At 42.4% G+C, this 277,301-nt stretch overlaps 1 protein-coding gene across 5 annotated transcripts; it reads right to left on the reverse strand.

The window, feature by feature from the left end:
• Positions 1-57,099: 57,099 nt before the first annotated feature.
• On the reverse strand, positions 57,100-243,202 carry PPP3CA (protein phosphatase 3 catalytic subunit alpha). Of its 5 annotated transcripts, none has more exons than XM_079990249.1 (15): positions 242,359-243,202; positions 157,089-157,289; positions 129,512-129,636; positions 111,150-111,261; positions 109,053-109,198; positions 103,967-104,106; positions 92,159-92,236; positions 87,326-87,420; positions 81,508-81,633; positions 77,955-78,029; positions 72,311-72,334; positions 69,050-69,134; positions 66,900-66,997; positions 63,061-63,090; positions 57,100-58,830 (listed from the first exon to the last, which is right to left on the reverse strand). In XM_079990249.1, the coding sequence occupies exons 1-15, from the start codon at positions 242,414-242,416 to the stop codon at positions 58,634-58,636; spliced, it is 1,590 nt and encodes a 529-aa protein (XP_079846375.1). In that variant the 5' UTR covers positions 242,417-243,202; the 3' UTR covers positions 57,100-58,633. The 5 variants fall into 5 exon arrangements, with proteins under 5 accessions (XP_079846375.1, XP_079846374.1, XP_079846376.1 ...); XM_079990248.1 differs by having other exon boundaries at positions 72,311-72,337; XM_079990250.1 differs by lacking the exon at positions 72,311-72,334 and having other exon boundaries at positions 242,359-243,201.
• Positions 243,203-277,301: the final 34,099 nt, after the last annotated feature.

Genomic DNA, 277,301 nt, shown 5'->3' on the forward strand with positions numbered 1-277,301 from the left:
AGACGCCCCTCTTGAAAATAGCAGAACTTGCCTTCGGGGGGGGGGGGGGAGATTCACTTCCCACCCTCTGTTAAAAGCCAAATGCTTCCTCCAGGCATGTCATAAGATGTGCTTCTTCTTTTGAGCAGCAAAAATAGAAATAAAAATTGACATGACATTTAATTCGGATGACACCCTTCCAGATTTCTAATCAATATTAATTTGCACTTCACTGTTCTTAATCCAACTAAATGAGATATTATTCTGTGGAAACAACGGCATGGTCAGTGGGTAATGTTGGAATCCTCTGCTCTCATGTCATTAGTGTAGGTGATTTTTGCCTCAAATTATATAAATGCTATGGAGTGGCTCCACAATATGATTATATCCTGTCCCCCAGTCCAGTGCTTGCCCTTATTTGCCCTTCAATGTTAGTTCAGATTTTTGCAAACGAACAGACCCTGCCTATCTTTCCTCTTCCATTTGTCCACTCCTGCTGTCCTTCTGAGGCTAGAAGCCTTGGGAGAGAAATGCCCTGGTCCTACCGACCACATTTAATGTAAACAAAGTGGCCTTTTTAACAGTATGCCTGTCTGGGTCCAACTCCTTGTGGTGATCACACAGGGTCCCCGGACGTTTCACCGTCTATTGATCCCTGTCTCGCTGCCACCACCCAGGCCCTGCCTGGTACAATACTGAGTCCAGTCAGGGTTAAATTGGAACATAAACTTCTGTTTATTTATTGCATTTTAACAAGTGTGTGGTTTCATAAATGGTATCAGTTACAATCATGGGGTGCCTATCCAGACCTACAACTTCCGCTACCTGCTCTCACTAAACCACCTCTCAGATATTTACTTGTCTTCCTAGCTCCTAACTATTCCTGACTCAGCTTATTTCGCTACACTAACTCAACCTACCCACAGACTCTATCCCAATTCACTCCCACTCCAACCAACCACCCAACTCCCAACAAACTCCCCTTTTCCGCCCCTCCCAGAGCTGGTTTTATAGTCCCTCTGACTCCACCCTCCTGGGTTCTGATTGGGTAACCTATTTAACTATTTCACCTCCAGCACTCTCATATGTTAACGTCACACTCATCAAGCATTTCTTTCCAACTCCCTGAAAACCCGCCAAAAGGAGAACACAGAGGTGGGGTGGATGGAAACTTCTGGATATAGGGTGGTATATAAATTCAATAAATAAATAATAAATAAATGGAAAGGTGTGTGTGCTTGCACATGTGAGAGTGCCGTGTGCGCGGTGGTGCCAAGGTGCAAGGCCTTTTCAGCTGTGGCTCCTCATCTATGGAAAGCTCTCCCTTGTGAGGTCTATCTTGCACCTTACTTGTTGGCACCAAGTAAGGACTTATCTTTTTTCTCAGGCTTTTGTTAGACTGAGATTGTGTTGTTTGATTACTAGTGTGTAGGGATGGAAGGAGCTATCGATTTCACATCTCTCATATTTCCTACCTTAAATTCAGTTTTCCATATTTCTGCAGCAATTTGCATATTTACAAAAAATGGCATGAAAATTCTTCAGCATTTTAGTGTAAACTTCTCCTAAGAAACACATTTTGGTAGGGAGTTACATTTTTGTATGGGGTTTTGAGTAATACATTGCATTTTAATGTCCTTTTCACAGATGTATTCATTTTTTATACACATTCCACCCTAATGCATACATTTTTGTAAACATTGCTCAGATTTGTAACTGCATTGCAAAATTCAGAGAAGTGTGAATTTTGAAGGGTGACTGTGTATTGGTTCTAATATTGCTTTTAAAAAGAAAAAAATTGACCAATTCAACTTTAAATGCAAACTGAATCAAATTCCCCCCATCCCTGTTAGTGTGCCGCCAAAGTTTCCTTTGTGCTTTTTCTTATGTTTTTAAATCTATTGTATGTGGCTTGGAGACTTGTAGGTAATAAGTGACTGGGGAAATACAGCCAGATGGGTGGGGTATAAATAATAAAATTATTATTATTACTAAATTTAAATAAAAATACAACAACAACAATAACAACCACTGCTCTCATGTGGGCCTTGGAGGGTTGGCCAAAGGTGAACATGGCCTTTGGGCAAGACAAGGTTAGCCACCCCTGTAACCATAGCTGCCAACTTACAGATTTGAAAATAAGGGACCAGCAGCCAAAATAAGGGATTTTAGTCAACCAGCAGCCAAACAAAGCCTGAAGTGGTGGTTCCCATAGCGCAGCAACCCAGCAAAGGGGATGCAGCAAGGAAAATCACCGTCACCTCTCCACTGGGAAGCGCTGAGCAAAGGCGAGTCCCCAGGCAACACAGCCGAGTTGATCGGCACAAGGCATGCGAGTTCCACTCCCCAGTCGTTCTTATTGCTGGCAGGGAGGGAGGGAGGGAGGGAGGGAGAGGAGCTGCTTCCTTTGAAACCCAGGAAATTTAAGGGACATCATCAATAAGGGACAGCAGCGGGACATGGCGCTGGGATAAGGGACTGTCCTGCCAAATAAGGGACGCTTGACAGCTATGCCTGTAACACTGTAGCTGAACACACACTATTTCCTTAGTTAAAATCCACAGGCTACATTAGCAGGGAGACCAACACAAGGATCACACCCAGGAATGGAATTTGTGATAGGCTCAGATGCCAACTCTGTCTCCCTATCAAGTCTGGTGACACTGTTACGAGGCCGAATCATACCATCCGTAACATTAGAGATTCCTTTACTTGCTCAGCTTCCAGTACCGCATATGGCACCAACTGCCAGCCATGCCCTTCTGCATTCTACAGAGGACAGAACTGCTAGCCTCTGCACAAAAGAATAAAGGAATGCAAAACTGTAAAATATCCAAAAACTAGGGTGGGAGCACTTCAAATACCTAGAACACTCTGTAGCTGACCTGAAGGTAGTCAGGGCATGGACATGAAACCACTGAACTGCAATTCATCAAGAGGTTCAGTGCTATGAATTGGGACAATGGGTTTTTCTCTCATTCAACATGTGTTTCAGGGTTTATTAATACCAGGATGCCAATGTTATCAACAACTGTGTTGTATGTGTGTTAATGATGTGATTATCACTGTCTGTACTTGTCTGGATGTCATTTCCTTCTGACCTCATTGTTTGCAACTGCTCCTTCCAACCTGCACCATCCAGCTCAGGATAACACTTCATGTATTTGACGAAAGCTGGTGCCGTAATAATTGTGTTTGTCTTTTGAGGTGCCACAAGTCAATTTCTTACTTTAGCTGCTGCATCAGAAGTGCCTTCTGCAGAGCCAGCTTGTTGCCTGTTTTCCTTGTACAGTGGAAATGAATCAAAATCACAAGAAAACAAAACAACACTGACCCTAGCCCTAATTCTAATCCTTACCCTAGTACTAACCAATCCTAAAATTAACCTGAACCCGAACCCAGAAATGGTCTTGTTAGATAGTAAAATTCATGTTAAATTGCTGTTTTAGGGGTTGTTTTTAAAATTTGGAACAGATTAATCCATTTTGCATTACTTTCTATAGGAAAGTGTGCCTTGGTTTTGGAACGCTTTGGTTTTAGAACGTACTTCTGGAACAGATAAAGTTTGAGAACCAAGGTACCACTGTACTCAAATTACAGAGTGGACAGAGCAATCTGCCCCATATTGTATTTTGTACTAGGTACAGATGAGAACAGCCTTTGTTAACCTGGTGCCTTCCAGATCCTTTGGACTACCCCATCCATCAGCTCCACCCAGCCTTGCCATGTTCAGGAAGTAGAAGAAAAACTTTGGAACTCTGTAGTGAAAATCTTATTCCAAGTTCTTGTGAGCCATGGCATCCCTGGATGCTGTAGATCAGGCTTCCTCAACCTCGGCCCTCCAGATGTTTTGGGCCTACAACTCCCACCATCCCTAGCTAGCAGGGCCAGTGGTCAGGGATGATGGGAATTGTAGTCTCAAAACATCTGGAGGGCTGATGTTGAGGAAGCCTGCTGTAGAGCAAGGATGAAGAATCAATGGCCTTCTAAGATGTTTCTGCACTACAATTCCCATCAACCCTGCTCTGTTCAGACTGGGGCTGATGGGAGTTGAGTCCAATATCTGCAGGTTCCCCATCTCTGCTACAGAGTAAGTAGTATGTGGCACATCTTAGAATAATTGCAGCTTGCAATTAAATATTTTTTTAATAAGCCTATCAGTTCAAAACTAGCAGCCTCCATTAGGTTTCTGATAACATCATGATGACTCTTTCCCAATCATTTTTTAATTAGCACAGATGCTGGGACCATGATGCAAAATGTCATTGGCACTGAAAAGAAATCCACTTCTCAATGATTGTTTATCAGTGTGTAATTGCAATGCGGTAGCAACTCCTCTCTTTGTTACAAACAGTCCCCTTTTCCTTCCTGGGATCTAGAGGCTCTTTGTTTTAATTTATTTTGTTCTTAAATACCTCCCGCTATTTAAGCAATAATTCCCTGCAAATCAATTGTTAGCAGCAGTTAATGACTGGTTGGGTAATTAGTAGCTGAAAGCAGAGCTGAGGGTGTTCGGTGCTCCAAGAATCCCACAGACACCAACTGTAGTATTACTGCTAATGTACCCTTTAATCAATGGATTCTTCATACGTGTGTGTGTGTATACACACATGCATACACACTTTTCAGAAAAAGGATCAAATGCAGTAGCAGATGCAAGCACTGCTTCTGCCGGTGTCTTTGCAGCGCCCCACCTGGCTGCTATCTCACCTCTCTCCCTTTCCATACTGATATGTAGCAACGACTCAGCTGGTGGGAGGTCAGGTGAGCATTGCAGCCCCACCACGATGTCAGCTACTGAGAAAATGCAATGTAATAAGTAGCTGTGCTTTAGAAAAGTCAGACAGTGGTGATTTGAATCATGTCCCTCCCCCCTCTTGTAGTCAGCATGAGGACCAAACAACTTGCCTTGAGAACTCTGGGATCTTTGGACACTTATTCCAGGTTCCTCCATGCAATGGCAGGAGAAGTCTCTCGCAAGCTACTACTGTCCTCTTGCAATGGAATGGGGCAAGGGAGCATCGCTGGCTGGTTTGAGAGTCTACTTTGTATGTCAGGTGTAAAAAATGGTGTCACAGACCTGGCCAGCTGAAATATATCTGTGCTCTTCAACATGCCTCAGGTTCCTCTGTGTTAGGTTCTCAGTCATGGAGGTTATCTATGCACGCAGTCGAGGCTCCTCTGTTCCTCGAAATGTGTGGAGTGATAGGGAATAAGCAGGCATGGTCTCACTCACCCCCTTATGTGATTAGGGTGTGGTTAGCAGTTGTGCGAGTGAAAAGGGTCTGCTCCTAGTAGATTTTTGCTGAGATTCATCCAGAGAAGGGCCTCTGATGTTAAATGAAGTGTTTGGGCTGGTACACATGGGAGAAGGTGATCTATCTATCTATCTATTTATTTATCTAACATCAATCAATCAATCAATCAATCATATATCAATCTATCTATCATCTATCTATCTATCTATCTATCTATCATCTATCTATCTATCTATCTATCTATCTAATCATCTATCTATCTATCATCTATCTATCTATCTATCTATCTATCTATCTATCTATCTATCTATCATTTATCATCTATCTATCTATCTATCTATCTATCATCTCATCTATATCTATCTATCTATCATCTATCTATCTATCTATCTATCTATCTATCTATCTATCTATCTATCATCTATCTATCTATCTATCTATCTATCTATCTATCTATCTATCATCTATCTATCTATCTATCTATCATCTATCTATCTATCTATCTATCTATCTATCTATCTATCTATCTATATCTATCTATCTATCTATCTATCTATCTATCTATCTATCTATCTATCTATCTATCTATCCTGATCCCACCTTTGCACACAAATGGTGCCTAAGGCAGCTAACAAGAAAAGAAACAAAATAGGCAATCAAATGTAATAATATAAAAATCATATCCAATAAAACACATCAATAAAACCAGTTTTTTTAAAAAAAAACACCAAAAACACAGAAGCAAATAAAATCCTTTTAGTGGCTTGAATGTTAAAACTAGCACCTTGATTTGAGCCCAGAAATAAGCAGGTCACCCACCGGTGCAGTTAGTTCAAACAAGATTGGAGCGATGTTCTCTGACAGATGAGCACCAGCCAGCAACATGTTGCACCATTTGAAGGTCCTGGAACCTTCTCAAGGGCAGCCCCATGTAGCTAGTGTTACAGTAATCAATTTTCAGCAGCATCGATTCATATGTTCCTTTGCAAATGTTGAGAAACCGAGTGATGGGAAATGCGCTGTATGTTCTGGTGTTCGTAGATTCGTTCATCCACCCCCCTCCCCCCAACACACACATTAACTGTGCTCTTTTGTGCCTGTGCTTTTGCACTGAAGCTATTCGATCAGCATCTGAGGCAAATCCAAAATGAAAGCAGGAGGGCTTAATTATTGCTGTCTGCCAGAAAAGAGTGGGAGACGGGTTCAGCGCAGAGCTCAGGCAGATGACGATGGCATCCAATTACTTGTTTTCATTCCCCCATTAACAAACGGTAAAAGAAAATTAAGTGTATTGATTTGCGTATTGATTGGCATAACCGGCTTTCGTTTCGTGTCGGGTTGCCTCTAGGACTGAAGCATTGGAGGAAGCAATTACGCTGCGGTGAGTAGGCGATGCGGCAGGTAACATGACTGCAAATCTGAGCCCTCGGTGCCTGGTCACTCCCACACATTGATGCTATGGATTAGTGCAACTCTTGTGCGTCTGTGTGGTGGCAGAGGGCCTGCTTTAATTCATTCTGCCATAACATGCCACATGGGACTGGCAAACATTTGCCAAAGGGACCAACGTCGCTCTCTGAAAACCTGTATTGTGCATCCCGTCTTCGTGAAGGTCACACCACAGAGATGGCTTATAGATCTTGTGCTGCTCTATAGTTAGCAATCTGTGTCGCACTGAAATACCATGCTCTTAAGAGCATACAATGAGCCCTAATGGGGCCATCTGGCCCAGCTTTGTGTTCAATTTTGCGTGCAATAAATCCAGAATGCGGCAGCTAGATTGGTGACTGGGAGCGGCCACCGAGACCATATAACACCGGTCCTGAGAGAACTTCATAGGTCCCCAGTACGTTTCCGAGCACAATTCAAAGTGTTGGTGCTGACCTTTAAAGCCCTAAACGGCCTCGGTCCTGTATACCTGAAGGAGCATCTCCACCCCCATCATCCAGCCCGGACACTGAGGTCCAACGCCAACGGCCTTCTGGCGGTTCCCTCACTGCAAGAAGTGAGGTTACAGGGAACCAGGCAGAGGGCCTCTTAGTAGTGGCACCTGCCCTGTGGAACGCTCCCCCCAGCAGATGACAAGGCAATAAACAACTATTTTACTTTTAAAAGACAACTGAAGGCAGCCCCGTTTAGGGAAGTTTTTAATGTCTGACGCTGTATTGTTTTTAATATTCAGTTGGAAGCCGCCCAGAGTGGCTGGGGAAACCCAGCCAGATGGGTGGGGTATAAATAAATTATTATTATTATTATTATTATTATTATTATTATTATTATTATTACAGTGGTACCTCGGGTTAAGTACTTAATCTGTTCTGGAGGTCCGTACTTAACCTGAAACTGTTCTTAACATGAAGCACCACTTTAGCTAATGGAGCCTCCTGCTGCTGCCGCGACGCCAGAGCATGATTTCTGTTCTCATCCTGAAGAAAAGTCCTTAACCTGAAGCACTGTTTCTGGGTTAGCGGAGTCTGTAACCTGAAGCGTATGTAACCTGAAGCGTATGTAACCCGGGGTACCACTGTATTATTATTTTCTCACAGTAGCCAAGAGATGCCTATGGGAAACTCACAAAGCAGGACGCGAGTGTGACAGCACTCTCCCACTTGAAGTCCAGAGTAGCTGTTATTCAAAGGCATACTGCTTTCAACAGTGGAGGGAGAACATGAACAGAGAATCAGAGAGTTGGAAGGGGCCATGAGGGTTTCCCCCTGCAATGCAGGAATCTTTTGCCCACTGTGGGGCTCAAACCCACAGCCCTGAGAGTAAAAGTCTCATGCGCTGCCAGCTGAGCTATCCCCAGTGATAGCTTTCCCCTCCACAATCTTTTTCTTCCTCCTCCATTATTTCATTTTAAATCACAAATATGCCACTTTTCCATCCAATGGCAGTGGTATAGTGGAGAAGGATTGCAGAAGGAATTTTCCCTCCTTCACCCCATAAGGATTTGGTTCACTGTATTGAATTGTTTAGGGATGCAGGGGGCGCTGTGGGTTAAACCACAGAGCCTAGGACTTGCTGATCAGAAGGTCGGCAGTTCCAATCCCTGTGATGGGTGAGCTCCCATTGCTCGGTCCCTGCTCCTGCCAACCTAGCAGTTTGAAAGCACACTTTCCAGCGGGAAGGTAAACGGCGTTTCCGTGCGCTGCTCTGGTTCACCAGAAGCGGCTTAGTCATGCTGGCCACATGACCCGGAAGCTGTACGCCGGCTCCCTTGGCCAATAAAGCGAGATGAGCATCACAACCCCAGAGTCAGTCACAACTGGACCTAATGGTCAGGGGTCCCTTTACCTTTACCTTTATTGAATTGTTTGCATTATGTTTATTAAAACCACTTCAGGAAAAAGAAAAAGAGCAAGCCCTTGCCTTTCAGATTTTACCACCATGCCATCACCCACTCACCTGCTCACTTTCACCAGATGCACTACATACCCTTTCTGCCATGTGCAAGATTTCTGCCTGATGGCCAGCTTTTCTTTTACTTGACCAGCTCCTGCGATTTTAACAGCAGCCTGACATTCAAAACTGTAGCAGGTACAGCTTTGCCTATCATTTTCTAAAATCATTTCAGGAAAAGGTTTGCCTGCTGGATTCCTGCATGACAGGCAGCTGTTAAACACAAATGACGAGGCCCATAAAAATATAGGAAAGGAAACGTACTTCCTCAAAACGAAAAACCCAGACAGATACTCTTGCTGTCCCTTCCAAACTCCCAGCGGCTTACAGAGAATTGTCCTTGATTTGTGATATATTGCTCTTGTTCACCCTCTCGGTGTCAGCACAGTTAGCAAAAATATCGCCAATCCTTATTTATATACATTTCCAGAAAAATGTGTTGACATTCAGTTTTGTGGACTTCATAATATACAGCTCTCAGATGTTTGGCAGTTCTGTGTTCTAGGATAGGAATGATAGCAGGCTGCCTTTAAATATACATTGCCTTTGCTGTGTTGTAAAATATACTGGAATTCTCTAAAAGGTGGTGACCTGAAAGCTATAGTTGCATTCTTTCCTCTTCTGTGCCCCTAAATCAGAACCATTGGTACAAAATAATGTGTGTATCAGCATCAGGCCTAATCTAAACAGAACATTCTATTGCTTGCAGCTTTCCAGCACTGATATGCTAGGAATAGGGAAGGAATTTGATTCCATTCACATTTTAATATGAACTTATCTAACTGGCTCTATCAAAACAATACCTGAAATGCAGCTCTCCTTTGAATTCTCCAAATTTTGCAATGCAGTTCCCCAACCAAATCATGCGAACAGAACAATATGAGGGAAACATGTGCACTAAGGTGCATACATTAGGAAAATATCACAATGCCATTATACAAATTTATGGTGCGACCACATTTGGAAAAGTTGCCTCTGCAAGAAACTAAACCAGGAGATTTTTCCTGCAGGTAAAAAGTCCTGTGCCAAGCTGACCAGAGGCAGGGCTGAGGACAGGATGGCTCCACCTCCTCCTTGCTTAAGCGCCACAAAAGAATGTTCCTCACCCCACAGAACTCGCTCCACTAAAGGTGGTCAGTGGAGTTTGGACTGAGTCAGAACCACAAGACAGAGACAGATGCAGGCAGAAGAAAAAGGCTGGAATGAATCTGCGGCTTCTGTCGGTAAAGGACGGATGCCTCTATTCCCCCCCAAAGCTACAATTCTCAGACTTCCCTGTGAAGAGCAATTGATGGTTAGGAAACCAGAGTGGGTTAACAGCTCTCAGCACCTTTAACAAAGTACAACTCCCAGAATTATTTGAGGGAAGCCATGATTGTTTAAAGTGGTATCATAGTGCTTTAAATGTATGGTGTGATTGTGGCCTAAACCTACCTGTCCCGGACCCTAAGAGACCCCTTGTTTGAGGGCAGCTTTCCCAAAGCTTGCAACAACCACATACAGATGAGGTCCTTGTAACTTCACCCTGCAATGATGAGCCTCCTCAGGCTACTACCCAAATCTTCAACTCCTGTTTTTCTCCAATGTTGTTGTTGTTTGGTCGTTTAGTTGTGTCCGACTCTTCGTGACCCCATGGACCAGAGCATGCCAGGCACTCCTGTCTTCAACTGCCTCCCGCAGTTTGGTCAAGCTCATGCTGGTAGCTTCGAGAGCACTATCCAATCATCTCGTCCTCTGTCATCCCCTTCTCCTTGTGCCCTCCACCTTTCCCAACATCAGGGTCTTTTCCAGGGAGTCTTCTCTTCTCATGAAGTGGCCAAAGTATTGGAGCCTCAGCTTCAGGATCTGTCCTTCCAGTGAGCACTCAGGGCTGATTTCCTTAAGAATGGATAGGTTTGATCTTCTTGCAGTCCATAGGACTCTCAAGAGTCTCCTCCAGCACCATAATTCAAAAGCATCAATTCTTCGGCGATCAGCCTTCCTTATGGTCCAGCTCTCACATCCATACATCACTACTGGGAAAACCATAGCTTTAACTATATGGACCTTTGTTGGCAAGGTGATGTCTCTGCTTTTTAAGATGCTGTCTAGGTTTGTCATTGCTTTTCTCCCAAGAAGCAGGCGTCTTTTAATTTCTTTTAATTTTCTCCAATATACCTCCACTAGTAATTCAAAAGACAGATGAAGCTATTGCAAAGAAAAGGGCTTTTCCTGTTTTGACATTTAACATGGACGCAGCTCACCACCATGCAACCCCTGAAACCATCTTGACAAACAAATTGCTGACAGCATGAAGTGTCTAATCTTCTTGGGCCATTTGCGATGAAGCCAGATGCAATTTTGGACAAACATCGAGTCATCATCAAGATGAATTAATAAGCAAAGGCACGGGTTGCCTTTCCAACACAATAAAAAGCAACCAGTGGGATTTCTAAGGCTCCAGGGGAGCCCTGCACATCGCTGTCTGTTCATTACCACCAAGGCTTTCCCACTGTTCTCATTAGGCATCATCTCTGGGCGATGCTAACTCTTCCAGAACCGAAGGTTCGCTCTCCTTTAGTAAAGCATCATCACTGATTTTCAGAAGTAGCTGTCAATCTGGCCTGTCTCCTAGGGAGATGTTTATGTATGACGGTGTTTGTGTACTCTGACTAGCCTAATAAGAGTGATAAAGGTGCTATTAGCTCCCAGTGAGCCTCTCTCACACCTTTAATTGAGCATAGCACTTGCAATTGGTCACTTACTCTTTTATCCCTGCAGGATCAAAGAAGTGTGATGAAATATGCAGCGATCTAGTATTTCTTGCGGAAGGCAAACTGCCACTCCACCTTTCATATAGCTCACCAGCCTCAAGAGCCACATGCCTCATTGCCGCATGAAGCAAATCTCATGATATGTCACTAACGTCACACATTTGTGGCACAAATCCTATACGTAAGAGCCGTTGGGCTCAGTGAGGCTTACTCCAAAGGAAGTGTGCAGAGGATGGCAGCCTTTGTGTACAAAATACCGAGTTGCATCCAACAAAGCCACTAAGACAAGGCCTGCTGAAATCAAGTGGACCTGACTAACTTTCCATACTTAGAGGATGATGTTGTTGGAGACAGCCCTCTATATTTATCATTCGCCATTTCCACATCAAACATAGAAAGCTCCCTCATACTGAGTAAGATCATTGGTCCAGATAGCTTACTGTCTACAATGATCAGCATGTGTTTCATTGCTTAGCTACAGCTTCTCTGCAAGGGACTATCAAGAATAGTTGATAGCAGGTGTGGAGAACCCTCAGCTCTCCAGATGTTGCTGGACTACAACTCCCATCAGCCCCAGCCAGGGGTGGTGTGAGATGTGGTTCTGCAATGTCTGGAGGGCCAAAGGCTCCCCATGCCTAGTCTGTCATACAGGTAAGGAGCACACACAAAACAGACTCTGTTGCTTGCTACTGTTGTGGAAAAGAAAACTACCTTGGGAATTCTAAGCAACTTTGTTGGGAATGAATATGTCCCACTGTCTGAAAATGAAGGTGGCTTTGCAGGCAAGATGGGCAGAAGACAATTGGTTTGGGGAGTGGTAGGGACCGTTGTGCATGTTGACTTAGGTAGCCATCAACAGTCAAAATGAGAGTGAAATGTTTAAAAGACCTAATAACATGTCTTATTGTTTCACACTTCCCCAAGCTTTATATTTACAATTAATATTTTTATAGCAGCATGAATACTGTACAGACATTATTATTTTTTTAAAATACACCACAGCTAGTAAAACTGGTAGTGTATTGAATGTGTGAACGTGACAAGTCAGAGATGAGCATTTCTTAAAATTAAAATTAAAAATGCACTTAAAATTAATGCCAAACTCTTCCCTGAGGTTTCGTTTCTCTCTTGCAGGTACGTTTTGCTCAAAAAGCCAGACTGCAGAGTCGCCTGTTGACAACCCTCCTGGGAATAAGGAACCCACCATTAACTGAGAAAGATCCTTTGTGAAATTGCTTATATCTCCTTCGGTGTTAGCAGCATGAGATACAATTTTCTCCAAGAGGCACACTGGTTGCATCTGAACCAATTCAAATGCACTCAACACCATTCATCAGTAGCTCTCCTTGGTGCTAACGTGAAGACGCATGTGAAGCAAAAAATGAGGCAAAATACACTGTCGTACACAGTTTTGCAAGCAATTTTTCATAATCCAATGCATTAATATTTTTTTACTAATATATTCATTATTTTTTACCTTTGTAAATAATTTTTTATTAATTTTCCACAGTTACGTTTTCACAACAAAAATTAACTCACATTTCTACCAGATCTAGATTTATACAAATACATTTTCATGAACCTTCTCTTTGAGATTCTTTGAATCTCTAGACTTCCCTCCATACCCTCTTCTGGTTCCTTATATAAACCAAGTTCTTCTGCATTTCGATACTTATACTTTTCCAATTATTATTTCCAATATTTTTTTTTCTAATTTTCTACTAATTGCAAGAGTTTATTTTAAATCCTGCCAATGTATCAACCTGTTTACAGTATTTTTTTGGAATATATTCATTTTATTTGTTAAACACATTGGGTTGGCGAACTGCATTACAAGCTTGGGACAAACATTGTGTTTTGGTTCTCATATTGTTTCAGAAGGTATGAATTTTAACTCCACCCCCATTCAGGCGTTTCCTGTTCTGTTCTTGTTTGGGGCAGGTGATAATGTTCTTGTCCATTGGTGGGTGTGTCCACTAGGCCTTCCAATGTATGTCACATGGTGTAGCAGGCCAGACCAATTACTAGAGGTCAGGATGGAAGTTGTTTTGTTGTACGAAACAGGGTCTTGTATGAGGCAGGCATATTTCCATCCTTATGACCTGGAATTCTTTAGGAGGTTGACCATGGAACTTTCTAACACACAAAGCATGTCCACTGCCACCAAGTTATGGCCCACTGAACTTGTAGAGAATGACCAATAACTGAAATCTTCTAATACACAAAGTGTGTTTCTCTACCACTAAGAGTTTGTTCACTGGTATCTCTACACTTGCTTCGCAGGTTAAGCGGGCGTTTCAAAGCTCAAGGAGCCTCTTCAGAACAAGCAAAACCATCAGGTTAAGCATGACTTTTTGAAACAAACTTCTTCTTTGCTTAGAAAATGTGTGTGTGTGGGAGAGCGGTCTTTGAATGGGGGGGGGGAGCCAAACATGCTGATGAAATATAACGTGCACCATAATAATTTGTTGCCACCTCATGAAAACGATGCTGCAGCAGAACTTGCTGTTTCCACTGATTCTCATTCCAAAGAAGTGACAGAGAAGGCTATTTATCTCAGTGCTGTGAGAGCCTTGTTTTTCAAGCAAGTCAGAAGGCCTGACTGCTTTGGACGTCTCATACTTCAGTTAAATCCAATTTTCCCTCAAGGGTTCCTGCTTCTCTTGCACTTTACCTTGCTCCACAGTAAGAACCACCTCCAAGCTTATTATGACACAACAGGAATTGATTCATGCCAAGGTTTAGCTTCATTACCACATCTCAAATTTAAGAATTCAATAATAATTGAATTTGCTCCTGAGCATATGAAAAGTACTTTACCTTAACCATTAAATACACCACCCAGTCTCCATTAGGGAGGCAATGATTTCCATCCCATCCTGGGTTCGTCATAATCAGTGCTGTTTCTGTACTGCTACAGTTCAGCTTCCACTGAAACTTATGTTATTTGTCTTGCTATCAAGCCATGACCCGCATGCTCTTTGAAGTGGCATAGCCCCAAGAAATGTCTGCCTCTCAGACACACCATAAGTTCTTTCAAAAGACCTCTTAGAAAACCAAATTAGTCCGTGACTTATTTACAAATGGACATCCCTGAAAGCATTAACAATTTATATTCTGAGCGCTGAAGTTTATGGTATCAGGAAACAATACAGGAACCAGCAGTCTTAACTAGGTATGGGAGATGTAATCAAGGCAGATGTGAAATTTTGCAGCCTATTTTGGACTAGTTTCAAACCCCGGGTTGTGACAGGAGTTGGAGTTCAGACAGGACAGAGCACGGGCGAAACGGGGTTACAAACAAAGCTACACGTTTGCCTGACATTATCCAGGAAAATGACGCAGACACAATGTTCACACTTCCAGATTCCGTCAAACATCAGGGAAAACCATCTGACAGTAAGAGCTGTTTGACAGTGAAATGGACTCCCTCAGGAGGTTGTGGACTCTCCTCCTTCCTTGGAGGTTTTTAACCAGAGGTTGGATGGCTATCTGTCATTGATGCTTTAGCTGAGATTCCTGCACTGCTGGGGGTTGGACTAGATGCCCCTTGGGGTCCCTTCCAACTCTACATTTCTATGATTCAACTTTCCCAGGTATGGGGACCTGCAAAGAACACCAAAACAGCTCCTAACATTTAATATTGAAATGTGCTGATATAAGACTGTTCTTCTGAATACAACGGTTCTCACACTCCATTCCCACCACTAGCATGAAAACTGGAAATGGTTATGTCAGAATCCGACCTTAAAGCTGTAAATATTTCAGGTTTCTTTATGTTTCACTTGTAGATCCGAAAACAAAAGCGCTTATCAGCCAGCACCAACAAGCACATGGTCTTTTCCATTGCTTGGACAGCTGTGGCCTCTTCCTCTTTCTGCAGACCCCTTCAACATCCTTTCCTGCTGCTAGAGGGATCTGCCAAAGTGTGCATAGCCCAGCCTGCTGGCTGTGGGGCTCAGCCACTGAAGAACGAAAGAATGAGAGAGAGAGAGAGAGAGAAGTGAAGAGATCATCACCATGTTTCGCATAGCAACTGATTTCCCATAGGATGGAACAAAGCAAAAGGATTCTTATGAGCTACATTGTCAGAACTTCATGGAATTAAACACAGAATAATCTCTTAAATGTACATCTAGATCAGGGGTGGGCAGCCTCAGGCCTGGGGCCAAATGTGGCCCTCCAAGACTCTCTATCTGGTCCTCCAAACACTTACCAGGCTACACCCTTCCTCAGTCACAGCCCTGGTTAAAAATCTGGGACATTTCCTTGACACCTAATGTTGTTGTTGTTTAGTCATTTAGTCGTGTCCGACTCTTCGTGACCCCATGGACCAGAGCACGCCAGGCACTCCTGTCTTCCACTGCCTCCCGCAGTTTGGTCAAACTCATGCTGGTAGCTTCGAGAACACTATCCAACCATCTTGTCCTCTGTCGTCCCCTTCTCCTTGTGCCCTCCATCTTTCCCAACTTCAGGGTCTTTTCCAGGGAGTCTTCTCTTCTCATGAGGTGGCCAAAGTATTGGAGCCTCAGCTTCACGATCTGTCCTTCCAGTGAGCACTCAGGGCTGATTTCCTTAAGAATGGATAGGTTTGATCTTCTTGCAGTCCATGGGACTCTCCTAATAGCACCTCGTTATTTCCTGGATGAAAGGATAGAGAGGAGTATCTGAGCATGTGCAGAAAACAGCCTGTAGTACAAAGGCAGCACAAACACTCTTTTGTGCCTCTGGCCTCACCTGCCACTGCCATGTGGCCCCTAAGAGATTGTTCAGAAGGGAATGCAGTTCTAAGGCCAAAAAAGGGTCCCCCACTTTTGATCTAGATGCCAGTTTCTGCACACCTCTCCAGGTGGTTTCACATTTTACAAGAAGTGTTGAAAGTGGAAAATGGAAATTGGTGGACTTCTGGGCCTTGACGAAAACAGGTCTGTTTTAAAAATATTTTGTGGAGAATTCAAAGTATGAGAAGACCAGGAAGGGCTGATGTTCAGATACACCTCTCAATTCCCTTTTGCACATATGAAGTTTCTTAGGATTTAGGAGCACAGGAGGTGACTGTTGGTTTTGAAAAGCCTTTATCAGCTTAGGAGCAGGTGACCTCAGCTTCTTCCATATATGCCTGACCAGCCCTTAAAACCCTCTTCAGAGGTCCTACTCCCCATGTCTCTCTAAGTGAGACGGGCTTTTTTCATTGTCGCACCCTGGCTATGGAATAGCCTCTTGGCTATGGAATGGCGATTGTGTCGTCAGCATAATGTTAAGCTCTTTTTATTCAACCAGGCCTGGTGTTTTACCGTCTGGGATTCTTAATCTATCATTTGTGTTTTATTTTATATTTAGTTTTATTAATGGGGTTTCCTCCCACCCCCTTTCTTCTACCAGAAATAGCCAATTTTTATGTTGCTTTCTTCTGTTTTGTTACAGCATTCCAATATTATACCTTACTCTTTTGCATTTATGCGAGGTTCCCAGAGAACAAACATTACTAGGCAGCATTGGAAGCATAATAAAACAAACAAGCAGAGGAATGAACTTTTTTTTTAAAAGCCACCAGGATCTCTGAAAGAATTGGCCTGTGAGAGTGTGCATTTATTTTCTGTGGTATATTGGGGATAAATGGCTCAGTTAGCCACTTAAAATGACATTAATTGGCTAAATTGTTTTAATTGCTTGGCTGCCTTAGAATAAACTATTTGAAATCTATTGAAATTGTTCTGTGCTCTCCTGGATTGTTCCATAGTAATGGCAAGTTTGCACTAGGGTTTTGCAAGCACTAAAATCATTACACACCTGTATACATTAGGTACATGTGATGCATAAACTGGCTGAGACTGACAGACAGCCTCTTGGCATCCAAAGCAATTTGCACATTCAGGAAAAAAAGGATGACTTCTACAATCTTCAAAAACATCTAGTTGACCTCTGCAAGAAGAAGATGCTGGCCTAAATGGACCATTGGCCCAATCAAGCAGGATTCATCTTCAGTTCTTAGGACCATTGTTCCATAAGCAAGGAAGCAAGCTTGTATGTTCTTCTCCACCAATACAGGACAATCCTAATAGCAGTTGCCTGTCATGGCTTCAAGGTCCAACATCTCCTTTTGGGAGAATGAGCTCATGGACTTGGATGCAGAATCAGAAATTGAGAATGACCTGTCCACAACTGTCCTCATTGTCACAGAAACTCCAGCACAGGAGAAATCCATTCGGTCAACACCATTCCAGCCTGAGACGGTTTCCTTGCCACGCCCTCACTCTGAGGACTCCAGTTCCAACAGAAGCACCATCTTCCCTGTTCTGCAGAGGTCCACATCTGCTGAAAAGACTAGACCCCTTTAAACAACGTAGCTTCTCCCACTGCAGTGATAGAACTCACCTCCTAGCCTGAATTATGTGCTGATCTAAAGCAATTCTGTCATGACCTCCCTCCCTCCATTTGAACCTACCTGGACCCTGAGATCATCCCCTGAGGCCCATCTTCATGCGCCTCCTCCGCGAAAGGTCCAGAGGGTGACAACATGAGAATGGGCCTTTTCTACAGTGGCTCCCCATTTGTGGAATGCTCTCCCCAGCTAGAGCCTTCCTTAATACATCTAGGCCCACATGAAAATGCTCCTCTTCAACCTGGCCTTTGGCTGATTGACATCCTTTAAAATCTGTTGTGGATTGGTTTGTTTTTGTTCTCCTATTTATTATGTATTTTATGGGTTTTTTTTAATATTGTGAATTTAAGTTGTGAACTGTCCTGAGATCTACAGGTATGTTGTTGTTTAGCCGTTTAGTCATGTCCGACTCTTCGTGACCCCATGGACCAGAGCACGCCAGGCACTCCTGTCTTCCACTGCCTCCAACAGCTTGGTCAAACTCATGCTGGTAGCTTCAAGAACACTGCCCAACCATCTCATCCTCTGTCGTCCCCTTCTCCTTGTGCCCTCAATCTTTCCCAACCTCAGGGTCTTTTCCAGGGAGTTTTCTCTTCTCATGAGGTGGCCAAAGTATTGGAGCCTCAGCTTCAGGATCTGTCTTTCCAGTGAGCACTCAGGGCTGATTTCCTTAAGAATGGATAGGTTTGATCTTCTTGCAGCCCATGGGACTCTCAAGAGTCTCCTCCAGCACCATAATTCAAAAGCATCAATTCTTCAGCGATCAGCCTTCTTTATGGTCCAGCTCTCACTTACATACATCACTACTGGGAAAACCATAGCTTTAACTATACGGACCTTTGTTGGCAAGGTGATGTCTCTGCTTTTTAAGATGCTGTCTAGGTTTCTCATTGCTTTTCTTCCAAGTAGCAGGTGTCTTTTAGGGTGGTATAATAATAGTAATTTGTTGTTGTTTAGTCGTTTAGTTGTGTCTGACTCTTCGATGGACCAGAGCACTCCAGGCACTCCTGTCTTCCACTGCCTCCCGCAGTTTGGTCAAACTCATGCTGGTAGCTTTGAATACACTATCCAACCATCTCGTCCTCTGTCGTCCCCTTCTCCTTGTGCCCTCCATCTTTCCCAACATCAGAGTCCTTTCCAGGGAGTCTTCTCTTCTCATGTGGTGGCCAAAGTATTGGAGCCTCAGCTTCAGGATCTGTCCTTCCAGTGAGCACTCAGGGCTGATTTCCTTAAGAATGGATAGGTTTGATCTTCTTGCAGTCCATGGGACTCTCAAGAGTCTCCTCCAGCACCATAATTCAAAAGCATAAATTATTCGGTGAATAATAGTAATAATAATAATAATAATAATAATAATAATAATAATAATAATGTGTTTTAATCTCTTTTTGCTGAGAGGGTTGGCAACAGCATACTGATCTCCTAATGACAACTTCCGACAGCTCACAACCAAAGGCTTCATATCAATGGTAAACAGCATTGGAGATGAGGTAATCACCCCACATAACAGCTGCTTTTGCGCATAACTGCCTTGTCACAGGCTGAGAGAGCTGAAAGTCAGGCCAAGCAGAGCGGGTTGTGTGAATCGTAGGCCAATGTTTCCCTGCAAAATCAGGCTTGCATTCCAGCGAGGCTAAGGTACAACCAGCTAGCTTACCACAACACAGCAAACCATACAGATCGCAGTTCCATTTCTGCCCAGCAGAGGCCAGTTGCAATCTATGCACCAGCCAGTGTTGTTTATACCAGGATTGCTAAATATCAGTGGAACACCCACATTCGCTCAGATGAACAAATACAGATCACAGGTTTTAAGCATGCAGCTTGCTGAGCCTGCTCTAAATGTATGCTGTTCTAATAGCACTGCCACAAGAATAGCTCCCAAGTGAGATAAACACGTTAAGAAAATTAAGACCTTTAGCTCTCCTGGAAACAAAAATGTATCCCTTTGTCACTTCTAAATAATGAGAACATTAGCAGAAACCACCAGGAAGCATTTAATAGAACCTTAAATGGAAGACCTGGTAGAAAACATGTGTCGGGGGAATATTTTCCAGCCCCTAGGTGGGGAGAGAGGCATTTGAAAGGGTTGGTTGCAGCACCGAGAGATGCTCTCGGTCACTGCCATTGCTGCATCCCCAAACGTGAACCTTGTCTCAGGAAAGAAGCCACATCTCTCTGTTCATTCGTTTATTTATTTATTTTAAAAGCGGGTCAACTGCTGAACGGTGGGAACTGCTAGAGCTTGTAGTTTTGTTTTATTAATCAGTTTTCATGCACTTAGCTGTGGATTAGTATAGGCTGCCAGCTTTATCAGCTTACATTTGCAATTCCTGGATGAATCAAGGGCAGAGCTATCTGTGCGCACACAGTTATGAGGATTCTAACCTCCTGCTGTTGCTGCTGCTGCTGCTGCTGCTGCTTCTCCTTCTCTCTCTCTCTCTCTCTCTCTCTCTCTCTCTCTCTCTCTCTCTCATTCCACCATTTCCTCCTGCCTGCTCAGAATTAATCAGCCATTAGTGCATACACTACACTTTGCAAAGATTGCAGCAGTTTTCCTTCTAGGCCAGACGGACAGACCAAAAGGCAGTGGTGGTGGTGGGGAATTAAAAAGGTGTGTGGGAAGTCATATCCTCAGCACTAAATTGCATTACTGTAGCTTTTTGTCCTGTAACTATATCCATATCTGTCTCAGTAGAAACCATCTCAGGCCCGGCTGCCGCCACCTCTGACCACTGCCCGGTTGGTGTTGACTCACTGTGTGGCAGGGCCTTCTCTGTGGTGGTTCTCTTTTTGTGCGGTACATCTGCCTCCCTCCTTATTGACTTAATTTTAAAGGTTCTTGTTTACTGAAGCATTTGATGGCTGATAGGCACTGATCATGGCCATCATGAAATTAATGACTGTGATTGATTTGTCATGTTTTTGGATGTTCTAAATGTGCCTTAAATGCACAGTGTGAATGTGGCCTGTGTCACTTCAGAAATATACTCTATGGCAGGGGCGTCCAACTGTGAGCTACTCTCAGAATAAAAAACTGGCAGTGATCTACCCTGGGTTTTTTTTTTTTGGGGGGGGGTTTCAGGTCAAAGTTCTTGTGCTTTTTTGAGAGAATAATATCCTGTTTTGGGGGGGGGGGTTCAGGTCAAAGTTTTTTTGGGGGGGAGTTCAGGGCAAGGTGGTTGAGCTTTTTTTAGGGAGTGAATGCCCATTTTTTGACAGGATCAGGCCAAAGGAAAAAAGGAATAAAAGACATTCACCAATAGATCGCTAATGAAACAGTTGGCATCGCAGCGAAAACTCCATCTTCCCTTCAGGGCTGGATACAGGAACCCGAGATCAGCTGAAATCTAAAAAAAATCTTGGGGATCGACCAGTCGAACGTGATCCACCTGTTGGATGTCGCTGCCCTATAGGATTCAAAGGAGCTCACTCTGAGGGAAGTGGTTTTGGAGTGCAGCCTTTTATCTCTGCACTGATGCTAGCGCTGTGCTTTCTAGAGAGGAAGTGGTCATTCCTAGCATGCTGGAGAGGGGGCAGCAAGCTGAGGCTGAAACAGGATTGGGTATGAGGAAAATGAAGACGCTAAGAAATATGACAAGGCAGCTGGGACATTCTACCCAGCAAGAAGTCAAAAGCAATTACTTTGTAGGGATTTTCTGACAAGTGCCAGAGATCTGCGCAACAAATATTCGTCACATTTGCAAACCATCTGAAAAAAAAAATAAAAGAAGGTGAAGAAATTGGGGGGGGGGGGGGTTAAAAGTAAAACGAAACACTAAAGGATTCTGTAGGTTTTGTTAGAGGTGCGATTATAAAGGCCTGGGCCAAGCTGGGCTCAGATGTTGTAAACGTCTCACCTGGATCTCGGAACTGGCAAGCCGCGAGAGAAAAAGAACAGCCCTAAGCAAAGTTGCATAATCCGGATGTCAGTGCACATTAAGTTAAAGGTAGGTGCTCTCAAGTGCAGAGCCTCATGGTGAGTGTCGCCCTCCCTTCTCCACACCGCAAGGCAGGGCTGCTGGGCCTTTTAACAACATGACAAGTGGGGAATTTGCCCTGGCAAGCTTCCTGCATCCCAGAACTGCTGCTGCTGTGGTGTGTGTGTGTGTGTGTGTGTGTGAGAGAGAGAGAGAGAGAGAGAGAGAGAGAGAGGCAACCCTATCTGCAACCACTGTAAGCATTTTCTTTCTTGAAGGAAACTTAGCTACAGACGGCAGGTAGGAGGGAGGCAAGGAAAATCCCAGGGAAGAACAACCCATCACGAAGCATCCCAAAGCACTGGGGGAGCTGGGATGAGTAAGCGGCAAATGATGCCTTTTGAAAGGAGCAAAGCGAATCTCTGGATTGCAGTCTGGCAACCCTATTCATTTCAGTCGAGGGCACAATCGTCTGGAGTTGACTCAGCTCACGCGGGCAGCGCCTGCAAAACCCCTTTCAGCCTGGCCGCTGCTGCTTTTTATTCTCAACACCTGATGTCATATAGGGTAGGGGGCACTGCCAGGTGGGCCAAATGGCAAGGAGGGATGGGCCTAATGTGACCTGCAGGCTGGAGGTTGCTCACTGGTCCTCCCCCCTAGCCCAGTGCCCCCTACATCAGCATTACCTCTGCCAATGAGGGGTCTGCAATTCTGCTTTGTAGATGCAATGTTTAATTTTCCTCACTCTGGTTTTTTTACCGCAGCCTCTCCTGATGTGGTACCTGTTAGAATTCCTGCTCCATGATTGCAGTCATAGGATTGTTGTCTATCACATGATGGTATATGTTTTGACTCCACAGAGTGGGAATTGATGGAGATAGGATGTTTGTGTTACTGTGTTCCGTGAAGTGGGACTATTGTCCTCTGTTCTTTCTCTCTTTGCTGTCTGATGCTAGAGAGAGAGGGAGCCATGTTGCAGTGCTCCGTGTGTGTTTATATGTAAATAAAGTACCGTATTTTTTGCACCACAACACTCACTTTTTTCCTCCAAGAAAGTAAGGGGAAATGTCTGTGCGGGTTATGGAGCGAATGCCTGCAGGTGGTGGTGGAGATCTGCTGCAGTCGTGAGCAGAGGATCCATGGTTCCCCTTCCTTCCCTCCTCCATGGTTACAAAGCATGGATCCACATGGATCCTCAGGATTTTTGCATTGGGCTACTCCAAACTCACTGTCAGATCACATGTCTGTGGCCACAGCATGAACCACAAAAATCATATCCACTATTTCGTTTAGAATTTTTTTTTTCTTGTTTTCCTCCTCTAAAAACTACGTGCGTGTTATGGTCTGGTGCGTGTTATAGAGCGAAAAATGGTAGATTAGCCAAAATGCTGAGTTGCTGAGGTTTGTCACGCAACGTGCGCAAACTCTGCAGATCCCTAAGTGTGTTGGTGTCGGTTGGCATTGGTCGCTGTGATGTTTGGGCAGAAGAAAGCTCATGAAGCTCTTGAACGAAAAACCCGGAGGGAGAGAACATGCCAGTCGGGCATGTGTCTCTGCCAGGGTCCTACTTGAGTGTAGGCTGAACTCCTGACAACACCTTCCCAATGTTGTTGGAATCCAATTCCCTTCAGCCCCAAACCAGCATGGCCAATGGTCAGGGATGACGGCAGTTGTTGTCCTAAACATCTGGAGAGCACCAGGTGCAGAGAGACTGCTTTACTGACATCTCATATTGACTCACAGTCCAGCAAGTGAGATTTGCAAATCTTACATACAGTAAGAACATAGAAAACTACCATGTTGTTGTTGTTTAGTCGTTTAGTCGTGTCCGACTCTTTGTGACCCCATGGACCAGAGCACGCCAGGCACTTCTGTCTTCCACTGCCTCCCACAGTTTGGTCAAAAGACCCTTCATGGATCACTGCCTTGCCGTGGCGAAGGGGCTTGAATAACTCAGAGAAGCTATGAAATATGCCGAGCAGAAAACTGCCATAGAACCATAGAATTGTAGAGTTGGAAGGGAGTGTGGGGATCATCTGCAATGAATATTTTGCCCAGTGTGGGCTTTTAACCCACAACTCTGAGATTAAGAGTCCCATGCTCTACTGACTGAGCTATCCCAGGCTAACAGGCCATTTATATATAGATTTGAGGGGGCAAGAAGACACACCAAGCTGGCTTGTGTGTCTGTCTGTCTGTGTGTGTGTGTGTGTGTGTGTGTGTGTGTGTGCCTGTGTGTGCCTGTAACATGCATACTTCAAAAACTCATTTCCCATGCCAGCTGCCAGCCTCCTCAGAAGCAGCCCTCCAAATCTTCTCCTATTATATTTTGCCATCTCCCTCAATTTACCGGGGACAACTCTGAGTCACAGACAGAATATTGTCAGGCTGCTGGCTGGCCATCCTTTGTTGAGCTGATTGGTTGCTAAGCTCCATGAATGGATGCTAATGACTGGATGTCTCTCTCCTGCTTTTGGGGAAGGGTCACCCTTCAGCTCCTGAGAGGTCAGAGCAATGGTGCCATTGAATTGGGAGACAGAGAGAGCTGAAGAAGATGAGAGAACGAGAGAAAACAAAGAAGTCTTTTAGTAGCTTGTTTCTAAAACTGGAAGGCTGGCATGTGGCTATAGAGGAGGAGGAGATGCTTAACTCTTTCTCCCTTGGGACTTCCTCTCCACTCAACCAAAATTAGATGCTGACAACTAACTAACTCTCTCTTTTTCTACAAGAGGGAATGTTAGACGGACCCAGCACTTTCCCCCTATGAATGAGAAAGCAGTAAGGGAGGATACTAATTTGGGGGGGGACGACCAGTCCTGGGACTTGTTTGTTAAGCACCCTTCTCCCCATGAGTGCTCTGATCTGAAACACAGCATGCTGCGACTGTGTTTTAAGCTGTGTACCCATTATACCTTTAAAGCACATTCTTTCCCTCAAAGAATTCTGAGTAATGTAGCTTATGCCCCACAGAGTTACAATTCCCAGCAACCCTTCACAAGTTACAGTGCCCAGAATTCTTTGAAGGGAGAAATGTGCTTCAGATACGAATTGAAGGTATTTCCACCCCACTGGTCCCAATGGGTCCTAACCACTTTTGGCCACTGAGAATGAAAACACACACACACACACAGTTATTGGAACATTCCCTACGATGTTGCTCTTGGTTGGGTTGGGTTGATTACCTTGGCATTAATCTTTCCTTGATGACCAAAATTCTGATCTTTGCCTTGGATAATAATAATAATAATAATAATAATAATAATAATAATAATAATAATTTATTATTTATACCCTGCCCATCTGGCTGGGCTTCCCCAGCCACTCTGGGTGGCTTCAAAAAAAATATTAAAATACTGTAATACATCAAACATTAAAAGCTTCCCTAAACAGGGCTGCCTTCAGATGTCTTCTCAAAGTCTGGTGGTAGTTGTTCTCTTTGACATCTGGTGGGAGGGCATTGCACAGGGAGGGCGCCACTACTGAGAAGGCCCTCTGCCTGGTTCCCTGTAACTTGGCTTCTTGCAGTGAGGGAACTGCCAGAAGGCCCTCGGAGCTGCACCTCAGTGTCTGGGTAGAACGATGGGGGTGGAAACGCTCCTTCAGATATAGCTAGGGTTGCCATGTTTCAAAAAATAAAAAGCAGGACACCCCAAAAGTTGTTGAGCATTTTTACAAAAACATGATTCCCTCCCCATGTGATTTTTTTGATTGACTTGTCTAAGATCCAGGACAAAGCACCACATTTTGGAAATTCCCCCCAGATGTCAATTCTACCTTTGAAATCCCAGACGTATGGCAGCCCTTAGAATAGCAGCCATGAACTTGATTTTCAGATCCTTCTCAGCCTTTCTCTAGCCTCCAGATCTTGTCTGGAAGCTCATTAACTGTTGTGCAAAAGTCTTGTGGACAAACCCAAGGAAAGGGGTGCCAGTGGGCATTTGGCACTTGCAGTTAACGACAAAGTGATCCTCGATGATTCTGCTAAGCTTATTGGGGATCATTCTGCTTAATGGGGAGCGTTTTCTAGTTTCTCAGCTTAAAGAAAAAGGCCAAGCTAAAGTCCCATGATTACCATCTCAAATATTTCCCATAAAGACCCAGGCCCCCATGCACCAGCTTGTACTTCCATGGGAACAAAGGTTGCAAAATCTGTTAATATGGCAACGCAGAATGTAAGCAGCAGCCTCAAGAAAGGCTCTGCTGTCATCTCTTTATTACACCCACAAACCACCCACCTCTTTTAAATTGCTGTTCTTTCAAGCACTCTGCAGTATTTCCTGGGAATGAATACACAGCAACACTGTGGGCCCAGCTTGTCGATTCGAGGAACCCCTTGCAGGCATAGGTAATGGAGGGCTTGATCAGGCCGTGGGATTTCCTCCACACACACCCCTCGAACAACACAGTTTAGCACTGAAAGCAACGTATTCCGTTATCCCGCTAGCACGGAATAATAAACGCGTCGCTTTTGCCTTGTCTCAGCCTCTGCCTTTCGAGCCTCACACAGAAGAAGTGGCTTGTAGGCTGCAGCATCCCAGGGATGCTTTGAGAGAAGTGTCAGAAAAGCTACAAACTTGCACAGCTAATTGGATGCTGGATTATTAGTGGCACTTTGGAGAGCCAGGCTGTCATGGAAAACAAACAAGGAGGAACTGTGCAGATACTGAAACTTGACATTTTGCGGTGGAAGGTGGAGGATTCCATACAACCAAGAAAGCAGAGCTCTGCAATATTCTGAGATGGAACACGACTCACAAAAGCAGATTCTCTCTCACTGCCAATTACTCCTTTTTAAATGTGCATAATCTTCCTTTGTCCTTCAGGTTCATTTTTTTCTAATGCCAAAATGACTGGTTTTCTGGGCCAGATATATTTTAAAGGGAGTGTTGGTCAAACGCATGCTTTGTATGCAAACATTTCTAGGGACAATTACTGACATTTCTAATTATAAGGATCTCAGATAGTAAGGTAACTGGTTTTTGGCTGGCTGGAATGTGTCATTGAACTCTGACAATGCCTGTCACTTGCCTGGGTGGAGGATAGTATGTGAAGGTGTATAGGAACTTGCCTACTGTATAAAGGTAAGATTTATACTTGTTGATCTGCCCACATTTGCCTCTGGCCTCATCCATCACTTGCATGTGGCCCCTGGAAAGTTGCCCAGAAGGCAATTCAGCCCTTGAACTGAAAAACACCTCCCCTGAAATACATTGTTTATATTGCGGACTACCTTTTCTCCAGGTAGCTCAGGAATGCTTCAGTTTTTACAATGGGATTGGCTTTGACGTTTGAAATCCATGCCATTTTCTAATTAAGCCCTGTTACCACCTTTAACAGGGATGCGGGTGGCACTGTGGGTTAAACCACAGAGCCTAGGACTTGCCGATCAGAAGGTCGGTGGTTGAATCCCTGTGACGGGGTGAGCTCCCATTGCTCGGTCCCAGCTCCTGCCAACCTAGCAGTTTGAAAGCACGTCAAAGTGCAAGTAGATAAATAGGTACTGATCCGGCAGGAAGGTAAACGGCTTTCCATGTGCTGCTCTGGTTCACCAGAAGTGGCTTATTCATGCTGGCCACATGACCCAGAAGCTGTATCCCGGCTCCCTCGGCCAATAAAGCGAGATGAGCGCCGCAACCCCAGAGTTGGCCATGACTGGACCTAATGGTCAGGGGTCCCTTTACCTTTACCTTACCACCTTTAACAAAGTGCAGATAGCCAATCTTCACTTGGTTCATTCCTTGAATAGAGGGAAATGGCACAAATAGCCACAATACCTGTGCATGGGCACAACTTGAAATAGTTCCTGCTGCAATCTTGTGCACAACTACCTGGGAAGAAGTCCCATTCAATATGCACAAATCCACTTTTGTGTAAATATGAGTAGAATTATGTGGTTGGGGTTTCTGTGGTATAAAATAAAATAAAATAAAATAAAATAAAGAATAAAAGCATTCTCCCACTTTTATAAAACTGGTTGAGGGCATCAGATTTCGGATAAGCCAAATGGCAAATTCCTAATGATAATGTTATCCCAGCTGCATTCAACCACAAGCTGTTTCATCCATCACCCGATAGAGTCAACTCCCAGCGCTGGGCATCGCAGCCTCCTTCATTTGACCAGCCATATGGGAAATATTAGTTGCCCAAGCTTTGCATTTTCTTTTGACACGAGACAAAACTCAGGAGAATATTAAACTTTCAGAGGTGCTGCCAGACTCCCACACCATGTCTCCTGGTCTCTTAGTTGCCACAACACCTCCTGTCTACACAGGAGAGGAGAGTAGGCCTCTCAAAGGACCAATTTAGCTCAGTGCCATTTCTGCACGTTGGAGTCTGACAAACTTTTTCTTTGTTGTAGACTCCTGGGTCTGTCCGTTTCAAAACCAAAAAAATGAAGAAAAACAGGGCTGTCATTTGCAAGAAAGCAAGAGGGAGGGAGAGAGAGAGAAATAGAAAATGGTGTCCCCCTGCAGAGACTAGGAGTTAAAGCAGGTGTGTGTGTGTGTGTGTGTGTGAGAGAGAGAGAGAGAGAGAGAGAGAGAGAGAGAGAGAGAGAGAGAGAGAGATTCTTCTTGGTACCATTCTGCAGTGACTCTCTGCTTCTCTCTCATTATTGAACCTCACACAGCACTTAGAGCACCTGATTCTGATTATCGTGAAACAGCTGCATGGACAAAGGCAATTGGAGCAGCTATGAAATCCTACAAAAAGGTCTGAATGACTGGAAATGACCACAGTAAGTTTGAATTAAATCACCAGCTAGTGAGACCCACAGTTGGATGTAAATAGAAATGTGGCCGTTCTTTGCCCTTTGATCCTCAGCCCATTTGAGCTCTGGAACCAGTAACTTGAAAGCAGTGGCTTTATTCTGTATAGAAATGCATGTCAAGGAATTCAAAATATAACAGATATCTGAAGAAGTGTGCATGCACACAAAAGCTTATACCCAGAACAAACTTAGTTGGTCTCTAAGGTGCTACTGGACACACACACACACACACACACACACACACACACACACACACACACATATATGTATATATGTATATGTGTGTATATATATATATATATATATATATATATATATATATATATGTATGTATATATATATATATTGACTGTGTCAGACCAACATGGCTACCAACCTGAATCTAGAAAATTTATGCTGATTGCTTACTTTCATTTGCCACTTTGGGGAGGAATCTAAATAGAATGACATTAGCTAGCGAAGGAGCATATGAGCCATTGCTTGCTTACCTCTGCATTATTTTTCTCTTTGTGCTGTGTGTATTAGATTGCGAGCCTGTAGGTGGGGACTGTATTGCTTCTGGGTCCAATAGCAGGCACCAAGAATGAGGAACAGTCTAATAAAAAGAGATTTATTCAGGGGTGTTAAGTTGTGGGTGAACATATCAGACGACACAGCAATTCTTCAAACAGCTCTTGTTTATTCACAGGCCAGAACAGAACTGGGCTGAAGGGTTCAGCCAGCCTGCTTATATAGAGTTCCACTACAACGCAACAGTAACCACTTTCTGTAACTATCCAATCACTGAATGTCACTTTCAATCCCTTATTTGCATATGTGGACCTGAGTGAAAACTATCTACAGTATCCCCCTGCTGGCCCAGGGTGAGAACTTCAGTACACAACAAGGGAAGCCTCTCAGACCCTCTGCAAGAACTGAACACTACAGGCCTAAGGAACTGCCCGTAGAACTATAGAGTTGAAAGGCACCACAAGGGTCATCTAGTCCAACCCCCTGCAATGCAGGAATCTTTTGCACAACGTGGGGCTCGAACCCACGACCCTGAGAGCCTCATGCTCTACCAACTGAGCTAGTCATGTGACTCAGGGCAAGTCCTCAAACTGCCAAGTCCTTAGCACTAAGGGACTGCCAATAAATTGAAATTTTATCATTATTGGGACTGCTGCATATTTTAAAATTATAGATTCAGTGCTTAGAAAACTAGATTCAAGGGAATTAATTTTGCTACCCATGTTTGATTTTGAGATCTGGTTTGTTCTATAGTAACAAGACGTAACAGACAAAAACAAACATCTCTTACTAATACAGATCTAAACTCTCTTTTTCTCCCCACTCCCCAAAGTACTTCTTCTGCTTTGTATGTAAACTATTCTACTGAAAGTCCCTTAAGTCTAGCTTCTGAACTTGACATTAACACCTGTGTCCATGCACCAGTTGTTGCTGGGGGCAGGGGGATGTCCCACTGAAAGATCTTGTGCTAATTGCTTATTCCTCCGAGGGTATTTCAGGAGGTTTTTTCAGGGTGAATTGTACCAGCGATAAAAGAGTGCCTCATTTATAAAGTTCACCAAAATGAAGCATTTGGAAAAACAAGCTTTGCTGGTTGATAAAAGTTTATGCAAAATGCAACAGAGCATCTCATCGTAAATAGCACTTTGGGAAACAGCAAACTCCTACCAGGTAAGAAGCATTGTTATCTGAAACATGATTTGAATAGGACTATCGTGCAGTTGAAGGTATCTTAGCCAATTAATTATCTCTGTTGTAGACAACTGATTAATGAACTGTTTAAACTGGCAAAGTGAGTAAAAGCCATGCGTTCCAACAGAAAACAATTCTTCCCTTGGTGTTTTTATTATGTACGAATATATCAGAAGATGCATACCCTCCAGTGTGAGAGACAAGGAGGCATTCCCTTAAAAAAAAAAGTTGGTGCATGTATGCATTTATATATAGCACATATGTGTGTGTGCACAGGCACACCTATGTGTATAGCGCACACACACACACACACACACACACACACGATGAATTGGGGAACCTTCTAATCACCTGTGCGAACTGGATAGACCTGTGGGGCAGGGGGAGGGAACACTAAGCTTTTAAACAAGGCCCATCTTTGTTCAGAACTAACTGAGAATGGCTAAAAATGGCAGCCCAACTTAGAGCAGTAATAGGGACCATGTGGCCAATCAGGTGTTAGAATCCAACTCCCATCAGCCCCAGCCAGCATGGCCAATGGTCAGGGTCAAGGATGAGGGGAATTGTTGTCCAGAGGCCACAAGTTCCTACTTCTCCTGAAACAGAACAAGCTTTGTGACATTCGGGTTTTCCAGATGTGCCGGGATTTAGTAAACATTCAACACCATTTGAAAAATCTTTCCTTGTGTCAGAGCGTAGTTCAGAGATAAACGCTCTGTCATTGGGAAATATGTTACCAAAAGTATCGAGGCAGCTTCAGCTTTAGGAATTTCATAGTGTAGCTCAAGATTCAGAAGACCCATACGAAGTCTTAACCGCCCTGCAAACAAAATACAGTGGTACCTCGGTTTTCAAACGCCTCCATAGTCGAACGTTTTGGAATTCGAACGCCGAAAACCCAGAAGTAAATGCCTCAGTTTTTGAATGTGCCTCAGATGTCAAACAGGAAATGTGCCTTCCATTTTGAGTTTTCTGTATTGAGGCTTCCGCTTTCAGTTTTCAGTTTTCCAAACATTTCAGAACTCAGACGGACTTCCAGAATGGATTACGTTCAAAAACTGAGGTACCACTGTAGCTAGTTGACAGTCTTGTTTACTTCCAGCAAGGTTCAGCCCAGTTAAGATCTTGCCAGCTCAGATTTCTTACTGAGTAAACTCTTCAAGTCAGAGGCCTGTGTCAAGTGTTAAGAAAGCAAGGTGAGTATGGCATGGATGGAGCATCTCCAGCACTCCTGCCAGGGTGTTTGCACAACACCAACCTCTTTGCAGTCTTGCTACTCCCCTTCAACTGCTGGTAAGCAGCCAAGAAGCAAAAGACCAGGGAGAGCAGCTTTGCCCCTCCACACTGTCCACTACTGACAGAACCTTCAATGAGTCAGGAAAGCAGTTTCTAATAAGTTTGTCCCACACCCACTCCTATTCCAGTACATGAAAAAAGAAAAAGAAAAGGCTTAATGATATGAGCTTTCTACTGCCCATTGACTCAATATGTTTCCCAGGGTGTGGTAATGAGCTGCAGTCTTACTTTTCACAGTCTGCCCTTTCCAATTCTGATGGTGCGCACAATGTGTCTCTTCCGGCTCCTATAATTTTCATTCCCCCTACCTTGATGGTAACATCATTATCATTATCATGGACCCCATTATTAAAAAAAATACGTGTAAACTGCCTTTCTACCAGAAATAGCATTCAAGGCAACTTAATAAGTTACTAAAATATCATCATGAAACAATCACAATAAAAGCATAAAACAGCAATAAAAATATTGATGCACCATTGCATTGTTGATAAAAGAGCTTGAATAAACACCGCAAATGAAAAAACATCCAAGCGGCCGACATGCTAAGGCAAGGCTGTGCTGTTCTAGGTAGGGATCATTGTTTTGCTTCTGTTTTCTATTCCAAAACACACAAACAAACAAAGACCAAAAAACAACAACAAAAAACCCCAGCTTCTCTTTTGTCCCTAATTTGAAAATATTCATCCATGTTTGGTTATATTAACTTTGAACATAAATGTGGAAATTTATCATGGGTTTCTATGCTCAGTGGTCAGGATATCCTGATCCAGAAACAGCTGTCTTACCAGCCCAAGCTGGTAAAATGCACTCCTAGCCACTGAAAGGTCATCTGGACCTTTAGTGATGAAGATGGATCCAAGAACACCTGACTTGCTATGAATCTGCTCTTTCAGTGGCAGTACAACCTCATCCAAAGCAAACAATTGACCAAGTATATGGACTTGGGAACCACCCACTCACCCACAGGGCCTCCATTTTGCTAGGATTCAGAGTCAGCTTATTGGCCCTCATCCAGCCCACCACTGAGTCCATTCACCTGTCCAGAGCTTGCATGGCCTCTCCTGGTTCAGATAAATAGAGCTGGGTTTCATCAATGTACTGTAGACACTTTCCTCTAAATCTCCTAATAATTGTTCCTAATAGTTTCATATGGATGTTGTCTTGCCAAATGCAAGGTGGTTTCTTAAAATGAGATTCAGAAGTAATACAAAACACAAGTGAGTGAGAAGATTAAAGCTTTTATTCTAAACAGCAAGCAATATATACTTACCCAGCAAGCACTTCAATCTGCCACTAGGAAGCCCTCAAGAAGAGGCGAAGTGACTCTCCCAGGTAGTCTCAGTTTGCACGGCTCCATGGCCATCAGTCTGCGCACGAGCTTCTCAAAAATTCTGCCCAAAACCATCCGATTTATAGCTAGCTAGCCTGTGTGGCTTGCCAGACTGGCTATGAGCAGATCATTCATTATTGGCTATGTGCAGATTATTCATTAGCCACCCCTTCCCAATGCCTCACTTTCTCAAAACAATGTCCAACATCAAAGAAGGTACCTATTGTTATTCTAAAGCAGCAATGCAGCAGCAAGCAAAGGCTATAGCAGCCAAGTCTGCTGCTTGTGGCTGGAAAGCCAAACAGGAAGTATGTGACTGTTGCCATGGAAACAAAGGGGCAGTCCATTCTGTACTGAGCACCGGATGTTAGCTCAGTGTGTGTGTCATATGACCTGTACAGGATGTACATGGGTGGAGTTTGGAGTTTCTCTCTGTTTGTTGATGAGAGCAGACATGTTTTCTCTGTACTGAAGTGAAAGACAGGAATAAAGACAATGTAGATACATTTCTGTCTGAGTCTGATTCCCCTCCCTGGGGATATGCTGGAGAGCAGGGAGGAGGAGAGCAGTTTGGTGTGTTTTTCTCACAGCCTGAGGAAAATCGCCGGAACGGACCTCGAGTGTTTTTCCTCCCGGGAGTCGCCGGAGGGAGGTCAAAAAGAATTCAGCCGGTGCCTGGAGAGATAGGCACATACCTCTGACCGGCATTGAATTCTGACATTGGTAGCAGAGGATGGTTGCTACGATCCATGGGAGTCTGCCATCAAGGAGCAGCAAAGCTGCTGTATTCATCCCTCTCCATGTAAGCCTGAGATGGAGGCTGATTCTCTGCAGCCAGAAGCTGACCAGAAGAAGCTGAAAGCCAAGCTACGGAGCCCAGGTATGAGATTTTCGGGCTTAAAAGTGTGTATGCAGATGGATTAATTCTCTGCTTCATGGGAGCAACGTTTGGGAAAAACAGCTCCGAGAGAGAAGAGTCTGCATTCCAAACATTCCTGTGGTTTTTCCTGTCCAAGGAAAGGAATGTGGTTGCTTAGCAACGCAGGCCAGTTTCAAGATAAGGGCTGGAAGTCAGGCTATGCCCAGAGAGGCACAAACAGCTCGTGTTTTGACTAGCCCTTACAAAGGAACTGTGAAAGGGACTTTCCAAGCAGCCAGTGTTATTGCTGCCAGGTGCACAGAGTGTAAACAAGCCAGCTATTGGATTTTAGAGGCTTGTGTTTGAGAGTCAATGCAAGGACTCAAAATGGATGTCAAGAAGGGAGTCTGCCTTCTCCACCCCTCTTGACCAGTGACAATTATGCATCTTGGTCTATTAAGATGAAGGCCTTGCTGCAGAATCAGAGACTGTTTGGGGTGATTGAGAACCCCATCCCTGCAGCACCAATGCCTGTTTGGGAGTCACAGGATATGAAGGCCAGAACCGCTATAATTCTGTGCGTGTCAGACTCTCAGCTTATTCATATACAAGATTTACCGCACACGAAAGATGTTTGGGACACGCTGAGAAGGACACATCAGAGAGATGCAGGTTCTTCAGCGTTGCTGTATTTTGAAAAGCTGACTAACCTGAGGCTTGCGCCTGATGGAGATGTTCAAGCGCACCTGACGGAAATGAAATTTCTGCGTCAGCAGATGGTGGAACGCAATTTCCGTCTGGATGAGGAAGTGTTTTGCTTCATGGTGATCAACAGCCTGAATCGGACTTACAAAACGGTTGCCAGTCAGCTGGGGTCTCTCCCAGCGCAAGATCTAACGTCGGACAGGGTCTTTGCCGTGGTTCTGAACGAACATGACAGACTTGCCGCCCTGGAAGTCAAGGACAGGGGGAGGGAAGAACGGAGTTCTAACACCCCCACTGCTGAAGCTACTGGAGGAGACGCTGTAGCTTTGAACGTTGTCCGATGCCACAATTGTGGACAGACTGGGCATCTTCAGCGGAACTGCAGGAAGCCACGTCAGAACAAAGGAGCCAAGGGAAGCTCCACGAAGTCTGAGGCGTCAGGCAGAAGTCATGCCAAGTCACAGGCGAAGCCTGCAATGGCTTTGATGTCCCTAAAAGCCACACCGGAAGCGGGGAATTTCTTTGCCCTAGACACCGGGTGTACGCAGCATATGTGTCGACACAGAGGACTATTTTCGACGTTTAAGAAGCAAAGCTTCGTTGTACAACAAGCCAACGGTCAAGAGCTGGAAGCCACCGGAATTGGGACTGTGTATCTTAAAAGTCTGAACTTGACTATAAACAATGTTTATTTGGTTCCAGAGTTGAAGTACAATCTGCTCAGCGTTTCGCAGATTGCCAAGAAGGGACTAAAACTGTCCTATGATGATCAACACTGCGAGATCTACAAAGATGGAGAGTTGTATCTTTCTGCTGAAGAGAAAGATGGACTGTATTTGTTGACTTTTGATCAAAGTGATTACATGGAATGTAATTCTTGTGATTCTAACATGATTTCTTTTGCAGGTGTAGCCAAGAAAAACACCAAGCAGGTCACCTCGAGGGTCGACAAGGCATTTCAGCGGGTGTATGCTGATGTGATTGGTCCTTTAGCACCATCTAGAGGCAATGCAAAGTATTACCTAATATGTGTTGATTCTTTTACAGGTTTTGTCTGGATTTATCTTTTGGAGAGACCGAAAGAAGCCTTAGAAAGGTTTAAAGAGTTTTGTGACAAGGTTAAAAATATGCATGATGCTGACATAGATTGTCTTTGCACAGATGAGAAGCCAATTTTTCTCTTACAGGATTTCCAGAGGTTCCTGAAGAAGAAAGGGATAAGACACAAAATTGCAGCTTCCGAAGAAGCTTGGAACAGATGTGTCTGTGTTAGAGTGAACAAAGAATTGCAAAAGGGATTGCATGCGCAATTGCTTAGTTCACATCTGCCACATGAGTACTGGGCTGAGTCACTAATGTCATATTGTTACACGTGGTTGAGAAAGGTTTCAAAAGACTTGGGATGTTCTCCTTTTGAGAAACTGTTCCACAGAAAACCTTCTGTTGCCCATTTCAAGGTTTTTGGGTCTCATGTGAGAACAGAAGCTCCGGGTGGAGTAAAGAATGCCAGAGGCATTTTTGTGGGTTATGAAAAGGGTCTCTACAGAGTAATTTTGTCTGAATCTGGTAAGGTGATTCTCACAAAATTTCTAGAGAGTGCTCCTGAACAGGAGCGAGTGATTGTTCACACATTTCCCACAGGAGATGATGATGATTCTGATGATGATGATGATGAGTTTGATCTTATTGAGTTCAGTAGTACTGATGATGACAGCGATAGCTCAGACAGCTCAGTTGTCACAGTCATTGAGAGGAAATCTCACATAATGACTAGACCCTCAGAAGAGGAGGATGAACCACTGATTAAGCTTAGTACTGGTTCTTCAGAGAGTTCAGAGGCTGAACCAGAAAGCAGAGAAGAGCAGCACCTCTTACGTAGGTCTGAGAGAGCAACGAAGGGTGTACCACCCAAGAGGTATTCAAAAGAGTTTGCCAACCAAGCTATTGCATGTGTTGCTGTTGTAAACGACCAAGGTCAAATTGAAGCTGTGTCTGAGTCAGAGACAAAGGCACAACAGAGAGTTGCTAACCAAGGTAGTGCAGATGCACTCATTCCTTGGAAGTCACACAACCAGAGAGGTACATTGGTAAAACCAGTGGCGTGTAGTTCCAAGGGTGGAACTGAAACAACAGGGGAGTGTTATAAGTATAACAACTGTTTGTTTTCTTCTCTGGATGACGCTTTGCTCGCAGCACGCATTGATACTTTAGGGGGAGTATGTTATTCTAAAGCAGCAATGCAGCAGCAAGCAAAGGCTATAGCAGCCAAGTCTGCTGCTTGTGGCTGGAAAGCCAAACAGGAAGTATGTGACTGTTGCCATGGAAACAAAGGGGCAGTCCATTCTGTACTGAGCACCGGATGTTAGCTCAGTGTGTGTGTCATATGACCTGTACAGGATGTACATGGGTGGAGTTTGGAGTTTCTCTCTGTTTGTTGATGAGAGCAGACATGTTTTCTCTGTACTGAAGTGAAAGACAGGAATAAAGACAATGTAGATACATTTCTGTCTGAGTCTGATTCCCCTCCCTGGGGATATGCTGGAGAGCAGGGAGGAGGAGAGCAGTTTGGTGTGTTTTTCTCACAGCCTGAGGAAAATCGCCGGAACGGACCTCGAGTGTTTTTCCTCCCGGGAGTCGCCGGAGGGAGGTCAAAAAGAATTCAGCCGGTGCCTGGAGAGATAGGCACATACCTCTGACCGGCATTGAATTCTGACACCTATCACTATCATTTCCTTCTAACTGAATAGGGCATTAAAGACTGTTCTTCATGCCATCAAAGAACTTAAGGAACAGAGGCAGGAAGGTTAACCATGTCAGCTCACTAACTCCTCGAAATACAATTTATCTTCCGGATATATTGCCCATCTTGTTGGGGACAAGATGGTGCCCTGAAGCACCCCATTGCTCAGTTGCCAGGGGGTATAAAGACTCAATGCTATTCTCAGAAACTGATCTGAAAATCTGATCAGATCCACTGTAAAACAGGGTTTCCAATGCCCAGCCCACTAAGTCAGCTCAGGGGGATACTATAGACAATGGTCTCACAAGCCATTGAGAGATCAAGTAAAAATAACAGGGTCATTGTCTCATGTCTGTCTCCCAATAAAGGCCACCCACCCACAAATATGTGGTGACCATATTCCCCGGACCTCTGAAGTCATACTCCCCTTGGGAGGATTTAATGTTTCAAGAGGGGCAAGGGTTGAAGAGATATGTCACTGTCTGTATTATTGCAAACGTTTTGCCCACAACACCAGGCCAGATTAACTGAGACTGATCCCAAGAAGTTGCAGAAAACATTGCATGGACACTGAAGTGACTGTGGTTGTGGTATTTTGCGAAGAAGGTAATAAAACTGGGAGGTACTTTGGAAGTCATACAGTCTCAATGCAGGAAGGATGCATTATCCATCTAGTCTCTGCTTAAATACCTCCATCAGAGAACCCACCACCTCCCGAGGCAGTCTGTTCCTCTATGGAACAGGTCATAGTGTTGGGAAGTGTCTCTTAATGTTTAGCCAACATCTGCTTCCCAAGGTTCCTTAAAACCATGTCATGTTTATTTTTAAGGCTTATATGTCATTTGGTAAATAGCTTAACATCCCTGAAATTGCACCTTCCACACTGGAAAAAGCAATCCTCACAAAAAGGCTACAAGTGTGTGTGGGCATGTTCATTGAATCTTAAATGCTCCATGATCAAAAGCTGCCCATAGTGACTGTGTTTTAAGAAACATCTTATTTCTTATATAAGAAATATATCATCATCACCATCGTCATCATTATCTCTTTTTGGATGTCTGTACCATTTCAACTTTTGTGAGTGTTCTAGTATTACTGATTTACCCAGTATGAATGACAGGAGCATGGAATGATGGGATCCACAAAACAGATCAAGTGCAATGCCTATCACATTCTAATAGACCAGGCAATACAAATGCATTAGTAGGATCAGACTGGGGAGGAAGCACAATGACATCAGTACCTGTTCATCCATAGCATAGTGGTACACTTTGCATGCAGAAGATCCCAGGTTTAATCATGGGTATCTCCAAGTAGGGGTGGAAAATGCCTCTGTCTGAGACCCTGGAGATCCCTTGCCAGTTACTGTAGACAATGAGTAAGATGGACCAGCAGTTGAAGGCAGCTGCAATCCTAACCACTATCACCCCAAGCCCACTTCCAATACTCTTGCTGTAGCTGTTTGCCTAGCTACTGGTGGTTGTATTTTGTCGTTCCAAAGGGCATCACATAAAAAATTACACACATCCTTCAATAGTCTGAAGTCAACAAAGATGGTCAAGGTTAACGCTTTTAGGCACTTTCATCAATAACAATTATTAAGTGCAGATTTTATGCAGATTCATTCATTACAGAAATAAAATGTGTGCACTAACATAACGTGCAGCAGCCCTCCATGCTAATAAAGATGCCGGTACATATGCTACTAGAGCAAAGTTATCATCCTCACCATCATTATATCTTGTTTCTCCAGCTAATGTGAACATTAAAAAGAAACCCAGAAGGATCCCAGAGTGACTCTTCAGAAGCAGGAATGGAAAGAAGCTCTAACAATTCATCGAGCCAATTCAACACCCCCAATGCTACCTCCTTCACTGGTGTACTTTTGTGGGGTTTCATTCACGCAAGGAGTAGAACCCATATCATATTGATTTTCCTGGCTCCTCTTTTTCTTCTTGGGCTTCTATCCAACCTGCTCCTCACCCTCAGCATCTGCTCACAAAAAGCTCTGCGAACCCCAAAAAACATTCTCATCTGCCAACTGTCAATGGTGGATCTTGGTGGACTTGTGGCTACTAACTCCTACCTATTTGCGATGTTTGCCCAAGACACCTTCCGCCCCATTACTTTGCCAATATGCTTAATCCAGTATTATGCCTTGAATGCTCACAGCAACCTCCTCATCTGTACAATCACCGCCATGGCAATTGACAGGTACTGTTTCATCTGCCAGCCATTTCATTATGAAAGAAAAATCACAAATAGGCTAACAATCAGAATTCTGAGCATTTCCTGGGTTTTTGCAGCTGTTTATCCCATGATTTATGTGCTTACATTTGTTGGGCAAAAGTCTTGCCAGCTTGCCCATTCCTGCAGCTTCTTTTGCACTCCTTCTTCTTTGGAAGACATTTTGTGTTCCAAGGATTTGTCTGTGTACGCCAAACTCTACCGGCTCACCATAATGGCTCTTCACCTTCTAGGGTCCTTTTCTCTGGTTGGTTTTTCCTACAACAGGATTCTGAAAGTGTCAAGGACCATGAACCACTGTAACTGCTCCAGAGAATCTCTCACCACAGCCGCCACTCACGGAATAGTGCTAGCCATTTTCTATGCGTCATTGGTGTTTTTTATAGTGACAGGAAGTCTAGAAGTCAAAGATCCCCTTAAAGAGAACCTCTTGTCCACGCTAAGGGCCATTTCTGACCTTGTTTATTTCAATGTGCCTTCCATTTTCAACCCCATAATCTACGGTTTGAGAAACAGAGATATAAGGGCAGGAGTGATTAAGTTGCTGAGGCTACAACACATACTGGGTGCCTAACGTCTTGTTAAAGCAGACAGAAGGACTGTAGCACAGTAGAACATCAACTCTGCATGCAAAATTTCCCAGATAGGGCTGAGGATGAACACTGCCAGAAACTGCATACAATACTGAACTTTTTTGACCTATGGTCTGATTCAATATAAGGTACTTTCCTATGTTCCTGTCAGGGATTGGCAGGGCTCTGAAGAGTGGCAGAGGACCAGAGATTTATGGGGTGTGACACCACCCACAAAACAGGAGCCAGGGGAGAAGGGGGAGTCAGGGCAGACAGAGATGGAGGAGGGTGTGCCAGATGTGCTGGAAGAAGGAGAGGCTGTTCAGCTGACAGATGGGTCAGTAGATTCCCTAACCTTCGCCTGCTCCACTGTTTCCTAGAACCAGGAGGGGCTTGAAGTGGGAAGAGCAGTGGTACCTTCCATGCAGGAGAAGTCTCAGATTGCAAGTTCATAACCTGTCAGGGGAGCATATATAAGCTGGCAGAGGGGTGGGGTCTCACTGTTGCTGCACCTGTTCCATAGGGCCCAAACCTATGGAGGGACTCCCTAGAAGCTAGAAACATGCGCACTTGTGTATCTGAAGAACCAGGGAAGCCGCTGCAAATGTTTCTCTTGCTAATAAAGAGTTAACTATCAGACATGTGCCTTCCTTATCTGCGACAGGCTCTGCTGATTCCTAAAGCCCAAACACTGGTACAGGAGCAAATGGAAAGACTTTGGGATGAACACAAAGGGTTCCTGACTTTTTGAGGCTAGTGGGCACATTTGGAATTCTGACAAAGTTCCATGGGCGACAGTCACAAAATGGCTGCCGTGAAGGCAGGCATATCACAAAATGGCTGCCGTGGGAGCATAGCATAATGGCTCCTACATCAGAAAGAGCAGAAAGAGAAACAGGAGCACTGCCTGCTCACAGAGAGCTCTTTGCATAACTTTGCTTAGAACGTATGGGAGGGTGGGCATCCTATTCTGACAGCAAGAGGAATGTAGGCATGTTTAAGGATGTGTTTTCAATGTAGCTTAACAGGAAGAGCAGACAATCTCACATTATCTGTGGGTTTTAGAGGGGCTATTTATTGAGACCTTTTGAAGGTGCCATAGGAGGTACCGGCAGGCCTATGGATGCCTGTGAGTGTCATGTTGGTGACCCCTGTGAGAATCTTGCATGTGTTCCCAAATAACCAGAGGCCTTAGAATGAAACTAATATTTATGGATCTGAGACCGATGGGATAACTGTGAGATATAGGATGTTCTAACGTCAAAAGGATGGCACTCTTGGCAGCTGAAAAGTACTTTGAAACCTCAGCTGAGATGCACACAAAAGCTCTCTGACTATAGGGATTGCTGCACTCATTTCAGTGGGAAAACAGCACATGCAAAAGTCTGTGTTCCTGAGTAGAGTCCTTCCCATCAAATGAATATGGAAACTTACATATGAGAGATGTGTGAATGCACCTGGATGGAGGAGTACAATGAAACCCTGAAAATAGCATTGCTTTTATTGCTTTTGCTATACTGGGGTTGCTGAGTGTCTATCTGCACTCAGATCTAAAGGCCATATCTAACATTACACAGTAATTTGTGAGGGAATTGCTATGTGTAAACACATTCCTTTTGTTGGACATAGATACAATATTTATTTAGGCAAATGTATATAGCCTGTCTTTCACTGCTACCAATACCACAGCTGGACATCCTGGTTTACAAGACAAAATACATCATCTTAAAGAAAGCATATAGCATAAATTCATAAAAACGCCTACAGAGAAAACCCGACAACTACAGAAAGAAAGCTAAACAGAGGAGAAGGCTAAAAGTATCTGAGTAAAGAAGTTTATCTTCACTTTCTGTTAAACTGACATTTTCAGCATCTGATGTACCTGTGGAAACATAGAATTGGGAGAGACCCCAAAAGTCACCTAGTCCAATCCCCTACAGTGCTGGAATCTCAACTAGATAAAGGTAAAGGTAAAGGGACCCCTGACCATTAGGTCCAGTCGCAGACAACTCTGGGGTTGCAGCGCTCATCTCACTTGAGCAGCATGACTAAGCCGCTTCTGGCAAACCAGAGCAGCACACGGAAATGCCGTTTACCTTCCCGCCAGAGCAGTACCTATTTATCTACTTGCACTTGACATGCTTTCAAACTGCTAGGTTGGCAGGAGCAGGGACCGAACAGCAGGAGCTCACCCCGTCACGGGGATTTGAACCACCGACCTTCTGATCGGGAAGTCCTAGGCTCTGTGGTTTAACCCACAGTGCCACCTGCGTCCCTTCAACTAGATCATACATGGCCAATAACCATCCAACCTCTACATCAAAACTTCTAAGGAAGGAGGGTCCATCACCTCTGGTGTGAGAGTCTGCAGGGAAAGGGTATTCCTCAAATGGGTTGTGGGGCAGGGTGCCACTGGGAATGTGCTATTCTGTGTCACCACCAAACAGTCCACTAGGATGTGATGAACTGCAGAACAATGGATGTGAGGATCATTACCAAGCTTAAGGTAAGATTTTGAACATAGCTGGCTATGCAAAAGCTTCTGAATCCTAGGCACAGGAAAGGGTCTGGAAAGTACTGATCAAACAGCAATAAATATTTCAGATCACAGTCCAGCATAAAAATTGCAACTCTGATGCAACTTATATGAATAATGCATTTTGGCTTCCTAGGTATGAATTTCCAAGAAAGCTGCTTGTGCAGCTTGAAAACTATTTCAGTTTATTATTGATGGTCTTCTGAGGCCAGCTCATTCACTTAAATTGTTGGCCCAGTGTGCTAGGAGCAAGATGAGTAAGAGTTTTCCAGTACAGAATTATTACCTTCGCCATTAATGCTGTGTTTAGCTAAATTCCATCTTTTTGCTTTAAGTAAAGCTGGATAAATTCACATATATAAAACTCGGGTTTCATACATAGGATCGCATATTTCTCAAAATTGTAACCATTTTCTTGAATGCATTGCTTTTTGGATATATTGAACTTGAACTAGTTCCTCCTCTGTGCTGCCAAATCAAACAACTATTAAAAGCACAGCTTGGAAAGTTCATTTTAAAGAGGGACTACAGTAGTTCAAGTTCAATATATCCCAAAGAGTTGTGCATTCAAGAAAATGAAGATGTTTATAATTTTAATTCAAGTTCATCCAGTTCAAGTGACCTTGGCAATTTTATTTCAGCATGCAGAATGAAACAAGTGGGAGGAAAGGAACAGACAGAAATGGACAGAATACACATACACATTCAACAGCCTAATGGTGTCTGTGTCACCCAGGAAATCGCAGCCGGAGAAATAAGAGTCATTCTGTATTGAGGCAGCATCACGTGTTGAAATTTTGCACCCCTAACAATTTTGCACCCAGGGCAACCCCCTCTGTGCCTCCCCCCCCATGCTACGCCACTGTGGCCTCCCATATGTTGTTGAACTATAAATTGGGACGTCTCTTTCATATCACTGTGGTTGTTGTTTAGTCATTTAGTCGTGTCTGACTCTTCATGACCCCATGGACCAGAGCATGCCAGGCACTCCTGTCTTCCACTGCCTCCCGCAGTTTGGTCAAACTCATGCTGGTAGCTTCGAGAACACTGTCCAAACATCTCATCCTCTGTCGTCCCCTTCTCCTTGTGCCCTCCATCTTTCCCAGCATCAGGGTCTTTTCCAGGGAGTCTTCTCTTCTCATGAGGTGGCCAAAGTATTGGTGTCTCATCTTCATGATCTGTCCTTCCAGTGAGCACTCAGGGCTGGTTTCCTTCAGAATGGATACGTTTGATCTTCTTGCAGTCCATGGGACTCTCAAGAGTCTCCTCCAGCACCATCATTCAAAAGCATCAATTCTTCAGCGACCAGCCTTCTTTATGATTCAGCTCTCACTTCCATACATCACTACTGGGAAAACCATAGCCTTAGGCAAATCACTTGCTTTGAGCTGTAGTGGACTAAACACCATGGCTGTGGTCAATCCACTGTTTAGCTCAATGGGGAGGGGTGATCGCAAAAGTCATTTTAAAAGTATCAAAGCCATTTTATCCATGGACAAATGTACAATGTTTAGAAATAACTATATCTCCAACTTGTATTTTATTACGAGTAATACTCTTGCAAGTTGTTTTTGTATTATTATTTTTTTGCATGCAGGCAGAAATGTCGCGTATGCATTGCAGAAATCTGGGTATTTGGGGCTTCTTTCTCTGTCTTTCCAGCCTTACTAAATGTCAGCAACAAAAAAGAAATGAGTTCAGTACAAACAGAGCCAATGAGTTGGAAAATCCATCATAAAATCTCAGAGATATTAACTAATGCTAGAACTGCAGCCATCTTAATCGAGCTCTGATTTGCAATAATAAAACACTGACTTCCCCAACATTAAATCTAGTTGCTCCAGAGCTATATTATATTTTTGCCCATGCAATTTAGAGTCCAGTAATATTGACATTTCTTGTGTAGTGGGGAGCAGCTCCTGCCCTCTGGCCTTGAGAACTGAAATGCTTAGATTCCGATTATAATTGTGCAATTATAATAGAAACAATTCATTTTCCTCCCAAGCTAAATAGTGTGATGTTAAATGCATGCTAGAAAAAAAACACATATTCCAAACCACACCCAGATTTCCCTGGAATCTGAGTCTGACCTACAATGCCCTGATCTGTTGCCAGGCCACTGCCCTCACCTCCTTGTCCCAAGTTTAGTCAGTGGTATCAGGAAACATTAACGCTCACATTTATCATGGTTCCTGATGGCCACACATGGTCATAGGACACATATCTAGGACTATGTAATAGGATGGCCATTTAAACACTGCCAAAGAGAGGAAACCAAAGAACACATGTTTGCATAATACATTTAAAATAGAATCTCTCTCTCTCTCTCTCAACTGATGTGACAACACCCCCTGACCTAATTCGGAATGGGCTGGGATTAAACAATTTAATCAGCAAGTCTTCATTAGACATTCAAAAATTAAACCTTTTAAATTTGTACCCATTCCAAGTCTAGACCCTACCATTTCTCCATTTATGTTTTCCTTTCCCCAGTTCCACCCAGGAGTTTCTCTTTTTCTTTTCCAAAACATACGTGGAGGGAGCGGGGTGGGCTCTGGGTAGGCTATGTGTCCTATTTTTCAGGAATGGTCCTATGTCTGAACGGCTTTTTGGCCCAGTTTACATCTAAAGATCCCTAAGAAGGGAGAGGAGGAGGGGGCTTGAAGTTGCCCTTCAACAGGTGACAACACCAGGACAGCAGACTGAGCAGACACACAGCCTTCCTCACTGTGGAGAGATGCACTGAATTCATACTGAAAATTACAGTTATGAATTCTAAATTTTCTGCTACGCTTGTAAATTAGCATACAAGACTTCTCTGAAAAACTGTGTCCTCTTTGGTCTTTTAGGGAAGGCAATTCATCTGTTTTGGCGAAGTGGAAGCACTCATCCTAGATAGCACCACATTTCCATAGGCAGATCATTCTGTCACTTGGTTTCTAAAGAGCTAGAATAAATGCTAGATTTAAACACATTAAACCAAGGCAAGCCAGTTTGGAGTCCTCCATATGTTGGACTACAGCTCCTATTTTGTACTTGACCACTGACCATGCTTGCAGGGGTTGATGGGAGTTGTAGTCCAGCAGCATTTGGAAGGTACCACGATGGCTACCCCTGCATTAAACAATTCATTGTATCTTCTGTCAATAAGAATAATAAAAGTTTAAGCCATAGCAGCTCACCAAGTCTGTTCTTACTTTCTGAGCAACGTACAAGGCACCCTCTTTTAAAATGTCACCAACTTTCCTCTACTGTATATCTTGCATTCTCTGAAAGAGCATGACCTCTGCAGCTCACAGGCTCTTGCCACACTTTGCCTGTGTTCCGACATAAAACCCAGTGTTGATTCTGGCATATGGCATGGAAGACGCAGTCAGCAAGGTTTTCCCCCCAATGGGCTTCTATCATTTTTTCACCAGCATCTCTTAGGCTTTCCCCCTTCTTTCCTTCTCTAAGGTTATTCAGCATCATTTCTAATGCTGCTGCTGCTGCTCAATCCCCCAGGCGTCTTTGTTTCTCTTATTTTCCTGAATTTTTATACCAGGATTTATGAACTGTAACATTTTATGAATGTTTCATGGAGCTGCATTCTCTCCCCAACCCCTGCTCTTTTTGTTCCAGACATCATTCCTCAAACACAAGGTATAGGGATAGAGAGAGCCAAGAGACTCCAGGAAACCTGGAGGTTCTGACTCATTGCACTCTGGCTTCTGTGTGTTTCCAAGGAGCACGGCTTTTCCTCCACTTGTTCTGCATGGTACACACACACACACATACATACACACAAAAGGCATTTCCCTTTTCCGTCATGTTGCTGTGCAGTACTTTCCGCTAACCCTCATCAATTCCAGGAGAAAAACAACAACAAAGAAGCACACCTGCATTACACAGTGTTTACACAGCCCTAAGTCACATCTACCGCCTTGGAAACCTTCCTTAATCCTAGAATGACTACGGCTCTAGCTGTCATTTCCCAGAAATAAAATTGTGCATACACACACTCCAGAGCACTCCACCTATTCTAGACCTGGATATTGGCCTGGGGGAATCTTGGCATGATATCGCTGCTAATTTGTGGTCTTAATTTTGTCCATCTCCAGATTAAACACCTGTACTCATATTCCCTGTTCCCACCTTGCTTCCTAAGGAGCAAGCAGATCTGGGAAGAGTCATGTATGCTGCCAGGGATGAGTCAAGCAAATCCCTCAGGACTAGTTACTCTGAAGGCCTCTTGCCCCAGAGGCCAGGTTAAAGAAAAAAGCTGGGAGATCCTGTCATGGATGCCCTCTGCGGTTTGAGCCTAAGCCTTGACAGTAGGGGAAGTAAACCACCTGCCTCTAAGCAAATTTACTGGTCTTCCAGTACTCCACAGGATTTGGTAGCAGCCACGGCGTATATATTAGACACAGCACAAGGGTCAGCAGAGAGCTTTAAACTCCAGCAACCTGATCGGGAGACAAATGACCCTACTTGGTCATCAGATCAGTCATTTGATGAGCAGGTAGGGGAGGTAAGACACATTTCTTCTGCACTGGTGTTGTAGATATGTTTGTGTGTGTGTGAGAGAGAGAGAGGGAGGGAGGGAGAGTAGGTGGGTGACTAAAGCCTTTGCTCTCCCCTGAAGGCATGGCAAAGGGTGAATGTGGGCCTCAGCCCCCACCTTGGACAGCCACTGCTGCTTTACAAGGTACCAACCATTCCTTGATTTCGCTAACATTTCTTCCTGCCAGTAAGGAGTTCTTTCTCAAAGATTTGCCATTTGAGGGCCATGACTGCAGGAACTGAGCCCGGGAAGTCACCTGCCATCTTGATTTTCCCACAATGCCCCATTGCAGGGACATTAAAATGTCCACATTGCAGGAATGCTAAAATGGCAAGTGTCTTGCCAGATGGAACTGCTGCTGCCAGAAAAGGCCAAGTTCCAGAGAGCAAGTGACCATGTGACCAGGGGAACCCACTTATCTCAAGTCACTTTGCCAGGTACCCCCTGTAACCTAGAGCCAATCCTTGCAAGAATAAGATGGGGAGTCTGATCATGGCAAATGTTGGAACCTGGGCAAATTCTGTGTTTAGGCTGGTGTTGCCTCCGTTGACTAGTTTCTAATAAACTTTCTTCTCAATCTGCTAATATACAAACAAATATTTCACATACATCTGATTTATTTATTTTTATATTGGATAAGGTTCCCTAAACTAACACTGCATAAACACTGTACATTTAAAGCACTCCTGAAAAATCACTGGAAGCTGTAGTTTGCCCTCAGAACTACAGTACCCAGCACTCTTAAAACTACATTCCATGGGATTCCAGGGTGTGTGTGTGTGCTTAAAAGTATGGTGTGTGCATGGCCCAAGTCGTATTTCAGAATTGGAATCTGGTATTTTTCTTCTTTTCTAAAATATTTTATGTCATTCTTTTAAGACTGAAAACTGCTTTGAGTGCCTTGGCAGAAAGATCATCGATAATGCAAATAAGCAAACTTATTTGCATGAGATTGAAAGAACAAAATGCCAGCGATCGCTGCTTTCTTTAATGTAACAGCACTTTCCTTAGAGATAAAATGTGCCAAGTTCAAACAACATGTATACGTAGATCGCATTTGCAGTGGCTGGTCTACAACTGTGGCACTCCCTTACTTTGGCAGGAGATAAAGGAATGAGCTTGTGTACTTCTGCAAAAGCTATGAAACCTCTCTCTTTGGCCATGCTGGCTGAGGATGATGGGAGTTAACAGTCAAACAACTTTGATCTGGTTTTCAATGGCCCGGTTTAAGCACAGATGATAGAACTTTACTTTATGTGGATATTATGGGTGTCTCAGTTTTTCCTTGACTGCTGTTACCTGGTTTAAAGCCTTGGAAATGGACCACACAGATATCCAACCACCTAAATACTGGTGCGTAAATGAAGAAATATGCAGCATAATACCACAGCCATACTGTGGTATTCTAGTCCAAACGGCAGAATTGTGTTCCATCAAGCAACAGAACTGGAAAATAAGGAAACTTTTGATTCTGCCATGTTCTGCTTATGATGTCCTAAGTTCTATCTGGACTCTCCCAGATTCTGCACTGCCTTCTCTCCGAATCCACCAGAATCTTATCCTGGTTTTGCTCCAGTTATGGCCACCAACTTGATCAGCTACATTCCTCCATATTTTATCCTGATTGCTGGCCAGCAAAGGGTCCAGGATTTTCAGAATCACAAGCTGTAGTACCGAACTATAAACCAGGAGGTTTCTTTCCTACAAGAGTGGTAGCCTTAGGCAAATCACTTGCTTTGAGCTTCATCACTCCGTTCACTATACAGAGTTAACAGAAAGGGTTATATGAAATCATGGACATGGTATGTTCTGAATAATCTAAAAGGTCTATATGCTAAGTACGGAAGCCCATAAAGCCCTGTATGCTAAGGATTAAATACTATTATTACTACTACCACTAACAATTTAACATTTGGAATAAACATTAAGTTTGGTGCATGAACAGAAGAGTTCCCACCTTCTAATTCTTCACCTAAACAGTTAATTCAAAAATTCAGTTTTGGATATGAGCTGACACTTTTAGAATGCTCTAGTGTCACCATGGCAACCAGCTTTGCTTAAACATAGCTGTGCACGGGAAGTATGATCTCTATTAAGTGACAAAAAGAAAAACCTTTAAGCAGCATTACAATTGTTCAGATAATGGAGATTTCCTATTTGTGCGCATACCTATAAGGCTTTGTGGGGTGCGGGGTTCCTTTGCTGCTTACCACAGCAGGTTGGCTATGTACAAGGGTTGCTTTGTGTGTTTGAGAATTCCCCCCACTCCTCCATTGGTTATAGTTGACATATAGCTTAAATCCAGGCCAGGAAACCGGAGGACAACAGCTCCAGCCATGATTGACCATTGGCCATAGTGCCTGGGCATGATAGGAACGAAGGTTCAACCACATCTGTAGTGCCATAGGCTCCCACTCCTCACCTAAATGCTGGACGTTGCTTTAATAGAATGAGTTCACAGAATCATAAAATTGTAGTGCTGGAAAGCACCCTGAGGCTTGTCTAGTCCAACGCTCTGTAATTCAGATCAACTAGATCATACATGACAGATGACCATCCAACGTCTGCTTAAAAACCTTCAAGGAAGGAAAGTCCACATTCTGAAGAAGAAGAAGAAGAAGAAGAAGAAGAAGAAGAAGAAGAAGAAGAAGAAGAATAGTAGTAGTAGTAGTAGTAGTTTGGATTTGATATCCCGCTTTATCACTACCCTAAGGAGTCTCAAAGCGGCTAACAATCTCCTTTCCCTTCCTCCCCCACAACAAACACTCTGTGAGGTGAGTGAGGCTGAGAGACTTCAGTGAAGTGTGACTAGCCCAAGGTCACCCAGCAGTTGCATGTGGAGGAGCGGGGAAGTGAACGCAGTTCACCAGATTACGAGTCTACTGCTCTTAACCACTACTCCACACTGGAGTTGAACAGCTCTTACTTTCGAAAGTTGTTCCTTTGTGGTGTAGTGGTTAAGAGTGGTAGTCACGTAATCTGGGGAACCGGGTTCGCGTCTCCGCTCCTCCACATGCAGCTGCTGGGTGACCTTGGGCCAGTCACGCTTCTCTGAAGTCTCTCAGCCCCACTCACCTCACAGAGTGTTTGTTGTGGGGGAGGAAGGGAAAGGAGAATGTTAGCCGCTTTGAGACTCCTGAAGGGGAGTGAAAGGCAGGATATCAAATCTAAACTCTTCTTCTTATTCTTCCTAATGTTTAATTGGAATCTCCTTTTTTGTAACTTGAAACCATTGGTTTGAGTCCTACCATTCAGAGCAGAAGAAAACAAGCTTGTTCCCTCTTGCATGTGATAGCCCTTGAGATATCTGATGGCCATCATATCTCCTCTCAGTCTCCTCTTTTCCAGGCTAAACATACCCAGCTCCTTCAAGCGTTCCTCATTAGGCTTGGTTTCTGAGTTGTTAATGGATAATTGACCATTTCAGGAATGTTCAAAGTACAGTCATACCTCTTGTTACTTCCAGGTTTTGCCACTCGCGCATGCACAGACACGAAAAATGACATCACGTGAATGCACAGAAGTGGCGAATTGCGACCTGCGCATGCACAGACGTGGGTTGCGTTCCTTTCAGGTTGTGAATGGGGCTCCGGAACAGATCCCATTAGCAACCAGAGGTACCACTGTATGGATCTTTGAACGGTGATATTGTCTACGTGTGGCATAATGCTTTAACTTTTTTAATTTCCACTCTCAAACTCTTCTCTGCCCAGCTCAGGCCCAGACAAGTGGGAATTAATCCCTGAGAGTGCATCAGAACAAATGGAGGGGAAATGTTCTCTAATCCATTGATGAAGGCTTGAGGGTGCCATGGCTAAACTCTGGAGTGAGCAGGCAGCACTTGGGCATGCTTAGTCCTCACACCTGTCAGAATCTAACGAATGTTGCCTCAACAGGTCCTTCTCTAACACAATAGCACAAAGAAGAGGATAGCAAGCGGCAATGACTAGTCTGTAACCTCAGCAACCGGGCAAGGGATGATGAAGAGAGGATGCAAAAGTCTTGAGGGAGTGGTGTCTCTCTTCTGAGGGGAAAGGAGGATGAGGTCTGAAGTCTGGACTCTGTTGGACATCTTCCTTAGGCTGTCGTACTCCTGATTCTCATAAAGAGTTAAAACATCTATGCCAACCTGAGAGACCTTGGGCTTTACTACAATAACATAAAATGGGCTCACATGGGCATACTGTAATTTAATTTTTAACTTTCTGCAGAGTATATTTTTCATCACTCTGGATCTGCAGTGTGGAGATAAATTATGTATTTAGGCATTTGACAATTTTATTAAAGCTTCATTCCCATCTGATTTCTTTCAAACGATCCATATTTCAGGGATTTCATCCTTAATTAATCTTGGCAATACCAAGGAAAATTGGAAGACAGCTTTGGAAAAAAAAATGATTTCAAACTTGTATTAAAACTGTGTTCTTCACATTCCCTCTAGGACCAGTCTGACTCTCAGGGCTGCTGTACAGAGGCGGTCCCCCCCCCCCCCGAGATAATCTCTGTAAAAAAATGAAAAGTGTGCATCTACTTGCACTGCTAAGCTTGATGCTGGTGCAAATATTTACTTTGCTGTGAATACATATTTAAAACCACAAGTGACAGCTTGGAATATGTGGCTTTGCTTCTCTGAAAGAAATAACCTCCCCGTGCAAAATATCCATCTGTGGTCATTTCCCTCATAGTCTCATTTCCCTCCTAGGGCATGGATGGTGATTTTGTGGCCTTCCAGATAATATAATAATTTATATAATAATAATTTATTATTTGTACCCCGCCCATCTGGCTGGGTCTCCCCAGCCACTCTGGGCGGCTTCCATAAAAACCAAAAATACACTAAAATATCACAGATTAAAAAACTTCCCTGAACAGGGCTGCCTTAAGGTGTCTTCTGAATGTCAGGTAGTTATTTATTGCTTTGACATCTGCTGGAAGGGCGTTCCACAGGGCGGGCGCCACTACCGAGAAGGCCCTCTGCCTGGTTCCCTGTATCTTTGCTTCTCGCAATGAAGGAATCGCCAGAAGGCCCTCGGCGCTGGACCTCAGCGTCCGGGCAGAACGATGGGGGTGGAGACGCTCCTTCAGGTATACTGGGCCGAGGCCGTTTAGGGCTTTAAAGGTCAACACCAGCACTTTGAATTGTGCTCAGAAACGTACTGGGAGCCAATGTAGGTCTTTCAAGACCGGTGTTATGTGGTCTCGGCGGCCGCCCCCAGTCACCAGTCTAGCTGCCGCATTCTGGATTAGTTGTAGTTTCCGAGTCACCTTCAAAGGTAGCCCCACGTAGAGCGCATTGCAGTTGTCCAAGCGGGAGATAACTAGAGCATGCACCACTCTGGCAAGACAGTCCGCAGGCAGGTAGGGTCTCAGCCTGCGTACCAGGTGGAGTTGGTAGACAGCTGCCCTGGATACAGAATTGACCTGTGCCTCCATGGACAGCTGTGAGTCCAAAATGACTCCCAGGCTGCGCACCTGGTCCTTCAGGGGCACAGTTACCCTATTCAGGACCAGGGAGTCCTCCACACCAGCCCGCCCCCTGTCCCCCAAAAACAGTACTTCTGTCTTGTCAGGATTCAACCTCAATCCATTAGCCGCCATCCATCCTCCAACCGCCTCCAGGCACTCACACAGGACCTTCACCACCTTCACTGGTTCTGATTTGAAAGAGAGGTAGAGCTGGGTATCATTCCAGATGTGGCTGGACTACAGTCCCCATTATCCCTGTCCATCCTGGCTGGGCCTCATGGCAACACCTGGAGGACATCTCACCCAAACAGTTTTTTGATGGTTGCCAGTAGCAAAGACCAGATGGTGCTGGCCAAGCCACACTATCCAACAAAGCAGGAGATGACACAAGAGGACAACTCAATTACACACTGATATGACCTCAATCAGGCTCTAATCAACTGTGGAAGTGAACCACCATGAACCAACTGTTTTACTACCCTGAACCCCTGGCCCACCTGCAAGTCAGTATGTCAGGTCCCCAGTCCAGGGTCAATCCACATGTCCAAAGGAAAGCAGTCCTGCAGGGATCCTGGAACACCGAAGCTGAGATCCATCAACGTGGGCAGTTGAGCAGACACAGCACCTCAGCTCTGCTGCCCTTTCATACTTTGCATGCTGATCGCAGCATCTGGGCTTGATGAAGCATGTAGCCCTCACCTGTTCTGAGCCCACTCGAGCTAAGGAATCACACCTCTTGTCCCAGAGCTAGGGAGCCCCACCTGGCCATCTGGGGAGCTGGGCTGTGGGCCCTTGCCTGCCTCAGCCTCCTGAAGCACCCCACCTGCTGCTCCCTACCCCTCAGAGCCCGCTGTGTTTGGAGAGACAGGGACCCCTCTTGTTCTGGTAATGGGTCCTGCTGTTCTGGTGCACTGACACCCCATCCCTTTGTCATTCTCAGTCACCACGTGAGTACTTCCTACACCAACCTCTCCTTCCTCATCCCCAGCTTGCACTTGTGTATCCCAGTCCTGGCTTCACCCCTCGCCAGCATCCTCTTCCTCCTCCCCATTGTCCTGCCAGTTCATGATATTTACTTGCATGAAAATACAAAGGGGTTTTGAAAGCTCTACATCAGGATCCAGTACCTCTGGTGCTCCCTCTAAGAAGAAGTGTCTCAGCCAAGGGCAACTGATGACTCCTTTCTTCCCAGGTACATAGGGATGGCAAAGAATAAGTCTATGCTGGACACCCTTTCCAGCTTGTGGGTAGGAATATTCGGTGTTCTATAAAACTGCAGCAGAACTTCTTACCATGTGTATACCATGCATCCTTTCCAGATGTACCAGTTACAGTGCTATAGTTGTTTGTTTCAGTGTTTTTTTGGAGTGAAACTGTAGTTGGCTATTCACCTTAATGGTTGCATGCTGCCAATTAGTGGAGAGTGATTGCCCTTTTTCCTGTCCACACCAATACTGGGGCTTATTCAGATGGAGAAAAGTTCTGTAGCTGCAGTCATGCCCCTCCTTTACTCCCAAGCAGTAAAAGTTGGGAGTTATGAGCACCTGTCCCAGGTATTTATAGCCTTTGTGGGGTTGGGGGGTTGAGTTGAGGGATACCTAATGCTCTTGAGAGACATTAGACAGCAGAAACAACTTCAGTTCCCTCTTTTAATCTGTGATATGGCTGGCTTTCTGTGAAAAAAGAATAACCAATGGGTAGGGAAACGCACAATATGAAGTTGTTCAAAGCACACACTGAGCATCACATGAAATGTGGGAAAATGGTGCAAAACACTTTCCACACAAAAATAATGTGGAAGCATGGAATTTATTTTTTGAAAAAAAGAGCAGCTCTAGCACTAGAAACAGTATGCCTGGAGTGGCCCATAGTGTAGTAGGATGTCCCTATTTTCACTGGAGAAATGTTGGAGGGGACATCTCTATTTTCAACAGAGAAATCTTGGAGGGTATGATAATGTTTGGGTCACAGCTTGCTCCAGTAGTTGCCACACAACAGTTGTTTCTAGAAGCAACTGTTGCCCACAGAATGATAGTTATTGATAGACTAAAGAAACATACAAAAAAGAAAAGAAAAGAGTAAGTTATGGAATCTTAGAATTTGTTAAAAAATCCATTATTATTTTTTAAAATCACAATTGGCTTCTTAAACAGAAAGAGAAAATAGTCTAACCCACCCAATGTTGCCAAGAAGTTTTTGTACCAGAGATATTCCTCAGCCGTTTGTAGACTGAGGCAAAACCTGATCTCCTGCTATTGTTCATTCTTCATATCGTACAAATCTCCATAGTGCTCCTTTTGCCAGATTCAAAGTGTGAATTATGGAGGAACGGCACATTCCGTACCTCATGGTGGACAGATGCTCCTGTGCAAAAATGTGCCTGCAAAATATATTTATTCCAAAAATACAGCAGGAGGAAATGTGGCCTGCTTGGGACGCAGTGACTGTAACATGTGTTGGTGATATCACAGTGTCTCACTTTCCATCATGAATTTTTCAGTGACAGTTCATTATCAGTAAGTGGAGAAAACAAAACAGAAATGAAATTCCTGAAACGGGTCCTAAAAATCCCTACTTTACACAAAAGACACTGCTGTACACCGGAAATTAAATACTTCAGATCCAGGGAAATTCAGGCCACATCTGCAGCATACATTGAAGGCAGTATTATACCACAGTCATGGCTTCTCACAAGGAATCCTGGGGAAATGTAGTTAAGTATTTATATGCAAAATATCCCTTTTTGCTCATGCATCCATACTTGGGGCTCCACACTCAACCATGAAGCTCACTGCGTGTCCTTTGGCCAGTCACTGTTGCTCAGCCTAACCCATGGGTAGGTAAACTAAGGCCCAGGGGCCGGATCCAGCCCAATCACCTTCTAAATCTGGCCTGTGGGCGGTCCGGGAATCAGCGTGTTTTTACATAAGTAGAATGTGTCCTTTTATTTAAAAGGCATCTCTGGGTTATTTGTGGGGCCTGCCTGGTGTTTTTACATGAGTAGAATGTGTGCTTTTATTTAAAATGCATTTCTGGGTTATTTGTGGGGCATAGGAATTTGTTCATCCCCCTCCCCCCCAAATAGTCCGCCCCCCAAGGTCTGAGGGACAGTGGACCGACCCCCTGCTGAAAACGTTTGCTGACCTCTGGCCTAACCCATGGAAAGGTTGTGAGGATAAACTAGAGGGAGAGATGAGAATGATGCACACCATGCTTGAAATCCTTGGAGTAAGCCTGGGATAATAAATAAATAAAATGAACATACTTCCCTTGCTCTTTCTCTCAAGTTGCCTTTTCTCCTTCACACACAGTGCTTCCACATTTTTGCCTCAAACCTTTGATTTTTTTTTCCTTATAAGAGCTGAGAATTCAAGTCAGCTTATCATCTAAAGCGGCACTGGGAGGCATGGCTAGAATCTGGGTAAAATTCAGCTGGCATATGGCAAAATATGGCAAACTCCTGCTCAGCCATGAAGTCCACTGGGTGACCTTAGGCTGGTCATTGTCTCTTAGCCTAACCCACCTCACAGGGTTGTTGTGAGGATGAAGTGGAAGGGAGATAACAACGCACACTGTGCCTTTAGCCTCTTGGAGGAAAGGTGGGCTATAAATGTGATATATAAATAATAAAAGAAATGGGGGGTGGCAACTTGTGGAAGTAGCAGCACAAATAGTCTGTGTAGCAAAATTAAACTGCTACCATTCAAGCAAAGGGAATCAACATATTAATTTTCCGTGTTGTTCGTAATTATGACTGGTGCAGGTAGGTGGGTGTTGCAGGAATGGGCAAAAGAGATCTTGCATCTAGGACGCAGTGTAGGTTGAACGATCCGCTGGGACATGTTTGAAAGAAATGGCCCAGACATTCCACCCTCCTTTGCCAAAAGCTGATCTGCAAAGGACAAGCAGCTTAATGATGTGGAAGAAACCACCTCTGGAGCAAAACCCCCGAAGTGAAAGGCATCTTTCTTTGGCTACAATGGAAGTGTGAAACAACTTGAGAATCTCCTTTTCATCCCAAGGCGTTCTCTGTGATTTTGCAAGTAGGGCTACCAGAATGTGCATAAGCAGAGGGGAAGGGCTGTGGCGGTAGACCTTGTGCTTTGCATTCTGAAAGCCTCAGGTTCAATCCCTGTCATCTCCAGATAAGGATGAGGAAGACTCCTGGCTTGATCAGCCCCTGAAGAACTGCCACCAGTGTCAGCAGTACAGTGGACACTCGGGTTGCGAACGTGATCTGTGTGGGAGGCACGCCTGCAACTTGCAGCTTCCGCAACCCGCAGCGCCACGTCCGTGCATGTGTGGATTGCGATTCAGCGCTTTTGCGCATGCACCGAAACCCAGAAGTAACCCGTTCTGGTACTTCCGGGTTTCGGTGCGCCCGTATCCCGAAAATGCGAACCTGAAGCATCTGTAAGCTGAGGTATGACTGTACTCAGCTAGATGCATCAATGTTCTGACATGGTACAGGGCAGCTTCTTCTGTTCCTTTAGCCTCACTTAAGTCATGCATACCTGAATGCAGGGATTGCTACCTAGTATATTCAACAGACAAGGCAACGGGGTGAGAGCCTCCTACCCCCATGGTGAGGATTAAACACATAATAGCATGCTCCAGAGATTTAGTGTGAGGAGCCATAGGTTCATGCACATTTTTATTGAGTAGTAATATAAAATGCTTTTTTTTTTTCATTGTTACAAGTGCATGCTTTGATTGCCAACATTTCATAAGTCAAATTACAAAGGCAAGGCTGTAGGCTGTAGTGAATTACTTGGGCACTTATACAATTGTTAAAAAATATCAGTGGACTGCTTTTGTTGGTTTTTCATCTTCCTTTAAGAATGAACCAGTTGTAACCCGTAACTGATATACAAAGGGAAAAAAGTGAAAAAATTACACGGTTTGTGGCACATGACAGAACGTAACAAAATGACTAAACCATCATGACATTAACAGTTATCATGCATTTAGTTTCACATGTAACTACAAACTTAGTTTAAATTTCACAAGGTTTGCTAAACATGCTAACCATCGATATGTGCACTGACAAGCTTATATTAAAAACTTTTAAGAATACTCTCCCCCTTAGATTTTTCAAAGCTTTTTTTTTTGATTACAAAATTTCAAAGGCATTAGCATTTTCTTTTTAGAGAATATAAAGTACGCCAGTACATACATTTCCAGTATAAGTCAGACCACTAAGCGCATTACAGTCCCATACAGGCCTATACAGCCAATTTTTTTTTCTTAAAAAACATGCATAGGCAGATTTTTACAGAATATAGATGCTTTCACTGCACTTAATATGGTGTCTTGTTCACTATACTTAAAAATGCACCACTCATAAATATTTAAATTCAGCAAGCCACAACCAAGACTTGATTTACCAAAAAGAAAAAGAATAAAGAAATGATTCCTAAATATAAACAGCAAAAAGAAAAGAAAAAAGGAGTATCATTATTCCAGTTTTATTTTCCTTAAAAACTTAAAAGAAAAGATTTCTCACTGCCAAATTAGTTAAGGTAAATGTTATATTTAAAGAAGGGCATTCAAGCACACTAAAGAAACCTGAGGTAAGCATAATCTGTACAAAATTAAACTGTCCTTTTTGGCATTTTTAACAAATTTGCAACTTTTTTTTTAAGATTGCCTAATTTATTTTTTTTAAGATAGCCATCGTCTGACAAGAGTAGCAAAACATTATCAATAAATAGTCTCCTTATTTAGTTTGTACATCACTTTGTTAAAAATGTTTTTGATGTTGTCCATGTTTAGTGCTGCAACTGTAAACGTACAATAGTTAGTAAGAAATCAGACAAAATTGTCATGTCCAGTAACATAATAAAAGGCCTTTCAGTTAACATATCGAGAAGTTTCCAATGCAGTAGGAAAACATGTTCATTCCCCTAACTTTGCAATATATACCAGCATTAGCTTTCATTTAGTTTTCTACAAGCATTTTAAAGGCATATCCAAGGAGGCGTTGAACCTCCACCCCCCACCCACCAAAATAAAGTCTACTATCTCTTCTTAGATGATATTGTAAACTGAATCCAACACCTGGCCCCCAGAGCAAGTAAGCTATCATCAGAGGCAAGAACATCCCACTGCTGATATGCAGCAATCCCATCATGCCCTGCAGCTCAAAAACAAAAAAATCACAAGTTGGAAACGGTCACTGAATATTGCTGCTATTACTGCCATTACTGTCAGTGCCATTAGTCTCTGAGGAGATTGCCTTGTTGATGGAGTTAAGGTTGGCATCGGATGGCATGGCATCTCTGCGAGGGGGCATCCGTTCGTTAATCCGGTCCAAGCCTTTGGCTTCTTCAAAGCTCGTGATCTTATGCTGCGGCGAGAATCCTTTGATAGCTACACAGAGAATTGGGGGGGAGGAAAAACAAAAACAAAAACAAAAACAGAAACAAACAAACAAAAACAAAACAAACAGAGAGGAAAGGAAAGTCAATGGCGACAAAGTGTTGGCATTTTATTAGCTTACTGAACAGTCAACTGAGTTGAGAAATTCCTTCACGGTGAAGAAAATAAAATGACAATGCGATTAAAGCTTCTGGATGGATTTGGAAACAGCTAGAAAGGAGATAGCCAATGTATCTTGAAAGTTTAAGATGCTCCCAAGAAAATTCAATTCTGACATTTTATTTGGTGGTTCGGTGTGGAATGAACTTTTTTTTTCCAGGAACAAGTAGTGCTCACAGAAAAATAACAAACTAAAATCTCCTGTCTTAAAAGTGTAGGGTCCAGTTTCACACATATTGGTGCAGTGAAGCCATCACGATATTTTCTGCCCTGTCAACTGCATGTAGTGAATGTATGCCTCCTTGTGGTAGCAACTAAATTACAAAAGGGAGCTGGTTTGCTGTTGTAAACGGCAGCTCCCACATGTGTCTGTACGAATGAAAGCACTGGCTTGAAACTGGGAATGCAAAATAATCTTGCAATGACTTTAGGGTATTAAAAGAAAATGTCTGAACTGGTCTTGAGTAATAAATGGTTGCGATGTCCTCATAGTCTCATTCGTGATAGAATTCTTGTTGATTTCCAAGGGAGATTTGTTGTTGTTGTTTTCTTTGGAATAGGCAATGCAGGATGAATTTAACAGCAGAGCAGCCGTCAAGAGGCTTCGCAGAAATGATGAAACATTCAGAACTATAGGTTGCCCAAGAACTCTGGTTTGTGGCCTTTCAATAGCCATATTTCCAGGCGTGCCAACCTCATTACAGAGGTTGTATGATGCCAAATGAGGACTTAGGTTCTCCTTTTAACAAGCTTTGCTAGCCAGCTTCAAACCTTGGCTAAGATTCCTGCCTAAAAACTAGGACTCTGGTTAATCTTTACCCCATCAACATCATGGTTGATGTTATTATTTGGAAGGGGGGTGGAGAGCAGTAGCAAGCTATGCAATGGTCCACTCCCTTAATCCTGGTAAACAGATTGTTCCCATTATATAGGAACCTGGATTGAGTGTTTATGAAATTTATCATACGAGGATACCCTTATAATGCATTAGACAGAAGGTCCTCAGTGTCTTCACTACAGAAGAAATGATCATACACTACTCAGGAACAATAACCTTCTCTGTCAGCCCTAGAGCACTACAGGATAATCTGGTTAAACTGCAGTAATTGAGTGTGACATGGATGCTGAATATCATTCTTTTTGGCATATTTGTCCTTCTTAACTTTGAAAGTGTAGGAACATAGGAGCCAGTAAGTGAATTTAAAAGTCAATGAACTTGCCCTTCAGCAATGACATTAGGAGTTCCACATTGATCTCACTAGGTATTTCACACATTCAATGAAAGGGAAAAAAATCAAGGGGCGTGATGCAATTCCATCATTTCAGGGGCTTACTTTAGTGTGTTTAAAACAAAAAAGGGGAAGGGCTCTGGGCAGCAATCCAAGAAACAGGCTTAACTTATTGGTTGCTGTTAATCCCTGGTGTGTTTCCCACCTCTTATTTTAGTAAATATATATATATAAATTGAACAAATATATATTTCAAGAATGTTGGTTATGTTTCTTTCTGCTGGGTTTCTTAACATGCAAGATAGCCAAGATGGTCAGTTAGTACCAGCAACATGGGGAGAGAATACTGGGAGGGCATGAGCGAAAAGGGAGTTGGAAACTGAATTTGCTCTTTGGTTTATCTGTCAAGAGGTATAATCAATTTTGTTCTCCATTAGGGAGAAAGCATAATCCTTTCTGAATTTTGAGATGACTTCCCCCCGCCCCTCATATTTCTCCTTGAAGGCAAAGTCCCTGGTACTATTAAACCACTTGTGTTGAATTTTGTGGCAAGGACAAATCCTCTCATGCTGACATTTTGCCAACCACCGCTGTGGAAATATGGACTGCAGACAGATACAGAGGACCAATTCCCCTTCCCCCCATGTGGTGATTTCTTTTTTTCCTGCACTTTTTTTGCTAGGTGGAAACCACTGCATACTGGGCCATCTGAAGGGGTGGAACATAAAGATGGCTTTGAGGCTATCATGGCTTCTGGAAAAAAAAATCAACAATTTAAGTCAGTGGATTGGATCCAAGGAGCTGTGAGCGGTTCCATAAAATGTGTGCAAGATTTCCACACAATGCTAGAACAGATAGGGCCTTATTCTTCAGCTGGAACAAGAGTCTGTGCAAGTAGAATAATAGTGGAACACTTGTAGAGAAGAACGCTTGCACACTTTTCTCAAGCAAGAGACCCTAGTGTAAAATGGCCCTTCCTGAGGGGAAATGGCCCTTCCGTGAGTTGAAGATGCCTCCTGCATGTGGAAGGGTATCTTTGGATCCACTCCAAAATGCTTAATCTTTGCATGTTGGACCACTTCAGACAACATAGTTTGCTGTGGAATCTACCACCCTTGGTTGTCTGGAAACTTCCCTTCATCACTTGTAACCCACATGTTCCCACCTATTCCCCACAAATTTCATATAGGTTTCATACTACAGATAACTTGAACAAAGACTCATAGCAGAACATTCAACCCCGGCCCTCTTAAAAATTCACCACAGTGCTGTCAATTTTGATCCAGTCCTTTGACGTAGGTGTATAATGAATGGCAATGTGAAGTGTACGGCAGTTTAATTTTGCAGGATGTTCAGCTGTGATTGGATGTATGAACACCTAGACTCCGTCAAAGGCCTGCACAGGCCCCTAGTAAACACTTGTTTATGTAAACAGAATCGTTATTAGATTTCCCAAAGGCGATAGCTTTTCAGATCAATCAATCAATCAATCAATCAATCTTTGGTTACAGTGCAATGTAATGATCAATAAGAAGTTTAACTTTAACAACGCGTATTCCCAAAATGGGACGCACATCTTGGTGTCAAGCAGACATATTTATACACCTTTGTGCTGAAGAATGTGCTCTGCTGCAGTTGCTGGTCAGACAATGATTATTAGCAGTTTACATTGAGAAGTAATACTAAAAACACAACACAGTCACAGAAATCACAGGAAAAAAAACAGCCAAACTGTCAACAAGAATGCACATTGCAGAGTAGAATTTGCCAACAGGAATAGAGAATTCCAACATAAATAGCAGCTCACTCACTGCTATTTAAAAAGCAGTTGTATTTTCTCTTACTTATTGCTAAGAATTTTGTTCACTCCTGTAACAAAAAGATCAAAAAACAGATAGGAGGGCCAAAATGGCAGTCTTACTCCATGCCAACAGAACTAATGACTAATGATTTTCTTCTTTTTTTTGGAAAAAAAACTCATGTTTTAGGGGGGCAAGAACAAAATACAACTGAGTAATTTTTTGGTTTTGTTTTAAAGGGGAACTTTTGAGAGTCTTCATGCAAAACAATTTGAATTACTAATTTAATCATCGTGTATAGAAATATTTCAGTATGCATCTGGAGATCTATTAACTGTACAACTAACAAAATTGTTTTAAGAGCTGAAACAAAAGGATCCCTGAGAAAGGCAGCTTGAGGTTTTGCATTCAATATCTTCGACAGTAATTCATTTGTGCTGGTAGTCATTTGAAATGGTGTTGGTTTTAATAGCTACATTAGAGAAAATTCCCAAAACTTGCAGGGGAAAAAACCTCCTAACATCTCTCATTGTTTTAATATTTTCCCCCTAAAGGGACATTTTAAAATATACTAAATTACAGTGAAGACTCGTTCAAAAATCACTTTCACTAGAGACCTCAGCAAAGGGAGAACCCCATTCAACTTTAGCGTTCTCTCAATTTTCAGATATATCTTAAGGTGACATGGGGAACTGATTGATCCCCCTTAAGGGAAACTGTTTGTTTGTCAAATGGCTTTTACTAAAGTGCTGCCATGCCCCCTTTGAGTTGCAAGCTTTCTTATCCTTGTGCAATACTGATTCAGCACTTTAAGCTTAATGGACACAGATCAGAACATCGCTGCAACTTTAAGAAACAACACCAACAACAAAAGGAACACTTTCCCCTTTAAAGCAAGTAAACTTAGGTTAATACTGAGCCACAATTGTTAGCTCAACACCCACACACTCTATACAAGCTACAGCAAAAATGAATACACCCAGCAGAGCCCTTCTCTGTTGTAACAACAACAGAAAGGGGTCTGGCCAATTTACCTTCATCAGCCTCAATAGCCTCAACAGTAGCTGAAGAGAAGAAAGGGGTAGCAAAACGAATGAGAAAAATGAGCAGAGGATTTAACTCTAAGAACAAGTCAGTGAATAGCAAAGGAGCTAGTACACTTGAAGGTTACTGTAAGTGCTGGATTTTGACACAGAAGACAACATAGAATGCTACACACAAAACAGACACAGGTATCGTAATTTGCAGGCAATAGATTTCTTTTTCTTTTTTAATGTGGGGGGAGTGAAAGTTACTCATTTGTTCTTAAATATCTAATAAAATAAAATAGCCACATGGATTTAATTGAAATGCTATACCGTATTGTTCATAAAATATACAAAGTTGACGGTATAAAAGGGTGGCTGCAACACTGAATGGGGCAGTTTAGATTGCAGAGTGTCCAGTAAGACATATCGTGGCATTAAGCCAGTGGACGAAAGTACCAGCAATGCAGATCAGCAAAATACTGAAGCACCCTTTGGTCAGCAGAGGGACTAAGGGAAAAGATGGTTTCTGATAATTTGGGGAAATATTTTCCTTTTCTCTTGGATGCCTTTTTTTTTTTTAAAAAAAAAAAACAACACACACACACTAAAGAAATACTGAAAAGAGCTTTCAGTGTTCAATATTTTGTTTGTGGGTTTCCTTGTTTAGAGTGGCACAGAACACCATCTTTTCAAGTGCCCCATATTGTTAATTTTTTAAATTAAAAAACTATGTTTTAATTTTATTTAAATCTGAACTACTGGCAGAACAACTGACCATTTCAAAATTGCTGGTATTATAGCATAGATTTCAAACCACCATGGCCTTTTAAATAGGGCTTAAGAAGCATTTGCAAACAGAAATGAACAAAGAAGTTAATATTAGAAATGCATTGTTACATTATAGCTTGAATGTCTTTTTGACAGCCAGATGCACCTAAATCCACATTGGTATTAATTATGGCAGCAAGGAAGCCTATCTGCCCATAGAGAAACATACTGGCCTGGGTCTGGTTTAGAATGTTGCATTTTTTGTAGTTGCAAAGATTAATATGGACTGAGATCAGTGGAATCTCATCAAGTGTCATCTTGAATCAAGGACAAGTTCCCCCATGGAATCTATAGCCCTCGGGTGCAGCAAATAAGGTAACTCAATAACCAAAATAAATATGCATAATAAATAAGAAAGAGGAAAGAGACAATAAAACTTAAGATGAGAAAAGGGATCAAACCAGCACAATACACTAAAAGAATGGTCACTAAGAATGTACACATTTCACACAATATATTGCTCATATTTTCTGTTAATACATAGCACAGTCAGCAAAATGTGCTTAACAGAAACTATGTAGATTTCAGTATATTTGGTGAATGGTGCAAGGTGTTAACTAATGGGTTGTGTATAGTAATGTTTCACTAAGCTATAATACTGCAGTATGAGGGAATTTCCCAATAGCCAGGCTTTTGGACAATCTGACAGAAGCAATTGTATCAAGACAACAGATTTTTCTCCCCCCCCCCCCAGGATGGGTGGGTGATAAAATTCTACGAATGTCAAGGGACTAATAATATGAAGCAAATCCCTTATGTGCCTCAATAATTCCATTAGTGTGACAAACACACTTTGGTCATCATACTGCAGCATTTACAAAGCAGAACGTTACCATATGTGTAACACACAAGCCACCAAAAAGAGAGTTTACCACAGAATACCTGAATCTTCTAGATAAAGAGAAAAAGAGACAGAAAGGGGGAAAAATACAGGAAAGAAACTCCAGGAAAGAAATGGGAAAGTTAGAGGCTGAGACTGAGTTATTGAAAAGGCGAATCTCCATGTCTCACAGTTAAAAGCTACATCATAATTATGGTTGGACACTCATGGGTGCATGTTACACAATAGTAAAAACAGAAAACAGTTAATACATTAAAATATTTGACTGTGGCTCCTTACTTCAAGAGGAAAATTCTACTAGCTATAGCGCTGCTGCATAACTCATACAAAATATGACTTGAAACAGTAAGTGAGAGAAAGTGCCTCAGTGCTTGCATATAGAGCAAAACCACCATTAAAACGTTCTTCCCTTTATTCAAGTAAATTGTGAGTCTGCCGTATGTGGCATTAGTTATTCACAAGCCATTAGTTATTCACTGGCCCTCAGAAACTGAATTCCAGTTACAGAATTCCAATACTGCAGTTCTACATGAAGAGGAGAAAATGAAGAATGCAATTTGGTAGTTATCAGCTGGCCTAAGGGAGGATTGGCATGTTGGCCAATAATTTGCAGTTTTTCCACATACGCAGCGTCTGCCATTTTTGTAAAGGGAGAGAGGTCATGCTCAGGAAGTTGCTTATGAATACCATACACTGAAAAGCAAACTTGCATGCTTGCAAGCACAATGGATGGGAAAGAAAGCCTTCTCAAGCTTTGAAAGATGGGATTCCCAAGCAGAGGACTTTCTTCCCACCCTCTTTATCCGTGGCCTTTAGAAGCTGTCAACTAAGAAGTTAGACAGGGCAGATGAGTTTCACTCCAAGCCTGATCCACTGTATTTGGATTCAGGTTACCTGGGTCTCTGGAGCAGGTGGGGAGGCAGACATGTCTTGGGAGGGGAAGCTCAGGTCACTTACTTGGAGCTTTAGCTACTGCCTGCCAAAGCCTTTGGCACTGTGCTCCCTGGCTTGCTCCAGTATTCTGCATGTGATACAGTATAATTAATGATGTACCAGCAGCAGGCCCCTCCCTACAATGATGCCTGGCTTACCTGACTGCAGGCTAAGGTGGGAGGCCCAACGGCAGTAGAGGAAACCTGAATAAAGCACTGGGATCACTGCATTATGAGGAAACGAAAGCGGTTGCTGCACTGGTGGGTCCAGATGCATGAATTCAGCACAGGACCTGCCCTGCAGTTGACTTGTTCACATTTCTGCCATTTAAATCACCCCATAATGTAGTTCCTGTGAAAGACTCTTTGGGAGTTGCATTGGTGATAAGTTAAAATGGTGGATGCACTGGCAAACATGGGGCACTACATTTCTGTCCATGCCAGGCCCTCCCTCCCTCCATTAAGAAGAAGAAGAAGAAGAAGAAGAAGAAGAAGAAGAAGAAGAAGAAGAAGAAGAAGAAGGGGGCAAACTGGGAAATACAAATGTCACTGGTACCACCTACTTTCCCAGGATCCCAGCTTTTGCCTGAATATCTTGTGGATGGGGACTACTTCTAAGGGAAGAGGTTTGAGAACTATGCAAGAAGGAAAACCTATTCGCATGCAGTGTATATGCTCCGGCTTTTGTAAAGTTAAGCTGCCAGAACCAAGATAGATATGTTTTTAAGCTATCACAGTAAGCTGGTGCAAGCCTCAATTAAGTTCCTCATGCTGATATGCCAAAGGCTTATGCATGGATCTCCACTAAATGTGGTTTCTGGATGGCTCAACCCATCCTAAATGAGTGGGGTCAGTGAGCAGCTTGGCTGTGTATGTGTGTGCTCCCCGTTTTTATATATAAAAAAACAAAAACATAAACCCCAGTCATTTAGATGAGTCTTTATGAGGCAGCAGTATCCCAGAGAAATAGCAGAGATGATTTTGCCCTTCACATGTGTAACTCTTCCCTATATATCCAGAGTCACCCCCCTCCCTTTAAATATTGCCAAGTATTGCAAACAGGGGTTGCGTGCATTTATTTAGTTTGGTTTTTCAGCCGAATTTTGTGCGCCAGTTTCTAGTCACTCTGTGGTCTCTCTCTCTCTCTCTTCTTGAAGAGACTGCATTTACATAGCAGAAAGGAATTCTGTGCTTTCGCAGCTGAATTTATGTACACCATAGCACACATTCACAAACATGCTTACCGCTTTGCAGAGTTTGTTTTCCTCCAGAGAGCACCCCACTGGGCAGCATTCCTGTTGGGGTCAACCCTTTCAGTGTCAGCACACTCTCACTCTCTTCCCTGGTAGAAACAGGATGAAGCAATTGTCAATTGCAGCCAGTAACTTATGCGGTCAGAAAGAAGAGAAGGGAAGAGCTAAGAACTTCCTCATTGTTTCTAGATCCAGCTCCAGCTGAGGGACACCCTTCCCTTCCCTCTGGTAACATCTTTATTCATTTATATCCCACTTTGTCATGGAACCTAAGGTGGAGTGCATGTGGTTCCCAGGCAGTCACCCATCCAGGCACTGACCAGACCTAGAACCGCTTTCCTTTAGCAAATCTAAAGCTCATATGGCCACAGACCATACCCTCGTTACATTTTTATAATACATGAGTTGTATCCAAAGTAGCACTAAGTAACTCAGGACAGATAAAAGGAAGTACTTTTCACAACAGCACATAGTTAAAGTATGGAACCAACTCTCACAGGAGGCACTGATGGCCACCAACCTAGATGGCTTTAAAAGAGGATGAGACAACTTCATGGAGAAGAGGGCTTCTGGTGGCTACTAGCAACGATGTCTAGGCTCTGCTTCCACAGCTGCAAACAGCAATGCCTCTGAATACCAGCTGTTGGAAACCACAGGAGGAGAGAGGGCTCTTGTGTTCCTGTTTTGATTGCTGGTTTCCTACTGGCATCCGGTTGACCACTGTGAGAAGAGGATGCTGGACTAGGTGGGACTTCCCTGTTCCACCTGGATCTTCTTATCTTCTTAAATCCTTGCATGACCAGAACAACATCCACTTGTGGAATAGGCCTTCCTTCCCCTCCATGTGCCCAATAAATCTGTTATGGCTGTTCCCTAACTCCTTGGAGCAGATGTGAGGATGGTGTAGCAAGCACAGAGGGCAAAAAGTTATGTTGTGCAAGTGGAGGTTGTCCAGTGTGTGCAATTATTTAGTTGGATGCCACTTATGTTGTTATGTATTGGATTTTTTTGTACTGCTGTAAGCCACTTTGGATGCAAATTTAGGCCTAAAAAGCAGGATACATATATAATAAATAAAACAACTGGTCCTCTACCTTCTAATTCTAATACAGTCGTACCTTGGATCACCTTGAGACTTGAATGTTTTGGCTCCTGAACGCCACAAACCCAGAAGTGAGTATTCCAGTTTGCGAACGTTCTTTGGAAGCTGAATATCCGATGTGGCTTCTGATTGCATGCAGGAAGCCAATTAGAAGACGCAGCTTGGTTGTCCAACGTTTTTGGAAGTCGAACTGACTTCTGGAACGGATTCCGTTCGACAACCAAGGTATGACTATACTGGGATAAGGAGTAGCAAAGACATGAGAAACACATTCCTGACTGCATCATTTTAATGCAAACTTCCTTGGCAGAGGCCTGCTATTAAGATTAAAATTCCAATTTATTCTTAATTAACACCTTGTTGGCACATCTTTGATAGCCATGCAGGCTTATCTTGTAGAGATATCAACAGCCTGATGTATTTGCATTTTAATGAATTTGCCAAGTATGCATCCTTCACGGCTATATTCTGATGAGGATTATAACCATTTGGAATTTCCATTATGTGCTGCGGCTTGGAACCCAATGATTTCATCTTCTTTGTGATTTATGACAGCATTAGATGTTTGGTGGTTTGGCATGAACTTGGAAATCCTGGTTGCTCCTGAATGGCTGCAAAGCAGCAGGGAGGAAGGCCAAATTTAGAGACACAGGAACATTGAAATTTGCCTTATACCAATTCAGATCATTGGTCCATCTAGCAGTTCTCTCTGGATGTTGAATGTTACTTTATTTGATGTAGGTTGCGTATTTTAAAGTTATGTTTTATTATCACATTTTTGTATTGCATTAGATTGTTATAAGGTGTACATTCTTTGTTTCATCAGCTTGTAAACTGCCTTGGGTATTGTAAGATACAAAGACGGTATACACATTAAAAGTGATGATGATGATGATCCAGGCTACATTCTGGATGAAACAGAACCAGTTTGAGGGAATTAAAAACAAAGCTTTCAAATGGCGAGTGCATCAACAGAGAAGCAGCATTTTATTAAAGCACCTTGTCATCCTTGTAATAAACAGTAGCAAAGAAGTCATACCTCAGCACAGAGAATACTCGAGCCATTTTGCCTATTGCCCGGATCTTGTTCCTTATAACTTCTTTCCGAGCTGCGGCTGTGGCACCTATAAGGGGAAATAATAATAATAAACATGAAGAATTAAAATGTTTAGTAGCTAGTAATGATAAATTTTGAGTGCTTTTTCTAATGCTTTGGCAGCCTGGCTTCCCAGTTGAGAAAGATATATCAACACCACAGAATTAGACCATTTAAGCCTCCCATGCCAATGTGGTTGTTCGGGACCACAGCAGTTGTTTGTAATATTGGAAAAACCCTTTCAGCAAACCAAAACTCCCTTATACTCCAAATATCCCAACAATTATAGGGTTAGTTGTCTCCTTCCTTCCTAAAAATGAAAATTTAACTTACTAAGCAATCCCAATTTATCCCTATTGAAATAAATGGGAAAGAGAAACTATTAAGTTTGGGGCCCATTCTATTCCTACCAAAATATCGAAGCTAGGGTAGAAAACATCTTAGCAATTTCTGCCCCTGCCCCCCAATACCTTCCTGTGTATACAAAAACCAACAACAAAACCACTACAAACCACTGCAGGGAGCCTGTGGAAGTCTAGGAGTAAAATTTTTTATCCTTGGGGCTTAACTCATCTCCAAATTGCCTTTATCTTGACCCAGCAGTTAAAATATTTTCAAAGCGCAAACTTGAAATAGTGACTTCTTATTTCTAATGTTCTGAGTGAGGAATACAGAGCACCAGCTCAGACTTAGGAAGCAGCAATCCTAACTACAGAAATAAATACACTCAAGCCTTCACCATCCATTGCAATTTGACAGGGAGTGCCTGCGACTGCATACCACTGGGGCTGACTCAGGACGTTTGGTTGACTCCCCATTCCAGGTGCAGAACAGCCCTCCTGACTGGCAGCTGAATCTTACACAGGTGGTAGGACAGTGTTCTCCATCACACCCGAGGAAAACAGGCTAGTTTAAGGGCCTCAGGGTAGACATTAAGGCCAGCAATAAAAAAGCTCTGCTATTACTGGGGCCCAGAGCTCAAGAGGCACAGAAGGGTCTGCAGCCACTCTCAACATCTGCCGCCTGAGGTTGCTGCCTCACTTTGCCTAATGCTAAGGCCAACCCTGCATACTAGGGGGACTGAGATAGCTAGCAAATCTAACTTCTAACTGTCCTGTGCCTGCAGATTTTGATTTCAAGGACATAATGAAAGGTTTCACTGCATCTTATGCCATAAAGTTTACAACAGAATGGGAGAGGAAATAAATGCATCACAAAATAATCCTACAATTGGTTTCTAGAAGTTTGCATGTCTCAACTTTGAAACAAATTCAAAAATTTTTGTTTGGCATATCTGAGAAGCAGCAAACATAAAGAATTTTACATTTGAAGTATTTAAAATTCCTATACATTGTTATTTTAAGTGGTGGGGTTATTTTGGAGGGTTTCAGAATCTCGGTCAGAAAGGGAAATGAGGTTTTTCTCTCACAGTTGTACCAGAAAATGCAATGTGATGGGATATCTCAGGTGTAGCAGTGAGGAGGGGAGATTATGTGTGTGTTTTAAATAAGAGTGCACCGACTTTAAATAGGAATGGCAAAAATGCAATTAAAAGTGGCTAGTAATTAAAAATGATTAAGAGAGGCCTGACAGCGATATCACGTGTATCAGATATTAATTAAACAATGATCCAATAGAATTCAATCTATTTTGTGTTCCTGTTCAATTTAACAATCAGATTTTATAGTCTTGTTTTCTTTTAATGATCTGCAGGCTGATAATTTGGGCCCTTAGGTGTAACATAGAAACTAATGATTTAAGTGTTGAATAATAAACACATAAATGATTCTACGAAATAACAATAATAATTTCAAAGTAGGTAAATAATCAGAAAATATCACTTGCCAGAGGTACAAAGGACAGGATTGGGGAACAGGATTTATTAGCACATGTTAATTTTTAATTGGCGGGTGAAACACAGATTCAAGGGAGCAAACCCTGTAATTGTTTAATCAGAAAACTAGAATATGGGGAAATACTATACAGTGGTACCTCGGGTTACATACGCTTCAAGTTACAGACTCAGCTAGTCCAGAAATAGTACCTCGGGTTAAGAACTTTGCTTCAGGATGAGAACAGATATCGTGCTCCGGCGGCACGGCGGTAGCAGGAGGCCCCATTAGCTAAAGCGGTGCTTCAGGTTAAGAACAGTTTCAGGTTAAGAACAGACCTCCGAAACGAATTAAGTACTTAACCCGAGGTACCACTGTATAGGAAAAGTGGAACACATTGAGTGGTACCACAAGGAAAGAAAATGATAAAGACAAGAGACTGTCTCTGAAAGGTATATAGTGGGGGAAAGGGAAAAACAAGAAAAGAACATAAATACTTGTAGGAAAAAGGAGACAAGAAATGTTGCAGAAAATTTAGACTCTATAGTCTCCATGACATTCATTCAGCATTAAAAGCCATTGTACTCATTTAGTTTCAACACCATCTTCCTATGCAACATGGAACAGTGCAAACCGACAAGGAAGATGCCCGAGGCAATGGGCTCAGTTCATAAGAAAGAGCTGGACCTGGTCCCTCAGGCATTCTGACGCTACCAGATGCTTAGAAGAGAAATATGACACACTGGCAACACTTTAGAAGAAAAAGGTTATTTGCTTATTTATTTATTATTAAATTTGTATACCACCCTTCATCAAGTTCCCAGGGAGGTTCACAGCAAGTCGAAGGCCCAAACTGCAGCTTTGTCCCATTCATGAATGAAATGTACAGTGCAATTTAAAGCTGTGCTCAGGCAGGAGGTGCTGATTCCACCCCATCCCTCCACTCCTAATATGTCCCTGCATGCAGGGAGGAGGGTCTGCTCAAATTATAGCAGTTGGTGGGGAAGGGCTAGAGATCTCCATGCCATATGGCCCTTTCAATTGCCTATCCTGATTTAAATGTGAATGGGGCAAACATGCCTTCAAAGACATAGCTCTGTCATGGACGATCACATGTAGCTTAATCCTTACCAAAATAAATGCAGTGATTTTCCTGACTCTAGGTAGGGAATGTGCTCACTTTCAAGCATTTAAGGTAAGTGGGCACTAGTGTTCAGTCCAGAGCAGAGACTGTGGCAGAATCAAGCATTGGTGCTAAATGGGAGGGATCACAGTGGCCGATATGAAGAAGGAAATTCCTGAAAGTTAGCACTTGGGAAAAGTCACACAAAAGCAAATTAAATGTAAGCCTTTCTTGCCCATTTAATAATACCTTTCTTCTGCGCATAAATAGGATCTTCTTATGATATTCCAAAGGGGGGAAAAGAAACAGATCAGTGAAGATTGCAGATTTTTTTTAAAAAAAAAAGGGGGGAGGGGAGGCAGAGGAGGAAAGTATAAAACATGACAACATCAATGGGAAAGCAATGCTTAAGTGATTCTGAAAAATAGAAAAGAAACAAAATTAGGCAGGGAACATCAAGAAGGAATGGAAAAAAACAATGATGAGAAGAAAAGCACTCTGCAGCTCAAAGCCTTGTTAGTAACTTGTTCAATAAACTAAAATGCAGCAAGACAACCACAAGGCTGGTCTATTGTTGGCCATGGTGCTTGGGGCATGCAACTTCTTTTTAAAGGGGATCAACCTTTACATGTTAACCAGGGGAGGAGGAGAGGGGCATGTCTATGTATGGATTTGTACTCATCATGGCATTTCTGCCATGTAAATGACAACCAGTATGGAGCAGTGGTCAAAGGTGTGTGGGAGGGACTAGCATGGGGGAGGTTCATTTGAAACTCCACTGAGCCACGAAGCTCACTGGATGCCCTTGGGAATGTCACTATCTCTCAGTGTAACCTACCTCACAGGGTTGCTGTAAAAATAAAATGCAGAGTAGAGCACGTGCATGGACTAGCCGAGGGGGATTGACTGTATGGGCCCAAGACATAATGAATGCCTTGTTGAGATGTGGGGATGGACTTCCCCAAGTAAAAAACACTTTAGACACTAATTATCACACATGCAACAATCCACAGGGGATTTTGATAACCATCTTTCGCTCACAATGCAATCAACAAACTCCTCAAGATGTAAAACTCACTGCTCACTTTCTAGCCAATGTGCTATGCACCAACTCTAAATCCCTAGGAGGTCCTGTCCACTAAATACGTGCCAAGTGCTACAGTTATATTTCACTGAAATTATACTAAGCAAGAAAAAATTAGACCACGTTTAATTAAGAAGAAGTGTTTGTCCTGTTGATGACAGTGCAAAGGACAAATCAAGTTGTCCGCTGTCAAGCCGTCTATCGTAAGTGCATAATTTTAATTAGTGCCTCCTAAGGTTTTTAATCATCTAAGTCAAATTCAGTAAGCCAGGAATGCCATTAATTAGGAAAATAACACATAAAGTGTGAGCTAGTTGTAGAGACTAGTTCAGGTTGCTAGGCAATAGGCAAAGTTGTGTGTGTGTTTTTTTAAAAAAACCCCAACCAGCATATTGCTTTGTTTTCCCTCTTTAAGAATATTTGATGACAAATACAAGATTAAACCAAAATAAATTTAGATACATTGCATTTATATAAGAATTTAAGTTTTTTCCATTCCCTTAAAGCAGGCAAATCAACAGGCCAGAACAAATAATCACAGGGCATACTGTCTCAGAAAGCCTATTTTTACTGCTGCTAGACACCAGTCCCTCATCTACACATATTAATTAGAATCAGCAGAGATTCTTCTAAAATAAATGGTAGCTACAACAAGCTATTTGTTTATGAGAGTTCCATCAAGAAAATTCTATCTAATCTTATCTACCTACCTATCTATCTAATGCAGTCTCTGCTTCAGTACTTGGATGGGTTGTGATCTTAGATCTAATCCAAAACCTAGTTTCACATTATTCTCACTTTTTAAAATGAAAAGTGCTTCTTTCCCCAGCTATCTGTTGTCCTTTTCCACCACTTACTGCCATTGCTTCTCTATACTATTTTCATCTCTTCTCGGACCATTTGCCCTCACTGCTATTTAACCTGGCTGTGGCAACACATGTGATTTTGTTGACAACAGCATGCATCTGGTGTGATGTGATCATAGATGGTTATCATGTGGGATGCCCCAGGCAATCAGGTTAAAAAGCAATGAGGGTTGGGGATAAGGAAGGCAATGAAGAAGAAAAATGTCACTGAGCTGAATCAGCAGTCAGGGAGCAAAGAATGAGGAATATTATCACAACAGCATATAAGGTGGGCTCTTTTTTAAGTAATTAGTTTGGTTGTGGCAAATATGCTATTTAGCAGATACTGGAATGGGGACAATGTAGATTCTTATCAACAGGCATGACTAGGAGCCAAGCAATTGAAAATGAAATGCAAATGAAAAAACCAATTTGGATGGTTTGAGAAATTTGTATCTCTTTGAAAGAAGAGGCACGCTTGAAGTATTCAGGGACAGTCCCCTCCCTTACAGTTTTGGTTATAAAAGCTGGCATTTTGAGAATGAAACTAAACTTGATAAGTCTTCCTAGCCTCACAGAAGGCAGGGGGAAAGCAGGAATGGTTTAGCGTTACACGTGTACGCAACCATTGTTAGAAGGAATATTCCCTCATTCCCAATTATACTCAATCCTTGCCTCCGCACTGGCAGATGGTGAAACTAGCAAGCCTTGTACTCTGGTTAAAGTTAGGCCAGCTTGATGTGACAAACATTATTTTTGCAAAAGTTTCCAGTGTCCCATTTTGGAGGCACCGAAGCTCTTGAATGTGCTGCTTGCCTCACCCTATTTGGGTGTCCAAAGGCTCATACCATGAGGACAGAGCAGGGAGCCTGCTGTGGTTGTGTGAGACCTGCACGATTTAGAACTGATTCAACAGACTCATGGACAATAGGAGTGGCTGCTAGCCATGATGATTATGCTTTGCCTCCACTGACAGAGGAAGTATGTCTCTGAATACCAGTTGCTGAGAATTTTGATGGAACCTTTGCCTATAAATATTACCATTCTTCCAACATTATTTCTTGTGCAAAATCTCACCAAAGTATTGGGATCGCACACTCTCCCCTCCTCCTTATACACAGCCAACTTCAGTTCCACTTCTAAAGTATCTCAGTTTAGTATTACATATGAACTAGGGACTGTGCTTTAAAACAAACAAGGGGATATTCAACCAGTCAAATTGTTCAGCAAGTCATCCTCATAACCTATCATTTGAAGTTGGCATGTTTAAAAACTGACCAGTTTGTTTTAAAGGAGAATCTTAGTTCACAGGGACCAACAGAGCAACCCTCACCCTGTCTACTCATAAATAAATTCTGCTAAATTCAGTGGGGCTTACCCTGAGGTAAGTGGAATTTAGGATTGAAGGCTAAGTCCCTAATATGTATACTTCAAATTGAATCCTTAGATTCTGTGACAGTAGTTTTTCAGCATGGTCACTAAAGAGAAAGAAGCTACTCTACACCATATGTATTTATGACTTCAGCTTAAGCCACTGCTAAAAATAAGAACGAGTCCTAACAAAAAAGTTTTAGAAAACTTTTAACAAGTCTTCAAGGCAGGAACAAAATCTGTCTCATGCATCTGAGATGAAAATATAGTCTAAGTACAGCAATTAGGGAAAGCAGAAGACATTATATGAAAATTATTCCATTAAAGTACGGGTATTAACTTATTCACAATAAGGTAGAATTTAACATGATATGGTTTATAAAGCATTTGGTACACTATAAGGTCATAGAAATAATAGACAGCAATACTCTGCCTGCACAATGATGTAAAATTACTAGCTGATACCAAGGCACTTTTGAAATAAAATGCATTATCCCCCATCATAATATATACACGTGGTATGCATAAGATAAAGGCTACCTTGCAGGTTTTCTTCTCACACTATGAAATCAGTTCTAAGACTGGTTTTGTGTTTGTTAGACCTTTTTAGGATGAAGAACCCTATGGCCTTGGCTCTACATCAGTGATGGGGTACCCATGACCCTTCAGATGTCACTGAACTACAATGCCCACCATCCCTGGCCACTGGCCATGCTGACTGGGGCTGATGGGAGTTGGAGTCCAAAAATATCTGGGAGGACCACCATTTCTCTATCCCTGCTTTAGATGAATGTTGTTGCCAACCACAATAAACAGACAGTGGGAATAGGACTGAGCTTCTATATCAATACTATAAATTAACAATCGGCATTCCAAAATGTACAAGAACCCAATGACCACCCATTCTTATCTATACTTCCTCTCTGTATTTTATTTTACCTCAGTGTGTTGTAGGTTCCCTCTTGCCTCAGAAATAAAATTAATATGTAGGCAGAAAGACTAGGAACTGCGCCGAGTTTATTTACTCTGATCACATTTGAAGATTTCATTAATAAGAGACATAGTGATTGAAGACACAGAAGACCCTAAATTGGCCTCTTTATGTTGGCAAAGCCACTATTCTCTCAAACAGCTGAACTGATCTATCTGTTCAAACAATGGAGTTTGGTGGGAGAGGGGAATCAGTCATTAGAACAATAGTCTTCCATAACTACAGTGGTGCCTCGCAAGACGAAATTAATTCGTTCCGCGAGTTGCTTCGTCTTGCAATTTTTCCATCTTGCGGAGCGCGGATTCCCTGGGTATTAACGGCTTTAAGAAAAAGGAAGCAAACCCGCAAGACGTTTTCGTCTTGTGAAGCAAGCCCATAGGGAAATTCGTCTTGCGAAGCAACTCAAGAAACGAAAAACCCTTTCGTCTTGCACGTTTTTCATCTAGCGAGGCATTTGTCTTGCGGGGCACCACTGTACTGAGTGATCTTGAAAGACTTATAAAGTGCTAGCCCATAAAACAATCCCAAAGCTCCAGTTAGTGCAATATGCTGAAGGTTGTTACTCTCAAGGTTGGGAATGCCATGCCGAAACAAAATCTAGCAGCTATGCATGTTAAATACACACACTCCATGGTGTCTATCATGTCTTCCTTGGAAAAACCATGATCAAACTCTCAGTTTACTGGGAGAAGAGTTAAATCTCTAAACACAAGTTTTTTCACACCAGCTTGCCAGGAGATGTCCAGCACCATGTGGATCCCCTTTCCAGAGTTCTCAGCAACTCTAAAATAAGGCAAGAAACAGCTGGAGCTCTTCACACTGTTCGTTAGATGCTCCTGCTAATTTCTTACCTTCTTCATATTGTAGCACAAATGCGAAAAACCACCCCTATTCCCCAGATTCTCTGTACATGACAGAGGACACAGGGAGGAACAAGTTGTGATAAGCTTCTTTAAGAGACACTCACATTTATCACAGAGGGCATTCACAGTGATCACAGATGATGGTTGGCTAAGGAGCCAAGCCAAGATTTTTGGATTGTCTAAAATTGTATTGTGCTGGGGTGTGTGGAATAGATTCATAATGATCTATTTGTTTTGGACATGGAAGAACAATGGTCTCATCAGGGACCTGTTGTTTCTGAAGCAGGGAGGACCTTAACTTAAAGTTCAACTGCCACCCTATGGCTGGCCTTTAACGTAAGAACTTTGTAATAACTAACAAGACAAATATCCTTCTATTATCAGGCAAAGGGAAAACCAACTTTCACATTCTGTTCATATAAATGACTGGGCCCATTCTGCACAGGCTTCTGGGCATAGAGAAGGTATTTTTTGGAACTGTGTGCCTTTTTGATTTGAAGAGGAGCAAAAAAAGAGAAGGATATATTTTTCATTCTTTTCCAACAAACCATGCATAAAAGCAAACATACCATTGTCTAGCAGGAACACTGTCTTGGGCAGCTTGGAAGAACTTAACTGTAGTCCAGAGAGTTCCTCCCATATCCCACCCTATGACTTCCCTTGAGATTAATAAAGACGGTTTTCAGGCACAAACGTTAATTGGAACACACCACTTGAGCAGAAGACACAAGGCACTTACCATCAAAGCCATCTTCCTCTGTTCCAAGTTCATCATCTGAGCAAATGTTCAGCACATTGACCAGCATCTCTGTCACTACAAAGAAAACCACATGGAAGATGTGTGAGAGACGGAGATACCTGATGTGTCTGACACAAAAGCTGCCAGTGTAGTGGAGTTAATAACAGTCAGAGCACAAAATAACACTTTGCATATGCCAATAGCATCGGACTTTTGATGCTATTTGTGTGAATATGCAGAGTGACCAAGATTTCATGTGGTTAATAAGGGATAATTGGTACTGTCCACTGCCAAAACTGAAGGATCACTGCACAAGTAAAGTTCCTGTTTTGAAATATACAGATGTTCATCCCTCCCTTTTGGTGCCTGAACAACAAACGGAAAGCCTAGTGTCTTTTCCTCATAAGTTTGGTTTGTTGGCTCAATGTGAACAGTTTGGGTCAGGCTTTCTACAGTCCCCACTGAAGGTTTGTTACTCATTCCTCTCACTTTCTCTCATGTACTAGGCACAAGGCTGAGGTTATTGGGTGCTGCTAGTGACAAAAAATAAGATATTTTAGCTAAGTACCCAGCAATGCTTAAACAGGGAAAGAAGGCATTTCTGTCTAAATGAATGCTTCAAAGAAAAAAGCAAAACCTAGCACTAGGTGGTTGTTAATGCAAGCTGATAGCGTCTTTCTAAGGTCAGGAGACTTCTGCACCAGCACACCCTGGATTTTGCTGAAAAAGCAGTTCTGTTTAAGCTATTTTGTTGAACTTGGAGGTTAGCCTAAAATACATTTACCAAATTGTAATGTATTTGAAGCACATGGTAATGTCGGTTTTCCAAAGCTTCTCATCCTCTTAGGACTGTTTCACATACTATGCAGCAACAAACTTGGCTTTGCTACCAATGGTTGTACTCAGAGTAGACCCACTGATATTACTGACCATGAACAACTTATGTCCATTAATTTCAATGTGTCTGCTATGAGTAAACTTCAGCTGTATACAACCCCCAGTGTACATTCAACAGGAAATTGCCGTTTGTTCCATTTCCCTGATCAGTGGGTCTGCATGACACAACCATTTTCAATTATCTGCCATATTGACAAATCACATTTTTAGGTGCACAATTAGATGTATACCTAAAATAAACATGTTTATAGCAAATATGCTCTGACAGGCGGAATGGTAAGGGAAAATTGAATAGCTTCTCTACAAAGAAAGCATAATTAAAACAGCTGCCAGAACCAACTTGAAAAATTCTGGGGAAGGACTGGATTTTAGCTTCTATTTTTTAAAAATAGAAGCTAAACAGCAAATTGGGTTATAACTGAAATATTGCAAGAAAGGGGGGCTACTAATAATGGTGGACATTATGCAGATTAAATTATGAATGACATTTTTATGTAAGGGTTTTTTGTTTTTGCTTTAACCACCCTGAACTATTTAGTATCAACAGCAATGTTGGTCATCTCACTGCTCACCTAACTCTAGAATGCTTATGAATAAGTTAATAAGCACAGATAACCAAATATTGATCCTTGAAGACTTCATTCTCTACACCCCCCCCCCATTCATAGAATTGTCCATTTATTTCTACTTTTTGCTTCCTCCACATAACCAGTTCCTGATCCACAAGAGGACCACTCTTCTTATTTCATGACTGCTAAGCTTACTCAGGAATATTTGGTGAGGTACACTGTCAAAAGTTTTTTAAAAGTCCAAATGCACAACAGTAACTAGATCACCTCTATCTATATGGTTGTTGGCCCTTGCCCTTGCAGAAGCCATGCTGGTTCTGCTTCAGCAAAGCTTGTTCTTCTATATGCTTGGTGATTTTATCTTTAGCAATACATTTTACCCGTGCTTTTTTTCTAAAAAAATGTTTAAGGGTACTCTCATTTTGACTCAAGGAAATCACCATTTTATAGTTCAAAGTGGGGAAAATAAATACAGTAAATGGACAAAAGTACAAAGATTCACAGAATGTTTAGGGGTATGCATACCCCTGCATTCCCCTGGAAAAAAACACTACTTTCTACCATTTAGATAAGGCTTCAATATTTTGAAAGAAGCTTTCCTGCCTCTAATAGCTTCTTTGACTGCTCATTAACCACAAGTGCATCTTCTTGGCCCTTATGGTACTTTTCCTGTTTTGCTGTACAGACACCAGCTAAGCTTCTGATATTGTGATTTTCAAAAACTCCTAACCCCCAAGCATAGCTAGAATGACACTCAAGGCACACAGGATCTAAATTCCTACCGTTCCATCCTAAAAGGCATTCTGTATGTCCCCCACCTTTGTGAGGGCTTTGGAAACACAAGCTGTGCTTTTTCTTTGAGTAGAAAGTAACCACAAGCCACTGTTGTTCTGCTCAAAGTTATGCAAGTCAGTTTAAAATCAGTATCAATAAAAGCCGACTAACACATTGAGATACCCACCCAACCTCTTGAAACAGCAGAAAGCGACAAAACACAAACTAGGATTTGTGGCATATGTCCGAAATTTCTTGGACAAAACTGGCATTCGGCCCTCGCAAACAGAGTCCAGGAGGAAATCACTGAAATATCCGGGAAAATCTGGATGTATGGCAGCCCATGTCAGAAATATAGATTTTGGAGAATTTCATTAAAAATAGCTCAACACCTTTTGTGTCTGAATTTTGACTTTTTGAACTATGGCAACCCAAACCATGAATAGAGGTGGGGGAAAGTAGGAAACTGGAGCCAAAAGCTACAAAATGAGATAGTCCAGTAGGTTTTGCTGGGAAATGAATTTCAAAGGTGTGGAACCACGACAGGAACATCCTTGAACCATTCACTAATTGTTTTAATTTGTGCATATGTGAGATTTGGAGAGTGGGTCTCTTCAAGCCTTGGGGTTAGGAAGCAGAAATTCCAAACCAAAAGCCGTGAGTCATTCTTTTAGTTTTTGAGAAAGTTTGAGATCTGATATCTTATTTAAAAAATTTAAATAATGTCTAATTTATGTATGACACCTCCTATAATTACCTGCTCCATCTCTATTTACATTGAAACAAAAAATGACTGTACTATAGAAGCTTTAAGTAAAAACAGATTCTCCCAAGCTATGCGGATTTCTTACAACTTAGATACTTGCATTGAGGGAAGTTGTATAGGAGAAGTGATGAAAGAGAGCAAGAGCCTCAATTTGAGAAACACTGACATAAAGGCCTGCTGTAAAGAGGCCAGAAAAATAACGATGCTAAACTCCCCCCCCCCCCGTTATCTCTGATAACTCATCCGCTCAGAAAATTGAATGAATTTCAAAGGAAGGTAGAACGGAAATATCCTAACAGTGTACACCACCACAATAAATAAAAATCACTTTTGCTGTTAAGAAAAGGTTGGGAACAAAAAGAACTTCTGTTGATCATACTGCAGACCTCAGCGCATCATAAAGAAGGTTTTCTCCCTTAAGGCACATTTCTTAGGCCTCAGAATATCTTGTGCATCAAGGTGTGACAGGTCACTTTTAGTGAACAGCCCATTTCCCTCAGCCTAGTCCATAGAGAAACTGTTTTCGTGAAGAAAGGAAGTTACTTACCTTTCTCTCCAACAAATGGCAAAGACCATGTAAAAACATCCATGAAATTTGGAAGCCAGTAGGGATGTGGAGAACAATTAAACTGTCTGATATTCATAACGTTGTTCTCATATTTCAATACTGCAGCTATAAAAGAAAGGAGAAGTCATTCGTTACTATCATATGCCTGGGCCCTGATCCTCCATCATGGATGGTAAACTTTTGACGAAAGTGAGGGGTGAGACCCTGTCAGCATATAACACAACAGAGCATATATCATGCTCAGAAATATGTAACAAATGGCTGCCCATTTGTTATTGACTGGGCCACATTCAGAGTGTTGCTATTTGTATATAAAGCCCTCATCAGCTTGGGATCAGTTTCTTTGAAGGATCACTTCATTTCATATCTGTCCACTTAGATATGTGGAACTGGCATTTTTACGTGTCACATATTATTTTTTGCACTTGTAAGAAATTAGTATTTTAGGCTTAGCAGCACCTACCCTTTCAAACTCCCTGACAATTGATACTGGACAAGAACCTTCACTGTTTTGTTTTCAGTGCCTGCTAAAAAGCAATTGTTCCAGAAAACCTGGTAACTTTGACACACAATTTTAATAGGTATAAGTGTTTTAAAGCTGATGGTTGTTTATAAGTTATGAAACTTGCGTTTAATAATTGTTTTTTTTTGGTATTTTAAATGAATATTTCAGACTGTCTTGTAAACTACTTAGTTCTTTTGTTCTAGCAGCTACTTCTTAGGGAGGAACGAATCCACCTACTTCTGGTCCGTGTCCACTTTGTATATGTTCATTGAAATGTCTGCTCTAACTTTTTCCACATCAATCTGAATGGGTTTTTAAAAAAACAAAACAAAAACCTACACAAAAATGTGCAATATTTTGAACGTTGCACATTCAAAACTTTTGCATGCACTTTATCCAAAAATATAATAAAAGGAAGAGAAATGTGAAAATTGAATGATAACTACATTCTGTTCTGCATGTTAGTGTGGGAAGCAAATTAGGTTGGTTCATTTAAAAATGCAGCCTGGATGAAATCCTTGAGAATCCGTATTGCTTCCTTGCTGTGGGCCATTGCACAGTTACTTATTTATAAAGGTGGAATGTCATTTTGTAATTGTGTAGGCTACTTCACCAGAAGCTCATTTACTGAAAATTGGGGGACTGTACTGTGGACATGCATGAACTCAGTTCACCAACCAATTTAACTTAACCAATTTAACTTAATTAATGAACAGCTTCCAGATTGAATTTATGCCTTGTACCAGCTAATATAATTTCAACAGAAAAGAGAATTCACGACTGAGGTGGTGGGCGATTCATTATACATTCTCAATCATTTTTTGTAAAAAGTGGCCTCAGGAGAGACTTAACTGGGTTGCTCTAAGAGCTGCAGGAGGAGATGTACAACATTTCCCCTATACTGTTTCTCCAGTGTAAATCATCCTTCAAAGCTGCAATTTACCCATGCAAGCGACATATGGGTACCTGTCAAGTGGAATTCTAACCTCTAATGAAGAAGGTAGGCCCTCACAGATGATAGGAGACACACAATTTGACATTATGTCAAATTGTAGGTTGTTGTTGGCCATCATCTTGTGTTAAGTACCCAGGTCAAGAAGCAAAACAAATATATGGCCAAAGCATCCTCCATTAGTTATGGAACTACTATTAACGTGCACGTGTGTGTGTGTGTTTATATTACAGTGTGTGTGTATTTATATAAAAAGTTACTTTCCTAAATATTTCTATTGTTTTCTCTTAACCTAACACAAGTACAGTGGTACCATGGTTCTCAAACGCCTTGGTTCCCAAATGCTGAAAACTCGGAAGTGTTTCGGTTTTCGAATGTTTTTCGGAAGTCAAATGTGTGGTGCAGCTGTTGGCTATTGTTTCCTGGGCGCCTGAACCAACCAGAATCTGCGCCTTGGTTTTTGAACATTTCAGAAGTCAAACGGACTTCCAGAATGGATTAAGTTTGCACTTTTGTTTTTGCTATTTATTTTGCGTTTTTGTTTTTGAGGCTTTTTCAGTTAATTTGTTTTTGTGACAGTGTGGAATCCAGTTCAGCTACTGATTGATTGTGTGACTGCGGAAATGGATAAAAGCCCCCCATCCAAACAATGACTATCATCAATGCAGGTGAGGAAAAAAAATAAATTTATTTTTATAATCTGGAATACTGTCCTATTTAATTTATTGTATAGTACATTGATTATTGCTTTCATTTTTGATCAAGGGTCTCATTAGATAGTAAAATTCATGTTAAATTGGTGTTTTAGGGGTTCTTTTTAAAAGTCTGGAACAGATTAATCCATTTTGCATTACTTTCTATGGGAAAGCGCGCCTTGGTTTTGGAATGCTTTGGTTTTGGAACAGACTTCTAGAACGGATTAAGTTTGAAAACCAAGGTACCACTGTAAAGGGTTAAATATTGGGACCCCAAGATCAGAACAGCTAGGTAGTCCCCCTGCCCCACCCCTCAAATTCCACTCCTGCTAGATGTCACCATGGACCCCTTAGAGCCAAAAGTATTTGAGATCAGGGAAATGATCTGATCATGTATCTCTCACCAGCTCCAAAGTTCTGTGCAGCTAAGGATTTTGTTGTAATCTTAGATTCCAACCACATCTTCGCACTTACATCCCCCTACTAACAGCGTGAACCACCAAGATCTCTGCTGTGCTTGTGAAGGAGATATAAAAAGAATGGAGCATATGCTGTTTTTTGACCTTCCCTTTAACATTATGTTATTTTAGGACAGATACATAGGCTCTGATTTCTAGAAAAGACAAAAATGCTTTGCCATTCTCTTATATGCAAAGTATAAGCGAGCCAGTAATTTCAATGTGACCTCTCTTATTTACTTCTGGTCACTTTTCTTTTCTAGCATATATAATACTCAAAATGAAGATATTTCTCAGCACGAACCAGGGGCCTTGTTCACCTTTCACACTAAATCAAACCATGTCTTAGTGCCAAAGTGCAGACTCTGGGAGACGAGATTGTGGATGCTTTGCGAGTTCCCTATCATTCTGCTGCTGTGCTAAGCCATGTGTTGTCCAAAGCTGGGGTGTGTAGTTTAGATATCTACAGACGAAACAAGAGGCACAAGCGAGGTTCATTCAGCTTGAGGCTTGCTTGGGCATGATCTCGGATTTCGACAACATGCTAAGCCAAACCATGACTTAGCTAAGTGTAGTATAGCAGCAAAAGAACTGGGCAAAACGCAGCTTGGCTGTTCATGTGAACATGTGATTTGGCTTAGTATGGAAGGGTAAGTAAAATGAATTACTGCTATCACTGATGCCAAAATGAAAAACCCAGCTATTTTATGAAATATTTATAGGGGGCCCTAAAATCCTTCTACTGGTCAAGTTCCCTCATATGGCTGAAACATTAAAACTAATACTTATAATTTATGAAACCTAATATGATGCATTTGAAAAAAGCAGTTCTAGAAAGAAGGTTCTAAAAAATCCCCACCACCACCGAAAGAGCAGTTGGCTAAAACATAAATGTTTTTAGGATTTTTTTTTTAAAGTGATAAAATGAATAATTCATCCAGAGAATCTAAAAGCTACTTTAACTTACATCACATCAATAATTTATGCTGCTGATATTGCTCTCAAATATAAGTAACTTTAAAACAACTATTCAAACTGCTTTTCAAAAAAGCTTTCTTTATTTTAAAGGCTGGGAGCAGGGCAGGGGGGAAGTACCTTAGCCATTATTCAAAAAAGCAAAAGGAAAACATGCTTTATCACCGATCGATGTTAAAAGAAACTCCAAAAAAATTAACTGAAACCAAAGCACAGATTAAATGGGAGAGTTTGGTTTTGCATGTTCTTTCAGTAGCCTTGTGCTGCCATATCTATATTGTTTAAGGATTGCCAATTTTCAAATATTGTACAAAAGATAATTATGCTGCCCATTAAGCTTTCAGAGAAAAATATATCAGCGCTTCCTAGAATTACTTTTTACTATTATCAAATGCAACTGCATGACTTGATTGCTTTCTGTATTCTGTAGTGGGAGTGAAGCTCTAGCTGTAGGCAGAAACTGATAATCATTCTAGCACTGTTCACCTGCTCTTGGAAACCCTAATCATCTGCAACGGGGATCTCCCGGCACTGACTGACTGATGGCCTGAAAGTTGACTATGGATATCTCTATATGGCAGTTGTTGGCACACACAGTTTAGTGCTTCTAAATCGTGAGACTTATCCTTGTGGGACTGGAGAATCTCAGATTACTGTCCTCTTGGGACCCTGTCAGGATCATAGCTGTCAACTTTTTTGCGAGAAATCCTATTTGGAATAAGGGAATTTCCCTTTAAAAAAGGGAAACGTTGACAGCTATGGTCAGGATTCTGTTAGCTGATGCAGTACTGCATTCCTCATGCAACTGAGGCAGCAACCCTGTGCATTGTTTCTTGCAGATAACTTTCATTAGACTCAGTAACGCTTCTAAGTTAACATGAAATGGGCTGGACTGAACATCTGACGTTGTGTGCATGCATTAAGCAATTCAGGTTGACTGTTCAGGGCATCTGTGCTTTGAACTTGCATTTTTAACACTTGAGGGCCCAAGTATGAATTAGTGACTTGTATCTGCAAACCATCAATCAGAAATTACATACCTGTGGGTGCATACAAACCACACATTTAAAGCACCTCCCCCACCACCCACTGCCAAAATAATCCTGGAAACTGTTGATTTGCTTTTCATAAATATAATTCACAACATCCTTTACAAGCTATAGTTTCCAGGATTCAGGGGATTTCTTTGGGTTGGGGGGAGTGCTTTAAATGTACCTTAAATGTATATGCAGCCCTCAGTAGATCTTTTGTAACTCCCACAAACAACACTGAAAAACACAATGCTTTTCAGTGAAGTCAATTCGTTGAGCTATAAATTATCACACAATAACGTAATGAATGATGCACAGGCATGTGTGAAACAAGCCAGAATTTCAATGGCTTTTTGAAATTCAATGTTCTTCCAGGTTTAAAATAGGGGGTGGGGGACTTCAGACCTGGAGCCAAATGTGGCCACCCAGATCTGTTTGACCTGCAGGTTAAATCTCCTCAACCATACTAGCTCTCCCCAGACCACGCCTTTCACTGACCCTTGTCTGTGCCCTCCCTGAGTGTATCTGCCTGCATGGGCTGTATCCTTGAAAACTGATGATGACTCTCTGTTGCCTGATTGGAGGTAGAAGTGTGTATAGAAACCGGACTACAGTACAAAGGTTAAATTTACATTCATTGCTCTGTTCACTTTTACCGCTGGTCCTGCCCACCACTGATAGGTGGCCCCTGGAAAGTTGCACAGAAGGCAATGCGGCCCCTAGGCTGCAAAAGGTTCCTGCCCTTGCTTTAAAGTAATCTAAAGAGCACTGCAGGACACAGTGGGAAAATATTTGAATATTTGTGATTTTAAGTTGTTATAAACTGTTATTAATATTGAGTTTTAATGTTTAATGACCCACCCTGGGGCCGTATGGTGAAGGGCAGGTAATTAATAATGACCATGATAATAATAATAATAATAATAATAATAATAATAATAAGACTTTAGTTTTTGAAATCTGTCTTCATACATCTGAAAATTTACAATTTGCAGATAGGAAAAGACCCCCCAGAGGCAGTTAATCCACAAATCCATTCACTTAATACAAAAACTGTGTAATAAGAATCAACCTTGAACTAAAGGGAAGTTTAAAAAACACACAATCGAGGTAGAACAATGGAAGAGGAAATAAGTAAGTTAAAGCAAAGCTAAGTTTGCAGGGGCAAGAAGTTCTCTTACCTTTGTTATTGTATACATCTAGATAGTTTGGTGCTGAGAAAATTGTAATTAATGAAGGGAAACCTGTTGTCTGGCTTTTCCTGTACATACGATACCTGTAACAAATGGCAAAGTAACCTTATTAATACCATAAAATTCTCTGATTTATATCTTGTCACAGATACAGTCACATAAATACACGTTGCGCGTATTTCACAGAGACTTGTATGTGCATCATTGCAATTATTTTAGAGAAGATGAGTACGTACTGGATAGACCACAGACTTACAGGTAATTAAGAAGTCAATGGGAAAAGTTTGTGGACAACTTTTGTTGGGTTCATTTGTGTTTTGGACAGGCATAGGTCTTCCTCACAGGTCTTCCTCCAGGAAAATGAGTTAGAACGAAGCATGTGCAGCTTTATGAGTCTGCTTGGGCACAATAAGCTGCTTTCGGGTGCTTCTCTCCACCTCTGAAAAGCAATCTGTGGCACACTATGGACTAGGGGAGTGAAGGATGCTTTAAAATAGCCAGCTCTCCAAATAAAAAGAAACAATGTGGTGTATCCAAAGACTACGGTTGGAAGGCTCCTTGCACAAGAATTCTTCTCTATCCCATGGTCCCTGCATGTCCTAAAGCCTCTCAGAAGGGCTGGACAACGTTCCTAAATTATTTAATACATCCTAGGCCAGGACACGTGCTGCTGTACTAGGAGGTAGGAATTACCCCAAACTGTGCAGAGGAATCTTGGCATTTTGAAACCCTGATCCAAGCTAATGTGTTTCTGGACCTACAAAAAACAAAACACATACACCCCACCCCGGTATTTTGTGCACAAAATATATAAGGTTCTGCTACTGACATCAAAGTGCTCAAACCTTAAAAAATAGTGTGTGGGGATGTGGGACACAAAATATTCTGATATACGCTCAGTTTTTCTCTCGGCACATTTACACTTGCTTGTGGTGACAAAAATGTTACTGTCTCAGCGGGCCTATATTTAGTCAGTCAGCAATGAAAATGAAAAACCCCAGAATTTTGGAATCAAACCAACAAAAATTATATTTTCTCCCTAGCAAGAGGCAAAGCAAGGATCAGCAACAGCATTTTAGTTCCCTGACTTATATAAAATCTCTATAGCTCTTGGCAACAAAATGGAGAAAAAGAAAAAGGAAAAGAACAGTATGCTACCACTTCTACTCTAATTGCATATTGAGGTTCTGTAGCAATATCTGGCTTTCGGTACACCAAGAGCAAAAACAAAACTTGAGGAATTTGGGGTACATCAATAAGGATACTGAGAGTATTTTACAGGTATGTGTACTACAGCCATCTGCAATAGTGCAGGTGGGTCTCCCAGGTTGTCTCTTTGTTTATAACAGCAGCCTGATGCACCCTGTGGCAAACCAATTTTGGAATACAGGGAAATTTCAAAGGCAGCTGGCAATCTTGGGAACTGCTTAAAGCGGGGAGGGAATTCCTAGGGTCACTAAGATCTCTGGTATAAATATCCTTGTTATTTTGTCATATAGTAGCAATAATATTTTGTTCAGGGTGTCCTTTTGCACAGTTCAAATTTGTTAGCTCTTCACCGAAGGAAATTCTTCAACCAAGGAAATTACCCAGCATCAATGGTTGCTCTGACCATCCTGGAAAGAGTAGTAATCAGCTTGTGTGAGCTGTACCACTATCATCATTGCAACTTATTAATAGCCTTCAAAAGAGGTTCAGTTATATGGATCTGAACCTACCAGGCTACATTCAAGGTATTGGCACCAACATATAAGGCCCTATACAGCTCGAGAGCAGGTTACTTGAGAGACCACCATATCATTTATATACTCAGCAGGTCACTGTGGTCTGCAGGAGAACTTCTCTTGCAAGTTCCAAGGATCTTAGGAGTCCATTCCACAGTAATTTGGAGCAAGGCTTTTAGTGTGATTGCTCCTGTTCTGTGGAACAGTATTCCACAGAGATATAACAGGCCCCTACTCTCTGTGATTTCTGGATAAAATTTTAGTTGTAACAAGCTTTCCCAGATAGATGAATAGGTCTCTGGGTGACACTGGATCAGTCAAGCATTCTCAGTCTGACCCACCTCACAGAGCTGTTGTGAGGACAAAATGGGGTCAGACATCACATGTACGCTGGTTTGAGCTCCTGGGAGGACAGGTTGCATATGAATGTAAGAAAGAAGGGAGGAAGGGAGGAAGTGAGGAAGGGAGGGAGGAAGGAAGGAAGGAAGGAAGGAAAAGAAGAAGGAGGAGGAGGAGGAGGAGGAGGAGGAGAGTTGTTTTGATTTGATATCCCGCTTTATCACTACCTGAAGAAATCTCAAAGCGGCTAACATTCTCCTTTCCCTTCCTCCCCAACAACAAACACTCTGTGAGGTGAGTGAGGCTGAGAGACTTCAGAGAAGTGTGACTAGCCCAAGGTCACCCAGCAACAGCATGTGGAGGAGCGGAGACACGAACCCGGTTCACCAGATTATGAGTCTACCGCTCTTAACCACTACACCACACTGGCTCTGGAAGGAAGGAAAGAAGGAAAGAATAGTGTTCTGGAAATTTTTGGGGTTTCTTGATGGGAAATAATGGCTGACCAACTTCCTTTAAAACTGCAGTTTGAATAGAATGCTGGGTGAATTTCAGGATGTATAGGAAACAATCAATTGATTGCCCTGAACCCGGAAATTACCCCAAAATGTCACAAAAACACCACAGAGATCAGATGTGGAGGGTCTCCATATCTAGGTATATTTAGTGCAAAAAACAAGAGAAGGCTTTTTCTCCTAGAACCATCTGCCCTGGAGGTAGGGATGAACTGATCCGCCAGTTTGGGTTTCTCCTAGTTTCTCATTTTACCAATCTGAAGTCAAGTTCTCCACATCTGTGCACTAGTTTGTATTTTGTCAAAATAAATCTTTACAAAAATATGTCATCATTTTAGTGTAGATCCCTCACGTTTCCATATTCAATTTTGCCAAATATACACATTTTTTGTATGCCATTTCCCCTAATAAAATGCATGTTGTATGCTATTTTCTTCATGCACACTTAACCCTGATATACACATTTATGTATATACTGTTTGTTTGCTTGGAGAATCACATTGCATTAAGATGTGGACCGAATGAAATCTCTTCTCCATTCTCCATCCCCATCGTTCAGCCCAGACACTGAGATCCAGCACCGAGGGCCTTCTGGTGGTTGCCTCATTGTGAGAAGTGAGGTTACAGGGAACCAGACAGAGGGCCTTCTCGGTAGTGGTGACCGATGTGAAGGAAATAAGCAGCTATCTTCTCTTTAAAAGACACCTGAAGGCAGCCCTGCTTAGGGAAGTTTTTAATATTTGATGCTGTTTTGTTTTTAACACTCGATTGGAAGTGCCCAGAGTGGCTGGGGAAACTCAGCCAGATGGATGGGGTATAAATAAATAATAATAATAATAATAATAATAATAATAATAATAATTGTTGTTGTTGTTGTTGTTGTTGTTGTTGTTATTATTATACAAGAAGAAGAAGAAGAAGAGTTTGGATTTGATATCCCGCTTTATCACTACCTGAAGGAGTCTCAAAGCAGCTAACATTCTCCTTTCCCTTCCTCCCCCCACAACAAACACTCTGTGAGGTGAGTGAGGCTGAGAGACTGCAGAGAAGTGTGACTAGCCCAAGGTCACCCAGCAGTTGCATGTGGAGGAGCGGGGAAGTGAACCCGGTTCACCAGATTACAAGTCTACCGCTCTTAACCACTACACCACACTGGCTCTTACAGGACATCTAGTTAGCACCCTGTTTATGGTTTTGTTTTGTTTTCATGCCACAGGCTCGTTTTCTTCAGTAGATATTTTTAAAATGATCTCACTAATACTTTTTTCAAATAAAATAAAATGCTGCTCTATATTTTACCAATTTGGTCTTTCATACTTCTGGAACTTTTTTGGCTGATGGGTGCTTTAAAAATTTTTTTTTATACAGTATTGTTAGCTGCTTTGAGCACCCTTGGAAGAAAAGACAGAGTACAAATTTATGAAAACAGAGTATATGGCACACATAACTAGATGAAATGAGGATACCATGCTACTTAAATGTGGAAGACCTTGTAATACATTCATAAATTATGGCTCTTCTATCTGAGTTTCAATAATTTATATTCCTTCCATCTGTGGTTGTGTAAAAAGTATTGGTATTTTAGCCATTAGGATGAGCAAAGTGGAAGCACAGAGTGGCACTTCCTTTCAGTGACCTAGAAAATATATTCCTGTTTCAAACTGTGCCTCTCCAAAGAGCCCTGCAGGTTCGGAAAGTTAACAAGCTGTAAAGAGCTGATATATATGCTCCTGCTGTTTATCAGCTGAGCAAGGGAAAGCCCTTGTTCTAATTATATCATCACAGTATACTTTAATTTGAGCAGAGGGCCACCCAAACTGCTTTGAGTGCCAGAACTGTGCACCCTGGTATATTTTAAAAATTAGAACTGTATCTGAACCCTTGTAGGAGGCACTTCCTGCACCAGCAGGAAACCCTAGTTAGAATTTGGGAACAAGAATTGTAGGTAAGATATAGGGGTTTGGACATTACACCATTTTAAAGAGGCTAAACGTATCCCATTTGTTTCTCCATCTGCTAGAGAGCCAGGGTTTCAGGATGCGGTCAAGATTCCCTAAAACCACATCAAAAGTAAAAGCAACATACCCTGAAAAGTCAATATTCAACTGTTTTTAAACACCAGTCCTTTCCCTTTTACATTCTGAAAGATACCGAACAAGCACTTCACCTTAGCAATGTAAGAAATGTACAGATGGCAACATGCCGGAAAATAATTTATTCAAAAAACAAGGAAAGCCACTCACCCGGCATCCTGGGCTTCATGGGCTCGGAGTATAGATAATAAGTTATTGTGCTGTAGGAAGTCACAAACAGCAGGGTAACTGTTGGGGCAGGAAAAGAAGCATGTTTTAATAAAACAAAAACAAAAACAGAGAAGGTGCCTTAGCCTCAGACACTCACAAATACATAAATATATACATAAACGTAAATGTTACTGAGTTCAATGGAAAGCAGCACTGGGAAAAAAGCCTATCACTGTATCCCCTACTAGCCAAAAACATAAGCTGCAAGTTAACTCCAGAAAGTCACTGGCCAGTTTTAGACACAATGGAAGGCCAGGGTTTCCTGTTGTATGAATGGGCCACATTCTTGCATACTCAATCTCTACCGTTGGTTTGTTTTGCATCTCAAAAAGAGGAGATTGGCTTTAAATTCCCCATACTTCTCTGGTGTGCCCCAACTCGGAGAACTGTAGTTTGTGAAAATCATGGCTCAAACAAGGCTAAGGCTGCTTAAACTGTGGTTTAAACAAACAAGTTTTCCAAGTTGAAAGGACACTGTGCTTAGAACTGGAAGTAGATTGCTTTGGAACTTCCTTCCCTGTCCCTGACGCACCTCCTTGGGGAAAATGGTTGGTCACTGAGTGAAGCCCAGAACAGGACATTTGCTACTGTCAAACATGGATTCCATGGATTCAGAAGCCCCATCCTCCCTTCAAGAGATTCAGAAATTAGATTCCAAGTAGCTGCATTTCAATTCAGTTTAAATGATTTGAGGTTTGCTGTAGCTGTTTCCCAACTTTATTCTTTCTACAAAGATGCTGGTGCCTTTAGAGAGAAAGTTAGGAAAAGGAGGATCAGCCTTCTATTTCTGTCTCAATACCAATGTGAATGCACTTAGCAGCTACTTAAATTCTCCGTGGGTACCTCATGCTAACCCACAAAAAGCCACACATTTAGTACCAAGTATAGGATTTAGGAAACTTTATAAACTGCAGTTCTCTGGAGAGAGAGGGGTGGTGGGAAAGAGGGAGAGAAGTTGAGTAATAAAAGGATATTCTTCATTTCACTGAAATATACACAAATTTCAACATGCTGAGGATTAGCCGAGTCTGAATACTGGTGTTGTGTAGATCGCCTGCACTACCATTTAATGGATTTAGTGGAGCTGTGGGCATGTCCATACAAATACAGCAAAGCTCTTTTGTCTAGATCTAGAGTACTTCTGTGATGTGAAGCTTCTGTCTGATTTCAGAGACTGAATCCTTTACCACCACCGATGTATTAAATGTGGTACTTTCTAACACGCTGAATAATGTATTCTGGTGTGTATGTTCTACACATAGTTAAGCACATAAGGAAGCCTTGGTTGCGGCATGTGCCCTTTTCCAGCACACGTAAAATGGCACAGACAATCCTGACTTCCAGGGGCTGGGTTTTTACTTAACGAACAGACTGGTGAGTGGCCAACCCAGTACAGCTGTATTATTGCACTTTTCCATGAATGGATCAAACCAGGTTTTCATCTGTTCCAGTAGACTGTCCTCAACACTGGCTCACCAAATGCTTCGAGGAAATCCACTCCACCACATGAAAACAGCAGCCTCCCCCTGTTCAGCAAATGATATAATTCTGAGCAAAATGGAATCCCCATGCTGAATCATGGCTAATAGTCACTGTCAGTCCTGTCCTCCATAAATCTGTCTAATGCCATTTTAAAACCAGCTACATCTAGAGCCATCACCATACCTTGTGACAGCAAATTCCATAAATGAATCATGTATAGTGTTAAGAAGTACTTTTTTTTGGGGGGGGGAGTCCCGTCCTGAATCTACTGCCAGTCAATTTGTCTATCCTGAATCTACTGCCAATCCATTTCACTGGGTGTCACTGAGTATTATGAGAGAGAGGCAGTAAATTCTTCTCCACAGACCTCTGTCACAAACCTCTATTACCATAAGCCTCTTTTCACAGGGGTGGCAAAAAATGATGGCCTCTATATGTTGCTGAACTCCCATAGATCCCAGCTGGCACAGCCAATGCTCAGGGATAATGGGATTTGTAGTTTAACAACAGATGGAGAGCACTGTGTTGGCTGTTCCTGTTCCATCATCTCCTCTCTATGTTATCTCTTTTTCCTAAGCTAAATAGCCACAAACACCTTCACTTTCTTTGAAGAGAAGATGCTCTGTCCACTTGGTTGTTCTGTTTGTTGCAGCTTCTTCAAGTTCCAGATGTTCTTTTTGTAATGCACTGCAAAGTGTACTGAGTTTAAGAGCTGCTGCTTCTGTTCAGCACCCCAAACCTCAAAGGGGCAGGAGAGAATGAGCAAGATAAGACTGTTACTTTCCCCTCATATAGAAGAGGTACATGGATCAGAAAAAAAAGCCCATTCATCTAGTGCCCTGTTTGCAACAGTCCTTTACTTCACTTAACCACACTGGGTTAAATGCTTTCTATGAATCTATCCCACGACGCTAACATTATATTTGAGGTTGCTATGGCAACTGGCTTTTAGTTATATAACCAAGAGAGCTGCTGGTAATATAAAATAAAGAGGGAGATTTTAGATACAGTTCTACTGGTAACTGAAAAAAAAAGTATATTAATTTGCAATTTCAAACAAACACTTCCCTCTCATTGCAGTACAACTGATATGGGACTTGTGTAGTGGATCTAACTTTTTTGTTGTTGAAAAAAGTTATCAAAAGAACTGCCGTGTGTATTAATAAAACTATGTCAATATTATAAAGCGTATAACACAAACCCCCTTCATGGATCACTGCCTTGCCGTGGTGAAGGGGCTTGAATAACTCAGAGAAGCTATGAGCTATGCCGTGCAGGGCCACCCAAGATGGACAGGTCATAGTGGAGAGTTTTGACTAAACGTGATCCACCTGGAGCAGGAACCGGCAAGCCACTCCAGTATCCCTGCCAAGAAAACTCCATGGGCAAAGACAACAGGCATATAAAAGTTATGACGCTGGAAGATGAGCCCCTCAGGTCGGAAGGCGTCCAACATGCTACCGAGGAAGAGCGGAGGACAAGTACAAGTAGATCCAGAGCTGATGAAGCGGCTGGGCCAAAGCCGAAAGGATGCTCAGTTGTGGATATGCCTGGAAGCGAATGGAAAGTCCAATGCTGTAAAGAAAAATATTGCATAGGAACCTGGAATGTAAGAACCATGAACCTTGGTAAGTTGGATGTGGTAAAAAATGAGATGGCAAGAACAAATATTGACATCCTGGGCATCAGTGAACTAAAATGGACGGGAATGGGTGAATTCAGTTCGGATGACCATAATATCTACTACTGTGGGCAAGAATCCTGTAAAAGAAATGGAGTGGCCCTCATAGTCAACAAAAGAGTGGCAAAAGCTGTACTGGGATGCAATCTCAAAAATGATAGAATGATCTCGATACGAATCCAAGGCAGACCTTTTAACATCACAGTAATCCAAGTTTATGCACCAACCACTGGTGCTGAAGAAACTGAAATTGACCAATTCTATGAAGACTTACAACACCTTATAGAAATGACACCAAAGAAGGATGTTCTTCTCATTATAGGGGATTGGAATGCTAAAGTAGGAAGTCAAGAGATAAAAGGAACAACTGGCAAGTTTGGCCTTGGAGTTCAAAACGAAGCAGGGCAAAGGCTAATAAGAGTTCTGCCAAGAGAACAAGCTGGTCATCACAAACACTATTTTCCAACAACACAAGAGACGACTCTACACATGGACATCACCAGCTGGGCAGCATCGAAATCAGACTGATTATATTCTCTGCAGCCAAAGATGGAGAAGCTCTATACAGTCAGCAAAAACAAGCTGACTGTGGCTCAGATCATCAGCTTCTTATAGCAAAATTCAAGCTTAAACTGAAGAAAGTAGGAAAAACCACTGGGCCGGTAAGATACAATCTAAGTCAAATCCCTTATGTATACGCAGTGGAAGTGAGGAACAGGTTTAAGGATTTAGATTTGGTGGACAGAGTGCCTGAAGAACTATGGGTGGAGGCTCGTAACATTATACAGGAGGCAGCAACTAAAACCATCCCAGTTAAAAGGAAATGCAAGAAAGCAAAGTGGCTGTCCAATGAGGCCTTACAAATAGCGGGGGAGAGAAGGCAAGCAAAATGCGAGGGAGATAGTGAAAGATACAGGAAACTAAATGCAGATTTCCAAAAAATAGCAAGGAGAGACAAGAAGGCCTTCTTAAATGAGCAATGCAAAGAAATAGAGGAAAACAATAGAATGGGAAAAACCAGAGATCTGTTCAAGAAAATTGGAGATATGAAAGGAACATTTCGTACAAAGATTGCCATAATAAAAGACAAAGGTGGAAAGGACCTAAGAGAAGCAGAAGACATCAAGAAGAGGTGGCAAGAATACACAGAGGAATTATACCAGAAAGATATGGATGTCTCGTATACCCCAGGTAGTGTAGTTGCTGACCTTGAGCCAGACATCCTGGAGAGTGAAGTCAAATGGGCCTTAGAAAGCACTGCTAATAACAAGGCCAGTGGAAGTGATGATATTCCAGCTGAACTATTTAAAATTTTGAAAGATGATGCTGTTAAGGTGCTACACTCAATACGCCAGCAAATTTGGAAAACTCAGCAGTGGCCAGAGGATTGGAGAAGATCAATCTACATCCCAATCCCAAAGAAGGGCAGTGCCAAAGAATGCTCCAACTACCGCACAATTGCACTCATTTCACACGCTAGCAAGGTTATGCTTAAAATTCTACAAGGCAGGCTTAAGCAGTATGTGGACCAAGAACTCCCAGAAGTGCAAGCTGGATTTCGAAAGGGCAGAGGAACCAGAGACCAAATTGCAAACATGCACTGGATTATGGAGAAAGCTAGAGAGTTCCAGAAAGACATCCACTTCTGCTTCATTGACTATGCAAAAGCCTTTGACTGTGTCGACCTCAGCAAACTATGGAAAGTACTTAAAGAAATGGGAGTGCCTGATCACCTCATCTGTCTCCTGAGAAAACTCTATGTGGGACAAGAAGCTACAGTTAGAACTGGATATGGAACAACTGATTGGTTCAAAATTGGGAAAGGAGTACGGCAAGGCTGTATATTGTCTCCCTGCTTATTTAACTTATATGCAGAATTCATCATGCGAAAGGCTGGGCTGGATGAATCCCAAGCCAGAATTAAGATCGCTGGAAGAAATATCAACAACCTCAGATATGCAGATGACACAACCTTGATGGCAGAAAGTGAGGAATTAAAGAACCTTTTAATGAGGGTGAAAGAGGAGAGCGCAAAATATGGTCTGAAGCTCAACATCAAAAAAACGAAGATCATGGCCACTGGTCCCATCACCTCCTGGCAAATAGAAGGGGAAGAAATGGAGGCAGTGAGAGATTTTACTTTCTTGGGCTCCATGATCACTGCAGATGGTGACAGCAATCACGAAATTAAAAGACGCCTGCTCCTTGGGAGAAAGGCAATGGCAAACCTAGACAACATCTTAAAAAGCAGAAACATCACCTTGCCAACAAAGGTCCGTAGAGTTAAAGCCATGGTCTTCCCAGTAGTGATGTATGGAAATGAGAGCTGGACCATAAAGAAGGCTGATCGCCGAAGAATTGATGCTTTTGAATTATGACGCTGGAGGAGACTCTTAAGAGTCCCATGGACTGCAAGAAGATCAAACGTATCCATTCTTAAGGAAATCAGCCCTGAGTGCTCACTGGAAGGACAGATCATGAAGCTGAGGCTCCAATACTTTGGCCACCTCATGAGAAGAGAAGACTCCCTGGAAAAGACCCTGATGTTGGGAAAGATGGAGGACACAAGGAGAAGGGGACGACAGAGGACGAGATGGTTGGACACTGTTGTCGAAGCTACAAACATGAGTCTGACCAAACTGCGGGAGGCAGTGGAAGATGGAGTGCCTGGCGTGCTTTGGTCCATGGGGTCACGAAGAGTCGGACACGACTAAACGACTAACCAACAACATAACACAAACGGAAAGCCTCCTTTCCTGTGCATACTCTTTCACAAACAAACAAACAGCCTTAATATAATCAAATTCATTTGGTCTGATATGCAAATTAGTTGACAAGGACTCCACTCGTGGCTACAGGTCTGTGCTCAGTTACAGCTCAAGCCTATGAAGTAAATCCCATTTGTGTTCAGTAAGGCTTACTTCCAGGTCAGCATGCAGAAGACCCCAGGATATTTCTAGTCCAGAGGAGGTTGAAAAGTGAGGCAGACTGCTGAGCCTGGCGGGCAGGCAAGCCAAACAGAAAGCAGTGAAGAGTGAAGCAGTTTGGGGTTGTCAAGTGATGGCTTCATTTGAGTGTTGTTAGTTGTTGCCCATGTCTCAGAAGCTTGGCTGGCCTCAGCTACAAGTCAGGCATTGAGTGTTGCCAGCCCCATGCTGCGGAATGCTCTTCCAGCAGAAATTCGGCATGCATCCTTGCTGCTAACTTTCAGGTGTCTCCTAAAGAACTTTTTCTGCTGTTAGGTCTCATCAGTGGCTTCATTTCTATTTTCAGATGAGTCAACCATTCTTGCAATTATTCTGTATTGTTTTATGTTATTATATATTTTATTGCATTTGCATAGATTATCGTACACCACTTTGATATTGTACATGAGTGGGCAGTATGTGAATACTTGTATAAATAAAACAAAGAAAGTTTTGTCTTGACTTAAAAGAAGAGCTGTTCCGACTGAGCAATCAGACCACAGTCAAGGGGTTTAGTAGGGCCTGGTCAAACTTCATAGGACCACTGTTTCATCTGAGTCCTGTTGAGCTTCTACCACCATATGCAATACAGTGGTACCTCGGGTTAAGTACTTAATTCGTTCCGGAGGTCCGTTCTTAACCTGAAACTGTTCTTAACCTGAAGCACCACTTTAGCTAATGGGGCCTCCTGCTGCCACTGTGCCGCCACGGCACGATTTCTGTTCTCATCCTGAAGCAAAGTTCTTAACCTGAGGTAATATTTCTGGGTTAGCGGAGTCTGTAACCTGAAGCGTCTGTAACCTGAGGTACCACTGTTTGCCCAAACAGAATAGAAATGCCCAAGTACAAAATGTCAGCAGCTCCCTCGTGTGGTAAGCTGGTATATTACATATCCCTCTCAGATACTGGTCACATGCAGTTGCGCATAATTTGAAAAATGTGAGCTCACATTTTAAGTTCCTATACTACATTTTCAAAACAAATAATCTTCCTTCTGGATGGTACTCAAGAAAAACTGGCTGTGAGACTTTACAGCGGATGACTGTGGATAGCAGTGATTGGTTAGAAACTGTGAAATCAAGAACCTAAAGCAGCTTTTTCAAAAATAATGTAATAAAAACTGAGTCTGACATATAATATGCGTATTCTGTTTGCTTTTTGAAAAAGTTGGCAGCCTGCTTGAAGCTTCTACTGCCAAGTCAGTGTAAAGAATAGAGAACCAGGTGGGCCAATCGTACAAGGCAGCTCCCTAGGATTTGCATGCATGCTTGCACAAACGTCCTCTCTCCACCCTCCTCCTAAAACTAAAGGCTTGATGTTCCATCTTTAACATATTGCTGAATTTGTGCAACTACAGCTTTACATACATATATACAGTGGTGCCTCGCAAGACGAAAATAATCTGTTCCGCGAGTCTCTTCGTCTAGCGGTTTTTTCGTCTTGCGAAGCATACCTATTAGCGGTTTAGCGGATTAGCGCTATTAGCGGCTAAGTGGCTATTAGCAGCTTAATGGCTTAGAAAAAGGGGGGGGGAGGAAAAAAACTCGCAAGACTCGCAAGACGTTTTCGTCTTGCGAAGCAAGCCCATAGGGAAATTCGTCTTGCGAAGCGCCTCGAAAAACAGAAAACCATTTCGTCTAGCGGGTTTTTCGTCTTGCGAGGCATTCGTCTTGCGGGGCACCACTGTACCTCACTACATTTGATACATTATGTTCAAACAGGGAGTCCAATGCCATTTAAATACATAATTCACAAAGGCAAAAATGCATATATTCCACTTACTAAATTTAGTTGTTTTGCTTTTGTTCTTTTATGATCAAACTAAATCATTTGTAGTCCAAATTATTTAAGCCACAAGGTGGTGGTATAACAAGTGAGGCTACAAACTTGGTATAACAAGTAAATATCATGCCAAGTACTCTAGAGGTCCTGTGAAAATATTTTGCTACTTATATATCAGTTAGCACTATTAAAAAATTAACAAAACTCACAAAGCAGAGAAAGATGTACTTTTGGAACCAGTTTGCAGTTAGCTATGAAAGATCAGAATGAACTTTCTTTTAAAAAAATGAACAGAGCAAGAGGCTTTTTTAATAAAGGAAACTGGATGCATTTCACTAAAATGCAATTTGTCAGTAAACTAAATATTTCATGAAAACCGAGAGCATCTGTATATTTACTCAAGTAGAGGTAGGGATGGGTGAATTTTTCAGTGCTAATTCCTCTCAGTTTCTCATCTTTTCCAGTCTTAAATTCAGTTATCTCCATTTCTACATCAGTTTGACCTTTTGGCACCAGGAAAATTTGTACACATTTCCCGCATGAATTTCTCCCAATATATAGATGTTTGCAAGTGATTTTCACCAAAATACACATTTTTGTGCACTTTCCCCTAATATATACTTTTGTACACTTTTTTTAAAAAAGGAATTGCATTGCAAAATTCAGAGAAGTGCAAATTTTTAAGGACAGTTGAGTTTTGATTCATATATTGGTTCAGGCATTGCAAATTAGATAAATCTGCATCAAAATGTAAACCAGTTGGATGTTTCTTGCATTCCTAAGTAGAAGTTATTGCTCTTGTTTTAGGCTAGGGGTGGGGAACCCTTTTCAACAGAAGGCACAGTGTCATTCCACTTCTCATGGTTAAATAGATAGTCAGAAGCAAAAGGGGTGTGGCAAAATAAAATTCTGGCCTTTGATACAAGTTTTTGCTTCGTGGCCTTCACCTTCCTTCCTAGGCACCCTGTCTGCTGGCCTGAAGTTTACATCAAATTTCTTGGATTTTACTTCTGGGAGGGTAGTTGAATTACCCAGTTCCATTACAACCTGGTGGAACATCACATATTTATTTTGAGCTTTATGCCACAGAAAATCTGTTAGTGCTTTAAGTTTTCAGAAGACGGCTGGTTTGGGGTTTTACCTCTGATCAAGGAAGGTCCAATCAAGCAAATAACATATATAAGTATATAAACAATAATATAGATTAAGCTTCTGTTTAGAGGTTTTGTGAAATACAAGAAGAACTGAGTCCTTTCTGTTAGGCTCATGGTGCTAGATGAATTGTTTTAAACTCAGAAGTGCATAATCTGTTTAGCAGTAAGGGCTGCATGTACCATGAACTGCAGATTGTGACCATGTGCAGCACTTCTTCACAGTCTTATCAGAGGTTGCTCAATGAGAAGATCAAAAAGGTGAACCATTCCCTAAAAGGCAGCTTTCCCCACCATTTGAAATTTCCCCCTGAAATGTACAGCCACTAGTCTTGACTGTGTTCTACCTTTTCAGTTCATGTGGGCGATTGTGAGGTCCAATAGGCCTGGCTAGCATCCCCTTCACAAGCTGACTGTTCATGCCAGAATAACTCCCCAGAACTTTCTGGAGGTAATGTGAAGGATTTCTGCGGCTTACATGTAGTTGCTTCTCAGCAGACAAATCAATGTAGAAAGGGTCCCTGAAGAAACAATGCTTGAAAGCCTTTATTCTAGAGGAAATAATGAAGTGTTTTACGCACGTCATAGCATATTATTCCTTTGTTTCAGATGACTGAAGAAGTGGAATAACCACATTATGCACTGCAGTACATTGCATTATGGTATTAGTGTGCCAGTAAAAATGTAATTTGGGTGGATATTAATGAATTTATATTTCAAGATTCTGAGTGCTAGCAAACAGATGTTGTCCTAGCTTAACTTTGTGTTCTTGTGAGTACAGAAAGATTGGCTGTAGAATTTTGCACACGCAACTGATCACAGTCTTAACATTTCAACTGTATTTTAACTAGCAGCAGGTTCATTTTGTATGTGATAAGGCAGGGATAGCCTCCAGCTGTTCTTGGGACTACAACTTCATCAGCCCTAGACAGCATAGCCAACACTCATCATAGGAAGCTTTTCAACAGACTTACCAATAATATATTGCGCCTTCAGGAACTCACTAGAAGTTTATATTCTGACCTACTCGGTGTAATGTGCTGAGGAAATTTATGCTGAGGAAAACTGCAGATTCTAGAGTGTTTCCTAAAAGATACAACCTCCTTCTTGCCCCCCAATGGGTCACCATCTTCAGGAATATCACTTAAAGCAGTTGCTGTAACCACAATACCCATAAACACATGAACAATCCTAATACAGATCAGTGAAATTGTTTCCAATTAAAAAGGTAATTAAGTATTTATTTGTAACCTAAGGCCCTTTTTGTTGAAACATATGTAATTGCCATTATTCCTGTTTTCTGAAAATGCAGATTTTCCCTAAAACTCAAATCTCAATGCTACGATAAAGAATTCAGGCCATTTAGTAAAGCATATTTTGCCCGCAAAGGAACTTCCAAAAGGGAATGGCAGGATCTGTAGTCAGCCAATTACCGGTAGCTAACTGAAGAAAGTGTCTTGGTTGTAGAAGTCTCAACTCTCTCTACAATAGAATGTAGCAATCTTTGCGAAGGGACTATATATGTGTGGAACGCAGGTGGCGCTGTGGGTAAAAGCCTCAGCGCCTAGGGCTTGCCGATCGAAAGGTCGGCGGTTCGAATCCCTGCAACGGGGTGCGCTCCCGTCGTTCGGTCCCAGCGCCTGCCAACCTAGCAGTTCGAAAGCACCCCTGGGTGCAAGTAGATAAATAGGGACCGCTTACTAGCGGAAAGGTAAACGGCGTTTCCGTGTGCGGCTCCAGCTCTGGCCAGAGCAGCGATGTCACGCTGGCCACGTGACCCGGAAGTGTCTCTGGACAGCGCTGGCCCCTGGCCTCTTGAGTGAGATGGGCGCACCAACCCCAGAGTCTGGCAAGACTGGCCCGTACGGGCAGGGGTACCTTTACCTTTACCTTTATATATGTGCTGTAACAGGAAACTTTATCTGTCAACACACAAGTAATGTTAGTGACTTTTACCCTGTGATAATGCTTTAGTGATAAACAATTTTATGAACTTGCTCACCATAAAAACATTCAAAATCTTTCAAAAGATATCACATTGTTAGGACTTAGAGCAGGGATTGGGAACTTGTGGCTGTCCAGATGTTGTTAGACTCAAATTTAATCACCATGGTCAATGGTCAGGCATGAGGGGGCTTTTTAAGTTCAGCAACATCTGGAGGATCACAGGCTCCCCATCCCTGACTTAGGGCTTGACGGCAGAGTGAGTGAGGAACTGCTAATTCCTTATGTAAGGGCTGGGAAGGGAAAAATTACTTCTTGAGTAGGCATGGAGCCCCACTGCAAGGACAGTGAATTTCAGAGCAAAATGTAAATATGGGGGTAAACTATGCAGGTCCCTCTTTTCCCTCTGCTTCATTTTAAATGCATTTACTTCCAGTCCTCCTTGATTTATATGGAACTGGCAGTGCCCATGTTGGATCCTGCCACTATCACATTGAGTGATAATCATTCTTGTTGACTGAATATTCAAGTGCGAGTCCATATGTATTTTAGTTGAAACAGAACCTCAATAGGTACACACGTTGCTTAAACACAATGGAAGAAATATTGGTTTTTAGACAGAGATTCAATTCTTTTAAAAGGCAGAACTCAAGATCTATGCAACTCAAGGCACAATTACGATGGTTTATGAAGAAGCCACAACCATCTGCAGAGGCCACATGAAACAAGAAAGCATCCTCACCTGTAGAAGTATGAACACCCCCTGACTGTGTTGTGAGTGAAATGTTCCTGAGTCTTCTCATTTCCAAAGTCCTCTAGAGGATCTGACCACAGGATGTCGCACATAGGTCCATACGCAGGTGGTTCCTTGAATCGATCTAACTAAGAAAAAGAGAAGACGAAGAGAAAGGCTAAGGGTGCTAGAGGGAAAGATCTGGCACTGACATTTAGGAACAACAGTGTAACCACACAAGCATTACCGTGCTTTGGTCTTGAGACTCCAACCGCTCCCGCAGTTCAACTCAGAGCCATAACAGAGTGTGGTTCCCCTGGTACAACCATAATGCACCAAGAGTGAATGCTGGCCCCAAACTGATGTGCAACCACAGAATATAGTTATGGCAGTTTATAAAAGGGGATTAAACATCATCATTACAGCAAAATGAATTCTGGTTTTGGCCCTGTATACCTGAAGAAATGTCTCCACCTCTATCTTTCAGCCCAGACACTGAGATCCAGCTCCAAGGGCCTTCTGGTGGTTCCCTCATTGTGAGAACTGAGATTACAGGGAACCAATTCCCATCATCCCTGACCACTGGAGCTGCTAGCTAGGGATGATGGGAGTTGTACTCCAGAAACAGCTGGAGACTCAAGTTTGGGAAACTCTGACTTACTTTCCCAATGTAAGTGGAGAGAGCCACTGCATAGGAGGAGGTCCATGAAAAAGAACCTCAAGTGATGACTGCAGGGTCTGGGCCAATTCATATGGGGAGAAGCAGTCCTTGAGGTATTGTGGTCCTGAGCCATTTAAGGCTTTATAGGTCAAAAGTAACACTAGAAATTGGGTCCAGAAACTAATTGGCAGCCAGTGTTGTTTGGCCAGGACTGGCATTATATGCTCAAACAGTCTTGCCCCAGTAAGCAATCTGGCCGCTGAATTCTGCACCAGCTGACGTTTCTGAACCATGTTTGGAGGCAGCCCCACATAAAACATACTGCAGTAATCTAACCTAGAGATTATGAGAGCATAGACAACAGAAATTAGGTTCTCTCTGTTTGGATAATTAATTAATTAATTAAGTAATTTAGTGTGCTCAGCCATCAATAGCTGAATGCAATCCCTCAAAACATAACAACAACAACAATTTATTTGTACCCCACCCATCTTACTGGGTTGCCCTAGCTACTCTGGGCGGCTTCCAGCATATATATAAACATCGTAAATTCAATTATCTCATTGATTAGAGGGGAGGAATAGCAAAGGAAATCAATTCCATCAACTGAAAAGCTCCCTAGATGCATTTTAATAATAGAGCTATTTAATACTTTTAAAATCAGAGTTGTACACATTATTTAAATACTGACATCCCTGCTGTAAATAAACCATTGTCTGCCTGACTTAAGTAACACAGTGAACAAACAAATCTGTTGCTGAACAAGAAATCTCCACCAACCTGCCCTTAGCTGGATGTTTACTGCAGGTTCGCCACTGTGCACAGAAAAGCACTGCAACCCTCACCCTTTGGAATTCATCTTGAGACAGGATGAATTCATTCATTACAGAGGAAGAAGTGTTATGCCTCTCAACTTTACTTCTCTCCCTGCCACACACACATCTTGCTTCGGGATCATAACTGGACTGACAGATGACAGTCTACTTGAGATTTAGAGATGGAATAGGGTGCATGTTCATGCACATAACTATTCATGCGCTATGGTTTGGTACTGCATCCAAACAAGGTCAATGGAATTCATGTGGAAAGAGTTCTTGGGAGCAGCATACAGTCTGTAATTATACCAATTATTTGGAATTTTTCTTGAGTTTTGTGGCTTTATGCATGCTTTTGTGAGCATGCATAAACAGGACTGGCCTAAGACATTTTGTTGCCCGAGGCAAAGGACAACACCATCCCACTCCATTCAAATCAGACTGAACTGGTCTGAGTGCTGAATCTTATTTAAACATAGGTGATGTGATAGCATCCCCTACTGCTCTTTAGGCAGCAGGCTAGTTTAGGGGTTCCAAGACAAGCTGTGCTGCATACACAGTTCTGCCCTCCAAAAGACGGTACAACCAGGGGCTTAAGAGGAACAAGAAAGTAAACACACCTCTCATTATAAGCAGACATGTTTCTGTTGCTGCATGAGGAACCTGAAATCTTGATGAGACACGCAGATGTGGGGCTATGCAGATCGGAGCTGAGTTCCTAAAGATTCCTCGCTTCCTTCAGACTGGCTGTGAGGAGGAGACTATACGCAATTGCTTCCATTTTAAATCAATTGCACTTTGCCAGTTTTGCAGTAGGTAATCTGCATCGCACAGACCTCTGTACTGTCCCCATGAATGAGATGTCATATAACACATGCACACCAACATAAAGGTTTACTTAAAAGGAACATATACTCAGCATTCCAATACAGAAGGACCTCCTAGGACCTTATCTGGGCATTCAAAATACAGGGTAATAACACTGTGAGGCAGAAGAGTGGGGCCACACTTACTTGCCTCACCCTCACTGCCACACCCCACATAATGTCCTCCTTAATATTGTCCACATGTTGCAGATCAAGTCTGCAGCAAAGCAGTCTGCTAATTTGTGTAGGTTGCACCCTCTCAAGATTTCAGCTCAGGGTCACTGCATTTTCACAGTTAACTCACATTTGGTATGCTGTCTCGTTGCAGGCAAGTTCCCAAATGTACGTTGGGAGGAGGTCAATGTGGGGCATGAGGGCAGGCACACAATGTGTGTAGAGTGATAATTGTGTGAGGCTCTACCCTCTTGCCTCGCACAATTATCACTGTGGGGTGTGTCTTGAATAGCTTAATAAGGCTACTGAGATCTCACTGAAGTAGAAGAAGCAGGCATCTGTGGGATATCTCTTGCAACAGCTCTTGCTTCAGCTTGCAAATCAGTTTTTATTCATGGCTTTGACCATCAGCTCCAAGCTCCACCAAAATTGCAGTAAATTATTGCTTTTGAAAAGTAACATAGTTTCCAAAAAGTCATCTCTAGATTATGGGTAATGGATGCCACATTGATGTGGTGTGGAAAATGTTATGCAATGCATTTTCCCCATTTCTAAAAACCCACCCCTTCCTGGGGGGGAGGGGAAATAATTCATAACACAATGAATGGCTACAATGCTAATCAAATCAAAGATTTTCTTCAGGTGACCCTTACTAGGAAGCATGCATGCATATTTAATATTAGTATCAATGCATAGACTTCTTTTGAGTATGATAAAATTACTATGTTCACAGTTTTCCATGCCTACATTTTTCTTTATATGTAAACTATGCTCTTGAATCGCTGTATCTTGAAACCATTCACAAGTATTTGAAAGAAAATAATTTCTAAGCAAAGCTTTTCTGTTTGATTGAAAAGAAATGTAAACCACATTGACACAGCAATCCTCTCTAGGGGCTGGGGAAATGCAGAGCAACAGATCCTCTGCTGCAATCAAAGCCCTGCTGACAGAAGGTTGGAAGTGTGCTCGTTTGCTATACTAGCTCCAGGCTGGTACAGCTGAGGGTACCAAGGATTGGGTACCTTGGGGAATGTGCAGAGCTTAGGATCCAGTTGATCCCAAGCCTCTAGTACCCTGCTTCAAACACTCCGTTTTCATGGCTACCTCTGTCATAAGGACTACTGGTGGTAGCTACCATATTTTTTGCTCTATAAGACGCACTTTTCCCCTCCTAAAAAGTAAGGGGAAATGTGTGTGCGTCTTATGGAGTGAATGCAGGCAGGAGGCTCTGCTCAGCGCTCCCTTTAAAGAGCTGCGTGGAGCGTGTGCGGCTCTTGGGGGAGCACACTCTGCGCACTCCTTAAAGGGAGCGCGGCTCTTGGGTGAGCCTTAGCTGTGCGCAGCCTCTCCCGGGCAGGGGATGAAGGCTCCCCTTGCCCGGGAGAGGCTTGCTCATGGCTATCCCATAAGACAGGGCTATCCCATAAGCTGTGCAGTGATCCCGCTTGCTGTCCTGGCTTCGGGCATTCAGAATATTTTTTTTCTTGTTTTCCTCTTCCAAAAACTAGGTGTGTCTTATGGTCTGGTGCGTCTTATAGAGCGAAAAATACAGTAGCTGTTTGGGCAGAGCTGGGCGATCTGCCATCTGGTTTTCCCTTTCATGGATAGATAGAAAGGTATGTACCATCCTAAGTACTCTCACAGGATGCTATCTAAAGTGTGCTTTATCATTATTTTCCCCTATTTCAGTTAAAATAATCTGATGATGGAAAAAACTTTCCAGATATTATATAGAATATCAAATTAATATAAACTTTTTTTAGAAAAAAAGTTTACTAACCTGAAGTCAAATAAATATTCTAAATCAGATCCCACACTATTGAAGCTATTGGAAATCGCCACACACACCTGGGTCAACACCACCATCCCAGCAATCGCTGAATACGCAACAACATATTGTTTGAACATGACAAGTTGTCAAGAGGGGTGGCGACTATTTGCACTCTGATCAAGATAAGGATCAGTGTAGGGAAGCAACTTTCTACAAATGTTATCACTGGGAACCACAGATGGAAAATTTGATTTGCATGTACACACAGCATACTCACCCTACTCACACATACATATTCTGGATGACATAGCCAAGCATAGATACCTGCATAACCATAGCTGTATTGGAGTAAAGAACTAATGTATAGAAGAAAATTCAACAGCAAACCCCATAGACACAACAAAACCAGTTTTTTTGGAAAGCAAAATAAGAATGATTGATTTAACTCCATTTCTGTAGTTGCCACATTAAATAAGCGAGCTAAGTGAAGTTATTTTCTTCTTCTTACTTTTTAGGACAACTACCAAGGAGGACAATCCTAGAAGAGTTTTAGTGCAATGAGAAAAGACAAACATTTTGGGTTGTCTTCAACTAAATCCTATTCAGAGTAGACCCACTGAAATTTAAGGACCTAAGTTAGCCATGTCCATTAATTTCAATAAATCCACTCCTGAGGATGTTTAACATTGGATCCACCCCTTCACTTTTAATTCTCCCATATGACAACAGTGGAAAAAGTGAGAGATGGTATTTGGAGCAAAGCAAAGTTTGCTTAGTGGCATTTTGGAGTTGTGCTATCCAAACTTACTTTTCTGATGTCATCTAAAGTGTTGATCTCTGGAGACAGGCCACCATGAACACACAGGAACTGTTGGTTCATCAGAGCAGCCAAGGGAAGGCAGTCAAAGGCATCCATGCAGGCATCATACACACGTTCTGAATACTTTATTTTACCTTTTGGATAATAAGATAGTATCAGAAAAAAGTACTTGAAAAGAGGGGAGAATACTGTATTAAAGAATTCAGACCTAAATTCTGTGGGCCTGTGAGAACCAGCTTTTAGTCTCAAAAACTAAATTATTAATATTGACATATTAATCTCTTCCCATATATTTTCTGCACACCTTTGCAAGTAAATAATTTATGGTCTTCCGTTAGAGAGATAATGCAGTTTCTATGAAAACGGGGACACAAACATTGCCACTTCTCCTTTCCAACCACCACCACCAATACATCATTGGACAAGGGTGTCTAGCATACATTCAAATCCTCTGCTTTGATTGTGACTTGGTTAATATTCAGTGCTACTGATTCATGGCTTTTAGGTAAAGATGTTCAGTCAGAACCTGTTGGGCAGCTAAGACAGCCATTAGCTAACCTTTCCCAGTTGACCATGCCTGCAGAATTTAGGCTGGTGTGCAAGGGTGAATGAACTTGCCACCTTCCTTAAGGCAACATCAAATTTGAGTTTTGGGCAGTTAACTTTGGTGGCTTTGAGTTTTTGGCAGTTAACTTTGGTGGCTTAATTTAATTTATTATAGTTCACAAGGATTGTCTGTCCAGTTTCGACTGAAAGGCTTTTGAATTAGTTGTTTCCTGCTTTCGTCTATCATTTTAGAGTAATTGGGCTTTTCATTCTGTTTGCCATTTCGTTTTATGATATTTTATAGTTTTAAAAGATTTTATTAAGCTTCCTCGAACACCATTAGGCAAAAGCGCTGCATACAAATCCTTTAAATGAATAAATATTAAGCAAATCTTAAATGATGAAATCATGAATGCTAAATGTCATGGAGACTAATGAACATTTAAAGTCACATTATATATATAAAAAAACCCACCATATCAACAGTTCTCTAGTCATCCTAGAAGGTTTCTCCAAAGAGCTATAATTTCATTTTAGATTCTATTATATATTCTCCTGCCCTTTGAAAGGGTAGGTCAGTATAGAAACCGCCACCACACATCTTCTTAATGATTTGCAGAAACATCATTATGAAATAAATGAGATTGTTCAATTAATTTGAAATGTTAATTTATAAATATGCATATTAAAAACTCAGTAAATTACAAATCGTTCAAGTCAATTAATAACCTTTTTATCCTCCACTCTGTAAAGGAAATGTCATTGTACATTGTTCTGTAGGTCATGTTTCCCCAAATGTGGCCACTGTGGATTTTAATGCAGCTCTGAAGGCAAAAGGTGCATGTGGTGGTGGAGTAGACAACATGAAAAAAAAGAGGTTGGTACCCAGGTGAGGGAAGACCGACTGCTGGTAACCTTGCCCCTACTCTGGACCCAAGGGCCAACTATATGTGTAGCTGCCCTATTTAAGTGCACCTCTTTCCTGTTAGTGTAATTTGTTTTAAACTGTTCTTAATATTGAATTTTAAATGGTTGTAACCCACCATGACCCATCACTGAAATGGTGATGATGATATGGTCCTAAGTTTCTACCTCCAATTTCTAGGTGTGACCTACTGCCCTGTCACATTCTCTAAACTCCCAATGCCTGTCAATTCCTTCTTGCCATCAGATGGCCATCAGACTAACCCTCCAGCGAAACAGGGCCCATGTGCTACCCTGTTTGGATCATGATCACTCTGCTGAAAGACCGCAGCGATTTGGAACAAACACGGGACAGTAGAACTCTATGTTGCAGTCCTGTATCCAGAGCAACAAGGTAAAGTGTCTGGGCAAGGCATGCTTATATGGGCAAGGATCGTACACCAAGGTTATGAGGACTAAGTTGTCTATCATATTGCAGCTATTCATGAGCATGATTCCCTTTAAACTGAATGCAGGTTTAAAGATGTCTTTTGTTTACTTGTCTTAGTCCTGAATAGACATTTACCATCTCCAAAAAGAATATTAGAAAAAGAAGTAATTTTGACTCATACTTACATTCTTGTTTAAATGTGAAATACTCTGTTAAATGTCTACATTCATGATTCCCACGCAGTAAAAACAGTGTTTTTGGATAAAGAATTTTCAAGGCCCACAAATACAGCACACACTGTGAAGAAGAAGAAAGGAATGATGCTGATTAAGAATGAAGAGTGCATTCTGTTTTACAAAAGACAACATGTATGACGTGTTTTTTTAAATATTAAACATTTTCTAATTACAATGCCCGCTCCTTCAGAAGCTTACCAAAACTATCAAACATTTTTAATAGCTGTGTATTGTGTACGTTCTACAGCAAGCTTGGCTTAACTAGTCATCATGATGTTTTAATATTTCTTAATATTAAATAATGTGGACATTTATTTTCACATAATTTGTTCCCACCCCTTTCCCAAGCTCTCTAAAACCCAGGAAAACCAGATCAGGAAAAAAATAACCCAACTGGGTAGACAGCACAACACTAATTAGCTAGGAAAGTATATCATACAATTATCAGCACTGCCTAATAGCTGTTTAAACAGAGCATTTGATTAGCATTTTATGAAAGGAAATTCATCTGCAAAGCTATGTGGAGAAATAAAACAATTTTGTATGATATAAAATCTGTAAGTGATCTACTAAACTCTACTAAAATCTCAGGATTGTGTCCAATGCTGCACTACAACAGGACTTCCATCTCCTCTCCGCTCTGCATGCAACCCCAGAATCTGCTCTAGAAGGTCTCCTCCAGGGGCTTGGATGGACACAGAAGAGGAAGAGGAAATTCTGTTGTTTCAGCATGGAAGCAAAGAACCCAACAACATGATTCAATTCTCTAGATGTACAGCAGGCAAAACACAGTTGAAGAGTTGCTTGGCTGCTTTCATTTTTCATTTGATCTGTTTTCATAATTTACTTCTATATCCATGATGCAGCAGCCTTTTGAGGTGAAGCAATGACCTTAACTGTGGTTTTCCAAGGATTTGTGATTTCAGACAACAGCAAACTTTGCAATAGTGCTGTGCCAAACCTTTGGTGTCTTCCCCATTTGAAGAAGAGATGCCTCACCAGGGGTCATTGCAATGAGCTGTACTGCTCTGAGTGAGTGAAAGACTTTCTCTCAATGCTTTTGGGATTGAACAAAACCACCTCAGCATGCACACTATAAGCAGGAAATGAAAAAATATAATTTTTCTGTTGAGAAATTTCACCTACCAGCTGCTCTTTTCAAAGCAATCTTTGCTTCATTCCAGCAGCCCTTTGAATGGTGTGCGAAAGTTTGGTACAACACTAGTTAGCACAAACTGTTGCTCCTTGAAAACTATGGTTTGTAAACTAGTGTAAGTTCAGACAATGCTTTGGACACTTTTTATGCAAAGGTGGGATATAAATGTAACAAATACACAAACAACACAAACCATCATTTATTTTTTTAATGTTTCTGTCATCTCAGAATCTGACAAATTATCCCTTTTAACTGCTGACCAAGTTGGGCCTTTAAAAAGAATTTGTGATGTTTTTGGTAGGCTCTCTTTTGTTTTATCTCACTGATGTTGGAGAGAATAAAAAAATGTTTTCATGCTTGTTAAAGACTACTTTATCTCCTTAAGTAGTGCATGTGTGCCGGGGGGGGGGGGGAGGCGGTGAAGAGAAGGGAGGATGGTAGATCATATTCACCACATATAAACCTCACAAAATTAAATGAGACTTGAGCAGAGAAAAGAGAGGCAAACGTGAACTCGAGAACAGAGAAAGAAAAATGTAACTTTTGAAGTTGCTCTCTTTTAAGCAGCCCTATAGCTACTCTTATTGCCAAGTCATCTCTTCTTTAGATACTTGGAAAAAATGAGGACAAAAGCTTCCCAGAGGCTTTATTTCATGCATGAGATGCTGATTAACAAAAGCTAGCACATTAACCTACAGCACTCCTTCCAGTACTTTTTTAAAATTCAGAAGAGGGAATGGACATTTCCATAGGTAATAGAAACATCCAGAAACACAGCATATAACAAACAATTTAGAGAAAAAACAAAAATGCTAGCAGGGGAGAAGACCGTAATCGTGTGGGAAAACCTTCTAACTTTTGAAATGGGGAGGAGGCTTAATTTCAGGACGGCTTCTTAGGAGGCACAATCATGACAATCTGTGCAAGGTAGGGCTGGCGATATCCGGTTTTCAACATTGTGATATATCACCAGAAAACCATTGTAATACAGTGATATATCATGATGTCTGAAATAAGAAGGGGTGGCTGGGCTGTGGAGGGAGGGATTGGGCAGGAGGTGAGGCCAGAAAGAAGGGAGGAAGGAGGCAGCCTGCTTGCTTGGGATGAAAGACGCAGCCGGCTTACTTGGGCGCAGGCAGGCAGACGGGCAAGCACCTTCTCGGGCTCCCTCTACTGAGGCCATCACTCTTTTTTAAAGCACCACACTTCAGGACAAATTTGATTTACTCCCTGCATCTACCTGGCAACTCTTAAAACTCAGTATGGTACAGAATTCTTAAGGAAATCAGCCCTGAGTGCTCACTGGAAGGACAGATCCTGAAGCTAAGGCTCCAATACTTTGGCCACCTCATGAGAAGAGAAGACTCCCTGGAAAAGACCCTGATGTTGGGAAAGATGGAGGGCACAAGGAGAAGGGGACGACCGAGGACGAGATGGTTGGACAGTGTTCTCAAAGCTATGAACATGAATTTGACCAAGCTGCGGGAGGCAGTGGAAGACAGGAGTGCCTGGCATGCTCTGGTCCATGGGGTCACGAAGAGTCGGACACGACTAAACCATTAAACAACAACAACAATGGTACAGAAGCAAGATTTGGCCCAGATGCATTGAGTGCAGCAGACACACCATATCTCCTGCAAAAGTCATGTGGCTTCTTCTTGAGAAAACTCATCAGGTGTAAGACTAAGCTGTGTTCTAAACCCAGTAAGACATGCGTGGGACAAAGAATGAGAAGCACACACAATGGGGGGGGGAGCCTTACATAGTACTAAACTAGCCATTCACAACATTAAACTGAGTTTAATTCAACAGAAAATGCTTTTTTAGACTGGATACCAACATGCTTGAAGCCCAGGGGTATCACATGACTCTTGTAGATGCAAGCAGCCACAAGCAAACCTCTATCTCATGTACTATGAAACTGCCCAGTAATCCACCCTTTCTGGAAGTAAGTACAGGCTGTTCTGTTTTACTTAAATACACAGCAAAGAATTCTAGCTCACAGCTCTAGATTGTGTACACACAATACATTTAAAGCACATTCAAAGCACATTTTCTCCCCTCAAAGTATTATGGGCATTGTAGTTTGTAAAGGGATGGTGGGGATTGCAATGCTCTGAGGGGTAAACTACAATGCCCAGAATTCTTTGAGGGAGAGAATATTCTTCAAATGTGCTTTAATGGTGTAGAGTGTGCACAGCGCCAGAGCTGTATCACTTCTGTAGGAGCACAAGTAAATTTCCCCAAGTGGACAGCCGTACCTTAAGAATACAAGCAAAACAACACATAGAGCTTAAAGATGCCCTTAGTACATAACAATGTGTTCGTTGCACCATATAAACTGTCTCCCTGAACTGAAAAGCAGTGATTCCCCCCCCCCCCTTCATTTCTTCTGGTTTGTGTAAGCCTGTCACTACATAGTGAGTCACAGACTTCCTACCACTGAATTTTTCTACTGTCACTCCTCTTCTTATAAGGCTTCACTTTCCAATAAACGAACTGGCTGACATGTGAGACATCCCAGTTGGTCGTTGTTGTTTAAACATAGAAATCCAATGGCTGTTTGCAGGCTCAGATAACTTTCTCACTTGCTCAGACGGGTGCGACACACAATAAGTGATATTAATTTGCAAAAGAGAGAGACATATTTGGCACTGATGCTGCTCCCAACCTCGTCCCCCTCTGTAATATCTAGCTCATTTTACCCATACTTTAATGTTATCACTATATATACAATTCCTTGCCCCAACTTTTTATCACTGACCACCACTGGTGGGCCTGGAGAAACCCAGTGCGTAGTATAGTCAGGACTAGATGTTCTGGAACTGAGTGGGGGAACCTGACATTTTCAGCAGCAGCCCCTGCTCTTTGCAACATGCAGTTCTGCCCTTGTCTTTTGTTCAAGAGATATCTTCGTTATTTCTTGTGCCCATTCACCGTGGCTTCTCATTAATGTGTTGAATCATTTCCTTCATATTCTTCAGTGGGTGTTTTCATTTCTTTTGTGGTTATAGCCTACAACAGTGAAAGGACTTCCATCTGGCTAGCTTTCTTTTCCTTTTTGTCACTGACTAATTGAGTGACCTCAGGCAAGAATCCCATTTTTCCAAGTATCTCAGCATATTTATCCATGTGACAGATTACATATCATAATATTGATTTACCACTCAAAGATACTATGAGACTAAATTAAAGTGTTTTGTGTTGATTCAATTGAAGGCTTCTGGAAAATGCACAATATCTTTTATGATGAAGGCTCCACATGGTAATGGTCATTAAATTGTGACCACAACAACTGTAGCATTGTTAAATGCAATTATTTAGAATTTGACATAGCCACCTATTGCCAAGATTTACACTTCTCTTCTGTGTCAGAGCAAGTCAACAACTGATGGCAATTCCCTCCAATTCCCAGAATGCAACCTTCCTTCCATTCTTCTCTTCATACTGTCTGAAACTGTTTCTTAAGCAATGGAAGGAAATAGTAAATATGAAGAAATGAAGGGTTTCCTTTGTTGCTATCCCAGTCAGTGTTGATTAAGTAGGTGTGTGTGTAGAGATTGACTATGTGCCCTCGCTCCCAGTAAGCACTTGCCTGGGCTATCTAGAATAAGCACACACGGCTACTGACACACAGTAACTTTGAATTAGTTCAAATAGTGGCCCTATTCTGAAACTGAGTCCAATATGTGGACATCAGGGAGGTTCCAGTGAAGTACAGGCACAACTAGTTTTTGAGAGACGGAGTAATGTTCCAAGAGATTTTGTCAATTTATTTCTTTAGCAAATGGGATCACGTAAGTTACAGGAAGCTGCCAAGCCAGACACTGGCCCCTGTAGACCACTATTATCTACATTAACTTGCAACAACTCTCCCCAAGGATTCAGACAGGGGTGTCTCTCTGCCCTACCTGGAGATGATGATGATGATAATAATTTTATTAATTTTACTCCATCCATCTGGCTGGGTTTCCCCAGCCACTTTGGGTGACTTACAGCACATTAAATATTGCAAAACATCAGACATCATAAATTTCCTGATAAATTTCCTTTCACATGTCTTCTAAAAGTCAGATAGTTGTTTATTTCCTAGACATCTGATGGGAAAGTATTCCACAGGGCGGGTGCCACTACCAAGAAGGCCCTCTGCCTGGTTCCTTGTAACCTCACTTCCCGTAGTGAGGGAACTGCCATAAGACCCATGGAGCTGGACCTCACTGTCCGGGCTGAACAATGGGGGTGGAGACGCTCCTTCAGATATACTGGGCCGAGGTCCTTTAGGGCTTTAAAGGTCAGCACCAACACTTTGAATTGTGCTTGGAAACATATTGGGAGCCAATGTAGGTCTTTTAGTACTGCTGTTATATGGTCTCGACAGCCACTCCCAGTCACCAGTCTAGCTTCCGCATTCTGGATTAGTTGTAGTTTCTGAGTCATCATCAAAGGTAGCCCCACATCGAGCACATTGTAGTAGTCCAAGCAGGAGATAACCAGAGCATGCACCAATCTGGTGAGACAGTCTGCGGGCAGATAGGGTCTCAGCCTGCATACCAGATGGAGCTGGTAGACATCTGCCCTGGACACAGAATTGACCTGCGCCTCCAGAATGACTTCCCGTCTGTGTACTTGGTCCTTCAGGGGCACAGTTACCCTATTCAGGACCAGGGAATCTCCCACACCCGCTCGCCCCCTGTCCCCCTAAAACAGTACTTCTGTCTTGTCAGGATTCAACCTCAATCTGTTAGCCGCCATCCATCCTCCAACCACCTCTAGACACTCCAGATGTTGTAGACTGAACCCAGGATCTTTTTCATGCAAAGTACTTGCTTCATCACTGAACTGTAGCCCTTACTAAAATTTAAGGAGCAGAACATTTCAATTGGCCTGGGATAGCTCAGTAGGTAAAGCATGAAACTCTTAATCTCAGTGTCATGAGTCTGAGCCCCATTTTGGGCAAAAGATTCCTGCATTGCATGGACCTTGTGGTCCCTTCCAACTCTTGCTGTTAAATGGTCACATATCTAAAGGACACACAAAGTAGCTGTCTGCTTCTGCCTGATTTTTATATATATATACTAATCTGTTATCAGAGAATCACATGAAGAACATGAAAGTTTCTTTTTACCATCTGCTGAATATTTCCCAATTACACTACTGTTTTGTTTTGTCATCTGCATGCTCATTCATCATCTCTAGGATTCATTACCAAAGCATATACTACCAATTTCTTAACGTGACAATATGATAATATTCATACTTGCCATGTTTTCCTTCCAAATGGCTCACCCACCTTGTCTTTGTCCATTAACCTTACCTTGTTTGAGAAACTGAGGGTATCTTTTTTGCAATTAGGCATATAATTAGGATTCATTTGGGTGTCTTTCAATGACGGGAAATTTCTGCATGGGCCTGATTACCTCAAATATTTACCCAGAATTCCCGAGATTGACAAAATCCCCACCTGTCATGGTGTATTTGAGAGGAAGCATGACCAATACTTCTTGGGACCCTGGTAGAAGTGTAATGTGACCAGTCTCTTAATCCTGGCTGAGAAATCTGGTATATGGCATGGAGTTGAAATTGAATTGATTAAAGGCTAACCTTAGTTAGAATGAACCATGAATAGTGCTGGTGTAGCTCAGGGATGCAAAATCTATGGGATGCCTGACATTGCAGGACTACAACTTCTGACCACTGGCCATTCTGGCTGGGGCTGATGGGAGCTGGGAGCTGTAATCATTTCAACAACTTCTGGAAGGCCACATACACTGATTCTCACTTGTTATTTTGATACCCACTATCATTCCAGTTACATAAGCGGGTAGATTTAACCCCTAAAGTGACACACTTGTTTTCTATGTGCTGCAAGTCTTTCATACAGGGAAGCACTGACATACACAAACTACCATTGAAGGAATGGGTTTCCCAAACCCAAAACTGACTGTGCAGGCAGTTTGAAACGGGCACCAAAATCCCTATTTTTCCTTACCTAAAATCCATTAACTTGAGCTCTGAGTCAATGTATAAACAAAAACCTGGCTGTATAAACAAGTGCTCAGAGCCCTCTCCTTTATCAGTTCGTGATGGCAAGGATGACCTTGGCTGTTTCAGTGGAGTAGGGATGACATGTCTAGGTCTTATCTTACGTTCTGATGCACAGACTAGTCCGGGAACAGCGCCAGAGTGTGTTCTTGGATTTGGTGACCTCTTGCTCCAAGATAAGAGTAGGAACAGGAATACCCTTTTATGGTCAGAAGTACAGGAAGGAATACCCCTTTATGGTCAGAAGTACAGGAAGGAATACCCTTTTATGGTTAAGAATACTGGAGCAGGAACATATGTGATGTCAACCTGTGTGTATAGTTGGATTCCTGGGGAAGGAGGGAGAGGGTGCCTGGAGGATATATATACTGCATGAAATTTCTCATTTCTTTGGACTTGCTGTGGACACACCACACAGGTGCCTTTCTGCTGTTCCAGAGAGCAGAAATAAAGAACTCTTTCTCTGAACCAACCCTCGGTGTCATTTGACTTCCTTCCTCCTGTCCGGGAGCAACGCAGACCCAATCGGTGAACTCCAATAAGGCTACACCATTACCCCAGTATGAAGTATAGAATCATAGAATTGTAGAGTATGAAGGGACCATGAGAGTCATCTGTTTCAACCCCCTGCAATGCAGGAATCTGTTGCCCAACATGGAGCTCAAACCCACAACCCTGAGGTTAAGAGTCTCATGCTCTACTGACTGGGCTATCTCAGTCCCAATAAGCATTGCACCAGTCACTCACTGTCAAGCATATCAGATTGGTTAAGGAATGTGCAGTAGTACATGTAGTACTCCATTTTCCAATTATAAGAACAATTAGGAAAATGTGTATTTTTACCTTTTTTCCAAAAATCCCAGGACATTATCTGACTCATAATAGCCAGTGTTTCAACTCAGAGCGTGCCAGAGCACAAATGGAACAGAATGTTGGGCTGTGGGATTTCTGTTTCCCTTTAATACACTTGAAGACTGATGGAAAGGGTTTTTCAGTGGCAAGTCATGTGTGTGTGTGTGTGTGTGTGTGTGTGTGTGTGTGTGTTTGCACAATGTAGCCTGTATTTACTAGCCAGTACACAGACAAATTGTTAGTAGCTGTTCTTACACCGTATAGCTCACTATATGAAATTCAAGAGACTTCTCTGAACTGTTTTCTGCCTGGAAGTCAGCCTGGAAATTTCTGGACATCAGCCTCTTTCGCAAGGCTTCCAGTAGAGGATCTATGGTGGGAAACTGCATGAAAACACTCTCACTACCAGCTGGCATTTCAAGCCTTGAGGTTTTGGATGACTAAGGAATAAGGTCAGGCTGTGCAAATTTGAGGACTTCAAAACTACTTCAAGTTTGGCTCCCATCTTTGTATCTTTCTCCCCTACCAAACATTGCTTTAAAATCCTTTGCCATTTCTTCAAAGACTCAGACAGCCCGACATTCTTTGTAATTGTGGGATGAACAGGTACAAAGGGAAATGAAAGAGCTTTGTGTGTGCACATGCACCAACGAAAGCAAGATACAAGATATTCTCCAAATATTTTAGAAGTTGTAATCCGATGGGGATGATAATAGTCTGATCTGAACTTAAAGCCCTACTTAACTCAAAAAGGCAAATGCAGCTAATGGGGGCAGGGGGAGAGACAAACACTTGATCCTCAAAACTCCCTAGAAGCACAAGATATAAAACATTTATATACCGGGCTTTGTCCTTTTGGATTTTAGTGTGGAGTGTAGCATACAATCAGTACAATAAAATACAGCAACGATATAAGCATCTGACAAGACCCTTAAAACCACCATGACATTTCCACAGGTTAATGTGACTGAGTAAATTAGAAGTCACTGAATTGGTCAAGCTCTGATGGACTGTTAGTGCTGCCTGAAACCTGTTATGAGTACAGCCTTCTGGTGATTTTAATGTTGTGTTCTTTATTATGCGACTTGACTGCATTTTGCATGCGGCCATGGCATTTCCTGTGTAGCTATTGTATGTGCCCTGGGATGATTCTAATGAATAAGCCCAATGAATAAATAACAGTTTATTTAATTATTCCACCTGGTGCCAAAAAGATGGAAGTTTTGGTGGCAGGAAGATGTATTTGGGAAGAGCATTCAACAACCAGGGCACCATTGTCGAAAATGTCCTCTCCCTTGAAGCTGAATGGCATACCCTGAAAGGAGACGGCATAGAGCGAAAGACCATGGAAGAGGATCTAAGAGCACAGGCCAGTTTGCAAGGGCAGTACTATATATATATAAAACCCATACAATTGAACTGGGAGCTTACCAGAGGAAAAACCACTGTGGACAGAGCATTATTTTTCTGTTGGCTAAGCAAAGGTTCTCCACTTCTGAAAAATGTAGACCCCTCAGCTACACAACTACCTATCTACCAAGAGCCCATATATCCCCAACAGCAGCAAGAATGCTACTAGCCCAGAGATGAAAGGAAGGAGAAATACCAACAAAAGAAACATGGCAGATGAAACTGATGGAGTATGTGGAGATGGCGAAACTGACCAGGAAGATCTGAAACCAGGAAGATCAAGTATTTTCTAAAGACTGGAGTAAATTTGTAATTTATTTAAAAGACCACTGTAAACAGTTAAAATCTTTGGCAGGGGTGTAATGATACTTGTAATGTGGAATTATTTATGGTAATTATGTTTATATAACAGATGGATAATGGTAAAAGATGCATCAAATTTAAATTTAAATATGGAGGGAGGGAAGGTCTGAAGGTGCAAAAGAATCTTGTATTTTAATGTTTGAAATGGTTATGTTTTATATGTATAAAATTATCAAAAACTCAGTAAAAAATTATAGAAAAGAAAAAATAACTCGTATATTCCCCTTGTTTTGCTGCTTGCCTGGGATTGTCAGGAGCCAGGTATGCTATAATACATGGCTAATTAGTACAAATCAGAAGTCCTTGTTTGAGTTCTTGCCACAAACTCACCATGTGATCTTGTGAAGGGGGCACCACATCCTAGCCTCATGGCATACAATATTAGAAAAATAATGCTCTCCTTTCAGGGCTGTTTGAAGGATGACAGCAACACTGATAAGGCATATATGAAGACCGCCCAAAAGCACTGTGTTAAATATTATGGGTCACAAGTTGTGCAGGCTAGCAGTAGCACAAATAGGAAGTGCTTCCTTCATTTCATCATCTTTCTAATCTGTATGCTTTAATCAAGTGTGTCATTATCTAGCTTCCTTCCCACAACCTGCCCAAAAGAGGGAGTAAAAAAGAAAACAGAAAAAGTCCTAATAAGAAAACTGCAAAATTTGCAAGCCAAACCAGAATAAACAAAACCTAACATCTTCACTTAGGGGACGCAGGTGGCGCTGTGGGTTAAAGCCTCAGCGCCTAGGACTTGCCGATTGAAAGGTCGGCGGTTCGAATCCCTGTGGCAGGGTGCGCTCCCGCTGCTCGGTCCCAGCGCCTGCCAACCTAGCAGGTCGAAAGCACCTCCGGGTGCAAGTAGATAAATAGGGACCGCTTACCAGCGGGAAGGTAAACGGCGTTTCCGTGTGCGGCTCTGGCTCGCCAGATGCAGCTTTGTCACGCTGGCCACGTGACCCGGAAGTGTCTCCGGACAGCGCTGGCCCCTGGCCTCTTAAGTGAGATGGGCGCACAACCCCAGAGTCTGTCAAGACTGGCCTGTACGGGCAGGGGTACCTTTACCTTTACCTTTAACATCTTCACTTAATGCATGGGAAAGGAGGGCATTTAAAAGTGTGTGTGTGTGTGTGTGTGTGTATTTCTTCAAGATTTTATTATGCTGTGCAGCATTTATTTATTTCTGCCATGTGTATTTAATAGAAGTTTGAAGTGCTTTATTTTCCATTCCAATGCATTATTAAATTTCTTCCACCCACCTTGCATAATTTCCAGGCCTTGCTCTTAACAATAGGGACATTTCCTTCATGCACTCTCAACCTGAAAGAAATTACTTGCAGCCTACATACAAGAATTCCACCCACCATGGAAAAAAAAGAGCTGGAAGGAACTTTCAGTTCAAGCCCTCAAAGAAAATTTGGATAGAGTCTACGTAACATAGCCTCAAACGGCAGAAGGCTAAAACAATGTAAAATTCAACAAGGCTAAGAAGAACCAGTGTGGACCATATAAGCCTTGTTTTCTCCCATTCTGTATGCAAGAATGACTTCAATGCGTGAGGAGACCCAACTGGATTCAAAGGGGATCACAATTTGAACAGGAGCTAGCAAGTTGAAAGGAAAGAAATCAAACTGCATTTCAGATTTGACTTACAGTGTAGCTTAGTACAAAAGGTGGCAGGAAGGTATGGAGTAGAAAGTTGGGACTTGCCATGTTCTTCTGGTCAGAAGGGAGTAAGGTTAACTCCTCTTCAGGAAGAAGGCAGGGCCAATCAGGAAAAAAAAGACCATTTATGTCCTTCCTGTAAAGGAGGCACCTTCCAGTTTCACAGCTTGACTTCAGCACAAACATTGCTTATAGATAAAAGGCTATGGCCAGATTAACTACTATTTTGTTGATGACAAATGTAAAGAATATGGGGAGCTAGGAAGTGGGAATCCAACAGTGTGTCCAACTAAGTCACTTGGAACAGCTAAGAAACACAACCTTGCTGCGCCAGTTCAAAATTTATGCTTTTATGGTGTTTTAATTTTTTTTAATTGTACTTTTTGGTGTGGTATTTTTCTTAGTGATTTTTTTCCCCTTGTAAATAAATGATTGTTGAAAGCCAGGGCCATAAATGGCCCCGAGAGCAACAAGGTGTTATGGCATGCCACCAGCAGTCACAGGGACACTGGTGTGTGTGTGTTTTCAATTTAAACGAGGAAAAGTAGGAAAAGGCCCCTTCTCAGAAATGTTAAGTCACAGGAGAAAAAAAAATGTTTGTGTGTGTGTGTGTGTGTGTGTGTTTATTATTAAGAAACCCTGAACATGTAAGTGGAAATGAGACAGAGCAAACTGATGGAGCACTCATTGGAGTTGCTTTTCAACATCTACATGCAGCCGCTGGGAGAGATCATCAGGAGGTTTGGGCTGGGTGTTCATCAGTATGCGGATGATACCCAGCTCTACCTCTCTTTTAAATCAGAACCAGTGAAGGCGGTGAAGGTCCTGTGTGAGTGTCTGGAGGCGGTTGGAGGATGGATGGCGGCTAACAGATTGAGGTTGAATCCTGACAAGACAGAAGTACTGTTTTGGGGGGACAGGAGGCGGGCAGGTGTGGAGGATTCCCTGGTCCTGAATGGGGTAACTGTGCCCCTGAAGGACCAGGTGCGCAGCCTGGGAGTCATTTTGGACTCACAGCTGTCCATGGAGGCACAGGTCAAATCTGTGTCCAGGGCAGCTGTTTACCAGCTCCATCTGGTATGTAGGCTGAGACCCTATCTGCCTGCGGACTGTCTTGCCAGAGTAGTGCATGCTCTGGTTATCTCCCGCTTGGACTACTGCAATGCACTCTATGTGGGGCTACCTTTGAAGGTGACTCGGAAACTACAACTAATCCAGAATGCGGCAGCTAGAGACCATATAACACCGGTCTTGAAAGACCTACATTGGCTCCCAGTACGTTTCCGAGCACAATTCAAAGTGTTGGTGCTGACCTTTAAAGCCCTAAACGGCCTCGGCCCAGTATACCTGAAGGAGCGTCTCCACCCCCATCATTCTGCCCGGACACTGAGGTCTAGCGCCGAGGGCCTTCTGGCGGTTCCCTCATTGCGAGAAGCAAAGCTATAGGGAACTAGGCAGAGGGCCTTCTCGGTAGTGGCACCCGCCCTGTGGAACGCCCTTCCAGCAGATGTCAAATCGATAAACAACTACCTGACATTCAGAAGACATCTTAAGGCAGCCCTGTTCAGGGAAGTTTTTAACGTTTGATATTTTACTGTATTTTTGGTTTCTATGGAAGCTGCCCAGAGTGGCTGGGGAGGCCCAGCCAGATGGGCGGGGTATAAATAATAAATTATTATTATTATTATTATTGGAAAGGGGAACAGAATGGGAGTAGACTGGTGAACCCATCCATAGCAACTGCTGAGAAGGTTCTGTCCTTGGTACCTGTTAACCATATTGTTATAATGGTGGACCTGATGGCATAGCATGATATCCAGATAGGTTCATTAGGGTATATGTGGTCCTTCAAATAGCCTGTCCCCAAACCAAAAAGACCTGTAAAAGTTAAGACGAGTACTTTGAATTTAGCTCAGGAGCAAACAGGTATGTATTATAAGTTGGGTGTTACATGCACAGATCACTTATCCCCACCAGATGTCTGGCATCTGCAATCTGTATCTGCTGAAGATTCTTGACTGTTTTCAGAGGCAGCCCCCACACAGAGTCTGGAAGCAACCAGTGTGTGTATGATTGTAGCCAAATCTGCTTTCTTTGGGTGGCATCCTGCTTTACGGACATTCTCCACAAACTAACGAAAATCATACCCTGGTACGGCATTTGCTGTCTTGCTGTCTTATCGTAAAGCTTGTTATCTACTATTGTTGTTGTTGTTTAGTCGTTTAGTCGTGCCCGACTCTTCGTGACCCCATGGACCAGAGAACGCCAGGCACTCCTGTCCTCCACTGCCCCCCGCAGCTTGGTCAGACTCATGCTGGTAACCTCGAAAACACTATCCAACCATCTCGTCCTCTGTCGCCCCCTTCTCCTTGTGCCCTCCATCTTTCCCAACATCAGGGTCTTCTCCAGGGAGTCTTCTCTTCTCATGAGGTGGCCAAAGTACTGGAGCCTCAGCTTCACAATCTGTCCTTCCAGTGAGCACTCAGGGCTGATTTCCTTCAGAATGGAGAGGTTTGATCTTCTTGCAGTCCATGGGACTCTCAAGAGTCTCCTCCAGCACCATAATTCAAAAGCATCAATTCTTCGGCGATCAGCCTTCTTTATGGTCCAGCTCTCACTTCCATACATCACTACTGGGAAAACCATAGCTTTAACTATACGGACCTTTGTTGGCAAGGTGATGTCTCTACTTCTCAAGATGCTGTCTAGGCCTGTCATTGCCCTTCTCCCAAGAAGCAGGCGTCTTTTAATTTCGTGGCTGCTGTCACCATCTGCAGTGATTATCTACTATATATACCATCAAACTCTAAACAATGCTACTGAATAGCTAACTATTCTCCATAGTGTTAGCTCCTCCCCAATTTGTATTCTTTGCATTTACCTCTGCTGAATTTCATTCCATTCAGTTCTCCATTTTGTCAAGACAATTTCAAATCCTAATACTATCCTCAAGGGTATTTGCAGTATATCCTCCTTTTATGTCAACTGCAAATTCCCTAAAGTGCACAAGCTCTTTTTCTTTGGTAAAGTCGTTATCAAAAGCATTAAACAGGACTGGATACAGGTGCAGATTGTACAAGGAATATACAAGCTCTGGGTACCACGGTGGCTAAGCCTGAAATTGGACAGCATTAGTTTCAGATGGAATTATTCATATAAAGGTCTTTAACAAGTCTAAAACATAACTTATTAGACACTAATTCCTCCCCTATTCCATAACTAAATTTATTATCTTGGCTAATGTAGACATTGCCTTTATTTTGGTGGTCAAAATTTTTCACCTTCAGTACAGATAAGAAGCCAGACATATAATTAACCCAAAGCAATAGCAACAATTTATGCTACAGACAACATTAAAGATCACACATTTTTAATTTCATAATAATAATTGTAATTCTCCCCTGCTGCTGCAAAGTGACAGTTTATAATAATTTAATTTGACTTAGTGCATTCAAAGGCAATGCATTGGGGTCTATTCAACGCTATTCTGAGGGAGGATAACTTAGTTGGAAACAGCCCATTGTTTCTTGCCAAGTTGAAAGGACATCTTTTAAGAAAAGCATCTGCTAATCTCTTCCTAAAGGATGTCAAGCCATAAGATCTACCATTTCTCTTCTTAGCGGATCTCATCATTAAAGTGGATTATACTTGCTCCAGAAGATTAATTCTGCTATTGAACCTTCCCAAGGGGAATTTCACAAGCCCCTCAAGGAGCCAGCTGGGGTTGTGGGGAGACATTCAAACTCTTTCCTAAACTGTCAGCTTTTGTAAAATCTCTGGCTCTTTTATTTCAAGATTCCACATATAAAGATGTGCTCTTCAATTTTACGTATTTGAATATGCAGAAAATACACTAACAATCCAGTTGCTCAATAAGAAATAAGCCTGTCCTAAACTAAGGAGTCTGCTTGGCACATAATTTTAATTTTAAAAACAAACTAATATTTTATCAGGACTATTTCATATGTTCAGATAACTATATTTCTACTACAGTGGGACCTCAGGTTAAGTACTTTGTTCCGGAGGTCCGTACTTAACCTGAAACTGTTTTTAACCTGAAGCACCACTTTAGCTAATGGGGCCTCCTGCTGCTGCCGTGCCACCAGAGCCCGATTTCTGTTCTCATCCTGAGGCAAAGTTCTTAACCTGAAGCACTATTTCTGGGTTAGCGGAGTTTTTAACCTGAAGTGTATGTAACCTGAAGCGTATGTAACCTGAGGTACCACTGTATACCCATATTGGCCATGATCCCTTGGCTAAGCATATCCTATGTCTCCACAACAAAGTTTTGACAAGGGGCTTGAATATGAGGCTTTTTAACCTGGTTTAAGGGGTTTGCCCAAACACATTCCCTCCTATTACTGTTCCAATTACTATGTACTACAATGATCTATCATTGTTTAAGAGAATTTCCTCAAGATCACCCAGCACAGATTTAAATCCTTAGCTTGCTTTAGCTATTTTTAAGCAAAACATAGTCAAGCAAAAGAGGGTGCATAGAAAAAGCATGAGGCTGGTGAAAAGGAGTTCACCGACCAATTTGACAAAATCTCTTTTGACTGGACTCTAGAACTAGGCTGGCACAGTCAGTACAATCAGTAACCACTAGTTTGTGATGTCAGGCAAATTCAGCACTGGCTGCAAACAATGGATGTGATAGAACTACCCTGACTGATTTTAGTTAAGCCCTAGTGACTGAATCTTGCAATGTTATCTGTCATCTATATCTATCTATCTATCTATCTATCTATCTATCTATCTATCTATCATCTATCTATCTATCTATCTATCTATCATATATCTATATCTATCTTGCTTTGCACATTTTTATCCTTTTCCTTTTCAAGGCAGTGCTCAAAGTTCTCCTCCTGAAAGTTCATGCAGCGAACTTCATGGCTGAGTGGTGACTGGAACCCCAGTCTCTCCAGACTTAATCCAATACTCCGACCACTCAACAGGAAAAGGGTTTAATCCAAATTCCCCAGAAAGATGTTGGGCTTATCACCCTGTGTGCAGAATATGGTTATCTGTCTTTAAACTTCAACTTTCAGTTGAAGGAGCACATTTCTCCATATGCCACAACCCATAGTTTATGACTGGGGGATGAGACCCTTCTCTCAGCACTCCTGCTGTGGGTGGCAATGAGAATGAGAACACAAGAGAAATCTTTCTCTACTGCAGCAGCCCATCTTTGAAACTCCCCCCTGGGGAGTCTCCTTCTCTGGACATTAAATTCTTAGACGGAATTTAAAGACAATTTTTATTTGTTCATTTCTTCAGAAGAAGACTGGAAAATTCAGGCACTACAGGTCTTAAAAACCTGCCATTTTCATTGTTGTTTTGTATAAGGTCTTTTCAGACTTTATGTTGTTAGTTGCCCTGGGGATCCTTCATTTAGGAAAGGAAGAATATAAACTTAATAAATTAAACATAAAGCTTCAACAAATGCCCTGAAATCATGGTAGCATTTGCACTTTTCCTCTTCTACTTCTGTGCTACATCCACTTACTGCTCTTGGATTCTTATATTAGCCATTGGATGTGGATCATGAGCAAAATGATTCTTTGGATAACTATAGCCTAAAAAAGGTTCCATTCTTTGCTAATCAGAGACTAATACACCTAGATTTACACCACCCGAGAACTGCAGCTGATAATGAGGCTAAAATAGTACTCCAAATTATGGGATCACCAAAACTTAATACTTGCAGGCTTTAGTTATGAGCAAAAAAGTAGGAGAGCATTTATGCTTGGTTATCTTAATGTTCTGTCATTTTGCTAAGTGGCCCATTTAGTAAAGCTCACTTAATGAACAGCTTTGTACCTGTGGAATCAAGAGAAACATATCTGTGGACTATATTCTTTCATATTAGTGAGAGGCTAACACTTCCTTTCTTAAGAACTCTAACAATAAGGCACACTGAAATACTGTTATCTTGTGGTTTATGGGATGACTCTTATTGCACTACTAAAGAGGTAGATTTTTTAAAAGTCTTCAATACAAATTATAAAGCAGATGATAAAATAAATTTTCTGTTGGCTCCCCTGTTAATCTTATGTTTTCTTTGTAAATTCATTATCTGAAGTCTATCAACTTTTACTGTTCTGTGACCATGATAAAATATGTCTCTCCCACTAACCACTACACTATGAAGATTTACAATACTTGCATCTGCTGAACTTAGCTGTGGCCAACAAATAATTCCTCACCCAAGAAGGCTAACATCATGTATTAGTTTTCCCCACTCCTCTCACAGTGCTGGGGACCCTAAGAACTAATTTAGGTGCTTACCAAAAGACGTGGACTAGAATTTTATAACAGGGAAGCCCACAAGTTACTTTTAGAAGTCCTCTTTAATTTCAAAAGTAACCACCGAGTTGCATGAAGGGGTAGCTGTTAGAGAAATCCATGTCCAAAGGTGATCAAAATGGTTGCATACTTCCTCTAATTCCAGCCAAAATGCAAACGTTGTTTTACAGTGCCATGATTAGACATTAACACATTGAAATACAGTTTCAGGTTTTGAGAAAATAAGATGAACTAACTCAAAATTTGGTAAAAGTAATGTTTTCATTATTCAAAATTTTGACAAATGAAATTTAGATAAGTAACTATGGCCAGAAAACATGCACACACTTTGCCTGCAATAATTCAATGGTGCATTTCATGTGAAACATTTCTTTACACAATGTTTGCTACAGTGATATAGCGGTAAGACATGCGACCATGTGTTCACTAGAAAAGAACATTTAAAGGGGGGAGGGGGTGAAGCAAATAAATCTGGACACAAATTAATTTCATAGCCAAAGTGAGAAATAAAACTTACTTCAATACTGAAGTACCCTCTGTCAACATAGTCCCCTAGAAAAAGGTATCGTGTGTTGGCAGGAGAGCCTCCCACTTCAAAGAGCTTCATCAAGTCAAAGAATTGTCCATGGATGTCCCCGCAAACTGGAAGATAGAGAGACACAAGTGGAAAGACCAATTTATACAGAACATTATGAACACAGCCATACTTCTAAATCCTTACCTAGGGCTTATTGTAATGTTTTAGGGCCTAAACAACTTGCATCAGACTGGTCTAATGTGGTATTGCCTACAATGGGTGCACTGGCATGATCCACCAAACTAGGCTTCCTATGGTTGAGTCTGCAGATGTTGGACTACAACCCCCAATAACCTTAGCGTTGTATGGTCAAGGAATCCGGGGATCTGGATCGTGTCCAAAGCCCAGAGAGGGGCTAGGGCCATGCCAGGACCCCCCAAGAACCCCAGGGGTGAACACCAGTCAATATACATTGATGGAGTTCCCCCCGTTGGTTGTTTACCCTTCCCGGCTTCCTGCAAGGTGGGGCAGGAGCCAGATATAGTTTTGATACCAATGCCTACGTCAATACCAGTCACATTTGTTTATTTTAATAAAGTTGTGGCCAAAATTTGCCCATTAACATTTAAACTAAATTCTGTCTCCACTTTCCATGGGGGATGGGTTTTGGGGCTCGAAGCACAAGTTCTAGTGTTCTGAAGGAAGGAGGAAAAACTTTTACCTGTCTACTTTCTTCATGTTATGCATAATTCTATACATAATTCTTCTTGTTATGCATGATTTTATATCACACCACCTCTTTCTCAAACTAAAATGTCCCAATATTGCAAAACCTTTCCTTATAGGGGAGTTGCTCCACTTCCTTCATCATTTTGGGTTGCCCGTTTCTGAACCTTTTCCAACTCTACAATGTCCTTCTTGAGTGAGATGACCAGAACTGTACATAGTATTCAAAAAGCGACTGCACTATAGACTTGTATAGCATTATCATGAGATCAACAGTTTTATTTTCAATTCCTTTCCTAATGATCCCCAGCACCAAATGATTTTCTCTCAGCTGATGCACACTGGGATTAAATCTTCATTGAGTTATCGTCAACCCTAAGGTCTCGCTCCTGGTCAGTCACTCACTGACAGTTTAGACCCCCTGAGTGTATATGTGAAATTAATAACCCCCCCTACATGCATCACTTTACTCTTGTTTACACTGAATTGCATTTGCCATTTTACTGCCTTTTCACTCAGTTTGGAGAGGTCCTTCTGGAGCTCTTTGTAATCCCTTCTAACAATCCTGAACGGTTTTGCATCATTAGCAAACTTGGCCACTTCACTGCTTCACACTTCTTTATTTACGGAGATCATACACTACTGAGTGATAAATGTCTCAAAATTAAGACTTAGAAGAAGAAAAAAGCCACTTATTTACAGGGAAAGAAAATTATGGTGTAGTACAAGTGCTTTTAACGAGGTTGCACTAAAATTTACCATGCCATACAATACAAACATTACTCATATTTCATTGTCTTTTTCCCCACAGCATTGCAAATGCTACCCTGACTCACTATCTAAAGGAAAACTGCAAATTAACCTTCTTTCCCCTCCTCTAATCATTAGGACAGCCCTTGCCTGACAGCTACAAGAAATCAATGTGGCAACTATTGCAATGGGGACTTTCTTGGGGCCCTTACTCACATTGGTTGATATATGAAACCAATGTTACTACTGTTAAAGCAAATTATTCCTTGTTTTTCCTCTTATTCTTCTACATCTAGTAAGTGGCTTGAGGATTTCAAAACACAAAACGCATGTGTGTCAACTTTATTCTAATTCTATTGCTCTGAGCTCACTGATGGCCATTTTCATGTTATTTGTCTGCCATAGATTTCCAATAGTTATATTCCACCTTTGAAAGAATATGTAATAAACACAGCTAAATGAGGGGAAGGGGGGAGTCATGAATATATGAGGGAAAAAAGTTACTGCAACTTCAGAAACAGCAATCCAAAAAGAAAAACAGCAGTAGTCATATGTAAATTTAAAATCAAGAGTTCTTAAAATGCCGGTTGAAATAACACAGTTTTTGCTATATGAGAGGGTAGGTGTAACCATTGTGTGATAAACGGGTAGAACACTTGAGACTTTTTCATTTAGATAAAGGTGAGTCAAGGAGGATGACAGAGGTGCGTAAAATTTTGCACAGTGTGGAGAGAGTTGACCGGTAGTTTTTCTCCATGTTTCATAGTACTGGTCATCTGCTGAAACTGAATTGTGGGAAATTCAGGACAGAAAAAAAGAGGACTTCTTCCTACAGCACATAGTTAAACTATTAAATTCTCTTCCAACAGATATCATAGTGGTCACCAACTTGGATGGTTTTGGAAGGGGATTAGAGAAATTCCTGGAGGAAAAAGCTATCAACTGCCTCTAGTGGATACTACTGAACACCACCTTCTAGCGACCAACGAAAGATACCTTGCTTGTGGACTTCCCCAGAGGTATCTGGTTGGCCACAAGAAGAAGAATCCCATACTAGATAGGTCTTTCAACAGAAGCCAGCAGGGCCCTTTAGATTTTTAGAAGGGGCTCAGGATTGTTCTCAGGTAAGCCCGCATAAGGAAGAAAATGTCCATGAATGAAAATGCATCCATAGTTTACTATATAAAAAGCAATGGCAGATGTATACAGAGATCAGGCAGTCAAGGCAAGCAGGAGAAGGCAGTGGTGCTGGCCTTCAAACTTTAAATATGCAGAACATAGTAAACATCATGAGATGAAGTGGGCCTGAAACATAGGCTATTCACTTTGCAAAGCAACACATTTCAGAGGGCAATAGGAAACAGGGAAATTTGTTGTATAACCAATATAACCTTCTTATATTCAGAAGCCAGAGACACTGTTTTCAACAAGGGTTACTCCCAGGTAAGCATAGATAGGATTTATGCCTAAATCAAAAATAAGCTTCTATCATTTCCTCATTCATAAAACAACTATTTGTTCAAATAATCAAATCCAACATTAAATAAATGACATCAAATGCAGAATTTGCTTATAGTGAAAAATAGAACTCCAAATAAAAAACCCCTACATACTTTATCCCATCTCCAGTAAAGAGAACCAATAACTAACCCTTGCATTCCAATAAAAAATAATTATTAGACAACTTAATTAAAACGAGTATTTAAAATCTAATGAAATGTCTTAAGATTCTATTTTTTTTATCAAAAGCAATTTCTGTAGCTCCTATTAAGAACACTGCGATTTCTCTGCTCTGCACAATTTAGTTTAATAAAGCCATTAGATCCATTTTACCAGCTTACCTCTCAGTTAATGCAATCAAAATGTATACACAGTACAACTTTATTATGACAGAAAATACATTTTGAGAGAAAGAGGAGGAAAAAATCGGCACAGTAGGAAAGTATCTGAATGCAGTTATCCTTTCATGATCTGATTTCTTCAATGGCTGCAAATGGATGCAATATTATTTATTGGGTTTCGAGATGAAAGCTTGCTTTGCCGCCCACAGATACTTATTAAATATTTTATCTTGAAAGCTGCAAAAACAGAGCCCAAGGGCTTTTAGAGGAGAGCTCTCCCGTTTAACTTACAGGGAACACTCTTCTTGCTATTATGCTACAAGCTGCTATTGGCCCTGCTACTCTGGGGTGAGGTCAGGCCAAATAGGCTCCTTCATGAAAACACACATGCTCAGACAGTCTTCAGTCACATGGCATCATAGTGCAACATCCGTATGAGGGGGGGGGGACCCACACCAAGTGGTTGAATTTAAGCCTTTAACAGCTGCTCCTTGTGGTTGTTTCTGGATAAGAACTAGTATATCCCACAGTGAAATTCTTAAAAGAACCCCCCTCTTAACTGAAATGCATTGCAGCTGCACTATGTCTCTCCCATCAATTTACAGACCACCTTGCTTCCTGGTGCCATTTAAACAACGCAACTTTTTCTTGCACACACCCCTTTCTCCCCATATCTCCAAAACTTTCTGCCATAATGAGTTGTCATGTGCATCAGCAATGCTGTAGTATATAGCAGTGAAAATATATTTATATTTGTTTCATGCTGTATAGCAGAAATTGCTTCAACATTTCAAGTTGTTTTAATGGGGTAACTTGACAGATTGCACAAGCTGCAACCCATCCCATCTAGATGCAAAAAATAAAATAAAATAAAATAGTTTCTTCATCAAGCATATATTTGATGGTTGGCTGAAATAAATGACTGGGGTGGTGCATTTGGCTCTGGTGCCACATTCTGTGTTAACAGTTACCACTTCCTCCTCCTGCTTCCTGTCTTATCAAAGCAGCTTCAAGCATGCCAGAGTTTGTTTTGTACATGTGCACACAAGAGGCCGGTTCACATATGGAAGAGTGCATTCTATATTTTTGGCTGAATTCCACTGGCTAATTTAAAATCTGCAGTGTGAGCTACAAATAAAAAGATGACCCATCATCCCCAGATAAAATCTCAGTGGGATACTTCTACAAAGAATGGGAAACATGAATGGGAAATGAAACAAGGAGGTTTAGAAACAGTTGCTGAGTTCATGGCATCCTTTCTTCAGGAGACACTGAATTTCAGAGCAGCTTGCTGTTATTGCTCTTAAAGCCAATTACAAAGATAACTATGAGGTATTTAAAACCTCGTAGTTTAATCTCAATTTTGTCTATGGGCAAGAGGAAAGCAACAATTACAACCTATATGTTCAAAGAGGCCACCACATCTGGACTTGCTTGACACATACATTTCATCGGTAGATAACCTCATTGTTTGTTAGCAGTTTACAAACATAAGACCCAGCAAAAGGCATATCTAATCCAGTATCCTGTTTCTTACTGTGGTTAACCAGATGCTGTGTCTCTGCCCATAAGCAGGACATAAGCTTGCCCAGGAAAGATACAACTGCACCCAGCTTTTGACAGTCTGCTCCACAGAAGGGTTCTATAGACCTTCATCAAATCAGAAAGAAACTGAGAGAATGCTCCAAAATGGTAAAGAAAACATTCAGATACAGTATGATTTCCAATGCTGAGCAAGTACTGACAGATACATACAGCTGACAAGACCATGTGCTGTCAAAACTAAAATTTCACAAGTAGCATCTTGTTGTCAAAACTGATGTTTAAGCCGTGTGCATCTTTTTGTATTACACCTCCCTGCAAGAGATTTGCTAAAAATAAAAGAAAGCCTAGCCTGCTTAGATAGCATCTTTATGTTCCATGAAGCATGTCTAATAACTTTATCAAGGACATTTATGGACATTTGCAACATCACGTACATTGCAAACAGTACACAGTCAACAATAAATAGGGAGAGAACAAGAAAACATGCATTTAATAACTCTTTTTCTGATGAAAATTGTTTGGGGTAGGCTTGTGTTTGATGAATTAATATGACATTAAGCACATTATTAAGAGGGAGAGATTATCTAAATAAATTATCTAAAGATTTATTTGTTTACCAAAGACCTAAAGAATTTTGCCCTGGAAGGTTTTGATACAATGTAAGCTTGAAACCTGAGTCCAATTGATTGTCCAATTTTCTAAAAATCAGTAATGAATTTCTGAAGAGAACTGTTAAGAATTTGGCATGCATCCTCTGATAAAGTACTCTCGGAGCATCCTAGGATTAATAAACTGAATTGGGGCAATGGAAAAGTGTATGGTTAGATGTCCTCCCATGATCATATGAATTTCCTTATATGAGTTTGCCAATAAAACCTTTGAATAAATACAAACAGCACAGCAGAAATTCTTTGTGAACCTATCAGGCTCATAAGGGGGTGGCATTTAAATGACTCTTTTCCTTCTTAGAAATATTTTCACAGGGTGGGGCAGCACAGGCTACATTTGCGTGCCGTCTTCATTTCCCCAGAATGCCTCTGGGCCATGTGTGACATTCTGAGGAAATGACAATTGCTGAAGCTTGAGACTTTGTGCCAGCTGATGCTTCACTTCAGGTATTTCTCATTCTCTTTGCCCTCCCAATTTTTTGCACGGATGTTGCAATGGTGTGCTTTGAAGACTTCAAGCTCTGCTCTGAACTAAGGGACGCATTCAGAATTCAAATCAAAACCAACCCCAGCATCTCCAATGTTGCTGATGGCTCCCTGGGACTTTCCTGTGCCTCCAGCTGTGGAACATCACAACAGATTCTTGTTCCCTCCCAGAGACATATTGTGCTCCTTTTCCCTCCTGGCAAGTCCTGTGTCTACCCCCCAGCCTTGGATGGATCCCTCTCTTCAGTTAGCATCCTGCTTGTGCATGGCTGGCTAAAGGTAGCTGAGTGGGGTACACAGCCTCTCACAGGATGAAGAACTCAAGCTGCCTGTAGACGAGACAATGTGCTTGGAGTCAAAGCCCAAACCAGGAGCAGTAAGTTAGGGAGTCCTGCCCTGGCACACCCACTGATTCCACTCAAGGTTTGGTGGAGGGAACAATTCACCCATGGCACCTCTCTATTTACTCTATTTCCCCCCCTTACTAAAAAAGATTGGGAGAAGTGCAGCAGGGAATTTGCAAAGTGATCTCTTTCCAGCTGCATTTGCCTCTTGTTAAGAAGCCAAAACAACAACAAGAACAACCTGGCAGTGTGACTGATGATGTAGCATTAGGCTGGCCAGATAAAAGTTTCCAAAGTAAGAGACACTGGAGCTATTGATGTCTGTAGCACGTCTGTGCAAGAGTGGATGGGCAGAAAGGGAGAATCCAGTCCATTCAAAGAGATCTGGGATCTTTTGAAATACCAGGTGCTCTTCTTTAAAAATATAATTACACCCCCTCTATCTACCATTGCTCCCTTCAAAGTATCAGAAGGATCTGTGAGAAACACACATAATCTGGCTGTGATGTTTCTTACTTGGCATTCTTTACTCTACTCCGTGACTCTCTGCTGGGACCTCCCTGTGATCAAATGCCTTCTGAAGTGCTTCTTTTGCTCCTACCATGGCTATAGAGAAAGGATAGAACTCACACACTTATTTAAAGTGCCTCTGTTTTGATTTGTTGAAGAAAACTACTCTTCACGATGAATGCATCCTTTCAAACATGGACTGGATCTCAGATCAAACCTAAAATGGAATGCAGGAGAGAGCATGGGAGACTTGACTAGATCAGATTCTACTTGATGTTATGCAGGTTTCAGATTACACCTAGCAATCTCTCATCATGTGGAAGTAAAAAACTGACTGTCTCTAAGCATATATGAGTTTCTGTGTCTCCAAAGGATCTCCCGCAGTCCTGTATAGCTGTAATTCACAGCACAATCCTATACATGTCTAGACAAGCTTCCCATTAAGAAACATGTGTCCATGGCAGTGGTAGCAGATGATGATAAAGATGATAACAGCAACAACAGCAGTATAGCTATCAAATTGTCAAGGTTGTCAAGGGGGAGAAACATTCACTGTATGTTTTGTATTGAAGTGAAGCAGGACAATGGGGCTCCCTTGAGTCCTGTGTCCAAAATTACCTGAGCCGCATCACTAGAACAGACGCCACAGAATATTATTTGTATGGGACTACATAACCAGTGAGGTATCTGAAAGACACAATCTCTAACTGAGATCCTTCAAAACACTGAATAGTGTAGAAACACTTTCCCTACATGTAGGTTAGATTACTGCAACATGGCATACGTGGAGCTGCCTCTGAAGATGGTTTGGAAACTTCAGCTGGTGCAGAATTCAGCAGCAAGGTTGCTCACCAGGACAAGACAGTTTGAGCATATAATGCCAGTTCTGGCCAAACTACACGTGCTGCCAGTTAGTTTCCAGGTCCAATTCAAAGTTCTGGTTTTTATCTATAAAGTCTTAAATGCTTCAGGTTTGCAATATTTTAAGGACCACCTCTCCCCATATTAACCAACCTAGACCATGCAATCACCCTCTGAGGCCCTTTTTCACGTGCTTCCTCCATGAAAGGTCTGGAGGGTGGCAACACAAGAGAGGGCCTTTTTGTGGTGGCTCCTTGCTTGTGGGATCCTCTCCCCAGGGAGGCTTGGCTGGTGCCTTTGTTACATATATTTAAGCACCAGGCAAAAACATTCCTCTTCTCCTGGGCCTTTGGCTAATTAAACAATCCATGGTCTTCAAAACTCTCTCTCTCTCTCTCTCTCTCTGTGTGTGTGTGTGTGTGATGGATTTTGTTTGTTACTATGTTATTTTGTGTTTGTATATTATAAACCACCTTGTGATGCTCGGATGAAGATTGGTATAGAAATTTAATAAATAAGAATAATACTGAATCCAGTATAAACAATCCGAAGGACAATTGTTGTGCTGCACTCTATGCAATTCCTTAATATATGGAGCAGAACAAGACTGTCAATGGATTCATTTTATCAGTCTGTTGCTATCCTTTACAGAGTATCTATAGAGAGTATAAAAACATATTAAGGAAATAATATATTCTGCAGTGTTCACTTCGTGACATTTTAAAACGGAAGAGCTCTCAAACACAACTGAACCCTTTGTTAACAAAAATATACTTTTCATCCTTCTCATGTATTATCAGACAGGGCTCTGTTTAGATATTCCAGCCACTGGAATCGAGATTATTAATTATTAGGAGCAAGGTTTATTCAGCAGTAAAATGATTTCTCCAGAACAATCTGTCATTCCTGCTTGCTTATGGTTTTTTGAAGGATGGCCTATTTCTGACCCGCTAAGAAGTGGAGAGTTAATTAATTTTACACGGTCTCATTCTACTGCTGGTTTGTGAGCCAGCATGTTCTACAGATTTACTTAAAACACACAATAGTGTAGCTGAAAAAATGCTTAACTTTGGTTTTACATGTTTTTGATGGATTCCCTGCTCTTCAAATAATAAACTTCTTTGAGATCCTTCATTCAGTCAAGAGTGTGTGTAAATTAGGATTGTGAGATGATGCACAATAAGGAGGTCTTGAAAAAGCACATACCGTAGTTGGTAGCAGACAGTAGAATTCAAACACAACAACAGAGATTTATTAAAACAAATGGCACCAACTATAGCCATAATCCAGAAAAGGTGAGGCAACTATCTATGTTCAAATGCTTTCAGACGAACAGTTACAGATAGGTAGCCATGTTGGTCTGCCATAGTCAAAACAAAATAAAAAAATTCCTTCCAGTAGCACCTTAAAGACCAACTAAGTTAGTTCTTGGTATGAGCTTTCGTGTGCATGTGTATCTGAAGAAGTGTGCATGCACACGAAAGCTCATACCAAGAACTAACTTAGTTGGTCTTTAAGGTGCTACTGGAAGGAATTTTTTTATTTTGTTTTTCAGACGAACAGTTAGACATGTCAGTATTTTTTAATATATCCCAATGAAATAAACTGAATGTAAGAATGCTTAACTGTGGGTGAAGCTGATGTTTTTGTGTTTGTGATTGTATCATTGATTGCTGTGTTATTGTGGGGTTGTTTGGTTGCCACTATGCTGGGCTATTTGTGGACACAATTTGCACCATCCTAGAGTCACTGGTGATGAGTGCCGCAACCCCAGAGTTGGTCACCACTGGACCTAATGGTCAGGAGTCCCTTTACCTTTACCTCTGAGTCACTGGTGAACACTTTTTCTGAGTGACTAGAGATGGAAGCATCTTGACTGCAATGGATGTGGGAACTTACATGGATTCATGAACACTATCATGAGTGATATTAGTATTGCAGGACATTGGCAAAGACTGTTCCTGGCTTGAGACAAACCAATTCCATTTCACTGGTGGTGGTGAGGAGAGGGTAACTTAATCTTGTTTTAAAACAGAACTCAATGCAACTCCCAACTAACATGCTTATTGCCTGCTTCTGGACAATATCTTAACAATCAATAATTTTCTTCCCCATCAAGAGCAATATATAATAAAAAATAAATTAATATATGTAAACTTTGCAAAAGTAGTACAAATCAGTTTTTTGTAGAGGGTTTGTCTGCTTGATAATGAAGTGCTGATTCTTGTTGCTCACATGTGATCCTTTATTTACCAGTAACGGAATTGAAAGAATTTCAGCAGAGAGAACAGATGGACATTCCCAACTGTGGATATTGCTGTCCCCTAACATACTTGATATTCATAAATGGTGCTGCAGTGTCCAAGCAGTGTTCACTCTGCTCCATGTGCTGGGTTTTTACTGTACATAAGGTCTGTCTATGAGTTCAGCTATGTCACAGGGGCTAAAAAGTAATCACTGGCCCACTTTGCATCTGTACATATACTAGGCCTTCTGAAAAAGCAAAATGGGTCATTAAGGCAATGATAGATTAAGGATGCAACTCTCCAGGACAACAAAAACACAAGGATAAGGCTGACACAATGCAAGTAACATTATTTTGCCTTAGCCATTGTTAACATAGTATTAACATTAGTATTGTTGTCAAATACACAAGGCACCCCACTTGAATTCCACGAAGGCTAATATTAACATATAAAAGCCTGATTCAAAGTACAAGAGGCAGAAAATTATATCATTTCTATATGCAATCCCAGAAGGCCCCCTGGTTTGACACTTATAAAGGGAGGAAGAAGTACTTCGACTGCAGCAGTAGATAAAAGAACTTCCTTTTTCTTTTGTTTTGGTCATGCCATGATGCATGCCTATTTCTGCTGCTTGAGAAAGATGGAGGGCCCAATGCTAAAGAGCCAGGAGAGCCAGCAACAGCTAAGTGACCAAGCGTAGGCAGATACAGCCACAAATCAACAGAATGGGTGTCAGATCCAGAGCCACGAATCTTTTGATTCCAGAAGTATCAGCTTTTACCACTAGGCCAGCCTGAAAGGGCTTGGCAAATGTTGGACCTGGCCTGCTTTCCTGCATAGTCAGGACTTTTCACCTTGCCTCCTCTACTACTGCAAATCTGGTTAAGCATTGAAGTGTAAGGATACCATCAAGGCTGCTGTAAATGTCAGTCAGCCCTGCTCAGCTGGCTCTGTAAATCCCCTGGCAGAGCTGACTCATCAAGCAGAGCAACTCATCGCTATGAACTGGTCCACACATTATGCTACGTCTTAGCTGGTTTTAAGCCATGGATGAAATGTGAATATGCCTCCCGCCCCTGCGAGTGTTGTATGAACATGAGTCATGATTTGTTTCACAAACTATCGTTTAATGTGAACAAGCAGTGTGCTGGTGCATATCATACAAAAGTTCCCTCGGTTTTCCTGCAACACGCCAGGCACACTGTGAACAAAATAAGCCAGGGTCTGGGTTTGCTGTTTTGTGTGAAGCAATGTTTTTTTCTCTCTCCAAACCTTGAGCAATTTGTCTTCATTTACCACTCATGGTTTGATTGGGGGAAACAAACCACGGGTCTGGGTCTGAACAATGCAATAAGCAGGTTCTGGTTTGCTTCATCAACAGCATGGCAGCAGCAAGATCAGTGTAATAGTGCTGCAGAGACTTTTGAGCAGAATTCACATTAAACCATAATTTGTTTTAAATGATGGTTCAATGTGATGTGTGAAACAGGCCATTGTCACATATACACATATGACACTGTTAGGGAGAGAAGGTTACCAAAAAAAGAGAACAGGATAATAACTTGCATACCACTCATGCCATGTTGACAAATGCTTATATGATCAGGGGCTTTGCCAGAAAGCAGTAAACTTTGCCACAGTTTGGCGCTATAGCTTGGTTCACACACATACACCATTTGATCAATGATTAGCTGAATGTATAGATTGAATGGATTTGTAAAAACTTGTGTAAAAGTTTCAGTTGTGGTGTTGCAACTGTTAGGGCTCATTCACACATGCAAGTAACCGTTTGACCCTGTACCCATTAGCTGATAGAAATACAGTGGTACCTCAGGTTATATACGCTTCAGGTTACAGACTCCGCCAACCCAGAAATAGTGCTTCAGGTTAAGAACTTTGCTTCAGGATGAGAACAGAAATTGTGCTCCGGCGGCGCGGCGGCAGCAGGAGGCCCCATTAGCTAAAGTGGTGCTTCAGGTTAAGAACAGTTGCAGGTTAAGTACGGACCTCCGGAACGAATTAAGTACTTAACCCAAGGTACCACTGTCATTAACCAGCCCTAGATGTTGTCAATAGAGAATGAACACAGTACTCAAGTACTGTACAGTACATTTATGAAGTAGGAATGGGGGGGGGGGATGGAAATGAAGACACCTGCATGTAGGCTTACAAATATGGAAGCAGCAGAAACTGAACATCTATGAATACTTCTTATGTAAAGACATTTAGCAAGCAGCACTGACAATGATTTTATGCCTTCTTGCATGTACAGCAGCACATGGAAGACAGGACTTCAGGGCAACTAAACTGGCACATTTCAGATATGCTTCTCTGAAGCCCTTTGCTACAACGATAATCCCTCGATCTGAATGCTCCAAATGCTCTCAAGTACTGAATGGACAGAGGATTTGGAGTTTTGTTTGCTGGACAGCAGGAGAGTTTTTTTCAATTAATAGAACAGCTATTACAGTAAATGGCTGGCAAGGGACAAGATGTCTCTACTTCCCCTGCTCCTCCTAATGTAATTTGACCTTTCCACAGTGCACACATGGCAATCTCATCTCGGAGATCTTACACACTGATTGCACAACAAACAGACAGCAGAGAAAGGGGGAAGGGAGAGCTTCTTTGGTCAGTGTTTCCAATTCAGTTCACAGGAATGCCTATAGTGTCTCTGGAAACATTGTTAAGGTTAGCACAGAGCGAGGGATTTCGTAATGAACAGCTGTCTTATGGAAGCTTACAACATAAAGGATTGTTGGGGGCAGGGAGGGGGGCAGCAAGAGAGAGTATTTATTTCTGTCCTGGCTTGAATAATTGTATCTTGGACAACTACAAAGGCAAAATATCCTGAAGTAGTTTAAAAATCACACCTTCCAAGCCCTACATCCTGGAGGGATATTTACTTGAACAAAAGCAAATAGTGCACAGTACTTTATTCACACCCTGTTTTATGTACTGGGGTGCCTTTTTAATTTTCAAAAAAATCAACATAGACTCATGAAGGCATTCCAGAGCTCTCCTTTCCTCTATGAAACAATCTGACCTGGATCACATGTTACAGTAAACCGAACTGAATGTACAGGTTTCTGGAGCTGTGTGCTCCTCCTTGGCCTTTTTTACTAAGGTGCTGCACTGAGCTAAGTTTGGTTTAGTGTGCTGTCTGAACCCAGGTTCATGGTTGAGCTCTTTCTCTGCTAATCATCAGCAAGAAATACAGTGGTACCTCAGGTTACATACGCTTCAGGTTACAGACTCCGCCAACCCAGAAATAGTGCTTCAGGTTAAGAACTTTGCTTCAGGATGAGAACAGGCCTTGTAGCTGCTGTGCTCCTCCTTGGCCTTTTTTACTACGGTGCTGCACTGAGCTAAGTTTGGTTTAGTGTGCTGTCTGAACCCAGGTTCATGGTTGAGCTCTTTCTCTGCTAATCATCAGCAAGGGATACACCTTGGCTGCAGTTTGTGGTTAGTGAGGAGAGAGTTTAGCCACAAATCCCAGTTCAGATGACACACTCAGAACAGTGTGGCAGTCAAAACAACAAGGGAGGAGGGGAAAGAGGCCACAAGCTCCTCCCTGGCAGCCCAAACATTTGTGTGGTCTCGGAAGATTGACATGCTATGTTGTGTAAACTGGACCGCTGTCTACACATGGTGGACATGGTATACAGAAAAAAACCTTAGTCTCAACGTTCTCCTTTTTAAAGTGATGGACTTAAGGTATGCACACACTTGTCTTCCAGGAGATACTAATCCTTTACTTTTTAATCTCTTTCTTCCAACCACTTCACAAGTTTGCCTCCTGCTAGGACAATCTCTTGTCAATACAACTATTCCCAGTCATTCTGAAGATATAAAAGAGGAAAACAGCAACCTCCATGGTGCTGACTGTCTTAAGAATTCTCTTTCTTTTATTTTGACTAAAGAATCTGACATTTCCTTCCATAAACACCATGCAATAGGCTTTGAATGTACAAGCAGTGTGTATCTGGAGAGCAATCCTTGTAGGAAAAAAAAAAAAAGGAGGGGGAGGAGAGAGAGTGGAGTCTCCCATAAACCACTGTTTCAAATCCTCTAAAATAGCAGTAGGCAAATTATCTCTCAAGAGAATACATTACAGATAGCATACTCTTGTCAGATCCATGGGGGAAACCCCTCATATTTTATGAGTGATATCCAGCTGAATCAGAGTAGACCCACTGAAATTAATTTAAGTCCATTATTTCAATGGGCTACATTGAATTAAGTTCTACTCTGAGAAGACCCAATGAGATTACTACACTTACATTAGTCATGTCAACTAATTTCAATGGGTCTACTGTATGACTGGGGACGCAGGTGGTGCTGTGGGTTAAAGCCTCAGCGCCTAGGACTTGCCGATCGAAAGGTCGGCGGTTCGAATCCCTGCGGCGGGGTGCGCTCCCGCTGCTCGGTCCCAGCGCCTGCCAACCTAGCAGTTCGAAAGCACCTCCGGGTGCAAGTAGATAAATAGGGACCGCTTACCAGCGGGAAGGTAAACGGCGTTTCCGTGTGCGGCTCTGGCTCTGGCTCTGGCCAGAGCAGCGATGTCACGCTGGCCACGTGACCCAGAAGTGTCTCCGGACAGCGCTGGCCCCTGGCCTCTTAAGTGAGATGGGCGCACAACCCCAGAGACTGTCAAGACTGGCCCGTACGGGCAGGGGTACCTTTACCTTTACCTTTACCTACTGTATGACTAACGTTGGATACAACACATGGGTCTACTCTCGAGTATGAAAAACACTAGGCTTAACCCTGTGTTTGTAGCCTTCATGATTTTGAAGTTGTTGAAAATACACTTACTAAGGATTGCAAAAGCTGGGAAACCTTTAGTCAAGGAAAGAAAGGTCCAGGTATATTTGTTATTTGCACATCTCATGCTTTTGAAAACACATTTAAAAGCATATTATATATATAATTTAATTCCTCCGCTTTCCAGATTTGGAATGAATCATTTCAGTATATAATAGGATCATCAATGAGTATTTGTGCTATGTTTTATTTGCTGTGCTATGATCTTAATGGTGTTCATGATAATGATATCAGTTACGTGGCTGAAGCATTCAGATCAGTTTCTGCTTTCAAGCTTGCAGTGACTGTTCAGAAGCCGCCTTTGGTGCTAGACCTAGTGGTGGTGAAGTGGTTAAGAGTGTTGGATGAGGACCTTGAGCCTCTCAGCCTATTTTATAGGATTGTTGTTGGGATTAAGTGAGAATCATGTAGAATTAAGGGAGCTCCTTGGAGGAAAAGGTGAAATGTGAATGCAATAAATAAAAATCAACCAAATCTGCTCTTAGCGATGCAATCATTCAACAGCTGACTTCAGGAACTAGAATATTGTAGCTGTATTGTGAAGAGCTCAAGCTGTGAAAGCTGAAGATCCTGGTTCAGTAATGTATTTGCTCACCAATATGGCAACTGCCACGCTAAGTACTGCATTTTCTTGGCTCCTGCTTTCATTTCATATGCAAGTACAGGCAACTTTTTGTTCAGATGGAGGCCGTGGTGACCCAGAACATTTACTTTGCAAAAGGAGCCTCGATGCCACTGCTAAACGCATTCTAAGTATCTTCGCATTTACCCTTGGCTTTATGATTCTTCTGCAGAGAATTATGAAGGAACAGAGGTAAATTTTAAAACCAGCTTATCATTTTGAACTCTCCTAGGAATAAGAATATATTCAACACAAGGTATTATTCTGCTTAATAACATTCTGCAGTGTTGTTGTCCCTCTCAACCCCTGGCAGCCCAATTATAAAATGGAGGTTTCTTCAAAGATAGTTTTTGTACAAGGATCTGTCTCCTTCTCAGGATCAAATTCTGAGAAGGGTTCCACCACTGAACTGCTGGAGGATGCTTATGATATAGAATAAGAAAACTTATGGACTAGTTGTAACACATCAGACAAAACTGGGATTTCCCCCCCCCCCATGTGATAATTAATGTGGCCACTGTTTATATGGCCTACTTTTTAAATTTATTTATTTTACTAGTATATATTTGTAAAAAGAAAATAGCCCCTTTTAGCAACCTCCCTTTTGGCAAAATTCATTATACTTCATTATACTGAATTCATCACATTCATTAATTATATTTCCACAAATGAATATAAAGCCAGGTTTAGTCCAAACTGTTAATCTTTTAGAACACATAATCAAAACAATTATTTTTGTAATGTTATTAAATATTCTGAATTCCATACAGAATTCTGTACCTTATGAAAATGCTCCATTTATCACCAAGCCTATTATCTATTTATCTATTTATCTACTTTCTCTGACACTGATCAAGTTTGTTAATCTTACTGCATTTCTGAAGTAAGCAATTTGAGATTAACAGGACATCCTTCTTTTTCCAATTAAAGCTAATGGTGATTTTTGCTGCAGTAAGAAGGCAAATGATGATTTCTGAACTGTCTGACGGAATCATTGATGTCACACAGCAAAATAATACTGTTAATGGTGCAATGGCAAATTAAAGCCTGTCATTTCCTCCATGTGTGCTCAAAAACTAAATCCCATTTTAAAAAAAAAACATCCAGGCTTGTTCAATATGTTCCATCTCTTACTGGGCAAAAATAAATCTTTCCAAACATACCGCTTGCATGTGCAACACCACAGTACTGACTGAGTTTATGACCATTCTAACACACATTTGCACCTAATATATAGTGAAACTTTACCTACTACATGAGAGAATGAATCAGATAGACCCTCAAGATTCCCTGGCGTAAAAGAGATCACCAGGAAATTTGACTATCTGTATGGGCTCAGTACTGACATAATAGAATGTTAATGCTAGCTCAACTAAAACATTGCATAGGCTACATTTAGTACAGCAAAGCCATACCCTCCAGCATCAAGGTGATCCAAATCAGGACACTCGTTTCTTTGGTCCTGGGCTCTCGCAGGAGCCAGCTGACTTATGGCAAAGTACAAGACCAAGAAACTAGCGTTTTTTGTTCCAGTGTTCTTGCATGAGCCAGCTGACTTGCACCAGAGCACTGGACCAAAAATCAGACATTCTGTGATCCAATCAGAAGCTGGGATGGCTTCTGTAATTCTAGAATGTCCCGCTTAAATTGGGACAGTTGAGCAATATGCAATACCTATTGAGATGTAATGGGAAACCATGGTTTCCCAGTATGTGAACAAGCTAAGGCAAGTCTTAGGGTTGTATGTTCTCTAGATCCATCCTCTTTTGCACCCATGATAAGATGTAAAGGTTTTGCTTCCTCTGAAACAACCACAACCACAGTTCCTTATGACATGAAATCAGGGGACCGTGGTTCAAATGAAAGTTAAAACAGCCAGGATCAAACTGGTTTCAAGTACAGTGGTACCTCGGGTTATGAACTTAATTCATTCTGAAGGTCCGTTCTTAACCCGAAACCGTTCTTAACCTGAGACGCGCTTTCGCTAATGGGACCTCCTGCTGCCGGCACGCCACCGGCGCGTGATTTCCTTTCTCATCTTGGAGCAAACTTCTGAACCCGAGGTACTACTTCCAGGTTAGCGGAGTTTGTAACCTGAAGCATTTGTAACCTGAAGCGTTTGTAACCCAAGGCACCGCTGTACTTAACCTTTTCCGAAAGGATTGTTTAAATTAACCACAGTTTCCAAAGTTTGAATATCACGAGGAAACAATAGTTTCAAACACAAGCTGATGCTTCTATTATCTCAGTGTCTCTGGGCCTAGTTCATGTAGCAGGAACCCACAATTTCCAATTTCATCTGAACTGCATAATGCCAAGGCATTTTTTAAAAAAATAATATTAATAATAATTTGGGCTCCTTTACAGCCATCAAGAGTTATCTCACAGCTTGTACAGACACCCTTCTGACCATGTTGACAGCTCATTTGTCTCTTATACTAAATGCATGTCTAGCTTCCATTAATTCTCTGAATCACTTAACACAAACATTGGAATGGCATAACCGATGTGATACAAGATACCTGCTCTTCTACTCAGCAAGCCAAAAATAAAGGCAGAAATCCAAACAAAGTAACTCAGCCAGCTGTTTCCCTTAGCAGCGTAAATTCCTCCTCGTCACATTAAACAGAATTTGTTGACAGAGCAATGCACATCGATCCAGAAGGCTCTATGATGAGCTCTGCATGTGCAATGGAAATGATGAGTCCCTCTGTTCTGACATCACCTCATGTGATGCTACGCTCTTTGACGCAAAGCAAACTGCTGCTGTCAGTTCCATCTGCCACCTATTTCTTACAGGCAACAAAGGTAGGCTTAGGCCAAAAGATACAACCTTAACAGCTGAACAGAATACAGTGGTACCTCGGGTTAAGTACTTAATTCGTTCCGGAGGTCCGTTCTTAACCTGAAACTGTGCTTAACCTGAAGCATCACTTTAGCTAATGGGCCTCCTGCTGCGATCGTGCCGCCGGAGCACAATTTCTCTTCTTATCCTGAAGCAAAGTACTTAACCAGAGGTACTATTTCTGGGTTAGCGGAGTCTGTAACCTGAAGCGTATGCAACCCGAGGTACCACTGTATTAATTTTTGGGGTGGTAAAAAGACAGCAACATGCTTTTGGGATTTCTGGCTGCAGAAATGAGAGAGAGACTTAGAATAGCTCCATTGCTCTGCGCCACAGAAACATACAACGGGGTGGTACACTTAGATTACCCTAATGAGAAATCCTCAACCAATTTATTGTAGAGGTTTTTTCTTAATATGATAAAGTCAGAGGAAATACAATTTCCACCACAGCAGTAAAATTAACATTAGCATCATTAGAGGGGATGCTATAAAGTACCCTTTTTATTGTTCTTTTTTTCTCTCACAACTGTACATCTTTATTTATTATTTCCATTTTCCCTTGAATTATTTGAAACTCCACTTTTCTCATCAGCAGCCTCTTGGAGTGTGTGCATGCCTTCTAAGAGACACTATACAGGACCTGGGTTCAAAACTACAATGGAGTGGTAATTTCCCCCAAATAGTGTGTGGTACCTCCAGACCACATTTCCGGCAGGGATATGAAAGGAATTAGTAGACCATTTAACGAAACAGACAAATACAACTAGGACTTATTTTGGGGAAATGTGCTGGTATATGATCACGATACCTGCAAAGCACTGACCTCCAGAAAATAGGAACATACTTCTTTGTTACATATGTCACTCAAAAGTCTAATGTTAATGATCCCATGTAATAGTAATAACAATTTTGTTCAATCAGATTGTAAACAAGACAACTGCAGTTTAGAAATAAGCACTATATTAACCCTGTTTTTACAATTATGCTTCAAGAACACTTAAACACATTTGGGTGAAGTACATAATCAGAGAATATACTGGCTAGTAATCAGGAAATGCTTGCTTTCCTAGAGCTGATATATTAATGCTTTCCATGGACTGCTTGCCAGCTAAAGACTGGTGCAGGTGGCATTTTGCCCTGGAGACCAAACACAGCTGCTCTGGGATTTTCCCAAGTTCTTGCAGCCAACTGTCCAAGGCACCAAAGCCACTCTTCAAGCTGGATCATTGCATGCGGCTGGGACAGTCGGCTGCCCCCTTATTGCAGACAGAAAGAATGAAGCAGACACTGTGCTAGGATTAAATAAGCCATAGCTTTTACTCACTCATTAACATAACTTGCAACTTGCATGCAGGCAAGCAATGAGATTAAATTCATTCTATGATCAAGAAAGTTGGTTTGGCTATTCAAGAACACTTGCGCCCCTTCTCGCTCTTCCCTTCCAGTGTGGCCCAGTTCAATTCTGAGCTGCTTCCTTCTGGACAAATCTGCCCTCTCTGTAAAAAGCAACATGGTGTTTCCCAAACAGCTGCCACTCAAGACACTGCTGCCAAGAATCCCACCCTGGTGTGGCCCCCAAAAGGATAACGGAATCTCTTGCCTACTGATTCTAGACCTTCCTCCACGATTCATCTCTTGAGAAGCTCCCCTGAACAGTCAGCCAAACTGATATAATTCCTTGCCCTCCGCCCCCTGCAATGGCATCCTAGGGAAGACCAAAAACACACCTGGCCACAGTCAATTAGGTACTGCAAACATATTGCTAGGCTTCAATAATGTGACCTGGTCAATGTGCTCATCATCAAGGAAGGGTACATGAGAGGGTTAGGTGCTACCTCAGGGGTCAGCAAACTTTTTCAGCAGGGGGCTGGTCCACTGTCCCTCAGACCTTGTGGGGGCCCAGACTATATATATATTTTTTTGGGGGGGGGGAATGAACAAATTCCTATGCCCCACAAATAACCCAGAGATGCATTTTAAATAAAAGGACACATTCAACTCATGTAAAAACATGCTGATTCCCGGACCGTCCGCGGGCCGGAGTTTGCCTACCCATGTGCTACCTGAACAACTCCCAACTGCACTGTTGAGGGTGGGAAATGCTTCTTAACATCCCTGTTGTCTTATTTCTCAACCTTTGGTCTCACGTTGGCAAGGAAACCCTAGCCATCATGATAATGTCCCTGTTCTCCCCTAATGCCAAGCCCCATTGGAGCTGCTGCTTCCTCACTGCTGTCACAGTCACATCCCATACCACGATCTGCACTACAGAGGCAACTCTAGCAAAACTCTTCCCCTTACAGAGGGACTAAATACAGTGTCTCCTAATCAGATACTCTTAAGTTTTGTTTTCTTTCTTATCAAAGTTATCTTGCATTATTGCATTTATAAAAGAATTGGGCAAATTCATTTTGCGCATTAAACTTTGGATCAGACATTTTAATTTGTTGATTTTTACAATCACAGCATACACACTTGCACATACAGCACTGACATTCCAGAAAACACTCTTCCATTCCTATCATAGAAGTGCTCAGTGGGGGCTTCCAAGTAATAAGGAGTTAGAAGAACTGAAGTTTCTACTTACTTATTTGAGTATGTCTTGTGTGATGAGGTTATTGCCTCATGGCTGGGTGCCACTTTTGAGTTAATTAAAATGTTACTTTGGCATGTGTCCCACATTGAGGGGATTCCAAAGAGTGAATATTAACCTGAGATAGAAACTAAGATTGAAAGTGCCAACCTTTGCCTGCAAACGCAAAGCAGTCTGCTGACAGGGCTGAAATTCCTTGAGCCAAGCTGAAGTAGAATATCTAGTGCTTGGTCAGCAAGTGAGACACACTTTTCCAGCTCAGCGTAATGAGTAAAAAGGCTATGACCATCCATATCTCACATTTACAACTTGTGTTTTGCCTCAAAGACTAAATAAAAAAATGAAGTCATATGGACTTTTACAAAGCTGCTATAAAATAGTGGTAAGAGTTTGAACAACAAAGCAGGAGGTCTTGGATTCTATTTCTCTCTCATGAAGTAGCCTTAGGCAAGCCACCTTCAACACCCCCCCCACCCCACCCCAATTAAGTGCTTTGCAGTGTCCTATCTTAGGGGATACTTTCCACTACTGCAAGAATCCCTCGTATGTTTCAGAAAATTATAGGCTACACTGTAGGTTCCATTCTCAGTTGGCATTGCACATTTAAACCTCACTGCTTGTTTGCATATTACTCTTATTATTAAATTCCCACTATCTACACTTTCTGGAAACAGCTGAAGACATCTTTGTTCCGACAAGCTTTCCTAGCTGGGTGAATAGATCTCTGACATGTTTTTCTCCATTTATTTCATTTCAATTCATTTGCCATTATTTTCTGAGCTGTTTTTAACTGTGTTGATTATATTGCGTATATTGCATATATTACACACAAACACAATGTAATGCAGTCCCATCTGGGGCCAGAATCTGTCCTGCTAATTCCTTGCTATTTCAGGGGAATCAAGACCCGCTGGCCATGTTACAGAGGTGGAATAGTTGTGAAGAAGAGATTAGGCAACACCTGCCAGTGCTATCCTAGGATTTGAAAGTATTAACCAGCTGCTAATTCCTAAAAGAACTCATCTGCAATTTTAAAAACTGAGAAGCAAAATGACCTGAGAAAAGGCACAGAAAACAGAGTTGGCTTCTGGCAAGACTTTATGTGTGTCTGTGTGCGTGCATGTGTGTGCATGTGTGTGTGTGTGTGTGTGTGTGTGTACGTGCACGCAATTCACTTTTCAGAGTGCTCATCTAGACCAATCAACAAAAGGTTTACTCTGCTATTTCGGATAAGGATTACTGTAGTTGCAGCTAAGTGTTATTTCTGAACAGAGATTCTGAACTTTAGACATTTCCCCTCTGGCTTGGTAAAATCATATTAACAACATTTATTTACTTTCAATTTGTTGGTGAGGCTTGGGTGTTGTTTGTTTGTTTACTATAATGAGAGAGAGAGAGAGAGAGAGAGAGATTTGAATCTTTTCTTGGCTTTGAAATGGTTTTAAACAGATGTTACTAGAAAACATCAGCATTTGGCAGAATCTCTGATACCAAAGCAGCCCGCGTCAGAAGCAGGCTTACTGAAATCTGGGACACGAGTGCTCTGTTTTGCTAGGACTCCAGATCAAGATGTGGGGACACTGAGGAAGTATGAAATCTAGGATTCTCAAAGTGGACTGGCTTATTTAGGAACAACAAACAATTAATTATTAGAGGAGAGTGCCTGTCTCTCCAGTACTTCTTTCATTGGCAAAAGAGCAGTATTTGTATCACCCACTTTCTCAATTAGTACAACACACATCACCCAGATGCCTTCCTGCTTATGTTTAGATGTCTAGCTTGAGGCCTCTCCCTTAGTTTCATGGGACTCTGTTGCTTCACTTTCCCGTTGTTCCAGTTGGTACCATACATGGATGAAATGAAGCTCAGACAGCCAAGTCATCTTAGTTTCATCTCTTGAATCCCTGCGTGGGCCCAAGAATTACATGCAAAATTTTCATCTCCACCTTGGATACCATGCTCAAAGGCTTAGTGATGGCTGCTTAGAATAAAACAGCAAAAGCCACACATCAATCATGATGTGCCAAAGAAAAAGGCTGCAGAGAAGCACGGTGGCAACATTTGACATTGTGCCTATTCAGCATATCTCTGCACAGCACACACTTTCTACTACCCACCCTCCAAGCTTCTTTTCCTTTTCCTTGAAAGTGAAACAGATTTCTTGCCCTTTGGGCATTGCTGAAATGGGTGTGAATAAGAATTTTTGAGTAGGGTTCAGTGTCCTGGATAGCACCATATTCCTATCCCAAGGGGGGAAATTGCCAAAAGCTGTTGCTCCCTCAGTCTGTTTCACTCCACATCCCATCAGCCCCAGCCAGCATGACCAATGCAAAGGGATGATGGGAGTTGTGGTGCAACAACATCCGGAAGACCACTGGTTCCCCATCCTTGTTCTATGAATTTCTCACACTCCATTTACTTCTGTTCCTCATTATTGCCATTAAAGCCCAGCTCCAAAAGTGTTTAAATAAACTGAAAGTATAAAAATGTTTATGAAAAAATAAAATTACACAAATGACAGTGGAGCAAATCTACTTAATTTGCATAGCATACTGTGGTTTTCCATATCTGATAACACACAAGCCTATATACACTGTGGAAGATATTCTTAAAATGGAGGCAATGTCCTATTTAGAGGATAAAAAATAAAATGGCACTAAGAAGCAGCTAGACTCGATTACATAAGTTGCTGGATGTTTCTGTCACACACACACACACATGGTCACAAGCTCCTTCACTTTAGTCACATTATATTTATTCATTTCAACAATTTGTATACCACTTCATCATACTCCTCTCACTCAGTAATATCCAGGAGACCCAATACAATTCATATATTTATATCACACAATGTTATACAGATAGGCTATTGGAGCCTATTGGAGAGTTGAAGAGGCTGTCCTTTATTAACTGAGGAGCAAATATGTGTTTTCAAACCAATGAAGTATAAATCTACTTTCCCCCCTCAGGACATTAGCTCAGAGTTCAGCCTGCTTTGTCTCCTCACCAACAACATTTGAACATCTGATATTAACATTTCAATTCATTTGGCAGTCATATTGGCTTTTGTACAACTCATTTGTGAAACTTCTTTATTACAGCAGCTATTGATCACTTGCAAAATCCCTGCCGATATTGCAATAGCAGCCAGTTGCAATCTGCTCGCTTTGATACTGGCAACTGGATGAAATTGAGCAGAGGAAAATTTAAGCTGAACATCAGGAAACATTTAGAAACCAAGGTCTATTAGCCACTTCAATAATTTCCCAAGGGAGCCCCAGAAGATTCAATGAAGTAATTTAAAACTAGAATGCACAGAGAAGGAGGGAGGGAAACCAACACAACACAAATCCTGCACTGAGAGAAGAAGAGTTTGTACATGCTCAGTTTATATAAAAAATGTAAAGCAGTTTCTGAAGGTCTCTTTGAGCTTCTGGCTTAACTTGATATACACAGACGGCATGCAGGTGTTAAAAACTGTTCTTGAAAGAGTCTCTCACCCCCAATCAAGCTTCTTCCACTATAGCTCCTTACAAGACTTTTGTTAAATTCAGTATTTCCTAAGAAGCGAGTCTTGCTAATTTCAGCAGAACTTGGTTCCAAGTGCCTGCACTAAAGGGCTTCACCAGGGGGCCACTTTGCCCACAAAAACATGGACAATGCCAAGTTGGCTGCACCAATGCAACGTACACCCACTTCTGCATTGTCTCATTGCTAAAAGCTGGTCTACTGGCACATTGGCACAGAACCAGAAACCACCACCATATTCAAATTTGATCCACAGCAGATCTACAAAACTGTAATACAGGAGCATTGGCAGTGGGGAAATGGACAGAGATGGCTAAGAGGATACTGGATAACATTGCTTTCTTATGGACCATCCCAACCCACTCTATGGACAATGGGGAGAAGCAATATCAGCACAATCCTAAACGCTGACTATACACAGGTAAGCAGTTAGGTTGGAGCATGAAACTGAGAGGCACAACAGAACAGCCCTGCAACTGAATCAGTAGAAGTTCCTAACATACAACAGGTTTTACTGCCACTTTTAGCAGGGTATCAGTCACTTTTAAAAGGAAAACAAAGGAATCAACTGTGAAGAGCATAAGAAGAGCACTGATGGAGACTAATGACCCATCTAGCTGGGTATGCTGATTCCTACAGTGACCCACCAGATGCCTATGGGAAGTCGAGAGGCAGGGTTTGAAGGCAACATCCTTTCCCATGGTTTCTTCCATCAGCTGGTGTTCAAAGGAAGTATGCTACATATGAAGGGTCAATATAGCCATCCTAGGTAAGGGTAGATTATTTATTTAGGAATTACTGAGGATTTCCCCCTCCTCCTCTTCTTCATTGTTTTATGCATATCTCATTACAGCCTCAGAAATTATCTGTCTACAGGAAAATATAGACTCCAGAGCCATGATTTAAAAACTAAAAGGGCACCACCCACCAGGAAATTCACCCCATAAATCCCACTGGAATGAATGGGAGCTACACTCTGCAACTTTTACAAAACTGCTTCATTTCAACAGGGTTTCTGCAGAAGAACTATCTGCTGAACTGTGCTCTCTGAAAGGCATGCAGTGGACAAAGCAAATGCATTTCCATTCAGATACACAACCAAAAGAAGAAGACAATTAAGATAGAAAGATCAAGGCACAAATCGTTTCATGCAAATTAATGACTGGGTGGGAAAGTTTTCTCTGCCTAGGGCAAAATCGGGTTCTTTAACCAAGCACAATTCATTAATTCCCTTGGCAACGTTTTGTTGTGATTGTTTCTTCCTTTTCCCTCATTTGTTATTTCTTTTAACATTTTTCTCTTTTTTTGTTATTAAATGTCTTCTTTCATGACAATCATCATTTTCCTTTTTCCATGGAAACAAATCACCAAAGCTGCAACCCAAATGCCTCCTCCCTCTCCTCCTTTTAAGCTAGACTGTGCATGGTTTTGTGGGCTCAGGCAGCCAGCCACCTCTGGGTCACTCCATCAGCACAGACCTCTTCTTCTGCCCACAGAATGGGTGGATGAGTGGAAGGCCACTCTCTCAAGCTGGCCCCAGCCTGATCTGCCTCCCACCCACCACCACCTGCCTGCCCCCCCCCCGCCCTTTCTGGTGCTGCTGCCTCTTTGAGCTACCAAGCTGGGATGCACTCATGGCTCCATACATCTTCAGTGACAGCAGCTGTTTGGATTGATGTTTAAGTGTGTGTGCTGGCCTGCTGGATTTGGGGAATGGCATTACTATGCACAGGTTCAGTTGTGAATGGAAAACTTGCTGGGGCAAGGACCAACCTTTGCAGCTTCTGTTTACTTTGTAAAACATTGTGTGCATTGATGACTTGATGAAAATAATATCATTTGCTTAGTGGACATCCTTATTTGGCAGATACAGGTGACCTTTGTCCACATAAACCATCAAGAAGATGTTTACTTATACATATATACACGCAGCCACATGCACTCAAGACACACACACACACACACACACACACACACACCAATCATTTGGTTCTCAAAAGTCATGCAGAACACCTTGTTGCCCAGCAAGATGAACACAATTTTCACCACAACGAACAATGACCCCACCATCATGTATTTCAGTTTACCAGGTGTTCAATAATCCCTTCCGCACCATTTCTGCAGTCCCAGTAAAAGAGCGCATAGGTAAAGGCAAAGGGACCCCTGACCATTAGGTCCAGTCACGGACGACTCTGGGGTTGCAGTGCTCATCTTATTTTATTGGCCGAGGGAGCCGGCATACAGCTTCCAGGTCATGTGGCCAGCATGACTAAGCCGCTTCTGGAGAACCAGAGCAGCACACGGAAACACCGTTTACCTTCCTGCTGGAGTGGTACCTATTTATCTACAGTACTTGCACTTTAATGTGCTTTCGAACTGCTAGGTTGGCAGGAGCAGGGACCAAGCAACGGGAGCTCACCCCGTCGTGGGGATTTGAACCGCCAACCTTCTGATCGGCAAGTCCTAGGCTCTGTGGTTTAACCCACAGCGCCGCCCGAGTCCCACAAAAGAGCACATAGAAAAGTTTTAATATTCCACTCTACATGGATGGTGGGTTGTGATCGGCACACTAGGTTACAGATGGTGCAGGCCAGAGGAAGTGAGGACATGTGATAGTACAGGAAGCAGTGGAGAGGGAAGATATCAAAGTTGCAGAGGAATGCATTTCAAGTCACAACACTGCCCTCCTTCATGGACAAGTTTTTTGTTTTACATTCTTAAGTGAATCTTTGGATGAAAACTTTTAGTATAGCTGTACCTGTTTTGTACAAACAGATGCTCTATTTATATTGCATTTCTGTATTTTATTGTCTTGTAACTTGCTCTGGAGCTCATTTGGGGTTTGTGAAGTGATATCTAAATTTAATTAACTAAAATAACTAAGGAGCACCTTTGAAGAAACTGGTTATGTTGCCCCATAGAAGAGCAGTTCTGTGACTTGGCATAGGGCCCTAATGAAACAATTCCTGTGCACTTTCCTACCTAGAGAGCAAATGTCTTTCTGTCCCACTCAAGGCTAGACTAACATAAAGAATAGAAATATACAATGGACTGAACTACCCCTATTCCAATACAACAGGGATCAGAATCCTTTTTAATGTCCTTTGTGTTATGTACAATAAATGTTTTATGATCACATTGCATCAGAATTCCTGTTACTTTGCCACTGTTATTTGTACCTACCAGTAACTGGGGCATCTATATCCAGCAAGTTTTTTTCCTGGCGGAGAATTGAAGCACCCTCTGTTATTATTCTCAAAGCAACACTCTCTTCCAGCCTTCCTTCCTTCATAAGGTGTGCCTTTAGGATATCCACACGGGGCTTTCCATCATTGTCAAACACTTCCTTTGCTGTGAGCCGATGGCTTGGAGGAAATGGGACAGCTGCAAGAACAAAGACAGATGGATTCAATACACCAAGCAAACCCATTAGTCCCAATAAAAACAAAGTTTTTTTTAACTACTGGTAACCAATTTGGTTTTCATAAACTTTCTGTATTTATTAGACTGTTAGGCAATAAGACTGTTTCCTCTTGTAGTCAGTAGGCTTCTGGAGCACTTATGTGTACTTTGTAATCCCTAGCAATTTAACTTTAGTTTAAAATCCTAACTAAATCCCTTAAGAATAATATTTTGTTACTTATACCCCTCCCACTTGACTGGGTTGCCCCAGCCACTCTGGCTGGCTGCTCTCATCCCACCCTGCTCTCACCCTGAAAAGACAACGATGGCTAGCTCATGCATCTTAGCAAAGGATCAGCTAAGACAGAAGGTGCATCCTTTGCGAAGGTTCAAAACCTTAATCAAAAACTACTCAAGTTCAAGATAGGTAACTTTGGCTACTATGGACTTTCTTCTTTCCCCTGGCAATGCTTGGCTCTACCAAAGATTATTTCTGCAACCACACAAAATGCAACCAAGGTGGTAAGTCACAGACCCTACAGGACGTAAGGCAACGCTAGCAAAACATTAGTAAGTGCAAACACATCGCTCTTGAGAAGACTTGTAAACTATATAAACAATTATAGACCTGCAAGGGGAAGAGAAAACTGATGGGAGGCATGAGAGCTAATAAGGGCTATCATGCTGGGCTGGAGCCCCTGGATGGAAATAACAGGGAAACAGATTTTGCTTTAATACTAGGAGAAGCTCCCTAAGCAGTAAGGTCTACTGTCTTAGGAGGTGGTGGGTGGTGCACCCTCTCTGAATGTATTTACATAGAGGCTGGATGGACAACCATCTCTCAGGAATGCTGTGTTTGCATCCTGCACTGTAGATCCTACACTGAGCAGACCTGGGCCCTACCAATGCTATAATTCTATGAGAATGACAATTCGGATGTTCTGGGCACTGACTCCAACATTAAAGATGTTCTCCCATCAAGGGCTTAGTGCAAAGCCTCCCATTGTCACACAGCAGTGATAGGCTTTGCAGAACTCATGTGATACTGCTGCTTTCACTTTCTTGCTCCCAGCGGAAAAGCAAGAGAGGTGATGCTCTCAGTTTCAAGGATCAAGATGTAGCATTATCCCAGCTTAACCCCCTTTCCCAAGCAGCTAAATTGGAGTGGCATTAGAGGCTGCCTGCCTTGCCAGCTGCAGGGTAATTATACTCATCCAAGCTGCCGCTGCTGTGGTTGGGTCAGATTAAAGAAAAGTGAATGAAAAGCTCTGGGGAGGATTCAGAACTAGTCTATCTACAATACGTATAGGCCAGCCTCACCAAGTGGAGTGCATCCCTAAATATATATTTGTAATTTCCAGAGCTATGTGGCAACAGCACTTGAAGTTTCTGCATCTTAAAGAACCATTTCAGGTGGCACTTTCCCTCATCCCATATGGGTGTAAAGAATGCAAGGAGGGAGCCAGAAACTCCTTGAAATTGTTGGCTCCTGTTTATTGAGCATTTGTGCTGATTTGTTTGTACTGAGCTTATGCAGAGGTGCATCATCTTTACTGTACATAATTTAGTGTGCCTGCCTTTTTGGGATTTCTAGCTCGCTGCACTCAATGCCCTCTCTGACTTACAGAGGAATATTACCTCCAGTACATCCTTCTCTGTCCTTTCTATAACCATATCCTACTGGTTCTTTCTATGCCACCAGGTTTCTGTTTTGCTCGCTGTATCTGTAACTGCTATGCCCTCAAAGACCAAGCACTCCACTTCACCCATCTTGGCTCGGAGGCTTCCAGCATTACTGTAGAAAAACCTGTACGCAGTCTCACTCTTTACTTGTGTTTCGACATGTAGCCTTTGAGCCTCTCTGAATTGCTATCTTGCTCCCCACACTCACAATGCCTAGTTCTACGCAATCCAAATTTTCATCCATTTTAAGCTCCTGTCAGCTTTCCTGCCCACAATCAGTTTCAAAGCTGCTCTGCCATCTTACTTTTATTTTAAGTGCCAAAAGGTCTGGTTCATCCCTGTTCAAGTGAAGCCAACCCCTTTCTGCATAGGTCTAGCTTGCCCTAAAATATTTCCCCAGCGTCAAACAAATCTAAACCCCTCCTCCGAACACAATCATCTCACCATGCTATGGATCAGACCATGACACCAAACTGCCTCCTTGGTGAGCAGTGGAACAGGAAAGGAAGGCAGACCACCTGACTTAACAGGACAGAAGTGAGTTTTTACTTCTCCTCCATCAAGCTGAGAAGGAGGTGGCTGAGCTGCCCGCATTCGGACTTGCTTCAGAATTCAGCACTGGTTGTCCCCCCCCCCCAACAATCACTGACCAAGAATCACCAGGCAGCAACATGCTGCAGAAACAGTTAATATTTTTGTTTAGTGCTGCCTGTGTCAGCATCACTGCTGATGTTCTCAGCATAGCTATGGGAATAAGGTTCTTAATTAAACACCCTCTGCGGTGCCAGCAGAGGGGAACACACCACAATTATTGGCACACACCGCATGTAGTGTTGTTTTCTCCTTTCACTTCCTAACATTATAACAAGACAACCTGACTTCCAGTTAAGCTTATGCTACACACAAGTTCAATTCTTTTCCTACATACATGTATGTACACATACATGGTCCAATGCAGATACACGGCCTGACCTGACGACTCAAGTACGAACAACCATGCTGAATATTAAATTCTACGAATGACTACGCATAAAGCAGCATGATTCTACATGAGGCACATAGAGGCCCCATCCACACTGAGACTCGGGCCTCATCTGCACTCTACATTTAAAGCAGCATTGTATCAGCTGTGGCTTCCCACAAAGAATCCTGTGAACTGCAGTTTGTTATGCGTGCTGAGAGTTGTTAGGAGCCCTCACAGAGCTACGATTCCCCAAGTTCTAGGTGAAGAGGGACTTGACAGTTAAATTACTCTGGGAATTGGAGCTCTGGGATACGAACAGGGTCTCCACAACTGTCAGCAACCTTAACAATCTACAGTTCCCAGGATTCTTCGGCGGGGGCATGACTGTTTAAAGAGGTATGCTGCTGCTTTAAATGTATAGTGCAGATGAGGCCTGATTCTCAGCTCCTTTCTACCTTTTCCAGTCATCACTGGTCTTTCCTCCTCCTTCTTCACTGTTGTTTATAATGGCTGGTTCTGCCTTAGTCTTGGCTATCACTCTGTTTAGTGATAATCACAGGATATTGGACCTGGGATGGGAATCAGCATGTACAGGAGGAGTGCTGGACCACACACGCTACAACATAACACAACAACAAAACGGGGGAGAAAGGGTGGGCTCACCCCACTGTTTAGCTAATGCCATCCTCAAGGATTGGAGGGATAAGACTGAGCTGGCTGGCATATTTGATTGATGCTTCTAGTGAGATTAAATGCAAAGAAGGAATCATTTTAGCAGGGATGGACATCTGACATCTGTTCAAAGCTTTCTGCAACTGTCGACCAATTTACAATATGCAGGGAAACTACAAGTAAAGGAACTAAAACTTCTGCAAGGTACCCTATCAACTCCAACTCCAACAGCTACTTCTATTTATATTTTTATTTGTAAGCTGCCTTGGCATTGATTTATAAAACAGGAAGACTACAACCTCTCATCCCACTATTTCAGTCAGAATTGTTGTTTTGTTTTCGGAAGTCGAAGGTTATTTATAGTTGTCACCATTTTAAAATTTTTTTTTAGAGCAGACCAGTAATTATGCTTCATTATCATTTAATCATATGTCTGGAGAGGAAAAACCGCAGGCTTCAAATGGAATAACCACAATATTATTTTGTTTGTGACATTATGCCATATACATTTTAACATGTTTATTATAATAATTGTTACTATTGTGCAAATTTATAGGCCGCTTCCTGGCATAAAGCCGTCAAAGTGATGAAAACAGAAAAAAATGGAATAAAACATGAAACACGGGCTCTAAAAAGAATAAAACCATCCATACAAATTCTGAAAAACAGTGAAACAATTTCACCCGATATAAAATTGATCTTCCGCAGTTGATAGGGTTAAAGCTTCCTAAACAAAAATGTAAACATCATCATGTTAGGTGCCTGTCTGATTTTGGCAGCTCATTTATTCCAGAAGGCTGGAGTTGCAATTCTAAAAGCTTGGTTTCTAGTACAGGCTAAGCACACCTATTGTACTCTCAGCACAGCCCCATCTGAGGAGTGCAGCTGTCAGGCAGGATCCAGTGGGAAAGGCAGCACCTGAGATATTCTGGTCCCAAGTTGTTTCTTCAGGGCTTTAATTGCTAGAAGCAGGGCACTGAAATGTGCCCAGTAACATACTGGCAACCAGTGCAGCTCCTTCTACACAGGTGTTATATGGTGTCAATGGGGGTACCCAGACAACATTGTACAGTGGTACCTCGGGTTAAGAACTTAATTCGTTCTGGAGGTCCGTTCTTAACCTGAAACTGTTCTTAACCTGAAGCACTTTAGCTAATGGGGCCTCCCACTGCCGCCGCACCGCTGCTGCACGATTGTTGTTGGTTTTTTAAAAAAGAAAACTGAGTTTGAAAACATAGTACAGTAGTGTTGCTCCAAAACAGAAAGCACTAAACAAACTGCTAACATATGAGGCTAGCCAATTAAAAATATTTTCCAGATGCAAATGATTAACAAATTTATTACCACAAAGGTGGTGGTTGTTGTTTTAAAAGGCAAAGCCATGAGTGGCTGAACACTTGCTTCCTATTAACCTGGTTGCTAATAGAATAAGTACATATGCATGACGCACCACACATTGCATTAGCAAAAAAGCTCATTAAAATAATAAAACCAAATGGCATTAAAATGCAATTCATGCCAGTACCAAGAGAGGGCAGTATTAATTCCTTCACTATGCAGAGTTTAGTCACCTGGAATAACTATTCTTCCAGGTGGAAATTCTCAAAACGGGAAAAATATGGAGAACACAACTTCCTGCAGAGCAAGCCTGCTAGCTTGCTTCAGAAAACACAACAAAGAATCCCGGGACACTTTGAAGACTAACAATGTATTGCAGCATAAGCTTTCATTTTATCAGAAGAACGAGATGTTATCCTTAGCTAGAAGGCATGTGGGTATAAAGCAAAAAAGAAAAAGAAGAAAAGGGGGGTCCAAATGGCAATGAAATAATAAAAAAAAACACTATCTGATAATCCTTGGCAAATATTAAAATAAAGAGATCACTCATGACAGCTGTAACTGATAACAGAGCCATCAAGGTTTTGCTACGCTGATTATTTTAGAGAACTTGCAAACACGAATTTTAAAAAATGCTTAATGAGTAAAGCTACTGTAAAATGGCCATTTATCAGAACACTGAATGGAGGAGCAGGAAAATGAACCAAGCTGACATGTGAAGTGGTTCTTAGCAGTGTTTGACTTATGGGTAAATGCATACCCCTCAGTGGCAGAACAACTGCTTTGCTTGCAGAAGGTCCCAGATTCAACCTCTGGCATCTCCTTGTGGGGTTGGGAGAGAATTCTGTCTGAAATCCTAGAGAACCACTGACAGATAATGCGGGCAGTACTAATCTATCTGGGTGAAGGTCTGACTCAGCATCAGATGGCTTCCTATGTTCCTAACTTTTATAAGAAGAAGAAGAGTTTGGATTTGATATCCCGCTTTATCACTACCAGAAGGAGTCTCAAAGCAGCTAACAATCTCCTTTCCCTTCCTCCCCCACAACGAACACTCTGTGAGGTGAGTGGGGCTGAGAGACTTCAAAGAAGTGTGACTAGCCCATGGTCACCCAGCAGCTGCATGTGGAGGAGCGGAGACGTGAACCTGGTTCCCCAGATTATGAGACTACTGCTCTTAACCAGTACACCACACTGGCTCTCGTGTGGAACAGCAAACCACCTTCTGAAAGCCTCTGCAGTGAAGAAAATCCCAGTTAGGGGAAGTTTTAGTATTCCATATTACAAAAATTACTTTTGACTTCTTTTTGTAAATATGCAGCAGCCCTAGGGTAAAAAAAGAAAAACAGCTCATTGGGCTGTTTAAATATTATTTCACTATTGCACAGCACCTGAACTAGAGAAAAGGTCTAATCATTTCTACTCAACCTGCATGTGGCACCCCCCTTAGGGATCAGAACAAAGAGGAACTCCTGGGGATTGCCTTTTAACTCTGTAGATTCTGCCCCTTGGGCTTCTGGTTCCCCAGTTAATATTGCAACAAGTTGAAAACAGAGACATTTTTTCACCTCATCCTTCTTGTAAGAAACACAACCAAGTGCCACCATGTGCTCCTCACTTGAATTTCCCAGTAGCTAGCCAAAGACAACAAACAGAATTTGCAATAACAGCTGAGATTAGTTGGATGTCCAGAAGAGAGTGAAAGGCAAGTGTCATTTTTTTCTTCTTCAGATTGTTTAAGCTTAATTAAGTTTGTTCATGCCAAAGAAGCCAGCCTCCCATGAGCAGGTTGTACAGATTCAACAAAGCATATTAGTATTTGTGACTCGGGGTGCCTGTCCATACGTCATCTCTTGAGCCATGAGTGCCCCAACAGCAGTTTAATAAAGTCAGCAGAAATGAAGCTGAACAAATACTTCCTTCTGTGCATGTTTGCTAAAAGAGAAACACAGCAAGTCTTTCAAGCAAAGTGAGCAACACAACAAACATTTTTTACTGGCCTGTTGGCCATTTGTAACCTAAAAAGAACTAGCCAATCAAGCTTTGCAATGCTTGCTCACTTTTTCCTGAAAGCAGCAAATACGTACCGTGGCTATTAAAAAGGTAAAGGGACCCCTGACCATTAGGTCCAGTCGTGACCGACTCTGGGGTTGTGGCGCTCACCTCACTTTATTGGCCAAGGGAGCCGCTGTACAGCTTCCGGGTCATGTGGCCAGCATGACTAAGCCGCTTCTGGCGAACCAGAGCAGCGCACGGAAACACCATTTACCTTCCTGCCAGAGCGGTACCTATTTAACTACTTGCACTTTGACGTGCTTTCGAACTGCTAGGTTGGCAGGAGAAGGGACCGAGCAACGGGAGCTCACCCCGTCGTGTGGTTTCGAACCGCCGACCTTCTGATCGGCAAGTCTTAGGCTCTGTGGTTTAACCCACAGTGCCACTCGCGTCCCTTACCGTGGCTATTAGGTAGTGGCTATTTTCAAAAGGACAATGGTTGTTCTGCTTCCCCCAGACATAATAAGCTTAGGTAGAAGCAGAATGCTTCTGCTTCCTTAATCAGGGCTTGCTACTAACCAGGATTTGAACCTGGGTTGGGACCCCTTGTTAGCATTAACCTTGAGTCCTTTTCAAGAGTCCCAGCTTCTCCATCACATAAACTGGTGTTCCCAGGATGTGTGAAGGCACCAGACTCTACTCCACCATTTGCATGCCTTCAACGGAGAAGTGCATGCACATGTGCATGCTGTAGATGTGCAAACAAACACATGTGCAGTAGGAGCATCCCACTCCCTGCCTCAAGTCAGAAGACTTGAAAAAGGCTTTGGTTTGGTTAAGAACTTTTTGTAGGAGGACAGAGAATCACATGCTACAGTGGTCTGCACCAGCTCAATGACTCAAGCTGAACAGGACAGGACTACCAGAGGAACGCATAATTTTGTTTTGTTTTTTTCCTGCCCCACAGGACCCCTGGAGCACCTGAGAAGATTTAAAGAGCTATTCTAGTTACATCTTGGTTCATCTCCAGCAGACAATGCAGGCAAATGTTTAAAGATGTTTATATTTCTCAGTGTTAATGCAGCCAAGAGCTTGGCAATTCTGATTATGTCTACTCATGTCCTACTGAATCCAATGGGGCTTATTCCTAGGTAACCAGGATTAGGATTACAGCTTTATTCTTAGAATCAAAGAATTGTAGAGCTGGAAGGCACCCCGAGGGTCATCTAGTCCAATACCCTGCAATGTAGGAACCACAGCATTCGGTCCCTCATCCCATCTGAAACTATACTGGACCCTGCTTAGCTTTGAAAATGTGCTAGCAGTTTCACTGCTGCACCACTAGGATGATAAAAAGCAAATTTTTCCCATACAAGAGACTGAACCTGGGCCACCTGCATGAAAACCAGGAATCCTAACTGATAGCACAATTCCCCCCAAAATTCTCCGTTCTAAAATGATGTCTACTAAACCATTTGGCATTTTATAACCTTTTGAAATTTTATACCCTTAACAAATAATAATAATCATAATAATAATCTCATGTCTATAAATGTCTTGGGCATTTAGTTCAAAATATAATACTACTGAAGTAGCCAATTGTCTTATTTTCCAGACTAATTCTTTTGAGATGCACATGGAGAAAAGCAGTGTACAGAAGGCAAAGCAGTGGGTTTTTTAAAATATAAAAATGCCGTACCTGCTGCCAACTAGGCATAATTAAAACATGATTTTTTTCACCTGCTCAAAAGAGAAAGATGAAGGCATATTTGCAGAGAACAATTGCTGTGAAGTAACAGCTATTTTAGACTTATTTTGCAGAGTTGCTTGTTACAGGTGACATACAGTATGTAGAAAGTGAGTCATTACAGTCCATGGTTGCTAAGAAACGGCATAGTCACAGCCCACTTATAGTAGAGAAGTCTGCCAAACAAAGTGCTACACTAGAGAATTGCCCAAAGATGCATAGATGGAATACCTGTCTTCTTGTGGCTACACTGAAATGCACCATGCAGTCTGATGATACTATACAATTAAACTAATGAATAAGCAAAATCTTTATTTGACATGAAGTTTCAAAAACAAGACCAATGGAACCCAAAGCTTGTGGAAGTTTTCCATTGGTTTTCTAGCACCATGCTCAGGCCGAAGGGGAAAAACCCACCTGCACAGTTGTAGATAGGCAGGTAACATGCACAGGAATGTGCATACTGTTCTAAGGAATGGAAATAAAATTATGGCCAACACAACAAGCACACACTTGACTCTGAAGATCCTTCTGACCACCATACTTGGCTGACATACTTGTTGCAAAAGGACTGAACCCAAGTCCCCAGCATCTCTGGATGTAGCTGGGAAAGGCTCCCGATCTTAAACCTTGCTAGTCCATGTGAACAGGATTAAAGTAGATAGGCCAGTGGTCTAACTCAGTATTAAGGCACTCTCCTATATTCCTGCCATACACAAGACTAAAGTTCCTTGAAGTGCAAGCGTCTCATCCAGACCAACAAAGTGAGTATAAGAATTATTAAAGGGGGCGGGGGACGGTTACGCTAATAAATTATGGAACAAGACCTTCCGCAAGCTGCAATTGGTATTAATAAAAAGTGTGGCCTTCCCCAAACAGGTAGCCTACTAGTGCTTTGTACTGCAACATTAATCAGCCCCTGAAAGCACAGCCGGTGGCCAGAGGTAGTGGGAGTTGTAGATCAACAACATCTGGAACGCACCAGATTGGCCTGCCAAAGACTGATCTAGTCACTCAGTTCTTTACTAAGGCCTGTACCTAAAGCTCTGGTGGTTATTTTAATGCATGCTTTCTTCTTACACCAAGTGTAAATAAATTGATATAAAAGTGTGTGTGCGTGTGTGTGTGTGTGTGTATATATGAGTTTACATGCACATGTGCATAAAGAAATGATAGCTTGGGTCCAAAGAAGAGCAAACAAAATCCTGCTTAGGAAATGTAAAATTCCCTGCAGTCTCCTGTGATTCCCCCAGTGCTGATTCACAGAGTCAGGGGACCCACCTGAATGTTCTTCAGTGTGGAACAGAAGCTGAAATCAGGGACCCGCTTTAGTGCACAGAAATGTCTTTCTGCTCGTGCTAGGACACCACTGGAGCCAAGCGAATGTAGATTACGTAGCCTTACATACACACATTATCTCCTGTTTTTCATATCAATTGTTTTGACTACGGTTATTAATAACATTTTTAAAAACCCAGGGAAACAGCCAGGCTCAACCAAAATCCCTTTAAGTGTAGACTAGCACATGCAGGATTACATCTGGAAAAGCTGATTACAACTTCCTGACCTCCATCAGTGGAATTTGCTTTTGAACTTAGTGTCCCACCCAAGTTTGTTCCATAAGCTTCCAAGCAGTGTGTTGACAGATTTTGCTTTTATTAGATATTGAACAAAGAACAACTACACTCCATTGAAAAGCCATTATAGGAACAATTAATTCAGCAGAAAGCATCACTGGAAACACTGAACAACAGATCCCTCCCCAAAAGTACCATGCTGTAATGGAAAATGCCACTGTTCTGTTAAGGTTTAGGTGAATATACAAGTACTGAATAGAAGAACTGCATAAAGCCAATAGCCCATCTAGTGCAACATCATCTAGTCAACCATAGATAGATGGGAAGCCTGCAAGCAGGACCTGAGCACAACGGCACTCTCCCCATTTATGATTCCCAGCAACTGATATTCAGGGACATACTGCTTTCAATCTTCTCCTGCATGAGATGAGAGGCTCTGGTGGATTGAGAGAATGAGACCAATAGTGGGTCCAGTGGTAAAGAATGAGGTCACTGCAAATGTTGTAGAGGGAAATGAGGGGCAGATGGGGCTCGTCAATCTGGGAAGGTAGCCCATCTAGGAGAAGAAGCACTCTGATCCTAAACTTTGTAGCTATACTCATTTGTGAGAAAGGTGAACCCAGAGGAAAAATCCATACCTGCTGCCTTGTGGGGCATCTTCAGAAGAAGAAAAGGCTAAGGAGAACAGTGGTACCTCGGGTTAAGAACTTAATTCATTCTGGAGGTCTGTTCTTAACTTGAAACTGTTCTTAACCTGAGGTACCACGTTAGCTAATGGGGCCTCCCACTGCCGTCGCGCCACCAGAGTACGATTTCTGTTCTTATCCTGAGGTAAAGTTCTTAACCTGGGGTACTATTTCTGGATTAGCGGAGTCTGTAACCTGAAGCGTCTGTAACCTGAGGTACCACTGTAAACCCTAAACAAATCCAGAATGGAGTCCCTAATACCGTTGGATGGCAGCTTGTGTCTTCCTTCTGTCAACTCCCGCAGCCAAGCTGGTGCCAAATGTATTGCTCTGCTTTCCTTTGGACCACATCAGTGAAGCCGAGGAGGGGCGGGTCTTGTCATCTGGGCAGCCCAGGACTTCCATACACATTGCCAAGGCTTGCTCCCTGGGGAGGTCACTTCGGTGCTGGTAAAGTTTGACTTCACCCCCGGAGGCACACTCCATTGTCTCTTGAGAGACACAGATGCCAACTCCCTTCAAAAGTGAAGGTAGAGCATGGTCATCGTGGCCAATAGCCAATGATAGCTTTATCCTCCATAAACTTGTCAAATCTTCTTTTAAAGTCACCCTGGGAAAGACCCTGGTGTTGGGAAAGATGGAGGGCACAAGGAGAAGGGGATGACACAGGACAAGATGGTTGGACAGTGTTCTCAAAGCTACCAACATGAGTTTGACCAAGCTGCGGGAGGCAGTGGAAGACAGGAGTGCCTGGCGTGATCTGGTCCATGGGGTCATGAAAAGTCGGAAACAACTAAACGACTAAACAACAACAGCAGCAACAACATTGCTCTAGGCTCCTTTTGAAGGAAGAGAAGTATATGAACTCTAAAATTAAATAAAAGATTTCCTAGGGTTTTCACTTTGGGGTCATTTAATAACATCCTGGGAATCTCCTTCAAGGGGTCTGCCTCAGGGCAGAGAATATTTGTCTCCTTATTAAATCCTGGCTGCACTTGAAGAGGTTCACACAGCAGGGTTTTGTCCCACCCTCCCACTCCCTTTAAGACTCTGGAAAGCTTTCCTATAAAAGCTCGTGTCCTAAGTAGGAGTTACTGCAGGATTTGATAACAAAATTGCTCTCCCACGAGAAATTGTCCTCTTCAGCAACAATCCATATTTAAATACCGCACATCTTCCAGAACAGCACACCAACCTCTTTGGTTAAGCTGGGAAAGAAATTCCCTTGCTTTCTCCTACTCACAGGCATGCCAGAAGAAGAAGGGGTGGGGGTGGGGGTAGAATCAAAGCTTCATCCCACAGAGCCATATGTACTGGACTCTGCAACTTCAAATGAATTTCTTTCAACCTCTTCGAGAAAAAATAGCCTAAAGCACTTTGAAACGTCCCCAAAACAATCCTCCTTAACAGCACTGAAGCCCAGCTCTTTTGTGATTTGCCAAATGCAGGGGGGGGGTGCCCCCTTTCTTTTCTTTTCCTTTTTGGTACAGAATAACCACAGTGCTGTGACATTCAAGCCATGTTACAATCGTTACCTGTAGCTTAATACAAGTGTTCTATGCACATTTACTTTGTATTTGAAAAGAAACAGTTTCCTGGCTCCTGATGTTTCAGGCACCATGGTGGCTCCATTTAAAAGCTAAATGTTTGACATTTTACAGCTCAGAAAAGGTTTGGGAAAATGTAAGCTAATTACACAGGTCCAACTGTACCTAGTTAAACTCCCACTGAGCGTTCCAGGAGTGTGTGGGCAGTTCTGTGTAGGTAGGAGTAAAGTTGTTGCTGATTTCACCACGGCACAGCACGAGCTATGCAACCTTCTTATGACTTAGCTGTTCAACCATTTTATTTGAATATCTCAATCAGCAATGAGGAAACAACTTGGAAAGACAACAGAATAATGGTTCCAGGCTACAAAAGAACACAAAACTCCTACCCCTGTACAGCATCTTTACAAAATAAATGAAAGAAGCACATTTTTGCCTCTGAGTCACGTTTCATAGCTACGTGAACACAGCAACTTTCTTTGCAATTTCCTCCATGGGTCTTATTTCCTTACTCTATTATTCTTGTGATCACCTCCTCTCCGATACAAGGCAACCAAGGTCTTCGGGTTGCTATGCTGATTAAGTGACTTCAGCTTCCATTCTTGTTTTCCATGTACAAGGACTATCTGTAGATTCATTTCTCAGCACACAGTGTGTGTCTCATCACCAAGCCCATGGGTCGGCAAACTAGGGGCCGCGGGCTGGATCAGGCCCAATTGCTTTCTGGATCCGGCCCGCGGATGGTCCGGGGATCGCTGCGTGGATAGCCAATGGGCACTTTCCTTCCCTCTCCCTTACACGGCGGCGGTGGTGCCTCCTCCCTCCCTCCTCCTGGCTTCTCCCCGCTCTGCCTAGAGGAGGAAGGGGGCTGGGCTTTGTTGGTGCCAGCTGCAGCAGTGCTCGAGCGGCCACCATTTTAAGCAGCTCCTCTCCAGAGCCCTTTCGTGCGCCGCTCATCGTCCCTCCATCGCCGCTGCCAGCCCCTGCTGCTCGCAAGACACAGGTAAGCAGCCACTGGGGCTCATGGTGCTCTTGCATCATTTTTTCCCTTCAAAATATAGTCCGGTCCCCCCACAAGGTCTGAGGGACAGTGGACCGGCCCTCTACTGAAAAAGTTTGCTGATCCCTGACCAGGACTGTCCAGCTCGTAATGATGGGCAACACAATCTACTGGGGGAGACTTTGCACACAAACTTTCATATTTCTACAAATAAGCAAAGTAAGTCACCACTTGCTTCCTGCCATCCCCTAGCCCTCCGCAATCAGAACACAGATAAGGCCCATTGATTCAAGGTACAAGAAAGGAGATTCTGACTAAACATCAGGGAGAAATTTCTGACTGTAAGAACTGTTCTGCAGTGGAACAGACTCCTTTGGAAGGTGGTAGACTCTCCTCCCTTGGAGGTTTTAAGCAGAGGTTGTATTGCCATCTGCCAGGGATGCTTCAGTGAGATTCCTGCATTGCAGGGGGTTGGAATAGATGATCCTTCCAACTCTACGATTCTATGATTCTAAGACAATGCGAAATTTATTGAAAGGCTCGGCATCTCAGGGTCAGCAATGTCTCAAGTACGAAGAGCAAGAGCTCAATGTGCATGATGGCTTCTATAAGCATAAGGAATAGTCAGTGTACAATAGGGAACTGCCAGGCTTAGTTCACTGCTTTTGCTAGAATCATACCCTACATTTGCCTTTGATTTAGACTGAATCCATCACCAATCTGAGGAAGCTCACAAATTATTTTTGCAACTCTGACCCAGTTCATATCCATTCATTCTAGGGGAGGAGGGAAACATGAGACACTAATGAGAACATTATCCCATAGCCTAACCTTACAGGATCTTCATTCCACAAGGTCTAACCAATTACCATGTTAGTAAGAGACGGAAAGTATTCCGCAACCACGGTTACAGAATATTATGTATGAGGAATGGCAACCACTCAATTTTCTCTATTCTCATAAAATGCTGTAATAAGCAAATCTCAGTGACTTTTCGTTCCAGTTCTGTATCCTCCCCCACCCCCCGGCCACCCTCAATCCATTGATGCTAACACACTTAACAACTAGAATAGCAACCTGAACTGAAAATTGGGACAAAAGGTTTAAGGAGTAAGCTCCAATAAAACCTGCAGCAGATTCATAATAATAACTTCTAAGATGTTCAGTACTTAGTACTGTTCTACATTCCATGGGGAGTGGGAATGAACTGTATACATACATACATACATACATACATACATACATACTGCCCCCCTCACAAATCTTTTAAATACTTGAGTAAAGGCTTAACTTAGTCAACTCCTTCCCAATGGTGGTGATTCAGCAATTAGAGCTGTTCAGAATCATTTACTGGTAATATCTTATATAGGTAAAAAACCAAGACTGAAACTAGGAAAAATATGTCATCACCTATCCAAACCCATGTCAAATCCCTACAAAGCAAAAAGGAGGTGAGATTATGTGTACCATGGGCACGGGGCAGGGGGCTTGTACCTATGCTTTTCTCACCAAAATTACTTTCAGCTCTTTTCCTTCCACTGAAGTTCCTTCTAAACCAACGTGTTCCAAATCTCAACACATTCATTGCATGTTTCCTCTCAGTGGGACTTTCCTCCAAGTTAGGTTTCATCTTCCAATTCTAATCAATCAATTTGTCTGTCAATTTCTATATGTAACAATAATCAGTTCAATCATCCTGCTAAGCTTGTTATTTTCAAAATCACTGATTAGTAAGATTTGTTGAATGCAATGTCGTTCCTTTCTGAGTAAACATGCATAAAATTGCAGCACTCCAATAATTTATCTGTCAATTTCTACATGTAATAACTATCATGCTAGGTAATAACCTTAGCATCTTAAACAATATAATAATAGATTGCTTTAGCATATGTAAACAAGGAGGCATTGCACCACAGGAATCTAGCTCTTTTTCTAAAGAGGATTTACTCCTTGCATTTCTATTTGTGAAAAATATTATTTTGGTCTAAGTCTCATCAACTCACCCTTCCCTTTTTTTTTGCACACGGGAAAGGAGAAGGTAATCTCTTTAAAATCATGTTTTATCTGAATCCACTTCATGGTACTGGGACAAGTTTTGACCACGTGCAGGAATGAGGCACAAGGAAGAAACTACTGAAGGACAGAAAGCCAAGATATACCCTACCTGAAAAATATGAGAATAAGGATGAGATAAATTCTATCTTGCACCTAATTTCACAGCTGTATTGTGGATAACAAGAAGCCAATATCACACAAGATTAATAATGTAAACAGCATGGGGAGAAAATGGAACCAGCTGTATCAACTCACAATAAAACTATGTATTTTAAGTTTTTCCTTTTGTGGCAAAGAGCTGAAATGATCAAAAGCAAATTCTTCCTGTCACTGTTACCCAGCATCTAAACCCAACTACTTTATCAAGGTGCTTTAATCATTAGCTTTAGTGCAATGCAACCATATTTCATAGGAACATAATAGGCTGACCTGTTATGCCAATCAGACCAAAGGTCCATCTACCACAGTATTGTCAACATTCCTGAAAGTGGCTTTTCAGGGTCTCAGGCAGAGGTCTTTGTTAGCCCCACCTGTAGATTCCCAAGACCCCTTCATTGTTATGGATGTTTTAGTTGAAATTGCTACATTGCAGGGGGTTGGACCCAATGACCCACAGGGTCCATTCCAACTATACAATTATACGATTCTATGTCCTCTACTACTCAGCTTATGCCCCTTCACCATTCATTAGTCCATTAGAAATCAACATATACTGGAAATAGTGAGGGAGCACACTGTAGCACTGCTGGTTTGACATGCCTTCAGAGAATGCAAACCTCAGCTGTTAAAGCAGCTGCTAAACCTATCAATTTTCAGATCAGTTACACATAAGCAGCACAACGTAACTTGGGTTTCCCAAGCATACTGTCCCAGTAGGCTTCTACTCCTTTTTCTCATGCCCAGCCTCAACCTATGAAATCCTTTAGCTAGCTGTTCTTCAGCACCTTGCATCTTCTACTAAAAAGGTGGGGATTCAAGTCACGTGATTACTTTCCAGCAAGGATAAAGTTAAATGCATAAGATGGTACTCAGCTAAGTTTCACTCATAGAGCCACTGAAATAAATGGACCTAACTTTGTCGTGTTCATTTATTTCAGGGGTAAGCAACCTAAGGCCCAGGGGGTGGATGCGGCCCAATTGCCTTCTCAATCCGGCCTGTGGACGGTCCAGGAATCAGCGTGTTTTTACATGAATAGAATGTGTCCTTTTATTTAAAATGCATCTCTATGTTATTTGTGGGGCCTGCCTGGTGTTTTTACATGAGTAGAATGTGTGCTTTTATTTAAAATGCATCTCTGGGTTATTTCTGGGGCATAGGAATTCGTTCATTTCCCCAGCCCTAAAATATAGTCCAGCCCACCACATGGTCTGAGGGATGGGCAAATTGGCCCATGGCTGAAAAAGGTTGCTGACCCCTGATTTATTTCTACTCTGAGTAAAACTTAGTTGAATACAACCCATTCATTCCAGTAAATGCAGGGTAGGTTATAACCCGGTATTGTCATCTGGGCAGCCCAGGACCTCCATACACACTGCCCAGGCCTGCACTCCAGAGAGGTCACTTTTGTGCTGCTAACACAGCAAAGCAACACAGGAGGCAGCAGTTACAAGTTACCGGTGTCAGCAGCCATAGCAGGCACTGTGTCTTTACCTTCAGAGGCGCACTCTATTGTCTCTCAAGACAGACCGATGCCAACAACAAAATTCCACATTCAATTCCAACTAGGAGGAAGTCGTCCCCCTCCCTCAAAGGCTCCTAAACACCAGTGACACTTCTAGGTGGGTCTGAATATATAGTATGATCCAGACAGGGATGCCCTTAACTCTGTGGCCTGCATGAAACCAGAAGAGTTCTGCAAAACAAGTGTATCAGCTTCCTCAAGAGTAATATTGAGCCAGAGAAAAACCAATGCTGATGGACATTTACTAAACTCATTCTTGAATCTCTACTGGCCTGCCACAGTCTAGAAAAAGCAATAATGAGGGGGAAATCCTGGGATTTTTTTCTTTCTGTGCTTAACTTGCATGTGCTAACTTGCACTGGAAAAAATGGATGCCCTAAAGAGTGATCTAATCTAGCATGCTTTATTTTACTTGTATTTAGGAAACAAAGCTAAAAACAAAGCTCCACCTATGCCAATATTCCGGATCAGTTTGTCAGCTCAAGTTAATTATTTCTACCCTGTTTTATTTCCAGGATCTGCATGACCTCTATAGCAAGGATTTCTAAAACTGTATCTCTCTAATGTCGTGGGTGCGGATCTCAATTTGTATCACCTTGCCACCTATAGCTGATTATCTCATGTTATGACTATTATCTCATGACTTGTGCTAATAAATCTTATTAGAAATATTTGCATGAAGATGGAAGTTGAAGCTGTCCAATGATAAAAATTTCAATCTGGAATGGAGCTAAACTTCTTGAAGACCTCTGTCAGTTTCTATTTCTCAGGTCCAATAAAAGAAGCCACATGGGTTGCCATCACTTCAGCATTGTCCCTGCCCTTTTCTGCTTTGTTGGCTGATGGCTAATATGAGGTCAAACTCTAGTCCCATGATTTTTCAATTGCACATAAATTTGGAAATATAGATAAGCAGCATCCATAATTCTCTCTGCAATTTGTGGTTTGGGTTTCACAGCAGCACAGGAAAGCTTGGAAATATCACAGTGGCCAGCAGTTTTCCTCTAGTACACAACCTATTCTGATTGCAGGCTTCTTGTGGACTTTTCTTTTGGCACCTCACATTTAAGACCATGTCTATAAGTCTACTGAAAGAAGAAGCAAGCATCCAGACTTCTCAGGTTCAAAATATGGGAGAAAAGGTGAGGTGAGTTTGCAAAATAAATAAGAATTCTGCTAGTAGGATGGCCAATTATGCATCATCAAAAACGAGGAAACACATAAAAGAGAGATAATTGAAAAGCAAAAGAAGAGTCAATGGCAACAGCACTCTGCTCACTTGTAATTCCCAGCAACTGGTACTCAGAGGCACACTGGCTTTGACAGTGGAGGTAGTTTCGCATTTTTAAACGTATAGGCTAATTCAGTATAGGTGCAAATTTAGACATAATTACTATAATTTAAATAGTTACAATATATCTCATCATAATGACTTGAACCAGGTGAACTCTGTGCCTGCTAAGTCTGCGATCCAGGTGCAATTGTTGATAGGCAGCTTCAAAGCCCCATCCCATACAAATGCCTACAGATTTGCATGACCCTACAGCAGGCTTCCTCAACCTCGGCCCTCCAGATGTTTTTGGCCTACAACTCCCATGATCCCTAGCTAGCAGGACCAGTGGTGAGGGATTATGGGAATTGTAGTCTCAAAATGTCTGGGGGCTGAGGTTGAGGAAGCCTGGTCTACAGATTCATACAGCAATGCTTCCCAGGGCACTTGAGGCTTCAGTTTAAAACTGCTCAGTGGCACATGGCTGCCAGGCCTTGGCTTGGCTTTAAAAAAAGGAAGACCAAAAACCATTCAGAGACCTTATTGAAGGGACACGGGTAGCGCTGTGGGTTAAACCACAGAGCCTAGGAGTTGCCGATCAGGTCGGCGGTTCGAATCCCCACGATGGGGTGAGCTCCCGTTGCTCAGTCCCCGCTCCTGCCAACCTAGCAGTTCAAAAGCGCATCAAAGTGCAAGTGGATAAATAGGTACCGCTCTGGCGGGAAGGTAAACGGCATTTCCATGCGCTGCTCTGGTTCGCCAGAAGCAGCTGGGTCATGCTGGCCACATGACCCAGAAGCTGTACGCCGGCTCCCTCGGCCAATAAAGTAAGATGAGCGCCGCAACCCCAGAGTTGGTCACGACTGAACCTAATGGTCAGGGGTCCCTTTGCCTTTTATGCCCCATGCACCTGCACATGAAAAGTCTTTCACAGCATCCATTTTATCAGACATGCAAACAAAGCCCTGACCAGGGAAAAGCCAAGTCATGTGACCTATATCCAAGGCACCTAAAAAGACTACGATGTCAATGCTTTGTTTTTGCTCACAAGATGAAAAGTTTTGTAAGTCAACAGCAAGCTTCTGCAAATGAAGATTCCTAGCTTGAGGGGGGCTAGGGAGGCAGTACTCTCCTCCTTATGCCTGCTTTCCCTAAAAAAAAAAAATGATACTCCTTTTAATATACAGTACATATCACTACAGTGAATGCTAGATGCCAGCTTTCACAGTGTGTGCTTTGACTTATACTAACCACAGCTCCAAGAGCCCCCCTCTTCTGTATCATCCTTTTTGGGGAGAAATACAATATTATTGATTTGTTTTGTAGAAGAGGGTCTTTTCCAGTAAGGCATGACCATAATGCACCTCTAGTAACACATTCCTCTGCAGTATGTGTGTGGGTGGAGCTGTAATATTAGCATTTGTGGGAACATACTCCTTTGAATTAAGCTTAGCCTGCTTTCCTTCCAGCAAAAAAAGAAGGGTGTACTGGAAGATTTTAAATGCATGAAAAAGCCCACACACAAGAAAGGTCTATGAATGCTAATTGCTGTACCGAGAAAGTTAAGAACATTTATATTTGGGATATATGAAATGCAACAGAAAGGGTTCATATTTTCTTGGCGCTGGGGGAAATTTGCTCATGCAGCAAATAGGATTACTGTAGCTCTTGAGCTGAATTATTGGACGAAAACTCCAAAGTGCCTATGGCCTCCTAAGGTAGCTTACAGATTGTATGCCCATGTCTTTTGGGGGGGGGAAAGGACAAGGGGTATACTTTATTCTATCAGCTGTGAAATAAGGCTATCAGTAAATTCAATTGCATCAAATAAAACAGTGATGTGAGGTAATGTATGTGCATATGATGCAACAACCTGTCTTGTCCAAGCTTCAATAGCCACACACAACTGTTTACACTGGGGGTGCCTAATGATTTCTGAAAGCAAGTATGGTGTAAGATGTTGGAACACTGATCTAGTGGTGAGGAGAACAAGATTCAAATTCCTGCTCAGCCACACTAGCTTACTGGGCCAGTCACTAATACTCATTCTAACCTACCTCCCAGGGTTGTTAGGAAGATGAGGGAGGATGGGCTGGGCTAGGCTATGTAGGCTGGGCTCAACTTGTCAAGAAGTTAGACCTGCTGCTGCTGCTTCTGCTTCCACCACCCCAATTGTTTCAGGTCGTTATTGTTCTTCTCCACCACTGGAGAAGGAGGAGGCTACATGGGCACTATGGGCATTCAACTACAATTTATGACTGCAACCAAGGGAAGGGATGGGTTAAGGCTGGCGGGTGAAAGATGAGAAAGCATGTGTGAATCAGAGGATAGATTTGGGCTTAGTGTGGGAGTGTAAAGTTACTTCATTTAAATTGGAGAGAAGGGAGTCAGGAAAAGAAGATAGATATACCTGAATTTCTCTGCTTCCAAGACATAATTGGGGGGGGGGGATAAGAAAGGGGTAGTGTTAGAACAGTGTTTCCTAATCATACAGACGTTTTGGAATATAACTCCCATCAGCCCCTTGCTTTTCCCCCTCCTTTTAAAAGATTATTAGTTGATTAATCTGCTTTTCATGTGTTTGATTAAATTTAGATCAATTTTCACATTATCAAAACCTTAGTACTATCTAAGGCAGCATGAGAGAACTTTTAAACAGGCCATCTTTAATATTTTCTTTTTCATTCACTAACACATTGCAACACCGGAACCATGATAACATTAAAAAAGAAAAAACACTCAATGCTTCCTTAAGTCTCATCCTCTCTAGTTAACATTTTCATTCACTGATTGACATTAGTCTTCATTAATCAAGAAAAAATTGTCATCTGCCAACTAACACTCCCAGTCCTAAAATAAATGTACACCTAGAACTAAATGGATCCTAACAAAACACGAATAGTGACAAAAATGATGCTTGCATCAAAATGAGGATATTTAAAGGGCTAGTGTAAGAATTTTGGTAGTCCCGCAAAGAGATTTTGTGTAAGATTATATTGGGCTTTAAACAAAAGCACACAATGTGAGATCATTAACCAAAACAGCATCACCTTTGAAGTAAAAACATAACTACACACGTGTCTCTGTTCTCATTTTGAGTAAAACTGAAATGGATGCCTCTACCTCACAGGGAGAACACAAAACACAATATCAGCTATCCCGGAAATTGTGGGTCCAATTTAATTGTTTTTATTTTATGCAACGAAAACAGACTCCACGTACAGCTGCCTGCTTGTGTTTACTCAGCACCCAAGAGTCACCCATCACCCGCAAGGTATTGCACTATTAATTCCTAAGGGACTCTTTAGGCAAGAAAGGTGACGAACATTGTTCTTCTTCTCCTTTTTCTTTTTTGCTACCCTGATTACAGCATCGAATATGGAAGGGAGCAGTGCTAGATGCAAAGTACCGTATTTTTCGCACCATAGGACGCACCGGACAATAGGACGCACCTTGTTTTAGAGGGGGGAGAACAAGGGAAAAAAATTCTTCTGCTCTCTGCCCAGCACCCCTTCAGCGAAGCGGCAGGAAGCGCTGCGCAGAGAGTGGGAGAATTTTCCCCCTTTTGTTTTACCGCTCTAAAACAAGGTGCCGTTTAAGGTGCGTTCAGGCGGCTACCTTGGAAGCCTGGAGAGCGAGAGGGGTCGGTGCGCACCGACCCCTCTCGCTCTCCAGGCTTCAGGTTCCTTTCGACCTGCTCTTTGGGGCTGGCGGGGGAAGCCCACCACCAGCCCCAAAGAGCAGGTCAGGGAGCAGCGGCCATAGGCGCGCGTCACCTCTCCAGCCGGGAGAGGGTCGCGGGGGGGCTGCTTTAGCCCCGTGCGTGCTCTCCCGGCTGGAGAGGTGACGCACGCCTATGGATGCTCCTGCCATAGGCGCGCGTCACCTCTCCAGCCGGGAGAGGTTCGCGGGGGGCTGCTTTAGCCCCCTGCGTGCTCTGCCGGCTGGAGAGGTGACGCGCGCCTATGGAGGCTCCAGCCCGAGCTTCCCCCTCCCCCAGAACGGGACCCAGAGCCATGCCGAAGCTGCGCGCAGCTTTGGCATCGCTCTGGGAGCTTGCGGGGCTGGGGGAGGAGGAAGCCCTCCGCTAGCCTCCAAACCATGTCGGGAGACAGCGGGAGGGCGCGCTGCGCCTCTCCCGCTGTCTCCCGAGTTTGCGGGGCTGGCGACGGGGAGGAGCGGGCTTCTCCCGCCCCGCCAGCCTTCTAGCCAAGTCGGGAGACAGCGGGAAGGGTGCGCTACGCCTCTCCCGCTGTCCCCCGAGTTTGCGGGGCTGGCGACGGGGAGGAGCAGGCTCCTCCCCCCGCCAGCCTTCTAACCAAGTCGGGGGACAGCGGGATGGAGGCGTTCCGCCTCCCCGCTGTCCCCCGAGCTTGTGGGGCTGGCGGTGGGGCTCTCCTGAAGCCTGGAGAGCGAGAGGGGTCAGTGCGCACCGACCCCTCTCGCTCTCCAGCTTCAGCGAAAGCCTGCATTCGCACCATAGGACGCACACACATTTCCCCTTCATTTTTGGAGGGAAAAAAGTGCGTCCTATGGTGCGAAAAATACGGTATTTCTAGACTGAGAAAAACAAATGATTTTTGGTCAGCGGAGAATCTGTGGCCCTGAAGGTGTTACAGTGAAGCCTCAGAAGTCGAACACCTATAAACTCGAACGTTTCAGCTCCTGAAAGATTGGAAACTCGAAGTGATTGTTCCAGTTTTCAAATGATTTTTGGAAGCTGAAGATCCGGTGCAACTTCTGTGGCTTCCGATTGGCTGCAGGATGATCCTGCAGCAAGTGGGAAGCCACACCTTGGAAGTCGAACGTTTTGGATGTTGAACGGACTATTGGTCCTGCTGGCTGGAGCTGATGGGAATTGGAGTCCCATAAGATCAGGTTCCACCATCCCTATTTTAGGCAGCTAAGAAATCATGCCTCTGGAACTTCCCCACCTTACCCCAATTTACATCATAACTATTTCCATAAAAGCAAGAAACACTCTTAGATTTAAAATCCCATCCCCACCATAACAGTGCTTCTCTTTTAGTGATGTTGACTTGGGTACAAAACACCTGCTCACTGCCAACAAATGGTTCCTATGAAGCACACAGTTGATATATCTCTTTCCCCTGCCCTGCAACCAATATTTGATGCCTCAGATTCTTGACAGGTTAGAACAGTATTTCCCAAACTAGGGTCTCCAGCTGTTTTTGGACTACAACTCCCATCATCTCTAGCTAGCAGGACCTGTGGTCGGGGATGATGGGAACTGAAGTCCAGAAACACCTGGCGATCCAGGTTTGGGAAACAATGGGCTAGAGGAAGAAATGAAAATGAAATATTAAAAAGTAGTATCGCTGACCCTGATTTAAATACAAAATAACTCTGAGCACGTGGAGTTTTACTCAGCATCATCACTGCAACAGAAATAAATGGAGTCTGTGAGCCTGATGACCCAATGCACAACCCATTTAATTGAGAATTAGCACCATGATGTTGCAGAAAAGGGTGGTTTCCTTAATTTTCACTTATTTATTTATTTCATAAAATTTACATGCCGCTTGATTGTTAAAAAGAAAAAGAAAAAATGACCCTCAAAGCGGTTTACAAAATGATAAGACTAAATAGAGAAAAATCCCAACCATACTTTAAGACATGCAAAAGAAAGTTAAAATACTAAAACAGATTTAAATGACCTCAACTTTCTAAGCATCTGGGTAGGCTTGTCTAAACAATAAATTTGTTTTGTTTTTTTCAAGGCGCTGAAAAGAGTACAGTGAAAGTGCCTGCTTGATCTCAACAGGTAAAGGTAAAGGTAAAGGGACCCCTGACCATTAGGTCCAGTTGTGGCTGACTCTGGGGTTGCGGCGCTCATCTCGCTTTATTGGCCAAAGGAGCCGGTGTACAGCTTCCGGGTCATGTGGCCAGCATGACTAAGCAGCTTCTGGCGAACCAGAGCAGCACACGGAAATGCCATTTACCTTCCCGTCGGAGTAATACCTATTTATCTACTTGCACTTTGACGTGCTTTCGAACTGCTAGATTGGTAGGAGCAGGGACTAAGCAACGGGAGCTCACCCTGTCGCAGGGATTCGAACCGCCGACCTTCTGATCGGCAAGTCCTAGGCTCTGTGGTTTAACCCACAGCGCCACCTGCATCCCAATCTCAACAGGTAGGGAGTTCCAAACTGAAGGTGCTGCCTCACTAAATGAACGAGTTCTTACAAATGCAGAATGGGCATTAAGTGGCCACCTATGGTATCTTTAATTAGAAAACTGTAATTGTACGCATGCCTGGCTGGTTGGATTCCGCCCTCCCCCAGACTATAAAAAGAATTAAGAAAAGATGGCACAGCATCAAGCACCAGGCACCGGTGGGCTTGGACATGCTCCAGCCACTCTAGGTGCTGAAACCAGGCCTGTCTCTGTCTCATGCTGCCCTCTGGGTGGTCATTTGAGGCTCTCTAGACCCAAGCTGCACTGCTGGGTTGGTGGTCCTTTGCCTTAGGAAACAGTCTGTGTAGCTGCTGCCCTTCTCGCAGCCTCTTCCCCACCCCCACCCCCACCCCCGCCAACCTCCTCCTCAGCTCTGAAGGCTTGAAATTTGCTGAAATTTGCTACTGTCACTCTACTTATAAGGCTTCACTTTTCAGCAAACAAGCTAGCTGACACGTGAGACATCCCAGTTGGTTGGTTTTCTTTTAAACGTAATTGCTATTTTTACAGGATCAGAATGTGCAGTAAACTAGCCAATCAGGAAAAGAGTTAAGCTAAAAACCGTTTCCCCATGATGTGCTAGATTTCTAAGTGTGGGAGCTGGAGGGGGGGGTGAATGTAAAGTTGACAAGACAAACTTGGATCCACAAAGTTTACTCAAAACAGGAAGAGGCACACAGATGAGCAATTTAAATGCCAAAAATACCCAGCACAATGTTGTGTTCAGTAAAAAATGGTTTTGCAATCAGGTTTGATTACTTCAATTCAAGACAAGAACACTCTGTTTGGGCCTTATGTTAAGTAGCACACACAGCAATGTGTGCCCTATGTTTACTGGCAACAAAGAGCTAGATGTTTGGAACATTGCACAGGCCTGATGTTCAAAGGTTGTGCATCTGTGACACAACTGTGTTACATCAGCCGTTGAGAAAGATGTGTGCACTTGCCTTCTATACTGAACCCAAGAGGAAAAATTTTCTAGGATTCTACCCTGAAGCCAAACAAGAGAGTGGAAATCCCAGCTCCGGGGATTACAAAACCCTTTATCTGGTTTACAGCAAAACCAAACAGTTGTCAAAACAAAGGCATTTTGCCCAACCTGGCAGGACTGGAGACATGCAGCAGCTGGTTGTAAGAGGATAGTCCCTGTTTGCAAGGAAGGAAGTTAAACTACCTCCTCGTCATCACAATTTACAGAATCAAAGAATAATGCTGATCACAAGGATCTTGAGTACCAAAGGTGCAAAACCACGCGTGATATCAATATGGTAGGCTGCTCTATCTGAGAAGTTTTCTCAACGCTACTGATCATGACCATTTTGTGGATTCATGGCTAATGTTTTATTATGTATGCGAATAATGAGTCTTCCGAAACTGCTCCCCTGAGTTAGCAAAGGTCACTCCGGATAGATATATGACTGCAAACAAGGGTATGAGCTTAAATTGTGTATGCAATTATTACTTGCCCTCTTATATTGTAATGATGTGGTCAAAGGAACACAGCGTACTCAGTTTGTTGTGCATATTATTAATATTTATTGGAACTGCCACTTCTTATAAACTGTAAGAAAAGGGATATATTCAAAACAACAACGGAACAGTCCAATGAGAACTGTGTGTCCTCAGTGGTCATGGAATACTGACTAGAAGAGATTAAAAGGAGGGAGGGGACATATAGCGGAGTGGGTAGTATCCCCAATAGGAGCATTACGTACGGCAATATCCTCTTGCAGATCACTTATTTAGCATTACTTTCCTTCTAGGATTTCAGAAACCACTGATGTTGCAAGATTCAGTAGCAAACAAAAGGCTATTTTGCCCCATGTACGCCTTGCAAACATAAGAATCTTCTTTTGATGGCTTCTCTCACTCAGCCCAGTTGAATGCTCAGCCCAGTGAAGCACCGATAAAGGGCTCTGTATTTTATTTTATTTTACTTTAATCTCTTTCTTTTCCCTCCTATTTTCTCTCTGCATTTTCTCCCTTTCTTTATCGTTTTGTTTTTTCCTTCTCTATTTTTATTTAGAATAGTTTGGTTTTTACGGTATTTTATGTTGAAAACTTTCAATAAAAATTCATATGATGGATAGATAGAGGTAACAAATGAATTATTAAGGAACTACAGATAATAAGCATTAACAATTCCAACATGGCAGTTGCTATGGCCTCTTGCGAACTCTACACTGTTCTTGAGATTACATAATAATTGAATTAATTTCATATGATGCAAAATTCTGTAGAGAAGCTACACATTATCTAACACACCATACAAAAGGATTTCAGACATGTTTATTTAGCTACCTGAAAGCTAAAATAGTTTGAATTATATTGTGAAGTATAGAATTCAATGTATTTTTCAGGATACCTTTGTGTTTACTAACTTACATGACTAGATTTACTGAAGAGCTAAATGCTACTGAGTCTGCATTTGAGAGGGAGGAAAGAAAAGCCATGACCAGATCCTAAAGGGAAAGGGAAGGGACTTGAGGAAAGTCTCAAAATAGTGCTGAAAAATACTAAGAATTTTGATGGAGTAGTAAGCTGTCCAGTACATTTTGGTGGAAACTTTCCTCAGGAACACAATAATTCATTTTAACTCAGCAAATTGGACTCATAGGTGTCTAGGAAGGGAGCACCACATAAACTCAGGCCTATATTTGACATGCAATAGCACAATCAAAACCCCAGATCCATTGGGATGTGGGAACTGGATTTGTCAGGCTTTCCCAGCTGAGTTGGGGCTATGTAGTGTAAATCCCTCACTCAACTGAGACTCAACTGGCATGACTTCAGCCGACACACGTCCCCAAAAGAGGCATTCTGGGAGCAGGGCAATGAGAACTTAAACCTATTCCAAACACCTTTCATCTTGGTCACATGACCAAGCAACCTAGTGGAATTTAGCCAGCAAAGAGGGTTGCATAAGCAGCATCCCTCCAAATTCCTCCTGAACTGAGTTTGGAATAGGAGTAACATATGCTGGCATCAGTTCAACCATAATTTTAACTGCCACAGTTAAACCATAATTTCAGTTTCTGCTCAACACCCACTTTTTATACACCACAGCCTGCCCAAGAGATTAGGAATATGAAGGTGACTTTGGGTACCAATATCCCCAAGGGTCAAGCCATACTGAACCCTTGTCTTTCTTGGTAACCTTGTGACACATAAATTGCCCAACCCTTTAAACAGCCTAAATTGATGTTGGACATAACATTATTATGATGGCTGACTGGGAACAGTTATGGACCACTGGTATGAAGTTTACAGCATGTAATGCCTTAAGAGAGAATATAATGAAAATGATTTACAGGTGGTACATGACACCAGTCAAGCTTGCAAAAATTTATCATTTGCTTGATAATAAATGTTGGAAATGTAAAGAGATTGAAGGTACATTTTTTCACCTTTGGTGGACGTGCCCAAAGATTAAGACCTTTTGGGAGATGATCTATAATGAAATGAAAAAGGCATTTAAATATACCTTCCAGAAGAAACCAGAGGCCTTTCTCTTGGGCATGGTCGGCCAATTGGTGCTAAAGGAGGATAGAACTTTCTTTATGTACGCCACAACAGCAGCAAGAATACTTATCGCAAAGTATTGGAAAACATAAGATCTACCCACCCGGGAAGAATGGCAGACGAAGGTGATGGACTACATGGAACTGGCTGAGATGACTGGCAGAATCCGAGACCAAGGAGAAGAGTTGGTGGAAGAAGATTGGAAAAAAATTAAAGTTTATCTTCAGAAATATTGTAAAATTAAGGAATGTTAGAAAGATGTTGGAATAGAATTATGTGGTTTTAGCAGAAAAGATATAAAGGGTTAAGTAAAAATAAATTGGTGAAAGAAGAGAATGCAAAATCACAATATATTAAGATAAATTATTAAGATAAAAACAAAGCTGGAAAGGATTTGCTGAAATATCTAACTGAATTAGAATACAAAAAAGGGAGGTGTGAGGAGGTCAAGGAAGTAAGTGAATGAAAGCAAGTGATGTAAAGGTTTGATCTGTTTTTTTCCAATTGTTTGTATTTTTTCTGTATTTTTTCTTTTTCTTTTTTCTTTTATATTTTTTCTCTTTGTAATATTTAAAATTTGAATTGCCTAAATTGGTGGCATCACTGTGTGGTCGTGGTCACCACAACCATATTTACCATGAAGAAACATTTCTTTTGTCTGCCCTGTACATTCAGCTTCCCCAGACGACATGTAGCATGGCAGCACCAGACAGGTTTCTAATCACCAGCTGCCGCTGTATTCTGCTATGAATATTGTGGGTAGAATCTGAATCATATATGTGTTATGTCACAATTTTAATGCAGCAACTTATATCAGTCTTGGGAATCAAAAGAGGGTTGAGCGGAAAATATTCATCTTTTTTTTGTACTATGATGGGATCGCTTAGATTTATATCATTACTTTCTTACAAGGTATGCCATTTGCATGCTGAATGTCTGAAAAAGTAAATAATGTGTTGTATTAACAAAAGCAAATGAACAGTGAGGCTGCAACAGCCAAAGTTTAGAAGCGATTTAGGAGCATGGTGCACTGCGGAGATATCCAAAGAGAGGATGCGACGGTGGAACAGATTGCTTTGCATATCGCTTGCATTAGGAAACATAATGGAAGAATAGAAGCTGAGAAAGAAACAATGCTTTGAAAACTGCAAACAGATGTCTTTTTATTATATATTAAAAAAACACAAACAGGAGCAATCATGAGACCCTTCTCTATTTTTGTCACAGCATTGCTGTGATTTAGGAACTTATTCATAAAGTTGGAAGTTTTTGGAACTAAAATATTCAGTTGGTCATTGACAGCTTCCTTCCTGCTTCCCCTTCAAATATCAGACATGATTATCTTTCACAACGAACTTAGTTCTCAGATTCTTGTCTAAAAGTGTCTACAGAAACCAGCTGAATTCAGCCATACTCCTTCTTCCATTATCCTTGCCTGCATCTTCACCACCTCTGCTGTTACCACACCCCATCATTCGTAATTCAGAGCTCATGAGCATTTCAGAGCAACAACTTATATGTTTTGTTTATGGCAAACTTCCCCAAGCTGGTGCCCTCCAGCTGTTTTGGACTACAACTTCTATCAGTTTCAGTCGGCACAGCTGTTTTTGCTGTTCTGCAAAGCATCGTATCTGCCCATTGACACTCCTATATGCAACACTCAACAAGCGTTCACTGGCTGAGACCCAGTGGATCTCATTGATTTGTAGATCAGTGGCAGAAATGGGGAATTCTAATCTCCGGGTTGGTTTTCCTTCCTTTCCCTTTCACAGGTGTTTCAGCGCATCAACGGTGGGAAGAAAAGAACTATGTCTCCACACTACTCTCTCTTAGCACTGTTTGTGTCAGGAAGAAATCAAGTGGAGAGCAAGGGGGCAGAGATATAACAGGCCTTGCTGCAAAGGCTAGTAAAGAGTGACAGCAGCAAGGATGGAGGAAAGGGGAGATATGCATCATGCAAATGCCTGTAACCAGAGAACACAGGAAAACCACCATGTAAGCTGTGGACTGCATGAATATGTATATCCTCAACCAAGCAGGAGACAGCTGCATAGATGACACACTCGTCTCTACCTTGTAGACACTATCATTCAGAGCGTATACATGTTCAAACACATGCAAAGCCACTAGGGAGAAAATCAAGGGATTTTCCATACCAAAAATCAACAGATAGGATGTAGAGACAGAGGGCACCCAAATCAGCACTGTGCAAACATATCATTATTGACTGGCTAGCTGCCACCAGCACAGGCTGCCATGTCAGTGTTAGGGAAACCAATGAGCCAGAAACCACATTTGCAGTGTTTACTGTAGTAACCCCTATGTTTGCCGCCCCACCTATTTTTCTAGGGTAGAAGATCTACATATGGCAGCCTGCCCCTATTAAGTCTCTAAACAGCTTTACTGAAACATGTTTGTAAAACACACTTCTTTGTTGAAAAGCAGGTGGTTGGTGCTAGATTACCTTAGCTACAGGTAGGATGCACTGAAGTCAATGGGACAAGTTAGTAATGACTTACCGGTAAGTCTCATAGATTTCAGTGTGGGACTGCATGCAACTACGCTAACTTTGGCTAGATCCATTCCAATATTAAAAACATTTTCGTATGTTGAGTACATAAGTTTGCCTGAAAACAGTGAATGTTCAGAATCTCAGCATAGCATCCACATGATGTCTTTAAACTGCCAAATACAACTACCATACCCAATCTCTCTATTTAGCTCTTGGCCATTTTAAGAGACTATTTGTCATGATCTGAATATACGGTCAAGGAATGTTTCATTATTCTGTCAATTCAAACTTATTACTAAGGAAGATATTGAAAGCTCCAGCCTAAAGGCAGGGTTTACAAATCCTTTCATATTGTGTATAACACATGCCACTCATCAGCTGAAATGACACCCCTCATTTATTAAAGTTTCAAGTATAATTTCAATACGATAGCTAAAAGAAAATCTGTACACTTGATAGAGCAACCAAGTATCATTCCATGCCAAAGTGTGTGCTGAAAATGGCACTGACAATTTATTTAATCTCCATTTACCTAATCTACACAATTGCAGTTCACCAGAGGGGTGTTGGACTGTACATCCAACAAGTGTACAATCTGTGTACACACAAAGCTGAACTGCTCATTTCTAATTCACATGTAATGTTCACCAAGTGAATAAAGTGTTCATTACCACAACTCTCCTTCACTTTTTTACAGGAGCACCTACAGTATGTGAAGCGTTTGTGTACATAATAGCTCAGATGTACAAATCTGGAATGGTACACTCTTTCACACAAACACTTGCACATGTATATACATGTTTACATGTACATGTGTAACTTGTGAACAACCTTCAAGTGACATACCGTATTTTTCGCACCATAGGACGCACCAGACCATAGGGCGCACCCAGTTTTTAGGGGGGGAAATCAAGGAAAATAATATTTTTCCCCCCCAGCCCCAAAGAGCAGCGTACAGGCTGCACACAACCTCTCCCTGCCGGAGAGGTTGCGCGCAGCTATGGAAGAAGGCAAGGCAGCAAGCGGGATGGATCCTGCTCGCTGCTTTGGCTTCCCCTTTAGCCCCGTGCAGCCTCTCCTTGCCGGGAGACGCTGCGCAGGGCTAAAGAAGCCATAGCCCCGTGCAGCTTCTCCCTGCCGGAGGGGTTGCGCGCGGCTATGGCAGAAGCCTGCATTCGCTCCATAGGACGCACACATATTTCCCCTCAATTTTTGGAGGGGAAAAACTGCGTCCAATAGAGCGAAAAATACGGTAATAGAAATAGAAATCCTCTTCAGTTTCTATCCTCCATTTGACAGCAGTCACAAACAGGGATAGAGCAAGGTTGTATCCCTTGGCCCTGCCTCCACTACTGGATCCCTTGTTGACCTTGACACCCCATCCCTGCTGCCCATGTACCAATGGCATGTTTGTAAGAGGGATGCTGAATGCACAAGGCTTCCCTGTGATCTGGAACCCCATCTGTCACAAACCATAGTCTACCCAGAGGGTCAGTGTGGTGTAGTGGTTAAGAGCGGTAGTCTCGTAATCTGGGGAACTGGGTTCGCGTCTCCGCTCCTCCACATGCAGCTGCTGGGTGACCTTGGGCTAGTCACACTTCTCTGAAGTCTCTCAGCCCCACTCACCTCACAGAGTGTTTGTTGTGGGGGGAGGAAGGGAAAGGAGAATGTTAGCCACTTTGAGGCTCCTTCGGGTAGTGATAAAGCGGGATGTCAAATCCAAACTCTTCTCTTCTTCTACCCTGACAGTGAAAGACTGTGTTACCTTCGTGTAGAAAGTCATGCTTACCTTGTCAGGAGCAGCTTCCCAAAGCTCCTTGAGGAAACAAGCTGTTGCTCCATGAGATGTGCAACCTGTCCACATATCTGCCTGAATTAGTTGAGCCCAGGATTTTAAAAGCCCCTGACAGAATTAGGAGATTGTAGAGACATGGACAGGGGTGGTGGTGGTGTTTAAACTAATTTGCAAAAAGGAAAAGGAAAACCCACTGGTGAAATGTTTTATGTTTCCTGCATCCTTTCCACGGCTTCCAAATTAGAAAAGGTGACATTGAAAATACTTTTGTCTTCTGAGCCATTTTTCACAGGGAAGCCTGAAAACCATCAGCACAACAAAGAGCTTTTTAAGCTGTTGAATACACAGCCATTTCTCTATCAGTTCACGGTATCCTGCAGATAACTCCTTAATGGATTCTATAACTGATTACTACAGCTTTATGGGCTGCAAAATCTAGGCAATGCCCCCTGATGAATTATGGTTTTGTTCTTCTCTCATTCTGCATCTCGTTATGCACATTTCATTCCCCACCCCCTTTCGAGCACTCGAGTTCAAGCCCATAGGAACACATTACAGCTTTATTTAATTAGTCACCAAAATGAGTCATCCACAGAACCTTCCCCTGCTTCTGCAGAATATCCATATATCTGAACGTTATAGTTTCTGAAGTCCTGGCAGGTGAATTCCCCACCACCTCTTTATCAGGATCTACCACAAAGGCCTTTGCTCCATACAGTTTCCCCACACAATCCTGTAAATCTCCACCAATTTTATCCAGTTCAATTAAAAATAAAAATAATTACTGGAGGAGGAACAGGAAGCCTGTGGCACTCCAGATATTGTTGGACTCAGATACTGCAGTCCCAGCCAGCATGACCAATGGTTATAGATGGTGTGAGGTGTAACTGAACAACATCTGCAGTGTCACATGTTCTCCACCTGCTGAGTTACAGACTCTCAAAACCTTTTTCCTAACATGTTATGCAAAAACCTTTGTATTTAGGCTGGCTTCTTCAGATAGGTAATTCCCCCCCCCCCCATTCCCACATCTTTGTTTTATGTGCTGCACCTGTCTCTGATTTTATTATATTATTTCCATTTTTTTATACTATATTTATAGAACATATTTGTATTTTATAGTTGATTTTAATTGTTAGCTGCCCCAAGTGGTATGTGAGTGCTAGAAGGGGTGGCAAATAATTGTTTGTATTGATATCAAATAAATAAATCACTACTTCTCAGCCACAATCTGTCAATGTCTCAGCCATTTTATTTGCTATATGAATGTCATTACCTTCTGCTGTTTATGAACTGCAATTTTTAAAGGCTCCCAATTCTCCAACTGTATTAGAAACCGGCAGTTATGAACAGATACTACAGACAACACTCATTAAAATATGACACACCCGCAGGCATTTTTAACCTCTGCACTCCCTTATAGCGTTGTCATATTTTAGCCAGTATCCAATCTGTTAATTGTCCTAACTTGATACTCTTTTCCCCTATAATGCACAACGTGAGTGATGGGAAGTCCTTTGGTTTTGTCTCCTCCTTTTCAAGAACACATACAAACTAACAACCTATGGCATTGCACACTAGCTTCCAGTCTTTGATCATTGTATTTGGTTGTAAGGATACCATGCACAAGATGAAACTACGTATGAGTTAAGAGAGAAGAAGCAGTCTTTGATAATTAATATTTTGCACAACAGAGCTGCTGTGCACATTGCCAGCTGTAGAAAAACATGGGGGTAGCATCTATTACGGCACCTGCCCGTGCACATGTGAAAAATTAAAGCACTGCCATAAGGGGGATAATGAGCAAAGTGTTGGTTGTAGCAAACCTAGGAGACGCTGTAGCACACAATGCAGAAGATGTGAGCAAGATCAGCAACGGAAAAGTTTAGAGCTCCAAGGGTGGTTCTAGAACATATCAAAAGGTTCAAGACCCAACCATTATTTTGGGGACTTAACAAAGCTTACAGAAAACAGGCTTACATTAGCCAAACATCTGCGGTCAGGATACTAACAAAATAGCTTATCGAGCCCAGTGAGGTCATAAGCATATCTCAGGAGTGTGTGCTCTCTATCTCTCAAACACAATATCTTACAAATCACCCACACCCCCCAAAAGCACATATTTTGGCACCATTGCATTTTTTATTCAGATATCACCTTAAAATATCATTATCATTATTATCTACTACAACAGTTGCTGCTGTCTCTGTTGTCACTGTTACAGCTTTTATTAAATCAAGCCAGTAGCTTTATCAGGAGATATGGGGCTGTCTGGAAATGATGGAAGAACACGCCTGGATAATCTATTTCCCTTGGATAATCTGTCCCTGAGTGGCCCAGGAGCTTCTTACAAACACATGTAACATGGAACTTTATAAAGTTTTAGTTAGAAAAAAATAAGGTTCCATCGACAGGGGCAGGACAGACTGGCGTGCAAATTCTGTAAACTTGTCATGCAGCTGGACTCCTAATCCCTTCTCATATTGTTTACAACATCAAAACAAACAGCTTAGATTTAAATGCATTTGTTTTGAAAAAGTAAAACCATTTCCCGTTACAATATTGTAGAGATGCAGGCAAAACAGATGGGCAGCCCATCAGAGTAGATGGGACCTCACATTTAATTTGAAGTACATCTGCACAGGATTCGGTCTAGATTGCATTCATGAGATCAAATGCTAAACAACATTTGGTATATATTTAGGGGTTATTTGGACATGTGCATCCTACCATATGATGATTCAGCCACATTGTTTAAATTAATGGGAGTGCTCTAACTGGCCCCTCTTGCTCTTATCCCCTAGATGTTTCTGTCTCCCATAGAAGACTTTGGTGCAACAAAGTGAAACTGTGCTACAGATCTGAGCACCAAGGCAGCCACTGCACCACTGGACAAGGTTGAGATGCTTAAAATGCTTTTATGCATGCTCACACCTCTGCTGAGATTGAAAGGACAATTTTAAGCATGCCACATAATATTCATTCAGTTAAGGTTTTTTTGTGGGGAGTCATTTTTCCAATGAAAAACATGGCTTTAAGGGGGGGAAAACAAGATAGAAGTGCATAATGCTAAAATAAAGGTAAAAGGACCCCTGACCATTAGGTCCAGTCGTGGCCGACTCTGGGGTTGCGGCGCTCATCTCGCTTTATTGGCCAAGGGAGCCGGGATACAGCTTCCAAGTCATGTGGCTAGCATGACTAAACTGCTTCTGGCAAACCAGAGCATCGCACGGAAATGCCGTTTACCTTCCCGCCAGAGTGGTACTTATTTATCTACTTGCACTTTGACGTGCTTTCGAACTGCTAGGTTGGCAGGAGCAATTGTAAAATACTTACTGCTTAATCTTCAAGATTCTAGAACAGAGGAGAAGTGGGGGAGGTGAAAGATCATGAGCCAAATATGTCTGGACAGAAAGCACTTACTAGCTTTAAAGGTTTCTGCACAAGGTGTACCAACTGTTCCGATCACATTTTCGTACAAAAACTCTGTACTACATTAACATCCTATGCAGGAACAAATCTGAACTAAGCAACATGGAACATGTTTTATTTAGTACTGATATATTAAAAGAGCAGCATTCACCCCAATTCTAGCTTATCAAGAAGGATAGAAAATAACTTCTTGCCAACTGCAGCATTAAGCAGAGAGAACACACCTTGCTTTTATCCCCTCCCCCTTTGGCATTACTAGATAGCTCAGGTATTGACTGACGAAGGTGTGCCCTAATCAATAACACTCTCTTTGGTCCTTTACCAGGAGCAAAGTACATTGTGTGAATTTGTGGGGATCAAATGCAGTCACTTCAGTTTAAATAACTATCCTTTCTTCATTGGGAAGTTGATAACAGGATAAAAGAATATGAAATGGCCATGTTTGGATGCCACAGTCATCTTTAAGCATAGTAACCATAATTATAATTCAGTGCAGGAGTAGCCAATGTGATGCCCTTCATCTGCTGTTGGATTACAACTTCCCATCACCCTCAACCATTTGCCGTGATGGCTGGGACTGATGGATGCTGTATTTAAACAACATCTGGATGGCACTACATTGGCTACCACCGATTTAATGAGATGTGAACAAGCCACAGCAAGCCTCAGGGTCAGAAGTTTCTCCCCTCCTCCTCCTCTGGCACAGCCAAAAGGGTTTTGCAGCTTTGACTTCATTTTCCAGTAACAACATTTTACATATTACCCTAACATATTACCCTAAACTGTGGCTGATCTTAACTAGGTAAAGGTAAAGAACCCCTGGGTGGTTAAGTCCAGTCAAAGGTGACCACAGCGTGCAGCATTCATTTCACTTTTCAGGCTGAGGGAGCTAGGGTTTGGCCACAGACAGTTTTCCGGGTCATGTGGCCAGCATGACTAAACCACTTCTGGGCAACGGAACACTGACGGAATTCTATGTAGAATTCTCTACAATTCTATGAAATAAAAAATAGGCAAACTAATTTTCCCAAATTGGTTCCTGCAATCAAAGGCAGGCAAAAGGTCAGGTGACCATGGAATGACCCCAGGCATAGTGAATTAGGATGGGGGATCAGAAGGAGTGAGCATGCCATTGCTTTACAAAGACACAGTACAAATACATGCAGTTTTCCCTCTTAGAAGGACAGCTAATTGTACATGTGGATACAAGAGAGAGGGGAGAAGAGGCCGTTTAGTTCCCCCAAAACTCTGGTGATCTCTTTATATTGTGCCATGTTAAATGTTTTAAGGCATTCTAAATGCACTATGACTAATTCATGTCATTCACCCAAGAATGAAAAGCGGGGATAACTGTACAGCTTCAAAAGGCTGAATTGGCCAGGTTCACTTCTGAACAAGTGACACCCCCCCACACCTAAGCCTAGGGACCAGCCACCTGGGGCTGCTTTGTGAACACTGAAACATAAAAATGAATAATGTTGCATGGCATGGAAAACTACAACTTATAAGCGTACAGAGCCCATTATGACATATACGCTAGCAGCTACATCACTCAAATCAGGGCACTTGCAACACTGGCTGCATTTTCTTTTCCCCATCCCTTGAGACTGTGCTATTTTGGCACCATTAGAGTCACACTGAAATGTTCAAGCTGATGTCTAGTTATTAAAGCACGCAGCCCAGCTCAATTAGTGAGCTACACTTCTAGAACTGAACTATTTATTTGTTTCTATTAAGTTTGTATACCACCCTTCATCCAAAGGGCAGTTGACAACATAAAAATACAAAGTGATTTGTACATAGTAAAAGGAACACAAACCAATAACCCCCCTCCCACAAACACACTTAAAAGACCACAAAATGTTAATTAACCCTGCTTATAGAGAAAGGATTTGTCCTGGCACCTAAAGATATGTAGGGACGTGGGTGGTGCAGTGGGTTAAACCACAGAGCCTAGGATTTGCTGATCTGAAGGTCGGCGGTTTGAATCCCTGCAATGGGGTGAGCTCCCGTCACTCGGTCCCTGCTCCTGGCAACCTAGCAGTTTGAAAGCACGTCAAAGTGCAAGTAGATAAATAGGTACTGCACCGGTGGGAAGGTAAACGGCGTTTCCGTGTGCTGCTCTGGTTCACCAGAAGTGGCTTAGTCATGCTGGCCACATGACCCGGAAGCTGTACGCCGCCTCCCTCAGCCAATAAAGTGAGATGAGCGCCACAACCCCAGAGTCGGTCACGACTGGACCTAATGGTCAGGGGTCCCTTTACCTTTACTTTTAAAGATACGTAAAGAAGGTGCCAGGCAAGCCTCCCAGGGGAGAGGAGCTAGGGCTGATGAGACTTTTACTTCAGCAACATCTGGTGGGTCATAGGCATCTCATACTTGCCCTAGAGTATCTGATTTCATCTGTTTACTTTGTTTTTATTTAGTACGAAAGGTAAACGCCTTGAAGCTGCAAAGCATGCCTACTATTGCATTTGCAATTGGCATCTATTTTTTGTTACCATTAAAACTGGAGGCAACTATCCCTGCTACAGATCAGGGGTGGCAAATGTGATCCAGATGTTTTGGATTGCATCTCCCATCAGCCTGAGACAGCATGGCCTATGACAGAAGATGGGAACTATAGTCCAAAATATCCAGAGCACATTACCTTGGCCATGTTGGCCTTAAACCAGGATGAGCCAAGCATAACATCCTCAGCTTGCTAGGAGACCTAACACCACCCATTATCTCTCACCAGTGTGGTGAGAGCCAGTGTGGTGTAGTGGTTAAGAGTGATAGACTTGTAATCTGGGGAACCGGGTTTGTGTCTCCGCTCCTCCACATGCAGCTGCTGGGTGACCTTGGGCTAGTCACACTTCTCTGAAGTCTCTCAGCCCCACTCACCTCACAGAGTGTTTGTTGTGGGGGAGGAAGGGAAAGGAGAATGTTAGCCGCTTTGAGGCTCCTTTGGGTAGTGATAAAGCGGGATATCAAATCCAAACTCTTCTCTTCTTCTTCACCCTAACCTACCTCACAGGGTTGGTGTGAGGATAAGGAGAGGGGGAGAAGAACACACCAGCCTGAACTCTTTACAAGGAAAAAGAACTAACATGCAGCCAATAAATAAAAATATTACAGCATACCTCTGACTCTCTTCTTTCAACAAGATTGGCGATACGTTTTCTACAGACTCTGCCTTTTCCCATTTGGTAAATGCCCTTTACTTCTGCTTAAACCCCTGGTGTTTACACTGAAGCTACAAGTATTTATTCCGCTGTTCCACACCCTATAGCTTCTGTGTTCCCAGACAACATTTTCATGAAAACAAACACTGCTAATTTATGCATGCTTAAATATTTGTGAATAGTGTAGCAAACTTTTTTTATATAAACTATATCCTGCCCTTCAAACTAAATATTTACAAGGCAGTATACAATATGAAGAAGCAATAAGGTTTTTAAAAAAGCCTTTTAAAAACCAATTCCAGAATGACAGCAGAATAAGGCAGAAGATAAACTTGCAGCACCAAAACTGTATCAGAGGTGGCAGCCACCTAGTGCTGAAAGGGTATCAAAGATCACATCCACACTATGCATTATCAGCATTTTATTTTCCCAAAGAACCCTGGGAACTGTATTTTCATCCTCATAGGCCAATGAATCCCAGCACCCTTCTTGAACTATAGTTACTATGATGGCATCTTTGTGTACAATGTAATGCAGTAGGGCTGATATGGAGCTTACTGCGGCCAGTCTTTCCCTGTTCAGTGCCAGATGAGGCTGGGACAAGTATTTCTATACCACTGAAGCCACTTTGTCCAATGACAAAGCAGGAGTTATGTGTACCCATAGACCAGGGAGGGGAACTTTTGGTAACCTGGGGACCACATTTGCTTCCAGACAACCAGACACTGGCTACTTGCCAGTGGTGGGCGGGGCCAGAGAAAGAAGTGGGTGGAGATAATAGCTAGAGGAAGTAAACAAAAGGAGCTCATACTGTGATTACAGATCTTATAAGCATGCACCATGAAGTTAGGAACATGCAATTTTTTTAAAAAACAACAACCTTTGTTTCTCAGTATTAAGTACTCTATTTAAAAAGGGTAAGTACAAGCGAAGCTGGTTTTATTAACCTCTGAAAGCAAGTGTCTTTGAGTTGCGTACTTTAAAATATTTACAAGAAGCTATTCAAATGGTTTTTAGTGGCAGCCAAAAAGGTTTAAAATAGTAATGATAAAATGTAGCAATCCAGTGGTTTAGCAACAATTCCAAACACTCAGTACTGAAATGCTGGTGGGGAAAATCTCTTCTTCTTCAACTTGCTTTCATTTAAACTCACATACCACAGAATATTGAAGCACATGGAAGTGCAGGGATGGGCTTCCCTAAAAGCTAGCCGTGCTCCTTTCCATGTGTGCTAGAGTCCACATTGGAGGGATGCAACCATGCAACAAAACAGCTAGGCCATGGTGACTAACCACCCACTATCAAATTGGGAGTGCTTGCCATGAGCATTGAGGCAATCCTGCAGGAAGTGTCCTGCTCCACATTCCTACGTGACTTGGAGACAAGCTACATGCTGCCTTGAGCCATGACCTTTGAATGCTTTGCCAGTCAAGGGGGTCAGCTACCATGGGAGAAACCATTTTCAAAAATTCTCCCCCACTTTGCAGAAGTGAGACATAGCATTTTCAGAAGCAGACAGGCATCTGTGGCCTTCCAGATGTTGCTGGAATCCAAACTCCCATCAGCCCAAAACAGAATGCCATCAGTGCTCAGAAATCAGGGGAGTTGCAGTCCAACAACATTTGGAGAGCCACAAGAAGCCATAATACATAGTAGCTAAGGAGAATGACATGGGACGCAGGTGGCCACAGAGCCTAGGACTTGCTGATCTGAAGGTCGGCAGTTCGAATCCCGCGACGGGGTGAGCTCCGGTTGCTCAGTCCCTGCTCTTGCCAACCTAGCAGTTCAAAAGCACATCAAAGTGCAAGCAGATAAATAGGTACCGCTCTGGTGGGAAGGTAAACGGCATTTCCGTGTGCTGCTCTGGTTCACCAGAAGCAGCTTAGTCATGCTGGCCACATGACCCGGAAGCTGTACGCCGGCTCCCTCAGCCAATAAAGCGAGATGAGCGCTGCAACCCCAGAGTCGGCCACGACTGGACCTAATGGTCAGGGGTCCCTTTACCTTTAAGAAGACTGACAGTGGGGAAGGAAGCCATGAGATGGAATCTGGCCCATCAGCCCTCCTCCTGCACCTTACCTGTGAGCTCAGTTTGCATCAGTGAGCATCTCTGAATTTATCCTTGAGAGATAACTTAATTCAGCCTGGGAGGCAGGTACTGCTCTGGCCAAGATCAACAGGGCTCCTTTCCAGCAGTGTCATTATGCTACCTACTCAGAAAAACACAATGAGCAAATTGTCTGAGGAGAGTCCAATCCCCTCTGCCCAGCTAAAGATGTTAGCAGACAACCCTCTCACTGCAGACAAAGAGGAATCCTCTGCTTTCAGAGCAGAAAAGGGCATGTGCCAATAGAGGAATGTTGCATAGTTACAAACGGATGCAGGAAAGGGAAGGGTGGGTCAGGGACAAAAGGAATTCAACTGGGAGGACAGATATGGTCTTGTGGCCCACCTACCTTATTCATTCCCAAGCATCACCCCAGGGATTATTCTATATCCAAAAGCCTTTTGTTGATTTTTTGTTGTTGTCAGGGAGTGTGTGAAGGGTGAAGGGTGAAGTGTCTAACTGACTGCTTAGCTATTATTACTGTAATCTGCAAAACACTTAATAATTTAGGCTGCAATGTTTAACTCAATTAACTGGTTAGATTAAATCACTGAAAGGCAAACTTTAAACAACATATTAGTTGATTAGGCAAATTATGTTAACATTAAGTGATTATAAAAACTGCAGTGGCAGTTAGTTAAAAAAAAAAAAAGCTTTGTGCAAATTAAGAACCATCATCGCTTTCACCAGATCCCCAACAGTTATCAGTGTTATATCGCTCTTGAAGGATTTATATGCACTAACAACACTATCCTATGAATGTCTATTCAGAAGTAAATCCTATTGAATTCAATGGGGCTTACTCACAGATACATCCCTGAATACAGGATTGCAGTCTCAGAAGCAGGAAGAAAAAAGTTTGCTGGCCTCTTTATGCTTGCCCTTGATCAGTAAAATTATTTCATTCATAATAGATATTACAGAGAATTGTATTAGTGTTCCCTTTAATGGTCCTTTCCTAAATTTTAGGCAGCTGTCGGAAACTAATCCTGAAATTCATTCGGAATTAAATGATATAGATCCTCTCTAAAGTTTCACCAAGATGATCCACAACAGAGTGGCACAGGTGTCCTCAATACCACTTGGAACTACCAAGCCCATGCACACTCCTATTGAATGGAGAATTTCAGTTAAAATTCATTAGCAAACCCATAATCTATGGAGGCTTTCTTTTTAATTAAATCTACTTTGGATTCAGAAATGAAAAGGGAATGTTAAAGGTTCTTCTGTGAATCCCACATCAAGTATTTGATATAAAATGAAGCATAAACTAATTCCCCAGGGCTTTCTCCTTTTGTCAGTCGCACAACTATGATGCAATGTGTTCTCTACAGAGCTATCCTTAGCACATGCTACCTCCATCTCTTCTTGAGTTTGCTGGCCTCCTAATTCCCCCTTTTAAATGTCCAGAGCAAAGCATATAGCATACAGACTAAGTAAATAAAGCAATCCTATTATGTGCCATGACTTCTCTACACAATGCCTCTGTTTTGATGCCACACAAAATGGCATTTGTCATATTGCTTAACTAATGAGGACGCATAATGTGTTTCCTTCTGGAAGAAATAAAGGAGAACTGACTCTCTCTTCTAGATGCAGCTGATCAAAGGACAATCAAGCACAAACACTAAAAGCCTGGAGGAAACTTTTCTTTCAGCTGCAGCCCCTATCCATTCAGAAAGGAGACTGCAGCTTCTTTTAAAAGCAATTAAAAACATGAATTCAGGCCATTAATAAAAGTCACTTCGGAAAGATCAGGACATGGGTCTGAAACTTTTTTTAAAAATGCTCAAGGCGAAGTGTTTCACCCTTGCTTTTAAAACAAATCTTTAAAACAGAACTGGTGGCATAAGAGTAATGTGTGTCATTTGTGAGCCGACAGTTCTAAAATGTCGTCAGCGTTAGTTGCCATCCATTAAGCGTCTTTTAAATGGTAATAGTCACATAAATAAAATTCCATTCTGGGTATTAGATGCTGCTGCCTTCTCGCTAAGCTACCAGTGAACCCTTCTCTCATTACAGACCTGAAGACAGTAAAAAGGGAGGGGTATGTGTGTCCTTATGAACTTTGCTCTTCCCCTTATTAAACGCCACTGAAACACTGCCAAGATGCTGTTTTGACAAGGCTGCAGTGCCAATTATACAAAAGATACAGACGACTGTACAGCAAGCCGTTGTTCTGGGAGCAAGCAGGAGCAGACTCTGGAACAGAACAACTGCAGCCATGCGTGTCCATATTACTTTAAGGCACCAGGGCTGCCTAGATCCTTTTAACAAGGTTTTAGTAAGTAGGTCAGCTGTCACCTGTGACAGGGTTCAAACTACTCACTGGAGGAACATATTATCTATGGTATCCCAGTATCATTTTTCAGCAGCTGAGTTTGGAATCTTTTGCGCCTTCAGAATCTCCTGGTATATTTTTCAGCTAAGGGCTTCAGACCTTTTTCTGGGTGTAGGTGAGGACAGACAGCAGAAATGCTTGATCTTACAACATGGCTTTCAAAAACAAACAAAACAAAACACGAATTGACTGTCATTTGGATTTTTAATTAGCTGCCTTTTCAATGTGCCAAAGTAAAATGTGCCTAGTGCTTTAGCAGTCAAAAGAGAATCCTGAATTTACTCATAGCTGGACTGAGTCTTGTTCCCCTTTAATTTCAATTAAGATGATGATAATTTGAGCCCCAAAATGCTTTCGTTTACGCACCCACCCAAAATAATTAAATGATGTATATGAAATACAATTGTCTCACTAGGCTATCAATAAGCATTCTAGCAGCTTTTTCCTGCTGTCTAAGAGCAGCAGTCCATTTTGCAGACGGTTCCTCCGATTTAGGAACAAGGAGAAGGAACAGTATAAATCAGCCAAGAAGCTAAGTATTTTTTTAAAAAAAAATCTGTTGCCCAAATTTATGTATAGCTAAAGTGCTGACTACATTATTAAGTGAGCAGAAAGCTAAGATAGTTACATTTTCAAATTAGTCTTTGTTGCTGAATAAACAGGCTTCTGTATGAGATGGGGGTGGCTTTCCCCTTTTCTGAACCCTCAACTCAACACTGTAATGACAGCTGGAGACAGGTTTGTTGTTGATTAGATGATGTCACCTTCAGGAATCCCCCAAGCGCTGCCAGCAAAGCAACTTCACTTGAGTAGTGGCTTGAGCTAAAAATAGGCACCTCAGGAACAAGTTAAGGAACTTGGGATGAAGTGAAGCAGGAAACCAAACTGAATTCAGTTTAGCTGCACCACTTTGCTCTGGCGAAATGTGCACACAAATGCAGCAGATGAAACATGCACGCAACATTGGATGCTATCATCTGAAGGGGCATATATATGATAGATAACTAATGGGATTAAAAAATGCATGTCTTGGTTTGTCTCAAGTCCATTGGTAAGAAATGGGTCTTTAAAAGCAACTCATTGTGAATTGGCTAGAACAGTCTGAAGGCCCCAACTGCTGTTCTCTGCATCCGAGGAGCCAGTTTGCATTATGTGGAGCAATGAACGAGGGAAGGCATAAGCAGCAGCATTTGGACAAGCCCTCTTCAAAAAAAGATCTAAAGTAGGTATGAATGCAAAACAAATCTTATTCTGTCTGGAGTATTTATCTCTGTCTTAATAGCCCCTGTGAGGAAAGTAAGTAAAGGTAAAGGGACCCCTGACCATTAGGTCCAGTCGTGACCGACTCTGGGGTTGCGGCGCTCATCTCGCTTTATTGGCTGAGGGAGCCGGCGTACAGCTTCCGGGTCATGTGGCCAGCATGACTAAGCCACTTCTGGCAAACCAGAGCAGCGCACGGAAATGCCGTTTACCTTCCCGCTGGAGAGGTACCTATTTATCTACTTCCACTTTGACATGCTTTCGAACTGCTAGGTTGGCAAGAGCTGGGACCGAGCAATGGGGGCTCCTAGGCTCTGTGGTTTAACCCACAGTGCCACCTGCGTCCCTAACTGAACTGCATTTGCTTTGGCCAGTTAGCACTTTTTAGACTCCCAAGATACCAAATTCAAAGTTGTGATTATCTACCCAAATACCTTTTCAAAGCAACACAAGGTTGTAAAATTTGTTTGTTTTTTAAGGCCTAGCTTTAATGCTGGGCATTCAAACCTGCACCATGCAAAACAATGTCTTCGCTTCACAGAATTTCATGCAAATTCTTCCAAGTACTCATTTACAGCAGGGGATCCAATAAGGTGAAAAGTCAAACAAGGGCTTTCATTAGTTTTCATGGGTTTGCCCCAAAATTTGCATTGGGTCCTGAACAAATGGCTGTGCTATTCCAGTTATAGCTAAGGTATAATCCTGAACACATCTACGCTACTGTATCTTTTCAAACATGGAAACTGGTCTCAAAGTAGCCAACATTTTTCCAAGAAGGATTTTGCATTGGATATTATTTTATTTTATTCATGAGTTGGGGTTTATTCCAGTATCTTCCCAGCCCTTAACCAAGAGGAAAGACAAACATTTTAAAAACATTACTTTTATTATGACATCAACCTTGCCATATAAGGATAGGTACTGTTAAACTGTGGGTGAACATATCAGACAACACAGCGATTCTTCAAACAGCTCTTGTTTATTCAGAGGCCAGAACAGAACTGAACTGAAGGGCTCAGTCAGCCTGCTTATACAGAGCTCCAGTACAATGTTACTGTAGCAACTTTCTAAAACTATCCAATCACTGAACGTCACTTTTGATCCTTCATTTGCATAACTATCTACAGTATCCCCCTGCTGGCCCAGGGTGAGAACTTCAGTACATAACAGGTACGATGAGAAAGAAGCTTAAAGCTGATACTGCTCAAATGGATGTATACCAGCAGGGTTCATGTACCTCACCTCTTTGCCACAGCTTGCAGGTAGAAGAAATTGTTGGCCTGGTGCTTGCTGCTCTACAGCACCACCCTAATAATGGCTAAGATGTATACTGCAGTGCCTGGTCAGCCAAGTGAGACCACCGTGGCTCTACTAGCATTATATCCCTTCGGGAACATCTTGCCTTGTATCCCCCGCCCTGCCCAGTCACTTCAATCATCGGGAGAGACACTCTTAGTAGTGCCATAATTAGCTGAGCTTCTCACAATTTATCCCAGCAAATTCTTTTTTATTTAATTTTGCATCAACGAAATTATTGGACAATCGCCCTGACAAAGAGAGCAAGGAATGAGTTTGTATACCAAGGGAATTATGAATCAATGCTTTTAAAAGTATCTTTTTAATCTTCTGGACATTAAACTACTAAAAGCCTGCAACATTCTGGCTGGTAATTGTGTATTCCGTTTCAGAAGAGAGGGAAGAAAACAAATGCAGATGGTTTTAAGGAATCACAACCTACTTCCACAGGGACAGAACACCATGCTGGAACACTCAGCTGTTTTTCCTTAGCAGGCATGGAAAAGGAAGATCAGAGGAAGGCTGAGTGAGGAAATAGTGGTTTATCCATTTCTTGAGCACCTCTCCTTCTCAATACTATCTATACTATCACACAGCAATGGTCTTGTGATGATTAGTTTTAAGCATGTCCATAATCAAACTATTTTGGTTGTTCCTAAATCTCTCTGCTCACAGCACCTGAGGCACCAAACAGAATCAGTTTAACCCATAGTTCCTTGCCTTAGTGACCCAGTTCAGATGTTCACACCCCAGCTTGATAAACTTATTGAAGTAGGTTTAATATCCTAGTTAGCAAAATGCTATTAAGCTACAGTTCCTGGTTTTAATGTAACAGCTAACTATGGGTTAATTAATCTGGTATGTGGGCACTAAGGAAGAGAGGAAACATGAGGAGTGAGTGCATGTTTTTGTTGCTAGTTCCTGTCCTCTATAGTTTAGAAAACTGGGAATTTAATGTCCAAAGCAGGCCATTGTTTACCACTCATCACAATGGTCTGTGGTAGCAGACCTTAGATATCGGCCAGGAGAATCCAAAGAACCTCTTAAACTAATTCTGATGTTCAAGGATGTCTGCAGCTTATGTTGCTCAAGCAGTACTCATCTCCTATGGCAAAACAATCTGTGAGAGACAATGAGTTCTATTGTTTAAAGGGGCGGAGGGTGGGAATCAGACAGGTCACTAGGTTTGCTCACGTCAAAAGTAATTCTTTGGATCACATTCATAACTGCTAGCAACAAACCCAGATAATTAAGATCCATGGTTAGGGATTTCATCTGACTGAAGATGGCTAACTTTACATGGCTGAAATCAGTAGGTGCCCCTGTAGAAAAGTGAAGCAGAGTTGTGGCAATGAAGAACCCAAGCATTTGCAGATATAAAACAGATTACTTCAGTGTGCATTGCACTGCACCATTTCACATTTGGCACAGACTTTTATGTATTCCAGCTTTTATGGGATCCTCCTGCAACTCTTCACAGCCTGCTCTGGATGAAACGATCTTGGATAATTGTGTATCATCTGCTAAATGTCACTGAAAGTTGATCTCTGCTTTTCTTCTCAACATTTTATTGTTGGGCAGTACATGTGCAAGCAGCAGGTCTTGGATGAAAACATGGCATTTAACCTCTTTTCAGTCCAAGAGCATACTATTAATTTGATATTATATTTTTCTTACAAATCCATTGAAGTGCTTTCTATTTTTTTGCTTCACTGTAGTAAGAGTTTGTATAAGGAACTGCAAGAAAGACTTTCATTTAAGTTGATTATATTCACACCATTGTCTTTATTTACAGGCTTGCTGACGAACTCAAACGGGCTCTTGCACCGAGTCATGACCCTCTCCTTTATAAGATGCAATAAGCTCTTGTTTTTGTCTACATGCATTATCACCACATCCTCTGTTTCTAATGTTCAGGCTTTGAATGCCATTGCTTATGTAGCTATTCAAGCACAAGAGAAAGATATCAACAGGCTTGGAAGAACTCCAAGGTTTGTACAAATCCAAGAAACCTATAGGGGGAAATGCTGAGTAGAGGTGAGAGGAAGAGAACCAAAATGGTCCAATGAGGCCGAAGCATGCATTGTGGACATGGAAAGTTCAGGGGGGAGGAAGAGAGAAATGAAAAACTGGGAGGAAGGGGCAAAGGGAATGGAGAATCGTGAACAGGAGCACTTCATATGCCAACTTTTCCCCCAAGTCCCGATTGTTAACTATTTCCTATCACAATTTAAGAAGTAAAGGTAAAGGTAAAGGTACCCCTGCCCGTACGGGCCAGTCTTGACAGACTCTGGGGTTGTGCGCCCATCTCACTTAAGAGGCCAGGGGCCAGCGCTGTCCGGAGACACTTCCGGGTCACGTGGCCAGCGTGACATCGCTGCTCTGGCCAGAGCCAGAGCCGCACACGGAAACGCCGTTTACCTTCCCGCTGGTAAGCGGTCCCTATTTATCTACTTGCACCCGGAGGTGCTTTCGAACTGCTAGGTTGGCAGGCGCTGGGACCGAGCAGCGGGAGCGCACCCCGCCGCAGGGATTCGAACCGCCGACCTTCCGATCGGCAAGCCCTAGGCGCTGAGGCTTTAACCCACAGCGCCACCTGCGTCCCACGCATTTAAGAAGTACTATAGGGGAAACTCAGCCATCCTTTAACCATTTTGGAAACTTCTGGAATTCTTACAAAACTGAATGGAGATGAAACCACCTTTCATTTGCCCATCTTTATCTACATTCTAATTACAGGCTTGCAGTACATTTTGCAGTACCTGCAGGCTCAAATTTCATGCTTCGTGGTTGTTTCTCAATCCTGAAATTGCAGGCATGTACACTATGCATTCTTGGCATAACTGTTTACTATGTCAGTCAGTCACAATGGGTTGGAGGCAGGCAGGCAGGCAATCAAGCAGAGTAGACAGTCCAAAAGCAGCTCAATCTGTAACCTGGGTAATGAGTTTACCAGGCCAGATGCAACAGCTTCATTTTTATTTAAAAAACACACCAGGTGGCACCGTATTGGTCCTTTCTGTGACACCTGGTGCCTGCTGCATTGCTAGCTACAATACCATTCTCCATCTGCAGTGGAATGCAGCACAGCAGACAGAAAGCCAGCAGTTCTCTCCCCCAGCGACCTGGATTAACAGAGAATAAAGATGTCTGGAACTCATAGCACCCCCCATTTTGAGACCATTGCCATCTTTTGAGTAGGCCCAAACTTTCCTGGCTGACAAAGTTTATATGGCTTTGTTTTGACTGTTAAGAAAACACAAACTATTTAAGCTACAGAAAATATATAGAAAAGTTATATGTTATATCTATCAAAATATCTAACTGAGTATGCTAACATAGACACAGTATTTTCATTACAGAAGTACTTTATAATCTCATCAATTCCGTAGTGTAGCATTTCAATATCCAAGTAACAGAACTATTTGCATAAGTGACTCGTCAAAAGCCCATTAACAGTGGATGCTGGTCTACTGAAATGATTGGGGCATTGCCCCACCAACCTCAATCTGCCCTCAAGTCAGTTCCCCATCTTTTTGCCAGCTTACAACCAGCTCATATTTCTTCCTTTTTAGGCTTTGTGTTGCCCTTGCAAAACTCAGCAGGGAGGAGGATGGTGGGAGGCAAAACTAGAATTAGCTTCCTGCACTTTCCATTAGCTCTGGCTTCTCCTGCTGTTGCTTCCCCTTCCTTCCATACCACCAGCCATCAATAGCAAGGGCATATAGTTCAGCCTTTTGAAATGAGACAGCAGCAGAATGTATGTGTGCAGTGGGAGGGAAGAGCAGCAAGTATATGGTGTTTGAATGTGCCCTCATGTAAGAATCTCCTTATAAATGTATTATTGCCTATTTGGCAAAGGCTTTTCTAGGGTAGGGCTGGCTACTGCTTGGTCTTCCAGATGTTGTTGCAACCACTTCCATCATCCCTGGCCAGTGGGCATGCTACCTCAAACCAATGGAAACTGGAGTCCAGCATCAGCATCCTCAACCCTGCTCTAGGCCCCCCAAATCCAGCAATATTCTCTGAACCACAACAGTGAATCTCTTTGTAAGGGGACAGTACAGGCATCCCCAACCTTTGGCCCTCCAGATGTTTTGGGACTACAATTCCCATCATCCCTGACCACTGGTCCTGTTAGCTAGGGGTCATGGGAGTTGCAGGCCAAAACATCTGGAGGGCCGCAGGTTGGGGATGCCTGCTTTTAGATCAACGGCCTTTGTTTAGAATACCAGGTAACACATTTCATTTTATACTGAGTGGTTTAATTTCTGAGATCCAACAATCATTATTTTCCACTCAAGAACAATTTGGTCACTACCACCTGCTCCTCTTCAAAATATGTGGTACATATTCCAAAACCTACACAGCACTCCAAAACTCCTTCTCGGGTTGGTCTGTAATAGTTGTACTTGAAACATATTTCTCATTTGCTGCTTTCCTTCTGATAGCTTTGATCAATCCAAAAAAGAACTAAAAGACTGTTAAGTACTAAGTTGCACAAGAAAAGGGCCGTTTTTTCTTCTTCCTCCAACAGCCGGTATAATAGCTTTGAGTACATGCTACAATATTATACAGTGAACTAGTAGTATAATCTTGTACTTGGAACAACCTGCTAGCTGAGGTGCCTTTTCTTCCCTCCTTCACTTCATGCCCCTGCATGCTCTCTGTGACTCGCCAGTTTCACTGCCTTTCCCTTGCTTAAAAGCAAATGTAATCAGGCAATTATCCAATATGATTTATAGAGAGGCCCACAATTCACCTTCCCACATTGAACATCTATTTCTGACAATGGTTGTGGTCAGATGCAATGCTAAGCCACAAAGTATGGTTTGTTTAACCATACTGTGCTTGGGGGCCAAGTACTGGTGCATGCAGTTCAAAGTGTTCCAGCTGTGCTCCTCCCTTGAGAGGGGAAACAAACCATGAATTGGTTGGCTTAGCATTCTGTCTGAACCAGCACTTGGGGTACATTCCCTCCAAACCAACTGTGATCGGGAAAGCACAGCTCAGTTGGTAGAGCATGAGACTCTTATTCTAAGAGTTGTGGGTTCAAGCCTCACGTTGGGCAAACGTTCTATGATTCGAAGATGATTCTAAGAACAAGGCTTGGCTTGAGACGGTGGTTTGTTTGGAAAAACAAACAAAGAGTGATGGTTCAGACAAAATACTAAGATAACCACTCTGTGGTGCACCAGTACATAGCTCAGATAGTTAAACAAGACAAATATTGTGACTTAGCATTATCTATTAACACAGTCAATGGCGACGTCATTTCAAACCTTTGCAATGTATTAAAATGATTGCATTGACCCAGGAAAATATTGTCAAGGACATATGTGTAGAACAGAGATAGCTCTCCACATGCTGTGGGCTACAGCTCTTATCTCTGACCATTGGCCATGTTGGCTGGAATTAATGGGAACTGTAGCCCAACACCTGGAAGGCCAAAGGTTAGCTACCCCTGGTGCAGAGAAACACAATGCACGGACTTTGAAGTTAGCATTCCTGAAACAAATCAAAACACTCAGAAATCCCAGAGTCCTATTAGGTATCAGATGCAGTTTCCAGCAAAAGGAAAGCAAGCATATATATAGAGGGGTTTGTTAGTTTGTTTTTTGGTTTTTGAAACATGAGGAAACAAAGTTTCGTTAAACAATTCAGACTGCAAGAGTATCTCCTTGGATCATCTGAGAAATGATAGAAGTTTGCATCTTCTTTTAAGATTTCAAGGTAAGTAGCATACAAAACCAGGAAGGAGGAAGGAAAGGGCTCAATAGTGACCTGCAAGTCTACATTTTTGCCCAGATCAGTTCATTTCAAAAGAAGGATGGTGGCAAAGTGCAAAGCCAAGCAACACAGGCACATCAGCATTTCACAGTAACTATGGGGAGAAGTGAAAAGGAATAAACATAATTATCTTGGTATACAGTCTATTATAGAACTTAGCATGCCCAAAATAAGAGATGTGCACACCCTTTGTGTCAATCCTGTGCTAGGATAGAAGGACAAAAAAGGAATGGGGCAAATAAGTATCTGGGACAGCTACAATACTTTGTTTCTGAGCAAAATTCAAAGTGCTGGGTTGTGTGGGGTTTTTCTAATGTATAAAGTCCTAACAAGGACCACAATATCAACATGAACTAATCTGGCATTGATACTAGTCTAAGTGACCCTGCTCTGAGTCCATACAAGCCCAACCTTGTAATAAATAAGCCTTTTGCTTATTTATTTGCCCAGGCTGTCAAGGTCTATTTTGTTTTTATGCTGTAATTTTTGTTTGCTGTGATTTGTTGTATTATTTATGGTTTTATTCCATGTGCTGCTGCCTATCCACACCATTTTCAACCCAGTGGAAAATATGCTAGGACTACAGGCATAAACTGTAATCACGCAGATTATTTCACAATGCAAAATCTTCAAGCACAGTCAAGTAAGTTGGAAATCTGCTTTTTAAAAAAAGTTTTGATCTGTCAAGTTGAGCTAAGGAACAAACTTGTTATAACATAGGAAACACATGCCGATCATCTTCCTTCCTTGACAGAGCGTGTCTGTGTGCCTGATCTTCTGTACTTCTCTATAGCCCATAAAGAGAACGGAGCCATTTGCAGACTATATGTGCCTCCATAAAGTTTTTTTTAAATATCTACAAACATGAGAATCCTAGTGTTTATTAAAATTTGAGACTCCTAGTTTTCATTTTTAAAAAATGACCACCACTAAGAACTGCCACTTACAAAGCTAAGGTGGCGTGAGCAATGGCAAAAATTTCCAAAGCATTTGTCTGTGCTGGATGCATGCCCCTCAATATAAATAAATATAATAATAATAATAATAATAATAATAATAATAATAATAATAATTCAATTTCTCTGAATTTTATGTGAAAAGTACATCATTTGAACCAATGTGCAAACTTGAATGTAACAGGGATTTCATACTTGTCTGAAATTTACTAAGTTACTTTATTTTTGAACCCACAAATGTCTTTTAAAATGTGTATTTTAGGATAAAAAACATTTAGGACTAAGATAATATAATGTTGCATTTTGTGGTAAGAATGCATATTTAGATGATTCCTGGTTCAGATTATTATTTAAAAAAAAACAAAGTAATGTGGAAACAGGACTGAAAGGACACATGCAAAATCAAAACATTCTGAAAACATATTGATCTATTCCCAACCAGTCCCAATGGTGCAATCCTAAGTATTGGTGCTAGCCAGCAGTTTCCCATTGTGAATCACAGCTGTGGCTCCAACAGGGTTCTTGAGGAGAATGGACCATCTCTACCAGTCAAGGAAAGGAGACTTCCTGAAAATAAGGGACTAAGTAGACTCCTCCCTAGCAATACCCAGTGCCCTCCCAGCCCAATTAAAAGTGACTTTAAACAAGCAACTGGGTAGTTAGTTTTTGTACCCATGGGTCTAAACCATCACTCCCAATTTAAATAGGGCACAACTATAGATTGTTAAAAGTGAGTCAAATACAATGAGACTTCAAGAAAATAATAATAATCATATGCCCTCTGAAGTCTGATCGAAGCTGTAGATTACAAATGGTTGGCATAGAAATGCAGACCACATTATCTGTTTTGAGTCTTACATTTACAGCTGACCAAATATGAACATTAAAAGAAAGAAAGCAGCTTCATGTGTCCAGTGCCACATAATATATATTACTCAGCTCTAATAATACCACTTAGCATTTACTCAAGAGTGTTCAGATCGCTCCACATGCACTCTCAGTTTTCTTCCCAACAGCCCTATAAAAGGCAGGCGAGTATTAAGCTTCCTATATTACTGTCTGACAGAATAATAATTTGCCTAAGGTGACTTGAGTTCAGGCAGGATGCAAACTGGGAACTCCTTAGCACTCACACCTCCCAGCCATCTGGCTATACCCCTTTCTAACCAAAGTTTGCATTTCATGGTAAGTTCAGCATCTGCATGGCTACAGCAAAAGGAAGTTAGGGGAATAGAACTGGAGGCAACCAGGAAGTCGTCAAATACAAAACCATCCTTCCAACCGCAACTTACAAGCAAAACTAAGAAGCTCTGGAGGAAACTGTTCGACGAAAGGGCAAAAATAAAAATAAAAAATGTTCCTGGCCAATATCAGAAGAGGAATCTGAAACCTTTCCAAGAGAAAGTACCAACATTTGTGGCTTTTTTTTAAAAGGTGTACCTTTAGAAGAAGTTGCTCTACACTTTCCAAGGATCATTTTGTGCAAAAATTGATCACAAGAAGCTCAGGTGAGATCACACATTGAAAAGCGTGGAAGAAGTCATAGGCACATTCTATATATAGGGCTCCAATATTATGGGCAGAATCCAATCTGTGCTCTTGCAGTCATTGAAAAGGTGTTGATCTACATAAATGGATAATTTTATTTGTATGATGCCTTTCCATAGTTCAAACAAGGACTCATAGCCAACATGGCCTAACAGAGGCCTCTTCTAACAGGATGAAGGGAGGCAAAAATTTTGCTGATTCCTGCTCTGTCCTGGAGTTCCAACACCCTGCAACCCCAAAAATCAGATCCAGAAAGTTGAGGAACTTTCCAGAATAGGATGAATAATCGTAAAATTGCCACCCCATCAGTGGATGTCTGCACTGGATCAGAAGCCCTTCCATGCACAGAGGTCTACTACTACTTTGTACTAGTAGTAAATATAAAGGTAAAGGTAAAGGGACCCCTGACCATTAGGTCCAGTCGTGAGAGACTCTGGGGCTGCAGCACTCATCTCGCTTTATTGGCCGAGGGAGCCGGCGTACAGCTTCTGGGTCATGTGGCCAGCATGACTAAGCTGCTTCTGGCGAACCAGAGCAGCGCACGGAAACACCGTTTACCTTCCCGCCGGAGCGGTACCTATTTATCTACTTGCACTTTGATGTGTTTTTGAACTGCTAGGTTGGCAGGAGCAGGGACCGAGCAACGGGAGCTCCCCCCGTCACGGGGATTCGAACCGCCAACCTTCTGATCGGCAAGTCCTAGGCTCTGTGGTTTAACCCACAGCGCCACCCGCATCCCTAGTAGTAAATATAGCATTGAACTATATTGACAATATATTAAACCGAATAAGAAAAAGAAAGAAAGCGTATTAGCATACCATAAAATACATTAATAAATTTTGTTGATTATATCAAAAGAGAAGAAAAAACCATCACCAACAGCAAGAACAATGAGTAGAAATAAAAGAGTAAAAAAAGAAATGAGATGTATCTCTGCGTACAGCCAAGTGGAACATACATTTTAATCCACCCAACCTTCCAGTGTGTTCCTAATTGTGCATATGGGTCTGCATGTTCTTGTACTTTATTACACCAGTAAAGGTAAAGGTAAAGGTACCCCTGCCCGTACGGGCCAGTCTTGACAGACTCTGGGGTTGTGCGCCCATCTCACTTAAGAGGCCAGGGGCCAGCGCTGTCCAGAGACACTTCCGGGGCACGTGGCCAGCGTGACATCGCTGCTCTGGCCAGAGCCAGAGCCAGAGCCGCACACGGAAACGCCGTTTACCTTCCCGCTGGTAAGCGGTCCCTATTTATCTACTTGCACCCGGAGGTGCTTTCGAACTGCTAGGTTGGCAGGCACTGGGACGGAGCAGTGGGAGCGCACCCCGCCGCAGGGATTTGAACCGCCGACCTTTCGATCGGCAAGCCCTAGGCGCTGAGGCTTTAACCCACAGCGCCACCTGCGTCCCCAGTACATTACACCAGTACATGATGGATAATCACAATTTTAAAAAAGATTATTGAGCGGTCTCCCTGAGAGGGCCACCATTTATATTTCAGTGCATATTAGAGGTTTGGGGAGGGAAACAAAGAGTTGAGGAGTAAGAGTTGTAGATTAGAATGACCTAAGGAACTGTGAACCCTGTGGAGAGACTGTTCTGACATGAATATGATTTCCAATTTCTTAGAAGTCAGCTCCATTTTGTAATTAGGCTTCAGTATAACAGAATGTTCCCAGTGACTCTTGTTCTCCCTGCAATATGTGCAATGTGTATCAATAAAGAGATAAAGCTGAGGAGACCCAAGGACATCCCATTATAACAACACACCCTGTTTGGAAATGTTATCAGGATGTACAACAGATCCTCTCTCCTGTTGAGAATGGGCAACTTTTGCCCCGAGGTGCCTTTCAGGTTCATTTCCTGCTGCCTAAGAAATTTGGGATACAGCCAGCCAAGCTTGGATATTGTAAATAACAAAATGCAGCAGCCTGAAAAGAACAGAAAAGGAAGGGGACCTTTGCATTGCATCAACAATCTGAAAGCTCCACCATGACTGTTCCTGACTTAAGTTTCCAGTGGCATTTTGGGAAGTGAATTTAAACTAAAAATTAAAAAACCAAACAACAAGGATTTGTAAAGTGAGGAAGGACCATATCTACCATAAGTGGCAGGAGAGCTGCTTTGCATGTAGAAACTCCAAGTTGCAGCTCCAGGTATTCCCAGAGAGAGCTAGGGAAAGCTCCTGTCTGAAACCCTGCTACATAGTGTAGAGCTAGATGGATCAATGGTCTGACTCCGTACAATGACATAGCTCACATAAGACTCTTAATCTCAGGGTTGTGGGTTCAAGTCCCAAGTTGGGTGAGAGATTCCTCCATTGCAGGGAGTTGACATAGCTCACTTGGTAGAGCATAAGACTCTTAATCTCAGGGTTGTGGGTTCAAGCCCCAAGTTGGGTGAGAGATTCCTCCATTGCAGGGAGTTGGACTAGATGATCCTTGTGGTCCCTTCCAACTCTATGATTGTTCCATCCAGAGCAGGGCACAGAATAATGCAGGTCCTATGTCTCCATGTCCTATCTTCCGCATTTCAAACATAAATGGAATAAAAAATCTCACCTTTCTTCAAAGGAGATTATGTCAGTGTGCATGGTTTCTCCCTCATTTTATCCTTACGACAACCCTGTGAGATAGGTTAGGCTGAGAGTAAGTGACTGGCCCATGGTCACCCAGAGAGCTTCATGGTTAAGTGGGGATTTGAACCTTGGACACTTGAACCTTACACCAAGGCCACCCAGTGAGCTTCACGGGTATATGTTGATTCAAACCTCAGTTCCCCCAAATTGTAGTTCCACACTCTAGCTAAGTGATGAGCTCCCATGCTCCTCCAATTGTTGCCACACTACAAATCCCCTCATCCCTGATCACTGGCCATGCTGGTTGGGGCTGAAGGGAACTGGGAGTTCTACAATGCTGAGTCTCCTCACTCTGCTCTAATGACTATACTACTTTGGCTCTCGAAGTCTCATTCAAAGTGCTCCATATACTTATAATTTTAAAATAACTCTTACATTCTTCCCTCAATCAGCTTTTGAAACAGCCATAGTTGCCATCAGAATAGCAAATGGGAAGTGTTCAAAAGCAAAACCAGACAGGCAGACGTTCAAAAATAATTCCCATATTAAGCAGCAACTGCATCCTAGCAGATCACAATCCGAGAATCACGCAAACAATTTATTTTGAAAATGTACACTCCAAATGACTTTTCTAGGTCAGTAAGAGGATTTTCTCTACTCAATCACATCACTTCCCCACCCCCACCTCAAAAAAGCACAATAAATTATCCAACACACAGGGATGCATTATGCCACTTTCCCATCAAGAACAAGATCCGCTCTGGAACACAGCATGCATTATTAACTGCATCTTCATTTCCCTTGCTTATAAACTGCACTAGCCAAGCCTAAAACCTGAACTGAGGCTTTTTCTAATATGAAGCAATGAGATTTGGCACAAGTAGAATGGAGTGCTGGTAGCAGAGCAAAGCGAATCAGGAGGAAATCGCAGTAGTCCTAGCTCATCCTCTACAACCCATATAAAATAGGACACTGAGAAGGTCATTCTGAGTGAAGATAAAGCTGCATTTCCATTATAAGATGATAGTTCATATTTCATTCAAATGCCTACAGGCAGGCAATGTACAGAATCAGAACCTGTATATTATAATCAACATATTGAAATCAAGAATGTGGTTTGTTGATTTAGTATTATGTCCCATTTATGTTTTTAGAGCTCAGCTCACATATTTGGACCCTGGTTCATTCTTTTCTAGAGAAAACAAAAACTTACTCATTGTCCACATTCACACGGGACACTAAACCATAGTTTTGTGCTATGAAAGTGAGCCTGCTTCCTCCCCTTCACTACCATTAATCTCATCCCAACTGAGAACTCTGACTACTGTTAGGAATGGTTAAGGGGAAGGTGGGAAAGTTGTGGCCTCCAGGTGTTTCTGACTACAATTCCCACCATCCCACATTACTGGCCATTGTGGTTGATGGGAGGTTGGAATCCAGCAACAATTGGAGGGCCAATATTTCCTCATCATGGTTTAGGGAAAAGAAGATAAACTGTGGTTTGAAGTCAGATTGTTTCCCTAAGCATAATCAACACTTAACCACAGTTTGTTTGGATTCAGGCAAACCATGGTTAGCTGAAAATGGAAGCGGAAACTTCCAATCTCACTGTTGCAGTAGCACCAGAGGAGGAGAGGGCAGCAGCCACATATGCCCAGAGGCTTCTACAAATAATGCTAAGCGATAGTTTGCCATTAAATACGAACCAGACCATTGTGTTTGACAGAAGCTCATAGATTCAGTTTAAAGAAGCTATCATTATAGTCACAAAATTTTGATTTCTCCATCTTTCATTATACTAGAGTTCAGTGCCACCATATGAAAGAAAGCACTCTACACTCACTCTCTCATAATACCTGAGCCTGGGAAGCTTTTCTTCCTCTGTCATAATACAGGAACACAGGATCATCCAAGGAAGCTGAGCACTGGAAGATTTGGGACAGACAAAAGGAAGTACTTCTTCACACAGCACAAAGTTAAGATTCACTACCTCAAAGTGCAGTGACAACCATGACCTCCACAGCTTCAAAAGAGGATAAGAAAAATCCATTGTGGATGAAGCTATCAACGCTATCAGCCAGGATGGACATGTTCAACCTCTGTTACACAGGTTATGCCTCTGTGTATGTGTTGTCTGAGAATCCCAAGTGGAGGGTGGGGGCTGTCATGCTGGCCGGCTTTCCCACAACCATCTGATTGTCCACTGCAGAACAGATTGCTGGACTAGATGGGCCTTAAGGAATTCGCTCCTACAAAATGTGGTGTCAGATGGTTTCAAGAAGAGTACTGTATAAATTACGGAGGAAGAAAATAAATCAATAGCTATTATTCATGATAGCACCATATTCAGAGGCAGGGTGGTACTGAAAACACGTTGCCTGAGGAATAGCAAAATCCAACAGGTCTGTTGTCTTCATATTCTACTTGGGGACTTCCAGAAGGCATCTGGTTGGCCACTGTGATAAGTAGGACGCAGGAATAGATGGGTCTTCAGGCTGATTGAACAATTTGGGTATCATCTTATAGTTATTTTTAAGGTACAAAGGGCACTTTGTTTGGTTTGGAATGAAAAGCTCGGGGGGGGGGGGGTTAAATCAAGAGCCCTATCATGTAGGGTGAATGAGGCACTGTTCATCTATGGATTCTTGGGACATCAAAGACAAGCCACTCTCTTTCTTAGGCCCCATCTGCACTATAAATGCACAGCAGTATCACAGCACTTTAAACAGCCATGGCTTCCCCCAAAGAATCATAGGAAGTACATAGGGTACTGCGGTTGATGGGAGCTGTAGTCATAGGGTACTGAGAGTTGCTGTGACAGGCTTCCTCAAACTCGGCCCTTGAGATGTTTTGAGACTACAGTTCCCATCATCCCTGACCACTGGTCCTGCTAGCTAGGGCTCATGGGAGTTGTAGGCCAAAAACATCTGGAGGGCCGAGTATGAGGAAGCCTGTGCTAGGAGACCCTATTCCCCTCACAGAGCTACAATTCCTACAGCTTCCTTGGAAGAGAGACTGAATGGTAAGCCACTCTGGGATCTGTAGCTCTGTGAGGGAAATAAGGGTCTCCCAACAACTCTCAGCACCTTTAGCAAACTGCACTTCCCAAGATGACTGTTTAGATACTGCTTTAAATGTATAATGTAGATGGGACTACAGTTTCTGTTTTCTGTGCATGAAATACTGTTCAGAAGCAGGCATGAATGCTAATTAAAGCACACAAATTTGAGAAGCAGTGTTGCAAAAAGCTAGCCCTGCAATGATCAGAGGTTCAATTCCTCTGTGATTCAAGAAGTGCAAAAGAAAAAGAAAGCAGTGTACTGTGTCTCAAATGAGTGAAAGTGTACATTTGTCCTTGGACAGATTTCAGGTCATTCCCTATAGTATTTGGTGCTTTTTAAGATGCCCCAGTTTTCATTCACAGATGAACCTCAAAACATCCAAACGCTGCAAGAAGGCATTTAGTTATTACACTTGGAGCTGTTATTTGTGGTAGGATACTATTTTCACAATTAGAGACATCCACAAAATCCAACTCACTTCTGGTGCACCTTACCACTTTTAGATTTGCCATATTTCAAATATCCGCCCTTTGGAAGAATTTCTGGCCTAGGAAATTGCAGTACAGTGGTGCCCCGCAAGACGAACACCTCGCAAGACGGAAAACCCGCTAGACGAAAGGGTTTTCCGTTTTGGAGGCGCTTCACAAAACGAATTTCCCTATGGGCTTGCTTCGCAAGACGAAAATGTCTTGCGAGTTCCTGCGGGGTTTTTTCCCCTCCCCCCCTTTTCCTAAGCCCTAAGCCGCTTATCAGCTGATCCGCTTATAAGCCGCTTATCAGGTGATCCGCTAAAAGCCACTAAACTGCTAATACCGCTACTCCGCTAAGCTGTCAATGGGCTTGCTTCGCAAGACGAAAAAACCGCTATACAAAGAGCCTCGCGGAACGGATTAATTTCGTCTTGCGAGGCACCACTGTATCAAGCTTTTTAGAGCAGAGGAAGGAGGAGGCTTTTGAACCAAAATTTCCTTTCTCTTTGTTCTTAAGGTTAGACATAATGCTAAATTTTATTGCATAGTCCATGAGAAGCCAACACTTTTTATAAACATGAGGGAGAAGATTCTAGGGGTTATGATTGAGGGTGAGTGGAGAGGTCCTGTTACAGCAGTGCAAAAGGCAAAAATATATATATCCATCCCATTTCAAAGCTCTCCAAGTGAGCCAGAAGAAGAGAGAGAAGTGGAATCAGTGGAAGTGGTGAGCAGAACAACAAATAAATGACTGGCTACTAAGCCAAGACAAAATGTGTAGATGCATTGTATTAGCAGAGTCAAGTCCCTGGCTTCTTACCAAAAAGCTTTACATGCACATAAATGAAGAAACATTGTGCAGATAACAAATCCCTTTGAAGACTAAGCAGAAGGCAAGCCCTTCAGTTCAAAGTTAGAAATCCCAATTCCAAAGTTTCTTGTGTGCGTTTTTAAAGATAGCAGTACCTTTGGAGCCAGCTATCAACCTCAAGCAGCCAGTCTGTGGTTCAGGTGCCATAACCAGCACAAGAAGCTGAAGGAGTGTTGCAGAACAACTGGGTGGCAGCAGGGGGACTGTGGGCCTTGCAATAGGAAAAAATACAAGGTTGCATTTCTTCCCATCCCTCCTGAATTAAGCTGCACCCAGCTCAGTAAACTAAAGACACAATCAGAGAGTTAAGGAGAATGCTGCTCTTAAATGGCATTTCTGTATGTTCTGGCAATTGTCACAGTGTTCCACGCACCAGAAGTGGTTTAGTCATGCTGGCCACATGACCCAGAAAAGCTGTCTGCAGACAAATGCTGGTTCCCTTGGCCTTAAAGCGGAGATGAACGCTGCACCCCATAGTCAAATTCGACTGCACTTAACTATGCAGGGGTTCTTTACCTTTAGAGTAACATCAGTCAAGTCTCTTAACAAGTATGCCACATCACCACTGAACAACAACAAGAATGATAGAGAGGTGAACCAGAAAGGGGTGAAGATTAGCTCCCAGACCTTCCAAAACCACTTGCCAAACCCTGTTGCAAAAAAATGGTAGATGAGCAGATAGGCAATGCCAAGATACAGAAAAGCAGTACAGAGCATTCAAACATTGGTTATAAGCAGGGCTTTTTTTCCAGCCGGAACTCAGTTCCAGCACCTCTAAGGTGGGTGCCATTGCCATTAGAAGAGAACAAGGGAGCTGTGCATGGTGAATTCCAGCACCTATCTTTCTAGAAAAATAGCACTGGTTATAGGGGGTAAGGAAGGTGGTGGTAATGGCAAAAATCCCAGGTTAGAAACAATTTTCAGCTCCATGCAGTATTGCTGTAACTTTAAAAAAAAAAACAACCTTTGCATCTAGTTCTAATACATATGATTGCTGAAATGCCAGGGGGAAACATTTGAGAATGTAAAAAAGCCTTCACCAAAGGAAAGCATAGAGCTATGCGATTCTAGAAGGCAACAGAAGGCTATTTAAGTGATGGAAGTAGATCAGTGCCATTTCTGGGAAGCATAAGAGGCAGCTAGCAAGTCAGAGGGAATAATTTTACGGCTGACCTATCACGCCCTTTGCAAGCAGGAACACCAATCACATTGGAAAAAAGCAGGACAGATTGACAATATCACACTTGAACTACCACCAAGTCTGCCTTTGTGAGAGTGCAACAGCCTGTGCAGAGGCAGCACCAGCACCATGGCCAAGCATTCCCAGCATGGTTCATGCTTTCAGCTATCGCGGGTTGTCAAAATTATGTACGTTTGAAAAGGGATTGAATTATCAGTGGCCATTGTAAGCAGGTGATCTATGGGAAGGAAGGCAGCAACACGAAAGATGACCCAAAATTAGCAGTGTGTTGCTCAGGAGAAACTCCAAGGTAACTTTATCTTAAAGGGTTAATTCATGATGGCACTAGCAGTAAGTTCTGTGCAAAGGAACACGTTTCAACCATATACAATAATCTCTGCACTGCATGGATTTCAATGTTGCAAGCTGTACACAAATTCTCAAAAATGTTAGGAGCCAAACTGTAATCTGTCTAACTGCCTTTTAAAAAACCGATAAATACACATAAGGGAAAATGGAGAACCCAGTAAGAGGGTGGGAAAGCTATTTTCTCACACCCAGGATGCACTGGGTAAAGAAAACATCTCCAATGATACACTGTTATCTCCTGTATTCCTGGCTTGACGTTTACTGGAGGGGTGATATCAAATGCTGGGCTTTCTGGGTGCCCCCCTCCCACATTATGGTTAATGTAGAAAAGGATTGTACATAAAGTCTTCTAGCTGGTGCTAAGTAGCCATGAGATGAATATAAACTGAATTCAGCAGATTTCTATAGGAAAATCACCCTGATTCAAGTTGTCATGTTCACACAAGTAAGGAATCCTAAAACAGCCCAAGTATTAGTCATATCCTTTTGTTCAGTTTCCATGTCATTCTTTGCACTTGGAGCAAATGGTGAACTTCAGTTAAGTCTGTATTTCAAAGCTGCGTTACACATTACATTTTTATGGCATGCTCATAAAATCTGCCTGGTGTTTACATGATCGCATATTCAAACAGAAGAGAGGCAACTGAGAGTACTCAGTTAGTTGGGAACAAGAAAGCTCTTGGTTAACTCAATTTGCACTCTCGCTCTCCCTGTGTGTGTGTGTGTGTGTGTGTACATATTAGACTAATGTGTATCAAGGAGGCATGATTATCATTGCAGGTGCTGGCCAAGTGAGCAGTCCATAAGTTAGGTGAAGCAATACATCCTTTACACAGAAAATTACTTATTTCCAGAGGGTTTAAGTCTCTGCATCAAAAAAAGAAGGCATTGATTAAGCAACAAAAACTGATCTATTTTTTTATTTTTTGTTCAGAATGAAATGCCACCTAAAGTAGCTCAACTCAACTACCTCGTGCCAGATGGATGCTGCCAACTCTCTATTACAAGAATGAGGCTGGTGCAATAAGGTTTATATGTTGCTCTAATCGTCACAAGACATGCATACTCTATCCACCAGCCTTAGGGTAAGATTAAACATTCTGCAGCTGAAATACAATTACAAAGCAAAAAGCCAAACAATTTGTAACATGAGCCACCTGTACCAGATACCTGATCTCAGCTATAGTAGAACAAGACCAACTTTTGAATCACTAAAGTTTGAAAGTGGCAATCACAATTCTGTAAGAGCAGCTCCATATGCGAGGTTACTCTTCCGAAGCATAAGGCTCTTACAAGGTCATTTGTTCCATTTATATTCATTGACCAGAGTTGATAAAGCATGGCTTACTTTAAAGATGAGAAGCCTGTTCCTGATGATGTTGGACTTCTAACTTGCATCAGTCCCCACCAGCATAGCCAATGGGAGTTGGAATCCCACAATTTATGGAGGGCTACGAGTTCCCCCATGGGACGCGGGTGGCGCTGTGGGTTAAACCACAGAGCCTAGGACTTGCCAATCAGAAGGTTGGCAGTTCGAATCCCCGCAACGGGGTGAGCTCCCATTGCTCGGCCCCTGCTCTTGCCAACCTAGCAGTTCAAAAGCACGTCAAAGTGCAAGTAGATAAATAGGTACCGCTCCAGCGGGAAGGTAAACGGCGTTTCCGTGCGCTGCTCTGGTTCACCAGAAGTGGCTTAGTCATGCTGGTCACATGACCCAGAAGCTGTACACCAGCTCCCTCGGCCAATAAAGCGAGATGAGCGCCGCAACCCCAGAGTCGACCACGACTGGACCTAATGGTCAGAGGTCCCTTTACTTTACAAGTTCCCCCATTCTTGATTTACTTCATATACTGTCTGAATCCAGAGACAGGTTTTGCACACATGCAGTGTAGTCTGGTGTGAATAATGATTGAAGCAACACAAACAGATATGGGGAGAAAGATGAGACAAACCACAAACTGATGATACAAACCAATCCTGTGGCATAAATCACAAAGATGGCTGTAGCTTTTGCCATGGATTCGAACAAAATAAAACCTACTTGCCACTGAATCATTATTGGGGGAAACTGGAAGTGTTCTAGTTTCTGTCTCTTGCTAGGATCGCACAAATATAATGTTCCATCTTATCCAGCATCACTCGAAAGTACTCATTTACAACCCCTTCTGAAGTCTCTCTCAGAGCAACCAGTTTAATTTTCCTTTGAGACTCATCAATGATTAGTTTTAAGAGCAAACAGCAGCCACCTTTCACCCTTAAGATCTTACCAAAATGTTGTCATAGGTACAGCATGTAAGAGTGATTCAGGCATGTTATGGTAAAAAGAGAAGATTCATACCAAGCCATCGCTAGATGCCTTCTACAAAACAAAGTATCTTGTTGCAATTTAAAAGACTAACAGATTTGTTGTTGTGGGCAAGCATCTACATCATTAGATGCAACTCTAGACCAAGAAAGCTAACGCCATAATAAAAAAATCGTTGATCTTTATGTTACCACAAGACTCTATTGCTTTTGGTGCAAAAGACCAACATTGTTACCTTTCTGTGAATTGTCTCAGTATTTAATTACCAACTTTTCCTTTTTATTGTGATTATTAGTATAACAGAAGGATATCTTAGAAGTATCTTACAGAATTGGAGAAGGAATGTACATTGCTGGTGAAAGTTTCTATGAACACTAAAACAACACTGGACATTGGTCCAGAGTTTCTAGCAAACCATGGGAACTATTTGACAAACTGCATAGGCTTTGACACTGGTTTGCTTCATTTGAAGTGATCCATTTTTCTGAAATCAGTCAAAGCAATGAAGTACTATAATATGACCAATCTGAAATTAACGCCAGAGCAACTTGTGTTCTCTCTAATGAAAATGTTATTTCTAATCCCTATACAATCAACAGCAAATACTGTTTACTAGTGAGACAGCTACACCTGTGGTTCACAGCCTTAGGGAAATAACAATGCTAGATTCAGGGATTCCCCAATGTACAAATTTTCTTCAGGGATAGATTAACTTTGCTTGTCCCTTTGCATTTCAAAATGAAAACAACATACCTGCTTTGCAACTCCAACCAAAGAGAGTGATGAAGAAAAGAAAATGACGACAATTAATTAAGAAAGCTGCTTATGTGGCTACTACAGCAATTATGGTCCATGGTGGTTCATGGTCATTAAGGAGTCAGAGGATTTGTAATATGGGACACCTCTTTTTTACATGATCCACAATTTCAAACCTCACGTAATAGTCCTAAAACAAGCATCCAGGGGATTGCCGAGACCCAAACTGGCCTCTCTGAAAGTGTAAGGCTTTCAACACACCATTCCACAAGAACTACAAAAAAAAAAATATGTCTTTATTATTACAAATTGACAATGCAAACCCAATCCTTTAAAGACAGAGATCCTAAAAACCCTGAGTACCTTTACTTTTGGAAGCTTATAAATACTGAAGAGAAAAGGTTGGCATTTAATCAGTGTATCTTAATCATTTTATGTTTCCTATGCCATACACAGAGTTATTATTAATAATGGCAGACATGCTTCCCTGAAAGACAGCACTGTCAGTTTGCCTGCATAGTGCGCAGATGCAGAAGAACAGTGCATGGAATATAGGATGTGCTTCCCTATTGCAAGCCGGGTAAGGCTATGGACCAACTGTAGCCCCATCCTGGACCATTTGCAACTCCCCAAGGAAGAGGTGGGAAATATATGGCCCTTGAGATATTATTCAGTTCCCATCATCCCCAGCCAACGTGTCCCCCAATGGTCAGGAGTAGAGCTGCAGAGTGTAGTTTTGTACCACCCTTCATCTTATTGATCCCAGGATGGTTTACAACAGCCTTCCCCAACCCAGTGCCATTCAGATGCTCTGGACTACAACTCCCATCAACCCTAACTGCTTGCCACACTGACTGGGGCTGATGGGAGTTGTAGTCCAAAACATTTGGCGAGCACCATGTTGCGGGAAGGCTGGTTTACAATAATTAAAAACACCAAATACAATTCAAATACAACAGTAAAAGAAGTGTAGGGTTGTGATTGGTCAAAGAATATGAAATAATGTTCAAATGTGTCTAAATCATTGATTTTATGAGAAAAAATGATCAACAGGCTTGATGCTTAAGCTACCTTCAAAAAACAAATTAGCTGTTATTGAGAGGGAATATTAACTTCACACACACAGGTGCAATAAATTATCTTCTTACTTTTTTATTCCCCCCTTCCCTGGCCCCCAGGACCTCAGTGTAGTTTATGCGCTTTACTTAAACTCATCTTGGGTGGGCCAAGAGTGCAAGGACGACCTAACATCATCTGATGTGCTTCTCATAACTGAGAAGGATTGTCCTCAAGTCCTGCTTGCTTGTTTCCCTGTAGGCAGCTGGTCAAGCACTTTGAGACCAGGAAGTTTGACTTAGATGGGTCATTCATCTGATGCAGCAGGTTCTTCTTATGTTCTTATGAACCCAGCTTCCTTGGTCCTAATCCGATACTCTTCCTCAGCTTGCTGCAATGCAAATATTTTGGACTACATCACCTATCATGCCTATCCACTGGGGCTGATGGGAGCTGTATTCAAAAGCTTCTGGAGCATCTCATGTTGAAGAAAGTTGTTCTATTCACTAGTCAATGGCCTTTGCCATGTGATGACCGCTAATGCCTGCAATCACACCAAATGACTAGTAAGAGAAGCTTTGCTATGCTGCTAGTTTTGCCCTCCACTGCTGAAGTGCTAAATATTGCCCACATTGCTGCCCTTGTAAACAAAGGCCACAAAAATAAAAATTAATGCAAGCTGCCATATGCAGTGACATTTGGGGGATATTTGCCTGTGGTCAAATAGATAGTCAATGACAAATGATGATAAGCAGTTCTTTTTTCTGGGGGACGCAGGGGTACACATACCCCTAAACATTTTGTGAATCTAAGTTTGGCCTCATTGAGGGGCAGTATTTCAATATGAGTAGGAAAACTAGAGTAGCCCTAAACATTTTTTTTTGAAAAGAAAAGGCACTGATAACAAGTGTTGCATGAACTGACCCACTGCAGCATCCTACTGGAGCAACAGAGATAATAGTAATAAGGATCTACCAATGAAGAAAAATATGAGTGATCTGCAGAAAAGTTAAATCCTCTAATCCTAGCAGTAAGGTGGGCACATTCATGATTGTGAAAATGCTTTCACAAATTGTTTACATTTATCATAGTGAGAGCCTACATCCGGCTTGAGCATCATGCTGCAGTATTTGTAGCCTATGTGCTAATCCAGCCAAGCCATATTTGATTCAGAATTATCTGTAATTGGAACAAATTCAAAGGTCATTCTCAAGCTTTAGAGACATTCTCACAGGATTACTAAGTGAAACCTTAGGTGGCGGAGACCAAAGGAAACAAGATGAAAGCTAAAGCTAGTAAGAGTCATTATAGATTAAAAATGTGCCAGTGTGGACAGAATGATGCATTTTAGCCTGCAAATTCTTCAGCATACCTTTGCCCTGGCATATTAAAATGCTGCACAGCATGGTGGGAGTGGGGGAGAGAGAAAAGTAAGCTTTGCAAGATGTCAACTTTAACCAGAGGCAGAAAAAGGTTATTTGCTTCTTCAGTACTTTTCTTTTATATGTCCATTTTTTGGATACCATTTGCATATAAACAAACACGGACAGCACAGCATAGAACTATTTTTTGTTATTAACACCAGATCCAGATGTATAACCAGCTTTTCATACATATGAACTGCAAAAGAAAGAAAGATATGGAATCATTCCTGCCATCTTTGAGTTGGTGCATTTCAGACTTCCCATCTTACAAACACCATATATTGATAACCTTGCAAGAGATGACCTTATCAAAATGTGCAGTTAGCAATTCAAGAATCCTTTTTCATTCCAATACAACAGTTGTACAACAGAAATCAGAACCAACACCCAAAGGCTGCATTTTGCAAACAGAAACACAGACAAACTTGAGGGAGGGACAGAGGCGCACACCTACAAGGCCTTCATCTTCCCTAGGTCATACTGCACCACTAGTGATCAAAAAGCATGGTCCATTATCCTGTATATGTCTTTCAAAAACTGTTTACCCTGGCAGACTGTGCTACCTTAAGCAGCTTATCCCTAAACCACAGCCTTCCAACAACCCTTTACCATTCAATAATCAGCTGGAAAATGCAAACACCTGGCAGATCCATCCTGGCCCCATGGCATTTGCATACAAAAACTTTTAACTAAGGATATCAGAGAATTCCACCAAAACTGGGAGGGAAAATTGCCGGTGCTCACTTATTTGTCCAATGTCTGGAACACAAATCAATTCAACGAAAAGCACCCTCACTAATGCAGCCACGGTTTTCCCAGTAATGATGTATGGAAGTGAGAGCTGGACCATAAAGAAGGCTGATCGCCGAAGAAGTGATGCTTTTGAATTATGGTGCTGGAGGAGACTTTTGAGAGTCCCATGGACTGTAAGAAGATCAAACCTCTCCACTCTTAAGGAAATCAGCCCTGAGTGCTCACTGGAAGGACAGATCATGAAGCTGAGGCTCCAATACTTTGGCCACCTCATGAGAAGAGAAGACTCCCTGGAAAAGACCCTGATGTTGGGAAAGATGGAGGGCACAAGGAGAAGGGGACGACAGAGGACGAGATGGTTGGACAGTGTTCTCAAAGCTATGAACATGAATTTGACCAAGCTGCGGGAGGCAGTGGAAGACAGGAGTGCCTGGCGTGCTCTGGTCCATGGGGTCACAAAGAGTTGGACACGACTAAATGACTAAACAACAGCAACAACAACAACAAAATCCAGCCACTAAGGGACACAGATTCAGTCTCATGGAACACACTATTTGAGCCTTACAGTGCTCAAATAACGTAACATTTGGACAGAAACATGCAACATCCAAAGCCCAGGTGCTCTCTGTTCTAGGCCACTAATTCTGCAAACGCAAGTGAGGGGAGAAGTGTTTATCTGGCTGGGTTCTAGAGGAGATGCTTGCAAGTCCACAGAAGAAGAGAGCAGAGATGAAAGGGGGTGACATTAAAACAAATATTAAGTTAAAAGAATTAGAGGGGATATTCCTAACCTTCATTATACAAGACAGATATTTGCAGAATGAGTTCGATGTTTTGGGACTTATCACCTTCTTTTTTTAAAAGTGAGGCTGTATGCATATTATTTTTCAGAGGTCTCAGAGGTTTTTATGCCCCAACATAACATACGGGATCACTGAAAGTGGGCATTGGCATCTCAGTCTCCTAAGTCACATAAACCAGGCTATAAATCAGAACAATAATTTGTGTGGCTGGCTTTTGGCATCTTAACCCCAGGTCTTTGTATAAACAAGTTAGCTGGGACTTGATGTTGGCAGTCTTGTAAAATCTTTAACAAAATAATAAGATAGCCATGTTGACTTCCAAACAGCAGTGTTGCTATGCCAACAGCAACATGCCTTGCCTGAAAAAGAAGCTAGAACATATTTGAATGTTACCCTGGCTATACATGGGAGCTCAGTTGTTCATCAGTGCTACCTAAAGTGGTGGTCTGTGGACCAGTGCCAGTCTACAACCCACTGGCTGCCCATCCCCAGGGGACACCACCTCAGCCCAGGTTGAGACCAAAAATGGTACTGGTCCCTGACACAGTTGGGGGGGGGGAATTGAACTGTCGGATCACCACATCAGATAGCTTGAGAAGCACCAGTTTAAATGAACCTAGCACAAGGGTTTTTTTCCCAATGGAGCTGCCATCCTCCTGATTGAGGGATAAGTCATAAATCATCAATTCCACATCAAAGACTCACACCATCCAGCACAAACAGGGTTGGGTCACTTAAGCTGGCCTGTCGTCCTTCAAATGTTTTTGCACCACTGTTCCTGACCTCATTGGCTCGGATTGATGGGGGTCCATGTATATCTGGAGAGCCACAGGTGTCCCATCCCCAATTTAAATGTTTCCCAATTTGTGGAGAAGTGTTCAAGGAAACAACACCTTCGGTGTTTACAAAGCTCTACTGCCAGTTTCAAAATACATGCGAAATAGCAAGTGGAAGGAGTTTGACTAAAGCTATTATTTCAGCAATATTAACTTTTGGGGTAAACAAGGACTGTGAAAAGTGGCAGCATAAGTGTCAATATGAAGTAGCAAGATTCACAGTCATAGCGTTTATTTTTGCTGTCGTGTTACACCTCTGCAGATCATTAAGAGAAGCCTACAAGAAACAAAACGCATGGAGACAACGAGTTTACCATGTGAACTCAGTGCACTCAGATCCTAGCTAGCTATTCAATTCAGGTCATACCAGCTGGCTATTTTCAGACCTACCCTGGGATAAAGTCAGCCATGCCCCAAATGTAAACAAAATGGCTCAGAGAAGTGATAAAAAAGCAATTAAGGAGCATCATTCTTCAAAAGCGGTGGCTTTGCTCCCATGAAATTTTGCAGTCAGCTTCAATAGATCAAAAGACTATAATAATTTTAGATAAAATGAAACCATGGGGGGAAGGGGGGAGGAGAGATAGTATTAACAAAATAGCTTCAAAACAAATCATTACCAGTTACCACCCAACTAGCTCTTTGTAGACAACACTGCAAACCCCACCACCACCAAAAAAATGCAACCAGCCATAATAACTTTTAACTGATACTTAATGGTGTCATCTTTCACCAGGCCATGGGCACAATCCAAAATCATAGAACTGTAGAATTGGAAGGGATCCCGGAGATCATCTAATCCAACCTCTGTGGATATAGCCAGCATGGGCAACCACTATAGAATACAAGCTATACAAGGCTGGTTTGCCTACTTTTTCCTAGAAGAAAGTAGTCATCATGAAGGACCTGAAGCCCGAGAATATTGCTGGTATGCCACACATTTCACCTTTTTATCCAGGCATAAGTACTTCTTTCCATGAGCAGAAGTCTCCATGGAGTTTGCAAGCTCCCTTTCTTCCACAGAGTCAAGGAGACATGTTGGGCAGAAAGGTGAATAAAACCGAGTTCTTCCACAGTGTGTTTTAGACCTCTAAAGGAGTGGTTGGGAGCCTCTGGTTCTAAACCCCTACTTTGTAGGTTTTAAACACACAGTTCCAATGGTTCCAACTGCACACAGGTCCACCCCCTGCTCGCATTTACAGTCCAAGTATGAGATGCTTTTATCAGCTTCTAAAGCACAGGTTGCGTTATGGAAAAGAAGCAAATGGCAGTCTCAGAAGCAGGAGCCATCTGACATAAGTAAAAAAACAAAACAAAAAACAAAGCCGCTTCTTGAAATCTGAGCTCATACAACCACATAAAATAGCATGCCTGCTAAGTTTTGCCTTGAAGTGGCAACCACTTTTGCAAGCTGTGGCTTCATTCATTTGTCTTTATGAGGCTTCTTGAAGGATACAAAAGAGCAATAAATATACCCTTCAACATGATTTATAAGTAACATCGCCTTCAGCTGCAAAGCTTACTTTGCCATGTTTGAGCAACTCTGTCTAGAACTCACATAAAAATACTATTAAGAGCAAATTTACAATCTAAGACTAAACTGCTAGAGAGGAATTGAAACATTACCAACACACTTATAAGTACTGCAGCTGAGGGAGTGTTGGGGGGGGGGGAGGAAGTCAAGAACCTGAAATGTTTTATCGTCCCAATCCTGATCAAGATTGCACATTTTAAGTGCAGTTAAACAGACTTGCTAGGTAGCAAGCTGCCTTAAATACAGTGAGATTTAACTTCCAAGCAAAGTATACATATGATTGGTTCAGGATGAGTAGTTTGAGGAATTCAGAAACAACCAGTTCAGTGCAAGATCTAATCCACTGCTTTATCTGACACCAGCTCAATTGATCCTTAAGCTGTAATTACCAACGGCTCTGATGCTGTGTACTTTATAAACAGTGAAACTTCCAGATGTCATGTTTGGATGTACAAGTTGACCACTGTTTGTGTGTGTGTGTTGTGCAATAAGGAAGTGGGCAAAGCTGTGTTTATGTTGTTGGCATGTAGAAATACCCTTCAGACAGGAAGAAAGAAAGCAGAAACAGAGCACAACTGCCTTACAAAGCATTCTGCACCAGGAACAAGCTAGGAAGCTCATTGCTGTTCACATTTGTAATGCTTGGCATGAGCTGTGTGACTGGCCTTTCCTACAGTCCAGTCCCAGTACTGTGTTAATTAGAGGGTGTAAAAAAGAAAAAGTGGGGGGAGAGAACACCATGGAACAAGGGTAATTGTCATAGAGATAATTGCACAAAAGGCATGAAGTATCTGGGCAAAGTTTTCCTCAAGATTTATTTGCAAAAATTCCTTGCTAGGAACACGGAAGCCTGGCTATAGAATAAATCTGCTCAACTATCGGAAGTAGTTTGTCTCTGAATACCAGTTGCTGGAAATTGGAAGAGTGCTGTTGTGCTCAGGTTCTGCTTATGGGCCTCCCATACACATGTGGCTAGCCAATGCGAGAACAGGATATTGGAGTGAGCCTTTCTTTGAGTAGATGAGTCCAGCAGACTCTTCATATGTTAGCTGGTACTGAGTCCACATTCCAGGTATGTCTGAGGTTTGCCATGGGTCAACTGCCTATCCAACATTGTAGGGGATGGAGAAAAGAGACAGATGGGGGAGAAAAACAGGTAAATGGAGTAGACCACTTGTGGACTATGTTTCATATTAGAAAAAGAGAGCATGTTCCAAAGTTAAAATACCTTCAGATATTTTGCAAAACTTTCTGGCTGCTATGAACATAATGGGTTTGAACTCAGGCACATCCTGATGGGTTGTACAAACAGATTAGTGCTTTTGGTTGATTGGTTGGTTGGTTGGTTTTGATTTTACCTCAGACTTCCCTTGTCTCCTCTACAAGATGAGGAGAGGATAAAAATATATATGTTTCTACTGAGATTTTGTAATATCAAGTGAACAATTGAGTAACAAAAAAGAAATAAACTTTACAGTAAACCATAAAGTGGGAAGAAAAAATAAGTTTTTGGGAAAAAACAAAGCTGTAATTTATTATTATTTATTATTTATCTTCTATTATTATTATTATTATTATTATTATTATTATTATCATCAAAAGGCTGGCTGCCTAAGCAAATCCCATTTCTCACCTTTATATATAATATATATTGAGGGGTTTTCTTTGGTACTTTTAAAACTGTTAGTAAAAAATCTTTCTTAAATTTTAAAGTCTTAAAACATCTTTAAAAAATACTTCCAAGTCACTCTTGCCCCACAAAGCCAGGGCTTCCAACTCCTTTCTAGAAGGATCCTAGCCAGTGTGAAACCATGTAGCAACTGTCACAACACCATACTGCCAAATTTATTTATTCTGTTAAGAAATCTGTATACTGCCTTTCACCAGAAGAGCGTAAGGCAGATAATAAACAGCATCCATACTGTAATGGTTCTAGGGGTTGCTCGTGTGTAAACACCTGGCTGGGTTGCCTGAGTGAACCTTTTCTGTCTGGACAGCCACTCACCCGTGGCTGTCTCAATCGCTGCTGGCAGAATCCGTCAGTGGGCATTTCTTAAACTTCTTCCAGCAAAGAAGCTCTTTGACGCCTAGTCTCCTCCTACTCTCTCTGCGCGAAAGGAGGGCGTAGGCAGCAGAGGACCCCTACTCTCCCCGCTGGTCCCCGGCAAGGAGTCATGGGACCGCCTTGCCGCTTCCCCCATCTGCCCCCCTTCTCCACTGGTGCTACGCTGATTCTCTTCCCCAGAAGATGGGCTGCCTCTCCCAATCCCGGGACGCTCTCTGGAATCTCTCTGGATTTTGCTCTCTCCCTCCGGCACTGATGGCAGTTCCCTGGCACATACAACATACAAGCATAGGTTTGGCTAAAGGACGATATCATTCACAAAAAGTCAAGACTATTCAGAAAAAGGGCTATTTTTCCTTAATAAGAAGAGCATCAATCTTCCCTTTGAAATGATCACCAACAAGGGCCACTTTCTTATGCCAACTAACATTTTTTCATAAATCCCCACTCCCAGTTCAAATAAAATGTGAATTTTGCACTCAACTTTGGTTCAACAAACACTGTTCACCAAGAGTCCTACTTTTCTGCTTTAAAGGAACAGAGTGAAATACCTTCAATTTTACAGTTTAATGGAGTTTAAGAGCCTTGTTACTGTAGCTTATCTCACAGCATCCAGTCTTTGCTCCAAATCATCGTGCACTACTCTAGCAAGCATATTATTTATCATCAGATAAGAAGCTGTCTTGTGACTCTTGGCAGTGGCAAGAGAACCATCCAGCATTAGACTATTATGCACAGCACGTCTGTATTTCTTCACTGGCAATAAGCAAAAAACAAAACAAAACCAAAAAAATGCCTTTTTTTACAGGAGGCAAACACACAGATGCTTGTTGATCTAAATTCAGCTTCCCTCAATCCAACATCTCACAAAAACAGGCATTAAGCCAATATGGTGCCCCCTTACCATTGTTCATTTGTACAAAATGGCATAAACATTCTTTTTTTAAAAAAAAAGTTAAGCAAAGCTGCTCTTAAGCACTGCAGCTCTCAAAAATGAACTGTAAAAAACGGCACTGAACTGAAATGAAATTTGCAGTGGCTTCAGTATTACCAGGAACCCATCAAAGCTTCGTAACTTCACGGCAGCCCACTGAACTCCATGCAGAGTAGCGGCCTTTGCTTTGATAATATAAGTTGTGCAATTTGGCTAACATGGAGGATAGTGACAGTGCAGCAACCCTTTCTTTTTTGACTGCATTATTCTTTTTCTCTCTTTTTTCTGGACATCATCTTGGCCTTGGCAATTGTATGGTCAGGGGGTGAACCAGCTGTAGTCCTGTGGACAACAGATAATTAGGAAAAAAAACAAGCCTCTAATATTTCTCACTGGTATCAAACACTCCATGTACACAAGGGGAATCCATGCTAGACATTACATCCTGGGCATGAAGCCATCACTCATGAGGATACTGAAATGCTAGATTAGCCTTTAAAGGCAAGTAACTGTTTGGGCTTCCCTGGTACAGCTGGAAGAAACAGTATTTGCCCTTTCCCAGAAAATCATGTTATGGGATGGCTTCCAAATATATATAAGCTATATCTGCTTGTACTTCAGCTAAGTATAAGGGAGCATGCAGGGCACCAACTCTCTGCAAAAGGCTATAGCAAAAAGCAGAAACAAGCACTGGGGCCATTAGTGGCATAGGTGACTGCCTGCCTATCGCTACTGTGAGAATCCCAAGTACAGATCCCTATTCTGTCATAAGCACACATAGCCAGACACGGTCTCTCAAGTCGAGTCCTGCTACCATCAAGGACTGAGGCAAAAACAATGGAGAGAGTTGTAAATCACTGCATGCATTGAAAAGGTGCTATAGAAACAGCTAAAGATAAATGAACCGAAAATCCACACAGAGTTAAGGCCAAGGCATTTTTATGGTTAAGTTAGTCTCTATTGCGGAATGAACATTTTAGGAGTTTGTATTATATGCTTGTTTTTTTTAAAATATCAGCTTTTGACCAATTTTTATCTACTTGCGTTTTTGTTTGTTAAGTCATGCCGAGACATATATTTATTTGTTTTTAACAAAGCAACTAACAACTGCAAAAAATAAATAAATGCCTGTTAAGCTCCCACTGTGGGTATTAAATGTGGTTATACTTGGGTATTAAAACAAGTACTCAGCTTTGATGCCAAAGTTTAAAGGATTTCAACATGCTTAACTTGCTGCTGAATTACACTCATTTATTATAGCTACTGCCCAGTGGTTAACAGAATGAAGACAATATAGCTCACTACAATAGACAGTCTGAGAGGAAGTATTTGCACTCTTAACCCCTTGCTCAATGAAGGCACAGTGGAAGAGGGTTCCTTGGAAATCTATCAGAAGTTCCCCAATAAGAAAACCAGTAAGGACATACCAGCTTCCCTTGAAGACAACTTACTCAACACTAGCAATAGTCCCCTGCAGCCACAAGAGAATGCTAGGTTGCCACATCAGTTCTCAGAGGGCAACAATGAGGCCCAACTGGCTTGTGCTTTGTGCACACTGATAAGACACACAAGGACATACACGCTATAGGCACATAGCAATTCCTCAGCAGACCTCAATACAAAAAGGGCTACCCAAGGGCTTAAGGTCTGAAAGTCACAGCCCTAGTGAGTGCTCATAACAGCAACTATCATCATTTTAGGGGGGGTCATCTGTTTCACTATGCATTTTTTTTAAAAAAGTAACTTTGCAATACTCCATATGCATTATCTAGGACAGTGTTTCCCAAACTTGGTTCTCCAGCTGCTTTTTTGGACTACAGTTCCCATCATCCCTGACCACTGGGTTTTGCTAGCTAGGGATGATGGGAGTTGTAGTCCAAAAGCAGCTGGAGACCCAAGTTTAGGAAACACTGCCCTAGGGCAGGAGTGGCTAACATTTTTTTGTCCCAAGGGCTACATTCATCCTTGGACAATCCTGCAGAGGCTACATAGCAGCAGTGGGCATGGCTGACCACACACTTCAATGCCACCAACAAATGCAGCACCCCCTCCTCAGCTGATCTGTACTATCACCCCTTTCACCAGGGTGGGAGTGAGGTAGGGGGTTCTATCTCTTTCAAGGTACTGGAGAAATTTATTCACTCAGTACTATATCAAATTTATTTATTTCTGCCGCCACTGCCAAAATCAGTGGGGTCTTGTGATGACAGACAAAAATTACTGGTTAGCCACCTTTGCTCTAGGGCACATGCATTCCCAGCGTGGTGTAGTGGTTAAGAGCGGTAGACTCGTAATCTGGTGAACCGGGTTCGCTTCCCCGCTCCTCCACGTGCAGCTGCTGGGAGACCTTAGGCTAGTCACACTTCTCTGAAGTCTCTCAGCCCCACTCACCTCAGAGTGTTTGTTGTGGGGGAGGAAGGGAAAGGAGATTGTAAGCTGCTTTGAGACTCCTTAAGGAGAGTGAAAGGCAGGATATCAAGTCCAAACTCTTCCTCTTCTTCTTCTTCTTCTCCCCCCCTATAACTGAGCATTCCATTTGAGATTTTCCTTTGACTGCAAATTACTTGCATCAGTTTTATTGAAGAAATATGGTGAAAGAAAGGATCGAGGCTATTTGGTTCTAGAACAGATGCTAATTTCACTACAGAAAGGCAGTTCACCTGCTAGTTGGGGGGGGGACGGACGGGGGGAATGAACTCACTGGAGCCTGGTTTTCCCAGTAACTTCAATTCAGTCAAAGCTTTGTGTGTTATTATACCAATAGAAATAAGTGTAGGAGTTATAGAAGATACTGCACACACGGATGAACCAGTGACTGTAAAGGTCTCTCAGGACGATGGAGGAACAGATTTAAATCCTCAACTCCCTGTTCCATGCTTTCTATTGACTGGTCCTTTCTTGCACTTTTGTTGAGACAATGAGCAATATTTTAACCCTGATAATCCCTTGCACAGGATTCCAACAGCAGCAGGCAATTAATACAGGCACACTTATTAGGGAGTCCCATTGAAATCTTTGGGATTAAGTTCCAAGTGAGCATGTATGTGGTTGGAGGGTGAGAATCCAACACCCAGCAGTTATTTAAAACTTGTCCCCAAAATGACTCTTCTGTGCTCTTAGAACAATCATTTCTATGTCTTTGGAAATGCAAAACATTGTAGCAGAACAATACAGTTCTGCACAAAGTTTCTTAAAATAAACTTTGCATCTTACTATGATGTGAGGGGCCAGGCAGCTCTCTTTGTAGTGTACAGAATAAACTGGTCTTCTTGATCTACCACCCAGAAAGCCAGGTATCTCCTTCATAAAGGGCTTCAGCTGCTATAATATGTTGGCTCCTAATAATGAGTCACCCGGTGACACATATTAATCTGCCAACTACTCATTACATAAGAGTTGGAACAAAGTTGTATGAAATAGTGACATGCTTCCCAGGCCCATTCCATTAGTGCAATCTCGATAGCTATATGAGTCATGCACCCCAACAGACCTTTGCAGTTTGAATGGTGGTGCTCAGAAACCCAGGAGGGACAGCTCACTTCTCTGAAGTTTTTTTATTTCATACTCTCATTCTTTCAGTGTGCATTATGAAGCCATCGGTCTTTATGGGAAAGCTCCACCGCCACCACTACACTTTGGCATGCACGACTATTTCCACAATATCACCTTTATCACCTTCACCACGGATTACCGCATACAATCAAATCGCATCCACTTTGCTCATCAGCTGCTAGCATGCAAGGGAAACAAACCACACTCCCTGGATTACATCCAAACCTGGGGCTGAGGTTTGTTTCACTCCATAAGGTAAGAGGTTTTTCTTGGCTTACCTTCATGATTTGCTTGAAGTGAAACAAGCCATAATCCCTGAATTGGGCACAATGCCAAGCCTGGGCATTCCTCCATGTGCCAGTTGGGAGGAGCCAATGAGGCATGATTTCCATGGTAAATCGTGGCTTACCATGACATGCAAATACAGACACCCTTGGGGAAAGTCGTATTAGCTCAAAAACCTTCAGCTTCCAGAGCATCCGAATTCACGCAGGCACACAAACCTATGAACAGCTATTAGTGTTTTGAAAGGCTGACCAAGGCAAAATACATAGAAAGCTCTGGAGGAGGATTGAAAACATAGGAAGGTGTTGTTTTTTTACCAAGTTACACAATATGTCCATCCACCTCTGCATTGCCTACACCAACCAACAGAGGATTCACTAGGTTTCAGACAGGGAGTCTGTCCCTGCTCTACATGGAGACACCAGGGATTGAATCTATGACCTTTTCCCCACAAAGCATGTGCTCTATGCCACTGAGCTCCCTTAAACTGCTAGCTATCGGGTGCCCAAGAGTCTTAAGGAGTGGGTCTTACCTTTGCCTTCCCCAACCCAACACCAATTCCAAGCTCACAGCAGAGCAGTACTGAGTAATGCCCTCTACTGCCTCATCCCAATTGCTGATAGATCCGAAGGAGATTAATGTGACTAGAGCAATGTGCTGCGAACAGTTTGAGTGTGAAGTGTAAAGAAAAGAAGCATGCAAATATCTTCAAATATCTTATGGGTTTTCACATGGAGGACGGAGCAAGCTTGTTTTCTCCTCTCTGGAGGGTAAGACTCAAATCAATGGCTTCAAGTTACAAGAAAGGAGATTCAGACTAAACATCAGGAAGAACTTTCTGACAATAGGAGCTGTTTGACTCCCTTGGGAAGTGGTGAGGTTGGACAGGCCATCTGCCAGGGATGCTTTAGTTCAGATTCCTCTATTGCAAGGGGTTGGGCTAGATGACCTTTGGAACACCTTCCAATTCTATGGGAAAGAGTGACTGCAGCTATGACTGTGCGTGTGTGTGTGTGTGTTTTAAGGCTCTCACATAATGAAAGGTGAATTATTTCAAAAGCGGCGGAAAAATAATGATTCCGTCAAATCTGATTCTGAGGATGCCTTCTTCATTTTTTAAATATTGTCTTCCCCTCAAAAATTACTTAAGCCACCTTTGTTCTTGTACAAAGTGTTGGTTGTAATGTAAATGTCCTTACAAGAAACAGCATGTCCCCAGACCAGCCTTCTTTGGCTTCCTGCTTAAAGCGTGTATTCTAGAACGGCCATTTCTGAGACACCATTTCACTTGGGATTGCTGAGCATAGGAACATGCCAAATCAGACCACTGGTTCATCTAGTTCAGTACTGTTTACATTTGTGGCAGCCGCTCTCTGGGGTTTCCCAGTCCTACCCGGAAATGCAGGCAAAGTAGAGCTATGGCCCTACTCCTTCAGATCATGAACATCTATCAGCTTGTCTGTTCAGAGCTTCTCAAAGCTTAACAGCAATGCTCTGAAAGCCAATAGAGAATTTGTTCCATCCTTTTCCCTGCCGCACCCCCATTCCTAACCTCAGGATGTAACTAAGAAAAACGTATGTGCTGCTTTCAATAAATTAAGTACCCTTGGCCCTCTCCAACTCCCATCAGTTACCTCTTCCCTGCTTCTCTTTCTTTGCTGTCAGGCAAATTCCTAGCCAGTTTTTTTCCTGAGACAGCCAAAAGAATGAATCAAAGCTAAGATATGTATTGCTCACAAATGAATTTTATTCCCAAATAAATGTCCTTAATATAAAACCAGGTGTTGCGAGAATTTTTCATTGACCCATTTTATATTCAATCCAGATATGATTTTTGCCCAGATTTCTTAGCTAAGAATCACAAAACCAAACAAGAAGAAACTTGCCTGAGGGTAACCAAAATAACCAAGAAGTTGTGTAATTTTAAAATATTTGAAAGTATTCAGAGCCAGATTTGCAACATTTCCAAAGAGAGAGAAAAGGCATTGATCAGATGTTCACTAACTTGGCTGCAAGTACCACTGAACAAAATGGGACCTACTTTTAAGTAAATGTGCATGGGATTAAGCTGTACAAAATATTTTCCAAGTAGAGAATTCAGGATTCTAATTGAACAGTTACATATATTGCTACTATATTACATACTATATTACATAGGTAGGCAACATGGTGTCCTCCAGATGTTGTTGGACTACTGTTTCCATCTTCCCTGACTGCTGGCCATCTGGAGCTGAGAGGAGTTTCAGCCCAACAAGATCTGGAGGCTATTGAACTACTAATATATTACAACTGGGCAAACAAATTCTTTCTTTCTCCAATCATCTTCATTTTTGCATCAGTGCAGGAAAAACGCCATTTAACAAAATGAGGTCTGTTCTGCTTTATATTCATTTTGAGCCTTAGTAGCCATTTCCTCCAGGTTCCATATTTAAAAACTTAAATTATTTTCAAACACTTAATAAAATAAACATTGGTTAAATCATTTCATATCTTATTGGTAAAATGTTGACATGTGTCATCATGACCTCCATCAGACCAGCTGAACAAATATGTGAAATACTACTTAATCTATGCCAAGTCATATCCCGTGCTACTCAGCCAAATCCTAACATTTACTCAGCAGTAAATCCCATCAAATTCAGTGGATGTTACTCTCAAGGAAGTATGCAGGCTAAGTTTTCATGAATTATTTTTACAGGAATATAGGATCTACACGGCCCAAATAGATAGAAAGCTTTGCCTGGTTAACGAATTATGGCAAACTCAATGCATTTCTGTTGTAGGAAAAAATTATTGGCAGAATTGCAAACCTTGATGTGGCATGAGGAGCCCAATGAAACAAGAACCTTTATGTAAAATGCCCTCCTTTTGTTCAGAGTTCACTTTTCCTAATCTGGAAAAAAAATACAAGAGGCCTTGCCATATTACTTTATTTACAACTGTAGGCCAATTCTGTATATACTTACTCAGAAGCAAGCCCTACCAAATTAAGAAGAGATTGCTTCAGTTAAGTGTGTATTATAACTGCAACCCTTAGTATTTTACCATTTGCACTTAAATTGACCGAAAGCCAAATCTGAGTGCAGCCCATATTCAGAGATAACAAATCAATTCAATCAAATTTTTTGACCAATAACTCCTACTCAAATTTCCTTCTAGAGCTGCAGGGAATCCTCCACAACACTTCAGAAGTCTCTGCTTCCACCTCCAACTCCCAAGATTTATACAGCATCTGCTGCACTAATATGCAATGCTGCAACCATGTTACAGGCACAGGGTGTTAAATTTACTTATTGTGATACCACAAAACGTTCCATCAAGTTAAATGGGATTGCTCTCAGGCAAGTATGCATACTGGCTGCAGCCTCAGAATGTTTGCTCAGAAGTATGTACCCCAAAGTTTAACCAAGTTAACTGCCACATAAATGCATACAGGATTACAGCCTAAGGTGGCATAGTACAAAATGTTCTCCTTCACTCGAATTGTAATATAATAATGTATAGAAGATTACAAGTGGGAACTGTAACAAAATATTGCAGTGTGAACTGCTCCTACTCAGGTTTCCAGCCAGCCAGCCATGACCTCTTCTAGGCACCCTGAACACTTCATTCCACATCCCACCCACACAACCAGCTAACATTCTGTGCCCACAGCTCCACTGGGGTTTCCCCTCATAGTTGCTTTTCTTAAGGAAAAAAAAATACTTCCGCAAACCTTTGGGATCCCTCAAGTCTACTGAAACCTCTGCCTTGTGTGTGTATGGTGCCTACCAATATGTAAGGATAGGCCCTTGGTGAACTCAGTTCAGTATTAGTATGAAAATACAAAACAACTGTACATCAATGTTTTTAGGTAATATTTACACTGATTCGCAAGTAAACGCGTACATGTTGAAATAGGGATCATTTAAACAATGTTATTTCCAGGCCTCTTGAATTTTACACCAAAATCAGCAATAAATAGATCCTGCTTTCCTTAAAAAAGGCTTGAAGGGTTTGCATTTTAATTGATTATTTTAAGCCATTGTCCTATAAAAACATGCTTACACACTTAAACATACTCTTACAACCCAGTAGCATATATGTTTCCTTGGATGAATGCCACCAGTTTCAATGGGTGTGTTTAGGAACTGCAGCCTTCAAGGATGTAATCCTGCCTCATTAATGCCAACAGGGATGCTGCTATTGATCTTAGTGGGAAGTGGATTGGACCCTTGGTGACAATCCTGTACAATTTAACTTGTAACAAAAGAAGCCCAGTGAAATTACTAGGACATGATATTCCAAGTTTAGGTTCAGAATGTAAGGCAATCCTATGCATATTTTATTGGCAGTCAATGCAACTAAATCTGTGTGGATTTCTGGATAAACATGGCTAATATTGGTAAATTACACACACTAGCACCTTTTGCACAACCATATTTAGCCTTTTCCACAGTGTGCATGTGAATGCATGTGTGCAAGAGAGAAAACTCACACACTCTCTTCAATGGCTCATTTTTAATATATATGTGTATGTATGTTAAAAAAAAATCATGCGTCTTGAACATAGCATTTCAAAAATTAAATACATGGGTTTTTGAAACCTATAAAGTTATGCATACATTCCTAGAGAAATACGAACACAGTAGCCAAATATGTCTGCAAGATAACTTCACATCTAGCCAAGCCAATTTAGCAGGGTTTGTGTAGAGCGCAGGAAGGGAAGCAAAAATGGTGGTGGAAACAACGTAATGCTTTGCTAGAGGGATTGCCCTGGCAGCACACCTGCACTCATTTCTTAAATCCCAATAGTTAAGATCCTGGGCAAATCAATCTGCAATCCTCATCCATGAAAGGAATGGATCCCGCTAGTGCGAGGATAGCATCGCTCAAAGATTCCTGCTGCAGTAAGCTTGCCTGTTACCATACCAGCATTGGCTAAGAAAAAGACAAAGGGGAGGAGGAAATGGCTGTACACATACAGGTGGAATTCTCCGCTTGCAAAGGGAAGGACAGAGAAGTGGGCCAAAAGGGACAGCCAATAGAAAGGGAAGAACCCACCACCACCATTTCCTTCCTTCCTTCCTTCTCCCCCTACCCCAACCAATCAACTGCTATCTCTAGGTTATCTGCATCAAGCAGTATGTTAATGGAAGGAAAGGGAAACAGCTGTGTCAAGGGGGTGGGTGCGGGAGATTGGGGGGGGGGGGGGTAGAAGACAAGACAAACCCAGCTGTCAAAACCTGAAGATACACACACAGAGAGGGAGAGGCATATTTCTACAGGCGGGGGAGCTGAAATACGTTTCAGGGAGGGATCTCGCTGGGAGCCAGCAGAAGAGGCTTCCAAGAGGGCCACCCACACCAAGGTGGGCGGAGGGAAGGTGGAAATGCCCCCAAGGAATAGAGGTGGGGGCGGCGGAGAGAAAGTGAGGGGGGACCTGCTGTGTGTGTGTCCCACACTCTTCTCCGGCTCTTCCAGCTGCAAAGGAGGAGGAGGAAGCCGAGGGTTTTCCTTCCACACCCCAACCGTCTCTCCACCCCCCCCCACCCCACGATTTGCCTCTCGCGAGCCCCGTGCAAGCACTCCAAAGGAGGGAGGGAAATTGCTGCAATATAGCAAGAGAGAGAGAGGAGGAGCAGGAGTGCCATTAGAATTGAGACCTCGAGATCTACAGTGTGTGTGGGGGGGGGATTAATGCAAAGAAAAGGAAAGCTGCGCCCCCGCTGCAATCGCCTACGTTACTAGTCCATAGCGCCGAGCCGCATAGGCAGCCCCTTCCACCATCCCCATCGCCGGGCACTCGCTTCCTATTTCTCCCCTCCCCGCGCGCGCCCTCCTTCCTCCCTCCCTCCCCCGCCCCGCCTTGCCCATTTGGCAACCGCAGCCCCGCTAAAGAGACAGGCAGCCCGCGCCAAGCCAGCCTCCCTTTCTCTTTCCCCTCACGAAAGCGCAGAGACGTGTGGGTGAGTGGGTGTGTGTGAATACGAGAATCTCCCGCCCGGCAGGGACCTCCGCCCGCGACCCCCCCCTCTCCCCCTTCAGAGGGGCTTCCCTCCACCCCGGGCTGCCCCAAAGCCACGGGCTCCCCGCTTACCTTTCACCACCCTCTCCGTCGTCGACAACTTCGGATCCAGCGCCTTGTGTTCAGACATTTCCAGCGTCGCCTGGAGGAGGAGGAGGAGGAGGAGGAGGAAGGCAGCCGAGGCTCGACTCGCTTCTCCCTCACCAGACACCAAGCTGAAGGCGGCGGCGGCGGCGGCGGCAGCGGCTGCAGCAGCACCAAAGGCGGCCGCGCAAACGACGTCCCTCCGGCTGGCGGTCGCCTCAGCTGCGGTTCAACTTGACGCCTTGCTCCGCCTGCTGCTCTCGCGGGCTCGCTCGCTCGCTCGCTCGCTCCTCTTTTTCCCGGTGCTGCTGCTGCTGCTTCCACCGCTCCTCCTCCCTCCTCCGGATTTTTCTCCTTGCCCCCTCTTTATGTCAATCACGCCTCTCTTTTATTAGAATTAGTGGCCGAAGGGAAGAAGCCGAAGGGTGGGGGTGGGGGCTGAGGAGAGAAGAAAACGCCGTCGAAGGCGGCGAGGAATTAAAAGGCGCGCGGTGGGGGCAGCGAAGCCGGAAGATGAAGCGCGCGGCTGGAGGAAAACACACACAGAGAGCCACGCAGCCCTCCACACGGCGCCGGAGAAGACCAAGTGCTGCTGCCGCTGCCGCTCCGACTCCTCCTGCTGCCGCTGCTGCACGGGATCCGCGCCGTGCCTTCCCCTCCGCCTCCGCCTCCACCGCCGCGTCGCCTTCCTCGTCGTCGTCGTCGTCTCCTTCTCGCAGCGCCGCCACCCCTTTCGCAGGGTCTCTCCTTTCACTCACGCAGCCGCAGCCACTAGAGCTCCGCTCAGTCCGAGGCGCAACCTACCCTCGCCGCCTAAACGCTCCCACTCGCCTCTCCCTCCCCCGTTGCCAAAACGCTAGCTCAGCACCCATTGGCTGGGGCCGGGCTGCCAATCACTGTCAAGGTAGCTTGGCTCTCCTCCTTCCCTCCTACCCTTCTTGAAACGCCTCTCTCCCCCCTCACCCTACCCCTCCTCTCTCAGGTGTTCGCCGCCGCCGCCGCCGCTTTCACCATGCGCAATAGCGCGCGCCGCTTTGACGGCGCGAGGACGTGGGAATGAGCGGGAGGGGGTGGTGAGGAGGGCGGGGGGGGGTGTCCTGCCAAAAGGAGGAGGTGGGTGGGGGGGAAACACACTAGAACTGCGGCAATAGCGAAAGGAGGGGGGCGGGGAACTGGAGCCCTGCGAGGGTTTGGTTGAGCGGGAGGAGCGAAAGGCGAGGAGAGCGCTCATTCGCCTCAGGCGGAGGAAGGGCTGGGGAAGAAGGAGACTCCGCTGCGGCTGCCTGGACGGGCGCTTTTCTGAGGGGACAAGGCCCGCGGCTTCTTCTCCCCGGCCCCCATAGCATCTCCGAGGCGCCTGGGTGTATCATGAGCAAGCGGGGGCGGCCTCGGCTTGCCAGTCACTGTATCCGCGCTTTGCTACAAACAGAGCGAACGGGGAGGAAGCGGGGGAGGGGGGAGAGAGCGGGGAAGCTCCCGAGCGAGGATCGCGCCTGCGTGTCCCCTGTAGCCGTTCCAGGCACGTCTCTCCATGCGGTGCTGCGGCCAACCTGGGGGGAGGAGAGGGGGGGGGAGCTGCCCGGCCGCCTTGGAGTCCTGAAGGTTGGTTCCCTCTTCGCGCCAGCCGCCTCTGAGCAGAGGAGCTCGGCCTTCCTCTCGCCCGCCTCCAGCCCGGGCTTTGCTTTTCCGCGGAGGAGGAACTGCCTGGCTCGAGGAGGGAAAGGGCTTTTCTCTGCCTTGCTGCTTGAATCGCGAAGAGTGCTGCTCGACGGGTGTTCTGTCGGGAAAGCTACCATTTTGAAAGCGCCGAGCGCCACGTGCGCTCGCCAGGAAACGCCAATCTGGAAATGTGGCGCTTGAGGACTCTGCGGAGGAAATAAGACGAGGCAGCTTTGAAATCGAAACGGAGGCGCCCATAACTTTACCATAGAATGATGCATCTTAGGACTTAAACATAAATCCAAACGTCCCCAATGCAATCGGTGGTGCGGTAGGACAGATGTTTGGAGCAGAAGTCCACTCAGGAGAGTCTCCAAACGCACCCGAGCATTTTGAAATAATAAGCCTGGAAATGGGGATCCTTTAGGTCCCTGGGGCCTGATGCAGCCCCTCAAACTCCCCTTTCTGGTGCTCAGGCTCTTCTGAGGCCATCCATGACTCCCCAGGTCACATCACCTCTCACTTGACTGTTTTTGCCTTGCTAGAATGTGTTCTTGATAGTGCTTATTGCTTGACAGGCTTGATGTGGCTGGAACGTAGCCTTCCTAGTTTCAATGTCACATTGCTTCTCTGCCCACTTTTGCCTCGTCTCATCTCCTTCCAGCATGTGGCCCCAGGTATTCTCCTGGGCTCTGTGAGATTGGGGCCAGAGACACTGCTTTACTAGCCGCAGCAAGCCTACCTGCGCCATTTGTTCCAGAATCAACCAAGGGACTGCTCATCAGCCCTTTGGCATTTATGTTATGTGGTGCTGCAGGGCACTATTTGAGGACAGTTTGCTCCAAACCTCCTAATGACTGCTCTCAACAGCTCCATACAGTTGTTACATAGCATTGGGGACATAAAGTTCTGTTTCTCCAAAAACATCTCAATTTGTGCCCATGCATGCTCTGGACCAGTATCTAGCCTCAGCTGTGGGCTGGATGAGGACCAATAAACTTACATTTAAACCCTGGCAAGGCAGAGGCCTGTGGGTGAGTGGTTCTTACATTTGGGAGTTAGCGTTGGGTGGGGTAACACTCCCTCTGAAGGAACGTGTATGTGGATCCATCTTTGTCATTTAAGGTGCTGGTAGGCTTGGTGATGGAGAAGTTCCTTTTACCAGCTTCAATTGGTAAGTCAGCTATGGCCATTCCTGGACTGAGATAGCTAGCCCACTGTGATCTTGGTATGGGTAACCTCAAAACTGGATTACCGCAACACACACTATATGGGGCTTCCTTTGGGCTTAACCCATAAACTGCAGCTGGTGCAAATGCAGCTGAGGCACCTTGTCAAAATTATATAACACCTCTGCTGAAGGAGCTTCAGTGGCTCCATTATTCTCCCACACACCATTCAAGCTTTTGTTTTTAGCATTTAAAGCCTGAAACAACCCATGACCAGGATATCTAAGGGACTGACTTTCCCCCTATATCCCTGCCCAGCAGCTGTGCTCCTCAGTACAATCTATTCCAGAGGTATCCTTAGCCTGTACTAGAAACCAGGCTTTTAGGGTTGCAGCTCCAGCTCTCTGGAATCAGTTGCCAGCCAAAATCAGACGGGTACCTAGAGTGCAGGTATGCAGAAGACACACTTTTTTTGCCCTGGCCTTCAACACCTGACGTCAATGTTTTCAGGACCCATCATATTCCTGTGACTGTACTCTGTTCTAACTGGTTTTGGTTCTGAATTTTATATGGTTGTCACCTACCCTGAGACCTGCCAGCAAAGGAAGTGTAATAAATTTAATAATTAGCTAATTAATAGTTGTACTTACAAGTACATCTAATTACAGTGCGTGGGCAGTTTACCCTGCTGAAGTGTAGTTTGGAGAACTGGACTCTGGAGATAACGTTGTTCGTCTTTAAGGCAGTGGTGCGGAAACTCAGACTCTGGCCTACGTTCCACTCCGAGGAAACTTCCATGGGCAAAAGTGGGTAGAGCAAATAAATAAATTTCATCTTTAATCAATACACGCCTCTCTCTGTCCTCCATACATGTAAGCAAGAAGCATTATCACAGTTCACAGATCTATTTTAACCAGCATAAAACACCTCCAGCATGTAAGGGGTGTGTGGCCTTGGGAGAATCTGAAGAGCAACATAGAGAGGCTTGGATAACCATTTGGCCCTTGGGTGTTAGGTTCTCCATCTCTGGTTTGAACTGTCATAGCATTTGATTTTTTCAGAGTCTAATCCTATACATTGAGTTCAATGGGGCATTCTCCCAGCTAAGTGGGTAAACGATTGCAGTTTTACTGCTATTTTCTTTAGCTCTCCCATAATATATGTCTATAAATACACCAGAAAATGTATAGTAAGGGTTGTTTTGTGTTGGGGAAAAAACAAAAGTTCTAGCTTCTGGTTCTGCTTTTATTTAATGTCTTGGCTTCCCACACATTTTCCAAAATAATTTAAAGCAGTGTTAGTTATTTTGAACCATTTAATCTGGGTTAATCCATTAGGTAGATCTTTTCTGTGATGTAAGCGCTGGATTAAGGCTGACTTAGTCAGAATTAAGTGTAATAGAGTTAAACGGACATGAAGAAAGCCACCCCAAATTCAAAGCTATCTTGGTTAACAAAGAGTCTCTCACACACATTTGATAGACTTGCACCAATAAGCGCATGTCAATGTAATGTAAGAAAGCTCAGGTGTACGTCTGCTTAAATATAAATATAAATGTTTGGCAGGAAGAACCCATTTTTAACCTCTGACTAGGGATGGAGAAGGAATCCATATTAAAGTGGCAAGTTCTCAATCCAATTCAGCTTTGCTCAGATGACTTTGCCTCACCTGCTTGTATCCAAACTGCTCATGCATTGGTGGTGGTTTTCTTCAAAAAAAGCTGGACTATTTGTATATAAAATGATACACAAATATATACTGTATGTATAAATAATTGTGTCCCTTGAAGTATTCCTGCAACATAATTTTTGAAGTGTTACTATATAAGTATTGTTACAGTTTTTTGAAAAAACAATTTTGATTTGCTTTTCTGGTAAAAGCAAAACAACATACGATTTCATAGATATATAAATAACATGTAGTTAAAAGCAGTGATTCAATTTTTGTTGTACAATTAAACATTTGTTCTCATAACTGGAATTCTCCATTTTTGTTTGCTGCCAGTGGTTGTCTGGTATTTTCCTTTTGTGCTACGTATACAATAAAGAGATACTATGTTGCTTTTTTAACATTCTTCCCATCTTCCAGCTTTTATGTCAGTTTTTCCATTGATGCAATTGTTGTTCAAGTTCGCTAGTGCCATTCAGATAAGAAGTTGGACTTAATCTTTCCCCCTCCCCTCCTCTGCCCCCAAATTCCAGCATGACCTGAATTGATATGAAAATAGGCACCTGACTCTCCACAGCTTCACATAGTGGACTGTGGATTATTAGTACTTGATATTTTACTGTATTTTTATGCACTGTTGTACATATCTACCTATGCACTGGTCATTTAGGAAACCTGAAATATGTATGTGTAGGTGTATATAATAATCAATATAATGTGTGATAATTGATTGTATTTTTAGCACACACACAAAAAGAGAGAGAAGAAGTCACTTCTTGTCTAGATCAAGGAACAACATGAGATTTAGGTATAATAATAATAATAATAATAATAATAATAATAATAATTTATACCCCGCCCTCCCCAGCCAAGGCCAGGCTCAGAGCAATAATAAAAACAAGTAGAATGATTACAACTTAAAAACAAAATTAAAATACAACATTAAAATATTAAAATGTAGCCTCATCACAGGAGGAGAAGGAAAGGAAAAAAGAAAGAGAGGGAGGGAATCAAATTGGCTCCAAGCCAAAGGCCAGGCGGAACAACTCTGTCTTACAGGCCCTGCGGAAAGAAATCAGATCCTGCAGGGCCCTGGTCTCATGAGGCAGAGCGTTCCACCAGGCCGGAGCCAGAGTTGAAAAGGCCCTGGCTCTGGTTGAAGCCAATCTAACTTCCTTAGGGCCTGGGACCACTAGGGTGTTGCTATTTATGGACCTTGAGGCTCTCCGTGGGGCATACCGGGAGAGGCGGTCCCGTAGGTACGAGGGTCCTAGGCCATGAAGGGCTTTAAAGGTCAAAAGCAGCACCTTAAATCTGACCCTGTACTCTACTAAAAGAAATGTGGATAAGCTTAGCAGCAATATTTTCAGACAAAGTCATTCCTACACCTGACTATCTGAACAACACAGCTGGTTCTTACACCAATTGCTAAACTGGAGTATATATGTGGAAACCAGTTTGTGACGTTGTATATAGCAGGGGTGTATGCCACCCAGGAGCCAGGTTCAGTTCTCCATGCCTATCTCTCAGGCCCTCAACTCTCCCGCAGGCTATACACCCATTTCTTTTTTTAAAGTTGACATAGAGGGGGGTGTCTGGGCAATTCATCTCTGTGCAAAGAAAATTGATAGGGGAGGAGAGCATGTCATCAAGCTGCCACTACAAGGAAAGTGCAGTGTGTACAAGTTCCAGGCAAGCTGTGCTCGTCTCTCAACCTGCAGCGATGGTGCCTTAGCAACCCATGCAGCTGTGACCTGGAAGTGCAGCCATGAATAGAGGAAAAAATGCATACTAACGGGCGAGGCATCGCGACGAGAATAATTTTGCAAGTTGAATAATAAAACTTAACACAAAATAAATGCAAATCTTGCAATAGTAAGGGCACTTCTATGGGGCGTTCAGCTGAAAAGTTGCCTAGTGCAAAAACACCATTAGAGAAGTGTGAAAGAGAGAATCTTCTGTCTTGGACAAGCAAAATCACAGCAATCGCCACGGCAATTACAGGATGCTTGTTATGAATTATTGCTGTTGTGAATAGTTGCTATGCTTGTTTGGATATGTTTAAGCTTCAGTTGATTTTTTTGAAGACTCTGCTTTTGTGCTTCATTGCTACTTGAACCCCTGTTTGCATTTTTCCTCTATAGGTCTCTGTGTCTGTATGCCAACTGAGAATAACATCTCATGCATCTCATGAAGAGAACGCCAGACTTTGAAACTTTATGCTATAGTAGATTTGTTGATCTTAATGTGCTGCTGTTGTCAAGGCCTGGATTCTAAACCTTGGTCTATGGGGCCGGATTCAGCTACGTTGTACTAGTGAAAGCCAATGCAACAAGTTCTGCTAGTACAGTGGTACCTCGGGTTAAGTACTTAATTTGTTCCAGAGGTCCATTCTTAACCTGAAACTGTTCTTAACCTGAAGCACCACTTTAGCTAATGGGGCCTCCCGCTGCCGCCGCACTGCCAGAGCATGATTTCTGTTCTCATCCTGAAGCAAAGTTCTTAACCCGAGGAACTATTTCTGGGTTAGCGGAGTCTGTAACCTGAAGCATATGTAACCCGAGGTACTACTGTATGGGGCTTTCCTCTTCCCCAAATCTGCTTGGGAGGGTCAGGAGAACCTCCAGAGCATCATGGGGCAGGGGAGCAGAGCAGAGATTTTTCCACCTGGCAAGCGGAAATGCTTGCACTGGCAGAACAATTGCATTAGCTTGATGCTGTATTCCACCCAATACTCCTATACCTTTTGAATCTTGGGATGGAGGTTTTCAGAATTCAGGCTTCCATTGTGCCCTGAAGCCTTTTCACTACCCTGCCTTTGTTCCCTGAGCAATTCTATAAAGTCAGATCTAAGCACGATAAAACTGACTTGCTTATTTCTCCTTCTCAAAGGAAGCATCTGGGCGAGGACCTTGAGAACTGCATTGTGGCTTCATTTCTAAGGTTTGATTTCCATGCTCAGGTCTTACAATGTTTGGATTGACTGTACTTCTTTCTTCTGAAACTGAATAAATATAGCCAATTCCAAGGTATTAGAAAAAGTTTTTAGTACAGTTTTATACTTTTTATACTTTTATACTGTTGATGCAGGCCCTGGTGCATCTACTGTGTACAAATTCTACCCACAAAAAATAGGGGGTGGGGGTGGGGGAGTGGTTGGTGCTCTTCCTCCATTTTCACTTTGGAGAGGAAGAGAAGGCGAAGCATCTTTTTGCCCCTGGGGCAGTTGTTGGGAGGGATTGGCCCCCCTACATGTTGGCTGAGGGAAAGGAGCAGCACCGGAGACATCAACAAGCATTAGAGAAATGTGCATTTGCATGATTCCTGGCTGGTTCTAGGTTCTGGGGGAAACAAGTAGCCATTCCCCTACATGAGTGTCTTTAAGAACATTAGAAGCAGGGGCTGGCTTTGCTCTTTCAAATTTCAAGGGCACCCTGAGCCAGGCCAAAATCTGGCACCCTCCTACGTCTTGCCTTTCATTCTGCTTAATTCACTATGTCATAGTTGTGATGCCCTGTGGCACCCCCTAGGCTCGGCGCCCAGTTCTGCAGAACTGATCACACTACCCTAAATCCGCCTGTGTTGGAAGATGCCTTATACAGTGGGTGCTTGGGTTGTAAACGTGATCAGTGTGGGATGCGCGTTCGCAACCCGCAGCGGCGCGTCTGCACATACATGGGTTGCAATTTGGCACTTCTGTGCATGCGCAAAGCGCGATTTAGCGCTTCTGTGCATGCTCGACCATGAAAACCCGGAAGTAACCCATTCCGGTACTTCCAGGTTTCGGTGGGTCCATAACCCAAAAAAACACGACCTGAAGCATCTGTAACCCGAGGTATGACTGTACTGTCTTTTTAGGTCAATATTGACAACACAGACTGTCAGTGGTTCTCTGAAGAGGCCTCTCCCTGCCCTAACTGCAAATGCCGGCGATTGAACCTTCAGACAAAGCATGTGCTCTACCACTAAACTGTTATGACTTTCCCCCTACCCCTGTTTTGGCTTGAAATATAAACGCTTGTTTGGATGGTGCCTCCATTTGTTTGGAACACGATTAACAGTAATAGGAATGCCCTTGAGAATCAGTTTTATCTGCCAGATGAACTTGTTTAGCCTACGGAAATAGGCGTATGAGTGCCTGGCTGCGTCGGCGTGTGCCTGTCTCAACGAAGGTTATCTTTCATTTATCTGAGAAGCAGGAGGTTACATTTTGTTCAGTTTTGATCCAATTTCGTAATCCCATAGCAGTGGGAAGGATATGGCAAGGGGAGAGGCAAAAACATTCAGCCAACAGTGTCGAGCTAGATAATGAAACAAAATTATGCTTACAGTTGCTGTCATGGGCAGCGAGTCCTGTGGTTTTGCTAAGATGATAACTGATTTGCTGGCGCAGGTTGGACAGCAGCCCAGTGATAGAGAACTGGTAGTGCTCTAGATGGGTTTGAACTCCAGCTCCCGTCAGTATGGTCAGTGGTCAGGGATAAAGTAGCCCAGTAAGATCTGGAGGACCAGAAGCCCCCCACCTCTGCAGTGACTTCTTCTCATTAGGTAACGTGTCCCACTAAATATTAAAACATGCACACTTAATAGCAGGAACAGCAACGAGGGTCTCAGTTTATATGAAATATGCACCAAAGTGTTAATTCAGCTGCCATGATATCCAAAAATAAAAACTTTGTGATGCATTATTCAGGTCATTAGAATATTAAGTGTTGTACACATTCTGGTAAATGGCTCCCTGCCCCCATCCCCAAACCCAGGCAGCCATTTCATACTACCTTGTAATGGAAAAATAAATGCTGGAGCAGCTAGCTCTCAATCTGCCCCTATAAAAAGTCAAATATTTACAAAGCGGCACACTGAACCTTGAAGGTTATTGTCAAGCCTAAAAGGTTTAAATGAATGTAATTGCTTTGAAACGTGCCTATTACAATGCTCAAACCATCTTGTGTGTATATTTATACAGTACTAGTAAAAGAAGCTTCTGGCTGCTATTGGAAGTATCCCTTCCCTGAAATCCAAGCCCAAAAAAGGCATAGGAATTTCCCACCCCTGTTCAACCCTACGTGCAACTTGGTGCGCTGTGATTTGGAATGCCGGGACAAGTTCACTGGAGCAAACGTCGTAACTCACATTCTGATTGCTAGGTGCAAACATTTCCCATTGTTTGTACCTGTAGTGCAAGAGTAGCCAACGTGGTGCATTCCAGGTTTTGTTGCGACTCCATCTCTCAACATCCAGCAACATCTGGATGGCACCACACTGCTTACCCCAGCCATAGGTTCTGGGGTGAAATATGTAGGCAGATATGTGTCTGAGGCAAACAACATTTCACATACAGAAGCTGGCAGTCCATTTTTACTTCATTGCTAGCTACTGGATAGCATCCTCCACTGCAAACTCGGCCCTTCAGATGTTTTGGGACTACAACTCCCATGATCCCTAGCTAACAGGACCAGTGGTCAGGGATGATGGGAATTGTAGTCTGAAAACATCTGGAGGGCCGAGTTTGATCAGATGCAGAAGGTTAACTGGGGGGGGGGGGGGGGTTTCAAGACAGACCATGCACCTGAGGTGAGTGCCTCACTATGCCTAATGGTAGTAAGGGCTCTGCATGCAGGAGATCTTTAGGTGTACCAAAATATTTACATTAGGCCCAAAACATTTTGTCAGGGGCACTTTTAAAACATACACACACAGCCTAACTAGGATTTGATGTTATTTTAAGATCACTGATACTAAAAAAAGCAAAACTCACCTCCCCAGATGCCTTACCAGTATAATGATTTTCATCCACAACAATGCAGACTCCAGCAACGTGAAACAAACAACACAAACAAACACACAAGTTTCCCCTTATTTGGGAAGGTTTATTTATTTTAAACGTGTGTAGGCCCATTATTCAAATTTGATTCCAGGGTGCTTTCATTTGTTTGTCTATACATACTATTTATATTCCACACCTTCAACAGAATCGTGTTCCCAGGGTCAACAGCAGAAATGTGATTAAAAATAATATTTGGCATTGCATACTAATTAGCAAAAACATACTAAGATAGCAAAAGTGTTTTTTTTTTTTAAAAAAAACCCAAATAGCAGAAAATAAACATGGCACAAAATCAGGTGCTCATTTGTTGTTTTTTGTAATTCACAGTCTTCAGGCAATGCATAATATGTAAGAGAACAATAACATTTTGAAGCCAGCAGCAGCAGCGATAATGGGGATTAAATTTAAATTATTTTAATCTAACAATGCAAATTATTTTTTGAATGTTTAAAGTATTTGGGGGTTTTTTTACCAGTAGCTTTGTTGTTTTCTTCTTTCTGGAAACAACTTTTAAGTTTTATTACAGTCAAGGGGTATATAAAGCTTGGAATACAAACAAACAAACAAACAAACAATTTGGATGGTGGTTAAGGAAGAGAAGGCTGGGGCTGAAGTGGCAACGTCTATCACTCCTTCTAATAATGAACTCTTGTGATGGGTGCTGATAAAATTTTCAGCAAAATAGGGTGTCTGAGACAAAGAATCAGATGCCAGCTTACTTATGGAAACCCTGAGATTTATAAAAGCATGAATTTAATTAAACACACACACACACACACACACACAGGAATAAGCATGCTTAGTAAACACTAACAATTGTAGATTAAATTAACAATTAGAAAAGAAAACAGAACCTGGGGGGTGGGGAGAGGAGTGGAATATACTGTTTAGAGGAACTGGTTGGCTGCACCCTTGAATAGGAAAACTCCTTTTAGTAGAGAGAATACAGTGGCACATTTTGCTCCAGGTCCCATTAGTATGGAATGATTTAAACAACTGGGATGAATTTGCTACACCCAAGCATGCCTCCTCCCTGTTAAACAAATATGCTTCAAAGTCAGAATTCCTGTTCCTTCAGGATTTGGCAAAGTAAAGATGGAAGCCATTGAAGGCCTCTCTTTGGGATATGATGTGCTGATTTATGCCTGATTTCCAGTAAACATGGCAAAGTAGCGAGTATTGCAGAAAATTGCTGTTCTTTTACCTTCTCTCAACACTCAACTCTGATAAATGGAGGGCTACTACCTCTACAGCATTCTCTGTGTAATTTATGATGTGAGATTTCCAGTTAATCTTAGTCACGCAGCAGGTCTAAGTAAGCAACTAAAAATATAAACTATCAAACACATTTAGAACGTGGAAATCTTCTAATGTAGCCTTGGCATGAGAAACTATAGGGTGCTTCCAAAGGGGATTAATATGGTATTGCCAATGGACCACTGAGGTCGCACAAACAGGTTGTTGGCAACAGGTATGGGTTGTGTTTTAGACTTGTTGGATTTATTATCAGAAAGGTAAATCCAGACTAAAGGGGAGGATGTGGCAGCATTTTTATGACAACTTTATGTGGATTCAGGGGCGGGGGGAACCTTGCATGCCTGAGGAGCATTCATCCATCAATAAACATTCATCTGGATTATCCATTCTTGTTTTTTTTTCTAAAAACTTGTCCTGCAAGGTTTTTGCCATATTAAAATAGTTCCTAACTAGCAAGCTGCTTCTTTCCAGAAATACTTCCAAAATAATCCGCAGTCTCTTAATCTTATACAGTGGTACCTCGGGTTACAGATGCTTCCTGTTACAGATGCTTCTGGTTACAGACTTCACTAGTCCTGAAATAATAATAATAATAATAATAATAATAATAATAATAATTTTTATTTATACCCCGCCCTCCCCAGCCAAGGCCGGGCTCAGGGCGGCTAACAAGCAATAATAAAAACAAATTGAATGAATACAATTTAAAAACAATATTAAAATACAATTAAAATATAGAAACATTAAAATATTAAAATGCAGCCTCATCACAGGAGGAGAAAGGAAAAAGAAAAAAGAAAGAGAGGGAGGGAGGGAATCAAATTGGCTCCAAGCCAAAGGCCAGGCAGAACAACTCTGTCTTACAGGCCCTGCGGAAAGAAATCAGATCCTGCAGGGCCCTGGTCTCATGAGGCAGAGTGTTCCTCCAGGCCGGAGCAAGTGTTGAAAAGGCCCAGGCTCTGGTTGAAGCTAATCTAACTTCCTTAGGGCCCGGGACCACTAGGGTGTTGCTATTTATGGACCTTGAGGCTTTCCATGGGGCATACCGGGAGAGGCGGTCCTGTAGGTACGAGGGTCCTAGGCCGTGAAGGGCTTTAAATAGTACCTCAGGTTAAGAACTTTGCTTCAGAATGAGAACAGAAATTGTGCGGCGGCAGCACGGCGGTAGCAGGAGGCCCCATTTGCTAAAGTGGTACTTCAGGTTAAGAACAGTTTCAGGTTGAGAATGGACCTTCAGAACGAATTAAGTTCTTAACCCGAGGTACCACTGTATTACTGCATTGTACCTCAAGTAGAATTTGTTTGAATTGAATTGTCTTCAATCTGGCATGGTGCATGGCAAAGTGCCCAGCCAAATAAATATGCAAGGAGATTTGGCAACATGAGGCATAGGGCCATTAGCTCAGTGGTAGGGCAAATGCTTTTTCAGGCAAAAGGTTCAGTCCTTAGTGTCTCTGGGTAGGGTTGCAAAAAGGCACTTGCCTGAAATCTAGAGAGCCACAGCCAGGGAGCATTAATGATACTAAGCTGGCTGGACCAATGGTGTTGCTAGGTATAATATAGCTTCCTAGGTTCCTCTGTCTCTAACATGGTTTTCAAATATAGAACTTTTAGCTATGATAATCACCTATCTTACCTCCCCCCCCCCCATGTCAAATTGTGAAGGCATTTCCATGTGTGCAGCTCTTGCCAACAGCAATCCACAAGCAGTCAGCTTCCATCTGCCCAGTGCCCAGAGATATCAGAGGCAAGCAAGGTAATATCACTCTAGAAACTGCTAACAATAATAAGGGTGAAGAGGATCTGCAGTGACATGGGGGAAATGGGTTGGGTAAGGATGACGGAAATATATTGTGTATTGTATTATTCAATAAGTGTTTTTGAACTCACCCTTCATTGTGTGATGATCCCAGAGCAGGTTGCAACACAATTCAAGAAAAAACAAATAAATAATTATGGATAATTAAGAGCTGGTAAGATAACAACTCAGCTCAGTGAGAATTAGATACATACATAACACAGATACATACATGCACAGGATAATTAAGAACTGGTAAGATAACAACATAGGGACGCAGGTGGCACTGTGGGTTAAAGCCTCAGCGCCTAGGACTTGCCGATCGAAAGGTCGGCGGTTCGAATCCCTGCGGCGGGGTGCGCTCCCGCTGCTCGGTCCCAGCGCCTGCCAACCTAGCAGTTCGAAAGCACCTCCGGGTGCAAGTAGATAAATAGGGACCGCTTACCAGCGGGAAGGTAAACGGCGTTTCCGTGTGCGGCTCTGGCTCTGGCTCTGGCCAGAGCAGCGATGTCACGCTGGCCACGTGACCCGGAAGTGTCTCCGGACAGCGCTGGCCCCTGGCCTCTTAAGTGAGATGGGCGCACAACCCCTGAGTCTGTCAAGACTGGCCCGTACGGGCAGGGGTAGCTTTACCTTTACCTTAAGATAACAACTCATAATTTAAAGTTCAGGGCAGGATTCAACTAAGTTGTTGCATGAATGGAATGAGGTCTGCTTGTGCAGTGACCGCCTCTCCTATGTACTCTGCCAGTCACTGTGTTCTGCAGGAGAGGACATTCTGCAGATATCAGGAATTCTATCCATTCCACACAATTAGATACATACATGCACAGAAATGGCTATGGCTAATTGAAGCCCATTAATTTCAGTGGGTTTACTTTGGGTCTTCTTCTCCTTCTTTGGTGATCACTCGTAGCCGAGTAAGATTGTCTTCCATAAACACGGTTTTAACAATGAGTCTGTAAGTGACTGTGGAGGCCAATTCTGGACCCACACGTCCTTCCACAGTGGGGACATTGGTTCCCGGGTGGGAGTTGATCGCAGTGTGGATTTGCCAAGCGTGCCTTCCTCTTAGCACGTTTCTCCCTTGTGTTCTGAGTTTGAGTATCTTCAAAGTCCATGACACCTTTGGTGAATGCTGTTCTCCAACTGGAGCACTCGCAGGCCAGTGTTTCCCAGTTGTCGGTGCTTATACTACATTTTTAAAGATTTGCCTTGAGACAGTCTTTAAACCTCTTTTGTTGACCACCAGCATTACGCTTTCCATTGTTAAGTTCAGAATAGAGTAGTTGCTTTGGAAGACGATAATCAGGCACCCGCACAACATGACCAGTCCAACGAAGTTCATGTAGGACCTAGGTGGCAACAACCATAACAGCACAATCCTAACCATGTCTACTCAGAAGTAAGTCCTACTGAATTCAATGCCCCTTTCTCCCAAACAAGTAGGGTTATGATTGCAGCCTAAAGCTTGAACAAGGAGTTTAGTTGTTGTCATCCATGTTGAAGTCCTTTCTGGTTTCCTTCTTCATTCTATTAGCATCGCATTGCCATTTCATGGGACATAAATTATCTGACTGCTTTCCTTCACAATGCAAGATAATCTGGCTTTCACCTTAGTTGCCCTTTCTAACAACTGATAGCCCAGACCCTCCTTCTCTCCCAACCCCATCTTTGAATAAACTCATATAATCTTACCTCAGTTCTTTGAAGGTTGCTGTTCTTTTTCATTCAGTTACCTGCCCCAACTTTTCTTACATTTACAGTGTGATTGAACAATGCTCAATCCATTGTTCTCAAAGGGCTTCAGAAATTGAGGCAGGTACCCTCTTTGATCTCCTTTAAACAAGCCAATAATAATAATAATAATAATAATAATAATAATAATAATTTATACCCTACCCATCTGGCTGGGTTCCCCATCTTTTTAAAGCCTTTGGGTTTAAAATTGAGATAACGGACAATGAGGCTGATTTTAGTCAACTTCGTTGTAAATGTAATGAGCCTTTATTGCATTATTACTGTATTAACCATTCTGATGCACTGCTATGGATTGTACATTACTTTGTAAGGCGATAGTTCTAAAAAGTGGTATAAAAGTTTTTAATTATTAAAAATGAAAAAAAGTACAATAACTCAGACCCTGGTGCCAAATGCAACTTTCCTGGCTTTTCTATTAATGGATGTGATCTCCACTGTCGGTGTGGTGTAGTGGTCAGAGTGTTGGACTAGGGCCTGGGAGACCAGAGCTTAAGTTCCCACTCAGCCATGAAGCTCCTTGGGTGACCTTGGGCCAGTCACTGTCTTTCAGCCTAACCTACCTCACAGGGTTGTTGTGAGGATTAAATGAGGATGTGGAAAACCATATCCTTGATCTCCGTGGAGAAAAGATGGGATATAGATACAACGAATAAAGTAAAGTAAAATACCTGGGAGGGAATGCACAGCTACTTCCCTGACACTTTTTTTTTAAAGCATACCCCCAAATAAAGCAGATAAATAAATAAATAAAAAATTAAAGGCTAATAAAACCGTTCACTCATGGTATCACAGGTTGCCATGTCTTGCCCATAATGCAAAAGGAGGATCCAGCAAAAAATAAGATTTGGAGGAGAGTAGCTAACTCTGTCTGGAAGGCAGCAACACAAGAATGGGCCTTTTCTGTGGTGGCTCCCCGCTTGTGGAATGCTCTCCCCAGGGAAGCTCTTCTGGCACCTTCATTACTTATCCTTAAGTGCCAAACAAAAACATTCCTTGTCTCTCAAGCCTTTGGCTAATTAAACAATCTATGGTCTTCTAAACTTGAGCGGGGGCCGTTATGGCTTTGTTGCTTTTTTAGTTATGTGTTTTTGTGTTTTTATGCTGTAAACTCTCCTGTGATACATGGCATCAAAAGGATGAGTACCTTGAGTCAGCCAGCACAGAATGTAGGGCTAAGCTGGAGGCCCAGGACATTGGACAGCTCCAAGCTGACAACCTGGAGCCCGGCTGAGCCCTTATATCCCTCCTGAATCTGACAGGCTCCTTCACCCAGTGCATTGCCTGCACTGGTGACCAGCACTTGGGAGCACAAAACCCTTATTGTGGAGGCAGCTGGTTCTCCAGTGGAATCTGTTTCAAGGGATGCTATCCCCAGGGATCCTCTTTTTGGGGTCTCTGACTTGAGGCTCTTGACTGACAGGCCTGGCTACAGCATCCCTGCGCTTTGCCTTCCTGATCTGGCTAGCTTCTCCCCTTTTGATGGCCAAGACTTGACTGATTTTGAATCTAGAACCAAAGCACAGTTTGGGATCGTGATATTCAAGCACATTACAAAGTGCATGTAGCAGTTTTAATACAGTGGTACCTCTGGTTAAGAACTTAATTCGTTCCGGAGGTCCGTTCTTAACTTGAAACTGTTCTTAACCTGAGGTACCACTTTAGCTAATGGGGCCTCCCGCTGCTGCCACTCAATTTCTGTTCTCATCCTCAACAGAACCCAAGGTTCTTAACCCGAGGTACTATTTCTGGGTTAGCGGAGTCTGTAACCTGAAGCGTCTGTAACCTGAAGCATCTGTAACCCGAGGTACCACTGTATATTGTTTGTGTGTTCTATATGGGGGTGGGGCACAATCTCACTTTTTTCTGGTAACAAAACAAAACAAAATCATTCAGAGCTCTGAGACAATGTGATGTGTCCCAAGAGAAGCACTAACTTCACATTGTATCTTGCGCAAGGAATGAGTAATAATTATGCTTTCATTGTTCTGTGAGCTGCGATCACTTGGAGAGGCTTCACAGTCACAAGGCATTGCTCCTTCGACTTCTATGGAATTATTACATAACCGTTTTCTTTTTCACATTACAAGGGCTATGCATGAAAGATTAAGTCAGGCTAGTTCAGTGAACTGGAGTTGAGGCATAAATATTTAACAGAGAAGGGAATGCAATGTGTCTGTATCACATGGAATAGGGCATGGATAGCCTTCTGAAGGATATGGGTCTTTTCACATGTAATTTATTAGAGAATGGAAAGATGTATAGATAAAATATTCACCTTGTGTTCCACTAAATAATTTTACTAGTTTGTTCTGCCTTAATATCTACATAGTTACATAACCACATGGAACTGTAAGTATATGCACTATTGTTGATGTGTTATGCCCTTCAGAGTTTTGTACTCAAGCAATCAAAATTAAGTATGCAGATTGTGATAATGAAGTTTTAAAAATCACTGGAAAGAACAGGCCGGTGGTGTTAACTTTCAGATATTTTGGAAGGTACTGGATTAAATTATACATCTTTGTTTTTCTTCTGTATTTAATAATAATACTGAAAATGTTCAATCTTTCATGTGGTATACTCTAATGAAATGTCTCTTTTGTATTTATTTATTTATTTTTATAATACAAAAATATGACAAGGAAGTAGAAAACAAATAAGACTGAACTCATCCATTATACACCCCCTCACCCAGTTTATATATTTTTTTTCCAATTTATGAAATGTTTCTTTAGGACAAGTATTAGGAACAAACTTAGAATCAGCTATCTGTGCCTTTGTACACAGCATATACTGTATTTAAAGCACATTTATAGCATGTGGATTCTGCCAATGAATTCTAGGAACTGAGAGCGCTACAATTCCCCGCATCCTTCAACTACAATACCCAGAATTATTTTGCCAGGGTGGGGGATCATGTGCCTTGATTTAAAAGCATTATGTTACCCACCCACCATCACTAGGAGCAATAACCATAAAATCCCATTAGTATTCAACAACAACAACAACAACAACACTTTCTGGGAGAGCACCAAACACCAGAACTGCATTAAAAAGGAGTCAGGAATGGCCCTAACAATTCCATAACGTATTTCAACTCTGTGAGGTCAGAGTCATAAAGTGGACAGGTGGTATCATTTCTCAGCAGTCTTGTTCTGGCAACCAAGCAATTGTGTCTTGAGTGACATGATTAGATTTCCCTTGCAAGCTAATTGGAGCACAATGAGAGGGTGTTGGTGTTGGTGGTGTGGAACCGCAATAGCTTTGGAGATAAGCCGTGTCTGCATGTACCCAATGCTAGTGGTGGAGTGTGTCACCGTAATAAGTAAGCGATGACAGCTATTTATGTCAGGTCCTTTTGAATTTGCAAACAGAACTTGACAAAACGAAAGCAAGTGTCAAGGGGTTGTTTTACACTCGGTTGCACTACATAATGTGATACGAAGACATTTCAGAAAAGTTTAAAGCAACAGTGGGGAGGAAATCATGTGCTTTGTTGGACAAAGAGACAGATCATGTTAAGCAAGCAAAACTGACATGGCACATGAGGATTCCATCTTTTAACAGAGCGCTTAAGACTACCCAAAGCTGACAATGTCAAAGGTTGCCAGACCTCTGGTAGAAGGCTGGCAACTAGTGAGTAGCACAACCGCAGCACCAAATTCTCAATTGAGGAACAAAGTCCAGATCCAGTTCTCTGGATTAATGAGGCAAAGGAAGTACATTTGGATCAGGTAGCAAAGGTGAATTCATTAGTTCTGTTTAGGTGTGCAGAAGAACAGGTGAGGGCATGTGAGGACAGGCAAAAGGCTCCCAATGACAAGGAGGATTCAAAGCACGACTGTAAAATCTTTCTTTCAGCATGTGAAGGTTGGGAGTGGAAGTGGGCAGAAGCCTGCAGAGGTCCCCATCTGGTTTGTCCCTTCATCCATCTTTTGAATGCCTGAATAGGGCTATTTTCAGTTTATGGATTTGAAAGATGAGTGGTCTCCAACTACCACATCCAAATCAACTCAGGGATTTCCACTTGCACAATAGAACTGTTCCCACTTTCCTCCCCTGTGTGCCCCCTAAATCTGTTATTTGGGTTCTCTCAAAGCTTTGGAGCAGATTTAAGGAAACTGTGGGTCACATAAGGGAGGAGGAGGGGGCAGAAAGCTCCACTGCACAAACAGAAAACCTTGCGCTGACATGACTAGTGCTGTGTCAAAATCTGCCTTCCAGTTTCTGAACAGTTTTCTTCACCTGCAAAAGAGGCTTCCATTTTTCTCAGGGCACCTTAAAATTTCTTTAGAATTTTATTCACTCCTCACTGAGTATCTCATGGTACCCTTTTGGCATTGGAATGCATGACTAATAATCATCAATCTTGTTTAGATTCATATTTGGACATATTAATCTATATGTTTAAGTTAGGATTGATGGAATATTCTTATTGCTAATGTCATCTGGTGATGTTTTAATCTTTCACCTCTTTTCTCTTCTGATGTAGTTTGCAAAATAAAATATTTAAAATAAACAAATAATATTGTGTGGTAGTAGATGTAGGGTTTTGAACTTAACCTTAGCACTGTCCAGTGGCTGAGAGTGATGTGTTATTTTTCTTTCTGGTATACTTTTCTACGGCACCCTTAGCCTCCCTGACTTGTCCATATTTTCTGATCTGTAAAGGCCTCATAGGAGGAGTTACTGCACAATGTCTTCCCTTGGACTTTAACAGAAGCATTGACGCTGGGAAGGCTGCCGAGTGATTTGTAGGACAAAAGAAAAGATCATCACAAACACCTCTCAGCCAGATGAGCACAACAAAACCCCTACACACCTCCCCCATGAGAATTTCACTGAATTCCTCCCTCCCCTTTGACAATTTCCAAGTGCAATTTCTTTTCCCATTAATTGGTGGACAATGGTTGAAAATGAATGTGGGATAATTTTGGGGCACAGCACTAATTAAGAGGTGCTTAATCGGAACTCTGTATGAGCTAGGGGGAAAAAATCCCCCACATAATTCTGCAGCAACAAAAGAATAGAACCTGAAAATTAAGGATCTTTGCATGCATCAGTTAACTTTATTCTGAAATTTATTCTGCTCATGTTAGCTATTGGTAATAGCAGGGAAAAACACATGTCTTCCATGTTAAGAAGCCCTGTGTGGTTCCCAGCTTTGAGATTTTACTAAGTATCACATAGCACACACTCTTAGAAGACCTATATTTGCACCACAGTGACTAGAACCTTTGTTTGAAGATTCTGATAGGGCCCATATTAACTGGTGGCAGCGAGTTTCTGAAGCACGGAAAAGGTGGGCACTCTGTTGTGGTCAGATCTCAATTCCCCAGATGGGAAATGAGGAAGGTTCATCTTTAAATGCAAATTGAATTTCGCCCCCATCCCTAGTTACAATTATGAGGTGAGTGAGTGAGTGAGTGAGTGAGAGAGAGAACACACACACAAAAAGCCCTGTTTATATGGAGCTTTGAGGCCTCACGCTGTGGGTTATAGATGAATACATCCTTGAAAGTCTCATAGCACTTCATATACTGTTTATTTTTATAACATTTTGATTACACATTTCAAGCAGTTCATCTTTGTATATTTCAAGCAGCACTTGTACAAAATGTGTGTTTTATACACATTTCCAAGTCAAAGGGAACAAAGCAGTTTCACACAGCCAAGCTGCGGTTGTAATTTGATGAGTCACCCACTTTTCCGATGGGGTAACCAAGCAAAACCACCCAAGAACACCCTCCAGATGATCTTGCAGTTTCGCAGGGTGGAGAAGCAGCCCAAACCAGCTACGTAGGCGGGCTAATCCTGCAGGCATATCCTGTTGGCTTAAAAAAAACAACCCACTCCAATCTCAACATTTTTCTTCTTCAAAGCACCAGCCACTCCCAATAATGCTCTTTTTCAACCTCTTAAAATAGAATACAGTAACCCTAAACAAATGTGATACGGTGAACTGCATGGTTGTTTCAGTTGTTGACAGCATCCGTTATGAAATTAAAACCAAAATGGCAAGCCTCAAACCACCCATTCGAGGATAATGATAACAAAAAGAACATAACTTTAAATGGATCATAATTTTTGTAGTATATTTAGAGAATGAAACTATACTTGCACAGAGAAAGTAAAAGGAGGAAAAACAAATGGACCTTAAATAAATGATCCTAGTATTTTGCGTAATGTAATAAACTTCATTTGTGCTATAAAATTAATTGTATGTTTTTAATTTCATTGTTTGGTCCATGGAGACCCAACCAGAAATGGAGGCAGGCTAAGAGCACAATGATAACCCAGCACTTACAAGTCCCATTAATACCATAAGCAGTGAACCTAAACTGACCAGCAGCACATTCCTAATCTACTCCCAAGTAAATCCTACTGAATTCAGTGAAACTCCTTTACAGGTAAATGGGACTAGGATTGCAGCCTTAGTTCCAGCAGTACAGTCCACTAGTGTAGTTCAAGAAAGACAAAGTTTCAGTAAACAATCTGTGATCTATGGGTTGAAAATGGCTCCAGGAGACCTTCCATGACAACCCCTTCTCCCTGTGGCTTCTGCATTCCCCCCCCCCCAAATCTGCTCTGGAAGGTTGGAAACACCGGAGGTTGTAGTATACAGAATCAAACCATTGGTCTACCTTGCTTGGCAATGTCTACACTGACTGGGAGTGGTTTCAGACTGGTTCCTCTCACAGATGTACCACGAGATGTTAGGGACTGAACCTGGGACCTTCTGCACTTCCACTGATGCACTTCCACTGAGCTCCAGGCATTCCCCAACAGCATGGCAGATGGTGTGGGGTGGCATGGGGAAGGAGGAACGGCTCGACTGGATCAAAGAGCCTTCCGTCAGAAGAGAAAAAGCAATGGATACGCCCCCAAAGGATCTGACTCTTCTATTTGTACTAAATGCTGACTGAACTATAGCCACGACGTTAAGACTGGAAAGACCAAGGGAAAATATAATGTTTGCCAGAGTTAAAACTGTAAAACATGGAAAATTTTGTTGAGCAGCTGAGCATAACAGATGGAGAGATCTTAAGGGAAATAAACAAAGTTTGGGAAAGCAAGCAACATGTTCTAGCAGTCACCAATGATCTCACAGTATGTTTTTTTAAGGCAGAAATTTAATAGACAGCAACTTTTGCCAGTGGCATCATATAGAATAGATGTGACAGAGAAACGGAATTGATTTTAAGGGCTGGTGGTGTTGGTTAAAAAACAACAGCATTTCATGACTGAGAGCTCCCAATTACAGTGGGATCCAGGTAGATGGAGAATTAAATATCCTTCTACAACCTTCAAGGTTAGATTTCCTTGGCAAATTTATGTGCTGGAGGGAACTGGTTGCCTTTTATTTATTTATATTTTTCTCCACTCAGTGCCATATGTTCAGTGAGTCTTGTGGAAGACACCATTTTTAAAATTTTAAAAACTGCAAACTGATGAGGAAATGCGTTGAGCTGGAGAAATTAGAAATGGAGAGAAAACAAAACAGACAGATTTATCAGTTCCTACTGGCACTCTGGAAATATTTTTGCTCTAGATCACCCTGCCACCCACCAATGTTGCTGGACTACAATTCCCATCATCCATGGTTGCTTGTGAGGCTGGGCCAGCCCTTCTGCCTGTCTGCTGTTATGCGGCTGTCACAGTGACAGACCATGTGGAAGATGTTTGCCTGTACTGTGTAGGTGGTAATCACACTAGGATACTGATAAGAATAGGCCTGTGTTGTATGCCAGCCTTATCAACAAGTGTTTTGGACAACTCAGTTCATCATATAGGCATAAACTGACAAGTAATTTATGTAGGATGTCCCCGAGTGAATGTCAGTCAAAAAGCTTTGTAACAGCCTTCACGGTATCTTGGTTTTTGAATATACCAGATATACCAGCAACAAGTCTGTCATTTAAAATTGTTGTTGTCTTCTTCTTCTTCTTCTTCTTCTTCTTCTTCTTCTTCTTCTTCTTCTTCTTGTGTTTCTGTGATGGCAGTACAAGAATGCTGTGAAATAGTTGCACTAATCTGGAGAAAAATAAACACTAATCCTGTGAATTTATTTGGCACGTTCTTCAGACACAAAGATTTTTCTATTCATGACGGAATATATGTGTTTCTCGTTTCTTTGATTTTATTTTCTTTTGGTTTGTCTGTAGCACCTTCATTTTTTGGCAATTATAAAAATTGCAACTAGAAAAGTTTTTGAGATCTGAGGAACACTGGAAGAAGTAGCACTCACCCTTCTCCCTCTAGATCAGTGGTTTTCAACCAGTGCGCCCTGGCACCCTGGGGTGACTTGAATGATGGCTAGGGGTGCCGTGAGCAGCACTGGCCCCCATCCCTCCTTCCTTCCCTTCTCTGATGAAGAAAAAAAAACCTCCGCTTCCAAGCAAAGTCAGAAACTCCCTGCTCAAACAGACAAACGAGATGTATTTCTCTACGTTTTCATGTATCTCTGTGCTATGCGATGCTGGTTGCCTTTGAAAGTGTGTTGCCCTAATGTGCACCTCTCTAGTCCATCTCTATGATCCTGGCTGCTGAGGGCAAGCCTGAGTTACTGAGTCACTGTTTAGGAAACCTGTCTCAGTTTTATTTTATTGGGTGCCACCTTACAAAAACAACATTGAGGAGGGCAATAAATGGCTCACAATTTTTAAAAAGTCTTTCCACAGCTGAGCAGCTGAAATTTTAATCTTTTAGAATATAATGATAGGCAAAACCGCTAAATGAAAAAACAACACAAATTTCTACCAGGTACAGGCGAATCCTCACTTGTACACAATTGGCATGCATGCTCCCGCTTACATACATGCTGAAAATGGCAGGAGTGGAACAGGGGAATCCCCACTTACATGGAACTCCCGCATAAGTGGGGATTCCCCTTTATGCTACAGGGGAGCTGCAGAAATAATGTGGTTGGTCAATGGAGCCATGGACTCAAAAAGGTTGGAAATCTCTGCTCTAGAGTCTAGATCATCCCAGGGGAAAAAAAAAATCAAGTGGAAAAGCTATTTATAAATACAATAAATAAGGATTCCTGAAATATTATATTAACATTGCCTTCATGATACAATTCAAGGCACTATCTTTTAATTTATAGAATCTTAGGAGGGCATCAATTTGCATCCACTAATTTATATGTGTATACATGCAAACAAAAAAACCCCCAACGATTATAATTTAAATTTCACAAAAGGCAAGTCAATTTATTTTCAATCAAAAACACTCCCCCCAAATTATTAAATTAATTTTCACTCAACCCCAGATCACCAAATCAGTCCTTCTTCAATTAATTTACTCCAGCTAACTATTTTTACCTAGATCATCCTGATCCTGCTTCAAAATCAATTTTCCTTCAATTAATTATCTCCATGCAAATTCAATTATCCCTACAAGCCCCCTACCCTGATCAAGATAAATTCAAAATAAGTAGAATGTGCATCATGATTCTTTTTGTGTGGAGTTTTACAATGAGATGAGATAGCTGGTGGGTGAATACTCTTTCTTTTTCATCTTTCATTTTCCTAAAGACAGGCGAGTAGCTGAGCTGTTGCTGGCATGCAGGTGCAATACAAACGGAAACCTCAGTACCTGCCCATGGGAAAGAAAATGACCCAGGCGTTACCTTTTACATATAATGTCCCTGGAAAAGAAATGGAAGCTCTTCTCTTTTCTCTTTGGTGATCACTCGTAGCTGAGTAAGATTGTCTTCCATGAATATGGTCTTAATGGTGTGTCTGTAAGTAACTGTGGAGGCCAATTCTGGATCCACACGTCCTTCCACAGTGGGGATATAGATTTCTGGGCGGGAGTTGATCACAGTGTAGATTTGCCAAGTGTGCCTTCCTCTTAGCACGTTTCTCCCTTTTATCCTGGCTTCACGCTACTTCAACACCTTTGGTAGAGGCTATACTCCAGCTGGAGTGCTTGCAGGCCAGTGTTTCTCAATTATTTTTAAAGATTTGCCTCAAAAGCATCTTTAAACCTTCTTTGCTAGTCCAGAAAATCTTGCTGGTACCCCAGAGCTCATGGTTAACATTGACAGCAAAAGCCACAGCGGCAACCCCCCAGGAAACTCGGCCTAAATTTGCAATATTTATTGGTTGAATACACTTGTTCCATTAGGGCAAGGATTTGCACTTGTGTAACAGAATTTTCCTCTCTTTTCTCTCTCCCCCCCCCCCATGTGCAGGGCACACCCTCCTAGCCCCAAATAGATACCCAGTTCAGAATAGCGTGCTGAATAGTTCTACTGGGCTTCACTGTCAATTTCCACGCTCTTGCACACCCCCAAAGATGGGCTGCAACAAGAATCACCTAAAACTAAAATCCCCAGACTGCAAAATAAATTCTAAATTTACAGACAGTTTTCTTTTATGAAAGGATCATTGGTCAGCCTAGCCAAAGAGCAAGATAATGGATGCTAATGGAAATATAAAACATCACAAAGAAAGCTGCTTCGTTTGTTCACAGAGCAGCCAGGGCACCTCAAGAATTTCAAGCAGAACATGTAATTGATTGTTTCTGTGCTGCATCATGATATTCTGGTTTACTGAGTTATACATTTATTATGTTTAAACAGTAAGGCTTACCGTTTTGACTTATGGGCTTGACAACATTAATTCCTTACATTGTTACTCCACCAGCTAGACTGGATTTGCATTGTATTCAGGCCGAAAGTCAACATATAAAATCTATTCTATGCTGAAGACTCACCTCTTTACCCTAGCTTCTGACAACTGAGACACATTTTAGATCCATTCTGTTCTTCTTAGTATAGTTTGTTTTAACTTCGTTTAAATATTGTATTTTATATTGTTGTACTCCAGCCTGGAACCTTATGGTGAAGGGTAGATGAATGAATGAATAATAATAGTATCAGGAATAGTCAATGTGGTGCCCTGAAAATGCTGTCAGACTACAGCTCCCATCATATCAGACCATTGACCACACTGTCTGGATCTGATGAGAACTACAGTCCAACATCTGCAGGGCACCAATTATCTATCACATTTCTCCACGAATGCTTTGTATCCAAACCATCATGTGTGATAGAATTCTTGCCTACATTAGCTCAGAGGTAATGTAGTCAGAGGGATGTGGGTGGCGCTGTGGGTTAAACCACAGAGTCTAGGACTTGCCAATCGGAAGGTCGGTGGTTCAAATCCCCATGATGGGGTGAGCTCCCGTTGCTCGGTCCCTGCTCCTGCCAACCAAGCAGTTCGAAAGCACATCAAAGTGTAAGTAGATAAATAGGTACCGCTCCGGCGGGAAGGTAAACGGCGTTTCTGTGCACTGCTCTGGTTCGCCAGAAGCGGCTTAGTCATGCTGGCCACATGACCCCAAAGCTGTACGCCGGCTCCCTCGGCCAATAAAGCAAGATGAGCGCCGCAACCCCAGAGTCGGTCACGACTGGGCATAATGGTCAGGGGTCCCTTTACCTTAATGTAGTCAGAGGTACCTGGGCCTGGTTTTAAGACATGCCATATTGCAAAAAGTCCTTATTTACAAAGCCATGAACAACTTGGAGTACCTCATGGGCCACTCGGACCCTTATATCCCAGCTCCATCCCTGAGATCATCTGCAGAAGCTGTGTTGGTCATTCTCTGAGCTGCCAAAGCTCATTTGACAACACAGAGAAACTTGAGTCTTTAGTGTCATTGGCCCAGTATTATGGAATATGCTGCCAATACAGATTCAGCATTGCCTTCTGTTTCAACTTGTAAATGCCTGCTGAAAATGTTTCTGTTCCATCAGGCTTATGCAGGCAATCAAGACTACATCTTTCCATAATAGCTGATTTCTAATTTTAACATTTCAATATGGATTTTATTGCATGCTTAAATGTATAATTTTGTAAACTTTAGTGATTTTTTTAATGAATAGCAGTATATAAATATTTTTTACTAAATGAATGAATACATAAAATGGTGCTTAGATTATGTGCAAGGAGCCAAAGTCTCTGAGGTGCGTTTTTTGGAAGACAGGTGTGTGTGTTGGGGGGCGGGGCGGGGGAAGTAACTATCCATCTCAGTAGTAGAGCAGCTGCTTTGCACACCAAAAGTCACAGGTTCAATCATAGTTGTTTCAACGTATCACTGGTTGGCATCCGTCTGTCTTGGGAGATAATGGAGGAGTGCACCATTAGAGTTGAAGCCAACTGTTGGAGTTATAGCATCTTCTGTGGCTGTAGAGACTGATATGGGAGAGACATGTTCTGTTGCAGGTGGGGCAGATGAAGGCATCCTGTTGTGCTGATACAGGTGTACCATGGCGTTTCTTCTTTCTACACTGCTCGCAGTGGTCATTCCTCCTGCGGTTGCTGCTGTAGATACATGACCTTACTGGTGGTCTCCAGGCTCTGTGTCTGCTAGGTAAGGGTGGAGAAAACTTCTCTATGAAACCATGGACAGCCACCACCTGTCAGAATGGGTAATACAAAGCTAGCTGGACCACTCATCTTCCTAGGTTCCTGGATGCTCTTTCTTGTGTGTTGCTCTGACCTACTATGACATCGGACTAGGCCTTGGATCTGCCAACCTCCTTATTTTGAGCTGGTTGTAAGACATGGAGCACAGCTGGGAGATGGCTTTCTAATGTTTTTCTTGTTCTTTTTGAAGGTGGGGACATATTTGCCAAGTGCATCCTTGCGATGGCCATCTTGCATTTGGCAAAATGCACCTGCTATTGATTGTTGAGATACTGAGAGTGTCCAGTGGCAGCAGCAGCTGAGCGCTTCACAAAGACCACTAGGAAGGTAAGGCAGGCAGCTTTATTTTTAAAAAATGAAAACAGGATTCTGCTCACAGTGAAGGATATTTAGAGGAATTTGTTGTGAATCAGCTTTTGTAAGTGATGTGGGAAATATTAGGTTGCCCTCAGGCTATCAGTATTTTACAGGAGGAAGGCAAGCATATAACATGGATTTTTGGTTGGTGCAATGGAAGTGAATTAAAGTGCTCTGTCACCTTGGCAGGAAATAAAATCCACTTAAAAACAAGAGCACCTAGACTTTTTAGGGTTAGGAAAGTGCCTGGGAGAGACACTGAAAAGTGTGTGATGAACAAATGATTAATAGGAAGATGTGTAAACATCGCACAAGTGAAACAGAATGAATTCAGGATGAGGGCCCTTCCTCCTACATCCTTATATAATCCACAAACCGATCAAAACAAATGCTAAATAAAGACTGGCTATAGTCTGGGAAATGATTTATAATGAATTGAAAAAAATATTCAAAATGACTTTTGTTAAAAAATCAGAAGCTTTCTTAATAGGATTAATAGGAGTTGAACTACCCAAAGAATGGAAGAGGATATTCATGTATGCCACAACAGCGGCCTGGATCCAGTTAGCTCAAAGATGGAAGGAAGAAATGATACCAACAAAAGAGAAATGGCAAATCAAACTTATGAACTATGCAGAGATGGCAAAACTGACAGCAAAGCTCAGAGACCATGATAATGAGAAGTTTAAAAAAGAGTGGGAAACATTTATTGTATATGTTCAAAAGTATTGCAAACAAGTTGAAACATTAGCGGGCTTCGACTAAACGCTTCCCATTACCAGAAATTTGGATAATTAAGGATATAATAATGGGTTAAGCGTAGATATGGAAGTGCAGAAGAATTTGGTATATATAAGGAACCAGAAGTGGGAATGGAGGGAAGTCATGAGATTTTAAGAATCTCACAAGAAATAGTGTTGAAAGGATAAATGTATATATGGGGAAAGGGGGGGGGACCTGTTTTTGATGTTATTTGTGGAGTTATTATTTATTGTGGAAAGAAGAAAAGAAAATCAACAAAAATTTATTCACAAAAAATGAAAAAAGATATAGTCTATAACCTCCACATATGTTTTGTGCAAAGAAATCAGGATGAATGCCTGCTCTGACATGTATACAAATGAAGGAAGTATGCTTCTTACTTCAGGAATCTTGCACGTTGCATGCAAACATTGATCAATTAATTTCACTGATACGATTAATCAGTCAAAATGCTTGAGTTGCAGCCAAAGAAAGAAAGAAAGAAAGAAAGAAAGAAAGAAAGAAAGAAATCCAGTGTTTTACCTGTTTAGAGCGAATTCATTTTCAGAAATACCAACGGAAAAACATACACTTGGTCTGGTGTTGGTACTACTACTCTTTTGCCAAACCGTGGCACAATTCCCTGTTTCATTAGAGCTGCCGTAGCTACAAGATATGCAGTGCAATTCGGTGGAAGTTTCCTCAGAGATACCAGAACAGCCCTACCATTGGGCAAAGTGGTGTGTCCACCTCGGCTGGTGGATGTGGGACTGGGAACAGCAGGATGTTGGAGGTGGTATGCCCCAAATCTAGCCTGCTACCCTCTGGTGTGATGTTACATCAACAACATTCCACTACCAACCTGACTGCTTTTTGTATGTGGAAGAGCGGCAGAGGAGGGGTGGTGGTAGGTATTTTCCTTTGCTTCAGCTAACAAAATATTTTAGGCCAGTCCTGTGTAAATCCTGCCAAACGAGGTTTGCTCCCAGGAAAGTGTGCATAGACATGCAGCAGCGTAAAGGAAGAAAAATATGAAGGATCACACACTGATTGTTATCTTCCAGTAGCACCTTAAAGACCAACTAAGTCAGTTCTTGGTATAAGCTTTCGTGTGCATGCACACTTCTTCAGATACATGCACATGAAAGCTCATACCAAGAACTGACTTAGTTGGTCTTTAAGGTGCTACTGGAAGGAATTTTTTTGTTTTGACTATGGCAGACCAACACGGCTACCTATCTGTAACTGATTGTTATCTGTTTGCATGTCAAGCTTTCTAAATTTAAACACTTTCATGAGCACCAGCTTTAATTGCACATGTCCATCTGTAGGTCTTGATGTCTGCTTGCATATCAGGGTTATAACCCTGAAGGCATCCACTGAGGTAACTCTCATGCTGGGATGAACAAATCCAGCACAGAACAACTCACCTGCCTCACTCTGTTAGCAAATAGGCCATTCTGTTCAACACCTCTGGTGTTTTCCAAAGGGGGAAACCAAATGTCTTTAATGAATGCTAAGGTGAGTGGTTTTATTTTTGCCTCTTAATTTTTAAAAAAGTTTCCTGCATTTGTTTTGAATATAAGTGCTATGTACGTAGCTATGCAAATCTGCTTATTTATTTATTTTGTCAAACCATTTATATTCCAACCTTCTGGTGCGGAAGCACTACTTAGGGCAGCTCATTGCAATCCCATAAATGCAACAATATAAAACTGGAACAGCAGTAAAAAACCAAAACATAAAACCTTTCTGTGCAACACGCAACAAACACCTGATAATAAATAAGGAAAGGCAGCTTGGGCGAAGCCACAGCAATAGCCTCCCAGCAGTGGCATCACTGTCACTTACCAGCAGGGGGAGCAGGGGAGCAGCTGTGAGGTCAGAGCTGTGTGGGCACCCCAGCGGAGCCAATCCAGCCCTCCTGCCCATGCACTCACACAGCGCTGACTTCATCACCTCTCCTCTGCTCTCCCTCCAAGTAAGTGATGCTGCTACCAGAAGGCTAATACTGGGACTTCTACCCGCTAGTGAGCTGCTCCTGGGGCCAACCAAATTTCACGAGGGGACAATTCTAGGCACAGCCACTGAAAAGGCCCATTGTCTCTCTCAAATGTGGGTAAAAGAGAGAGTGGGCGAGCCTTTATGTAACTTATATGCCTGCTAGAATCAGAAACTATTTATCAGAGCTTTGGAACAGGCCTTCCCAACCTTTGGCAGGACTTTTGAAGCATCTTTGTTGTTATTGTTGTTTAGTTGTTTAGTCGTGTCTGACTCTTCGTGACCCCATGGACCAGAGAACGCCAGGCACTTCTGTCCTCCACCGCCTCCCGCAGTTTGGTCAAACTCATGCTGGTAGCTTCGAGAACACTCTGTCTTTCACAATCTGTCTTTCCAGTGAGCACTCAGGGTTGATTTCCTTCAGAATGGATAGGTTTGATCTTCTTGCAGTCCATGGGACTCTCAAAAGTCTCCTCCAGCACCATAATTCAAAAGCATCAATTCTTCGGCGATCAGCCTTCTTTATGGTCCAGCTCTCACTTCCATACATCACTACTGGGAAAACCATAGCTTTTACTATACGGACCTTTGTTGGCAGGGTGATGTCTCTACTTTTGAAGCATCTAGCAACAATCAATTAGTGAGTGATACCCACACTTTCTCTTGGTTCATATTTTGATTGTACTGTGCACCCATTAATTCCCCAATTAATTTTCCTGTTCTTCTGTGACTGTGCCTTCTGAAAATCCTATCTGACCCTCTGAATCTTATCAGATGCATGGCCAATCAGAAGGGAGATTTTGCTTTAGTGAGCTTAAATTTAGCCCTTTGGGTTATTCACTATAGGAGAAAAAGGTGGAGCATACCTCTGCTCAAGAGGTATGGGGGACCCTCTGAAGCAGATTTTTTTAATGGGTGAGTGCAAGGAGATGAGATGAAGGAGAAATCCTGCTGCATGGAAGGAACTCTGCACACAGCATTACTTACAACCCAAAATATTTTATATACTTTTAAAAAACAAAACTATAATTAGTTTACAGTATTATTTAATAATGGACGAGTAGAGTTCATCTCACTGAGTTTTCATCACTGGCTCATATCACTGCAAAAAGAGGACCATAAGTGTCTCTGCAATACATGAGGACAAATGCTTATGCATCAATGAAGCTGGAGAACAGGATTATCATTTGTGAATGCTGAGTTTACATAAGGACGAGAGGATGCTCTTGTTTTTACTGCTTTCTTGTGTTGGTTATTAACTCCCCAGTGCATTGGGCTATTTTAAGGTTTTTATAAGTAAGACACATGACATTTTTTTAAAGGGAGGGGTGAGGAGGAGCTGTATTGTAGAAGGATTTCAACTGGGAATGGAAACCTTGGTTCCAGATACTCACCATTCAGTGACAGTATGACAGCTTTGTTCCGTTACGGTCCAGTTCAGTCATGCAAAAATCCAATTGCCTGAATGGAAGACTGAAATATTTATTTGTTTGTAAGATTCTTTATTCCTTTAGCATAAGGAATACACTATTAGAAAAGAAGATAAAACCATTTTAATTATAATACAAGTAAAACTGTTCCAAAACAGTACAGTATTATTACGGCAACTCTCATGGCAGCATTTTTAACAATGGTCAGTCTAAAGGAACCCATCAAGTTCAGAGCTAATGTGACTTAAAATGCGGTTTTCCAGTTCAATGTTTAATGACAGTGCTACACCAGGTCTTTCACTGGGTGGGTGGATGATGGCTAGAGTACTGGAGCACAGAACTCACTCCAAGATGTACTGAACATTGGTTAGAATGCATAATTACACCTACAATGTGGCAAGGAGGATAGTGAAGAAGGTCCTCCTTCATGGTCTCAAGTAATTGTCCAGAAGAGCTTTTCTGAGTTGTTTGGAATCTGGTCTCACCTGCTGGTGGGGATGGGTTTCTGGAGGCAATGGAGGCCTGCTGTGACCATCTGGCCTATCGTTTTGCCACTTGACTCTGCAGGGATTCAGATGGCACTGTTATGGTCACAATTCCAGCTGCGGTGTCCATTGCTGTATCTTCTCTGACTTCATGAGATCTGTTTCAGTATAAGGCCTGATTACGCCACCACCCTGCTACTCCTCAGCTGCCCCAGCATCACAGGTGATGGGAGAGTGGTTCCCTGGCACCACTGCATCACACGGGCTGCTACTACAATTAAGGCTGACATCCTGCACACACTCACTTAGAAACAAATCCCAATGGAGTCAGGAGGACTTGCTGTCAATTACACATGCATAGGAAAAGGATGGACAATCATAGCTAATATTGTGCAAAAATATCCCTATAACTGCTGCAAGCACACACCTTGTGGGCATCAGGGCAAACTCATCAAAATAAATCCATCACAGCAAGAACGCATCACAACACACATATTCAGAAGATCTGTGGCTTTTTGTTTGCATAGGTTATAGTGGCTTAGAGGGAGATCTAATTTTCAAACTCCTTGTTTTTCTTATTTTTGCCAGTTCCCACCCCTCTTCCAACCATGCACTGGATGATTAAACCTTCCTTGGTGAGCTCTGTGAAAAATAGCTTGTTTAGCAACAGCAGCTTCCTTGTAGCGGTGAGGCAACACTCCCTACAGGATTTGAAAGCCGCTCATTCCCTTCATCTGGATCTTCTTCCTTTATTTATATGATTCCTTCTGGCGTTCCTTTGCAGGTTAGGTAGATGGTGTGATCACTTTCTAAGCAAAGCAGCATCTGGATTCTCAAAAGACTCGCCTGTCACCACCGCTGAAAGTAAATGGCACACAACTTGTTGACTGCCTGCTATTTGCACAAGTGCTTCCAAAGCAGCACAGGCCAAACTACACAGGATGTGAAAGGTGTGGTCCCATTCAATGTGTCTAGCTGGATTATTTCGTTGTTGTTAAAATACTAGCTATAGAAGATCAGGTATTTCCACAACACGTATGGCTACATGGTGAGTGGAACTGTGTTGCCCAACCCCCAATTCCATGCCCACAGTCTCTGGAAGACTACATACCGAGCACCAAATCTACAAAGGGAAGCATCTAACTGACTGTGATTGGGCTTCCATGTAGTGGGACATCTCCGTCATGCAGGGTTGAGAACATCGGAAGAGCCCTAGTGAATCAGGCCAAAGCATCCTTTTCTCACAGTAGATGCCTATGGCAAACCTGCAAGCAGCACCTGAGTGCAAAGGTGCCTTCAGCACTTGTGATTCCCAGCTACCAGCAATCAAAGTTCCTCATTGTGAGGACACCCACCCGCATTCAGCTGTAGGCTTTGCCTTTGCAGATGGACATGCTGAAGGTTAAAGTGCCGAGGGAGCAGCAGGGCACCCTCTGTCAGAGGCAGGGCCAGGACATGCATTCCTGCTTCCAATATGAAGAGTCAGCCTTGAAAGAAGAAAAGCACCTAGGGAGCAAGGAGGTCACAAGGAGGTAACTAGTGAGAGAGTTCATCCTCCTTCTATCCATGTCCCTTTCACTCCACACATGTTTTATTTGTGTTTTGGGCATGCTCAGTTTAGCAGAACAGTGTTGCCTGCATGGGATTATATTTCTCACTGTTTTTCTTGAAGATCTTATCAAAGTTTCATATAGCTATACACAGGCAGCCCTGTATAGGGAAGTTTTTAATGCTTAATGTTTTACTATGTTTCTGTATATACTGGAAGCTGCACAGAGTGGCTGGGGAAACCCAGTAAGATGGGTGTGGTACAAATAAAACAACAACAGAGGAATAGAAAACCCAAAGTGCAGCACAATAGGATTACTCAGAAGTAAGTCCTAGTAATTCAACTGGGTTTACTCCCTGGTAAATGGGGTTAGGATTGCAGTCTAATTTACCGGCCTTGCTTGCCCAGCTCTGTAAATGGGAAAAAAGGATACTCTATTCAACTCTGAAATAAATCCAGCTTGCATAACATTAGATCACCTCGTTATTCCATTAGGTAAGGGAATATAGGAATAGCAGAATATAACAGTGTGTCTACCCAGCTCTAAAAGCATTAAAAATATCACCAGTCACACAGATGCACAAGTGGGGTAAAAGAGCATGAATTGTGGTAATAAGTCACAGGTTTCGTTTTGGCTAAGGCTTTGCACCCAACAAAAACATTTCATTCCCCTGGTACAGCATTAGGTGCATAGAGAAAATTGGTGTTTTGCTTTTTAAGAGGTGACATGGCCAGCTGGAAAGGGTTACAAAGTAAGGATGGAGCAAGAGAGGCTGGAAAGAGAGGGAC

The sequence above is a fragment of the Podarcis cretensis genome (genome assembly GCF_951804945.1).
Source record: "Podarcis cretensis genome assembly, chromosome: 9".
In the NCBI taxonomy this organism is placed as follows: Eukaryota; Metazoa; Chordata; class Lepidosauria; order Squamata; family Lacertidae; genus Podarcis; species Podarcis cretensis.

Excerpts from the sequence above, each read along its gene's own strand:
- PPP3CA (XM_079990248.1), bottom strand. The coding sequence starts at position 242,416 with ATGTCTGAACACAAGGCGCTGGATCCGAAGTTGTCGACGACGGAGAGG. Across the intron at positions 109,199-111,149 it reads TTTCACATTTAAACAAGAAT|GTAAAATAAAGTATTCAGAA; the intron begins GTAAGTATGAGT and ends ATTATCCAAAAG. Across the intron at positions 66,998-69,049 it reads CGAGTATTCTCTGTGCTGAG|GGAAGAGAGTGAGAGTGTGC; the intron begins GTATGACTTCTT and ends TGTTTCTACCAG.